This window comes from Zootoca vivipara, chromosome 16 (genome assembly GCF_965207765.1).
Source record: "Zootoca vivipara chromosome 16, rZooViv2.hap1.1, whole genome shotgun sequence".
NCBI lineage: Eukaryota > Metazoa > Chordata > Lepidosauria > Squamata > Lacertidae > Zootoca > Zootoca vivipara.
Window position 1 is genome coordinate 1184758 of NC_142599.1, and position 252132 is coordinate 1436889.

Here is a 252132-nt window from a genome sequence, read left to right on the forward strand (position 1 = left end):
CAGCAGGGGGCAGCCCAGTCTTCTGGGTGGACAAGAAAGACACGCAACAGCGCCGTCTTGTGGTGGATTTTAGACGGCTGAATTCAGTAACGGAGCCAGTGGCTTTCCCCATGCCCAGAGTGGATGATCTCCTGACAGCGGCACGCAGGGGCAAGATTTTCACCAAGCTAGACCTGAGGGGGGCGTACAACTTGATCAGGATCCGGGAAGGCGATGAATGGAAAACCACGATGTTCACGCCTCTGGGCTCTTTTGAATATCTGGTGATGCCCTTCGGGTTGCAAGGGGGCTCAGCATGCTTCCAGGCCTTCATGCACCACGTCCTGGGGTCCCTCCTCTTCAGGAAATGCTTGGTCTTCCTGGATGACATCCTTATCTATTCCGATGACCCAGTGCAGCATGTGAAAGATGTCAGGGAGGTGTTGCAGCGCCTGAAGGAGAACCACCTGTATGTGAAGCTGGAGAAGTGCAAGTTTCACACCAAGGAGGTGGACTTCCTGGGCTACAAGCTGTCAGACAAGGGGCTGGCGATGGACAAGGACAAGGTGCAGGCCATCCTGGACTGGCACAGCCCCAGGACGCGCAAAGATGCCCAACGCCTACTAGGCTTCGCCAACTTCTACAGGAAGTTCATCAAGAACTTCTCTCGCGTTACGGCTCCCATCACTGACTGCCTGAGAGGCAAGCAGAAGTTCAGGTGGACACCAGAGGCGCAAGCAGCGTTTGAAAGCCTCAAGAGGGTGTTCGCCTCAGACCAGAACCTGTTCCACGTGGTTCAGGATGCGCCCCTACGCGTGGAGACAGATGCTTCTGATAAAGCTGTGGGCGCCATTTTGTTGCAACTGGACGCCAACAGAGAGTGGAGACCCTGTGCCTTCTTCTCCAGGAAGTTGACCCAGCCAGAGCGAAACTACACGGTGTTTGATCGGGAACTTCTTGCGATCCACGCTGCGTTCCAGCACTGGAGACACTTCCTGGTGGGCGCCAAGCACCCCATCCAGGTGTGCACAGACCACAAGAACCTGGAGTTCTGGAGAACTGCCAGGGTGCTCAACCAGCGGCAGATACGGTGGGCAGAGTTCTTCTCGAACTTCAACTTCTCCATACACTACATCCCGGGAGAGCAGAATGTCAGGGCGGATGCCCTCTCCCGCAAACCAGAGTACATGGAGGAGGAGGCGCCACCGGCACCCAGGCACATTTTCCCCCCGTCAGCATGGTCCTGCGGAGCGGCAGTGGTGAGCGAGGCGGAACTCACAGCACTGACGGCAGCGGATGAATTTGCCAACCGCATCTTCAGAGAACTGAGAAGGGGGGGGAGCAGGCAAAAGACTTTGCAGAACGCAGGGGGCTGCTTTTCTACAAGGGTGCACTGTACCTGCCCACCACCCAGCTTAGACGTACGGTCCTCAAGCAGATGCACGACAACCCAACGGCGGGTCATTTTGGGAGGGACAAAACCGCTCACCTAGTCATGAGACACTTCTGGTGGCCAGGGGTGCGGGAGGATGTGAGGGATTATGTAAGGGGCTGTGACACCTGCCAGCGGGCAAAGGTGGTCAGAGCGCCACCAGCAGGTTTGCTGGAGCCCTTAGCCACACCGCACAGGCCGTGGGAAGTAGTGTCCATGGACTTCATCACAGACCTGCCGTCGTCCAGGGGCAAGACCGCAGTGTTGGTGGTGGTGGACCTCATGTCCAAAATGTGCCACTTTATACCGTGTGCCAGGGCGGTCTCTGCAGAAGAGACAGCCAAACTGTTTGTGGATCACGTATTCAGACTGCATGGATTACCTTTAAGGGTTATTTCGGATCGTGGCCGCCAATTTGTTTCCAGGTTCTGGCGGCGGCTCATGAACCTCCTGCAGGTGGAGGTCAGCTTGTCGACGGCTAGACACCCGCAGACCAATGGACAGGCGGAGAGGGTCAACGCCATTCTGCAGCAGTACCTGAGATGCTACGTCAGCCAGCGGCAAACGGACTGGGTGGATCGCCTGCCACTGGCAGAATTTGCCTACAACAATGCGGTGCACGTCTCCACAGGGGTGTCGCCCTTTAAGGCCAATTACGGGCGTGACCTCAGATCTTTCCCAGAGAGGGAGGGGGAGGAGGAGGAGGAGGGCCCACAGGCTGAGGATTGGGCAGAGGAACTGGAGACGGTGCACCAGCAGCTCAGAGAACACTTGGAGAGAGCCAAGGAAGCGTACAAGAAGGGGGCAGATCGCCACAGGCGACCGGGGGAGGTCATTAGGGTGGGGGACAAAGTTGGGTTGTCCTCGGAGGGCCTTCCCATCAGAGGGCGATGCAAAAAGCTGGCGCCCAGAAGGTTGGGCCCCTTCACGGTCACGCAACAGGTCAACCCGGTGGCATACAGGCTGGCACTGCCAGAGGACATGAGGGTGCACCCTGTGTTTCATAGATCGCTGCTGTCGCCGTACAGGGAAAGCAGCAGGCTCCGAGACAGCGAACAAACCCCTGAGGGAGGGGGGGAGAGGGAAGGCAGGGAGCAACTCAATGAGGCCACGGCCATCCTGGATTCAAGGTGGGGGGTGGGGGGACTGGAGTACCTCATGGCATGGGAGGATGCTCCACCGTCCCAGAATGAATGGGTCCCAGCCACTCAGATACAGGAGGAATTCCTGGTAGAAGAATTTCACGCCCTCTTTCCCCATAGACCCAAGCCCTGGCACATGGAAAGGGAGGGGGAGGGGGAGGAAGCACGGGAGAGCAGTTCACCATGGCGCTGGGAAGTGGAGTTTGAGGAACCAGAGGATGAGGTATGGGTGTCACCGAGATCCACCCAGTCAGAGGAAGGAGCAGATTGGCAGAACATTTTTACCCCCACCAGCTCTGACGCCACGGACTTTTTGGGATTCCCATCCTCCCAGGCGGAAGGGGGGGGCTTGCAGGACTGGGGGGAGGTGTTCACACCAACGGGCTCTGAAAGCACTGAGTTCTTAGGCTTCCAGTCGTCACCGACACCTGGGGGGGACCTGGGGAGGGGTGAAGGAGAGCTTGGGAGGGGGGTGGATGTGAGGGACAGGGGATATCGCGAAGTCCCTCCCCTCCTGAGTTCAAGCCAATCACCGAGCACAGGGGAAAGCAGAGAGAGTTCCGATTCCAGTGGGGAAGCAGGAAGTCGTGTCCGAGGCTCAGGCAAGGTAGAGGAGCCAGGGTCCCAGGTGGGACAGGAAGGGGCGAATAAGGGGGGGAGGCCCATCCCCCCAACTCCAGAACTACGCAGAAAGAGGAGGGGAAAGAGGATGGGTCTGCCAAAGCTTTTGTGTTGGAGAAAGACGCGCCAAAAGCCATTAGGAGGTTCTGAAACCGACTGATCACATCACTCCGTGTAAATAGCAATGACTTCAGCACTGTAAATACGCAGCACCAATAAAAGAATAAAATGCAGAGCTGCGTAGCGTCGTTACTCTGAAGTAGTCCACTCCGGCCACTGTGACAGTTTGGATAAGTGAATTTTCATATTGTGAGCATTTGAATAGCGAGACCTGCATGCACAGCATAGAAATCCAAAGAATTCTAAGAATTACATAATACAATGCAGGTTCTCATAAGTGCAACAGCATTAAGGGGGGGGGGGGGAAGCAGGGTATCTGAAATACAAAAAGACTGCACGAATCCCAGATCTTCTCTCAGTCCTGGCCACCCGCAGAAAATGACAGACCCTCCTGGCTCTTACTTGGGAGATTCCCTTTCCCCTCCCATTCTCTCACCCTGAGAGCTCCACTTCCCTGTTTCTCAGTCAGGGTCCTTCAATAATCTATCTGCCACTTCCATGGGGGTGCGGCCCTTGGCTCCAGTGGCATCCCAGAGGGGTTAATCCCCCCACCCCGTGTCTTCCCCACAAGATGACTCTCACTGGCATTGACTCTCAAGAGAGCAGGGGAGCCCCTGAGGGGTTGCAGTCTATGGGTCCAAATCCCCCCCCCCAATGAGGGAGCTATTTCAAACTGCTAACTTCTGTGAAATGAGGAGGAATGAAAACTGCCTTCCTTTCTATTTGGAGGCTCTTCAACTCCACATAACACTTTCTCAGCGTACATTTACTTTTTTAAAAAAAGCAATCAATCCCTATACTTAAAAATGCAGGATGTGAACAGAGCAATCTGGTTTTTGCAAGCCACATATCACACAGCTGTGCTCATCGAGGGAGCCAGGATCTGGGAGTGGCTCCTCGCTGAGCATACACTCTGTGGGAAATATAGCTTTGTTTCTGTGCAAATGGGTGGAACAGCCCCCTGCGCCTGGCAGAAGGTTGCTACGGTACCACTGAGGAACAAAAGATGGAATGAAGTTTCACAGTTTCAAAATACAGCATAGTTTTGTAATTCAGAAATGTTGAATGCCACTTTAAAGTTTGAACTCAGAGGAACTTTTGACATACTCTTTCAATGTTTTGACTCTTAAGTAAAAAAAAAAATATGTTCAGCAATGCTATGCATACTAGTGCCAGTGCTTTTTTCAAGAAAAAATAGGTGCCAGTACTCACCATGAAGTTGTTACAGTAAGTGCCACATGCTTTAAAAACAAAAAATGAGGTTTAGGCGGGCAGGAGTAAAAAAGAGAGCAGGAAAATGGGGGGGGGGGAGCAGAAGGAAAGGGAGTCTAACAACATTCTGTTTTTTCCATGATGACTTAAAATGCTTTTTTCTTTTTCTTTTTTTGAAATGTCAAATGCCAAATTCTTTTCCTTCCCTTTCCTTTTCCCATTCTTTGCACTTGGGGCTCATCCACACTTTCGCTTGACCTGCATTTTGATTGCATCATGTCCTGATTAATTCTCTCAGCTCTAATAGCTTTCCTTTTTGCTCCACGGCTATGCCTTGTGAAAATCCCATCTTACCCGTGGAATGAGATCTTATCAGATGCAAGGAAAACCCAGCGAGAGATTTTGCTTAACTGAGCTTCAGTTCAGCTGGTAAGATCAGATTTTTGCAAGGCAGAGCTGCCGAACAACAAGAAAAGCTCTTGGATCCGGGGAAACTAATCAGTACAGTAGATGAGCAACATAGGGATGAAGGGAAAGTGTGGATAAACCCTTGGTCTGCCTGTTAGGTGATCCAGCCGTGGGCCTGATCCAGCAACCAGGTTCTCCTTATGCCCAGGTGTGGCTCATGCTGCAAGCATCTCCTCCTTCCTTGGAAGTGGGCAGCATTTGCATCCAGAAGGCTTCTGCAGGACTTCACTCAGGAAACACTGGCCACAGCCAGGCGAGCTTGGAGGGGCAATCCCTCCTAAAGGGCTGAGGTGGAGCAGATGCACAGTGAGCCACAGAACCCTGCCGTCTCCCTTGGGTGTGCAAGAGCTCCACACAGGATGTCACCTCCCCGCCTGCCCCCCCCCTGCGCGCTTGCTGGGTGATGGCCGCCGCCGCAGCTTGATTGGGATGCAGAGCCTCGCTTCTGCCTCACTCCCTAATGAGACAAAATAAATTTACGCCCATGTCGTCGCCAGGCCCCCCTTCCCCAAAGCAGAGGCAGTTTTTACGCTAGTTTAGACAACCTCCGATCTCGCCCGCGCCATGCTTGCGAGCTGCCTGCATTTTTATGAGCTGACTTGTTATATGCCAGCAGAGTATGCAAAATATGTCAGGCCCAAGCGGAGATTGGAATCGAAATGACTCTAATTATGTGTAATAATTTTTGCATTCCTGCATAAAACAATGTTTGGCTTTTTATAAGAGAGAGAGAGAAAAATAAGGCCTGTGCAATAGTTAAAAGACAAATCATTTAGTGTGGAGACTTTATTAGAGCAACTCCTTCCACAGGCAGCCCTGGCAGTCATTTGGCCATGGCTGCCAAGCACTTTTCATCCTAGCACTGGAGGAGGAGGAGGAGGAGGAGGAGGAGGAGGAGGAGGAGGAGGAGGAGGAGGAGGAGGAGGACTCTGGGACAGAGAGTCCACTCTTGTGCTCAGATCCTGCTTATGGGTTTCTCACAACTGGCATCTGGTTGGCTGTTGTGAGAAGAGGATGCTGGACTCAATGGGCCATGGACATGATCCAGCAGGCTCTTCTTAGGTTCTTACAGGGCAGGGCATCCCTAATGGTCAGAGCCTTGATGTGCTGCTGTGCTTGCTGCATCCAGCAGGGTGCTGCTCCCTTGGGGTGAGGCCAATGGCTTGGGTCATTGACTGGTTCCAAGCAGGCCAGGCTGCGCCCAGCAGGGAAGGCAGACGTAGCATTTTAAGCCCAGTGCTCCTTTTCAGGGGTCAATCAAGGGTATGCAGTACCAGCACCTCTTTTTGGTTGATGTTAAAAAGTGTGGCATTTACTGTTAACAACTTCATGGTGAGTACCGGCACCTATTTTTCTAGAAAAAGAGCATTGCTTAATTAAGGGTCCCCAAACTAAGGCCCGGGGGCCGGATGTGGCCTAATTGCCTTCTAAATCCGGCCCGCGGACGGTCCAGGAATCAGCATGTTTTTACATGAGTAGAATGTGTCCTTTTATTTAAAAATGCATCTCTGGGTTATTTGTGGGGCATAGGAATTCATTCATTATTTTTTTTCAAAATATAGTGCGACCCCCCCACAAGGGCTGAGGGTCAGTGGACCGGCCCCCTGCTGAAAAAGTTTGCTGACCCCTGGGTTAAGCCAATGACTCTGTGCTGGAGCACACAACTGTGTTTTGGGGGGGGGCTGGGAGCTTGCAACAAACTTAAATTAGCAACAGAGGACACCTTCACCTCGTTGTGGCTCCCCTTTATCACATATATACAACTCAACAAGACAATGACCAATATGGCTGATCTGACCCACAACACACCCAGCCTCACACTCACACATACATACAAACAAACAAACATGCTGTACTGCAACCAGCTGAATGCTCTGGACCCTCTAATCCACGGGTGTCAAACACAAGGCCCGGGGGCCAAATCCGGCCCGCCAGACCTCGTCATGTGGCCCGCCGAGTGCCCCAGCCAGCGGGACCCAGCAGCGGGACCTTGCTGCTGAAGCACCGCGCCGACAAAGCGCCAACAAACAGCTGGGGCCGGGGGGGTAGAAAGGCGGCCAGATCAGCGCTGCGTGGAGCGCCCCGAGCCACAGCAGGAGAAGGAGGAGGCAGCTTGCCGGGTCAGCACCCGGCAGCGCCGCACGGAGAGTCCCGAGCCTCTGCGACGCAGCAGTGCTCTGTAGCACTTTGAATCCTCCTCCTCCTGCCACGGCTCGGCGCCTGGAAACGGCTGCTGCTGCTGCTGCTGCTGCTGAAGCACAGACAAGGCACCCAGCAGCGCCGTGTGGAGGAGGAGGAGGATTCAAAGTGCTACAGAGCACTGCTGCGTCCCAGAGGCTCGGGACTTTCCGCACGGCGCTGCCGGGCACCAACCCGGCAAGCCGCCGCCTCTGCCTCCTCTTGCCTCACCTCCTCCTCCTCCTGCCGCGGCTCAGCCTCATGAACGTGAGCTCAGCAGTGGCTCAGCCTCACGAATGTGCAACTCTGAGGCTTTACGCACTTCTCCTAAAACAGACACCCGCTGCCTCACGCTGCACGGGAAATGCTTTTTGCCCCTGGGTCCCTTCACACTCTTTTCTGGCACTGAATCAAGGCGGCGACCCCCCCTTCCCTTTCTTTCTTCCTCTCTCTCTCTCTCTCGTTCTTATTCTTTCTTTCCCTCTCCTTCCTTCCTTCTTTATCTCTGTCTTCTCTCCCTCTTTCTTTTTCTTTCCTTCTTTATTCCCTTCCTTCTTTCCTACTCTTCTTTCTCTCCCCTCTTTCCTTCATCTCTCCCTCCCACTCCCTCTTTTCTTCCTCCCTCCCTCCCTCCCCCCTCCCCTCCCCTCCCCTCCCTTTCCCTCTCCCTCTCCTCAGAAACATAGGATGCTGCTTTATACTTCTGGCCCTTAAACCCTGGAACCAGGAGAGCAGCTCCAGTGAGTCAACCTCAGCCAGTCCCTTTGGTGAAGGGTGGTGGCTCACTGGCAGAACATCTGTCCTGCATGCAGAAGGACCCCAGCATCTCCAGGTACTAGTAGCTCTGCAAAGGTCCTGCATGAAACCCTAGTGAGCCTCCACCACCCAGTGCAGTTACCAAAAATCATTTTTCAATAAATTGTACAATAATTGTACATTTGAATATCTACTTGCCATTATTCTGACTATGTTTCTGCTTTCAGAGCTAGTTATTACTTACATTATTACAAAAAACAGTAATAATTGAATGCAGTGACAATAATTTATGATAATAAAGAGTGGACACATAGTCCTACAGATACAACCGACCCTTTGAGGGTGACCAAACTGCTGATGCGGGCCCCGATGAATTTGAGTTTGACACCCCTGCAGTCTAATCTCTCACAATGCCAATAGCTATAGCTATATATATTTATATATACCTCATATAATCGCTATACAATAGAATGAAGGAACATTACCCCCTCCCTACCTCCCCCCCCCATATTGTCTCATACCAAACGTAAACAAACCATGAAAAAGGCTCTATGAATCAAAAATGGAGGCGCTCTGTGCACTTTTCCTTGTTTATTTTCCTTGTTTTGTAACACAAGAAAATCTTCAAAAAACATAATTAAAAGAAATGATATTATTATTAATCTATAGCTCCATACATCCACAGAAGACGTTGCCTGCCCCATCTCTGTATGATCTGTGACTCTGGCAGCCCAGATGAGTGATTTAACCCTGAAAGACACAAATAATGCTTCAGTATATACAGTGGTACATTGGTTGTCGAACATAATCCATTCCAGAAGACCGTTTGGTTTCCGAAATGTTCGACAACCGAGGCGCAAAGTCAATGAAAATTGAAAAAAACACAGTGGAAGCCATTTGACTCCCAAGGTGCGTTTGAAAACTGAAGCATTCACTTCCAGGTTTTCGGCGTTCAAAAACCAAAATGTTCAGCTTCCAAGATTCCAAGACGCTCGAAAACTGAGGCACCACTGTACACCACTGTACATTCAAAATTAAACTGCACCCTGGTATTCTTTTAAAAAAATAAAGCAGTCAAACACACCCAATGCAGTTTAGAATAATAGAATCATAGAATAGAATCATAGAATCATAGAGTTGGAAGAGACCACAAGGGCCATCCAGTCCAACCCCCTGCCAAGCAGGAAACACCATCAAAGCATTCCTGACAGATGGCTGTCAAGCCTCTGCTTAAAGACCTCCAAAGAAGGAGACTCCACCACACTCCTTGGTAGCAAATTCCACTGCCGAACAGCTCTTACTGTCAGGAAGTTCTTCCTAATGTTCAGGTGGAATCTTCTTTCTTGTAGTTTGAATCCATTGCTTCTGGAGCAGCAGAAAACAACCTTTCTCCCTTCTCTATATGGCATCCTTTAAAATATTTGAACATGGCTATCATATCACCCCTTAACCTTCTCTTCTCCAAGATACCCAGCTCCCTAAGCCGTTCCTCATAAGGCATCGATTCCAGGCCTTTGACCATTTTGGTTGCCCTCCTCTGGACACGTTCCAGCTTGTCAGTATCCTTCTTGAACTGTGGTGCCCAGAACTGGACACAGTACTCCAGGTGAGGTCTGACCAGAGCAGAATACAGTGGTACTATTACTTCCCTAGATCTAGATGCTATACTCCTATTGATGCAGCCCAGAATTGCATTGGCTTTTCTAGCTGCTGCATCACACTGTTGACTCATGTCAAGTTTGTGGTCTACCAAGACTCCTAGATCCTTTTCACATGTACTGCTCTCAAGCCAGGTGTCACCCATCCTGTATTTGTGCCTTTCATTTTTTATTTTTTATTTTGCCCAAGTGTAGAACTTTACATTTTTCCCTGTTAAAATTCATCTTGTTTGCTTTGGTTCAGTTGTTTAATCTGTTAAGGTCATTTTGAAGTGTGATCCTGTCCTCTGGGGTATTAGCCACCCCTCCCAATTTGGTGTCGCCTGCAAACTTGATCCAGATGACCTCAAGCCCATCATCCAAGTCATTGATAAAGATGTTGAATAAGACTGGGCCCAAGACAGAAGCCTGTGGCACTAGACACTAGAGAATCCCAAAATCTTCAAATACTCATCCTTTTCTTGTAGTAGGTCAGCAAGATATTTTAATGATCTGGACAGGGAGAGAGGCATATCGCCCAATTGGTGCCCTGCTGCATGAAACGCTTCAGGCTTTGCAGAACCTCTGGTAACTCACAACTAAGTGGCCCCAAACCAAACCTCGACCGGTAAGCAGACCCTCTCATGTTGTCATTGCCATGGAGATGGCTCAGTCGCTGGAGCATGAGACTCTTAATGTCAGGGCTGTGGGTTCGAGTCTCATGTTGGGCAAAAGATTCCTGCATTGCAGGGGGTTGGACTATTTGACCCTCATTATATGATTCTATGATCAATGCCTTCCCTTGAGAGTAAGACTTGCTGAATACAGTTAGAGGAGCATCTCAGCTGATGGAGGGTGGGCAGGGCAGGGGGTATAGAGACAAAGAACGTGCACTGGAAAGAATCACCAATATGTCATATTTACATAAAATATTAATTTGAAAGCCCAGGTCTGTTTCCTTGGCGTCTTTTGGCTAATCCACTATTTACAGTAATGGCTAAGATGCTTGAATTGTTTCAATAGCTAGAGAACACTTTGGCAATTTTTAAAACAAGAGACGTGGCACATTTATGGCACAATATCTCTGTCGCTGTGCATAATGCATGCTCACAATACGCACTGAATTGTGTTTAGATTACGACGCGGGTGAAATATTGCTGAACAAGATGAGCATTATAGCATTATGATGCACATTTGATTAGAGGAATTTGCACTTCACTGGGATCCAAGGCTGCCTCTTGATGTTTCCCAGGCTAACAAGGTGCTCCTCCAGTGAGCGGCTGCCGTCTCAAGTATGGGAGCAGTGCAGGCCCCGAGGCAAACTGGGCTGCCTGCCTGCCCTTTGCCCTCCAAACTGCCAGCCCCAGCAAGAAGGCCACCTTCTGCTGCCTACCAGATGCCTCTTCGCAAAGCCAGCTCAGCTCCACACAGGCTGCTTCCAGGGCTCCAGCATCAGGCAGAACACAGTTAAGTCTCGCTCATTCTCGTTCTTGCTCTCTTTTAATGAACATGAGTCTGGTTCTGCTGCTAACAAATGCTAGGAATTTGTGCAGCTAAAACAGCCATTATTTGCTGCAAATTTTTTTACAAAAAGGCGAATAGTTGATAACTAATTGGCCTGGAACAGCAAAGAGCGTAATAAAATCATTCTCTCTCAAAATGAGTTTATGGAGTGGGAGTTAAGTATCTGATGAAAGGGGGTTAATTGCCTCCCACTATAATGCATAGCAGTAGCTTGTCCATTGGGGTCAACTAGCCAGTCCTGCAGCCTGTCCCACAAGCCTTTACCTGCAGAGCCTGTTCTCGCTCTGTCTCTCAGTCTCCGCTCTTCGCAGGCACACCGTGAGTAGGCTGCTACAGCTGCCCTGCTCATTCCCAGGATGAAACTGGAGCCAATATATATACATGCAAATAAATGTACACAGCAATTTCTTTCCTCCTTTCAGGAATAGGGAAGCCAAGGGAAGCCACTGTTGGTTGGCAAAATTGGGGAACCCCATCAGGAATAAATAATAACAATAATTCTTACCACAACTGCAAATGTTTTTGAATGGCCAAAGCACTTTCTGAACATTATCTCCTTGCAATCCAGGGGTGGGAGCCAGAGGTGGCTGGGCTCCCCCCATCTGACCACTGGCCACACTTGCTGGGGCTGGCAGGAGTTGGGCATCCAAGAACCAACATCAAGTGGCTGCTATAGTTGGTTGCTGTAGTTGTAGTTGGCAATCTGGTATTGCCAAGAAGGGTGGACTATAAGTGATTGATTGATTGATGAATGAATGAGAGTATTATCACACCCATATTTCAGAGGGAAAGACAGAGGTTGAGAGTGAGTGACCGGGCCAGACTTTTGGGATACATGCCATGAAATGTTTCCTAACCTGTTTCACAACCTCCCCACAACTTGTGCAGACTGTTCACAGAAGCATCAAGTTCAGGGGGGGGGACCCTCAGGCCCAGAGACAAAATTCCCCCTGCCTGCCCCTTGGGACTCTGCCCCACTGTGTCCTCGGATGATACCTCTTGCTCATGTCAATGGAGGATGGAGAGTGGGGTGTGCCTGGGGTAGGTGGTCCCAGGAAGGGACCACAAGGGAATGTGGTGCTGAGGCTCATCCCAGCCTACTCCAACCACTTGCTTCCTACTGGGACATCAAGGGAGAGATTGTTGCCCTCCCCCAACCTGGGCAGCTGTCCAGTTGCTGCGTGGCAACCTCCAGCAGGGAAGAGCATGCCACCCCTGCAAGTCATTCAAAGGCCTGAGCAAAGGAAATGGCATCAGGCTGGGGTTCTGGCAGAGCACACCAGAGGGGTCATTCAGCACGCAGGGCACCACAACGAAGCAGGCCCTGCCACTCGCCAGCCACCTTGTGCAAAGGCAGGGAGCGCAGAACAGGGCCAGAAGACCACCCCACCCATGAGAGGTCGACGCAGAGGAAGGTCTCACAGGCCAGGGCTGCCTCCTCTCCAGGTGCCAGGCACTGGCTGGAAGGCTTGCCGTCTGCTCCATGTTGGCAATTGCCAGAGAATGTCCAATACAGTCAAGGCTGCCAAGAAGCCCAGTGTCATCTCAGGGGCAAGGAGAAAGAAGTCCCTCCCCCCAGTGGAACGGTGTTCCTTCTGCGGACAGGGGGGGGGGTGACAGGAGTGGGGAGGGTCCGCAGCTCATGGGCTTGTGAGGGTGAGGAAATGAAGCATCTTCAGGGAGCCAGGGTGGGGCGGAGGCTGAAGCCCATGGCTTATGGTTTGGGACCTGGTACAGATGAACGAGCTTAGCTGGCCCTCCAGGCTGGCCTAACTGTCCTTGGCCGGTGGGTGGGGCTGGGACCTTCCTTGACCAGTGTTAAGAGCCCAGCTTCCCCCACCCCAGCGCACGGTGTGTGAAAGGACAAGCAGCTCCAGACATGAGGCGCAGGCCACAGCCTCCAACTGAGAGCAGTGGGGAGGGGAGGCAGTACAACTCCAGCGCAGGTGAAGGGGGACCCCGTGTGGAGAGTCACTGCTTCTGAGCCAGCAGAGAAAAGAATGCTCCTGTGGAGGGGGGGGCAGCTAGCAGGCTTTGCTGGAAGAAGGGGCTCCGTGCACAGGGAGGTTTCCTCTCCCCACCTTTGCTGGGCTGGTGGCTGGGACTTTCCTATCTAGACAGAGCTTATGGCCTAACTTTTGCTTCCTCTTGGAATTGTTATTGAAATGCGACCATTAGGTCATTCAATGCCTCGTGACTGAAACGCTCCCTGGGTCCTTGCTTTTAATGTCTGGTGTTCTTGTTGCCCCAAAGAAACACAAGTTCTTCTCTGGAAAGGGGTGATTTCCAGGGCGGGGGTGGGGCAGTATTAATTTATTGACCGCATTTACTCGGTGCTTTGGGGGGCAAAGAAAATATGAGGTGCCATTACTGACATGGATAAAAGTGCCACAGGTGCCCCTACAAAATGACTGTTATGGGGTTAAAAATAAGAGGTGCTGCTACCTTGGACCATCAATCCCCAAAATCCCTGCATTTACTCCACATTTCCCTTCACCACAGAAAATCTGATGAGTAAAAATAATGGGCAGTTTGTGCCATGTTTGGTGATGTTTCTTTTCCCTCCTCTCCTGTGCACAACCTCCTCCTTGCTGTGGGTTTCCAGTGACCACAGTGCCAAACAAAAGGCTGAAGGCCCCCCTGAAATTCAGCAGCTGAGAAGGTTCCCACATGGCAAGTGTGTGAGGGTCTGGCCTCAGATGTAAGCAGGGTCCTGTGCATTTGACTTTAGAAATAATGGTGGTGGTGATGATCTGCACAAGACCTTTTATGAATATTATTTAGCCATCCACACCTGCAGGTTGATATAGCTAAATATCACTCTGGGGCAAGAACTCAGTATCAAAAATCAAATGGAAATAGCCCTCCTCCACCACCACAATTATGCTTATTGTGAAATGCAAGAACCAAGGGCTGCTAACATTTGCTCTTGTGCACTTCTGGCAAAAAACTTCTGCGTGTGTTTTTTTTAAGATTTTTTTTTTAATAGAGTGCAGAAAAGTGCAGAAATACCAATTTGGAAGCCTGGAATGGAAAAGGTGGTGGAGAGCAGGAGAGGGGGGAAATGTCTAGAAAAATGTCCCTCATTCTCCACTCACTGTATTTTTATTTAAGTATTCTTTCTAATTATAATTTAAACAATTAATTCCCAAGCTGTGTGTTATTGGAACACTGGGAAACAACAGCTAATCTTATGAAGAAATGAACTAAATGATTAAAGGGCCCCTGTGACCATGGGCATAGCCAGGATTTTTTTGGGCGGGGGGCAGGCTTTTTGTTAAAAGGTAAAGGGACCCCTGACCATTAGGTCCAGTCGTGACCAACTCTGGGGTTGCAGTGCTCATCTCGCGTTATTGGCCAAGGGAGCCGGCGTACAGCTTCCAGGTCATGTGGCCAGCATGACTAAGTTGCTTCTGGCAAACCAGAGCAGCGCACTGAAACAGTGACCTTCCTGCTGGAACGGTACCTATTTATCTACTTGCACTTTGACGTGCTTTCGAACTGCTAGGTTGGCAGGAGCTGGGACCGAGCAACGGGAGCTCACCCCATCACGGGGGTTTGAACCGCCGACCTTCTGATCGGCAAGTCCTAAGCTCTGTGGTTTAACCCACAGTGCCACCTGCATTCCTTGGCCTTTTGTTAGGTATTTTAGGGAAGGTATTTTTACTGATTCTTATTGATTGGGGGGCAACTGCTCTTCCCTGCCCCCCTAGGCTACACCCATGCCCGTGACCCTGGGCACACACACCCCTCCACTCCAACAAAGGCAGCAGAAGATCCAGAAGGGAAGAAATCCATCCCAATGGATCCATTCCCTTCCCGGGCTGTTCTCAACCACAGCATTTGTCACAGCAGAGTTTAGAGATGCTGTAACAGGCCCTACATGTGATTACTTGAGTGATGTTCAGTTAATTCCAATGTACTTTGACACACAGAATGGAGATGGTCGGGGGGGGGGTGTAAGCAGCTGTATCTGGGCCCCTTCTGACCCATTGCATTCCCATTCCCACATTCATCTGTGATTTTAAAAAGCCCACAAGGAAGTCCATTTTTAGACATGTTTGCTCACAAAAGTCACAATTTATCAGGAACTGCATCAAAACATTTGGGAAATGGCCAGAGCCTTTGGACAATGAAGTTCTGACCCACATGTTAGTCCAGGTGCAGCAGATCAAGTTCACTGGTATCACAAAGATCAAATTCCACAGACACCCCTAGAAATGAGTTAAAGGAAGTGCTTCTTCCTTCCTTCCTCTGCAGTGTCTCTGTGTGTGTGGACGGAGAGGGAGCTTCATTGATTCAGCATGCACTTTGCAGCATGAAATGCAGATAACTTTTGTGATGGCTTGGTATATAAATATTGAAAGTAAGTAAAGGGATAGATGTTCTTAGGGTTGACTCAAAGCAGGAATGGGGAACCTCTGGTGTATGCAAGACACAGAGGGGGCTGAGAAATGCAGCCCTCCAGGCCTGTCTGGCTGCACTCAGGACCCCCACCCGCCCCTTGGCCCTGATGTGGGGCTGCTGTCAGAAATGGGTCCTGGAAGGGCGGCAATGTCCCTTGCGTTCCTGAATGGAGGGCTCTGCGTGTGTGCCTGACTTTTGTGAACTGTACAAAGGTAAGTGTCACACCCATGGCTCCGCCCACTTGCCCTGGCCCCGCCCTCTACCAGCCCATAGGGCCCAGAGACTTCTCAGGAGTGAATGTGGCCATCAGGCTGAAAAACATGCCTCACCCTGACTAAGAGTTCTGTTAGTGTTAGCCACCAATCTGCTACCATAAGCGCTAGTGGCCCCTGGCTGTGACTGTTGTCCCTCACTGCCATTCAGCTCCCACCTGACCCTTTTCTCCTGCATATTCCTGCCAGCTACGATTTCGCTTGCTGCATTCAAGGTCGCCCTTGTCTGCTTGAGCCCATAGAGCTTATTAGGTCATCCATCCTCAGTTGATTTATGGTGCCACAAGACTCTTTGTTCTTCATGGTAACATTTATGCTGTTTTTGGGACTCAAAGCAGCCTAAAAGAAACTTTTAAAAACTACTGCAATATGCTTTGTGGTGGATGTGCGTCCTTCATCCTTGCACACTTAGCCACAATGAGCTTTCTACAGACTTTGATTCTTTGGAGAATTTGAAAACAACAGAATTGAGGTGGAGGGAGAAGCAGTGCGGGCAAGGCAGGGTCCGTCCCCTTTGGGGCTGGAAGCTTTGCCAGGGGCTCCGACCAACCCTGCGGCGGAAAGTATTTCCTGCTCCTCAGCTCTCTGCCAGTACCACAATCCACTTAATTGCTGTATTCATCCAGACTTCTTCTTTATACCTAACAATAATGAGCATATTAGATACGTAATTATTACTGTAATAAATGTTCAAGTGACGAAACAATAGTAATTGAAATGAAGCCACCAAAGATGATTCACTGCTGGTATTAATCCTGCTCCCTTCACTCGCAAAGCGGATACATCGTGCTTTAAAACAAACGATGACATTGCACCAGGGGTAATAATACTGAGATGTAATAATAATTACTGCATGCAATAATTATAAACTCTGGGATGGGTGTAGGCCACCCTAAAAAAAAAACCCCGCTGTCAATGTGATGCTGCTCTATACATTGGGGAGCTCAGTAAAGTTTCATGAATGGCAGCGAGTGGAAAAGGAAAGTAGGTCTGAGACTGAGCGAACCTAGGAAAGTTTATAAACTCTCCTGGCAAATCAAGAGGTGGGGTCAAAATGCAGCCTATCAAACTGGTTTGGGCAAAGATCATTTCAGGTACAGGTGATTTGGAAAAACAAAACAGAAAACTGAGTAGAGTTTCTGAGACTGCGCTGTCCCACTAACAGGACTCCTGCCCCAAGTGTGATCATAGGACAGGCAGAAATCCAACAGGTGAAGCTCACCCCATTGCTGGAGGAGCATGTTCCCAGTGGCTTCTACTAGCCTTGCTGGTGATGTTCTGCCTAGAGGCAGTATGCCTGGGGAGCAGGAGTGGGGAGAAGGCTCTCATGTTTTGCTGGTGGGATTCCCCCTGGGGTCTCTGGCTGGACCCTGCTAGAACACTAGGCTTGACCAGATGAGCCCCCTTTGGCCTGATGCTGCTACGTTACAGCATGGCTGAATCTCCATTCACGAGCATTCTCAGCCTGCTTGCTCCATTCCCCACCCCCACCCCCACCCCAGCCGCAAAAGGACCTTCAAGCCCAGCTAAAAACAGCTTGCCTCTCTTTGTGGCTTCACCGAGCAGGAGGCAGAAGAGACTTCTCCAGTGCCCACCTGGTCCACAGGACAAAGCAGGGAGGGCTTTGCCAGAAGATCCAGTGCCTAGGCCAGCCACCAATGCCCTGCTGATATTTGGACAACACAAAAGGCTGCCCACCCGGGGGCCTCCCAGGTGCTCTGGATTTGGACCTGCAGCCACCTCCCAGTGCCCTGGGCCTCATAGCTATGGGCACCAGGTTGGGGAAGGCAGCTGCACAACAAGCAGGCGCTTCTTAATGATCCAAGATGGCTCCCAGAGGACCAAGATGGGATGGGCTCACTGTTTCTTGCCTTGGGCAAGGGTGTGGCCATCTTTGAAAAGTATTAACTCATTTACATAGGAAAGTGAGGGTTTCTTAGAGCAGCCTGTTGTGTGCAAAGAAGAAGACGGGGGATGTTCATTAGTTCCCCTTGAAATAAAGTTGTCATTTGGTTCAGGACATCTTCAAATGCTCTGTTATGTTAACATTTGTTTGCCACAGCACAGGGGGAGCGGAGAGGATCATTCTCTTCTTGCAGTCAGAAAGCAGAAGGTTGAGGCTTTTCCAGCTGCAGTGGCTTTGGGGGCAAGGCAAGGATGGTTTTCCTTAACCAAGTGGAGAACATGTCACAGGCGTGAAGTCTTAGCTCCCCCCCCCCCCTGCAGTTTTGCTGCGTGTTACTGCTACCAGCTTACACACACACACACACACACACACACACAATGACTGTGCCCCCTGCATTGGGAGGGGCAGCACCACTTTCTCAGCAGATCAGGTGATCTACCCTCACATTTGTTTGGTTCCAAGTTAATTTTCCCACATGATACAAAATTTCAGCCCATCACTCACTGATGAACTATCAGTTGGAAAGTGCTTGATTCAACTTGGCCCAGTTACAAATTGTAATCTCTTTACCCTCAGCTGGCAGAACAGAAATGGGTGGACATAACACCGTTCCATTCTCAACAAAAAAATGTGGGTCCATGGCAAGTGGGTGAGGCTAAGGCTATGTCAGTGGGGAGAATGAAGAGCAGGTTTTGACACATCAATAGGTAGAGCCTAGTTGAAGGGGAGGGGCAAATAAACTCCTGGTCTGATTCTACCAAATAACTGACAGCAAGCCTGAGGCAAAAGACCCAAGTGGGTCATTCAAAGCTCCCCTTGGGACAGGGCAGCTGGAGGAGGTGCAAGGCTACAGGCTGGAGGGGCTGGCAAGCTGGGGTGGGGTGTGTGCCTGGCAGCCAAGCAGATTTGCAGGATGGTCCTCTCCAGCTGGGCTCTATCCATCAGCCACTAAACAGTTCACTGCTGTAGAGAGAATTACCTTTGCTGGCATTAAAGGTCAGCCATAATGGAGCCATTATTACCAGCGGGAGCTGTGGAAGGAAAGGCAGGGCCAGCCTAGCGACTCCACTTAGTTCTCATTTATGGAAATGCTGCAGTGTGCCTGGCCCTCGTGAATGGGGACCATTGGGCCCTCAGGACCCCTTGGGGCCAGCCTTTGCCGATCTCAATATCTCCAAAATGGTGGCAGCAGAGGCAAGCCCCAGAGGAAGGGACAACCTCAGGAGGTTTCCAGGCAGTGGTGCAGTGGGGGGGGGGGGACACAAGGATGGTTATCCCGGGTGCAAAATTGTTTTTATTGATTTTCCCAATTTTAACCCAATTATGCAAATTATACTAGTTATTTACATATTAATACAATTTTGTTAAAGTGGTTTCCCATGCATTGTTTTGATGCGTCTTTATAATCCACTACTGCTGTGTTTCATTTTCTTATTTACAAAAGTATAACTTAATCCACAGCTGCACTCTTAATGATTTCTATTTGTGATTATATTATTTAACTTTCCATATAACATCAAGTGAGGAGCAATATTTCTTTTCTTCTCAGTCTGCATGTAATCCAATAAATCCAAGCATTGACATTCATTGGCCTTGTGTGTTTGCAACTGATGTTTTGAAAGTAGTCACAATATTATGGTTCCGTTGCGATTTGGGTGGAGCTGAAGTCCCAGGGTTAGCTCCAATCCTCCTCAGTTCTGCTCTTGTCCCTTCCATCTCATTATAGTCCTTTCTGTTTGTCGACTAGATCAACAAATTCCAGGAAATTGCCATTTTCTCTTCCGTCTGAGGGAGACCTCCTTCCCTCTTCAATCAGAAGCATCAGCACCTCTTCACACACACTTTGCAAAATTCCTCTCGCCTCCACAATGACTTTTAAACATAAGTTGTATCTTCACCTTTCTTTAAGCCCAGAGTCTCATTCTAAGTGGAGGGGAATAAGGTCTAGTCTCCAGCGACATCCCTGAGGACAACAGGGCTCTCCCCTCCTCCATGCCTTCCTCATGCCTTACTTTATGCCAATTATGGCCCAACTATTAGGAGAACCTCTGCTTTTGATGGCAGTTTGGGGGGAGGTGTGCATCATGGCGAAGGTGCTTTACACCCAGCACCTCTGCCCCCCCCCCCCCGCGCTCATCTGCGTGGGAGTGAGCCATTGAGGCGACTGTGAGTCAGCCAGCTCTCCTGTACCCCAGGAGATTTTCAGGGAATGATTTTCCCCCTTTTGTTTCCTTCCCCCTCGCCCTGTGCCCCCCTCTGATGTTGATGGAGCCACCGCCATGGGACAGGAACCGGAAGCCTAGGCTGGCCCTCTAACACTGAGATATGCTATACAAAGTACTGCTAAGGAGTCTTGTCTACTCTAAGGATGGAGGGAAAGTTTGTGTGAGTTCACATTTAAAGGCAAAGTCAGCTATTCCACACTTTCACAAACAAGAAGCAAAACAAAATGCAGCCGCCCTTCAGAATCTCTGAATTTTGCAGTGTGGTACTTCAGCCCTAGGATGCATAGGAGAATGCGAACGCTGGTAGGAAGTGATTGCCTAAATGCATTTCTTAGTGAAAGTAAAATACAAAAATGATTGCCAAAAAATCTGCATATTAGTCAAAATACATACAACTCTGCATTTCTGTGGAGAAATTCGCACTAAAATGTCATGAATTTTCTTGAGAATTGTTTTATTTAAAAATCACAGTGGAGAACTGGATTTTAAATTAGAAAAAATGAGAAACTGAGACAACCAGAATCAACACATTTCCCCATCTCTAGCCTACAAGCAAAGGAATGCTACTTCTTAAGAAAGCTGAAAGTGGTTTAGGGTTTGTTTTGCTACATGTGATAGACACACAGAGATTTTGACCCATTGATCTTTCTGATCAAGTAGATTTTTGAAATAAAACCTGTACAATCTGTTCAGCAAGAGGGCCCAAAGTGGAAGGTGTGTGTATGAGTGCAGATGGCCAGCTTCAGCTCTCAAGGGGGGGGGGGCTGCAGAAGAATTTCCCTCCACCTCCCAGGGTGGAGCTCCTCACAGCTGTCTCTTGATGAATTCCAGAGCCCAAACTAAGTATACAGATATACTCCACCATCATCCTTAACAGCTGCCTGTCTTCCTCAGTGCAGCAGGTGGAGGGATTCAATTTGGAGTCAATTTAAATTTCAATTGTCTGTGAAATCGAAATCAATAAGCTATAGTTCAACGGTGCTTTAATAAAATAAGGCATAACTGAGGAATCACCGGGGGATTGCATAGGGCAAGAGACCACAGAAAGCAGTGGCGGGGTAATTGCAGTGGGGCCATTAGAGAATTATGCTGAACATTAACAAGTAAACTACAAAGCCTTTGCTCTTTGGAGAGTAATGAGCAGAGGGGAGTGTGCAATGGGCCCCAGGAAGGACCATCTCTCCACCTTGGGGTAGGGAAGCAAAGCCAAGGTAAGACAACAGCCAGTGACTTTTTCTGCTTGTTTTATATCAGAGTATCTTATTCCTGCCTTGTAGGGGTTGGACTAGATGACCCTCAGGACCCAAATGTGAGCACAGCTTCCTACTTTACAATTCCATGACTTTATGTTCTATTCTGCAGCTTATGTAGCCAGAACAGCAGCACCCAACCCAGACAGGAGCCAGGAGGGAGCAGCAAGGTAGGCAATGGCAAGATTTGTGGGGTAGGGTGGAATGGAGTGCTCTGTAGAAGGGCATGGCTGATCCGCTGTGCGCTCAACATAACAGGATTATGCTAGAGCTGAAATCAAAATGGAAAATTAAAAAAAAACGAATCACAATTCTTCTCAGTTCTTTGTTTCAACTTCATTTTTAGGATGCTTTTGAGAGCTCTGATTCTTTCAAGTCTTGCTGATAAAAATAGTAAGACTGCTGCATGAGAATGTGTATTCTTGAAGTTCCTCACCTGACAGCATGTCCAAATGGGATCCATGCGGAAGCCTATTTGACTCAGGCTGTGTACACACATTTTATTCCAGAAACAATGGAAATCTACTTGTGTTTTTCTATGTAGCCCCCACACAATCTAGAGCAATACCCTTTTCTTTTTTCTTTTTTCCTTTTCTTTTCTTTCTTGGATTTCTGGGGCAAAAGAACTCAGGGTGGTCCCCATGAAATAGTCCTCCCAAATCACAATGCACCCAAAGTGAAACTTCCTGCGGTGGGGATGCTTGCAGAGTAAGGGGAAAGGAGGTGCCATCTGCTTGTCTCCATTGGAGGCAAAAGTAGACTGTGAAGGAGGAGGTGAAATCTTCCAAAGGCCATTGCAAGACTTGGGGCCTGTGAGCTTTGGCAGGTGCCTCTCAGCCCTGCTGCATGGGGCCAAAAGACCATCTCATTCAGCACCCTCCACCCCAGAATGGCCTGCCATAAAACCCTCCAGGACACCCACTGTTACCGTAAGTTGTGGGTAGACATATCAGACGACACAGCAATTCCTCCAAGCAGCTCTTTATTTGGAAGCTGGAACAGAACTGAACTGCATTGCCGAGCCGGCCTGCTTTTATTGACGGCTGGCTCAAACAATGTATCAAACATAATTCAAAGTTCCCTCCTAAGGTTCCCTCCAAAAACAACTGTCAAGGACCTGAGGGAAAACTCCAGTACATAACACCCCTCCCTACCGAGATGAAGCATTAGGCACCAGCATAATGGTTTCGTTAATGCAACTGCGTAATGGTTTCACAATACAAGCATAATGGTTTCCTGGTACATACTTCTATTTACAATGCATCGTGTCTTTTACAGAGCTAACATAGTCCCTTAACTAGGCTGGCCGCTTGGTGACCCTGTTGGATCGCCAAGGACCAGTACTTGAGTCCATGGGGTTTCTCAATGCTTGCTGGTGTAGGAACGTTTATAATATACTTTAGTTTAGTTGCAGAGTCAAACGTTTCCTTACAGAGGTCTGCACAGCAGCAAAACGGCTTGCTGACTTGTTTATTAAATACACTTATATATTACAATTATACATTTTTTAAATTTAAACTATAAATATTGTGAAATTATGTGTTTTTTCTCAAAGTGACACACCACCCGAGTTATGCTTGGTTTTTGGGCGAATTTTGACACACCAAGCTCAAAAGGTTGCCCATCACTGGTTTATAATACTGTATATTTTAGTTTAGTTGCAAAGTCAAACATTTCCTTACTGAGGCGTTCCTGAATCGACACTTGGCACGGGAATGGCTGCCTCAACAACTGGCACAAGCTTATTGGTCCTTGGGCTTTGATTTGAGTTTTCCGCGCTCCCACTTAGTCTGGTGTACGTCGTCGTCTTTGTCGGAAGATGAAGTCTTGTGGTTGCTGGCCTCCTCGTAGTGCACCGGAAATGGCTTATTAGCAGATTTTGGGCTACTGGCCTTGCTAATCTCCAGGGCAGATAGTTCAGTGGCTTCTGATGCCATGGCCTCCTCCATGGCCTTCTGTAGTGTGAGGTCTGGTTTGGCCAGGAGATGCCGCTGTAGATGGATGTCTCAGATTCCGCAGACGACTCAATCCATCCGTGCGTCTTCTGTCATGGCTAAAAATTGGCCGCTGTTTCTTTAATGCTAAAAGAACTAAGTCAGCAGGAGTCAGCGGCCTACAATGACTCATGCAACCTCTCACCTAATTGTACCTGTATATATAGAGTGGTCAATGTTAGTGGTATTTGTGGGTGGGTTGGTTGGTAGCTGGTTGTGTTTGGTGTTAGTCGTGGTTGGAGGAGTTTTTATAATAAAAGCAGCATTCTGCAAAGTTGTTTTTTCCTCAAGGACTCTTTGTGCCGACTAGGTCCAAGGACCAGGCAAAGGAGGTCAGAAACTTTGCTATATTTTTTCAAAACACTGACATCTTCAAGGTCCCAAAACTCACAATGTAGGGCGCCCTTCCTGAGAGCGACGATGTAATAGTCAATGGACTCCCCTTCCACCTGGTTCCTATGGTAAAACGCATGGCGGGACGCAATTTTTGATGGTTTAATTTAGGCGCATAGTGGCTCCGAAGCTTGTCACTGAGCATGTCCCATGGTGTCGCCTGGACTGTGAGGGGTGCAACCAATGCTCGGGCTGTCTCAAGAACCTCAGGCCCGCAGAGGCTGAGGAAAAGGCCCCTCTTACATTCTTCTGCCACTTCTGTCAGTTCGTTTGCTTGGAGGTAACATTCGAACCTTGCTAGATAAGAGTCCCACGATTCTGCGGCGGGGGCAAGCAGCGGTAGAGGCACGAGTGCAGCCGTGGAGGCGATGGAGAGGTGGAACACAGTGCTCTAGCCAGAACGGTCAGTGCCGGTTTGGTGCTTCAGCTCAGGGATTTCAGCGTAAAGCGCGTCTGAATCTGGCTGTGCTCTGATGTCCATCCCATCCTCGTTGCCAGTGTTAAGTTGTGAGTAGACATATCAGACAATGGTTGTGGGCTGCTTTCTTATCCTCTGTGAATTTGTCCAATCCTCTTTTGAAGCAGTCCAGGTGGTCAGCCAACATGGCCTCTTGTGGGAACCAATGCTATAGTTTGCACTGTGAATAAGTCCTTCCCTTCACCTGTCCTCCTGAATCTCCCAGCCTTCAGCTTCTCCCCACCATGACTGGCCTTGGTGTCAGACATCAAACAGGACACCCCACTCACCCAAACCCATCAGGTTCAACTTTAGGGATCAGAAATGATTTTTTTTTCCCCATGCAGAATCCTAATCAAAGTTATGCAAGCTCCCATCACACCCAGGTCGCAGAATTGTTTTAATCCCTCACCTGGGGTATAGCAAACAGGCCTCCCCCTGCAAGAGACCCCATATCCACATAAGGCGGTTGTTTCTCTTGGTGGTGCTGATACGCTGCAGCCCTGTGGGGATGGGGGACCCCTTGCAGTCCGGCTGGCAGGACCAGGCCTTAAGAGACGCTTAACTGCTCCCACCATGATATATTATCTGCAGTTCACATCTCTCCTCCTAATTTATAGCTCTTCTGTCATTTTCAGCAGCTCCCAAACAGCATTATTTAACTTTTATTTGCATTTAATAATAATTCACTTTTCCTCAGCGCGTAGCAAATTATCATAATCAGACTGGAGCTGAGATTGAATTTCATCAACAGTTGGAGGGTTTTCGTTCCCCCACTCCTCTCTTAGATTAGAGAGTCATCTACATAGAAATGGCTCTTGCGCGATGACAGAAGAGAACATGGCTTATTAACTGGCCAGGGAAGAGGCAGCATTGAGGCCAGAGCAAAGGGCGGCTTTTGCATGGAGGATCCAAGAATGCAGAGAGAAGGAAGCTGACGGTTGTCTCTGAGGAAACTGACTGTGGAGTCAAGGGGGCTGCAAGGATGGATCTGTCTCTTCCAGGTTTGGATAGTCCAATTTCTGGGGCTCCAAGGAACCCTCATACAACCTATGTAGCAGGGCTGTGCACCATGGAGACTGGGGACAGACCACAATTCTGTGCTTCAGAAAACAGCCCAATTCAATCTAAAGCCTTTTAGTCCAATTCAACTTCGGGGCCACAGCCCAATGGGAAACTGAAGCTTCAGCAGACTGGAGGAGGGCAAATGTTGTCCCTATTTTCGAAAAGGGGGAAAGAGAGGACCCAAACAATTACCGCCCAGTCAGTCTGACATCAACACCAGGAAAGATTCTAGAGCAAATCATTAAGCAAACAGTCTGTGAGCACCTAGAAAGGAACACTGTGATGACTAAAAGTCAGCATGGGTTTCTGAAAAACAAGTCATGTCAGACTAATCTGATCTCAATTTCTGACAGAATTACAAGCCTGGTAGATGAAGGGAATGCTGTGGATATAGCCTATCTTGATTTCAGCAAGGCTGACTGACCGAACCCAAAGGCTCGGAACCTGAACATCAATGGCTCCTCTTCATCCTGGAGAAAAGTGACTAGAGGGTTCCACAGGGTTCCACAGGGTTCTGTCTTGGGCCCAGTCTTATTCAACATCTTTATCAATGACTTGGATGATGGGCTTGAGGGCATCCTGAGCAAGTTTGCAGGTGACACCAAATAGGGAGGGGTGGCTAATACCCCAGAGGACAGGATCACACTTCAAAATGACCTTAACAGATTAGACAACTGGGCCAAACAAGATGAATTTTAACAGGGAGAAATGTAAAGTACTACACTTGGGCAAAATAAAAAATGAAAGGCACACAAAGGTGACACCTGGCTTGAGTGCAGTACATGTGAAAAGGATCTAGGAGTCTTGGTAGACCACAAACTTGACATGAGTCAACAGTGTGATGCAGCAGCTAAAAAAGCCAATACTATACAATTCTGGACTGCATCAATACCGTAGGAGCATAGCATTTAGATCAAGGGAAGTAATAGTACCACTGTATTCTGCTCTGGTCAGACCTCACCTGGAGTACTGTGTCCAGTTCTGGGCACCACAGTTCAAGAAGGATACTGACAAGCTGGAACGTGTCCAGAAGAGAGCAACCAAAATGGTCAAAGGCCTGGAATCGATGCCTTATGAGGAACGGCTTAGGGAGCTGGGTATGTTTAGCCTGGAGAAGAGGAGGTTAAGGGGTGATATGATAGCCATGTTCAAATATATAAAAGGATGTCATATAGAGGAGGGTGAAAGGTTGTTTTCTGCTGCTCCAGAGAAGTGAACATGGAGCGATGGATTCAAACTACAAGAAAGAAGATTCCACCTCAACATTAGGAAGAACTTCCTGACAGTAAGAGCTGTTCGGCAGTGGAATTTGCTGCCAAGGAGTGTGGTGAAGTCTCCTTCTTTGGAGGTCTTTAAGCAGAGGCTTGACAGCCATATGTCAGGAATGCTTTGAAGGTGTTTCCTGCTTGGCAGGGGGTTGGACTGGATGGCCCTTGTGGTCTCTTCCAACTCTATGGTTCTATGATCATTTATTGGTATAGGGTAATCCAAAAAATGGGAGAGGGAGGATACATCATAGAATTATAGGGTTGGAAGGTACCTTGGGGGTCATCTAGTCCAACCCCCTGCAATGCCAATGTCTGGAGGGTGGCAACACAAGAACGAGCCTTTTCTGTGGTGGCTCCCCATTTGTGGAATGCTCTCCCCAGGGAGGCTCACCTGGAGCCTTCCATTACATACATTTAGGCGCCAAGTGAAAATGTTCCTCTTTAATCAGGCCTTTGCCTAATTAACATCCTATGGGCTTTAAAATGGGGGCACGGGAGGGCGGAGGCATTATTGGATAGTTTGTGGTATTTTTATATTTTTTTAGAAAAAATCATTTTCGGCATTGACCCTTTTGCCTGGAAATTCATTGCTGGGATCAAAGCTGAGGGCGGAAATCCTTTTCCCCACTGGAGAAATAAAAATGCCAGCATGCTTGTTTTGCTTCTTCCCCTTTTAGCCAAACAGGCTCCAGAGTCTACTAGAGTCAAATGAAACTTTTTAAAAGTCTTGTTCTTACGAACAGCCAGGGAGCCTCCAGAGCAGGAGGAGAAATACGGCCGGCCCCGTGCTCAGACCTAATGAGAAAAAGAACAAGGCAAGACAGAAGCTTAACAAGAAATACTGGACAAGTCCCCCAAGAAAAACTACACAGTGCGATGCAGGGAGGGAGGGAGGGAGGGAGTCTGCCAGCCGCCCCTGCCTGGCTGTATTGATCTGGTCCCAAGAAATAAGAGGAGAGGCCTCCAGGCGAGAGATAAATGGTAAGAGATAGCAAGCACCAGGCCTGATGAAAACCCCTGGGCGGAGAAGGGTGGTGGAGATGCAGTTTAAATCAAAGGGCAAATCCACCCAAGGCAATGCGATAAAAGGATTTGTGCTTATGGTTAAAAAGGAGGATGGGCCAGGAAAGGATGGCGTAGGGAGTCTGGGGTTCGTTGGAGGGGAGAAGGCAAATGTGGCAGAATGCAGCAGCAGTGGTTAGACAGCTGGGTCTTCTGAGACCGGGGTTCAAATCCCCTCTTAGGCCTGAAGCTTGCTGGGGAGCTGTGGGCCAGTCAGCCGTACCTACCTCACAGGGTTGCTGTAAGGATAGATGAGAGAACCGTTGGCAGTGGAGAAGTCAAGGTAACCATCTCTCACACACAGGGTGTGTGTGAGTGAGAGAGGGGGGGAGTCTGATTTCATTTTAACTTAGCTAGTTACATGTTATCCGTTTGAGCACAAGCCTGAGTTTCAGAGCATGTGCAGAGTTCCTTTCAGAAGAGAGGATCCGAGAGAAAGCACCTTTGGTCAACTGGCTGAGTAGTTCCAAAATGCAAAGCACAGAGGCAATGTTTCCCCTACTTACAGTGGCGTAGCTTCATGCTCTGCCACCGGAGGCGGAGAGCAGGCGGGGACGGGGCTGGCGCACATTCTGGGGGGCGGGGCGCACATTTTGGGGGCGGGAGCATTGCCCGTGGGGGCGGGGCACACATTTTGGGGGAGAGGCGCATCGCCTGCGGGGCCGTGGCACACGTTCTGGGGGCGTTTGGGGGCGGGGGGAGCCGCCATGGTGCCCTTGGGACCGCCCCTCCCTTGCTACGCCACTGCCTACTTATGAGAATCTTAGACCAGGAAAAGCCAACCTCTGAACGGGGACAGATGGTTCTTTTGGCCAGCTGTGGGAAACATCCCATGTCTGATGTCAAAGCTCTAGGTGGCCAAACAGCCATTCAGCTAGAGGCTGGATCCACTGCCTTAAAGGCTCTGCTGCAGCATCCATTCAGGCCAGCTGGGGGGGGGGGTTAAGGGATTAAAGTCCGGGGTGTGTGCATGTTCAGGGCTCACAACAACATGGGTGGAAGATTTTAGACACTCAAAGGACCCCTGTGAGTCTGCTCCAGAGATAAGAGGTCGCCACAGGTGGAATATAGTCCACCCTTTCTTCCAAGGGAGTCAGGGACATCCTGTTGAATTTCAGGACCCTGTTCAAGACCACAGATGCGCGAGATATCCCTCTGCACAGGAATCTTCACACAGTGGCCACACTAACTGGAGCAGGGCAAGCATCAGGTCCGTGTTGGCCAGAAGACCCACAGCCCATGCTGCCCCCATCCCACTGGGACCCCCTGCCCAGACACTCACCTCCCTATGTCCTCTGGCCTTCTCTGGTTCCAGTTTGCAATGGGAGCTGCAATGGGAGCTGGCGCATCCTGGTTCCAGTTTGCAATGGGAGCTGAGCACCAGCTGGGCTCCTGTTCCCCGGTGCCACCTACCACCAGAGGATCAGTGGGTAGTGGTGGAAGCAGCCTCAGGAGAGGGGGCCTGATGGGGTAGTGGAGGAGGCAGGTGTGCTTAGGGGGACTGTACGTGGCATGGGGCAAATATGGCCTTTGTGTTGAGCTCGGGTGTGCTTGAGGGACATGGGAATCAGACAAGGAGAGGCAAGTTTTAAAAGGTTAGTGAACACTGGGATAAGTGATTCATCAGTCTTTAACAATAACAAGAAGAATATGCAAAACTCTTGCAAAAAAACCAACTGTTTGGATCTTGTTTTGAACACAAGGAGGCAGCTTTCTCAAAGGGTGCCCATTCTGTGTTCTCTCTCTCTCTCTCTCTCTCTCTCTCTCTCTCTCTCTCTCTCTCTCTCTCTCTCTCTCTCTCTCTCTCACCCACACTCACACACCATCCTTTCAGGTCCCTGTACCATAAAACAGAGTGCAAAATCACTGAATCTGTGGCTCCCTGGCCCTAAATCGTTCCCATCTCGAAGATGCAGCCAGGAATTATGAGCCCACTCTGCAGAATTTGTAGCTGCTCTTCCGCAGAGACGGTCCGTGCCAGAAGCAGCCCATGACAGCACAGAAGAGGGGGCTGGGGTGACTCCAAAGGGCCTTAGTGTGGGACAGGCAGCATCTTGGATGTGGCCCACAGGCGATGGCGACAGGGCTGGCCGGCCCCACCGTGAGAGGGAGTGCAGCAGGTGCGGAGGGGCAGGAAGTGGGCAGAGGTGGGTGTGCCACATGGCCTGCCCTATGCCCCCTAAGTTGGCCTGTGCTGGCCCATTGGCAGTGTCAAAGCAAAAGTGGCATTTTCCAGGTACATTTTAAAATTTAACACGCACATGCACAAGAGAAAATGCCTGTCAGGTGGGAGACAGGGAGACTTGGTCTCTGCTGGCATGGCCCGTTTTCTAGGTGGGGCTGGGGCCTTGATGGACCGCAGTTACAAGAGCAGCGACCGCAGGAGGCTGCCTTGCTGTGAGTCCTGCTATCCCTGCACCATGCTTGTTTGCCTGACCTGGGACAGGGAGGTGCCTGGCAGACTCCAGCTGCTGCTCAGGGTGCCCAGAGACCATTGGTTGCGGGCACGGGGAACATTGCTTAGGTGTTCTTGCTGCACAAGATGTGTCTTTGTGATTAGAAGTTGCTTGAAACTGTTTTGAATACTGTGTTTTAATTGTTGTAATCTGCCCTGGGACCTTAGGGTGAAGGGTGGGATAAATACTAATACAGTTTTTTTGTTTTTTTGTTTTTAATAAACTTTGTTATTTAAAAACAAATTTGTACAGATATGTCTTCAGTATACATTATACGAAGTAATTTCCAATTCAACAAATTCATGACAAAAACAAAAATACACAAAAGTTACGAAAAAGAATTATGTAAGTCATATACGATCTAACACAAAAAACTATATTCGCAACGTGAACGATTTATGACTGATATTTCTCTTCCTATTATATCTTTGCTACTTCCTAATTATACAATATCAGATTCTTTCAATACTACGGGTTGGTATTCTAGTTTTCCTGTTTCCGTCCTTTTCTTTTTCCCTTCTTCTTTCTATTCTTCAAACGTTACTCTATTTCTGCTAGTAAAGAATTATTTGGATAATACATTTTTAGGTATCTTTTATAGGCACTCCATTCTTTAGATATTTTTGTACTGATACTTCTCTTATTGAGTTGGTTAATTTTGCCAGTTGTAGATATTTGAGCACAAGCACTTGCCATTCTGTTACTGTGGGCAAGTTCTCGCTCTTCCATTTCCTTGCCACAAGGGTCCTGGCTGCTGTTATTGTATATAGCAATAGAGTTCTTGCTTCTTTCTTAATATCTGGTGGTAGTGTACTCAGCAGGAACATTTCTGGCCTTTTCTTAATTGGTTGTGTCACAGTGGCCGGAGCAGGCTACTTCAGAGTAACGACGCTACGCAGCTCTGCATTTTATTCTTTTATTGGTGCTGCGTATTTACAGTGCTGAAGTCATTGCTATTTACACGGAACGATGGGGTCATTACGTTGCAGAACCTCCGAATGGCTTTTGGCGCGTCTTTCCCCAACACAAAAGCCTTGGCAGACCCATCCTCTTTCCCCTCCTCTTTCTCCGTAATTCCGGAGTTGGGGGGATGGGTCTCCCCCCCTTATTTGCCCCTTCCTGTCCCACCTGGGACCCTGGCTCCGCTACCTTGCCTGAGCCTCGGACACGACTTCCTGCTTCCTCACTGGAATCGGAGCTCCCTCTGCTTTCCCCTGTGCTCGGGGATGGGCTTGAACTCAGGAGGGGAGGGACTTCGCGATATCCCCTGTCCCTCACATCCACCCCCCTCCCAAGCTCTCCTTCTCCCCTCCCCAAGTCCCCCCCAGGTGTCGGGGACGACTCGAAGCCTAAGAACTCAGTACCTTCCGAGCCCGTCGGTATGAACACCTCCCCCCAGTCCTGCGAGCCCCCCCCTTCCGCCTGGGAGGACTGGAATCCCAAAAAGTCCGTGGCGTCCGAGCTGGTGGGGGTAAAAATGTGCTGCCAATCTGCTTCTGCCTCTGACTGGGTGGATCTCGGTGACACCCATACCTCGTCTCCCGGTTCCTCAAACTCCGCTTCCCAGCGCCATGGTGAGCTGCTCTCCCGTGCCTCCTCCTCCTCCCCCTCCCTTTCCATGTGCCAGGGCTTGGGTCTGTGGGGATAGAGGGCGTGAAATTCTTCCACCAAGAATTCCTCCTGTATCTGAGTGGCCGGGACCCATTCATTCTGGGACTGCGGAGCATCCTCCCATGCCATGAGGTACTCCAGGCCCCCCACCCCTCTCCGTGAATCCAGGATGGCCGTGGCCTCATTGAGTTGCTCCCTGCCTTCCCTCTCCCCCCTCCCTCTGGGGTTTGTTCGCTGTCTCGGAGCCTGCTGCTTTCCCTGTACGGCGACAGCAGCGATCTATGAAACACTGGGTGCACCCTCATGTCCTCTGGCAGTGCCAGTCTGAAGGCCACCGGGTTGACCTGTTGCGTGACCGTGAAGGGGCCCAACCTTCTGGGTGCCAGTTTCTTGCACCTCCCTCTGGTGGGAAGGCCCTCCGAGGACAGCCAAACCTTGTCCCCCACCCTGATGACCTCCCCCTGTCGCCTGTGGCGATCTGCCCCCTTCTTGTATGCTTCCTTGGCTCTCTCCAAGTGTTCTCTGAGCTGCTGGTGCACCGTCTCCAGTTCCTCTGCCCAATCCTCAGCTTGCGGGCCCTCCTCCTCCTCCTCCCCCTCCCTCTCCGGGAAAGATCTGAGGTCGCGCCCGTAGTTGGCCTTAAAGGGCGACACCCCTGTGGAGACGTGCACTGCATTGTTGTAGGCAAATTCTGCCAGTGGCAGGCGATCCACCCAGTCCGTTTGCCTCTGGCTGACGTAGCATCTCAGGTACTGCTGCAGAATGGCGTTGACCCTCTCCGCCTGTCCATTGGTCTGCGGGTGTCTAGCCGTCGACAAGCTGACCTCCACCTGCAGGAGGTTCATGAGCCGCCGCCAGAACCTGGACACAAATTGGCGGCCTCTATCCGAAATAACTCTTAAAGGTAAGCCATGCAGTCTGAATACGTGGTCAACAAACAGTTTGGCTGTCTCTTCTGCAGAGACCGCTCTGGCACACGGTATAAAGTGGCACATTTTGGACATGAGGTCCACCACCACCAACACTGCGGTCTTGCCCCTGGAAGAAGGCAGGTCTGTGATGAAGTCCATGGACACCACTTCCCATGGCCTGTGTGGTGTGGCTAAGGGCTCCAGCAATCCTGCTGGCGCTGCTCTGACCACCTTTGCCCGCTGGCAGGTGTCACAGCCCCTTACATAGTCTCTGACATCCTCCCGCACCCCTGGCCACCAGAAGTGTCTCATGACTAGGTGAGCGGTCTTGTCCCTTCCAAAATGCCCCGCAGTTGGGTTGTCGTGCATCTGCTTGAGGACCTTACGTCTAAGCTGGGTGGTGGGCAGGTACAGTGCACCCTTGTAGAAAAGCAGCCCCCTGCGTTCTGCAAAGTCTTTTGCCTGCTCCCTCCCCCCTCTCAGTTCTCTGAAGATGCGGTTGGCAAACTCATCCGCTGCCGTCAGTGCTGTGAGTTCTGCCTCGCTCACCACTGCTGCTCCGCAGGACCATGCTGACGGGGGGAAAATGTGCCTGGGTGCTGGTGGCGCCTCCTCCTCCATGTACTCCGGTTTGCGGGAGAGGGCATCCGCCCTGACATTCTGCTCCCCCGGGATGTAGTGGATGGAGAAGTTGAAGTTCGAGAAGAACTCTGCCCACCGTATCTGCCGCTGGTTGAGCACCCTGGCAGTTCTCCAGAACTCCAGGTTCTTGTGGTCTGTGCACACCTGGATGGGGTGCTTGGCGCCCACCAGGAAGTGTCTCCAGTGCTGGAACGCAGCGTGGATCGCAAGAAGTTCCCTATCAAACACCGTGTAGTTTCGCTCTGGCTGGGTCAACTTCCTGGAGAAGAAGGCACAGGGTCTCCACTCTCTGTTGGCGTCCAGTTGCAACAAAATGGCGCCCACAGCTTTATCAGAAGCATCTGTCTCAACGCGTAGGGGCGCGTCCTGAACCACGTGGAACAGGTTCTGGTCCGAGGCGAACACCCTCTTGAGGCTTTCGAACGCTGCTTGCGCCTCTGGTGTCCACCTGAACTTCTGCTTGCCTCTCAGGCAGTCAGTGATGGGAGCCGTAACGCGAGAGAAGTTCTTGATGAACTTCCTGTAGAAGTTGGCGAAGCCTAGTAGGCGTTGGGCATCCTTGCGCGTCCTGGGGCTGTGCCAGTCCAGGATGGCCTGCACCTTGTCCTTGTCCATCGCTAACCCCTTGTCTGACAGCTTGTAGCCCAGGAAGTCCACCTCTTTGGTGTGAAACTTGCACTTCTCCAGCTTCACATACAGGTGGTTCTCCTTCAGGCGCTGCAGCACCTCCCTGACGTCTTTCACATGCTGCACTGGGTCAGCGGAATAGATAAGGATGTCATCTAGGAAGACCAAGCAGTTCTTGAAAAGGAGGGACCCCAAGACGTGGTGCATGAAGGCCTGGAAGCATGCTGAGCCCCCTTGCAACCCGAAGGGCATCACCAGATATTCAAAAGAGCCCAGAGGCGTGAACATCGTGGTTTTCCATTCATCGCCTTCCCGGATCCTGATCAAGTTGTACGCCCCCCTCAGGTCTAGCTTGGTGAAAATCTTACCCCTGCGTGCCGCTGTCAGGAGATCATCCACTCTGGGCATGGGGAAAGCCACTGGCTCTGTCACTGAATTCAGCCGTCTAAAATCCACCACAAGACGGCGCTGTTGCGTGTCTTTCTTGTCCACCCAGAAGACCGGGCTGCCCCCTGCTGCCTTGCTTTCTCTGATGAACCCCCGCTTGAGGTTCTTGTCGATGAAAGCGCGCAGATCCTCCAGTTCCTGGTCTGACATGGCGTACAGCTTGGCTGGGGGTATAGTTGCCCCTGGCACCAGGTTGATCTGGCAGTCAAAAGGCCTGTGCGGGGGTAGGTGGTCGGACTCCGCTTCGCTGAAGACCTCCTGCAGGTCCCAGTACGGCTTGGGTATCGCCTCACCCCCTTTGACGTGCATGGTGGCCACCGTGGCTATCGGAGGCCCCTCCCCTGGTTGGTGCTGCATGCAATGTTCCAGGCAAAAGTCCGATCCAAAAGTGATGCATCTCTGGTGCCAACTGATGGAGGGGTCGTGGCGCGCCAGCCAGCTCATGCCCAAGACGATGGGGGGGTCTGAGATGGTGGTGACGTTGAATGCCAGTGTCTCTGAGTGCCTTCCCACCGTCATTCTCATGGGGGGGGGGGTTGATGAGTGATGGCCCCTCCCAGCAACTCTCTGCCGTCAATGGTTGCCACGTGCAGAGGAAAATCCAGCTGCAGAAGCTGGATCTGGTGCTCTTCTGCAAAGGTTCTCGAGAAGAAGTTGGCTGAGGCACCACTGTCAATTAGGGCGAGGACCGTCAATGGATAGCCATTTGGGAGCGTTAGCGTGACTTCTAGAACCACTCCTGCTCTGGGAGGGGTGGGCTGGCTCTGCTCCTCTCTGTGCGGGTGGGCGGGCTGGGGCTGTTGTCTGCTGACTGTGCCTGGCTGCTGCCCCTTGTTTCCTGCAGCCAGGCTTTCCCGTTTCCCTGCTGTGGTGCTGCGTCAGTGGGGGAGGGCACAACCGTTCCCGCCTTTCCTTGCCACTCCCTGCGATGTGGGCAGTCTCTGACGAGATGGTGGGGGGAGTTGCAGAGAAAGCAATTCCCGCCCCTTCCCTCCTTGCGTTTTGGCGCCGCTGGGGTTTGAAAAGCCTGCGCGCGCGCGCTATCAATCTGCATGGGTTCCTGGTCCTGGCTGGCCCCAGGCGTGGCTTGAAAGGGTTGTTGGGGGAGTGGCTTCTCCTGTGACCGTGGGAACCAAGCCCGCTTTGCGCGCGTTGCTTGCTTGTCGCTCCATCGGGATTCCTGTCTCACCCCCACCGCCAGAGCCGCTTTGCTCAGCTGATCCATACTACTGGGCTTTGGACCTCTCGAGAGCTCATCCTTCACCTCCTCATGCAAACCCAAGTAGAACGCCGCTTGCATTGGGGCTGACTCTAGTTCCCACCCCAGTCTGTGCACCAGCATGGTGAATTTCGCCCAATATGCGCGAACTGTCATATTTCCTTGGCGTAAATTATGAAGTTCCTCCTTAGTCTGGTCCATATGACTATCGGACGAATACATCGTTTTCAAACCTTCTAGAAATAGTTTGACATTCTTCATGCAAGGATTCTTTGTTGCGATTAACGGTCTTAGCCACTCCCTGGCTGCCCCGGTAAGGTGCTCCACAATAAACGCTACCCTGTGCTCATCATCAGGGAAGTCATCATGGTGCAGCTCAAGAGCATACACCATCTCAGTCTCAAAGCCATGATATTCCCTCGGGTCTCCATTGAACTTGCTTACTAGGGTCCCGGCTCTCCTTCCTGGCAGCACTTGGACTTGGGGTGCCCCTCCCGCCTTGTTTTTCTCTGCATCCAGCTTGTTTTGGAGGTCTACCGCCACCGCCCTTAATTGCTGCTCTCTTTCCTGGAGCGCTCTCACCTGTTCCGCAAGTTGTAGCCGGTCGTCCTGGACCTTCTTGGTTTCTTCTTTAGCTGCCTTTAATTCCCCCTGCGCCTGCTGCGCCAGCTGCTGCAGGTCTTGCTGGGCTTTCTCCGCGATCTGCCGCCATTTCTCCGCCTCTGACACACTCATCCCGGCAACTCCAAAGTAGCCCAAAAAAAAGATTCGGAGGTTGCTGTCACAGTGGCCGGAGCAGGCTACTTCAGAGTAACGACGCTACGCAGCTCTGCATTTTATTCTTTTATTGGTGCTGCGTATTTACAGTGCTGAAGTCATTGCTATTTACACGGAACGATGGGGTCATTACGTTGCAGAACCTCCGAATGGCTTTTGGCGCGTCTTTCCCCAACACAAAAGCCTTGGCAGACCCATCCTCTTTCCCCTCCTCTTTCTCCGTAATTCCGGAGTTGGGGGGATGGGTCTCCCCCCCTTATTTGCCCCTTCCTGTCCCACCTGGGACCCTGGCTCCGCTACCTTGCCTGAGCCTCGGACACGACTTCCTGCTTCCTCACTGGAATCGGAGCTCCCTCTGCTTTCCCCTGTGCTCGGGGATGGGCTTGAACTCAGGAGGGGAGGGACTTCGCGATATCCCCTGTCCCTCACAGGTTGCTTTAATAATTTTTTAATTTCCTCAAAAATATTATTCCAGTATTTTCCAATATCTTGGCAGGTCCACCACATGTGATAGTACGACCCAATTTCATTCTTGCATCTCCACAGTGTGGATTTACCCCCTCGTACATTTTGGCCAATTTGTGGGGAGTGAGATGCCAACGGTAGAACATTTTCATATTGTTCTCCCGCAGGCTATAACATGCAGTAAATCTCATGTCTTCTGCCCACAACTTTTCCCACTGCTCCATCTTAATGTTATATCCAAAGTCTTGAGCCCACTTGATCATTACTGCCTTGGTCTGTTCTTCTTTTGTTTCCCACTCCAGGAGGTAATCATATAGTAAGGATATATTTTTCTTTTTAATTCTGATTAGATTCATTTCGAATTTAGATGTTTCTATTGCCAATCCTTGTTTTGAATCTATTCCGAATTTTTGGTTTAATTGAAAATATTGCAGCCAATCTGTTAAATAGTTTTTGATTTCCTCATATTTTTTCAATATTGGTTTTCCTTCTTTAATTTCTAATACTTCTCTGTATGTAGGCCAATTATTTCTCATGTTTCTTCTTTTCACCGCAATGGCTTCTATTGGTGATGTCCAGAGTGGGATTTTTGGTTCTAGTATGTTTTTATATTGTACCCAAATTTTATAAAGGGATTTCCTTACTATGATTTTAAAAAAACCTGTGCGCCTTAATTTTTCCATATATTAAATAAGAGTGCCACCTGAATCTTGCATCGTGGCCTTCAAGATCCAATATATCCATTCTTTTTAATTTAATCCAGTCCCCTAACCAGACAAGGCCAGCAGATGCATGATACATTTCCAAATCAGGTACTGTAATGCAAATCCTCCCCTTGTTCTTTTATCTATTAAGAGTTGGTGTTTAATTCTAGGTTTCTTCCCATTCCACACGAATTTAGCTATCTCCTTTTTCCATTCCTTAAAGCACTTAGACCCTCCTAGAATTGGGATAGCTTGAAATAAGAACATCATTTTTGGTAAGATGTTCATCTTTATAGCCGACACTCTTCCGCTAATACTGTGAGCTGACCTCCCCCCCCAAACAGGGCTTTCCCCCTTTGCAAAAAAAAAAAAAAAAGGCTGCACAACTTTGAGCTTTCCCCCTTTGCAAAAGAAGCGCCCTTAAATATTTAATTGGGGGGGAGCAAAGGCACCTAGGCCTCTAGGAGTTGGCTGCTATGCCTAGGACAATTCTAGAAAGCAAAATATTTTTATCTTGTTCTCATACTCTAAAAACTAGGTGTTTCCTGTAGTCAGGTGCGTCCTATGGAGCAAAAAATACGGTATATATTTTTGCCAATTTTGCCGGTGTTAGGTACCACCTATATTGCATTTTAGCACATTTTATTTCAAAACATAATTTGGAGTAAAATTTATATCCCTTTTCCATAAATTTTCCCATGTTTCTAACATAATTACTTTTCCCAAATCTTGTGCCCATCTGATCATAACTTATTTTACCTGTTCATCTTTTGTTTCCCATTCTAATAACAATTCATATAATTTTTTTATATATTTGCTTTTTCCTTCTAATAATATTTTATCTAATTTAGAAATTTCTTTTTCAAAACCAATTTTCTTATCTTTTTGGAATCTTTGATTGATTTGAAAATACTGTAGCCAAACATTCAGATATGACTTTATTTCATTATATTCTTTTAATTTTAATTTCCCATCCACTTCTTCTAATAACAATTTATATGTTGGCCAATTTTTGTCCATATTCGTTCTCTTTACTGCTACATTTCCATAGGTGATATCCACCATGGTGTTTTTGGCTCCAATATGCCTTGATATTTTTTCCATATTTTATATAAAGATTTTATTATGATATTATTCATAAAACTGCTGTGGATCTTCAGTTTTTCCTCCAGTAAATATGTGTGCCAGCCAAAACCTAGACCCACTCCTTCCAAATCCAACATATTGGTATTTTTTAATTCTATCCACTGTTTCATCCATGTTAGACCAGCCACATCGTGATATACAGTGGTACCTCGCAAGACGAAATTAATTTGTTCTATGTGTCGTTTCGTATTGTGCAAATTTTGTCTTGCGAAGCGCGGTTCCCCATAGGAATGCATTGAAATTTAATCAAAAAATGCAAAAAAGGCGCCAACTCACCCGCCACGGCCAGAAGTTTTTAAGGCTCTGGGGAGGGGGAAGCAGGAGGAGGGCCAGGGGTCTCCTCCCGCCACAGCCTCCGCTCCTTCAGGCGCCGCCGCTGTTGCCACCAAGGGCTGCCTGGCGAGCCCCGCGGCTACTCCTGCCAGATTGCCAAGGGAGAGAAGCGACCCGTGCTTGCCCGCCAGCCCACCGGGGAGGAGCCGCAGAGGCCGCCATGACCGGCGAGGAGGGCAAGGCCGAGGCGATGAGCACCGCACCGCCACAGGAGGCAGAAGCGACGGCCATGGACGTGATATAGGCAAAAATCTGCCTTTATTCCCTTATTGGGTTCTCCATCGGTTGGAGAATATAACAGAGGCCAACCAGAGAAGTTTGAGAAGCAAAGCCTTTATTTTCGCTGTTGCAACAGGGTCCTTCCTCTCACGCAGGAGAACAAGGAAGGAACCCCAAACAAAGGTGTCTTGCCCTTAAAAAGAAATTTGAAATTGGTTTCAGCCCACCCCCCAGAAGCATCATCCATATGTCACAGAAGGGGTGTAGCCCAAGACCCCCCTCCCTAGATTCATCATAGGTACATCATGAAAGGGGAGGTCTGGTGGCAGTAATCTGAGCATCCTGGACCCTGCCCCCTGCCCCCAAAACCTAATCAACAAAAGAGAGAGATATTTACATTTCCCTGTTTCCCAGCCAAGTTAATCACACCCTTTTGTCTGGCACCCAGGTATCAGGATGCCAGGGATTATCACTTTAATTCCTGAGACAATGAGAAGGTCCCCCCCCCTTCTTCCTTGCGGAGGAATGCCAGGTCTGAGAGAGTCAAAATGGTGTCAGTCAGCCCTGTCTTCCTGTGCTGCTTCAGACATGTTTCTGTACATTCATGTACATGTTTTATGAACAATTATAATATATATATATATATGACCTCAAAATTCTTATAACAGACGTCACCCCCGGCCGCGACAGCAGAGTCCTCAAGGTAAGCGGCAGCGGCGGCTTCCCTTCCCGTCGCCCTCGGAATCCAAACCACAGCCTCCTCTGGAGCGCAGGGTGGTGAGACTACTTCGCCTTGCGAAGCACAGCCATAGACGACTTCGTTTTGCGAGTCTTCAAAAAAGTCGCAAAACGCTTTCGTCTTGCGATTTTTTTTCGTTGCGAGAGGCGTTTGTCTTGTGAGGTACCACTGCAGTTCCAAATCTGGCAAACTAAACCCTCCTCTCTCCTTTTTGTCTGTCAATCATTTATATTTGATTCTTGGTTTTATTATTCCAGATGAACTTTGATATATCCTTTTCCCACTCTTTGAAACACTTAGCACCTCCTAATGTTGGTAAATTTTGATAACCTGGCCCCAAACCATTGAAGGTTTTGAAGTCCCAAACCAGCACTTGGTATTGGGCCTGGAAACAGGCAGGTAGCCAACAAGATGATTTCCCCCAAGACTGTTTGCAGTCAAAAAAGCATGAAGGCTTTTCTGTGAGTATGGTCTGCCTCTTGTCACGTAAAACTTTCTGCAGACTGTCTCAGACATCCGGAGGAAAGAAAGACGACAACCTGGGCTAGCATTACATTGGTGAAGGCTGCTTCCCATCCATGCATCTCCATTTTGGAAATAATGTCTCTGGTGGGGGCTTTTTCATCCTCCTCTTCCTCTCCTTGCCCTTCCAACAGGATTGCTCTCTGGCAACACATGGGTGATGCTAAGGGAGCTCCCCAGTAGCAGCTCCCCTCATATCCTTGGCCCATCTAGCTCAGAATGGTCTACACTGACTGGCAGCAGCAGCAGCTCTCCGAGATCTCAGACCAAGAATCGCTCCCAGCCCTCCTTGGAGATGCTGTTGAGGATTGAACCCAGGATTGTGCAAAGGCCTCCTGGTAAAAGGATGCCTTGTGGGTGGACTTTAAAAGCCGGCACCTTTATTGTCCCCCTTGCATCCTAGAGTCTCATTATTTCCTCACGAGTCACCCAGTACTTATCAGCTGAAACTGCCAAAACTGAGAGAATGTAGAACATGCTAAAAATATTCATCTCCAAATGAGAATGACTGTAATTGCATTCCACCTTCGTGGGTCGGGTCACCACCATTGCTTTCTCAATCAGGCTTGTCCAGTCAGCAGGGCGTCCCACAAATCCTTTTCAAATTGAAATGGCGATTGGCTGGCTGAGGTTAATAGGAGTGTTGGAAAATAAATAGGTTATTGATTGATAATAACAATACGCTGACTGCAGACTTACCTTGCTGACCTTCCCTCACCCGATATTACAGAAAATCCAGTTAGCATCTCATTACAGATGGCTGGTTGACTTGGCAGCGTTGGGGATTAATGAGCAGGTGCAGGTGGGGAGGAGGAGGAATTGGGTGCTGCCCACAGGGCACAGTCTTGGAGGGCCGGAGGGCAGCAGCCTCAGACAAGGCTCCACTCAGACAGGACTTTCAGCCTTTGCAATGAGAGCTTGTCCAGGGAAAGGAGGCCGGAGGACCCTGAAGACAAAAGCAGTTTGCTTTGTTTAAATTTGCGTCCCAATTTTCTACCACAGCAGCTGAAAACAGCAAGATACAAAGTACCGTAAATACAACAGTGAATGCATAAAAGCAGCTGCACAAAATATCAATACGATCAATAAAACTGATTTAAATAGCTGCCCATTGGCCCAACGTTTACATTTGCAGTGCTGTCCCCACAAGGGTCTGAGGCCAAAGGGAGGCAGCAGCAGGAGGCGGCAATGGGAGCAAGAGCCCAAGGGCTCAGCCAGGGAGCACACCTGCCCTTCAGCCTACCCTCCCTCATAGGGTGGTTGTGAGAATGAAATGGGATAATCCCCTCACCTCAGCAGGCAACTGTGGTTTCTTGGGAACAAGTCCAACCGTAGTGGGCTATGCTGAGCCCCAATGCTTACTTTTTGCAGGGGATGCCTGATGGTACAGACCGAGCAAGCAGAGGAGAGGAGAGTACTTGGCTCTTGTGCTTGGCTCCCGCTTGCTGGAGAAGATGGGCCACGGCCAGGATCCAGCAGGCTCTTCACAGGTTCTTATGAAGACTTGCGTTCCAATCTCAGTGCAGACATTTCCAGCCCACTGTTCTCTTGACACAGATAGAGGCTAAATAAATAGGAGAGAAATTAAACAAATGGAGGGATGCACATTCAGAAATGGGTCGCCCACTACACAGGTGGTACTTTGCACTGGACTTGCAAAGGGCATCTCTTCTGAGTCACTCCCATTTCTGGGGATCATCCAGATTTCCTTTTGTGTCGTGTTTCTAAGCAAAGGTCTGCCCTTTAAAGCACATTGAGTGCTTTTTTCCCCTCCTCCTCCTCCTCCTCCTCCTCCTCCTCCTCCTCCTCCTCCTCCTCCTCCTCCTCCTTCTTTTTTGCCTTTGCGCTTTCTCTGCAAAAGTCCACTCTGTTGAAAACCTGAATTCAGTGTTAAAGAGTGGGTTTTCCTGGGGAAAGTGGCAGTGGTGGGGAAACACTTGGCGTGGGGCAAAAGGTAAGTGTGGATGAGCTCTGGATCTTACACTGCTCATCTTCGGAGGAACAAACAATCCTCTGCTTTTCTCTGGGTCCTCCTCTTCCTGGCCTCTCCTGTGCAAAGCATATGCTACCAGCAAATCCACATCCAGAAATTTGCACAGCCCCTGCCTGCCTGCCTGCCTGATCTGTGCCAGAGAGAACAGAAATGAAACACTCAAGTGCAGGAAGTTGCCTAAGCCGTTTCCTTGTGCAAGAGCACCATCTACTGCTTGACCAGTCTTTTTGAAATTTTGTTTCAGACTAGTATAAAGCTCTGTCTGTTTATAGCAGGGGTGTCAAACTCAAATTCATCGGGGGCCGCATCAGAATTTTTGGTCACCCTCAAAGGGCCGGTTGTATCTGTAGGAAAAATACCCTTTAAAAGAGGTATCAGGGGGGGGGGGTATGGGGGGAAGAGGGGGGAGGACAAACCCAGCTTTAAAATGGACCACCTTTGACTCTCAATGCCCACGGGGTCTACTGGTGGCAGAAGTGGACTTGTGGGGGGAGGGAGGGAAGAAGGATGGAGTATATATATTATGTTTTGTTCTGTTTTGTCTATATTAAAATCAATAAAAATTATTTTTAAAAAAAGACTTTAAAGGCATGCACAGCAACATTACCTTTTTGTGCAGGGAGTGCGGGCGGGTGGCGGCGAGGCAGCAGGTTAGTGGTGGTGGCGGGGGCCTGATCCGGCCATAGGCCGAGTGGGGGAGGTGGCGATCTGGTGGGAGGCCGGCTAGCGGCGGCGGCGGGAGGCCGCTAGCGCTGGAGGCGGGGCTCGATCCGGCCGTGGGCCAAGCGATGGAAGCGGCAGGAGGCCGCTAGCGACGGAGGCAGGGCCCGATCCGGCCATAGCCCGAGTGCCAGAGGCGGCGGGAGGCCGCTAGTGGCGGAGGCGGGGCCCGATCCGGCCGTAGGCCGAGCGATGGAGGTGGCGGGAGGCCGCTAGCAGTGGAGGAGGGGCCCGATCCAGCCGTAGCCAGAGTGCCAGAGGCGGCGGGAGGCCGCTAGCGGCGGAGGCAGGGCTCGATCTGGCCGTAGGCCGGGCGCTGGAGGCGACAGGAGGCCGCTAGCGGTGGAGGAGGGGCCCGATCCGGCCGTAGGCCGAGCGCTGGAGGCGGGGAGAGTCCGCTAGCGCTGGAGGCGGGGCCCGATCCGGCCATAGGCCGAGCGCTGGAGGCGGCGAGAGGCCGCTAGCGCTGGAGGCGGGGCCCGATCCAGCCATAGGCCAAGCGTTGGAGGCGGTGAGAGGCCGCTAGCGCTGGAGGCGGGGCCCGATCCGGCCATAGGCCGAGCGTTGGAGGCGGCGAGAGGCCGCTAGCGCTGGAGGCGGGGCCCGATCCGGCCATAGGCCGAGCGCTGAAGGAGGCGGTAGGCCGCTAGCGGAGGCGGCGGGGCCCGATCCGGCCGTGGGCCGAGCGCTAGTGGCGGCAGCGGGGGTGAAGGCTGGCGGCCACGCGGGCCACATGACGAGGTCTGGCGGGCCGGATTTGGCCCGCGGGCCTTGGGTTTGACACCCGTGGTTTATAGCTACTGACATATAGGAATGGAAGCATCATCCAAAGTCTTTTTTTATTATTACTTAAAATAATTTTACTGAACAACAAAAACAGACAACACATACAAAGAAAAAAAACAAGCAATAAATAATTCTCCCTGCCCAACCTGTGAATCCAGGGGCAAAAATTGTAATTGTAAAACTTGGGTGTATATGACTGATGCTATTCCCCTCTGGACTCGCTGCAGAACAAGATACTTAAAAGCTGTCACCTTTTAAGCATTGTGTCCAGCTCAAGGGAAGTCATAGCACTGCTCTGTTCTGCCTTGCAAACCGCAGCTGGAGTCCTGTGTCGAGTTCTGGGCATCACAATTTAAGAAGGATGTTGACAAGCTGGAAGGTGTGTGGAGGAGGACAACCAAGATGATCAATGGTCTGGAAACCAAGCCTTACAAGGAGTGCTTGAAGGAGCTGGGTATGTTTGGCCTGGAAAAGAGGCGATTGAGAGCCGTATTCAAATATCTCAAGGGCTGTCATATGGAAGAGGGAACAAATTTGTTTTCTCCTGCTCTGGAGGCTAGGACTGAAACCAATTATTTCAAGTTACAAGAAAGGAGATTCCAACTAAACATCAGGAAGACCTTTCTGATGTTAAGAGCTGTTCAGCAAATACATTTTCAAGCACAATTCAAAGTGTTGGTGCTGACCTTTAAAGCCCTAAACGGCCTTGGCCCAGTATACCTGAAAGAGCATCGCCTCCCCCATCGTTCTGCCCAGACCCTGAGGTCCAGCTCCGAGGGCCTTCTGGCAGTTCCCTCACTGCGAGAAGTGAAGTTTCAGGAAACCAGGCAGAGCGCTGTCTCAGTAGTGGTGCCCACCCTGTGGAACACCCTCCCTTCAGATGTCAAGGAGATAAAGATCTATACAATTTTTAGAAGACATCTGAAGACATTCATGTATCAGGAAGGTTTATTATTATTAATTCCTTGGAAGGTGGAGGACTCTCCTGCATTGGAGGTTTCTAAATAGAGGTTGGGTGGCAATCTACCAAGGTTGGTTTAGATGCTTCCCACTTTTTCTTGTTGGAATTGTTTGTGATTGTGTCTTCAATATTGTACCTTTAAGAAACTCCCACCCTTCATAGATTCCCTTCTCTGAATATTACTGGCCATATGATATCATATAGTTGTTCCTCAAGGTTGTTTTTTTTAAATCAGCCTTCTTAATGTGCGTATCTGACTACACTCTGCTTTCCCTTTCTCTGTACAGTCATACCTCGGTTTACAACCGCCTCGGTTTACAACCACCGTGGACCCATCTGGAACAGATTAATTCACCTTCCATTACTTTCAATGGGAACGTTCGCTTCAGGTTAAGTACGGACTTCCGGTACCAATTGTGGTTGTAAACTGAGGTACCACTGTATAATGAACCCCAAGAGCACATGATCACTTCTTCCCATGGTTCCCAGTATTTCCACTTCATCATTCAGTCCCTCCTTGTTGGTGAGGACCAGGTCCAAGAGAGGTGACCCCCCCCCCTTGTTGCTTCTTCCACCTTCTGGGAAACGAAAAGAAATTTCTTGGACCTTACATTCTTGGCAGAGTTTGAGTTCCAACAGACATTGGGGAAGTTGAAGTCTCCTATGGCTACTATCTCTCTCCTTTTTGAACGTTTGGTGATCTGCTCTAGGAAGGCACCATCCAAGTCTTCACTCTGGCTTGACGGTCTATAGCAGGCACTGACAGTAAGGTCTCTGTTGTTTTCCCCCTTACAGTCTTTTGCCCAAAGTCCTTCTCTGTGGAAGCAGAGATTGTGGATCATCACTGTTACTGGCAACCTTGAGATCATTGGATGGAAGAATATTTTAAATTGTAATTGTTTTTAGACAGGGCCATCTTTAGCAGATCTGGCGCCGAGGTGCAAATATCTGCCCCAAATTACCACAGATAGTGTTGGGGTGGCCATAGCTGTGCACTGCCAGCCATCGGGGGGGGCACAACTCTCCCCCATGCTGCTGCGGGAGAGCGATCCCTGCAGAGGCTTGGGAGTGAAGTTGCACCCCTCCCAAGCCTCCACAGGAGGAGAGCATAGCTTCCTTCCCAAACCTCCTCAGGAGAAGAGCGATCCCCACAGAGGCTCGGGAGGCTCAGGAAGGAAACTGCATGCCTGCCAGCCTTATTGTTGGTGGGGCGCAGCTGGCGGGCGTGCAGGGAAAGGGGAGGCTGCCAGCAAAGCCACGCAGCTCCCCCACTCACTGGGGCGCCCCTGAGAGGCCAGCGCCCTGGCGCAGTGCACCACTAAGCCCTATGGGAAAGATGGCTCTGTTTTTAGAACTTTTAAGTGCTTCAGAATGCTTTTGCTTTTTTTTTTAAAAAAAGTGTATTTGTTTGCCACCCTGAGCTCCTTGGGAAGACAGGGATATAAATTAAACAAATACATTAAATAAATAAAGTGGTGGGAGGCAGAGCATCTGTGGAATGCAAAGTTAAAGGATTTCAACAGGAAGTTATAGGATATGCCCTGGAAATGAAGCAGTGTAATTAGCCTGCCTGCAGAAGCAAAGCCTCCGTCAGAGTTGCATAGGTGCCCCAGGGGCAGGAAGGGTGCCACCTGAGTGCCACCCCCTTCCTGTGGTTTCCAGCAACTGGAATTAAGAAGCTTTACTGAAGAGCTTTCCAAACTGTGTGTTGCAACACGTTAATGTGTAGGTCAAATGTGAACTGAAGTCAAATGGGCCTTAGAAAGCACTGCTAATAACAAGGCCAGTGGAAGTGATGATATTCCAGCTGAACTATTTAAAATTTTAAAAGATGATGCTGTTAAGGTGCTACACTCAATATGCCAGCAAGTTTGGAAAACTCAGCAGTGGCCAGAGGATTGGAGAAGATCAGTCTACATCCCAATCCCAAAGAAGGACAGTGCAAAAGAATGCTCCAACTCCAAGTCAGAGCTTGGAGTGCAGCGACTGAGGAAGGAGCAGAAGGTGAGCTGAGCTTGGGAGACACTCTGTAGGTTTTGTGGCTTTGTCTTTTGGGGCTGTGTGTGAGTATGTTTGTGTGCTTATCTGTTTTCTTACTTGTTTGTGTGCTTGTGCTGGTTTTCTAGGGCTGCTGCCTCTTGGATTTGGGTGACTGTTCAGGCTTGTGTGGGTGTTTGTTTCTGGCTGTGACCTTGTTTGTTTCTGGCTGTGACCTTTCACCTAGAAGTGTGAGTCAGGAAGTTCAGGTGATTAGCTGTGGGCGGAGCTAGTCAGAGCTTGGAGTGCAGTCACTGAGGAAGGAGCAGAAGGTGAGCTGAGCTTGGGAGACACTCTGTAGGTTTTGTGGCTTTGTCTTTTGGGGCTGTGTGTGAGTAAGTTTGTGTGCTTATCTGTTTTCTTACTTGTTTGTGTGCTTGTGCTGGTTTTCTAGGGCTGCTGCCTCTTGGATTTGGGTGACTGTTCAGGCTTGTGTGGGTGTTTGTTTCTGGCTGTGACCTTGTTTGTTTCTGGCTGTGACCTTTCACCTAGAAGTGTGAGTCAGGAAGTTCAGGTGATTAGCTGTGGGCGGAGCTAGTCAGAGCTTGGAGTGCAGCGACTGAGGAAGGAGCAGAAGGTGAGCTGAGCTTGGGAGACACTCTGTAGGTTTTGTGGCTTTGTCTTTTGGGGCTGTGTGTGAGTAAGTTTGTGTGCTTATCTGTTTTCTTGTTTGTGTGCTTGTGCTGGTTTTCTAGGGCTGCTGCCTCTTGGATTTGGGTGACTGTTCAGGCTTGTGTGGGTGTTTGTTTCTGGCTGTGACCTTGTTTGTTTCTGGCTGTGACCATTCACCTAGAAGTGTGAGTCAGGAAGTTCAGGTGATTAGCTGTGGGCGGAGCTAGTCAGAGCTTGGAGTGCAGTCACTGAGGAAGGAGCAGAAGGGCTGCTGCCTCTTGGATTTGGGTGACTGTTCAGGCTTGTGTGGGTGTTTGTTTCTGGCTGTGACCTTGTTTGTTTCTGGCTGTGACCTTTCACCTAGAAGTGTGAGTCAGGAAGTTCAGGTGATTAGCTGTGGGCGGAGCTAGTCAGAGCTTGGAGTGCAGCGACTGAGGAAGGAGCAGAAGGTGAGCTGAGCTTGGGAGACACTCTGTAGGTTTTGTGGCTTTGTCTTTTGGGGCTGTGTGTGAGTAAGTTTGTGTGCTTATCTGTTTTCTTACTTGTTTGTGTGCTTGTGCTGGTTTTCTAGGGCTGCTGCCTCTTGGATTTGGGTGACTGTTCAGGCTTGTGTGGGTGTTTGTTTCTGGCTGTGACCTTGTTTGTTTCTGGCTGTGACCTTTCACCTAGAAGTGTGAGTCAGGAAGTTCAGGTGATTAGCTGTGGGCGGAGCTAGTCAGAGCTTGGAGTGCAGCGGCGCGTGCCTAGCGGCGCGCGCAGTTTCACCCATCTTTTTGATCTAGGGCAGCAAGTCTCACACGTTTGTTAGGGGGGACCTAGGCCTCTTCCTCTTTCCCCCTTGACCTCAAGGTTTTCAAGATGGAGGTGGAGGGAACAACCGTTGTCACCTGCAATTCCTGTGCAATGTTTGTTTTCTTGCCAAAGGATGTGGGTAGCTACACCTGCAACAATTGCAAGTTGGTTGCCCTACTAGAAAACAAGGTTGCCCTTCTGGAAGAGAAGGTGCAGCAGCTTCAGGGGCGTGTATCTATGCTCCAGAGAATTAAAGAGCTGGAGCTTTTCTTGGATGCAGCAGAGCACACTGTCTGCACCAAGGAGGAGACAGGGGATCTCCCTGAGGAGGAGGTCAGTTCCCCAACACAGCAGCCAGATGTATGGAGGAATGTGACTCATAGAAGTAGAAGGCCCAGGGATCGCTCTGAGTGCTTAGAATTACACAACCGTTTTGAAGTGCTCATGGAAGACGAGAAACAGACTCCACCTGAGGATCTCTCCCTCATCACAGTTGATGAGGAATATGAAGACGAGCAACCAAGTCAGTCCTCTGGGAATATGCAGGTAACCTTGGAAGGGACAGCACATGGAAGAATCCCAACCAAGCCTATGAAGAGGCGTGTAGTGGTGATTGGGGATTCCCTACTGAGGGGTACAGAAGCAGTAATCTGTGGGCCTGACAAGATGTCTCGAGAGGTGTGCTGTCTACCTGGGGCCAAGATCAAAGATGTAACAGAACGGCTGCAAGGAATCATAAAACCCACCGACAAATACCCCTTCCTTTTGGTGCATGTGGGAACCAATGACACTGCAAGCCATAGCTTACAGAAGATCAAAAATGATTATGAGGCCCTGGGCAGGAAGTTTAAGCAATTAGATGCACAAATTGTCATCTCTTCTGTCCTCCCAGTTGAACGACATGGCCCAGGGAGAGAGGGAAAAATAGGGGAAGTGAACAACTGGCTTCGCAAATGGTGCAAACAGGAACGGTTTGGATTCCTAGATCACGGCCTGCAGTTTCTTGAAGATGGACTTCTGGCAAGTGATGGACTGCACCTCACAAAAGTTGGGAGGAATGTTTTTGCCACGAAACTCAAAAACCTCATCAGGAGGGCTTTAAACTGACTTATGTGGGGGAGGGAGACAGTGGTCCTGAAGGTAGGAGTCTATCAAATGCTGAAGATGATCATCCGAATGTCAAGGACCAAATGGAGCAAGCAGCATGCAGACCTAGTGGTGGGATGAAAATATCCTTAAATAAGAGACATGGGGGAATGATCAACGGTCTTCAATGTCTGTATACTAATGCACAGAGCATGGGAAATAAACAAGATGAACTTGAGCTCTTGGTACAGCAAACTAAATATGACATAATAGGCATCACTGAAACCTGGTGGGATGAGTCTCATGACTGGAATGTAGTAATAGAGGGATACAATCTATTTAAGAGAAATAGACCAAACAGGAAAGGAGGAGGAGTAGCTTTATATGTTAGGGATATGTATACCTGTGAAGAGATCCAGGATTTAAAACTTCAAAGCCAAATTGAGAGTATCTGGGTCAAAATTAAGGGAGAGAAAAACAACAGTGATCTCATTGTGGGAGTTTACTATAGATCCCCAAGCCAAACTGAGGACACAGATGATGCCTTCCTGGAACAGATGGCCAAGCATTCCAAAGGAAGTGAGATAGTAGTAATGGGGGATTTCAACTATCCTGATATTTGTTGGATGTCAAACTCAGCCAAGAGCATAAGGTCGAACAGATTCCTCACTGGCCTTGCAGACAACTTCATTGTCCAGAAAGTGGGAGAAGCAACAAGAGGATCAGCCATTTTAGATCTGGTCCTAACCAATAGTGATGACTTGGTTAGTGGGGTAGAAGTGGCAGGATCATTAGGTGGGAGTGACCATGCTCTTCTGGAGTTTATTATCCAGCGGAAAGGAGCAACCAAGCATACTAAGGTCCAAATTCTAGACTTTAAGAAAGCCAACTTCAGAAAACTTAGGGAAACGCTGGGTGAAATCCCATGGACAGTAATACTAAAAGGGAAGGGAGTTCATGATGGTTGGGAGTTTGTTAAAAGGGAGATATTAAAAGCACAACTTCAGGCAATACCAATGAGACGGAAACATGGAAGGTGCCTAAAGAAGCCAGGCTGGCTATCTAAAGAACTTTTGACTGAGTTAAGATTTAAAAGGGATATGTACAAAAAATGGAAAAGGGGGGAAATCTCCAGAGAGGAATTCAAACATATAGCCAGCACGTGTAGAGACAAAGTCAGAAAAGCTAAAGCACAGAATGAACTCAGGCTCGCCAGAGAGGTTAAAAGCAACAAAAAGGGCTTTTATGGGTATGTCCGTAGCAAAAGGAAAAACAAGGAAACAGTGGGGTCACTCAGAGGAGAAGATGGTGAAATGCAAACAGGGGACAGAGAAAGGGCAGAACTCCTCAATGCCTTCTTTGCCTCAGTCTTCTCCAAGAAAGAAAACAACGCCCGACCTGAAGAATATGGAGCAGATGATTCAGCAGGGGAAACACAGCCCAGAATAAGTAAGGAGGTAGTACAAGAATACTTGGCTAGTTTAGATGTATTCAAGTCTCCAGGGCCAGATGAACTACATCCAAGAGTATTAAAAGAACTGGCAGAGGTGATTTCAGAACCACTGGCAATAATCTTTGAAAATTCCTGGAGAACAGGCGAAGTTCCAGCAGACTGGAGGAGGGCAAATGTTGTCCCTATTTTCAAAAAGGGGAAAAGAGAGGACCCAAACAATTACCGCCCAGTCAGCCTGACATCAATACCAGGAAAGATTCTAGAGCAGATCATTAAGCAAACAGTCTGTGAGCACCTAGAAAGAAACTCTGTGATCACTAAAAGTCAGCATGGGTTCCTGAAAAATAAGTCATGTCAGACTAATCTGATCTCATTTTTTGACAGAATTACAAGCCTGGTAGATGAAGGGAACGCTGTGGATGTAGCCTATCTTGATTTCAGCAAGGCCTTTGACAAGTTGCCCCATGATATTCTTGTAAAGAAGCTGGTAAAATGTGGGCTAGACAATGCTACCATTCAGTGGATTTGTAACTGGCTGACTGACCGAACCCAAAGGGTGCTCATCAATGGCTCCTCCTCATCCTGGAGAGTAGTGACTAGTGGGGTGCCACAGGGTTCTGTCTTGGGCCCAGTCTTGTTCAACATCTTTATCAATGACTTGGATAATGGGCTTGAGGGAATCCTGAGCAAGTTTGCAGATGACACCAAATTGGGAGGGGTGGCAAGGTTAAGGGGTGATATGATAACCATGTTCAAATATATAAAAGGATGTCATATAAAGGAGGGAGAAAGGTTGTTTTCTGCTGCTCCAGAGAAGCGGACACGGAGCAACGGATTCAAACTACAAGAAAGAAAATTCCACCTAAACATTAGGAAGAACTTCCTGACAGTAAGAGCTGTTCGGCAGTGGAATTTGCTGCCAAGGAGTGTGGTGGAGTCTCCTTCTTTGGAGGTCTTTAAGCAGAGGCTTGACAGCCATCTGTCAGGAATGCTTTGATGGTGTTTCCTGCTTGGCAGGGGGTTGGACTGGATGGCCCTTGTGGTCTCTTCCAACTCTATGATTCTACCGCACAATTGCGCTCATTCCACACGCTAGCAAGGTTATGCTTAAAATTCTACAAGGCAGGCTCAGGCAGTATGTGGACCGAGAACTCCCAGAAGTGCAAGCTGGATTTCGAAGGGGCAGAGGAACCAGAGACCAAATTGCAAACATGCACTGGATTATGGAGAAAGTTAGAGAGTTGAGAAAAACATCTACTTCTGCTTCATTGACTATGCAAAAGCCTTTGACTGTGTCGACCACAGCAAACTATGGCAAGTTCTTAAAGAAATGGGAGTGCCTGATCACCTCATCTATCTCCTAAGAAATCTCTATGTGGGACAAGAAGCTACAGTTCAAAATTGGGAAAGGAGTACGACAAGGCTGTATATTGTCTCCCTGCTTATTTAACTTATATGAAGAATTCATCATGCGAAAGGCTGGACTGGATGAATCCTGAGCCAGAATTAAGATTGCCGGAAGAAATATCAACAACCTCAGATATGCAGATGACACAACCTTGATGGCAGAAAGTGAAGAGGAATTAAAGAACCTTTTAATGAGAGTGAAAGAGGAGAGCGCAAAATATGGCTCAACATCAAAAAAACTAAGATCATGGCCACTGGTCCCATCACCTCCTGGCAAATAGAAGGGGAAGAAATGGAGGCAGTGAGAGATTTTACTTTCTTGGGTTCGATGATCACTGCAGATGGTGACAGCAGTCACGAAATTAAAAGATGCCTGCTTCTTGGGAGAAAAGCAATGACAAACCTAGACAGCATCTTAAAAAGCAGAGACATCACTTTGCCTACAAAGGTCCATATAGTTAAAGCTATGGTTTTCCCAGTAGTGAGGTATGGAAGTGAGAGCTGGACCCCATAAAGAAGGCTGATCGCCGAAGAATTGGTGCTTTTGAATTTTGGTGCTGGAGGAGACTCTTGAGAGTCCCATGGACTGCAAGAAGATCAAACCTATCCATTCTGAAGGAAATCAGCCCTGAGTGCTCCCTGGAAGGACAGATCGTGAAGCTGAGGCTCCAGTACTTTGGCCACCTCATGAGAAGAGAAGACTCCCTGGAAAAGACCTTGATGTTGGGAAAGATTGAGGGCACAAGGAGAAGGGGACGACAGAGGATGAGATGGTTGGACAGTGTTCTTGAAGCCACCAACATGAGTTTGACCAAACTGCGGGAGGCAGTGCAAGACAGGAGTGCCTGGCGTGCTCTGGTCCATGGGGTCACGAAGAGTCGGACACGATTAAATGACTAAACAGCAACAACAACAATGTGTAGGTGTATCACGTGAACACTCCCTGTGCTCCTCCAGGGGCTGGAAAGGGGTTAATTTGCTAGTAAAACTGAATTACTATGTCACAAAATGATGCATTCTTTAAAAAGTGTGCCACCAATATGAACAGTTTGGAAACCTCTGCTTTACTGCAACTACAGAAGCAGAGTGTAGTTGGTAAGAAGCAATGCTTTTCAATGCCAGTTTCGCAGGAGGGGAGAATGTTCTTGTACCGGTATTTAGGTCCTACTTGTGGGTTTCCTATAATAGGCATCTAGTTGACCACTGAGACAACAGGATGCTGGATTAGATGGGCCATTGGCCTGATCCAGCAGGCTCTTCTTATCTTCTTATAGCAGCCAGTAAGAATATCCAAAGAGCCAGACTGCTGAATCTGACCAAAGGCCCATCTAGGCCTGCATTCAGATCCTTGAGGTGGTCTTATTCCAAAGGGCTAGTGCCTGTCTCCTGGTACACGGCCATCCTCATGGAGGTGGACCAAAGAAGCGACTCTTCATCAGAAGAGCACATCTGTGTGCAGGTGCTCCAGAGGGTCCTCAGAGGGGCTAAGGCCCCAGAAAGATCAGCTTCTCTCCAGAGTCCATCCCAGCAGCACAGACAGAGTTTGTATTGCAGCGGAGTCCAGAATCCACAGCATCATATCATATCCCTATAAGCCAGGCATCCCCAAACTGCGGCCCTGGAGATGTTTTGGCCTACAACTCCCATGATCCCTAGCTAACAGGACCAGTGGTCGGGGAAGATGGGAATTGTAGTCCAAAACATCTGGAGGGCCAAAGTTTGGGGATGCCTGGTATAAGCCATATAAGGTTCAGAAACACTCATGACAGCGTAGCCCTCCAGGTACAAGGCCACCAGGAGGCATAATGAGGACCAGGGGCAAGAGATGGCGTTGTCTCTTGCAAGAAGGAGACCAGATATACTATGGCCTCCTAGACCTCACCTGAACCCCAACTACTGGCAGAGAAGGAGCAGTAGGGATTGCTTACTCACAAGCAGCCCACTGACTCTGCAGCCTAGCCTTGAAGCTCTTTGCTCTCCAGGATTGGGGGTGGCAGCTCCCACTCCCACCTGCCCTCAGAGGTTCTTCCTCAGTTGTCCAAGTGTGGCACCATTAGCTTTCAATCCTAGCCTGGCTCGTAACCCTGTTCTTTAAGATCCGTGTTTATTTGGGGCTTGTGGCATAATACATCGAGATACCTGTTGCCTGCCTTGGGCCTAGTCACTGCCAGGACCGGTTTCCTCAGGCAACCACCATGTATGCCAGTCACCCAGCTGACTCTGCTCAGGTTCCAGACATTCGTTGGCAGAGCTCAAGGTCCGCCAGAAGGGCCCAGGTGGCAGCAGCCTTCACTAGATGGGGAGTCTGAATGGGATTCAGCTGGTCTACTCCCCTGCAGATGGGTCGGCCTCAGGACCCACAGTGTGGGGAGGGGGACTTGCCCTTTCCTTTCCGTAGTCACAGTGAGAATTCATCATGTGTGCCTTCAGTTGGTTGGGATAAACGAGTCTCAAAACCCAGTAGAACTAGAGGAAGTGGCTTCCCTGAGTTGAGGGCAGAGGCACCATCTTCTTTACATGATTGGGAGGCTCTATACAATGCCCTGTCATGTGCATGACGTCATGACATGGGGCAGAGCCAAATGTGGCGGCTGCTTGGCCCCTAGGAGCTCCTTCCGCCCGTGTGCTCCTGCTTGGGTTCGCCACACCAGGCCACATGGAAGGAAGCTGCAAGCAAGAGGGGGAAGGATAGATGGGCAGCGGTGGGCGCAGGTGGGGCGGGAGAAGTACTGAGGGGGCTGTGCCCCCAGAGGGAAAAAAATTGGGGGGTACCTGAGTCCCATAGAGTTGGCACATAAAGTTGAGAGTTTTAGTTCCTCTTTCCCCTTTTTCCTGCTTGCTTCTGCTGTAGCAAATAGAGGTACCTGTCTTCCTTGAGGTGAAGAAAGGGCCTTCTTGGCAACACTAGTGACATCTTGTGAGCCTGCACATGTTCTGCACATGCTCAAAAACTCTCTCCTTATATTAGGATAAAGGGGGTCCATATATTTCAGCATCCTGTTCCCACAGTAGCCAACCCAAGGCTTCTTCTGGGAAGCCTACAAGCTTGACATGAATGCAACAATGGTCCCCACCAGGAGTATTCGCTGCCTCCAGCTGCAGAGGTATGGGGGTCAATCTGAGGGACAAGTTACCTATTTCTGTAAGTATATTACAGATATAAGCATATATGGAATTATATTTAACTTTTATAATGATATGGTGTACCTTTTCTCTTTTCTTTTGTTCAATTAAACTGTTCTTAAAAAATAATGATTTTTTAAAAGCCAGGTGTCCCCCATCTTGTTTATGTGCAGCTAGTTATTCCTGCTCAAGTTTGTCTCTAATGAAATTCATTTTGTTAGTTTTGGCTTCATTCTGTCTTCTGAGGCATTAGCTACCCCTCCCAGTTTGGTATCATCTACAAATTTGATGAGCATCTCCTCAATTCCTTTGTCCAAGTCGTTTATATAAAGACCAAGCTCATAACCCCAGCAGGGTATAAATAATAAATTATTATTATCATTAAAAATTATTCATTTGGCATAATTTGCTTTTGATAAACCCATGCTGGGTCTTAGTAGTCACAGCATCCTTTTCCAATTGCTCACAGTCTGACTGTTGAATTATCTGTTGTAGGACCTATCCTGGTATCAGTGTCAAACTCACCGGTTGGTAGTTACCTGGGTCTCCTTTTCCCCCTTTTTTGAAGATGGGGACAACATTTGCAGAGACCTCACCTGTTCTCCAAGAATTCTCAAAGCCGAGAGGCTCCGAGATTACATCCTCAAAGGTGCAGCTCATCAGGCCCTGGAGAGTTGAATTCATTTCAAGTAGCTAAGTGTTCCCTTACCACCAATTTCCTGTCTTGGCATGCAGCTCCTTCCTGGCATCATTCTGTTATCAGCAGGTTGGGCACTGCTTTCCTTTGGGGTGAAGACAGGCAAAGTGGGTGCTGGGTTCTTCAACAACTCTGTGGTGGATGCCAGTTTCTATTTTGTCTACAAGGCCCAGAACTTCGTTTCTGGTCATCATGTGGCTCAGTTCCTCAGACTCCCTTCTGGCAAAAGTTAGTTCAGGCACAGGGATCTGTCCTAGAGCTTCCATTGTGAAGACAGGTGAAAAGGCAGCCTCCCCCTCCTCTGCCATCTCCTCTTCTTTAGCACACCTTTGTGTCCAGGGTCATCCCAAAGCCCAGCTGCCTCCCTAGACCAGGGGTCAGCAAACTTTTTCAGCAGGGGGCCGGTCCACTGTCCCTCAGACCTTGTGGGGGGCCGGACTATATTTTGGGGGAAAATATGAATGAATTCCTATGCCCTACAAATAACCCAGAGATGCATTTTAAATAAAAGAACACATTCTACTCATGTAAAAACATGCTGATTCCTGGACCATCCGCGGGCCAGATTTAGAAGGCGATTGGGCTGCATCCGGCCCCTAGTTTGGGGACCCCTGCCCTAGACTGTCTCCTGAAACTAATACATTCCCATTGACCTTCTTAAATGTTTTTTAGCAAAGTGTTCCTCAAGTTGTTGGTTTTTTTAAGCATCCCGTACTGTCTTGCTTTCACTTCTTTTGCCAAAGTTTGAGTGTCTTTTTGTTCTCTTCACTTGGACATGACCTTTATTTTTGCATGGAGCCTTCTTGCCTCTAAGAGGGCTTTTGACTCTGATTGTTAACCATACCAATGTCCTCTTGGGCTCTGTAGTACCTTTCCTGATCTGCAGTATATTTTCTCACTGAGTTTCTAATCCTGTGTTTTTAAACAACTCTCAAGCATCTTGAAGAGATTTGACCCTCTTGACTTTGGCTTTCAACTTCCTTTTTTTAAGCAATACTCTTATATTGGGTAAGTTTCCTTCTTTCAAGTTAACTGGTGAACTCTGTTGATTTTCTTGGCAATTGTTCATTTACATATAGATTAAATTTGGTAACATGATGGTCACCACTTCCAATTGGTTCAACCACGTCTCACAGCAGGTCCTGGGCATGAAGTGCAGTGTCGATACCACCTAGTCTGCTCCATGGCCAACTGTTCTAGGCTACGGTCATTTAGGGTATCTAGAACTTTAACTTCTTTGTTGAGACTGCAACACATGCATAGCCAGTCTATGTGAGGGTAACCGATGTCAGCCATTACTGTCATTTGTCCCCCTCAATTCTTCTCAACTCCTCCTCACAATCAGCTCTGGAGATCCTGACCCCATTTAATGCCAAGGCCTTGAAAACTGCTAGAAGCATTAGGAGATGTAAGCCAGGAACCATCTGTGTGCGGCAAGAAACTCCTGTGCTTGATTGAGACAGAAAGCACCATTTGTATAACTGATTTCTGTGTCCATTTCATTTCTCATTGCCTCAGAAAATGAAGCTAGTAATTAAGATACAATTTTGATCATGCTTAATAAACTTTGGTGTCTTTTATTACATTTCACATGTGTGAGAGACTATTATAGATACCCCTAGGTAACTCAGGCAGCTAATTTTGTTACTAAAAAAAAGTCTGTTTTACATTCTTTGCAATAAAATGTAATTGCATTTTCTTTTGCCTGTGCCTAGAATATGTCTCCTACACAGACATCAGCAGAGGAAGCTGCTTTGTGGATAAAAATACTTCCAGCCCACTAGCCCAGCATTTTACAGGAATTGCTACTTTAAAATATAGGTTCAAAAATATCACATGTTCCCACAGAAACAGCGAGAGCAAGTCAAGGGCTTCTGAATGAGCAAGGAACGAGGGAATTGCCTCCAGCAACAACTTTGTGGCAGGGCACGACTTTGAAAACCTTTGAAAACCCACCAGGCAACTGGGGGCAGGTGTTTGAATGTGAGGGAATTTCCCTAGGAGCTTAGGAACTGGAAGGTGTCTTGATCTTGTCCCCAACAGGAGCTGGGGCTGTCGAGGGAGCAGCTAGCCCAAGGATGGAGAGCCTTCAGTCCACCAGGCTGTTTTTGCCAAACCATGGCCACCTGCCCCACCTCTGACACCACATGAGGGACAGGCACGGGTGTAGCTCCAAGGGAACCTTTCGGAGATTGAGCTCTCCACAGTTCCTTTGCAAGTGGGATTCATTGACAGACAGACAGTGCTTGTGAAGGCAGACTTCCAATGCCAATCCATCCATTGTTTTTGTTCATTTGCAGGCACAATTTGGTGAGCAAGCATCATCATCATCATCATCATCAAACACCCACCCCTTCCTGGCACTCCAAGTGCCTTTGCGTGTGCCAGGGGCCAGAGTGGATGCCCCCTTGCTCAACCTGGGGCTGCAACACCATTTCCCAGCAGAAAGCACCCCCTGGAAGGAGGAGCTGGGAGAAAGTCGGGAGTGGGAGTAAGCTGCTGGGCTAATGCCCTTCCCCAAGAGGGGGCTCAACATCTGCCTGGCATCCTATTCAATGGCAGAGTTTGAGGGGACAAGGAAGCCCATGCTGGGTCAGAGGGAGGAGATAAAGGAAGGGGAGGGCCCCACAGAGTCGAGGTGCAGGACAGCCGTGGCTGCCACTCCCCCCCCTTCCAGCTCAGCAGCCAAAGCTCCCCCACCCCCCTTTGAGTGCTGCTGGGGAAGCCAACTGATGGCCAGTTATGTCAGACAAGGAACACAGGAGCTGAGAGATCTCATGCTTTAATAGACACAAAGGAAATCACAAAGGAGGCGGCCAAATGCCTTAGGAATTGCAATAAAAATATGAAATTCTTTTTACATGGTAAACTTCGTAATATAAAAAGTTTAATGCTGTCTGGAAACGGGAGTTTTAATTTACAAAAAAGTCCTTATAGGCCAAACATGGCAAACGCTGCATAAAGATCAGAGAGTGCAGAGGACCAGCCAGCATTGGACAGGGAGGGAGGCAGCAGGTGTCTTTGTGTGTGTGTGCCAGGATCCTCCCCACATTCCCGGGAACAAGAGCCCCACCTCACAAGATCACATGACCAAGGGGCAGAGTAGATGGACCACAAGCAGGTGGGGGGAGGGGGCTTTGGAAACCATCCTCCCACCCCCCACCCCCGGTACCTTTCAGTTCTCCAGCCTGACCCTAGATTGGGCAAGGGCCTTGGCACAGAGGGGAGTGGGCAGCATGCACTGGCCAGCTCTGGGCCCTACGAGACCAATGCCCAGGTGGCTCAGCGACCTCTGCAGCCTGGAGTCAAATGGAAGGGCCCTCTCTTGGCAGGGTGTGTGTGAGAGAGGGGGGGGTACTTGTACGTGGCATCACACCGAACGCTTATTGCTCACTGTGAGAAGCAGTGTTGTCACTCAGACATGCACAAACACAACAAGGAGGACGACGAACGAGGACAGATTCCTGGGGTGCAGAGATATGATGTTTCCTGAATTTCCCCATATAAGTGACAAACCTGGTCGATTCCTCCTCACGGGGTGCAGAGGAGTGAGGTGACAGCCAGGGTGGGGGCAGAGGGGTGAGGCTTTGCTGAACGTGGAACTTGAGGCCTAAGGGGCCCTGCAGGGAGCCCCATCTCCCCCCCCCAAGGGCAGAACCAGCACTCTGGGAAGGCTGGAGGCGGCAGCGCCTGGCACCACCAGGAAGGGGGCGGAGGAGGGTGGCGGCCCATGAAAGCACCATTGCTTAGACTTCTGCCTAAGAAGGAAGGAAGCACAGAAGCTCTGCAGGCTGCAGGGAGGGGGGCTACAGGCCCTCCCCAGATTGGGAAGGCTGGCTGCAGAGTGGCTTTGCATAGGGTAGACGAAGAGCAATGGGTGCTCCCGAGAGCTCACACCCACAAGGGAAGAGGCTGGGCCTTGGGGGGACCAATGGGCAGGACTCCCAAGGGCCACTTCCTTCAAAGGTTGGGTTCCCACTGGTGGGCAAGCGGCCTGCTGGGATCTGCCCTGTCTTTCCACTCAATGGCTTCTGCCTAGACGAAGGCTCCCCCCCCTCCCCTTGCAGCTGCATAGCTTGGAAATGCTAAGAAAGAAAACAAAAGAAAGGAGAGGAACCCCAAGACTTGCTCCCCCTGTGCCAGCAACCCCTGCACCACAGCACTTCTGCCTTCAGAAACCCAAAGCCCCTGACACAGTAATAGGGATGTTGGGGGGGGGAGGTGGGGAGAGGAGCAGGGGGGCCTCTCCTTTGTGCTTGGGAATGCGGAGCCTGGTGTCTGACCCAAATCAGGTGAGCAAAGAAAAGCCCCCAGGAGCAGGGAGGGGGGCTGCTTCTTTCTGGCGAAGGGAGGGAGGCAGGAGGCCTGGTCCCAGGTGGGGTGCTCTGGACCTCCAGGCCAGCAGCTGCCAAGTGAGGGCTGCTTCCAGGGTCGCGTCACTGTTTGCAAAGGACAGAGCCTGCTGTGGTTTGACTCTGCACCAGCTCCAGCACCCAAGGGTTCCACCTGCCTGTCCCAGCCAGACAAGGTCTCCAGGCGGGGTCTGGTCATCCCAGAGACAGACCCCTGGGGGGCCACAAGACCACACTTGCATCTCCCAGAAAAGGGCAATGCCAGCCCGCTTCTAGCAACCCACCTCCCCAGAAGCATCAAAAGAGAGGCTTGTACCTCTTCACCATAGAAAGTTGTGTGTGGCTCTTGCCTGCTAAAACACCCTCCTCCCATTCATCCTTGGCGACTCTGGATGCTGGTATCCAGCACCCAGGGGGGCACTGAGAGGAGGCAAGCTGCCAGCTGGCACCGATCCACAGCTCTGGCCTCTGCCCAGGCAGTTCACTGAGCACCTGGATCCACCTCTGCCCACCCCCTCCCAGCTCGTTGCCCGAGGTTCTGCCTCATCCAAGGAAATGGGCGAGGCCAAGGCCCTAGGCTCCTGGCCCGCAGAGTAGGTGGCCAGGGGGCTTCAGCACTTGGAGGAGGGGAAGAACCGTCCTGGCGACAAGAACTTGTAGCCATTCCCAGAGGGCAGCCGTGCAGGGCGCCCAGGGCCTGGGGTGCTGGTGGGGCATGGGGCCTGTGCCGGGGGGGCCAGGGGAGTGGTGTGTCCATTGGGGGCAGCCCTCTGAGGGGAAGAAAGTGGCCGAGGGGCAGATAAGTCCTTCAGCTCCAGTTTGTCGGCCCCTTCCTCCTTGCCATGCCGTGGAGACAAGTTCAGCAAGCTGAGGACGTCCCTCCTCCCCGAGGAGCTCCGGAAGATCTTGAGGGGCCCCGTGGGGTGCTGAGGGGCATTTTGCCAGAACATCTTCAGGTTGTGGATGGCCTGCACCTTCTCGTCGATGGCGGCCATCTTGAGTTTGTCAAGGGAGGGGGCGTCGGCAGGGCTGGAGCGGGCAGAGCTGGCAGAAGAGTAGGAGAGAGCCGGCGAGGGGGTGCTGCCTGCCGGGGAGTGGTGCCCTGAGCTCGGGGAGGTGTTCCTGGGTGATTTGGAAATGTGGGTGCTGTAGGGGGAGCTGGGGTATTTGAGCCGGAAGGGGGAGGACAGCAGAGGCTGCTGCTCCCCGGGCAGCAACACCCCCTGAGGCTCGGAGCTGGGGGATGGCTGGCTGCTGTGGGAGCCAGCCCCTTCCTCTCGGTTGGATGCCTCGGAGGTTGTGGGGCTGCTATAGCCAGAGCTGACTTTCTGTAGGGAGGAGCTCCTGGCGGGGGGCTTTGGCCGGAGGGGGGCAGGGGAGGCCTGGCCCTTGTGGCCAGAGCACTGAGGCCTGCTGAAGGCGCTGGTCTCTGAGGAGCGGAAGGAGGAGGCACGCCCCGTGGGCAGCAGGGGGGCTCTGGGGAGGGGGTCTAGGCTGCTGCTGCGGCTGCTGCTGCTCTGTGTCAGCTGGCTGCTGCGCTGCAGCTGCTCCACGGCCAGGAGGTGGCTCTGCGTCTCCTCCAGGATCTTCTGGGCCAGCTCGCGAGGGTCCAGCGGTGCCGCATTCTCCTCCTGGGACTTGACGGTGCTGTCTGTCTCAGTGCTGGACTGGTCCGACTCACCAGTGTCTGAACTGGCCAGTTTCCCAACTTTTTGGAAAGGGGAGTTTGGGCTGGGAATAAGAGTCATTTTCACAGGGGAGTTGGGAGAGCTGACACTCCCCTTGGAACTGACCGAGACCACAACACCTCTGCCTTTACGAGTCCGGGAGGGACTGTGGTCAGGGGAAAAGAGCCCCTGCCTTCTGTCCTGGTAGGTCGCCAGAGGCTCATTACTGATGATAGAGAAGCCTTCATACTCCTCGTCTTCTTCCTCCTTGCTGGGGACAGCACTGCCTGGAGACGAGAGCTGTCCGTGGGGCAGGGCAGCCCTTTGGGGATAGGCGTTCTTGGGCCTCTCAGGGTCCAGGCGCCCCCTGGAGCCGCCCCCTTCCACCACGCCACACTCGGGCTTGGAAGCAAAGCTGATGGAAGACGTGATGGAGTTGAGACTGTAGACTGAGATGGCGTCGGAGCCCAGGCTGTCGGGGCATGTCGGGGAGAAGGGCGGGTTCTGGTAGCCCAGCGGCCCAGGGTTGGAGATGGACTGAGCAGAAGCCAGCGACTCGAGGGAGGAGGAGCTGTCCAGGCTGAGTCGTTTGGGGAGCTCCGTGGAGTCTAGAGAAAGCAGAGAGGGGCCATGAAAGCTGAGGAGCCAGCAGGAGTGCTCCCGGGGCTCAGGACTTGCTCCCGGGCCCCCAGAGAGGAACAGCCTCAAGCGCTCTTACTGGGGTTGACCCACTGGAGCCAAGCTGTGAGTCCCCACGGCTCACCACTCAGGAACCCCCCACGGGCCACATGCTGCTGGCTAGCACCCCCACCCCACCCCACCCCTCCTTTGAGTATCTCCAGCTGCTGCTGCCGCTTGTCCTGCCGGCCCCCCAGGCATGGTTGCCATTTGCCAAAAAGACCAGGCGCACTTCCAGAGCAACAGCTGAGCCAAGGAGCAGTGGCAACCAGCCCTCCTTTCCCAGCCCCTTGGTGCCCCATGCAGGAAGCTTGTGTTCCCATGCCCACCACCCCAGCCACTAGGCGCCCCTTTCGCAGACAGAAGCCTCACCAAAAAGCGAGAGAAGAGTCTGCAGAGCAAAGTGCATCGTCCGGCGGCTGGCCTGCTTGCCTGTCTTCAGGATCACCTCCTCCTGGCCAACTTCACACAGGTCGAAGCCTGCAAGCAAGACGCGGCTTAAGGCCGGGAGCCCACAGGGAGGGGCTCAGTGGGCAGCCCCTGGAGCAGGAGGACCTGTCCTGCCTCCCTCCCAGCTGGCACCCCAAAGACACACACACCCCCGCTTTACCTAGAGCTGCCAGGAACTCGTGGCAGCCTGGCAGTCGCCAAAGCTGGACGCTGATGGAGACCTGGATGGGGGCCAAGGAGAAATCTTGCTCCTTCTCTCCCACCTGGAGCTGCACCAGGACTTGATGGAGCTGGAGCGCAGGAGGGGGAAGAGGAAGGAGAAGTTAGAGGCAGGCCAACCCAGCTCGACTCTTCTCCCCCTCCCCAGCCCCTTCCTCTCTGGAGGAAGGAAAGAGCAGGGACATGGTGGAAAGCAAGGCAGCTGCTGATGAAAAGGACACAAAGGAAGGAAGCAAAAGGCTGCCCTCCCCCGCCCCAGAACGCAGGTGCAGGAGGGGAAAGAGGGCTGAAGGGAGGGTTCAGATACTCACCATTCCTACCATATTTTTAACAGCCTTTTGGAAGCAGAAAGGAGGAGAGAGAGAGAGAGAGAGAGAGAGAGAGAGAGAGAGAGAGAGAGAGAGAGAGAGAGAGAGAGAGAGAGAGGTGTTTAGAGCCAGGAGAGGCTGTGCTCAGGCAGCAGCCTGATAGTGCCCCTTTGCAGCGCTCCTTGTCTGGCCCCAGTGATCACTGCCAGGGGAGCCTCCCGGGGGGGGGGGGGTGACACGCCACTCACCCGGCTGATGAGCTGCTCTCCCGTCTCAGAGGCGGTGATGAGCTTGCAGAGGGCTTGGAGGGCAGCATTGGGCAAACCTGCCATGGAGAGAGGCAGAGAGGCCCATCATCCTGGGGGAAAGCCCCACCCTCACCCCCCAGGCCCAGAGGGGCCCAGAGGCTGCCCTGCCATGCCCTGCCTCTGCCCAGCCTCACCCAGCAGGGACTGGAGTGTGGTACTGCACTGCTGGAGGCGGTCTCCGGGGTCTGCGGTGGGAAAGAAGACAGCTGCGGGGAGCCCACTGGCTGGGGGGTCCAGCCGGAAGCCCACTGCGGTCAGCAGAGCCTGCCAGCCTGGGATGCCGCCCACTTTGTTCTCCACACTCTGCTGGGAGGTGTACATGGAGTTGTGCTGCCCGCTGTGGATCCGTTGCAGGGACTTCTCAACCTATGTGGAAAGCCGAACGTGTGAGCTCCCTCCCGGCCCCCCCCCAAGCTAGAGGGAGGCTCCTGGGGGGCTCCACATGCCCCACACCCGGCGAGAGCCCCCAGAGAAGCTCAAGGCTTGAGGTGCGCACAGCCGGCCCCTGCCTTGCCACTTGTCTCGCCACCCACATGCTCAGCTCCTCTGAGGCAGCGGCTGCACCCTCACCAGGTGGAGAAGGACCCGCAGGGCATCGCGGGCGCGCTCTGGGTGCTGCAGGATGTCGGTCAGGGCTTGGCCAACCAGAGAGGAAGGACTGTTCAGTTTCACGTCGCTCCCAATCAGCATGAAGCCTGCAGTGGGGACAAGTCTCACTCTCAAGGGCTGCCCAAGGCATTTTGGCACCCGAGGCAAACCACAAAATGCTGCCCCCTCCTGCCAGGGAACAAAGGAGGAGTGAAGGTGAACTGCTTTGGGAACAAGGTGAGGGCTATAAAATCACTTGAAGTGGGAATCAGAGGGCATCGTAGGGGCAAAAGCGGCCCACTTTGAATCACGCCAGGCTAGTGCTTAGACTTAGAGACTCCAAAAGGCTGCCCCAGCCATTTCTTCCCAAGGAGTGCAAGGAGAGAAGCAGCCCCTCCTATTCGCCAAGAGGCCCTTAGAGGCAGCAAGGGTGCTGCTGCAGAGGAGGTGACAGATCCAACCTCCAAGGAATGTGCCATCGTTGCCATTCCTTGGAGGTGAGATCTGCTGTACCTGTGGATCCTCACCTTGCCTCATGGATGGGCTGGCCATGCTCGCCTTGCACATGGTCTCAGGGGTAAGAGCCACCCTCTCTGACCCGCAAGCAAGGGCAGGACAGGGCAGGGGGAGCACCCAGCCCCCAAGCTGTGCCAGCGCCACCTTCTGCTCGTGTCATTCACAGCCGCAGTGACCTCCTGGTCTGGGTGGGCGCCATGTTCAGAAGCCTTCCTCACCTGCCCAGTTGGAGGGGTGGGCAAACTGCTTGCTGCTTTGCACCATCTTCATGGCCTCCCCCAGTGCTGCGCTGGCCTTGAGGCCGCCAAGAAGCGCCGTGTAGAAGCTGTGGACAAACAGCTTGGAGGCGGCCGTGGGCACTGGCCAGAGGGAAACCAGGACGCAGTGGGCGCCAGCCGCCAGGAAGGCTCTCGTCAGCCCAATCACACCGTCGGCCGTGACCTTGCCGTTGGACTCCTGGTAGGAGCCCAGCACCACGAGCTTGAGAGGCAAGCGCAGGTCCAGCACGTCGGCTGCCGTGAGCAGGAACTCCTGGAGGGGTGGGCAGTCGGAGATGCTCTCTGCGTCGCTGGTGTCGTCCTGCATGCGCAGAGACTCTGGGATGGTGTAGGAGTTACCAAAGGCACCTTTACTGCCGGCTGCCAGGCTCTCGGCGTTGGGCGTCAGGACCAGGGCGGCCAGCTTCCACGAGACGTGGGTGGCGAAGTGGGCGCACTCAGCCTGGGCTAGGGCGCTCATCACCCGCTCCTTGGTGGCCATGCTGCCCACCAGGGGCTGGCAGCCCAGCAGCTCCGCGACTGCATAGGCCTCCTCCTCGGCAGAGGGCATGGGCCCCCACAGCCAGCGGTCCATCACCGAGGGGGGCAGCTTGGGGTTGCCGATGACGGCGGCCATGGCAGGGGAGCTGCCGTACGCTGAGGGACTCTTCTTGGCCTGGCTCTGGAAGGGCAAAAGGAGAGGCTGCGTCACTTTCCCCCCCAGGGTGGGACTGCTCACACCAGCGAGCCCCGCACAGGGAATGCCCGACCACGGGGCCAACTCCCTTGCCCCCTCGCTGCCTCCCAGCTGGGCACTTGCACCCTCTATGTGCTGCTGTGGCCTGGCAGGTCCTTAGTTGGCGCTGTTGGCTGGCCTGCTCTTTCTTCTAGGGTGGGGGGCATGGGCAGTTGCACACAGGCATGGCATGGCAAAGTGGGCCAGCAGCTGTGGGGTGGAAGGAGGAAGAACGGGGGACAGACCCAGGGTTTTACCTTCTTGCCACTGGAACAAAAGTGGCTTGGGGGGGGGTCACAAGAGGGAGGTGGGGATGGGGGGTAGGACTCCCTGCTGCTATGGGACAGCAATGGGGATGGCTCTGCCCCACCAGTCTCCCAGGGCCCAGAGGACGCGGAGGAGAAGTGGGGGCTCAGGCAGCCTACCTTGGCGCTGGGGTTCAGGGCGCGGAGGGAGGGCACTGCAATGAGGCTGAAGCGCTCGTACAGGTACTCGTTGGAGGAGCTGCCCTTGAGGAGCGCAAAAGGGATAAGATACAGCTCCCCTTCCAGCACCAGGACAAGCTGCCGGTGGCGGCCGACCGGCCCACTGGAGTGCATCAGGCCCTGGGAGGGAGGGAGGAAGAGAGAGGTGGGGGGGGGGAGAAGAGAAGGAGGAGGAGATCTTTTGGAACACACACACACACAGGAACACACCTGACCTTCCTCCCAAAGGTGCCTTGGGTGGCACAAAACAAACAAAAGCCCTTCAGAATTATTAAAACCGACAAGAACAATTCAAACAGCACCCTCACAGCCAAGTTCCACAACTGCCAGGCTGAGCTGCATTTTCCTCCTGCACATGCCCCCCCCCACTGCCACCCAGAGAGCCCAGCTGCCCACACCAGAGCAAGACCAAGGGGAGAGGGGACTCAGGTAAGTGGCTAACAAAAGACCCCAAGTCCCCGGAGAAGAAGGTCTGGGGAGAGAGGCAGAGCCACCCGCTTCTCCTGCCTGCCTGCCTGCCCAGGACTCTCCCTGACAAGACGCCACCACCACAGCAGGTGCCCAGGAGTCGGAAGGCAGGAAAGACTTCAGCTCTGTGCTTCTCCTTTCTGGAGCAGGACAAAACTGGTGACCAACTAGGTTTCATTTACCCTCACATCAGGCCAAAGAGGAGGAACTCCAGAAAGGGAAGCCACCCCACCTCACCCCACCAGGACCCTCTTGCAACCCCCCCCAGCCCCCCACTCCTGTTTCCCAGCAGTGTCCAGGGGGTCCTTGCTATCCCAAGGGAGGCACTGCCCAGGACTTACCCCTTCCATGGGCCCAATCAGCAGGTCATAGAGGGAGCGCAGGGGGGACTTGCTGAAGGAGCTGAGCCGGCGGGGCAAGGAGGAAGAGGAGGAGGAGGCTTCCTTGGTTGGGGACGCTGGGCCTCCTCCGCTGAAGAGGCTGCTCATGCTCTGGCAGCTCCTGTGGAGAGCGAGAGGGAGAGAGTTGCAGGTCTAGAACCCCAGCCCCTCCAAGCTCCAGCTCCTGCCGAGTCTGGCACACACACCCCAAAAGCCCCGCAGAAGTGGAGGGCTCTGCAGCCCCTCCTAAGGTGCCCATTGACACGGGCTGGAATGCAACAGGAGGCAAGGGCTGGGGGGCAGATCAACCCAGTGCCAGGACCCCCATTAGCCCATGCCCCACAGCATTGGCACAACCTCCATGGGGTCACATTTTGCAACTGAGCACAAGTGGCTGAGTGAAGCAGCCAGTCGCCAGCTTTGACTTGGGGAGAATGGCATGAGTCCACTTCAACAGCAGCTGAAGCCCCAGTTGGCAGGAACCTGCAGGATGGAGGCAGCTCCCTCTACGCCAGCCGGCTGGCCCATGCCAACCACAGCAGATCCCTTCAGTCTGCCCCACAAGCTGAGCGAGAATCAAACATAGAGCAACATGCGACTATACATGGGAATGCAATGTCAATTCTAAAAGAACTCTTTATAATGTCAATAGGGCAGCAAATGATAGTATACAATATAGACAACTCATAGAAGATACTCTTCAATACATAAGTAATAAAGCAGGGTTCAAAAGTCTATGAAAGTCTCTGCTGGTCACAACTAAAAAAGTCAATTGTTGAAAATCAAATAGGAAAGTAAGTGGTATAATGTTCCCACGATGCTGTATAATAAGCTGACAAGATGAACAGTGTGTTTAATAGATTACTGTGTTTTATTTTTCTGTTGGAAGCTGCCCAGAGTGGCTGGGGAAACCCAGCCAGATGGGTGGGGTATAAATAATAAATTATTATTATTATTATTATTATTATTATTATTATTCCGGATAATTCACTGTTTCGTCATTACTTCATCAGCAAAGTCGTGGGTGTTAGAAATATATTCATTGACCCATCTATCATAAGAATGAATGCATACAGAGGAACAGTGCTCATAAGTCTATGTAGACACTGCAGACAAACCCACAACTTTGCTGATGAAGTAATGACGAAACAGTGAATTATCCAGAAATACTGTTCATCTTGACAACTTATTATACTTCAGCATCGCTGGAAAATTATACCACTTACTTTCCTATTTGATTTTCGACAATTGTTGCTCTATGTTTGATTCTCGTTTGCATTGCAACACAGGGATCTGTTTTGTATTTCCACAAGCTGAGTGAGCTTGCTGGCACGGGGCAGGGAGGAGGTCAATCTCCTAAGCCCTGGCTGGAGAGGGGGCACCGGGCACTGCCCTCTCCCTCTGCTGCTCTCCCTGCACCTCTTTCCCCAAAGGGCCCAGACTTCATGGCTGCTCACCACACGGAGATGAGTTTGAGATGCAAGAGGAGGAAGCAGCATAGGCTCTGAACAGCCAGCAGGGGGCAGCAGCTCTCCACCTTCCTGCCTTGTTTGTGAGACCAAGAATTTATCCTAGGGACAGGTTGGGGGGGGGCACAGCTTAATGAAGAGCAAGGGAGGCCTCGCAAGGTGCAAGGTAAGCACCTTCTTCCAGGCCCTGCAAGGTGCTGCTTCCCTCCCCACCCACTGTTTTGGTGCTGCCTTGGGACTCTCCCCAGCCTGCCCCCTTTGGTTCTGGCTGTGTCCAGCAACTACCAGTAAGCCACAGTACAAAGGTAAAATCCCCCCCCCCACATCACTCTGCCTCTGCTCCCCTCCCAGAAGGGAATGTGGCCCTCAGGCTCAAAAGGCTCCTCATGGCACCCCCAACCCCCAGAACCTCTCCCTCCAGGAAAGCAGCAGGTCCAGCTCAGGACCCACAGAACTTTTGCCGCCAGGAAGGCACACGCAGAATGGAGATCTCGACGTGCCCCTTTGCATTTTGTTTTGCCATTTTTTGTTTTTCGGGGGGGGGGGGGTTCTGTTGTCATAGGTATGAGCTTTCAAGTGCATGCACACTTCTTCAGATAGACGAAAGCTCACTGCCTCCATTTCTTCCCCTTCTATTTGCCAGGAGGTTATGGGACCAGTGGCCATGATCTTGGATTTTTTTATGTTGAGCTTCAGAACACATTTTGCGCTCTCCTCTTTCACCCTCATTAAAAGGTTCTTTAATTCCTCTTCATTCTGCCATCAAGGTTGTGTCATCAGCATATCTGAGGTTGTTGATATTTCTTCCGGCAATCTTAATTCCGGCTTGGGATTCATCCAGTCCAGCCTTTCGCATGATGAATTCTTCATATAAGTTAAATAAGCAGGGAGACAATATACAACCTTGCCGTACTCCTTTCCCAATTTTGAACCAGTCAGTTGTTCCATATCCAGTTCTAACTGTAGCTTCTTGTCCCACATAGAGATTTCTCAGGAGACAGATGAGGTGATCAGGCACTCCCATTTCTTTAAGAACTTGCCATAGTTTGCTGTGGTCGACACAGTCAAAGGCTTTTGAGTAGTCAATGAAGCAGAAGTAGATGTTTTTCTGGAACTCTCTAGCTTTCTCCATAATCCAGCTTGCACTTCTGGAGTTCTCGGTCCACATACTGCTTAAGCCTGCCTTGTAGAATTTTAAGCATAACCTTACCGCAGTTGTGCGGTAGTTGGAGCATTCTTTGGCACTGCCCTTCTTTGGGATTGGGATGTAGACCAGGCATCTCCAAACTTTGGCCCTCCAGATGTTTTGGCCTACAACTCCCATGATCCCTAGCTAAGAGGACCAGTGGTCAGGGATGACGGGAATTGTAGTCCAAAACATCTGGAGGGTCAAAGTTTGGGATTTGCCTGATGTAGACTGATCTTCTCCAATCCTCTGGCCACTGCTGAGTTTTCCAAACTTGCTGGCATATTGAGTGTAGCACCTTGACAGCATCATCTTTTAAAATTTTAAATAGTTCATCTGGAATTTTCTCTTTGACATCTGGTGGGAGAGCGTTCCACAGGGTGAGTGCCACTGCCGAGAAGGCCCTCTGCCTGGTTCCCTGTAACCTCACTTATCGCAATGAGGGAACCGCCAGAAGGCCCTCGGCGCTGGACCTCAGTGTCCGGGCAGAACGATGGAGGTGGAGACGCTCCTTCAGGTATACTGGACCGAGGCCATTTAGGGCTTTAAAGGTCAAACCAAAATTTTGAATTGTGCTCGGGAACGTACTGGGAGCCAATGCAGGTCTTTCAGGACCAGTGTTATGAGGTCTCGGCGGCCGCTCCCAGTCACCAGTCTAGCTGCCGCATTCTGGATTAATTGTAGCTTCCGGGTCACCTTCAAAGGTAGCCCCACGTAGAGCGCATTGCAGTAGTCCAAGCGAAGGATAACTAGGGCATGCACCACTCTGCAGGCAGGTAGTCTGCAGGCAGGTAGGGTCTCAGCCTGCGTACCAGATGGAGCTGATAAACAGCTCCCCTGGACACAGAATTGACCTGCGCCTCCATGGACAGCTGAGAGTCCAAAATTACTCCCAGGCTGCGCACCTGGTCCTTCAGGGGCACAGTTACCCCAATCAGGACCAGGGAGTCCTCCACACCTGCCTGCCTCCTGTCCCCCACAAACAGTACTTCTGTCTTGTCAGGATTCAACCTCAATCTGTTAACCGCCATCCATCCTCCAACCGCCTCCAGGCACTCACACAGGACTCAGCCCAAACCCCCTGATGATCTCTCCCAGCAGCTGCATGTAGATGTTAAAAAGCATGGGGGAGAGAACGGAACCCTGAGGCACCCCACAAGTGAGAGCCCAGGGGTCTGAACACTCATCCCCCACCACCACTTTCTGAACACGGCCCAGGAGGAAGGAGTGGAACCACTGTATGACAGTTCCCCCAGCTCCCAAGCCCTCTAGATAGTCCAGAAGGATGTTATGGTCGATGGTGTCAAAAGCCGCTGAGAGATCCAGCAGAACTAGGAAACAACTCTCACCTTTGTCCCTAGCCCGCCGGAGATCATCAACCAGTGCGACCAAGGCAGTTTCAGTCCCATGATGAGGCCTGAATCCTGACTGGAAGGGATCCAAATGGTCAGCTTCTTCCAGGCGTGCCTGGAGTTGTTCAGCAACCACTCGCTCAATCACCTTGCCCAAGAATGGTAGATTTGAGACTGGGCGATAGTTGGCCATATAGGCCGCATCTAAAGATGGTTTTTTAAGAAGCGGTTTAATAACTGCCTCTTTCAGTGGGTCTGGGAAGGCTCCCTCGCAGAGAGAAGCATTCACCAACCCGCGAAGCCCATCGCCCAGCCCTTCCCGGCTAGCTTTTATAAGCCAGGATGGGCAAGGGTCAAGGAGACAGGTGGTTGGTTTCACTTGTCCAAGCAGCCTGGCCACTGTATTATGCTCAGTAACTGTCTAAAGTAATTGTTGTTCCTGAATAGGCTGGAATGAGGGGGAAAGCACAGTCCCCATCCATGTGGCTTCAAACAAAAACCCCAGGAGGTTTTACTTTTCTGCCCAAGCAATGTCTGAATGCCTGCTTCTGCCCCCACCCCACCCTGGACAGTCTTCTCCAAAAAAGAAAACAATGCCCGACCTGAAGAATATGGAGCAGATGATTCAGCAGGGGAAACACAGCCCAGAACAAGTAAGGAGGTAGTACAAGAATACTTGGCTTGTTTAGATGTATTCGAGTCTCCAGGGCCAGATGAACTACATCCAAGAGTATTAAAAGAACTGGCAGAGGTGATTTCTGAACCACTGGCAGTTATCTTTGAGAATTCCTGGAGAACAGGCGAAGTCCCAGCAGACTGGAGGAGGGCAAATGTTGTCCCTATTTTCAAAAGGGGGGGAAGAGAGGACCCAAACAATTACCGCCCAGTCAGCCTGACATCAATACCAGGAAAGATTCTAGAGCAGATCCTTAAGCAAACAGTCTGTGAGCACCTAGAAAGAAACTCTGTAATCACTAAAACTCAGCATGGGTTTCTGAAAAATAAGTCATGTCAGACTAATCTGATCTCATTTTTTGACAGAATTACAAGCCTGGTAGATGAAGGGAACGCTGTGGATGTAGCCTATCTTGATTTCAGCAAGGCCTTTGACAAGGTGCCCCATGATATTCTTGTAAAGAAGCTGGTAAAATGCGGGCTAGACAATGCTACCATACAGTGGATTTGTAACTGGCTTACTGACCGGACCCAAAGGGTGCTCATCAATGGCTCCTCCTCATCCTGGAGAGTAGTGACTAGTGGGGTGCCACAGGGTTCTGTCTTGGGCCCAGTCTTATTCAACATCTTTATCAATGACTTGGATGATGGGCTTGAGGGCATCCTGAGCAAGTTTGCAGACGACACCAAATTGGGAGGGGTGGCTAATACCCCAGAGGACAGGATCACACTTCAAAATGACCTTAACAGATTAGACAACTGGGCCAAAGCAAACAAGATGAATTTTAACAAGGAGAAATGTAAGGTACTACACTTGGGCAAAAAAAATGAAAGGCACAAATACAGGATGGGTGACACCTGGCTTGAGAGCAGTACATGTGAAAAGGGTCTAGGAGTCTTGGTAGACCACAAACTTGACATGAGTCAGCAGTGTGATGCAGCAGCTAAAAAAGCCAATGCAATTCTGGGCTGCATCAATTGGAGTATAGCATCTAGATCAAGGGAAGTAATAGTACCACTGTATTCTGCTCTGGTCAGACCTCACCTGGAGTACTGTGTCCAGTTCTGGGCACCACAGTTCAAGAAGGATACTGACAAGCTGGAACGTGTCCAGAAGAGGGCAACCAAAATGGTCAAAGGCCTGGAAACGATGCCTTATGAGGAACGGCTTAGGGAGCTGGGTATGTTTAGCCTGGAGAAGAGAGGGTTAAGGGGTGATATGATAGCTATGTTAAAATATATAAAAGGATGTCTTATAGAGGAGGGAGAAAGGTTGTTTTCTGCTGCTCCAGAGAAGCGGACACGGAGCAATGGATTCAAACTACAAGAAAGAAGATTCCACCTAAACATTAGGAAGAACTTCCTGACAGTAAGAGCTGTTCGGCAGTGGAATTTGCTGCCAAGGAGTGTGGTGGAGTCTCCTTCTTTGGAGGTCTTTAAGCAGAGGCTTGACAGACATATGTCAAGAATGCTTTGATGGTGTTTCCTGCTTGGCAGGGGGTTGGACTGGATGGCCCTTGTGGTCTCTTCCAACTCTGTGATTCTATGATACCCAATGGGGGTCTCAGCAGGCAGAAGCCAAGAGGCTAGAGAGAAGAAGGGTGGCTGGAGAGAGCCCCACGAGGAGGACAGGGTAGTGGCCCCCAGGTCTCTCCTCTTCCCTTCACCCTACCTGTTGAAGAGGTTGTTCCTGCTAACCATCCTCAGGAAGCCAGTGGGGTCTGAGGTGGAGTCCAGCTTGTGGCTCATCTCCTCAAACTGCTGGTCCATGATGTCTCCTGCCTCACTCTCAGTTTCGCTGCTGGCTGAGGCTCTGGCAGAGGAACAAGAGGCAGGAATGTCAGCAGGAACTGAGAGAACACTGGGGGGGGGGGGGCGTCTGTGGTCCCAGCAGCAAGCAGGGCCCAGAGAAATAGCTGGGAAAACAACACTAAAGGAGCAGCTGTGGTGAGTTTTTGCTTTTTAAATTCCAGCTTGTTCCCTGCTTCCACCCCACCCCACCCCACCCCCGAAAAGTATGATGCTTTCCATCAGTCACAATTCAAAACCTCCCCTTCAGCACATTGGGGGTAATTTCAACTGCAGCTGCCCTTCTCAGAATGCAGCTGGCTTGACTGCCTTCATTTGGCCAGTACAGATCTATTAACAGAGCCCATCTGCATGCTACTTTCCTCCCAACACAGATCTCAGGGCAACCAACACTCCCGGGGGGCCGGGGCTCAGAGCTCTGGCCCGGCCCTTCCTGAGCAGGGGCTGCTCCCAGCCCTACTGGCATGACTGAGGAGCAGCAGAGCCACAAGCCCCCAGCAGCAGAGAACTAGGAGGCACATTGCAGGGGTGAGGAATCTTCCTGCTGCTGCCAGAAAGCTCACCAAGCCTTTGACTGGTAGGAAAGAAGAGGGTGGGGACTAGGGGAGGACGAGTGGCTTGGAAGGGAGCTTCTGCCTCTGCTGCAAAAGGGAGGCAGGTCTGTACCTCCCTCCTCCCCCTCTTCAGCTGGCCATGGAGAGCCCTAAGCCACCTCCGCTGCCCCCAATGAAGGGGACGGGGTGGGGAATGCAGCTGGCTCAAAGGCCTACGCATGCCAAGGCAGCAGCCTTTGCAGGCAGGCAGAGGCTCAGGATGGAGCAGGATCCAGAGATTTTCCTGCTCTTCATGGGACCTGAAGGCTCTGCAAGGACCAGGCTGCAGCCTCTGCACTCCAGGCAGGCTCTGGCAGCAGCTGTGAGGAAAGGAATCCCATTCACACTCTGCTCACAAATCTCCCCAATTGCCAGGAATCTTCCAAAGCAGCCTGCCTCCCTTCCTGCTGGAATACCGGTCGTGTTCCTGGGCTCCCTTGGCTCAAATCCTCACAGGCAATGCCTCCACCCCCTGGCAGCCCCAGGACCTCTTGACGCACTGCTGGAGAACTGCCTCAGCCAGGAACAATCCCCTCTGAGCCCGCAAGGGGAAGGGGCACTCTCCTGGGCGGCAGCTGCCAGGAGAAAGCTGCCCTCTTCTTCTTTCTCTGTGGTTCCTCTGCCCCTCAAGCCACCCCCACCACCCCACTTACCGCATGTAGTAAGAGTCCACGCCCAGCGCTTCCCGCACACCAGAGCTGAGGTGCTCCAGAGCTGAGCTGGTGACTGCCTGGAGGCTGGCAGTGTTCTCCTGGAAGTCTCCAGAGCCCTCAGCCGGGCCCTCGCCCAGGTAGCATTCGTGGAACTTCAAGATCCCTGAAAAGCACAGAGGAGTCCCCACATCAGGAGAGCCACAAGGGGCCAGAGCCACCACCACCTCCTCCTCCTCCTCCTCCCAAGACCTGCTAGATGGGCCCTTGTCCGTCTCTGCTGCAACTGGGCATGCAGAGGGAGAACGGCCTCTGCTCATCAGCCTGCAGGATGAGGCAGGAAGATTTAAAGCAAAAACACCACCTCGGTATTGAATACCTCAGTTATTCCCAACAATGAACAGGCAGTCAGGACACACACACCCCTCCCCGCAAGAAGGTCGTGCTGGGAAACGGCCCCCTTTCCTCTTCCTCATCTCCTGCATTTGGAGAGAATACGAGGAACTGACAATGGCATGGAAAGAGCGTTCTCCAGGGTGCAGCCAGGACCCCCACCCCCCTCACCCCTTGCTTTGCAACAGAGAGCCTTCCAAGAGGAAGCTGAACAAGTACTGCTAGGAGATGAGCCTCAGATAAGCCAGGATTTTGTGTCTTCAAGCAGCCCATAAAGGAGGTTTCTCAGAACCCAAATACAGGATGGTTCTATCAAAGGCTCCTCTGCCTGGCAAATGTTCCTGGTCCTGCTTCACCAGGCAAAACCAGAGAAAACGAGCCAGCGGGGGGGGGGGGTACTGAGGCTAGGAGGTGGTGTGTCAGCAGGTGAAAACCCCCTCCTTCAGGGCGTGGCAGGGAACTCCACCTGCTCCACCTCCTCTCCATGGACTTTGAGCTACCTGCAAAGGAAGGCAGGTGAGCAGAGGAGAGCTTGCTTGGAAGTGGGGAGAGCAGAGCCTCTCAGCAATACGGAGAGGGGGGTCTCTCATCCCATGAGGGGAGGGCCCAAGCAGCCAAGGCAGCTGGGGAAGGCAGCAGAAGACCCAGAACCACACGGGCCCAAGTGGCAGCTTAGAGGGGCAGAGGTAAGAAATCAGAGAAGAATGGCAGGTGAAGTTTATGGATTATGCTGAAATGGCTAAAATGACCACAAGAGAAAAATTGGGAAGACCAAATTTTTAATAATGGGGAAAATTTATAACTTATCTTAAAAACCATTGTAAACAGTTAAAATTTTTAGTAGGGTTGGAATAGCACTTGTAGTTTAAGGTTGATTCTGGACATAATGGAAGAAGTCAAGGGTGTGGATTATCATAAAAGATGTGGGAGGAACTGATGAATAATAGGACCCACATAGGGGAGGACGGAAGTCCAGGAGATTCCCTCGAATCTTGTTTTTATGATTTATGTTTGATGATAGATCTCTGTAAAATTTAAGTTGGAAAATCAAATAAATAAATAAATAATCAGCAGAAGTACCTGGAGGGGCTGGGAGGAGCCAGAGACAGCGGCGGGTGAGGCAGATCAGCTGAGAGAAGAAGGCGAGGGCAGATGGAAGAAGCAGAGGAGGACGAGTTTGCAAGCTGTGGCTGGTCCCGGAACAGGGTTGCCAGTTGGGAAGGTGCTGCACTGGCGGCCAAGATCCAGCCTGGCCAAATCAACGGTGCCAGTCATGACCTATAAAGCCCTCTGTGCCTTGGGAAGAGCCCCTCTCCATTCTCCGCTGGCCTATGTGTGAAGGCCTGCTTGGATGGTAAAGAGGGTGTCTCGTGGCCAGGAGGGATCCGTTCTGTGTGTGTGAGGGAGACCCCCTTGATGGAAGGCCCTTCCCCTCTGAGAAATGCTCCTTTTTATATTTCAACACCAATGAAAACGCACTTCTTGGCTCAGGCATTTGCAGGTCCCCCTCCTCACTCCCAGATAGGGACTCCTCTGCACTTGTTTTTTGTCGCGCTAGGTTATTGTGCTGGTCAGTGATATGTTTTAAGAGAGCATATTTTTATAAGGAAAATAAAAAGCCCGGTGGTTGGGCTAGCTGCTGAAGTGGAGAATTGGTTCTGTACCGAGCCCATGTGAAGGGACCATTATTTCTTACTCCTCATCAAACAACTACTTGCTGTTTTACAGAATAAATTCCTGTATGCATCCTGGTCTGAGGCATTCTCAGATAACCTCTCTCACCCCAAGAGCAGGCTTTGATTTAAACAGTCCAGCTGATAAAAGGAGATCCCGGGTGCTCTCCCATGGTGACTCAGCTGGTGATAGCAGCGGCAATTTATATTTGATGAAGATTCATTAAGGGGAGCCTGGGCTCAAGGGGCCAGTTGTGTAGCTAGCCCACGGCCTCGAGGTCGCCCCTTTCTCCTGCACCAGGCAGTCAGGGCCGCCTCTCTCTCTCTCTCTCTCTCTCTCTCCCCACCCCCCTCTCTTTCCAGATGTGCTTTGCAGGCTGATGGGCGGCAACTATCAAATGATGCCCTGAAAGAGCCTCTGTGATTACAGGCCCTGCTTTATTAGATAATGAAGAGCAGCTGTTGGGGGGGAAATCCCTTCCCAGAGTAGGGGGGTCCCTCCCCACTAATCCCACCACTTCTCCCAGCTGATCCCACTGAGCCCTCTTTGCTGGCTTGCAATTGGGTGGATAAAGTGCAGAAGGGGAGGCGGGGGCTGCCCATCCCTGCTCTGCCGAACCTACTTCAGGGAAGCACAAAGCAGAGAGGTGTCACGAAGCTCTTGCTGCTCAGCTGCTGGGCTCAGACTCTCCCTAGCAGCCAGCCTGGCCAAGGGAGGGCAGCAGGGGGAGCAGCCAGACCCTTGGCTCTGCTCCTGGGTCTGAGCAGCCAAGGGCTCCTGCAGGCTCCCTCTCTCCAGATTCCCCTCACAAATTTGTCCCCTGGCCCTACTTTCGTCCTCTGCCCGCCAGTGGGGCAGATCAGCTGCAAGGAGGAGGCAGTCACAATTCACCCCTGTGTCCGCCCCTCGCTGAGTGAAGACCCAGGAGGCCCCAGGGCTGGGTGATATTTCGATATATCGTCCAAAACCGATTCAAAGTCCATATCGTGATATCAGTTTCATCATTTTTAACCTGGCAATATATCACAAATCTTGATGTGTGTTTGTGTGCACTATGCAAAAATCCCGATGCCTCTCCATAGCTCCATCCTTATTTCAGATATCGTGATATATCGGTATATCGTGATGCTTAGCTGGTGGTATCCTCTTCTTCTTCTTCAACTAGAGCACTCGCAGGCCAGTGTTTCCCAGTTGTCTGTGCGTATACATTTTTTTAGATTTCTCTTGAGAGTCTTTAAACCTCCCTTTTTTTTTTACCACCAGCATTACACTATCCATTTTTAAGTTCGGAATAGAGTAGTTGCTTTGGAAGACAATAATCAGGCCTCTGCACAACATGATCAGTCCAATGAAGTTGATGTTGAAGAATCATTTATTTGACACTGGTGAGTTTTGCTTCTAGTACACCAAAGTGCTGCACCAACAAACACAAAACAATTCCCTCTGCAGCACCACAAATCCAACTCAATGGTGTAATGTTGGAAAGTGTTGATCACTTCTCCTACCTGGGCAGTTATCTTTCCACAAGGGCTGACATTGATGCCAAAATCCAGCATTGCCTGAGCTCTGCAAGTGCGGCTTTCTCCCAACTGAAGCACAGTGTGTTTGAACTGGTGATATATCCCGATGTTGAAAAGCAGATATATCCCCCAGCCCTACCTGGCACTCCCCCCCCCCTGTGACTTACCTGCCCCAGGAGCCAGGAGCCAGCTGTAAAGGTGCCCTGCTGCCAAGGAATAGTACAGAACCAGCCCCCGCTGCCCGTTCACTACTTCCAGGACCTGATCAACCGTCACGGGGGAATAGGGGTCCGACTCCTGCTGGCCTGTCTGACGCTCCACCAGCAGGTCAGCGAAGGCTCTTGTCCGGCCTCTCTCCGCCACGGCCAGAGCCTCGTCGTGGTGCCCTGTGGGGAGGAAGGAGCCGGAGCCACACGTGAGGCCTGACACGCTTAAGGAACGAGAGGGTAAGGAGAAACCTGCCCTCCCCACCTACGGCACTGCTAAATCTGCACCCCCCTCCCCCCAGGCCCAGGGCAGGAAGATCTGTCCCCAATGCCCACCTCCCCCTCTCTTACCTAGGCTCACCAGCACCCGCTGCAGGGCCTGGTAGGAGGACGTCTGGAGGTCAAAGAGGGAGAGCTTGTAGTCTGTGCTGAGCTGCACCTCCTGCCGGATGGTCTCAAAGAGAGCGGAAGCCCGGTAGAGCTGTGGGGCAAGGGGGAGGGGGCAGCCCGTCAAGCAAAGGCAGAATCCTGAAGCTCAGCTGAGCTGCCCAAATCAGGACTGCCAAGGGCGGATGGGGAACCACGGAGCATGGCGCATGGATCATCCGGGATCATCTGCAGGGGGTGAGGGACCTCCTCCCCCACTCCCTGGTGCTCACCTGGTGCTGAGCCTCCTCCAGATTCCCACTAGCCCAGAGCGAAAGGCCCAGGCCGTGCCGGATCCTGGCTTCATCCTCCCTGCGGCCCAGCTGCTCTGCCAGCCTCAGCCCTGCAGGAGAAAGGAAAGGAAAGGGTGAGCCTCACCCCCTGCTGCAGAAGGCCCCAGGAGCTGTGGGGCTCTGCTCTCTGATTCATGCAGATTCTTCAGCCAGCCAGATCTGGAAGCCACCCTCCTTACTTGGCCCCTCCAGCCCCCTGCAGCCCCCTTGGCCCAGTTGCCCTCTCAGTAACTGGGAACCTGCCCCTCCCTCTTGCCAGGCCACAAGCGGTGGGGGCCCCAAGAGCCAGAGGAGGAGGAGGAGGAGCACAGTCTCTCCCACAGTAAGTATGCAAGAGGTGCCCACAAATCCTGGGTCCCAGCTCCAGGCGCGGGGCAGAAAAATGCCCCAACCCCTCTGGACACCCAGGAGCCAGGCAAGTGCCCCCCCTTGCACCTTCCCCTTCCCTCCCTCCCCTCTGTGTCACGCCCCTCCCTCTGTCTACAGTGAGCCCCAAGGGACCCTCTGTCTGTTACGTGGAGCAAACGCTGGATCTGGCAGGTTGTCAGAAGAAACACTTTCAGGGGGTCTTTGTGGTGAAGCTGCTAAGCCTGACTCCTGTCTTTGGTCTCTGCTGGGGCACCTCCTTGTTTCCTCCTTTTCCTTCCCCTCCTCTGGGGTGTGTCCGGTTGTCCACCACCAGGAGCCCAGATCCAAACCCTCTTCCTCTGCACTTTCCTTACATCCTGCCCCCAAATTGGCTCTGGGGAGGTCAGGAGACACCCTCACATACACACACACACATCAGTGTGCAAGCTGAAATGCTGGTCCTGATGGAACAGCTGCCACAGGACGATGCTGAGCTCCTCCTCTGCTGCCTCTTCCTCCCCACTGTGGACGCCTCTGCATCCAGCCAGGGTTTCTCAAAGGAGCTCCCTTGGACACATGCCGGCTATGGAGGGACTGCCCACATGGCCTTGCTTCTGAATATTTCCAGATTTAGAATGCAGAGTCTGGCCTGGCCTGGCCGTGTTGCCCCCCCCCCCCCAAGCTTGCTCACCTTCCTGCAGGTACATCACGGCTTGGGAGTAGTTCTGGAGGGCGTGGTGGGTCCTGCCCAGGCTGCTGTAGGAGGCAGTTTTGGCCACTAGGTCATTCATCTGGGCCGCAATGCTCAGGTGCTGCTCCTGGTAGACCACTGCTCTCTCGTAGGTGCCAAGGGACTCGTAGGTTAGGCCCAGGTTGCCATAGGCCCGGCCCTGGCAGGCCGCGTTGTGGGTCTCCTCGGCAATCTGGAGGTCCAGCTGGTGGTACTGCAGGGCCGTGTCGTATTCGCCCATCTGTTGGTAGATGCTGCCCAAGCCGCAGGCGGCGCTCCCCTCCAGGGCCTGATCCTTCATCTCCCGTGCGATGCCCAGCTGGCGCTCCAGGCAGGAGATGGCCTGCTCCGAGTTGCCCAGCTGACTGTGCAGGGCGCCCAGCTCCCCGTAGGCCTGGGCCTTGTCAAATGCCTCCCCGAGCTCGTGAGCTACCACCAGCCTCTTCTCAAAGCACACCAGGGCCTGCTGCAAGCTCCCCATTGCCCTGGAGGGGAGGGGGGAACACAACCAGCATTACTCTCACGAAGGCTTTGGGAAGGAAGCTGCCGGGGCCAGGCGGCTACTGTGCCAGCCTCCCACCCGCCTTTGAGCCCTGAAATCTACCCCTTGGGCTCCACGGCAACGGAGGAAGGCAGCTCCTTTCTTTCTGTGGGACAGGGCAGGGGCCACAGATCTGCTGGGCCCTCCCCTCCATCCCATTCCGTGTCCCCCCTCCGGAAAGGCCACATCATCGTCTTCTTGTGCTCTCTCTCTCTCTCTCTCTCTCTCTCTCTCTCTCACACACACACACACACACACATGCATATGCCCAGAGCCTTTCCCTTCTCATGCATCCCTTGGGATTCCCCTCCCCGCTGCTTCCCTGGGCCCCACCTTACCTGTGCCCATTGCCCAGGCCCCGGTAAGCCTTGACCTGGTCCTGCACACGGTTCAGGCTCTGTGCCACAGACAGGTACTGCTCGTAGTACTTGACGGCCTCCTCAAAGTCGCCCAGGGCCTCGTAGCAGTCGCCCAGGCTCCCAAAGGCCCTTCCCCGGTCCAGCATGGCCTCCGTGCCACTCAGCTGCTGAAGGGTGGCCAGCTGCTGCTCAAAGTAGCCGATGGCCTCCTCCATGGCGCCCATGTTCATCTTGGTGATGCCCATGTTGCCGTAGACCTGGGCCTCAATGCCGGGGTCCTTCAGCTTCTGCCCCAGTTCCAGCTGCTCCTCGTAGCACTTGAAGGCCATGGTAAACTTGCCCAGGGCCATGTAAACAGCAGCCAGGTGCCCGTGTGCGCGGCACTCACCCAGGGCCTCGCCCAGCTCCTGGTACACCTCCAGCTCCTGCGTGTGGTAGCCCAGGGCCTTGTCATGCTTCTGCAGCAGGCGGTAGGCCGAGCCCAGGGCTGCGTAGGCGCTGGCCTCCAGCCTCCGGTCCGCAGCCTGGTGCGCCAGACTCAGCTGCTGCTCGTAGAACCTGACGGCACCGCCCACATCCTTCTTGCAAATGGAGAGGTCGCCCAGGTTGCCCAGCGCCCGGAACTTGGCCTGGGCGTTGCTGAGCGACTGGGCCAGGGACAGGAGGTACTTCTGGCACTCCTCAGCCTTGCCAAAGCATGCCAGTGCCTTGAAGGCCAGGCCCAGGTTGCAGTAGGCTTTGGCCTGGCTCAGCTTGTCATGCAGGTCCTTGGCGAGTGCCAGGTCTTGCTCGTAGTACTTGACGGCCTCCTCATAGTTGCCCAGGCAGTAGTGGGCGTAGCCCAGGTTGTGGCACACCTTGCCCTCGCCCTCCATGTCCTGCAGCTCCGGGGACAGCTGCAAGTACTGCTCATAGTAGGGGGCTGCCTGGGCAAACTCCCCCCGGGAGCAGTGGAAGTTCCCCAGGTTGCCCAGGGCCCGGGCTTCACTCTGGATGTCCCGCAGCTCCCGGGCAATGTTGAGGTGGTTCTGGTAGTGCTGCAGGGCCCGGTCGTGGGCGCCCAGGGCCTGGTAGGCCACTGCCAGGTTGCCGTGGGTGGAGGCCTGGGAGGCTCGGTCGTTCACCTCCATGGAGATCTGCAGCTCTTGCCGGTGGTACTTGACCGCCTGGTCAAAGAGGCCCAAGGCGTTGTAGGCGTTGCCCATATTCCCGTAGGCCCGGCCCTGCGCCGCATAGTCGTTCAGCTCCTGCGCAATGGAAAGGTGGACCTTGTGCAGCTTCAAGGCCGCCTCGTAGTCGCCCTTCATCTGATGGATGATCCCTGCCAGGAAGGAGCACAAACAGGCTGGCAAAGGTGTTTCTGTAGGCCAGCACAGCAGCTAGAGGACTCTGCGCACCAAAATGGAAAACCCCCAGAAATCCCAACCAAGGAGGAAGCTCAAGCTACTCTAGCTACTGGAGTGCACAGTCTATAGAAGGCAATACAGCCACATAAAATGTCAAGCAGGTTTTGACTTATGAGCAATGGAAAGAAAACAAAAAAGATTGTAATATAGGATTTCAGTAAATAGAGAGGCAGGAGGGAATCAGAGAGAGAATTAGACCATCATGGAATAAAGGATGGAAAGTCACCAAGGTAAATAAATAAATTTTGATGTAAATTGTATGTCATTTGATCTAATCAATGTAAAATAATAATAAATATATTTTTCAAAAAAAAGAGAAAAGAGTGCAGGTGGGCTCACGGCCTGGGAGCCTCCCTGAGCAGCAATGTTTTAAGCAAGAGGAAGAACCACCATAAGAGGTGCTGGGCCTTCCTTCCTTGGAGGCTTTTAAGCAGAGGTTGAATGGCCATTTGTCGGGGGTGTTTTAGGTGAGATTCCTGCATTGCAGGGGGTTGGACTAGATGATAGCCAGGGTCCCCTTACAACTCCATGATTCTAGGTCTGTTTTTGAATTCCAGGGAACCCCAAACCCTCCTTAGAAACATCGCAAACTAGGTGCGCCTCTGCCAGCAAACCTGGGAAATTCTGCACACATCCAGAACCTGGTGCTGAGCAGCAGAGGGGGCTGGGGTGAAAAGGTCTAATAATGTGTTCCATGGCTGCACAGAGACACTCCTCTGCTCCTGCCCCACACCCAACCCACGGCTGGTGCTGCTGTCTGGAGAAGGGAAGGAGCAGCAGAGGGTCTCTCTCTCCCCCCCCCCTCTCTCTCTTGTTCCTGGTCTTCTACAGATGTGAGGATGAGGGGCCACCTCCCTTCTAATTCCCCAGCTGACACATACAAATAAGCACATGCCAATTTCATGCAAATCTGCATCATGTGGTCGTGAGCCCAGTCCTTGAAGGGCCTGTCAAATGGAGCCCCCACACCACAGACCAAGCTCAATAAGCCCCCTGGCCCCCCTTGGTGCCTCCTGGGCAGCCCCACATTGCCTGCCTCCTCCTGCCCCCTGCCCCCTGCCCTACAGGGCCCCCTCCTGACTGGGCTGGCGTCAGGCAGAAAGGTGGAAGTGGCTCACCCAGGTTGGAGGAGGCGCGCCCCTGGGCGGCTCGATCCTGCAGGCTCTCGGCAATGCCAAGCTGCTCCCCGTGGTACTGCTTGGCCCGCTCCAGGTCCTGCATGCAGCGGGCAGCGTGGCCCAGGCCGGCGTAGGCACGCATCTCGATGGACTTCTCCTCCAGCTCCTGGGCCAGCTCCAAAACGTGGTTGTGGTAAGACATGGCCTTGTCAAAGTTTCGGCGGTAGTGGTAAGCGCTGCCCAGGTTGCTGTAGGCACGGGCTTCCTCCCGCCGGCAGCCCAGGGCCTTGGCAATGGCCAGGTGCTGCTCGTGGCACTGCACGGCGTTCTCAAAGTCGCCCATGGCGATGTAGACGGCCCCCATGTTGCCCAGCTCCCGGGCCTCGGAGAGATCGTCCTTCCCTTGCTTGGCCAGGAGCACGCACTGCTTGTGGCTGGCCAAGGCGTTGGGGTAGTCCCCAATGGCCGTGTAGACGTGGCCCAGGCTGCTGAGGGCCGAGGAGGCTGCCTGCAGGGGAGAGGCAGAGCGAGCAGAGAAAGGGGTGAGCCCCACAGAACCACCAGGGCTCCATGCCCTCCAAACAGCCCCTGCAAGCCCAGACACAAGGCCAGCACAGGGCAGGGTGGGCAGGAGACAAGGCATGCTGCGGGAAGCTCTTCACAAGCCCATGGAGAGGGCAGCAACTGGGGCGCTGTGCTGCTCCCCTGGCACACATGCACAAAGCCACAGCAGGCCTCCGCTTCTTTCTGTTATCATGGGAAACAAAGCCCCCCCTGCTTGGCTGCACTTGGGCAAAGAGGCACCAATAGCATTCCTGTGCAAAGGACAAACCAGCCCAGCTCTGCTTCTGCAAGAGAGACTTCGTGCGAGGAGAGCTAGTGGCAACCCACGCCTGAGGGGAGACCACACACAGCCCTGCAGATGTGCGCCCCCCCCCACAAGGACTTGCAAGCGAGTCAGCAACTTCATGGGCTCTCCAGTTGCTTTGTTTTTTGACAGAAGGTGCTGGCGGAGGCAGCTCCCAAGTTGTCAAAGGTGACTCAGAACTGAACCCCCCTGGCCAGCCAAGGCTGTCGCTGCCAGCGGCACAGCTGCCCTGCCCCGTGCCTCCCTCCATGGCTTGCCCAGGCCCTTACAGGGAGCCAGCCCCAAGCACCAAAAGTAGTCAAGGCACGGTCATCCAGGCCACCCCCTGGGGGAAAGTCCCTGGGGGAGGACTTCTTCTCACCAGGGGAAGGTTTATTTATTCCATTTATAAAATATTTGTATACCACTATTCATAAAAATATATACTGTACTGATAGCGGCTTATAACAAAGCTGCCTAAATACAATAAAAAACCACGGAAACATTTAAAAGCAGAGATCAGCTATCATAAACAGGCGTTTTCTTAATTTCCTGAATTTCAGAATCCCTGCAAAGCCCAGAAGAGGCCGTCTTAGCCAGCTGGGCAGAAGGATCACATTTTTCACCCTGGAGCAAGACCCACCCAATGGTTTCCTGGGTGCTGGTGAGACTGAAGGCCAAGAGCAGAGGGCAAGGAGCCGAGAGCAAGGGGCCTCCTGGCACACCATGTCGCCCATGGGCCTGCAACCGACTCTATGTGCCCTCAGACAAAGCACGGCTCTTGCCGGGCGAACCCTCCGCTGGGCTCTCTCTCTTGGCACTAGCTCCATGGGAAGAAAAGCTGCCCACGGAAGCCCTCCCACCCTGAGGCCGCGCCAGCCTCCATTTCCCGCCACCCCCTGGGAGAGAAAGGGAGCGAAGGCAGGAATGGGCTGGTGGGGCAAAGGGGCCTGTCCACGCCCAGGTGGCTCAGATGTGCCCTTGGAGAGGCTGGTGTCTCTGCTTAATCATCAGTGTCCTCCCTAGGGGACCAACCTCATCCCACTCCCTTTATCATGTCAGGCCGCACACAGGGGGGGGGGGAATCCAAAAGGAGGGGGAGAACCCACTCCAGATCTGCTCCAATCCTGAGGGATGGGGGGGTGCTGTGCAGCACTGTTGTGCAGTGTCCTGAATCACCACCACCCGCCCTCACACCCCCTTGGCCATGCAACTGACTGTGAATGGGTTCCTTTAAAAATAAATAAATAAATAAATAAATAAATAAATAAATCCCTGCTTCCCACAAATTAATCATTCAAAGCAAGCCGCTTCCTTGAGGAGCTCTGTCCATTGCAACCACCCTCAGCCCATCCCCAAATCAGATGTGAGCGGAGCAGGGAGGGGAGAGCCCAGGGAGCAGCTTTTAGCCATGCCAGCCTGTCAGATCTGGCCCTTCCGACAGCCTGTATTTTGGGGAGGGGTGGGGGGCTAAGCAGACACAGCCAGGAAGGAGCCAAAATGCCAACACCTGGGGTTGTGAATGGGAACTGGAGGCTCACAGTTCAGCAATTCAACTGCCATGTGGATGAGCACCCCACGCCCCGCAAAAAAAGGACTTAAGAGCACATGCTTCCTTGGAGTCCCCCGTATACACACATTAAATTTTGCCGAAATGCCTAACGCTCCCCTGCCCTGAGCAATTTCATGTCCTGGTCTGGTTCACCAACTTGCTGGGCATCTCCAACCTGTCACTACAAATGGAGAGTGAAATAATGAAGATGCAGGGAGAGGTCCCCCCCCCCCGCCAGCCAGCAGGGGAGTAAGCTGCAGAGATTAGCGCATGATGGATGCGCTCCTGATTGCTCCCTTTGGGGGGCTGAGCACAGCCCTCACTCTGCTCTGCCATCGCCACTCCTTCCATCCTCCGTAGCTCCACACAGTGCAAAGGGAACCCAGAGTTCTTCCTCCTGGCAGCCCAGGCAGAAACCCAACTGGGGAGGCCAAGGGGGCAAAGGCAATGGTGTGCCCCTCCCTCTGCAAGGCATAAGCCACCAGGGCAAAGAGCTGCCTTAGGCAAAGATGGTGCTCACCCGCATGCTGAGTAAAAGGTAAAGGGACCCCTCACCATTAGGTCCAGTCATGACCGACTCTGGGGTTGCGGCGCTCATTTCGCGTTATTGGCAGAGGGAGCCGGCATACAGCTTCCAGGTCATGTGGCCAGCATGACTAAGCCGCTACTGGCGAACCAGAGCAACGCACGAAAATGACGTTTACCTTCCCGCCAGAGTGGTACCTTGCACTTTGAGGTGCTTTCAAACTGCTAGGTTGGCAGGAGCAGGGACCGAGCAACAGGAGCTCACCCCGTCGCAGGGATTCGAACCGCCGACATTCTGATCAGCAAGCCCTAGACTCTGTGGTTTTACCCACAGTGCCACCTGAGTCCGTCAAGAGGAACTGCCAAATTAATGGCTCCTTCAAGAGGATCTGCTCCCCATGACTCTGCTGGCAGCTTTGATCCCCTCCCCCCCCAGCCCCCCAGCCCCCCAGCCAAGGCTCAAGGGGTTTCTCTAGGCACAGACCCTTTGTCATTGGGCTGGAATGCTGGCAGGCGCCAAATCCCCTCCCCACAGGGTTGACCACAAGGTGGCAGGCAGGCCTCTGGCACCTGCAGGAAAACCTGGGGAGGCCATAACTCCCCCAGCCCCCTGCTCTGTCTTCTCACAGGGGGAGTGCAGAAGAGCCCCGGAGGCCTCCTGCCTCAGCTGTGGTGGTATAAAGGGGGAGCCATTCAGACCTCACACAAGGAAACTTTCTGTGGACACTAAGAGGCCAAGAGAATTTCCCAGGAGTTTCTCTCCTCTCCTTTTGAATGCCAGAATTTCAGTTAAGGGGAAGCCAATGCTGAAGGGCACAAACCAGGTTGCAGAAAGGACCCAGGTGGCGCTGTGGGTTAGACCACAGAGTCTAGGGCTTGTTGATCAGAAGGTCGGCAGTTCGAATCCCTGCAACAGGGTGAGCTCCCATTGCTCGGTCCCAGCTCCTGCCCACCTAGCAGTTCAAAAGCACATCAAAGTGCAAGTAGATAAATAGGGACCACTCCAGCGGGAAGGTAAACGTGCGCTGCTCTGGTTCGCCAGAAGCAGCTTTGTCATGCTGGCCACATGACCCGGAAGCTGTCTGCGGACAAACGCCGGCTCCCTCAGCCTATAGAGCGAGATGAGTGCCGCAACCCCAGAGTCGGACACGACTGGACCTGATGGTCAGGGGCCCCTTTAACTTTAATGCTGAAGGGAGATGGGGGTGGATCATTGGCTCATTCCATCCTTCTCTCTGTATTTTATTTACAGCAAAAATGTCACAGGAGCGAGAAGCTCCCTCTTAAAAGTTCTGAGCATTTGAGGTCTCAGAAGTGTTTGGCACCCCCAGAGGAAGCCGCACACAGCCGGTTCTTTTCTGCCCATGCCAACTGGGAAGAGACACACTCACCCCCAAGGCTCACACACACACCCCAAACACACCCCGATTCTGCAGAAGTGGTAGGTGGCAACCTCCCCCACTGGTGCCAGCGCTCCCCTGAAACTGCTGCCTTGGAAGTGTCAGAGAGGCAGACTCAGAGGAATGCCATGACTTTCAAGAGAAAGGAAACAAGCAGCCTGCATCACGTCCCCAGGGAGCAGCGGGAGGCCGAGTAGCAAAGCAGAGGGTTCCAGAGCATCACCAGCCAGGAGGCTCAGGCTCCTCCCAAGGAGCAAGAGAAGAGCAGGCTGCTCTACCACAGCAGCAGAGCAATTACGCGGCTGCCAAACTCCGGTGCCGTTTGTCAGGCTCTCCAGCCTTCCCCCCCCCCCATGATTAATGTGCAACACGATGGCAAGACAATGGAAGGGAGAGAGCAGGATTTGTGGGGAGACAGCGGAGCCGAAACAAACAAAGCCCTCCTTCCCTTCAAAATTCAGGGGGCTTCTCTTCCAGCACAAGGCAAGCATGGCAACATCAGACCCCACCTCCCTCCCCCCAGCACCATGGCCACACAGTCCGTGTGGGGCCCAGCAAGGAAAGGGGCTGCGGGAAGAGGGTAAGGGGTCCACCGCTGCCACCCACGCCAAGCTGTGCAGGGTGCCCCTGCCCCATCCAAAGGCCGCACTGCAGGCACTGAGAAATGCCCTTGTCCCTCGGACAAAGACGCCATCGAGACTGTAAGGCAGAGAAGGCGAGCCCTGCTTGAGAGCCAAGCCCTTTTGCCTAACAAGACCAAAGAGGGTGAGACAGTCAATGTCCTCTGGCAGGTGAGCACCTGGCTCTCACAGCCCTTTGCCCCAGAGGCAGCCATTGTCTTCCCTTCAATGGCCCAGTCCTGCTCCATCCAGATCGGCCTGGAAGCGCCACCCTGGAGCCACCTGCAGCAGCCAGGGCCCCTCCTCTGCCCTTCCAAGTAATCCCGTATCTCTGCAGAGCCAGGCTCCGATTCCATCTCACTCTCTTTGCTATGATTAAAAGCAGGGCATCCTGTAATCGGAGGCGTCCAAAGTAAGGTTAGCAGACGTCCCTGTTTCCCGGGGACAGTCCCCAGATTTACAAATCAGTCCCCGGACAAAATCCTATCATTCCTATTGAAGTTGAAAAGTGTCGCCAGATTCAAAATCTGGTAACTTTTTAGAAAGGCCTGAGAGCTGAGAGAGCTGATTATGTCGCAGCATTTCTATGGTCTCCACAGCCATGGTGAGGCAAATGTTCCAGTGCAGCGATCTGAACGCTTTGTTTCCGCCACCTCTGGACTCCTGTAGCAGCCAAAGAACACTTCCCAGATAATGGGAAGGGGCATCAATAAGAGCCACACTCGCCACAGGCCAGTCCTACTCCGCCCCCTGATGGAAGCAAGAGTGCTGAGGGGCAGAGGTGGCCATGCCGTCGCCTGCTCCTCTCACAGGAACTCTGGGCTCAGAGTCTCTCTGATCCCAAAGGAAGCTGGCAGAGAGCCTTTCCCTTCCTGCTCCCTTTCCTCATTCTGTGGGTGAGGGTGGCCTCCAAACCAGCTTGCCGGCTGCTGGTGGGACCCAGAGCCCTCCGGAAACCTCTTCTGTATGGCAGAGGCTGACAAGCTCACGGCTCTTCCGGGAGGAGCTTGGCCAGTGTTCAAGCTGTGCTTCTTCCTATTCCGGGTGACCATTACCTCATTCCAGGCCAGCCCAGAACAAGCCCTTCTGGTGGAATTCGCATCAGCACCGTTGCAACATTATAAGAGTCTGCGTGTTACAGAGAAGTCTGCAGAGGGGGCCAAGAAAAACAGCTGTGCATTCAGAGGAAGCCCTGTGGTCAGGGTGATGTCATCAGAAAGCGCCAAAGCAATTTCCTGTGGTTACATCCACAGGAAATCCAAGAGGCTCGGGGTTCTCACAATCCAAGTAGCCATTTGTTGTCAATAGCTGCTAATTATGTGCCCAGATGGGCCATAAATGGAAAAAATATTGTGATCAGGCAGAATCCAGATCCACCGGCCTGACCAAGCCCAAGCAAGCTGGAGATGCACAAAACACCCATCTCTCTCTCCCCCCCCCCCAGGCAGTGGGGCGAAGCTGTGCCGTTTGCCAAAGGCAGCTCCCCATGTTGATTCTGGCTTGCTCAGTCATGGGACCGGCCGGCTGGCCTCCTCTTGTACAGACACAAGCAGTCAGACTTTCCACTGCTGGCCTGCGCCTGGTCTCCACCCCTGCAAAGACACTTTCCCAGCACCCAAAGGCAGCTGTTCTCCCATGTCCCAAATGCATTCTGCGAGCAAGGGATTTGTGGCTGGCTCTCAAGAACACAAGTCAGAGTCCCCCCACCCCAGAACCAAAGGCCAGACCTGTCCACTGGGCCCCTTCAGAATCTGCTCTGTTGGCATGGCTCATAGGATGTATTCCAGGGCTACACCCCCCGGCTCTGCCATGTCAGCCGCCTCTAAGCTGGGCGAAGGAAGCGGCAGAGACAGCTGAGCCCAGAAGAGCTGCCTCCCTGGCAGGGCAGGACCACCACCACCCCCAGCCCAGCAAGCCCCTCCTACCTCTCTGTCCTTGAGTTTCATGGCAAGCATCAGCTGATGTCTGTGGTTTGTCAAGGCCTCCCGGTAATTTCCTTTGGAGAAGAATGCAGAGCCCAAATTGCCGTGAGCTCGGCATTCACCCATCTGGTCACCTGGATGGCAGGCAAGCAGAAACACAAGAGTGAGGAGCAGCCACGGAGGCCAGGGGCTCATCCACTTATACACACAGAGAGAGACATTTATGCAAATGCATGCAAATTCACCTCTAATACTCATGCTCATCTCTTCTCCCAGCAAACACACACCCATTCATGTGCTCACAACACCCACCCCAGCAATCAGGTGCATTTCGCTTTCTCCCAGCCCAAATGCCACAAGAGAGGTGATCTGCCTGGAGACGAGGGGCATCCCTTCAATCCACCCCCAAATGCTCCCCTGCCTGGCAACTAGACTTCAAACATCCTCAACGGATGCTTTCAAAGTTAACTGCTGTGTAGGGTGTAGAGGCACAAAGGGGATGCCCCACCAGCTGTGGAGGGGGAGCAGCTGTTCCTCACCCTGCTCTCCAGAGACTACAGATTTTGAGGGGGAGGCAGGGTCCTTGGCTGCTCCAGACAATAAGCCACCCTTCCCACACAAGGATGAGCATGGATCCAGCCTCTTAGCGGTGTGGGAGGCTATGGAGCAAAGACCCTCTGCAGCCGTCTGAGGGCCTGCTGACACCCCAAGAGAAACCCGGTCGTCACCACCTGCTTCTATGCTGCTGAACATACCCTCTTCCTCCTCCTCCTCCTCCTCCTCCTCCTCCTCCTCCCGCTTGCCCTCTAAGTTGGGACAGGTGGCCCAAATGGCTACCTAAAGTCTTGGCCACGTCCAAGTCCTGCTGCATGTAGCCCGCACTCTTCTCGGTGTTGCCCAGGGACCAGTAGGCGCTGCTCAGGGCTGAGAAGACAGAGCCCCTCAGTTTCAGGCTGCATGTCCCAATCTTCAAGGCCGCTTCCAGGACCACCACTGAGGCCCCGTGGTGGCCGGCCGTCAGCAGCTCCTGGCCAACCACAGAGACCACCACAAAAGGGCTCTTGTCCAGCTTCATCTTCTGCAGCTGCTGGTACGTTGGCTCCAGGGACTCTGCGAGAGGAAGGGAGACAGGCTTCAAGTACCATCTTTCCTCCGCCTTGGAGAAACAAACACACACACCCAGGACAGCTGCAGCTGAGGGAAGACAAAGGAGTCTCAGGTTCACACCTGATTCCCAAGAATCCTGAGGCCCTTCTGTTAGGTCAGGCATCCCCAAACTGCGGCCCTCCAGATCTTTTGGCCTACAACTCCCATGATCCCTAGCTAACAGGACCAGTGGTCAGGGATGATGGGAATTGTAGTCCAAAACATCTGGAGGGCCAAAGTTTGGGGATGCCTGTGTTAGGTATAACTGGTCCAGAGCTGCCAAAGGAATTGTTTAATTTACGTATTCTACAATGGTGGCAGGATAGACTACGTGCAAAAATGGAAAGAAGAACTCCCAACCAAAGAAAAATTGCTCGTGGAATAAACTATCTTTATCATTGTGGGGAAGAATATCGGTTGTCAAAATGAACATACTTCCGAAGATGATGTTTTTGTTTCAAACTATACCAATTTTGGGAGGTATGAAATGTTTTGCGGAGTGGAGAAAAGAAATAACAAAATTTATCTGGAATGGCAGAAGACCTAGGATTAAATATCAACTGCTGACCGATAGAAAAGAAAGGGGGGGATTTGCTCTCCCGGATCTAGAACTATACCACGCGGCGGCAGGACTAGTCTGGTTGAAAGAGTAGATAACTTTAAAGGATACAGAATTACTTGATCTAGAAGGGGTGGACAACCGATTCAGTTGGCATTCATATTTAATTTATGATAAGGTTAAAGCCCACAAAGGTTTCTTAAAGGGAGTCATTATATCTGATTTGGGTAAAATACAGGGGAATCTTGGAGCCCAAAATACCTTTGATGGTATCACCAAAAGAGGTAGTAACACTGAAAAAACTTAATATGGATGTTAAAAATGCCACATACCAGGAACTATTAGGGGGAAAAACAAAATGAGTTATTTCTAAAGCAATATGAAGAAATAAAAGAACATCTGTCTGATTGGCTACAATATTTCCAAATAAATCAAAGGTTCATCTTAGATAAAAACATTGGGAATTGCAAATGAAAAATCGAAACTTGAGATAGAATTGATTCAGAGGAAAGGAAAACATTTCTCATGTCTATATGATCTGCTGCTAAAATGGGAGTTTAAAGAAGAACAAACATAATCAGTTATGATAAAATGGGCCCAAGATCTCGGATATAATGTCCTAGTAGAACAATGGGAAAGATTGTGGAAGGAGGATACGAAATTTTCTGCCTGTTATAATCTAAAAGAGAATATACTAAAGATGATGTACATGTGGTATCAAACACCAGAGTAACTTGCCAAAATGTATAAAAATAATTCGTCTGTGTGCTGGAGGTGTAGTGGAGAAAAGGGATCGTATATACACATGTGTGCAGTTGTCCCACCATTTGTAATTATTGGAACATGATTTATGAAGAACTTTAACAACTTTTAAAACATACATTTGGGGGGGGGGACCAGAAATATTCCTATTAAATATAATACCTGTGGATAGAAAAACAACAAAAAGGAAATTATTAATGTATGGGATAGTAGCAGCAAGAGTCCTAGTGGCTCGAAATTGGAAATCCAAATATACACCCTGTATAACAGATTGGCAAACGCTGATGTTAGAATATTTACAGTTGGCAAAAACAACAGCAAGAATAAGAGGACAAACGAGACAAAAAGCACAGGAGGAATGGAGGATGTTTAAAGAATATTTATTGAAAAATGGAATATCTGAAACCCTAATAGCAGACTTAGACTGAACCTGGTATAAAATGTAAGAGATGAAATTATATGTAGATATAGTATTCACAAATGTGCGATAAAATAAGAATAACATAAATTACAGAGAGAATAATTGGAAGAGCTGTTTTTTATGGAATTTTTTGTGGGGTTTTTTCTTTTTTTTCTCCCCCCCTTTTTTCCTCCTTCTTTTTTGTCCGGCAATCTTTGTGTGACTTTTTTTATATTTTGTGTTTTTTGTATGTATTTTTCTTTTTTTCACTATCAAGTTTATATTTTAAAACATTAAAACAATAAAGAATTTATATTTAAAAAGAAAAAAGAAAAAATTGCTCATGAAGATTTTGGAATATGCTGAGATAGCTATACTAACTGTGAGAATTAAACAACAAAATGAGGGGGGAAGTCTTGAGGAATGGAAATATTTTGTGGAATATTTGGGGGGGGGAATACCATGGTTTGGGAGAAATGGATTTGCAAGCCAGCTTAGACCTTCCCTCACCCAGTGGACCAATATTGGGCTGTGGCCTGGAAGTTCCCCACCTCTGATTTTTAGGGAAAGGCTGTGGTTCTGAGGTGGAACATCTGCTCTGCCTACAGAAGGCCCCAGATTCAATCCCCAGCAGCATTCCAGGTAGAATCATAGAATGGGAGAGTTGGAAGGGACTCCTAGCAGCACTAGGCTAGGCCGGGCCTGGGCAGAGTGAAAACCCTCCATCCACAGCAGGAACACACCTGAGAGGCTACGCAATCAGAGAGATGGAGAGAAGACTTCATTTCCAGCTCTCTTCAGGGCATCATCTCTCAACTCACAAAGAGGGAGGTGGATGGTGCAAGAGAATATGGAAGGAGGGCAGCAAGGACTATTGGGGAGGTGGGAAAACAACCGTGGTAGCCTGGCAGTGCCCCGCTTGTCTCGATGCAAAAGGGAGCCCCCTACCGACTGTGCTGGGTGCTTGCCTGCATTGGTCAGCACAGTTGCCAGGAGGTCCCAAACGCAGGGGAAGCAAGCAAGCAAGCGAGCATGAACCTGTGGGACCTTCTGCACGACACAGTGCAGCCGGAGTGGGCAGGAATCCCAGGGGCACGCACTCACCTCGCATGGGAGACTTCATGGCGGCTTCCACCATCCCCACCAGCAGCTGCAGACTCTTGGGGTCTTGAGCCAAGCCAGAGGCAAAGGCCGCCAGGGCATCGGCATGGCGCCCAAGGTACTGGAGGGCAACACCCTGTCGGAAGTAGGCCTGCAACAACACAAGGCAAAGGTCAGCAGGGAGCAGCCCAGGAGCCTCAGGGGAAGAGGAGCCTCCTAACGCTCCAAACTACACTCCCCAGCATTCCTTGGGGGAGGCCATGGCGGATTAAAGAGGCATGATGCTGCCTTAAGTGGACAGTTCAGACAGGGCCCCCACCTTATGGGAACACCATCATGGAAGCCCATTCCATCATGTTTTGTGCTGATTTCCACACTTAAACTGAACACCTTTGTATACTTATTTAACATCAGATACACACTTATTAAATGTGAAATGTGCGTCTCTCACAAGGGTTTCAGCGCATTCATCCACAAAACAGGCATAATCTTTTACATGAAATAGTATTTCTATGAACAGAGTTTGCGGCATTTCCCAAGCTGCTGGATGCAAGGCATGTGGCAGGATGCTTTCTCTCTCTCTTTCTCTCGTTCTCTCTCACACACGCGCCTTTGTTGTTACCCAAGTGGAACAGATTTGCAATTAATACCCAAAGTGGCTGTCCATTAGGGCATTCAGGCCTGCTCAGGAGCAGTCCACGGAGGCAGAGATTAAGAAAAATCAGAAATGACACAGGAAATTTATAGACATGAATTTTTAATCTCTTTTCCATTAGCAAGCGTTGATTGTAGAACCATTTTTAATGAATTGGATAGAAGCAGAATTCATTTCATTAACCTTTAGCATAAATGTGTTATTATTGAACCAAACAGGCCACTGTAGTACAAATCCAGCAACAGAGCAATTAGATTAAGGCCAGAGGCTTTGACTCGGGCGGAAGAGGCAGCAGAGAGCACAGAGAGATGGGGAGGGCAGGAAGGCAGCCAGACGGAGGGTGCCAAGGAGCTCACCCAACCCAGGCTCCAGACCCCTTTGCTGGACCCAAACTGAGCTCAGCACCCGAGAGGAGGCTGGCAGAGACAGCTGGTGCGCAGTCTGTGGGCTGCTCAAAGCACTGCCCCACACAGCGTGGAAGACATCTTGGGGCAGGAAAGGGGCAATCAGCTGACCCAGGCGGAAAAGGGAATCAGCTGACCCAGCTTAGCCACATGCTACCCAAACACCCCACCTCCCAATGTCAGAGGGGGGTGGGCAGGGCTAGGATCCTCCCAGGTACACCCAAGACCCATCCATATATATATATATAAATATTATTATTATTATTATTTGTACCCCGCCCAGCCACTCTAGGCAGCTCCCAACCAAATATTAAAAACACAATACAGCATTAAACATTAAAAACTTCCCTAAGCAGGGCTGCCTTCAGCAAACCCCACCAACTCCCCAGCCTTGAGGTGTCACACAAAAGATCACCTACCAGGCATGATTTGACCCCATCCTGCGCCTGATACTGGCAGGGTGGGCAGGGTGCAGAGTCACCCACAGTGGAAGCAAAGGCAGGCAGCGCAGGCTGGGCTCAGGGAAAACAATGGCGCCCACAGCCCAGCTTCCTGCCAGCAATGCAGGCCTTGTGAGGACGCAGGAGGAAGATCAGGCTGTCCAGGAATAGCAAGGCGGCTCTCCCCAACCCTCTAGGAACAGGCGGTGCAGCCAGGGTGACTCAGGCCTCTTTCCCTGGAGCAGAACTCTGCAAGATGTGGGTGGTGGCGGCAGCGGCAGCGGCGGCAGCAAAGGCATTTTCCTTTCAGAAGGCCCCAGCCCCTGCCTTTGGCTCCAGCAGCAGGAAGGGGGCGGGAGAAGAGAATCTCTGCAAGTGCCTCGTCTTTTGGAAACACGCAAAGCCCAGAAGCCCTTGGCAAAGGGGCCGCCCTCTTGAGCCACCTTGGCCCTTGACAGTTCCTTCTCCTTGGCAGCCTCCAGGTATGACTGGGAGGGAAGGCGTTTGGAGCAGCAATTGCTGGGCATCAGGCAGAGGGAGCCCAGAGGGAAGAGCAGCCCCTCGGCAGCTGCCCACAAGAAAGGAAGCCAAGCTGCAAAACGAAGGGGAGGGGGTAGGGAACGCACACACCTGGGCACCCCCCTCTCACCAAAGGCAGCTCATCCTGGCAACCATCACTGCATCTTGAGGGAGCGTAGAGAATCTCGTCTCCCACGCTCCATCTGGCTCCCCCAACTGTGGCAACCTTTTTTCAGGGGGGAGCCACATCAACCCCAGGATCCCCCACTCTGCCCTTTCCAGAACCTTTTCCAACTCCGCAACATCCTTCCAGAGGTGAGGTGACCAGAACTGAATGTCGCATGTACTCTAAATAGATTTACATAATGGCACTTTTATTTCCTATTCCTTTCTTACGGATCCCTGGCTGGGCATTTGCCTTTGGCACAGCTGCCACATGCAGGGTCAACCTCTTCACTGAGCTCTCCGCTGTGGCCTGCAAGGTCCTGTCCCTGGCCAGGCTCTGCCAGTTCACATAGGTGGGGCTGTTGGAAGGGGCCTTATTCCAGCCAGGCCATTTTGCCATCTAGACTGTATTGCTAGCCTGTATCCCTCTGGCATCAATGCAGAAGGGCTCATCGGCTCCCATACGACTGGGAAACACCAAAGACAGGCGCAGAATCTGGGCTAGCAGCCCCCCAGAAAGCGCCTGATTCGGGCTAGTGGAGAGCACCCCTCCTCCACCACAGCTTCCAGGCCAGACCCACCAGCCAGGCTGGCAGCGGGACCAGGAGGAATCCGCCTTTGCCCCAAAGCCTCTCACAGTGTGAGAGTTTCACGTACGTAAGAATTTCCCCAAGTTTCCCTGTTCTTGTCACAGGAGAGCCCTTTGCAGGAGACACCAGGATTTAATCTGGGGCCTCCAGACATGGAGAGTCGCCAGCTGTGCTGCATAATGGGCACTGCCTTGACACTGGAAATCAAAAGGGTTCTCTGGGGGGGTCCCAAAGAGCAGCAGCCACTCCCAGAATCTGCTTTCTACTCCCCTTCCACAACCATCAGGAGCATCTGCTGCAGCTGCACAAGGGTCCCCCCCCCCTCCTGCTACTTGCCTGCTGGCTCATTGAGGGGGGGGAGCAAAAACCCTTCCTCCTCCTTTGAGCGGTGCCTTCCCTCCCTTGGGGAAGCCAGTGTTGGCCACAGCAGCTTAATTGGTGGCAAGAACGTGACCTGATTACAGGGTTAATCCTGGGCTGCAAAGTTGGGCTGCAAAGTGATTGTAGAGCAGAGGCTTAGATGCTGCAGGTCCCTGCAGAATAAGCTCCACACAAGAAGGTGATGGAACGGATTCAGGGCCCAGGCTCTTCATTAGCATTCACCCTGTAATTTTGTCATGAAAACTGCACTCACAAAGCGTGGATCATTTGCATAACAAATTGCTGGCCAATTTGTAAGCAGGCAAGGGAGAAGGCAATGCATTGCCAGCACCATACAAAGACAGTCTCAAACCAGCAAGGATTGCTGCAGAGCTTGGAAGGGAAGAAAAGGAGAGTGAGCACAACTCTGAGGAGCTGCTTCCACCATGCAGGCCTCACAGCGAGCACCGTGCAATCCAGCCCCTTGCACCAGCTTTGTTCAACGCTCCTCTGCTGGCTGATGCACACAAGCCCCACACCTGATATGCATAGGTGCCAAGTTCCGGATTGAAAAATCCGGGATCAGCAGCGCCGCGGCACTGGAAGTCGCTTCTACGCACTTCCGGGCATGCGTAGAAGTGACTTCTGGCGCTGCAGACATTTTGGAAATGGGCACAGCGGCATCGGAAGTCGCTTCTAAGCATGTCTGGAAGTGCGTAGAAGCGACTTCTGGTGCCGGCGCGGCACCAGAATTACATGGCCACCGGCAGGAGCTCCGTAATCCAGGGGAATGCGGGATATTTTGCCATTTGGGACACCTGCAGGAAACGGTAAGAAAATATGGGGCTTTCCCGGGGGAAACAGGGTACTTGGCAGCTATGCTGATATGGTCAAGGTGCATCGCCAGAGAAGAGGACCTGCAGCAGACACTGGGGCCACCCTTGACTGTCACTCTTGGTGGGTATCTCAGAATATCAAGTAAAATGTCGGTCCTGCTGATGGAAACACTGAACCATTGTGGTGTTTCCATCAGACAAAGAGGAGGTGAGTGCAGAGGAAAAACTGAAACTTCTTTCTTAAGCACTTAGTGGTCCAAAAACACACACACACACACACACACACACACCCGCTTGGGGCACCCCGACATTCCCACCCATTTCTCACTTCCCTTTCCACAGGTGCTCTTCACAGCTCAGAGCCCTTGCTCCAATTTGGCAGCAGGTTCCACCAGAGGGGACATGGCAGGGCAAATGGAAGTGTGGGCAAGCCCCAAATGAGAGATCCTTGTCAGGGACCAACAACTAAGCACCTCAAAGGCTGTCGCTTCCTGCTGCAAGCCTTCCAGAGGGTTTCCCTGCAAGGGACAGGCAGGAGGCCCACACACCCGACCGCAGCTGCAGCTGTTTCACTGTGGCAGAAATAAAAATTGGGCAGCCAAGTACATAATTCCTGCTCAACACCGTCAGCAAGATGGCCCTTTCCAAAAGACTTGGTGAAAAGCCTTTGGGTGCTTATTATTCCATCTCAAGGGAGCCACCCTGTCTGCCTTTTTTAGAATAAGCCAGCAGCCAAACGCCTGAAAGCAAATCTTTGGAGTTTCCAGTGAAGGAAAAACAAAGGAGGCCTGCTTCAGAGAAAGGAAGTCTGGCTTCAAAAGCCACAACATCTTTTACTCTAATTAACATCTTTCTTCCAGTTGCCTCCTTGCAAGGAGTGATTAAAGATTTCTTCTCGTCCTAAGATTAGCTGCAGCCAGCAATAATTCATTCACATCCCCTGAGGATCAGTTCTGGACCCCCGTCCTCAGGTACCCGGGTGTCCCCTTCTTTGCCTTGATCCTCAAGGCACCCAAACACAGCTTCTCCAGAATGCAGGCACCTTTCCCAGGCCCACTTCTGGCATGTGGCACAGAGGCCATTTCACAGGCTCTCCCACGGACACCCACTGAAGGGAACAGCTGAAGCTTCTGCTCCTGCTGCTTCTCTCTGCCCAACCATGGCTGCACAAAATCAAGTCTGACTACTCGAGGAGTCCAAAAGGAGACAGCCTGGGAGGCATCAGCCAGGAAGGTTGGCAAAGGGTTGTGGGGTGCCCACCCTCAAGGGCACCACAATCAGTCCTGCAGGGCTGAGAGGCAATCCCACCACTACAAACACGCCTCCACCACGGGGGCTCATTACACCCAGAGCCTGCGCCACACAGCGTCTTCACGGACTCTCAAGTCTGCAGCACAAAGGGGAGGAACGCCTTTACCATGTGCTGCTTTCACTCAGCTCTCCTCCTTTATCGCAAATCTCTGAAGCACCAAATAATGTGGTAGTTACTATGGCAACTGCTTGTTTTTATTGAACTGTTCTCAAAAGGTCAAGAAACATCAGCTTGGCTGATCCTCTGCAGACCCTTCCTAGCAGAACATCTGCTTTGCTTTAGCCGCCTGCCCCAGGAGAGCACATGAGTCTGCAAGAAGCCTCACCGCCCCTTGACCCAGTCCTGCAAGGGGCGACTTGCCTGGGGAGCTGCTCTGCCCACCCACTGACCCTGCCCCAGAGTCCCCAGCACCACCCAAGGTCCCATGGCCTCAGCCCCTTCAGGTGCCTAAGCCTTGACAGAAGGGTTGGCTGGGGGCTCTTTCAGGAAACCCCTGGCTGACAGCCCTAGGGAACGTAGACAAAATGGACAATACATCAGCCAGTACAGTGACCAAAAACGGAAGCCCAACTCTTCAGGGCTGGAATAGCTCCGTTGGTAGAGCACGAGACTCTTAATCTCAGGGCCATGGGTTCAAGCCCCATGTTGGGCAAAAGATGGGGCTTCTCCGCGACCCTTCCCCTCTGCAGAGAGGTGGGACCGATTCAGATGGTCCGCCCCCACCACTTAATGGATCCAGTTGGCTTCCAGAGAGTGGTAGGGGATGTTTTATCCCATGTTGATGGCCTTTCAGCTGATTCCCTGGTGGCCCGCTGGAATGTGGAGTTAACCAGGGCTATTAACTGTCTGGCTCCGAAGCGCCCTCTCCCATTGCATGGAGCCCGGACAGCCCCATGGTTTTCCCCAGAGCTGAGGGTGATGAAACAATCGCTGAGACGGCTAGAGCGCCGGTGGCGGAAAACTCTTTCTGCCTCCTGGGAGCTGTCATGTGCTGCTCCTGAACAGCCCAGTTCCACCATGTCCCTGAGACTCATCAGAAGCCAAGTGGCAAGTGGGCCCTGGATGCAATCCTAGGGTGACGGGACCCAGGCTGGCAAACAAATGTCTCAGGTCAGAGGCACCTTGGCCAGAGGCCAGAGCACACAGGAGGCCAGAGCACACCCTGCAGCTTCTCTGTCAGCACCATCCCCATCCTGAGGGGGGCAAACAGCCATCATTCATAACTGGCAGAAGAAAAGAGTCCGTGGTGCTCTTTGAAAAGCGGCAGAAAACCCTCCCTCGCCAAAGGCGCCAGCATGCCAGCCAGATGGGTGTCTGAAGGCCAGATCACAGCCGCCCAAAATGGCAGGAGTGTGGAAAAACAGGAGCCGGAGCAGGAGGGGAAGGAGCCTCAAGCCAAGGCACTGAGTCACTTTCCCCAGGTCAACGCCAGGTCAGCCGTTGCAGGAGGTCGAGGGTAGCCTCAGCCAGCCCCCTGCCCACCTCTGCCAAGAAACAACAAGCACAGCCACAGTGAGGAGGGGAGGGGGCAGCCGGCAAAGGGGGTCCTTCTCCATCATGGAGGGCTCAACAGCAGCAGAGCCCTAGAAACAGGCAGCCCAGGGGCATGGAGTTTGCCTCAGGGAGCATTTACAGCAGCCCAGAGGGTGGCGTCCGATGCCACAGAGGCATGGCCAACTCTAGACCAAGGCAAGAAAGCTCTGGCGAGGACAACAGGGGAGAGAGTGGGCAACGGGGCTGTGGTCAATGTACAGCTGAGCCCACCTTCCTGAGGCAGATAAATAAAAGGGAACAGATTAAGAGGGGGAAGCAGGGGGGCAGGGAGGAAATCCACCTCAGATCTGAGCAGAATGAGGAAGGGAAGTCTTGGCTTGATCCAACTCCTCACCCAAAGAACCCACCAATTTTGGCAGCAGTGGGAAAGAGAAAAGGCAGCCAATGGAGGCAGATCAGCTCAGGAGGAGGGCTGTGTGCCCCATATGCAGGTACCGGTACTTTCGTTTTATGCCTCAGGGTGAGAGGCACAAACCACACACAAGGCTCCAGGACACTGCTGTAAAGCACTTAGAGGTATTTTATTCTAGTAGTGGAGCATATAGACAGAGGAGCAACCCAAAGGCCCTTTGCCTCCCTAAGGTCACTCAACACCTCTGGGAAGGTTCATCCTCCTGGACACAGAAGCACAACCATCCACTCCCAGAAGGCAGCCTTGTCCATCAGCTCCCCAAGGATGCAACTCTCTTCCACCCACCTGGGTGAGCCACCTGCTCCAGGGTCCCTCAGTCAATGCCCCTGCCTTGGAGAGATGGAGGGGTTTGTGGCACTTTGCTTAAGCACCCAGGCAGCACACCTGCTAACACAGTCAGGCCAGCTGACCCTCCAGACCTGGGTGTGCTTCAGGCCAGCACCTTTGCCAGTGCTCAACTGAGCCTCAAGACCACCCACAGCAAAGCACACCAAGGGGAGGGAATGAAGAACGGTGCTCAGGGTCACTAGCCTCTCCTCAATTTTAATCTCACTTTACTAGCCAACGAGTCTCAAATGGCAACGCACCAGTGCACGAAATTAGATGCCAAACATCACTTAACACCCCCCCCCTTCAGAGCATCATGGAGAAGGGTGCCAGGGTGCAAAGCAAGCAGGCCATGGTGTCCCAAGCCTTGGTACTGCAGAAGCAGAGGCTCAGCCTCAGGCCTGGTCCTCCCAGCGGCCAAGGCTTTGCCCCCCCCTTCCCCAACTGCTCTCCTACTGAACCTGAACTGTGTGTCTCACTTGCTGACAGGAGAGGCATCCCTGTAGCACCCCAAAGTCCCCTTGGGCCCAATGGGGCCTCCGGATGCCACAGCTCAAACCGGCTGCTGTGGCTTCTTCAGTTGCCCCCCCCCCCGTCCCAGTGCCTCCCGCAAAAGAGCTTCCTTTCCGCTGCCACAGGCACAGGTCCTCCTGCGCTCTAGGCCTCCCAGCCTCCACTTCTCCACCCAAAACTGATGGTGATGGAGAGGATGGTGAACACAACAAAAAGTGAGCGGCAGCATCTGACCAAACAGCCGAAACCCAGGCGGCTCCACGATGGCTCCCTTCAGAGATGGTTTTGGACACTGCTGAAAACCTCCTTGATTCAGCAGCCCTATCCAGGCACACAACGGGGTTGTCTACATTTGTTTTAAAAGTTTTATCAATTTTGTGTTTTGGGGTTTTTTTAATCACACATAAATTTTACTTTAGTTGGTTTGTTGGTTTTACTCATGTTTTATCTATAATTTTTTGTTGCATACCACTCGGGGAACTTTTCGATCAAGTGGTTTCTAAATGAAGATGCTCACGTTTGCAGGTCCTGCCGCCTGACAGCACACCTGCGGCTCCTGCACCCAACGCCCCAGGGCACCTCCTTGTGAATAATTTGCTGAGGTCACTGCGTTGAATGGGGCTTGCTCCCAGTTAAGTGGGCACAGGGTTGCAGCCTAGGCTTCGGTTCAGGGTGACATGGGGGAAAGCATGGTCCTTGCGCCTGCGTGGCAGGCAGGCATTTTACAGGTTAAGCCTTTCCTCATGTGGAAACGCCGCTACAGGAAAAGCTTCACCTGTATACATTCTGTCTGTGGTAAAATGACATGTGTGAATGCTCACTTCTTATGGGGCCCTCCACTCCGCCATCACAAATCTGCACATGACAGAAAGTGTATGCAAATCGTAGGCAAATCTGTGAGTGGGCCAGAGGGCCCAAACCACATACAGTGCACATATGAACACAATAAGAGTTGCTGGTCAGGCCAATGGCTCATCTAGTCCAGCATCCTGTTCTCACAGTGGCCAAACAGGTGCCCATTATGGAAAAGCAGGATTTGAGCCCAAGAGCCCTGTCTCTCCTCTTGGAGGTTTTCAGCCACTCCAACAAAATAAAGCTGAACAAAACCAGCAGGATTTCAACTGACAGCAGCAGGCCCAGTAAAAGCCTTTCCATCGACCGCCATCCCAGTGCAGACACACACACCCGTCAATACTAATTCTCCTGACCCGCCTGGCATAAGTAATTACCTCCCAGTTCATCCTTTAAATTACAGAAGAATTCCTCATAGCTGAGCTGCTCCCATGGGCATCTCTTTTGAGGGAAGGAGCACTTTCTCGGGGCAATGAATGCCCCTCTGCGGCACGCCTCAATTAATTACCATATTGAAATACGCTCACATTTATATTGCAAAGAGCTTCTCGACTGACTGGCGGGGAACTGGAGAGGGTTTACTCAAATCCCCACCCCCCAACTCCCTGCTGCCATTTGCTGCAGGTTTGAAGCCAAGAGCCTCTGATTTCTTTCTGGAAATGAAAATAAGGACCAAGGAAGAGGAGGCAAAAGGTGGAATCCACAAAGGCTGGACCAGCTGCCTGCTCAGATGTCACCCATTCCCCCTTCCGATCTCTCTGCAACTCAAGGGTCTCTTCTTGACAGGCATAAATGCATCTTCTGATCCCAGACAAAACTGGATTCTCTCTTGGAAGACGCGCTTCCTTTGCCAGGCCATCCCTCTCAAGGGCAGGAGAGAAACCAAGTCAATGGACAAGGAGCCAGGGGAGAAAGAGGGAAGGAAATCCTGGCCTAATCTGCCCTGGCTCTCCCAGGTGCACCAAAAGCATTCAGAAAAGGGAGGAAGACTTAGCTCCTCACCCTACACAGGAGGATCAGCAGGTGGCTGCTCTAAAAGCAAGGAGCAGGAATGGGTCAAGTGAGGCCATCCTTTGCGCTTGGAAGGGAAAGGGACGGCCAGAATACGTGGCCAGCCTGCCTGAAGGAAGCCTTTGCCCTCACCCAGCCGCAGGAGAGGCAGGGAAGAGGCAAGGAGGGCACCAGGGCCTGGCAATGGGCTGGAGAGGATGCTCAGCCAAGGCTCTCAGTAAACCGGTTCTTCTCTTCTGTTTGGATCCCTAGACAGCAGAGGAATAGCCAAACTCCAGCCTTGGCTTAGAGACGCAGCCAGTGGGGGTTTGGGGGCTGTGGGGGGTGGATTGCTCTTGACCCCAAAACACATGGAGTCTGCACTGTTTTTCCCAGAAGGCTCTGAGATGGGAATAAAAGAGGGGGCTGGTGGGGAGGGGTTGCAGAAGGTTGCAGCCAAGTATGTACTTCACAGATGTGCAACACACCAATTATTACTCATCTACTTGCCAATTCCCTTTCTACTCCATGCAGCAGATGAAGGAGCAGCAGCAGCCCACCCTCTCCTTTGGCATTGGGGAAGGGGGTGGCAATGCCTGGGGGTGGCAATCTACACTCTCTGGATCAGTACCTCCTGCCTGCTGCCCTGGCCCCTGAAGAGGAGGTGCTCAAGAAATGGGATTCTGACACTGGAGGCCAACAATCAGCTATTCATTTTCACCTGCTGAAACCTGGAACCAAAGGAGAGGAATTTTGGTTGCTGCCAATGCAGAATGACAAGATAACCCATCTTGGTGAGATGTACTTAGTGATGTGCTCATCTGGTCCTCCCAAATGAGGAAAACAGAGACAGAGGACACCAAGAGGGCTGTTACTTCCACGCAGAAGTTACTTCCATGTTACGTCCCTGGAACCTTCGGTGTTTGACAAACACAAGCCCTTTTTTCTCTGAATGAAATATTATGCTTGCCCACATGAAGGCCTTGCATGTTTCAGAGCTCACCTCTCATGCGTGAGGAGGACCATGATCCAAGTCTTCCGCCAGGAAAGAGGTGCCTATTTGCCAAATCTGGCTCCACCTTGGCTTTAACAGGAAATTGGCTTGTCGCCTTTTGCTCTTGCAAATTAAAATGCTTATTTTATACAGAGCTCTTCAAGAAAGAGTCTGTGCATAAATCACATTGCCAATCCCTCACCAGAGAAGCTTTTTGTTTCTTCCCAACTGCAGCTCAAGTTGCTGCCTTGGATGGCCCTGACATCGCTAGCTAAGCCAACCTGCCTGCCTTTATCTTGTTGGCTGTTGTGACGACCCGTGTCCCACTCTACCTTACTATCACTGCGACACAGGAATCCAGAGGGGAAAACACCCACCCTCTTCTCCTGCCGCCTCAAAAATAAACCCCTTTTCCTAATGGGTTTATAAGTAAGGAGAGCCTTCCAGCCTACGTGGCCTGGTACCTTAAGAAACTCTAGGCTGTCCCCCAGGAATAACCTCTTGCCTCCTGTAAAGGGTCTCCCTCAGTTGGATTCCCCCACTGTAGAAGTTTGCCCTAGGCACTCTGGCAACTTCTTGGCACCTCAGGTTACCCTTCTAAGCCTCCTCCGTGTAACTTCAGGACACAAACCACCACCTCCCTGCCTGAGGTGAGTTTGGCCCTCTCTTGAGTCACCACGGCTGTGAGTCCTGGTACCTCGCTGGAAAAATACAGACGGACCTCTTGTTGGCAAAAACAGAGATGAAGTTTTATTGTGTTAAAAACATAAGTGATTCTTTAACGTGTCATTTATTAATTAGCTTTGTTCCAGTTGTACAAAATAAACTCAGTCAAACATTTAACTTTAAGTTGTCCTAGCCTCTTCACTGTCTTCTAACAAGCCACCTCATAACACCACACCACACCTTCCTCCCTCTCCCCCCTAACTGACCAAACCGACTCTCCCTCCTTTTTTAAAACCGGGCACAGTCCCGCCCCCATCAGAGTTCTATGCCAGTCAGGCTGGAGGTGGGTTAACTCTTTGCCAGCCGGGCAGAAATAAACATTTTAAAAGTGCTTCAATTTGTCACATATCTCCCCCACCACAAAGACATTGCGTCGGCTTGCTCTTAATTAACTAGAGCAATGCCAAAGCAATGGGCTTGGGGTCCAAAATACTTCAATGCATTCTATAACATTCATATTACAAAGTCAACTAAATTAACATCTCATAAACTTGTACACAAATAAACCATGTTTGGCATGTGTTAGATTATAACTCCTAAGCACAAATGTTTTGCTAGGGTTATCACCGTTTCATATAATACTTTGCACCATTCTATACCTCTCAAAAATATACCTAGACAAAGCGTCCGCTATGATGTTTTCCTTCCCACTTATGTGCTTACCCTGTGTCTATTTTATGAGTTGCTAGGTTGGTCCTCCCTGGGATGTTTGAGAAGATTTGAGCAAACTGAGCAAGGACTATTTTTAACTGCTCCTTTTGCTCTGGGGTCAGACTTTCATCGAATGACACCTCTGCTAGAGTTGTGCCCTTACTCAGCTCTCCCCACCCAGTTAAATGAATTCCTTGTGTCATCTTCCCCTTTACTTGTAACACCAACTTATTTCTGTCAAAATAAGGCTTAAGTAAATTTACATGAAAGTTTTTACATCGGTTCCCTTCCCCATCTAACTCTACCAAATAGTTCACCGCAGAAATCCTCTCGACCACTTTGAAGGGACCGTCCCACGACATCTCCAACTTCTTTCGACGTCTTGTTCTTAACACGAGCACACTGTCACCGGGCTGAAAAGATCTGTCTCTTGCGTGTGCATCATACCACTGCTTCTGTCGACGCTGTGCCTGCTGCAAGTTGTGAGCAGCTTGCTCCCGTAGCTCTTGAAGGTCGCTCTGCAGCTCCTGTAGATACGTCACAACATCAGGGCTGTCGATCTGCTCCTCCCCTGACCACGCTGCTTTCATCAAGTCTAGGGGTCCTCGTGGCTGTCGTCCAAATAGGAGTTCAAAAGGACTGAACCCTGTGCTCTCCTGCGGCACTTCGCGATAACCAAATAGGAAGTGTTGCAGCCTCTCATCCCAGTTGTTAGGATGATTGATGGAATAGGTTTTTAGCATCCGGCTCAGTGTTGAGTTAAATTTCTCCGTCAAGCCATTCGACTGTGGATGATAAGCCGTAGTTTTAACATGCTTAATTCCACAAAGAGTTAAAAGCTCTTCCATGGTCTTGGACGTGAAGGATGTCCCTAAATCTGTTATAATTTCTTTGGGGAATCCCAGCCTTAAGAACACCGACATGAGGGCTTTTGCTACAGTCTTTGAGTCAATGTCCTTTAGAGGTATTGCTTCTGGATAGCGCGTAGCATAATCCACTAGGCATAAAATAAATTTATTCCCCCTTTTCGTAACTCTGGAGATAGGCCCGAGGATGTCCACTCCTACTCTGGAAAAGGGCTCAGTAATTACGGGAATAGACTGTAACAAGCCTCGCGTTTTGTCCGCTCTTTTGCCTGCTTTTTGGCAGATCACACAGGACTTGCGATACTCTTTGATGTCTTTGCCCATCCCAGGCCAGTAAAATCTTGCTTGGATTCTATCACTAGTCTTTCTAATGCCTAGATGCGCTGCTGAGGGTGCGTCGTGTGCCATTTGTAGCACTTGCAACCGGTAAGCTCTTGGCAATACTGTTTCTTCCTTTCCCAAACCGCAGCAGTTTTCCTCCTCCTAGAAATTCTATACAGTCTTCCCTCAATGGTGGTAAATAAGCAGGGGTTCTCCACAGTTACTTCTGCAGTAGGACTTTGTGCTTTACCCCACAGCTCTTTTATAGTTTCATCCTCTTTTTGATCACTCAAGAATTGGGCACCGTGCTCCTGGACCACTGGCACGCTAATCAGCCCTTCATCCTCACCAGGCTCTATGGGTGACTCTATAACTGCAGGAGGATTACTCTCAGTGACTTGAGACTGTGACCTAGTTATCACTTGAATACGGTGCTTCTGACTAGCTAGGTCATTCCCTATTAAAAAGGGTACCTCCAATTCATTTAGGATTCCTACTCTCCATTTGCCACAAAATCCTTTGTAGGTAATATCAACTTCAGCTAATGGTACTTCAAAATGTGGGCCCCATATGCCTTTTAAACTATAGGACTGACCCTTGAGGTACTGCTCCTTTGGAACAAATTGTGATTTGACAAGTGAGACTTCTGCTCCTGTGTCCCTCAAACCTAAACAAGACTGACCATTTAATTCAATTGGCTCCATGTAATCTTGGTTGCATTCCTGCTCAGCCCTCCAGACCTGTAATACCTTAGAAGTAGTCTCAACTGGACTGTCCGCTTTCTCTGAGCCTTCTGTCTGAGGCGAGCTATTTTCCTGAGACTGCATTACCAATTTTACTTGTTTAGCTGCAGGAGGTGTAGTTTGCGACTTAACCAGCAGGGGGCACCTGGCACGTACATGGCCCTCACGATTACAGAAAAAACAAGTGATTTTCTTAGACCCTGTCTTGTCAGAAACTGATTCCCTGACAGGAAAATTTTCTTGCCTGTCTTTATTTTCTCTGTTTCTCCATGGATTACCCTTCTGTGAGTGTTTTGGGAATGCTATTTCATTGAAATCTCCTTGTAGTTCGTCTAAGACCTCGGCAACCTGTGCCACAGTTTTCAGTTTTTTATCCCTCAAGAACCAACGTAAATTGCTAGGGATTTGCTTAAAAAATTGTTCTAAACAAATTAATTGTTTTAACTCATCAAAGTCCTTCACTCCACTCCCTTGAATCCATCTGTCAAGTAATTTATCTAAGCGGCTAGCTAGTTGGGCATAAGTCTCTTTATGTTCCTTTTTTGCCTCACGAAAAGCCTTTCTGCTTTGTTCAGCCGTGAGTCCACATCGAACCCTGACCCTTTGCTTAAATACTTGGAAACTTGACAGCTCTTCTTCCCTCAGGTCAGCATAAATTTCACTTAGTATCCCACAAATTTGAGGTCTTAAATAAAGCATCCAGTTCTCCTCAGGTATTTGAAATTCCACACAAACGCGTTCGAAGGTAAATAGAAACGATTCGACATTATCGTCTTTTCCAAATTTGGGGAACCTTTTTAAATTAATTGCGATACTATCATTATTAACTGGGCTACTAGTTAATTCTGATCGCAGACGTATCTCTTCAAGCTTCATTCTGTCCTGTTCTAATTGAACCCTTAACCTCTCGGACTGCATTCTCTCCTCAGATGCCATCTTTTCCCTCTCAGCTTCAATTCTAGCTTTTTCCCTCTCATTTTCAGATGCTATCTTTTCCCTCTCAGCTTCAATTCTGGCTTTTTCTCTCTCACTTTCAATTCTAGCTTTTTCCCTCTCCCTTTCACTTTCAATTCTGGCCATCTCAATTCGTAGTTTCATAAGTTCTACCTGAGAATCTGGGCTTCCCTCAGCCCCTTCCGTTCTTTCATCTCCTTTTGCCTCTCTGGGTTTTCTTACGTGAGTCATTTTCCTCACAGGAAAATCCTGACAGACTCAAACCAAACTAGGCGCGTGAGCTTTTAATTTCGATCCCGACGCTGCCACCAAAAATGTGACGACCCGTGTCCCACTCTACCTTACTATCACTGCGACACAGGAATCCAGAGGGGAAAACACCCACCCTCTTCTCCTGCCGCCTCAAAAATAAACCCCTTTTCCTAATGGGTTTATAAGTAAGGAGAGCCTTCCAGCCTACGTGGCCTGGTACCTTAAGAAACTCTAGGCTGTCCCCCAGGAATAACCTCTTGCCTCCTGTAAAGGGTCTCCCTCAGTTGGATTCCCCCACTGTAGAAGTTTGCCCTAGGCACTCTGGCAACTTCTTGGCACCTCAGGTTACCCTTCTAAGCCTCCTCCGTGTAACTTCAGGACACAAACCACCACCTCCCTGCCTGAGGTGAGTTTGGCCCTCTCTTGAGTCACCACGGCTGTGAGTCCTGGTACCTCGCTGGAAAAATACAGACGGACCTCTTGTTGGCAAAAACAGAGATGAAGTTTTATTGTGTTAAAAACATAAGTGATTCTTTAACGTGTCATTTATTAATTAGCTTTGTTCCAGTTGTACAAAATAAACTCAGTCAAACATTTAACTTTAAGTTGTCCTAGCCTCTTCACTGTCTTCTAACAAGCCACCTCATAACACCACACCACACCTTCCTCCCTCTCCCCCCTAACTGACCAAACCGACTCTCCCTCCTTTTTTAAAACCGGGCACAGTCCCGCCCCCATCAGAGTTCTATGCCAGTCAGGCTGGAGGTGGGTTAACTCTTTGCCAGCCGGGCAGAAATAAACATTTTAAAAGTGCTTCAATTTGTCACAGCTGTCTTAAGACTTCCATTGTACTTTATAAAACATACATTTGCTGGGTGGTTTCTAAGTATCCCTAAATCTTGTAGGCCACAGCTGAGTGGCAGAACACCTGCCTTGCATACAGAAGGTCAAAGGTTCAATCCCTGGTATTGCCAGGTAATGCTGGGAGAGCGATGCTGCCTGAAATCATGGAGAGCTGCTGCCAGTCAGTGCAGACAAATGCTGAATTGGATGGGCTGACAGTCTGACTCTGTATAAGACAGCTCCCTGTGTTCCTAAATACCAGGGCTCTGTGCAGAATTTCAGGAGTGGTCTGGGAGAAAGGAGGGGGTCTCTGAGCCCCAGAATCACATAGTAATGGCCCTCTGGTGATTCAGCCCTCACTACGGTAGCTTTACAATCAGGGGCCATTGCCAGCTAAAGGCTGGAGAGGAAGAACTGGCTGAGACCTTTCACCTCTTCTTCCTGCCCTCTTGCAATGACCTCTATGCAAACCACTTCTGGATATGAGTGTGAGGGAAGGAGAGCTACCCTCCTCTTGGACCAGCCTTGTCCCAGCCCCGGAAATCTGCACTGACCCTTCAACAGAGGCAGCTGCTAACACCTGGTGTGTTCTGCTCCAGAGCCAGGAGTCCAGGGAAAGCCCATCCCACCCTGAGATCTGGCAGCTCAGAGGGCTGCATGTAGAATCCACTGCTTGCCCCACTTAGGTGGTGGCCTGGAGGAACTGGGAGCAGGATCCTTTCATCAAGCCGTAGCACCTCCCTGCCACCCAACTTCCTTTGCGTCCTCAAAGGCTTCTTAGAGAGCCAATGTGGTGTAGTGGTTAAGAGCAGTAGACTCGTAATCTGGGGAACTGGGTTTGAGTCTCCGCTCTCCACATGCAGCTGCTGAGTGACCTTGGGCTAGTCACACTTCTCTGAAGTCTCTCAGCCCCACTCACCTCACAGAGTGTTTGTTGTGGGGGAGGAAGGAAAAGGAGAATGTTAGCCGCTTTGAAACTCCTTCGGGTAGTGATAAAGCGGGATGTCAAATCCAAATTCTTCTTCCTAGTTGAGACCCCCTGAAAAGCTTCCCCAAACACTCTGCCTCCCCCCCCACCAGAAAGAGCCTTTGACATTCTGCTCCTGCCTCCTCCCAGAAAGCGAGACATCTCACCATCACTTAGTGCAGTGATGGGGGGCACATGTGACCCTCAAACCCCCGGGATCCTCCCAGGCCTCACCCCCACTAGCCTTGCACCTGCTCCTTGGGTGTCCTTGACTAGCTGGGATGGGTCCTTGGACACAGATAAAGCTTCTTGCTTGCCTGGGGGAGGAGGGAGCATGAGTAAACACTAGACTCCTGCACAAAGGTCACCTTCACATGTATTGCTCTGCCCACCTGTGGCCCCTGGAAAGTTGCCCCAAAGGGAATGTGGTCCTCAGGCTGAAATTGCTTCCCCGCACCTGATAAGACTAACAGCGAGGAATATTTTCTAAGAACTGGTTTAATCTTCACCAAGAAAGCATGTCTGGGGAACAGCATAAGCTTAAAATAGTACAAACCAGTTTCACAGCAACAAATCCTCTCCCTGGAGCTGCCAGGCGATGCTGTTCAAGAACCTCTGCTTTAATAATTTACTTAAGTGGAAGATATAAAATATTCACTGCTATCACTTGAAGAATCTGGACTTTAAAAGGAGTCACATCCCAACACATTCAAGGTCAACAAATGGACCCAGGTGTCCTGTGGGTAATGCTGAGGGGGTCTAACCTTCCTGTTTTGCCTAATCTGGGCTTGCAGCTATGAATCTCAAGTGCTCCAAACTGCACACACACACCCTTCTGTTTGATCCTGAGAAGAGTTGGTGGGAGAGAGGCATTGTGAGGACCAAGCCACAGAGCTCCCTCCATCCCAGAATCCTTTGGCAGTAGAAGTTAGCCTTGTCTAGCTTCAAGGGTCATCCTGTGAAAGATTTGGCTCTGTGATCTACTCTGTGATCGTGTGAGATGCAACAAATCTCATCTGGTCCTTCCAGCCAGCTGCCCAACGGGGTGGGGAGGGAGGTGCTTTGCTCTTTGTCAATGGTGATGCTGCCATCTACCTTCAAGCGGGAATAGGTTTCCACCTGCTTCACCTGTCACAAGGATCTCTGCTCTGACTGGAAGAGTTTCCCTTCCAACTCTACAATTCTATGATTTGACACCGAGGCCAAACTGTGGGAGAGGCCACCAAGAGAGACCAGACAGACACAAAACGGCCACCTTCCCAGGAACAGCTAATGTCTCAACCCCAACTGCTCGTTGAACAGCAGCAGAACTCCTCTGAAGCTGATTGGTCAAGGAAACTAACTGCAAACACCACCAAGCCAACTGGAAGAGTCAGCTTTCTATGCAAAACACACACGGAACCCCTAAACTATTTGATACTGATTGAAAAACAAAGCCATGAAGAACATGCCCCCTTCCCCTGGAGTCTCTTTGGAGGTTCTCTGAATGTCTTGTGTTTACCTGATTCAGCTGCGGATTGTTAAATTTAGTCCAAGAAGGCTCATCTAGAAAAAGAATCTACACAACAGGGACTTCCGGTCTACCGCCAGTGCTGATCGGTGAGGAATCCTCGAGCTCCAAGGTTCCTGGCGCTGTGAGGGAGGGGGGAAGTCGCGAGAGCAACGCGGCCCCCAAAAGAAACCCAGATTGAGCTTTATGGGGGTGTGAGAGCTCGGCTGCGCCCCAAAGTGACTCCTCTGCTCCCCGGAAAGCTCTTTTTAAGAGCCCCGAGAGAGAGCAGAGTCAAAGTCAGAGTCGTGGGCACCATTTTCGAGTACAGTGGTGCCTCGCAAGAAGAAATTAATTCGTTCTGAGAGTCGTTTTGTATTGTGAAAATTTTGTCTTGCGGTTTTCCAATGTAAGCAAAGCAAAGCAAAAAAAATGCAAAAAAATTCGTTTTGCAAAGCACGGCCATAGAAAACTTCGTCTAGCGAGTCAACAAAAAGATCGCAAAACGCTTTCATCTTGCGAGTTTTTCGTTGCGTGAGGCATTCATCTTGCGAGGTACCACTGTATACCACTACCCTCACAGAGCGAAGCTCCGAGCTGGCAGCGGAGGAGCAGTGGATTTTTCCCCAAAAAAAAAAGAGGGGGGGACACCGTGAGTAACAGAAAGAAATTTAAGAAAAAAATTCAATTGAAAAGAATTGGCCACGGGAGGAAATTTAAACAGGAAGTCGGTCTTCCCCATTGAGAGAATGGTGATGCAGTTAACCTGCCTGCAGCCAGAGAGTTTGACAGGAATTTAATAACTTCCAAGGATTGGACTTAAAACCTTCCCCCTGAGGCTGGGTAAAGGGGAGGAGGATTGACTATATTAAAATCACTGCAAAATTTTTTTAGGTTGGACTGGGGAAGCCCCCCGGGAACTGGAGTCAGGTCCCTGGAGGGATCAGCCAGCCACCATTATGACATCACAATAGGAAGGAATTTGTTTACCAGTACCTCTTTGAGGCCGAGAACCGTTAACTTTGAAGAGAGCACAAATATAAGAAGTTTGATAATGCTCTTTTCAGAAATGGACATAAGATTTTTAAAATATGAACAAGAATTAAAAATGAGAGTTGATTATCAGATTGGACATAAACTTTGTTTCTGAGCTTTGGAAATACGAACAGCGCCACTTCCTGCATCGTAATCTGTGCAGTTCCCATGGAACTTGAGACAAACAGGATGTCAGTAGACACAACATCATCTGGCTCTTTAGACTTTGTGGATTATCAAAAACTCCTGGAACTGATTTTGGATGTGCGAGATGAACTGTGGCAGAATAATATACAGATTCACAAAATAAGACAGAACTGTGTGGAAAGTGAAGGTGGATTGGTTTCAGTAGAGAATGAAGCGAAGCAAGATGAACAAGCACCAGCTGGGGACATTGTAAATGACTTTACAGAAGAGGAGGAAGGTCCATCAGTCCTGGACAATATAATTGAACTTAAAAAAGAGGAGGAAGAAGTATGGAATATTGTTCCCCCAGTGGGAGAGGGGGAACAAGACTTACGTTCTATTCAAGGAGTCCTCAAAGAAGAACCAGCATGGAATAATGTCTTCTCAGTGAGAGGGGGGGCAGGATCTATGCTGGGACCTGAGTTCAACTGGGGGGGGGATGAGATAGGGCTGAAAAGTGGAAACATAGCTGGATGGTACTGTGCTACAGTTAGAAAATGGGGGGGGCAGCAGGGTACAAAGAAGGGAGAGTGGTGGATAGGTGGTGTAAGAGTGGGAATAGGGTGAGGAGCAACAATGGGTTATTTTCTGATTAAGATGGCCCGAAACTGGAACGTTTTATGGAGCTGGTTGATGCATCTGGGAGATCCGAAGTCCAGGGGAAGGGACTTAAAATCTTAGATAAAAGTGGTCAAAGGTTATTATGATAGAAGAAATAATATTTGAATATATGGAAAAATTTTGCGTATAAATTGTGAGGCTAAAGGAAGAATTAGAGATGGATGGGAAAATAAATTTAGATTTGGATTAATTAATGAATTATAGGTTGAGGATAGTCGGTGGGTTTTTTTTCTTTGTGTAGATTAGAATTGGTTCTGAAATAATGAAAAAATTGTGTTAGAATGATTTAAGATGATAAAGGAAAATTGCTTAATTTAGATTTAAAAATGGACCCAGTGTGGGGGGAATTGAGGAAGTCCACAATGTCAAGTTAATGTAAGAATTGATATGGTTTTTCTTTCTTTCTTTCTTTCTTTCTTTCTTTCTTTCTTTTTGATTATGTTTTATTTCTATTTTTGCTTTTTTGCTTTTGTGTTGAAATGTTTGAAAATCAATCAATATTATTTGGGAGGGGGAAAGAATCTACACAACAATTACAAGCCCTTCCATTAGGCTGGCAAATAGGGGAATCTCCAGTTGATATAAATCTGAAGGAACATGGCTCATCCTCCAGGGGAAATCACAACAACTCAACCTTCACACACAAGTATTTGCCTCTGAAACTTGCTCTGAAACCAGTGAGTAGCCTGTGACCCCATTCTCCCAGGGAGACTCCACCCACCCATGTCACAGCTGTGGGGGGCCATCTCCTTCCCTCTCCTACAGGTATCTCCCCATTGTCCTTTCATGGGGGTACACTCAAAGGAACTCTTCCGTGAGGGGGAGATGCCAACCCGAAACAAAGATGGGAATGAGTAGAGTCTGCTCCACTCTTTCCTGGGACTCAGCTTACTTCTTGCAAGAAGCCCATCTTGTCACAAAATCTCTGCAGACCCCTCAAGTTCCTGTTGAAACCATGCAGCAAATGCAACACAGCTTCCTCTGAGTGAGTAAGTGAGGAGGAATAAGTGCAGCTGCCCCTTCCAAGGAGGCTACTGGGGAATTAGGTCAGAAAGGCAAGGGAGGCTCCAGGGAGGTACAGGAGGAGGAAGAGGAGGAGAGAGGAATCAACAGGAGCCTCACAGAGGTGGCAGCGAGTAAGGGGGGGAGAGAAATGCAAGGACTGGCATAGGTGCCATCTGCACGCACACCAGGCAGGGGAGAAGATGACATCCCCCACCTCAGCCTGCAATCTGGAAACATGTCTCTGAGCAGACCATGGAACCATCTGCTCCTTGCTATGGGCCAAGGGTGGGCAGCAGGACTGAAGCGGGGAGCCAGCAGTGCTTTGGCTCATTAATGGGAAAATGCAATGTCAAACTTCCAAGGCGCATCAGAGTTGCCCATCTCCCCTGGCAGGCGTACAGAATTGGGGCCTGGCAACTGGCCATCCTTCCCCCCACCCCCCCACCCCCGGTCTTGCTTTGCCTGTACACACAAGCATTTTGTTGATAGCAAGGGAAGCTCTAGAGGAGATGGACACATGAGCCGGAGGACCCGAAGCAGAGGCCATCACCTGCCAGCTGCAGTGCCTCCACTCAGCAGAGGATCAGAGGGTTGGTTTTATTCCATATGTTAACAGATCTAGTCATACCATAATTCTTGCATCCACTCATGGAGACTTCCGTACCCTCCTACATTTCTCTGATGAAAATAGGGATGTCCTAAGGAAAAGCAGGATATTCTGGGATCAAATAAGAAACCGGAACAGTTTCTGTAAAACCGTGACTGTCCCTGGAAAATAGGGACACTTGGGGGGTCTGTTCACAGCGATCGACATGACAGATGTGCTGTGGTTCTGCTTTATGTTGATGTTTCTTACTTGTATGTTCAGAAAACCATTCAACAAAAATATTTACAAAAATGAACAAAGGGCCTTCTTTCCAAAACCAACAGGATCCAGGTCCATAATGTTGTTAACCCTGAAATACACAACACATTCAACAAGATGTCCATTAGGGCTGGGCAATACCAACTTTTCAACATTGCAATGTATCACCAGCCAAATGTTGTGATGTAGTGATGCACTACGATTTTGAAAAGCAGAGGGGGAGAAGCAGCCCCTGCCCCATGAGGCTCCAGGGTGAAACCACCTCAGCTCCCTCAGGGGGAGTGGCAGCAGTTTCACCCCAGAGCCTCACAGGGCCGATGCGGCTTGTTCCTCCCTCCGGGCACTGGAGCAGGCAGACCCCACCCACAATATCCCGCAGGGGGAAGGCGCCAATGTGCTCTGGCCCTGAAAGTGATCCTGGGTGATGGATCGACACATCGCCCAGGCCTAGTGTCCACCAGCACTATGATTCTGTTTCTAAGAACATCAGAAGAGCCTGGCTCAAAATCCCTTAATTCAGATGCAGCCGCCCAGAGTGGCCCCAGCAGCAGCAGTTGCTATGAGCAGCTCTCGGCCCCGGTTGAAAGCGTCCTTGCAACTGGTGCATGGCCCTCCACGTTCCAGCTTCATTATTCATGACTCTGGAGGAGCTGAACCTCTCCAAAGCCCTGCAGGGGGCAGGAATCACTTCCAACCCGCCAAGCGCAATTTATGCTGCTGTTTGCTCATGCTGCTGCCGCCACCGCTGCCTTCCTCCTCCAGCCTCAGATGCGTCCAGTGCGTTTACTACCAAGCAAGGAAATAAAATTGCAATTTCGAAAAAGTCACGTACACAGAGGAGCGGAAGCATAAAAGGCAAAGGCCTCCTTGCAGCCCCACACCCTCCTCTCAAAATGCTTGGGGCAGGCTCTGACTTCAGAGCAAGCCACTGCAGCCCCAGGCAGGGCAGGAGACTCCTCAGCACAAGACAGGCGACACCCAGAAGGCTCGCAAACACTGTGCTGCAAGCACCTTTCCTGGCACATGAAGAGGGGTTCCCTTTCCTTCCTCACACACAGGGCAAAGCATCGTCACAATGAAGACCCCCTCCAAAACAGAGAATGCAGACCCTGGGGAGGAGAGGCAGCCTCAAGTGAAGCGCCTTCTTGGAGGCTGCAACCCAGAGGGGGCTCTGAACCTGGGAAATAGTCAGGACACCCTTGGGTAGAAGAAGGGGCTGCAGAAGAACAGGCGGCCTAACTCACAGGGTCCTTCAAAGACTGGAGCTGACCAGAAACCCCTACACGCCTCCCCAAAGGGTGGCCAACACAAAGGAGGCTGTTTCGGGCATGAAGCCTGTTCCTGCAACTAGGGGGCAGCTAGGGGGCCCCTCTGACTGCCAGGTCCAGTGCCAGGTCCACATTCCTTCCCCTCCTCCAGTAACAGCAGCTGGCTGAGTGCTGGCTGTGGAAACCTGCCTGCCCCCCAAAAGCCCAGCACCAGCTCTGCCACTCGAAGGGGTGCCCAGGCAATGTGGCTGCTGGGAGCACAAGACTCAGGGGTCCTCCACACTTTTCTTTCTCCCTCGCTTTCTGAAGCTTTCCCTGCAAAAACCTGCTCTTTGAAGCTGAAGTGCAACAAACAGCCATTTGGGTTTTCTGCAAAATTGCAGTTTTTCCCGCTTGGACACTGAGCTTTAAAGTGCAGAGCATGAAAGCACATGTGGATAAGCCCTCAAATGCACACATGGCTTTTAAAGGCTGTCTTTTAAAAGCCCTCACCTGTCAGCCCACAAATGGTTCTAAGTGAGAACTTCTGGCAAAACTGTGGAAAAGCTGGGGGTAGTGTCTCTTTTTCCCATCATGAAGACCGGACGGTGGCAGGGGTGGGGGCGTGGACAAGGACCCCTTCCCCAGACCCCTGCCCTTCCGCAAGGAAGCTGTCTTCCAGCTCCAAGTGAGGCTCCTGCCCCCATCCACAACATGGCAGGGCTCTTCAACAGCCTCTGCCCTTTGAGGCTGCTCCTGCTGCCAAGGCTCCCCTCCAGGCTAGGTTCCTGCCCTTCAGCCACAAAGGCTGCCTGCACATTGCACTCTGGACCTCCTTCCAACTGCACATGATGGGCCCACGAAGGTCCCAACCTGATCTTCACAGTCTCTGACTCAGGAGCAAATAAGGACCCAAAAAAGCCAGTGGCCCCAAAGCCAAGGCCATGGGAGGGTGGAGCACTTCACTTAGGATCGAGGGTGTGGCTTGGGAGACCTTCCTGCTGCTCACACAAATCTGAGGCCTCTCCTCCTCCTCCTTCTCCAGCAGCTCTTCTCAGGATGTGCACGAGTTCCAAGGAAACCAAACCTCCCAGGCTTTGTGGACACTTGGGAGGGGAAATGCCACAAAATCCTGTAACTGGGCCACTGGATCTCCTTCCCCATAATTACTGGAGGCTGCCCATTAACTAGGAGGAGGAGAGCACACCAGGCTCTGAGCAAAGCTACATCAGCCACACCAGCTCCATGTGGGGGCCCAAGAAATGCTGGGAGCAGCACATCTGGGAGGTGCATCCCTAGGAAGCCACCCTGCAATTGATGGGGAAGAAAGTGCTGAGCAGGTGGAATCTGAGAGCCACGGAGGCAGAGTAAGCAAGAAGCCAGCAAGAAGCCAGGCTTGGCTGACAATACTTGCTTTGCAAGAGGAACACTAGTCCCCAATGAGCCCCCAACCTCATCTTGCCTATCTGTAAACTTGAGAGGATGAAGAGTTTCCACTGAAAGACCACAGCTGCCTCACGGGGGAAGGAGCTCCCTCGGCCCCATTCTTGCCTGCTGAGCCACTTCAACTCCTCCTCTGCCCACGTGCAAAAGCAACGCTTCCCCAGGGACCATCTCTCTCCTGGGTGAGACTTCCAAAGCATGGCTGGAAACAGGAAGGCTTGTGGAGTAGCTTTGCTGGGCGAGATCCAGCCTTGTGAACTGGGCCAGCTCCTCAGAGGCTCCAGCAACTATTTCCACCAAGAAAAGGAGCCCTCTTTCTTTTCTGTCCCTAGTCTGGAGGCCTTAGGGCTGTTGCCTCTCTCAAAGTCCTCATGGCTTCTGCCCAGTTGCAACTGGGTGTTGAAGCCACCCATTGCCCCCTGATTTCTTATGGCAGAGGGGGGAGTACCAGCCAGGAACAGGCTTTGTAAACAGCTTGCCCAAGACTTTAGCACATACCGGTACGTTCCTTGTTAATTGTGCAAAAAATGGGGTGTGAGGAAAGAAAGGGAGACGAGGATGGCTCAGAATGAAGCATGCTGAAATCAGCCACACTCCATTTTCCTTTGTCTTCTCTGATCTCTCCCAAAATTGGTTGCAGAAACAAAACAGAAAAGGTGTGAGGAACTGAGAAGCATTCTTGGCCTGTCAGGCAGTTTGAGGGAAGCCTCATGCCCCCTTCATGCCCCATGTTAGAGGAGTGGGGTGTTCAAGGAGCAGGGAGGAAGTGTTTTCCATTCAATGGCAACCGCTCCTCCTTTCTGCCCCTGACATGGCAAGGCTGGCAAAGGACCTTGTGAGCTCCACACCCTTCCCTTTTCTACCACCCATGTTGGGAGGCTGGCAAAGCGCCTGGCACTGCGCTTCCCAAGCTTGGCAACCCCACGCAAGGGTTGCAGAAAAGCAAGTGGTGCAGCCCACCTGTCAATCACGTGGTGACATAGTGCCTTCATGCAACAGACATCTTCATTGCCCTGCCCAGCCATCAAAGCTCGTTCCCAGAGCCAAAAGGGCTGCCCACCTCTGCCGTAAAGGCTCAGCACCTCAAGCCCTGGAGCATGCCTGTTGGAGCTCCTTCCCATACAGAAGCCAAGCACCTCTGCCATCCCCATATCACCATCGCCCCACGGAAATGAGACCGGCATCGTGCAGCTTCAAGATAGGAATCAAAATCCACTTGGTAAACAGTGGCTGCCTTTCCCGCTCACACACAGCTCTGTGAGCCCAAAGGATGCGAAGACGGAAACCCAGCACAGCCTTCAAAGGAAAACACTGAGCATGGACTCCACTGGCTTCTACTGGGCAGCACATAAAACTCACCCCCCCACACACACACACATCCCTGGCTGGAAGGGCAAGGACACAGAAGCTGCTGCTGCTGCTGCTGCTGCTGCTGCTGCTGCTGCTAAGAGATCTCATCTTCACAGAGAGTTTGGGGTCAAGGCAGAACTTGATTTTCCTATGATTTCAGAGCTCTGCTGAAAGATCAGAGCAGGGTGGTACAAAACAGTAGAAAAGCAGCAGACCTCTAGATCAGTGTTTCCCAACCTTGTGCCTCCAGCTGTTTTCGGACTACAATTCCCATCATTCCTGACCACTGGTCTTGCTAGCTAGGGATGATGGGAGTTGTAGTCCCAAAACATCTGGAGGCACAAGGTTGGGAAACACTGCTCTAGATCACACCCTGAGGCCCCAAGATGGACTCTTCTTTGCTTTCTGGGGCCTGGGCGGGGCTTTAGGTGTGGTTTGGGGAGGTTGTGACACACCCCAATGTGGGAGATGGAAAGACTAAGAAAAACGGGAGGGGGGCTCCCAGCAGCATGGCCATAGCTAGGGGGGGTGAGGTGGGCCCCCGCCACGGTCACAGGTGAGGGGGGTGCAAAATGGGCTTTAAAGTATGTCCATAAATATATCTATAAATAAAAATATTGGCTTATAGCATTTTGTCAGAATGGGAAACAAAAGACGAAGAGGTCAAATCAGCTATGATTAAATGGGCACAACACTTTGGACACAATATACAATTTGAGGATTGGGGAAAGTTGTGGAAAGTAAATCTGAAATTTACAGACTGTTCTTTGCTGAAAAAAATTATATGAAAATGATGTACAGATGGTATATTACACCAGTTAAAATGGTAAAAATGTGTAAAACTGGGTCAAATATATGTTGGAAATGGAAAGAAAAAGAAGGGACCTTTATCATATTTGGTGGGAATGTAGAAAAGTTTAAAAAAATATACTGGGAAATGATTTATAACGAATTGAAAAAAATGTTTAAAAAGACCTTTGTTAAAAAACCAGAAGCTTTTTTATTAGGAATTTTAGGACAAGATCTGCCAAAGAAAATGAAGAACCTACAGTATTTATGTATGCCACCACTGCAGCAAGAGTATTGCTAGCACAAGGGTGGAAGAAGGAAGAAATACCAACAAAAGAACAATGGCAAGAGAAATGGATGAATTATGAGGAACTGGCAAAATCAACTGCGTGAAAAGGACAATCGGGAATTCAAGGAAGAATGGGAATTATTTACAAACTATTTGAACAAACAACAAAGAGACTTACATTCATTGACAGGTTTTGAATAAACATGCACAATTTTTTATTATATTAGAAGAATGTGAACATTAGGGGAATGATATGTCCAATTGTATAACATGCAGAAACAATATCTAAGAACAAATCAACAACCAAAGGGGGGGGAATGAATTGTAGTATTGACAAATTGTATTAATTTAATATTAATTAATAAAAAATTATTTATAAAAATAAAAATATTATTCCCTCATAAGAAAAGGTTTGAAATAGTGGGTGAATTGAATGGGAGGGTTGGAGGAGAGGCGGAAAGAAGAGCTAATTTGTTAGTGGCTCGGGGGTGCAATCTGGACAGTCCTGCTGGGGGTGCAAGATCACCTAGCAGTGACCCTGAAGTGGGTCCAGGAGGAAGCAGCACCCCCGCCACTTCCATCACCTCAGGGGGAGGATTTCCAAGGCTGCATCCAAGGAGCAAAAGCCAGCCACCCTGGAGGGTCTCAGGGGAATCAGACAGCTCAGCTGGAGCTCTGCTTTGCGCTCCCATTTCACTGATCAAGAGGAGCTAACAAACTATAAAGCCAGGTAGAGGAGGAGGAGGAGCCCCCCCCCTCTCCCTCTCTCTCTCTCTGGCGTCCGGCCTGCATGTAAGGAGCAAGCAGAGATTCAAAGCAGCCCAACCTTCTGACTGTGCAGCATCTCAGCCCCCATTCAGGCTCAGCACTTCCTCGTCCTCCAGCCCCCCCCCATGGGTTAGCCAGGGCCAAGGAACAGGGAGCCCAAAAGAACAGGTTGAATGACAGTATCATTTCAAATTGTAAGAAGCCACCTTCCTGGTATCAGAATTCATTTCGTTTATTATTTATTATATTATATTATTATTATTTATCAGCCACCTTTCTGAGTAAAACTCTCTCACAGTGGTTGACGTAACAACCATGTAAAAATACAGCTTCCGCCATAGTGAAATGAAAAAGATTACAAAATACTTTCTACAAGAGACCCACAACTTTTATAAAACACCAATACAGTGGTACCTCGGTTTATGAACACAATTGGTTCCAGAAGTCTGTTCATAAACTGAAGCGTTCATAAACTGAAGTGAACTTTCCCATTGAAAGTAATGGAAAGTGAATTAATCCGTTCCAGATGGGTCCGCGGCGTTCGTAAACCGAAAATTCATAAACCGAGGTGTTCATAAACCGAGGTTCCACTGTACAGTACTACAAAGCCCCACATTCAGCCCAGAATATAGAACACAAAATTCAGCCCATCCAATAGTGAAAAGGAGCAGCATTAAAAAATTATCCATCCCTCATGCTTAAGCCACCCCAAACAAACAGGTCTTCAAAGCTATTCTAACAGACAGGAGTTTTGCCGAGATCAGCTGGCAGTGAACTATGAAGTTGTGGGTCCACCGCAGAAAAAGGGCCCTCTCCCCCAAGTCCTGCCCACCCATTTCAGCCATCATGGAGGCGGGAGAAGGAGGAAAGCCTCTACCATGGATCTTAAGTGCAGCCAGCCTGATGTGGGTAGAAGTCCAAGGAGCCTTCCTGTAACTTGGGTTTATTTAAACCAGGCATCCCCAAACTGCGGCCCTCCAGATGTTTTGGCCTACAACTCCCATGATCCCTAGCTAACCGGACCAGTGGTCAGGGATGATGGAAATTGTAGTCCAAAACATCTGGAGGGCCGAAGTTTGGGGATGCTTGATTTAAACCCAAGTGCCAAGTAGAAATCTCTCTGTAAGGAAGTAAAATAAAGGAGCCCCCTCCCTCCCTCCTTCCCTCTGCCAGGGACCCCCTCCACTTTTCCCACTTGGCCAGAATTCAGGGGTCAGATGCTGTTCGCCTCCACTGGGAATGGAGCCCAAAGAGAAATGGCGCCTTGAAGTACGCTATTTCATTCAATGGCTGCAATTATGGTTCTTAACAGGAACCAGTTGGGGTGAGGGAAGAAGTGCCATTATGGCAAGCCATTCTTGTGCCCTCCAAAATTCTCCACCATGGCAGGAGGTCAGAGCTTGGTGTCGCTGTGGGGTCAGAAGCAGGGCTCTTGCTCATGAATGCCCATTGCTGAGTGATGCCTTCATCACTCTCCCATCTCTGTGGAAGAAACGCCGCCCCGCCCCGCCCCCCACGACTCAGCCCCACCATTGCTGCAATGAGTAAAGTCCAGAGGGGGGTTGGAAGCAGTCCCCTCCCTCCCCTAAGCCCAGCACAGCCCCCCCCCCCCGCTCTTTGTGCTAGGAGTGTGCAATGCCGGAAGGCATTTCTCCTCCAAGGGGCTCTTTCTTCTGACGGCAATTAGGGAAAACATGGCAACAGCTGTTGCAGAAGCTGCTCAAAGCCAAGCAAAACAGCACAGAGAGCACAAGAATGGCCAATGAGCTGCACCAATAGGTTTCTTGGTGAGCTGAAGAGAAAGGCAAGGCAAGCCCCACAATCACCGCCAGCACTTCCCCATCACGGCTCTACAGCACCCTGGCTAGGCACCCATCAGCACCCTCCCATCTCCTGCTTCCTCCTTTAGTCTGGAGGACAAGGAGGAGCCCCCCCCCCCCCGGCCAGCAAGCAGACCCATCAATACGGCACTTGAGAGCCAGCTGCTGTTCTTGGCTGGCTCCAGAACATTTTCCGAGAGGGACGGCTCTGCCCTACATTCAGCACCAAAATGCACACAAACACACACACACACACAGCTGCTGACAGGACAGCACAGCACAATGATCTGAAGGCAAGGCGACATGCTACTAGGAGGAGTCCATCATCTGCAGGAGAATCTCCATGGAAGAAGATCCCTCCAGCGGCAGCAGAAGACATGGAAGTGGAGAGAGAAAGCCAGAGGGAAGGCACAGACAGCAGCAGAGAAGACCCAAGTGACTTCCCTCCCCAAGCTCTGCCAAGGCAGCTGCCAGACAATCAACAGGTGCCCTTTGCCCTCCTCACTCCCCAGCAAAAGCAAGAGAGGCATGAAGTGACACATGGAGCTCTCACTCTCTTCCCTTGCTCTCCGTCTCTCTCATCACGACCAGGAGAAGCACAGAGAGGCTCAAACCTGTGTGTGGAGGCAGCCTGGGGGCCTGCAAACGGGAATGGAATCCAGGCAAGATGGACATGGGGTGGGTTCCCAAGTCCCAGAGTTAGTATTGTTATTGTTATTAATTAAATTTGTATACTGCCCTATATCTGCAGGTCTTAGGGCAGTTCATAGGATAAAATCAGAATATAAAACCACAAAATACATAATCAAAACAAAAACAACCCAATAACGCCCCCCAACACATTTTAAAAGGGCATTGTATGCCAATCACCCAAAGGCCTGGTTAAAGGGGAGTGTTTTTGCCTGACACCTAAAGGTGTATAATGAAGGCGCATTCCACAGATGGGGAGCCACCACAGAAAAGGCCTGTTCTTGTGTTGTCACCTTCCAGACCCCTCGAGGAGGAGGCACACAAAGAAGGGCCACAGAATTACCTGTTCTTAATGGGGCTGCACCCTGCTTGAAGCAACAGGTACTCCTGGAACCATCTTGACACCTGAGGCCAAGGTGACCTTGGTGACTAGGAGCCTTTAGGTCTGGCTTTAGCTAGTCAAATGCAGCAACTACAGCCATTTCTGGACACGAATAGCCTGGCCAGGGATACTCATGCTCTGGACACCTCTAGGCTCAACTACTGTGATGTGCTCTCCATGGAGCTGCTCTTGAAGGCAGCCCAGAAATTGAAACTACTACAAAATGCTGCTGCAAGACTGCTAATAGGGGCAGTATATTAGCTATCATTTTATGGGTCCAGTTCAAGGTGCTTACGTACTTCAATTCAAGGTGGTGGAGTCTCCTTCTTTGGAGGTCTTTAAGCAGAGGCTTGACAGCCATATGTCAGGAATGCTTTGATGGTGTTCCTGCTTGGCAGGGGGTTGGACTGGATGGCCCTTGTGGTCTCTTCCAACTCTAGGATTCTATGATTTGACACTAAAAACCCAAAAAGGCTTGAGATCTAAATAATTATCCGCAAGAACACCTTCTTCCATATTGATCAGCCTGTACTCTAAGATCTGCTCTTAGATAAGCTTGTACAGAACAATTCCTGCTGCTTCCCAGTGAAGGAAGAGACATGTGGTGGCAGCAGGTGGCTCCCTACAGAGGAGGACAAAAGCAGCAGTGAGCGGAGGAATGGCTTGTGGTTTCAGTTGTCTCAACACAAATCCACAGAGTATGGGGAACAAGCAAGAAGAACTTGAGCTCTTAATACAGGATGGCAAATATGACCTAATAGGCCTAATTACTGAAACCTGGTGGGATGAGACCCACAACTGTAATACAGAAGTTGAGGAGAACTTGCTCAAAAGAAATTAACCAAAAAGAAAGAGAGGAGGAGCAGCATTATATATAAAGGATGTGCACAGTGGATGTAGCACTATATAGAAAGAATGTGAAGAGATGCATGACTTGAAGCATGGAAGGTACATCGAGAGCAGGGGTAGGCAATTTAAGGCCCGTGGGCCAGATGCAGCCCAATCGCCTTCTCAATCCGGCCCACGGACGGTCCAGGAATCAGCGTGTTTTTACATGAGTAGAATGTGTCCTTTTATTTAAAATGCATCTCTGGGTTATTTGTGGGGCCTGCTTGGTGTTTTTACACGAGTAGAATGTGTCCTTTTATTTAAAATGCATAGGAATTTGTTCATTTATAAAGTTTGCTAAAACAGATGTCACACCTATGCAACATAAAACCCAAAAAACCCGTGTTTCAGAACACACCAAACAGATAAAAGTGTATGCTGGGAAATAGAACGGAGAAGCAGCCTCTCCATTGGCTGCAGACAATCGGTGACATCACAACATTCCACAGCAACCAACTGAAAACAGGCCTTTACAGACTAGGCCGAATGGAGGTACTGACTCGCCTGGGTGGGGGGTGGGGAAGAGGGAGTTGGGGGATTCACAGGGATGAGTGGGGGGGGGACAGAATAGGCCATGGATCGGGACAGGGTGGGGGCAGTCACAGGGATTAGCCACTGCAAAGCTTGGCAGGGCCAGCTAGTAAGAGAGTATATGAGTAGCCAGCAGTTGCAGGGAGAAGGTCAGGTGGTCCAAAGCTCAAAATAAACTCAGATTTGCAAGGGAGGTTAAAAATAAAAAGGTTTCTTTGGCTTTGGTTCAAAGCAAGAGAAAGCACAAGCAATTAGTCAGTCTCTTCAATGAAGACAACAGAGAAATGTTATTGGGTGTCGGAGAGGAGGAAGGAACTGTTCCACAGCTATTTTGCCTCTGTCTTCACCCCAAAGAAAAGCAGTGCCCAACCTGATGATAACAGAATGAACAATGCCAGCAAGGAGCTGAAGCCCAAGATAGGTAAAATGGTGGTAAGAGTACACCTACCTACATTAAATGAATTCAAATCTCCTGGACCTGATGTGCTGCACCAAAGGGTACTATAAAGTTTGAGGATATAATCTCAGAGCCTCTATGCTTTGCAAATTCTTGGAGAACAAGTGAGGTCCCTGCAAACTGGAGGTGGGCAAATGTTGTCCCCATCTTCAAAAATGGAGGGAAATACCAACTGGTCAGCTTGACACAAATACCAGGAAAGGTCCAGTCTGTCTGTGAGCACTTAGATAAGGATGTTGTGGTTATTAACACCCAGCATGGGTTTCTCCAAAGCAAGTCATGCCAGACAAATCTCACTCACCACCTTAGAACAAATTTACACCACCAGGTGCCATAGAAAAGCACTAGATATATCAAGAGATCCAACGCACCCGGGTCACCATTTCTTTCAGCTCCTGCCATCGGGACAGAGATATAGAACAATGCAGGCAAGAACGAGCCGTCTCAGGAACAGTTTCTTCTCTAGAGCAATTTTGGCCTTAAATGGAAAGCCTGGACTTTGAAGTCATCTTATTTTACTTGTTATTTTGTATTATATTTACTGTTTTTAATTAGGTTTTTGTAATTTTGGATTATGTGGAATGCTTTATCTGAGTGGATGTAGCAACCGAGTAATTTCGTTGTTCCCGCAAGGGGACAATGACAATAAAGATATCTTATCTTATTTCTTTTTTCAATAGCTACAAGTTTGGTGGATCAGGGGGGTGCTGTGGGTGTATTGTATCTTAATTTCAATAAGGCTTCTGACAAAGTCCCTCGTGATATTCTTGTGGAGAAGTTGGTAAAATGTGAGCTGGACAAGGGAACTGTTAGGTGGCTTTGTAGCTGGTTGACTGACTGAACCCAAAGAGAACTCATTAATGGGTTCTCATCATCCTGGAAAAAAGGGACAAGTGGGGTGCCCCAGGGTTCTGTCCTGGGCCTGTTGCTGTTCAACATCTTTATAAATGACTTGCACAAAGGAATTGAGGGGATGCTCATCAAATTTGTACATGGCACTGAACTGGGAGTGGTAGCCAATGCCACAGAAGACAGAATCGGGATTCAAGATGACCTTAACAGATTGGAAAACTGGACCAAAACTAACAAATGAATTTCAGTAGGGGGGGGGATTAGGTTCTGCACTTAGGCAGGAGTTCATGTGAAAAGGATCAAGGGGTCTTAGTAGACTGTGGCAGATTAATAAGGCACATTATAAAAAGGTTTAAAATCCTTTCCCTGGGTGTGCTTGTCACAAGACCACAAGCGTTGAGATTCCTGCATTGCAGTAGGTTGAACTAGGTCAGACATAGGCAAACTCTGGCCCTCCAGACTACAATTCCCATCATCCCTGACCACTGGTCCTGTTAGCTAGGGATGATGGGAATTGTAGTCCCAAACATCTGGAGGGCCAGAGTTTGCCTATGCCTGAACTAAGTCATCCTTGGGGTCCCTTCCAACTCTACACTTCTATGGTCCATCTTCAGTTAAAATGTCTGGGCCCCCAGAAAAGGGATTTTCAGTGGTGGCTCCAGTGGCACAGAACCAGTGGTGAGCTAGACTCCTAACCCAGAACAAACATGGTGTTTAAGGACTAGAATGGAAGCAGACTCCTACCCTAGCCTAGAGCCTAACACGGCCCTTTGGAGCCTCTCCTAAAAGCACCCCACACCCCAGGGGAAACGAAAAGTGGGAAAGAGGAAGGATGAAGGCTGGCCAGCAAAACTGAGCCAAACAAACCTCTGTGCACCTCTAACAAAGTCTGTGCCAGAGAGCTCCTTCAGCTGTGAGAGCACCCCTCAACTGCTTTGGAAACCCTTCCAAGGTCTTCCTTTATAATCAAGTAGTATATAAATTTTATGAAATAAATTAAAATAAACCTCACTCTAACCCAGCAGTTCCACCCTGTGGCCCCCACAAAAAGAGCCAAGGTCTCAGAGCAAGGGGGGAGGACGTGCCCAATTCTGCTCTCCCCACAAAGAAAGCAAGAACTTGCTCCTCCAAGGGAGCAGAACTGCTGTCCAAAGGCCCATCCAGGAGAGGTCTCCCCACCTCCAACGCACACCTTTTCTCCTTAAGGAGCAACAGCAGTGCTTGCCCCCAAATCGGAGGAGGCTTCGCAAAGACAGAAGGGTGCTGCCTCAGTTCCTCCTGCTGGCCAGAAGGCATCCCATCAGATTTCAGCCCTGAGCCTCATCACAGCTGTGCCACATGTGGCAACTTCTGAAGGTGGCTTTGCAGAGTGTTGATTGGCTGGTATTTGTGTCAGTCGTAAGGCCACTTCTCACTTCTTAGAGCCAATGTCAACATGACGTTTAAACAAGGTAGAGGAAGCCTTTTTGAATCACCACCATCATCCTCAAGCCTGGGACAAAATCATAAGGATGCCAAGTGCTTTGAAAATTAAGCCCCAAATGAAGGGGAGGGGGCAAACAGGGAGTGGAACAGGTGGGGCAGTAGCCAGGATTTGTTCCTCAGAATCCAGAACAGGGGCAAAAGCAGGGACAGTGGGAAGCTCCACAGTCAGAACAAAGCAAAACTCAGACCCCCTCCTGTTCTCAGGTAGGCAATGAAAGCTCAGTTTATTCTGGAGGCACAGAACAAAGACCTGTCAGAAGAAACTCTCCCCGCACCAGACTCCATTGCCTACCTAGATGTGGAGCCTCCAAGTGCAAGACCAGCAGCAGCAGCCTTCATGGGTCCCAAACCCTCCTCCCCTCTCAGGGCTCATCATTTGCACATAGACTTGACTTTCCTTCAGCCCCCAATCCTATCTCCCTCCCCTTATTTGGCTTTTTGTAAACCCCAAAGGCCCCCCCCCAGCAGCTGACAGGAACAAACGAAGAGCAGCCTGTTCAGCCAGACAAAGAAGCCCAAAGAAAGTCCCCCCCCTCCGCCATGCCAGTCGCAGGGAAGCAGAGCAGGGGGTGCCTCAGCGCCTCCACTATGAAACCCCCACAACACTCAGGGAGCCACAGCCATTTGCAGGATTCAGTTTCCAATATACTACAAGGCAACAGATCCAGAAACAAATTCGCTTGACCTCTTCTCAGCATTGCTGCCCACAAGAGCAGCTGGCTTTTCTGTTAACCTAACTATCCAGAGATTTTCAAAGCACAAACCAGGCTGGGAGATCTTGGGCCTTGCAGAAAGGTGAGGCAGCCTAACCAAGCCTCAACTTCACAGAAAGCGGAAAGCAGTCAAAAGGGTGGCCTCCTGAGATCCTTTGACTGCTGCTATGAGCGTTGTCTATGCTGGCTGCGAATGAGGGGAGATGGAGAGCAGTATCCACGCCCATACCAAGCATTGTCTATGCCACAACTTCACACAACCGTTTCCCTGAGAACAAATGGGGAGCCCCAGGGATGGCCTGGACCCACCAAGGAAGACGTATCGCTGCACCCAAAAAGAAGGAGGCAGGCTTCCCATAATAGGCACCCTTCTTGCAGGCTTCCCATAATAGGCACCTGGTTGGCTTTATGAGAACAGGACTAGAGGGGGGCCCTTTGGCCTACTGCAGCTACGAGATTTTTCTTAGCCTCTTATGTAGGTGTTCTTCAAGGAGAGGGAGCAGTCAGAGCCCTGGGGGATGCTAAGCAGAGGCAGGTGGCACCCACAGGGGTTTTGCAACAGGGCCACACATCCATGCTACCTGCATGCACTAATGATGCGGTGGCACTGAGCGAGGGAGAGGGATTGTGACTGGAAGGAGAAAGGAGGCAGCAGCACCCCCCAGCCGCCTCAAGGACTCCTCTTCCTGCTTTGCCCCCACCCACCTCCTGGCAACTCAGCTCAAAGCCAGGTTTTGAAAACAACCCAGAACTCTCCAGCCTGCAGTGTTTCACAAGTGGTGCAAAGAGGAGTCAAGATGTTTTCCCTCCTGCTGCACAATCCCTGACAAGAAGGAGGTCAAGCAAGAGATCCCATTTCCTGCAGCCACACACAAAGCAGTGGACAGTCCCAATACACTATCACAACTCTGTACACCTCACCACAAGGCCCCACATATAGTCAAGGTGAGCTCTGGGGACTCTGGGCAACTCCTTCTCTCACAAAACTGAGAGCAAACACACGTCAACTTTGCTGGAGCAATGAGCATAGCTGCCAAGTTTTCCCTTTTCTCGCGAGGAAGCCTATTCAGCATAAGGGAATTTCCCTTAAAAAAGGGATAACTTGGCAGCTATGGCAATGAGGCAGCTCCAGATCAATAACCCTTCTGGGGGCAGATGCAGAACTTGCCTGAAAAAAATCAAGCTTAGCTAAGGGCAGCAGTGCAGGGTGCTGACAGGCTGGCCCTTGTGACCATCACAAGACACTTCCCCCTCCCCTGCCTAGAGCAGAATTTCAAGAAGGGAAAAGAGGGGCTCCTACATTTCCTAAGGATTATCTTAGTTTCTAGGATCCTTAGTTTCTTTAGTTTAAACAGGCTGTAAGAAAACTAAGAAGCACAAATCACCAGGTCTTGACCAATTGCCTCCAGAATATTATGAAGTATCTGGAGATGTTGCAGGTCAACCATTGCTTAATACCGTGAATGAGTGAATGTCAACCAGGGTAATCCAAGGCTTTGGAGCAGGCAAAGACAAATATTGATCCCCAAACCAGGTAGGAACCCAAATGCACATAGTTCATAAGTATAATTGCATTCTTTCCCAAAGTACCGTGGGCATCAAGTTTAAACAATGGCTCCTGTGGGGGCATGGCATGACACAAAATGGCAGCCAAATCAAAAACCAAATGGTGCAGCCATATGCGTGCCTCCTATCCACTGCCACCAATCAATGGGGGGAACTTGCCTATATTAGCCACTGCCACACAAACAGAAGCCTTTTGCACCCCTCCTCTGTTCAGAATGGGTAGGCTTGAGATCCCCGGCTAATGATATAATGGCAAATTCTCTTCAACTTAAAAGAGGCACCCAAAACAAGGATGGTCCCATCTCTTCTCTTATTTGCCTTGACTATGGAACCTTTAGTTTAGATCAAGGGTAGTCAATGTAGTTAAAAAAGCAGAGACATCACCTTGCCGACAAAGGTCCGTATAGTTAAAGCTATGGTTTTCCCAGTAGTGATGTATGGAAGTGAGAGCTGGACCATAAAGAAGGCTGATCGCCGAAGAATTGATGCTTTTGAATTATGGTGCTGGAGGAGACTCTTGAGAGTCCCATGGACTGCAAGAAGATCAAACCTATCCATTCTTAAGGAAATCAGCCCTGAGTGCTCACTGGAAGGACAGATCCTGAAGCTGAGACTCCAATACTTTGGCCACCTCATGAGAAGAGAAGAATCCTTGGAAAAGACCCTGATGTTGGGAAAGATTGAGGGCACTAGGAAAAGGGGACGACAGAGGACGAGATGGTTGGACAGTGTTCTCGAAGCTACGAACATGAGTTTGACCAAACTGTGGGAGGCAGTGCAGGACAGGAGTGCCTGGCGTGCTATGGTCCATGGGGTCACGAAGAGTCAGACACGACTAAACGACTAAACAACAACAAAAACAGTCAATGTAGTCCAAAACATATGGAGGGCATCACATAAGAAAAGCCTGCTGGATCAGGCCTAAGGGGGCCCATCTAGTCCAGGATCCTGTTCTCACAGGGGCCAACCAGAGGCCTATTGTGGAAAACCCGCAAGCAGGATCTGAGCATGACAGCACTCTCCCCTCCTGTGGTTTCCAGCAACCAAAATCCCCATCAGCATCAGCGAAGCATGACTAATGGTCAAGGATGACAGGAGCTGTAGTCCTGGAGGGGGGCACCCTGTTAACCCCAAACAGATTATCTCTGGTGTTCAGATGATGAAGGGATCCTGAGGATCATCTTGTCCAACCCCCTGCAATGCAGGAATATGCAGCTGTTCCTTATGGGGATTGAACCTGCATTCTTGGGTATTAGAAGCACCACACTCTAACTAGCTGAGCTAACCAAGCAGAAGAATTTGTCTCCCTGTTCTTTTTCTTATTTATAGTTGTTGGGGGGGGGGGGTTTCAAGCAGGAGCCTCCTTGAATTAGTCCTTGATTCAGAGCTCTTCCCCCCCCACACACACACACCCAAAGCAAAACCGATAGAATGGGATGGAGCTGGCTAAATATCTCAAAGCCTACCAGGATCTGCAAGACCCTGTCAAGGGAAAGAAACACTTGAGAAGAGTTCAGATGAGCCAAAAGAGGATACACCTTCTGTGCCTGGAACCCCCCAGAAGCTGCTTGTACCACAAGGAGGGGCAACTCTGAAACAAGACCACTCCTTTTTCAAGGCCAGCTCCCCAGGGGCCATCTTGGGTGTAGGGGGTTGGTACCCATCTATTCTTGGCTTTAAGGAATGTTGCCTGGTATGGTATTGGTGGCAGTGGCATAAATGGAACCCTGTTTTGTGGGGGGGGAAGCAGGATACAAATACAAACAGAAGAGGCGTGCTTTCCATAGGGTGCCCACACCAGAACCACATGGGCATTTACACTCTCCCCACCTGCCAGCCTTCCCTTGCCATTCCCCACCCCCCCACCCCCGAACAAAGAGGCTCCTGTAAAACTATGGAGAGCAAGCAACCCACAAGAGGAGTGGGGCAGAGAAGAGAGCCCTTTGGAGCAGTTCAGAGCTGACCGTGTTTGGGCTCACCAGGCAAGCGACTGAGCCTCACCTCAGAGCCAAATGGTGTGGGAGTGACGGTCAAGTGCTATTGGTTGGCATCACAGATGGCATCATCCTGGCACCACTCTTAGCCTGGAGCTGAGCAGGCAGCCCCTTTCATGCCACAAATGCAGTGGGGGCTGCCAGTCGGCTGTGCCAGAGAGCTCTTTCCTGCTATGTCTGAGCAAATGGAGAGAGAGACTTTCCATAATCTCACAGACCAAGCAGATTCAGGAGACATTTGATAGCCAAGGCCAAGAGCAAAGTGATCTTTCTCCGGCAGAGGGTGGAACCAGCCCTGGTGAGGATTGTGGCTGAGACGTGAGCACAAAGAACAAACTCCAGCCTCTGGTTTTGTGATTAAGCATCGCCTGGGTGAACCGATCCTGCAGAAAGAACCCTGACACTTCGAAGAGCCTCTTCCAGCTGCCAAGAATAATATTTCAGCAATTTGAGTCAAGGCTTCTGCAATTGCAGCCCAAAGGGAGGTCCAAAGCGCAAACCACAGGACTTGACTCCGCTGGCTTCACCGAATGACAAAAACAGGCTTTGACAAACATGCCGGAGAGGTGGAGAGGGCACTGCAAGAGGAGGATGGGTGGGAAGGCAGGCAGGATGTGTGCATGTTTGTGAGAAACTGTGCCCACCTGCCCCTTCCCAGCTCCCGCACTGAGGCAAAAGGCAGGAAGTCCCTGGGAATCAAAGATGGGCAATGGCCCTGGTTGCGCCAGCTCCTGCTGGACGGCAGAGATGCTGTGGCACAGCAGAGGACCAAGGAAGAGCGATACTTCATGGCCCAGCACAGCTGCAATATGCAGCACAGGGAGACTGACAGGTCCTGTTGCTCAGCAGTGAGCTATCTAGGTGAAACAGCAAGCCACCCTGGGAACCCCAAGAACCCTCATCACCCACAGCAGCCATCCCTTCCCCACCCAGCGCCACAGTTGGCTGGCGCTGCCTGCAGAAGGACGAGCAGCTTAGGAAACTCTACTTCCAACAAAGCAGCCATATAAGGAAATGGCCTGAAAGAGGGAGATTTACTGCCAGCTGAGACGTGAGCTCAAAGCAGCAGCAGCAGCCCAGCACAACCGCAGTGGCACACAGAAGGGCAGCCGCCTTGCACGTGCGCAGCAACCAAGGCGGCACCGAGACGGGTCCAGGGGGGCATCCACTCCACAAGTGGCGTGGCAAAGCGCCTCCCCCCCCGTTCCTCTACCAGCACGTGCCAGCACACACACACACACACACACACACCGTCTCCCAGCAGGTCTGCCCAGGGCTTCCCTTCCTGGAAAGGAAGGAGCACCAGCCAGCGGATGACAGGACCCTCCCTGGCCATGTGCGGATTCAGGGCGGAGTCCGGGCAGCAGTGCCCCCCTTGCCGCTTTAGCCACCTCCCCATGGGGGGGGAGAAGCCCCCCGGGATGAGCCCCCTCCCCAGTCTCCTGCCCGGTGCCGCGCGCGCTCACCTTCTTCCGGGGCTGCCATTTCATCATATTTGTACAGCCGGGCTCCTGAACATCAAGCCGGGACGGGGCTGGCGCTGCTGGCGGGGGGCTCAAGGGCTCGGGCAGCGGCACTCATGCTGCCGCGGGCCGGCGTCGCCCTCCGGGGCGGGACAGGTCCGGCTCCGCCGCTCACGGCGCCCGGGGGCCGGAGCGCACCGCTGGGCGGCCGCTCGGGGAGTCCGGGAGGCGCGACATCCTCCGCAGAGGGCCAGGCAGGCCGGAGGGCGATGGGCGGCGGCTGCCCCGGGAAGCAGCCCGCCCTACCGCGGCCATGCAAGCCCCTCCGCCGCCGGGGCGAGGCCGCCTCCTCCGCCCAGCCCGGCCCGCAATAAATCCCCACGAATTGAGCGCCCCCGCGGGGCACCTGGCACTGCGCGCAGAACGACGACGACGACGACGACGAGCGCCTGCCTGCCTGTCTGCCGGAGCCCCACATCCAAGCCACGGCCAGCCCGCGGCGCTGCTTCTCCGCTCGCCTCCGCCTCCGCCTCCTCCTCCTCCTCCGCTGCACTAATGACTTCCTTCCCTCGGCTCCGGCGCAGCCTGCCTGTTCCACCCCAGCTCGAGCGGGGCACCTCCTGGGCCCTAGTGCTCGCCTCTCCTCGCGCGCCCTCCCTTTGTGGAGTCTGCAGCAGCACCCAGGCGGGGGAACCCTTTCCTCCTCGCCTCAGCCGGCTCCAAGCCCTCTGGGGACGGCCCAGCCACGTCCCCTCGCAGCGCCTCCTCCGGGAAGGCCGTCTTGGCAAGCTCGGCCCGCGCGCCCGGAGCTGCGGGTTGCGCTGCGCGAGGCTTCCTCCTACAAAGGTTCGCGCCGGCTTGCTAAGGGCAGCCAGGAGCAGCTCCCGAGGGGAGCCCGGCATCAGGAGCGGAGCAGGCTGGACAAAGCCGAACAAAGGAAAGAGTCGGGCCTGGCGGGGCGGGGCAGGGGGGGGGAGGCGTCCGGCACAGCACAAAAGAAACATATTTTATCTCCCCAGCAAAACCAAACGTTCCCACTATTTGTACGGTGCATCTAACTACGGTAGTTTTCCAGGGCTATGATGTCTGTTGTGCAAACGCTTCCCGTAAAAGCAGCTCTCTTCAAGTTGGGCCCACGGAGAGTTGCCGGCCCACAAGGCAGCTTCTCCAAGGCCCAGGCAGGCCTGGCTTCTCCGTCGCCCACCTGCTCACAAGGAACGCCCCCTCCAAGAGGGAAGAGGCGGCTCTCGGAGGATCAGGGCCAGGATGGAGAGCCAAGCCCCAGCTGCTGCTGGAGGGTTCAGCCTCCTTTGGAGCTGGAATTGCTTGTGTCATCCTCAGCATCTAAGTGGCAGTCAGCACTTTCCCCCACTGAATCAGGATTTTCCCAATCTATGGATAATCTGATAAAAGAAGAAAATCCCATAGAAAAGTGCTGTTGAAGCATATGGAGTGGGCGGGGCTTTTTTACATTGGTGGTGACCATTTTGCTGGGTGCGTCTATTGCCCCCCCCCCACCCTGCTTTAATTTTGTTCTCATCAGAGCAAAGCAAAGGATGCAGCCAGCCCTTCATGGCCCATTGTTGGTGAAGGCACATTCATTGTGCTTTTATTTTTAAAACAGCTCTTTGCACAAAACAGCTTTATTAAAATTAAAACTAACAATTTCTCCTTGCAAGCACAGGAAGTGGGAAAGGAAGTGGCAGCATTTCGTGCAAACAATTGCAAAAGCTTGCAGTGTTTTCAACCAATTGTTCACTGCTGTTTTGTGCAAATCTGGTATTTCAAGAAATGTGTACAGTATTTTAAAAACAATTTAAAATGTTTTCGAGGTGTGCATGCCAAGCTAAACAAGTCCCCATGTGTGCATGCCCACAACGGACATCAGCATGGGCACGGACATACGCATGGAGGGGACAGGGGGGGGAAGAATACCCCGTATAAACCTGAAAGCGCTTGTGGAAGGATAAAGGCCCACTTGGGAACAGGGACCTGGGTGAGCCCAAAGGCCCCAGTGTGGGCACAAACACTCCAATTCAGAAAAAGTGAACTACTCTGAGGAGGAGTGGAAACCTCAGGCAGAAATACCTGAATCGAGCAGCACACCAGTTCCAAGGTTATTTTTTTGCTGGGGCAGGGTTCAGGAGACCCTGCAAAACCCATGCAGGTTGGTCCTCACCCTAAAAAGGGAAAGGGAGCCGCATCTTTGCAAAGCAGGGACGGTAACATTAGACATATGTTATTTTTACATTTATTACCATTTCATTACTCTCTTGAAGGCTACCCAGGAGGTTTTACTGAAGGGTGGCATGAAAATAGTTTACAGTATATAAAAAAACGAGAAGCTGAGATTATTATATGAGATCAGAGAGAGGAACCTTCCCACAGGCTCAGTCCAAGGATCCATCTCACCCAGACCTCCTGGCCAATTACTGTGGGATGCTCACATGGGGCATGAAAGTGACCCCCTCCCCAGTCACTTGCTGCTAGCATCAGAGGTGGTGCTGCCTCTAAATGCAGCCCCACACACCATATCCTGACAAATGGCTGTAGGTCCCTCCTCCTCCTCCTCCTCCTCCTCACCCACCTAACCCAGTAGAACGGCTCTCAGGTGGGCTTTCAAGGTCCTCCACTTGCCAAGGATGAGCCTGGGAGGGAATTGTTCCAACATTCAGCCTGTCAGTCTCTTCGTCCATTTTAACCCATGACTTTCTACCCATGCAAGTCAAAAGTGAGGCCCAGCCTGTGTTTTCAACATTGCTTTAAAGGCAAGTGGGAGAAGGGGCTGCCTCTCCCTCTAGCTCCCCACTGGCTGCACAGAGGCTATCTGGGCTCTGGATAGGGTGACTCACTTCAAAAGACTGCAAATCACTTTGGAAAAAAATACTTTGCTTATCCAGGCAGAATAAAGCTCTTTTCTCAGGGGTATAATCCAGAGACAGGCCTTTGCAAAATGAGGGTCAGCTTATCTGGAAAATTCCCCATCTGACAGGGCAAGAGAGGCTGGGGAAAACTCCCCGCTTAGCACTAATTAGAGGGATGTTGTGTCACTTGGTTCAAGGAGGTGCAGAGCACCCTGCCTGGAGATAAAAGTTGCGCCAGCAGCATTTATCACCAACTGCCAGGCTGGTGGGCTTGAAGGGCTGCTGTAGGGGAGGCTGCTCACTCTCTCACACTCACTCGCACACAGGATTATCACAGGGCTCCAGGTGCCTGCCATTAATTGCAATTTATTCAGCTGTGCTGCAAAATGATCAAATAGGTTAATGCAGGATTAAGCTTAATCTTGTTGCAATAGAGAATTCTCCTCCCTGCTTGCTACTGATGATGCCCCTGGAAGAGGAGGCAGGGGCAGCCACAGCACAGCCCTCTGTCCCCTCCGTCCCCTGCAGCTAAGAGGACAGGATGGGGAGGTCTTTGTTGCTGCAGCACTCAGAATGACCCCAACAGATGCAAAACACACAGAGAAAGAAAGATTTGAGAAAGAGCTCTGAGAAACTCTGCCTCTCCCTGAAAGGGTCACTGTACAACATAGAAAGCGAAGAGCAGAGAAACGACTTTGTGGATCCCCACTTCTGATCATCCCTTCTGCTAAGACCATTTTAGGATCACAGCCAAAACAGGAAGGGCAGAATCCTATAAACTCCCTGGGTCTCATCTCCTGCTTTCAAGAGAAATGTTCACAATGGTCTTTGGCTTTCTGAATTCCCTCTCCTTGCAAAGCTGCCTTGACCTGGCCTTGAGTCACACTGTGCTTGCAGGAAATCCTGATGACCTGATATGCAGGCTTTCTGGGGTAAAACGCTTCTGCATCACCTCCGCCTCTTCTGAGCAGATCAGAGGCCAACTAAGAGCTACACTCCCGGGAGGAAGGAGGACAGATAAACGCAAGGCCACAAGAGGCCACCACAAGACCTTCCCATGCTACTGCTACTGCACTCAAAAGGCCCCCAAAGCGGTACAGCAATCTGATACAGCCATCTTGGAAAAGCTGAGCTTTGGGTGCAGCCAAGAATGGGCTAGAAGCCAGCCTGAGAGCCCCACGCACAACGCCTGGAGCCCTGGGAGAGAAGGCCAGCTGGGCACACCTCAGCATACCCTGGTGAAGGGCTGGAGATGAACAGAACTAAAGAAGCTGGGATAGCTCAGTTGGTTGAGCATGAGACTCTGAAACTCAGGGTCATGGGTTTGAGCCTCACATTGGGTAAAAGATTCCTGGGTTGCAGAGGATTGGACTAGATGACACTTGCAATACCTTCCAACTCTACCATTCTAGGATTCTATGATCTGGGGGGGGGACCACTCTGGGGGAAGCCCCATGCTGGCAGCAATCTTGCCCATGGGGACTGAGGGATAGCAGCTGACCCTGCGGTCCCCCAGGCAGCCACACTGACTGATGGGAGTTGGAGTTTCATGGCTTCCAAGGGGAGGCTCAGCCCCCCTGCTGCAGGGTCCCAGCAGGGTGGAGCTGTGTTCTGGGGAATGAGGGCCAAGAGGGACAGAGTAGGGCATGGGGTGCCCCTCCTTCATGGCCCGTGGGGCAAGGGGCGCCCTCCTGCTCCCTCCCACCACAGCAGTCTCATGACCTGCCTTGAGAGGACCTCAGCTTAAGGAGAGAGGCTGGAGTGGGAAAATTGGAATTTCCTGGCCGGTGAGGGCTTGTATCCTGAGCTCAGCAGCATTAGTTTAATGTGATGTTGTGCCTGTGAATTATTTATGGTAGAGTCCCCAGGCACCCGGTTCATTCCTGCGGTTCACTTGACAGGAAATGGATTTTAACTTCTGTTTTCATTGGAGGCCCAAAATGCGGCATCTTCGGGGAGAAGACTATGGATTTTATGAGCCACATTAATTGTGACCCCATTTTTAAGAGGCTTTGGTTACCTCACTGAAATTTTTAGGATGCTGAACAGAAAATGCATTGTTTAGAAGGACTCCTTCCCTTCCCCTCAACCGCCCCATCATAACTGCCCTTCTCCTCCATTCCTAGAAAGCACACATCCTGTTGCCATGGAAACATTTAATCTGATCAAGATGTGGGTCAAGAACCACTCCCAGTGCAGAAACTCCTCCTGACCCCATGGATCTTCTGCCCTCATGCACAGAGAAAGCGGCTTTGGCTTTCAGCCCAGCTTGGGTCAGTCAAAGGGTCAGACCCCAGGCCTGGGCAGTCGGTTCTCAATGCCCACCTGAGGAATCCTAAGCTCAGTCCAGGAAATGCCACGTTATGGGGTGAACATGCAAAGGTCATGAAGCAGCAAGAAATGAAATTCACAAATGCAGTTTTCACCACAGTTGGGATGATAGGAGCAAGACCCTGGTGGCCCCAGAAAAAGTGAGGAGGGCAGCTCTGCTCCATGTGGGTGGGATGGAGGTGGCTGAACCATGCAGGGACTCCCTCTTTCCTTCCTTCCTTCCTTCCTCCTCCTTCTCTTGTTTCTCTCTCTCTTTCTCTCTCTGCTACAGCTCCTCCCTCCCTCCTCCTAGTTCTCCCTGTGGTTGCCAGGCAACCCCAACCCCTTTGCTTTAACTATCAACAGAGAGGACCACATCTAGACATGCAGAACAGTCTGGGATGCAGGGAAAGCAATGGCAAGAGGCTATTCAACAAAATTCAAAGCTTAAAAAAGCAAGGGAGCAAAAAAAAAAACCTGCTAGAGGAGATAAAAAAGAAAGAAAAAATATTGTATAAAACCAAGCGGAAAGAAATTAATCAGGAAATATGTATATTAAGAGCAGAATATGAAAATATGATAGATCTAGAGAAACTGAGCAATATCTCCAATATTGGAGATATAAGAATTTTGAATGGGGAAATAAACCTGGGAAAGTTCTAGCCTGGTGATTAAAAAAGCGGAAAAACGAGAGGGTAATAAATAAATTAAGATCTGAGGGGGAAATTATAGATAAACCAAAGGAAATTATAAAAACATTTGAAAGATATTATACAATGTTGTATAACAAAGAAGAAATAAACGAGGAGGAGATAGAGGAATTCATAAAAAATTATAAACTGTTGGAAATACCGGCAGAAAAAATTAAAATATTGAATGATAAAATAACAACATTGGAGATCAAAGAAGTAATTCAAAAAATGAAAAAAGGTATGAAAACACCAGGGCCTGATGGAATTCCCATAGAATATTATAAAAATTTGGAAGAGATATTGATACCACCCCTGAAAGAAGTAATGAACGAAACCCTAATAAATGGAAAAATGGACACATGGAAAGAAACATTAATAACACTCTTGCCAAAGCAAAATACCGATTTGGAACTGCCCACAAATTACAGACCTATCTCTCTACTCAACTGCGATTATAAAATCTTCGCAGGAGTGATAGCCAAAAGATTAAATACAATATTGAAGGACATAATTCATGATAACCTAGCCGGATTCGTAAAAGGAAGGCAAATAAAAGATAATATAAGAAACATCATAAATATATTTGAATGCCTCGAAAACATGCAGAAAAGGCATTCGACAATGTATCTTGGTTGTTTATGAAAACAATTCTAAAAGGCTTAAACATTGGCAAGAAATTGGAAAGAGCAATTGGAGCTATTTATCAAAATCAAAAAGCAAGATTAATAATAAATGGAACAATTACAGGCAATGTAGAAATAAAAAAGGTACTAGGCAGGGTTGCCCCTTATCCCCAATATTATTCATGATAGTGCTAGAAATATTAATGAAGAACATTAGAGAGGAAGAGGGTATCAAAGGAACTGTGGTTGGAAATAGGAGGTACAAGATAAGGGCTTTCGCCGATGATGATATGGAAGATTGGCTGGATTCAAAATACACTATAAAAAAAAGAAGAAAAATATGGAAAATAAAGAAAAAGAACAATTACAGGATATGACAGGTATTGAAATTAAGAAGAAAATGAAGTATTTGGGAATACTGGTGTCAACAAAAAATATAGATTTGTATCAGGAAAACTACGAGAGAACATGGAAAGAAATACAAAAAAACCCTAATAAATTGGTCTAAATTAAAACTCTCTCCATTAGGAAGGATATCAGTAATCAAAATGAGTGTCCTCCCTCAAAATGCTTTTTTTGTTTCAATATCTACCCATATTAGGAAATGCAAAGTGTTTTAAAGAATGGAGGAAAGATCTGGCAAACTTTGTTTGGAATGAGGAAAAACCCAGAATCAAATATAAAATTCTTACAGATAGAAGGGGGAGAGGAGGTTTCAATCTGCCAAATTTGGAATTGTATCACGGTGCAGCTGGTTTAGTGTGGCTGAAAGAATGGATCAAACTAAAGAATGTGGATGTATTAGATTTGGAAGTGGTGGGCCTGGCCTTCGGATGGCACAAGTATTTAATGGAGGAAAAATTGAAAGAACGTAGTAGTTTCAAGATTTCAGAAAGATAAGGCAATAGGATGTGAAAATAGTTTTTCAAAATTTGATAGAATATTATTGGGAGGGGATAATAAATATATTAAAAATTTATATGATTTATTATTAGAATGGGATACAAAAGATGAGATACAAGATGGGATACAAAGGAGGTCATGATAAAATGGGGACAAGATTTGGGGAAAGCAATATTGGTAGAGAAATGGGGGAAATTATGGATGAGAGATAGTAAATTTACACCAAATTATGATTTAAGAGAAAATATTTTTAAAATGCATCTGACCCTGGCGAAATTGGCAAAAATATACAAAGGGAGTGACAATTCATGTTGGAGGCGCCACGAGGAGGTAGGCTCGTACATACAGTGGTACCTTGACTTACGAACGACTCGACAACCGAATTTTTCGACTTATGAATGGGGGTAATGGCCGCGCGCTTACAAATGTCTTGACATCCGAAAGAAAACCGCGGCGGTTTTAGATAGGGATTTTTCGACTTAGGAATTTTTAGATAGGGTTGCTTTGACTTACGAATTTTTCCATTTCCAATGTATTCCTATGGGAAATCGCGTTTCCAGTGGCGTCTTTCAACTTACGAATTTTTCGACCTGCGAAGGTGCCTTTAGAATGGATTAAATTCGTAAGTCGAGGCACCACTGTACATATTTGGTGACACTGTAAAACAATTAAGAAATTTTGCAAGAAAATCTATGTAGAAATGAAGAAAATAAATTGTTAAGATATCAAAATATGATGGAAAAAATAGGAGAAAGCAAAGGAATATCAGAACAGAAAATTGGTAAAGATTGGAGTAAATTTAATGATTATATGGCAGGCCATGTGGAAAACGCTAACCTCTTAGCAGACAGGTGAAGGGCCCAAGTGACTCAAACAAAAATGGAAGGAAACGTAAAAAGGTATACAGAGAACTTCGGATATAGAAACCGAAATAGAGAAAAGGCTGGAAGCCATCACAGGGTGGAGGGTTTTTTTATTTTTTATTTTTATGATACTATTATTATTATTCCTTCTTTGTTCTTTTTATATTTTGTACATATTTGATTTGTATGTATTTAATTTGATATAATTTCCTTTTTTTCTCTTTGTAAAATTATTATTGTTTAAATAAAGAATAATTAATTTTTTTAAAAATGCAGAAATATATAGACCAAACAGTAAAGATCAGGGGTGTTCAAAGACAGGGGAAATCCTTCCTCCTCCCCCCCCCCACCTCTGTGCCCGGCCCGCAACTGCAAGCAGACATTGATGTCTCTCTGTCTCTCTCTCTCTCTCTCTCTCACACACACACACACACCCCTCTTAGCTGCCTGGGGGACAGAGCTTCTTCCAAACGCCAGAAATGATGCCACACCCAAACCCTGTGTACAACTACTCAGCCCTCAAATACCTGCATTGTTCAGTGGACAGACAATAAGCCCCACCTGCTGCAGGGTAAGCCGCTCAGCACCACCATATGAATGCCTGCACACACACACACACACACACACAACCAAGGAACACAGCTGCATGTTTCCCACCTGTGCTTCTCCCAGACCTTTGGTGGAAAATGACACATCCATTTTTGTCCATGCAGAAAACAAGGAAACGTAGCTTCTTCTACTTGCACAGCATCTCTGAGGCAGACCCTGGGGGATCCATGGGGCTCACGTTTGTGCCCACCACATCGGAAAGCTTTCAGTGGCCAGAAGGGGCTAGATGAAGAAGACCATGGCAGCCCTTGCCTCCATTTGCTAGGGGAACCTCAGCAGTTAGCAACTGCAGAGGCCACCAATTCACTTCCAGTCAAAAGACCATAGTTGACACCTGCCATTCAACAGGGGATCACCCTGATCATCAATGGTTTCAGCATCAAGACTTGACAGCCTATGCTGGGAGTTGTGACAGCTAGATCCTAAGGGCACTCAGCCCTGTCAGTTGCAGACTCTGCCTTCCTCTGCTCTGTCTGAAAACCCTGGTTCAGTTTCCACTATGCCTTGAGCCTTGAGCCTCCATCAACAAAGCTACATGCCTCCTCCTTTGATGGACTGGCCAGTGAGTAGGGGCCAAGAAAGAGAGCCTGCTGCCAGCAAGAGAAGGAGAGAGAGACCCGAGAACTCTCCGAGCCATCATCCTCATGGCTGGGAGCTGGCCCTGGAAAGACCTTGCCCACACATGGCCCCTTCCAAAGGAAACAACCCCCCCCCCACCTCGCCAGCTCTTTCAGGCACCCAAGGGAGTTAGTTGGAAGTGTGGGGGTGATCAGATAAAAGTGGCCACCCAGAAGCAAAACTGCAGAAGAGAAGAAACCATTTGAGAAAGAACAGGAGGGTGGTTGGCATGATGGCAAACCAGGCCTGGGAAGGAGAAGAACCAGAGATCTGGGTAGGAAGACAAACAGCATTAATTAATTCCCTTTAAGAAACACGACTGGCTGCACTGTGAGATGAATAGTCTCATTTGCGAAGAGCCCCGAGTGACAAAGTCAAACAAATAACTCCATAATTCTTCATTAGCACTTCATCAAACTTAACTATTTCACAGGCTGCACAGGAGAAGGGCATGTCACATCTTAATATGTTCCAGAGGTGCCCCTCTTCGTTAATGCTCTGTTGCTGGGTTCCTCTAAGGAAGGGCACTGGGCTTTCAGACACGAAGCAGGGAGGGCAAGATGCCCGTCAATGGAGAGTGGGCAGCCCCCAGCCAAGGGCAAATGCAGATTTGGGAGAGGAAAACTGCTTTATCATAGGAGATCTCAGACTTCCCAAAAAGAAAAAAGAAAATAGATGGATGGAAATTACTGAGGCCCGCCAGTCTCAAAATGGGGGCAGGTGGGTGGAATCAGAGCTCTGCAATTACCAACATTTTCTACTGACATCGGATCCATCTTTGTAAATTTCTAAATTCTTTGCCACACCATTTTCCTTGTGGTAAGCAGTTATCTAGCTCAGCTTTCCTCAAACATAACTACAGACATTTTGCTCTGGAGGTATTTTGTCTCACCTGTTTATGCAGAATTTGTTCATTCAGAGGCTCTTAATGGAAAAGGTTGACTCTCTCATACATTCCCCTTCCCATGCCCATGTGCCCCTCAAAGTATTTTGACTTACAGTAGCTCCTTCAACAACTTCTCCCCCGTTCTCCTGTAACAGCTTTCCTCTATTTATTTATTTATTTATTTATTTGTTTGTTTGTTTGTTTGTTTGTTAACAATGTTAACCTTTTATCTCACTTTCTAACTTCCTTCTCCTTTAGGAGACCTCCCTCCACCCCACACCGTAACACCCCACCCCAAACGCCTCTGCCTCCCAGCCCCCTTTATGCAGCGTGCAAGAGGTGGCTGCTGCTGCTGCAGCTGCTGGGATGCGTGCAACAAGGCTGTGGCTGACCTAGAAATTGGGGCTGCTGAACGAGGAGACGCCAGGCAGGCGGAGGCCCAGAAGCCCACTGGGAAGCCACCCAAGGCTCTATGGTTGAGCATCCTGCCCTACATTGCCTTTACATTGCCTCTGCAAAGGTGAGAGGGAGTCCTCTGGCTGTTCACTAAGAACCACGCACGTGAGTAGGTACAAATAACTAACACATTGCCACTCCAGTCCTCTCACTCCCTTAGCCCCAAAGAAGTGGGTCTGCAGACCCCAACAGCAGCACCCACTCCCCGACACCTGGCTCGTTCAAATCCGCCCCATGTGCCCATTAAACCCAGTCCCCTGCTGACATCTCAGAGGGGTCATCTGCAGAAAACCCAATTGTGGTTTGCTCTGATTTAGCAGTAAAATGCAGTTTTAAGCTCCATTAGGGAGAAAAACCCAACACTGCTCAGACATGGACAGACCTGGAAAGCCCAGAGCAAAGGTAAGTGTGGATGAGTCCAAAGTGAGGCAGCTTTCTCCAGAAACAGGAGTACAGTCATACAGTTAAGTACGCTTCAGGTTGAGTACTTTCAAGTTAAGTACTCCGCGGACCCGTCTGGAATTGATTAATCCATTACTTTCAATGGGAAAGTTCACTTCAGGTTAAGTACGGACTTCCGGAACCAATTAAGTACTTAACCTGAGGTACCACTGTAATGTCCAGAGATACTGAATCCCATCCACTGGCTACAGCCAGGAAGCCTCACTGTAAAGCAGGAAAAACCCCATGCTCCAATTTTTCTCAAGGCCTGTCCACAATGGAGCACTATTTAGCTATTATTGTGCTTCTCCCCACATCAAATTGAACTGGAGTAGTCCAAACCCGCACACTTTGGCACACAAATAGGAACTTCCAGTTGGGCAGAGACAGCTACACCTCAGGTGTGAGTGGGTTTTTTTTTTTGTAGTTTCCCCCATCAAACAAACAAGTGTGCAAAAGCACACAGTAAGGCAGTTATAAATTCGCAGTAAACACTTCTTGGATTGTTGTAAAATATCTGCTATAGAAATTTAAAATGTGGTTTGCTTGTGCAGTTTTCTGGTTTTGTGTAAATCTGAGGGATCCAAAGAAAGCTACACGGAAGGCTAAGCACACTGGAAAGAGTTGCAAGCACAGTTGAAAAAGAAATGAAAGCAACAATTGAGCCACCCTCCCCAAACGCCTAAAACTAATCACCTGCCACCCAACATGGAGCAATTTGGAGCCCAATTTTCCACAATTCCCCCGTATCAAGTAAACCCAAATTTACAGGGGGGACTTACTGAGATGGGTGTGATTTGAGGGCCATACGAAGTACGCAAATTAAAGGGGAATTGCAAGCACAACTGCAAGCCCACAGCATTCTCCCTTTGCTGAACAAGCCTTTGATGCATCTCTGATCCTCCCAGTGGCCATCTCAGTTCTTCATTGCTTCTCCCCAATCGAGCAGCTGCAGAAACCTCAGCCCTCACAACTGTGGTGAGGATAACATTCTCCATTCACATGGAGTGTCTGAAAGGAGAACGCAGCAAAACGGAAACCTAAGAGCAGAAGGCCTCCTTCTCCTCGTCTTGCAGGGGGGAAGCTCCCTGCAGTTGCTGTGGAGCTGTGCTGCCTGTTTCCAATGCTAATGGACTGAAGGAAAGAAAGGTAAGCTTCGCTCAGCTCTCCCTTCCTCAAAAGGCTGCACAATAAAGCTATTGTATTGCAAAAGATCTGTTTTGTCTATTCAAAATTCTCCTCCACGCTCTGGAAACATATGGAGGTTACAACATCCATTCTGCTCGTCCTTCCCCAAGGGATTCTGCACAGGATCCTGTAACAGCCAGCAACCGTTCTCAGGCTCCTCTGCTGCTGAGTCTTCTCTTACTGATTTGCAAGGAGAAGCAAGGCGGCTAGCTGCAAGCAAGGAAGGAGAAAGTGCCCAGTGTCCACCTGCAGACTCCGCTGGGAAGACATCAGGAAGATGCGAGTGACCATTGCAGCGCCCCACCTTGAACAGGGCAACAAGGTCACCTAGCGCCTCTTTTGGGGGAAATATTGCCAGACTAAAGAAGTCACACCTGACAGGGAACGTCCCAGCACTCTGCGGCATTTTTGCCATGTGTGCCTTTAGTCCATTGGCATCTACTGAAATTTTAGCCATTAGTAGTTAATGCCGCAGAACATGGGACATGCAAATGATCTGTCTGTCTGTCTGTCTGTCTGTCTGTCTGTCTGTCTGATGCACAGATCCAAGCTTGCGGAAGACGTCTGCTGCCCTTTGGCAGATGCTGCTGCTCCTGCAGCTCCAGCCTTCAAGCATTTCCTCTTGCAAGATCCACCCAAGGGGAGAACCCTCACCTGCTGCCCAGGTGCACAAGAAGACATGGCCCCTGCATTACCTCTAGACACAATTCAACCCAACACCCTCCCCTCCCTCCCTGACCAGGTTTGTGGCCAAAGCTGCCATCATCACCAGCTGCTCCAAGTGTTAGCAAACCTTTAGGCTTTAGTATTGTTCCTCTGATTCTCAGGGCACCAGGTCCAAGTAGCTACAACAGTGTTCAAATATGCCACATGGAGGATTGAACAAGCTTGTTTTCTCCTGCTCTGGAGGGCAGAACTTGAACCAATGGCTTCAAGTTACAAGAAAGGAGATTCCGACAACATCAGAACTTTCTGACAGTAAGAGCTGCTCCACAGTAGAATGGACACCCTCAGGAGGTGGTGGACTCTCCATCCTTGGAGGTTTTTAAGCAGAGGCTGGATGGCCACCTGCCATGGATGCTTTAGTTGAGATTCTTGCACTGCAGGGGGTTGGACTATATGGCCCTTGGCGTCCCTTCCAAATCTACAATTCTATGATTTTATAAAAAACAGCCTGGAAGAGAAGTAATACTGGCTTCAGTCCCCTTCCAAAATGAGCAAAGAAGGGCGTGAAGGTGGCCCACCAGCATCTGCCCAGGGGCCCTCAACACACACACAACAGTCTCTTCCATGAATGCCTTGAAACACCCACATGGCTTCCTCAGCCAGACACCTTCACCATCCAGGGGGTGCAGCGCTGGGAAATCCAAATGCTAAGTTTCCTGTACAGATGCAGAATTAAGACTCTGAAAGAGATGTCAAGCGTGCGGAGGGAGGGAGGAAGCGGGTGGGGTCCACAGACAGGCCAAAGTCACTGTGCTCTGCCCTTGGCCCCCTCCCCACAACCAGTTTAGTCCTTCTCATGACATGGCTCAGGTGTCAGTTGCTGCAGCCACAGATCTCCCTGCCTTCCCGGCATTTCAATTTAACAGGACTATTGCCTGGAAGCTCTCTTCCTCTCACTCACAGACATAGACCTGTCTTTGTTCAGGATGTGCAATTGAAGAATCAAGCGCCAGCAGCAAAATGGGGGAGTTGCCACCAGGCCCAGGTCCTGACTGGCATGGGCAGCTTGGCAGTGACCCAACAGGTAGTCTTTCCAAAAGCAACACATAGAGGAACTGCCTGGCAGGGCCAGAGAAGCCCAGGCTGTAAATCACAGAAGCGTAATAAAACAAAGAGTTTTGCTCCGTCTTGTTCCCAGAGCGACGCAGGAAGGAGAACAATGCTGACTCAGGTCTTCTGGACAGATGGCTCCCAAGCGCTGAACTGACACAGCAGCAGCAGCCCCCCCCCCCCCAAAGGCTGGAGCATCAGGAGGGAGGAGCAAAGGCATTGGCAGCTGTCCAGGAAGGAAGCTGATCCCTTTCCCTTCCTCCTGCCTTCCCAGGGATGGCAGCTCCCTTCCAGCACATATACATCTGGCTGTGAACAAGCTTGCAGAGCCTGGGGGCAGGGGGCAGGGATCTTCTGCCACTAGTGACATCATACCCCTGCCTGCCAACCAGTGTTCAGCCACTCTGAACTGGCAGAGGGGATTTCAGAACCACTGGCAGTTATCTTTGAGAATTCCTGGAGAACAGGCAAAGTCCCAGCAGACTGGAGGAGGGCAAATGTTGTCCCTATTTTCAAAAAGGGGGAAAGGGAGGACCCAAACAATTACCGCCCAGTCAGCCTGACATCAATACCAGGAAAGATTCTAGAGCAGATCCTTAAGCAAACAGTCTGTGAGCACCTAGAAAGAAACTCTGTAATCACTAAAACTCAGCATGGGTTTCTGAAAAATAAGTCATGTCAGACTAATCTGATTTCATTTCTTGACACAATTACAATCCTGGTAGATGAAGGGAACGCTGTGGATGTAGCATATCTTGATTTCTGCAAGGCCTTTGACAAGGTGCCCCATGATATTCTTGTAAAGAAGCTAGTAAAATGCAGGCTAGACAATGTTACCATTCAGTGGATTTGTAACTGGCTGACTGACCGAACCCAAAGGGTGCTCATCAATGGCTCCTCCTCATCCTGGCGAGAAGTGAATAGTGGGGTGCCACAGGGTTCTGTCTTGGGCCCAGTCTTACTCAACATCTTTATAAACGACTTGGATGATGGGCTTGAGGGCATCCTGATCAAGTTTGCAGATGACACCAAATTGGGAGGGGTGGCTAATACCCCAGAGGACAGGATTACACTTCAAAATGACCTTAACAGGTTAGAGAACTGGGCCAAAGCAAACAAGATGAATTTTAACAGGGAGAAATGTAAGGTACTACACTTGGGCAAATAAAAATGAAAGGCACAAATACAGGATGGGAGACACCTGGCTTGAGAGCAGTACATGTGAAAAGGACCTAGGAGTCTTGGTAGACCACAAACTTGACATGAGTCAACAGTGTGATGCAGCAGCTAAAAAAGCCAATGCAATTCTGGGCTGCATCAATAGGAGTATAGTATCTAGATCAAGGGAAGTAATAGTACCACTGTATTCTGCTCTGGTCAGACTTCACCTGGAGTACTGTGTCCATTTCCTGGCACCACAGTTCAAGAAGGATACTGGCAAGCTGGAACGTGTCCAGAGGAGGGCAACCAAAATGGTCAAAGGCCTGGAAACGATGCCTTATGAGGAACGACTTACGGAGCTGGGCATGTTTAGCCTGGAGAAGAGAAGGTTGAGGGGTGATATGATAGCCATGTTCAAATATATTAAAGGATGCCATATAGAGAAGGGAGAAAGGTTGTTTTCTGCTGCTCCAGAGAAGCAGACATGGAGCAATGGATTCAAACTACAAGAAAGAAGATTCCACCTAAACATTAGAACTTCCTGACAGTAAGAGCTGTTCGACAGTGGCATTTGCTGCCAAGAAATGTGGTGGAGTCTCCTTCTTTGGAGGTCTTTAAGCAGAGGCTTGACAGCCATCTGTCAGGAACGCTTTGATGGTGTTTCCTGCTTGGCAGGGGGTTGGACTGGATGGCCCTTGTGGTCTCTTCCAACTCTGTGATTCTATGTGGTATTCTATGTGGTACTCTTGAACAGACCATGGAAACCACTAGTGCCTCCCCCCTCTCCACTGGGGCCCAATGCTGCTCCTTCACCACTAGATCTTCCCACAGGCTCTCCCGGTCCTGGTTTCTTTTAATTTGTCCGGAAAACACCATTTTCCTCATTGCAGAGCAGTTATTTGCCTCCCTGTGTCTTCCCTGGGCGCCTCCACACCCCCTTTTGAGGGCTCATTTGCCTCCCTATGCATCTCGAAGCGCTCAGCGAGGAACCACCAGGAATTCCCCCCTCCAGTTCATCTTTCTGCAACAAGTGAGCTCTTGGAGGGACCCAGGCGCCTCTTCCAATTTCCTGTCCTGGTCTAGTCAGAGGATGGAGTTCCTCTCTTACAGAGCAGCAGTGGAAGCAGTGGACAGAGAGGAGAGATCAGGAGCCTCTTGGGGTCTTTGAAGTGACCTCTGACAGAAGACGGGCATCCAATACCATAAGAATCATGCCCCCCTCTCCCTTCATCTGTTATTGCAGCAGGCTGCATGTTATTCCTGCCCCCTGCAAAAACAAAAAAACCACCTCGTTTACTATTCCACTGAATGACAGTAGCCTCTAAGTGGAGTACAGGAGGCTCAAAACAATGGAACTAAAATGAGTTAAAGCTGATATGAAGATTATGCAATAATTAAGTCCTGAAGTGCATGAATCACTATAGTTGGCATTCCTGCTGCAGCTAGTAAAAGGCACTCCCAGCCATTAAGAAAGAACACAGCTCCATCCACCATACTGTCCAACATTTCTCCAATGAAAATTTGTTGTTGTTGTTTAGTCGTTTAGTCGTGTCCGACTCTTCGTGACCCCATGGACCAGGCGTGCACTCCAATGAAAATAGGGACATCCTATTCCATAAGACCTGGCTCATCTGACGGGATTGCCCCAGCCACTCCAGGCAGCTTCCAACATATTTAAAAACATAATAAAACATTAAACATTTAAAAAAACTTCCTTATACAGGGCTGACTTCAGATGTCTTCTAAAGGTTGTATAGCTCCTTGGCTTGGGGGTCACATAATTCCATGTTGTTGTTGTTGTTGTTTAGTCGTTTAGTCGTGTCCGACTCTTCGTGACCCCATGGACCATAGCACGCCAGGCACTCCTGTCTTGCACTGCCTCCCGCAATTTGGTCAAACTCATGTTCGTAGCTTCGAGAACACTGTCCAACCATCTTGTCCTCTGTCGTCCCCTTCTCCTAGTGCCCTCAATCTTTCCCAACATCAGGGTCTTTTCCAAGGATTCTTCTCTTCTCATGAGGTGGCCAAAGTATTGGAGCCTGAGCTTCACGATCTGTCCTTCCAGGGAGCACTCAGGGCTGATTTCCTTAAGAATGGATAGGTTTGATCTTCTTGCAGTCCATGGGACTCTCAAGAGTCTCCTCCAGCACCATAATTCAAAAGCATCAATTCTTCGGCGATCAGCCTTCTTTATGGTCCAGCTCTCACTTCCATACATCACTACTGGGAAAACCATAGCTTTAACTATACGGACCTTTGTCGGCAAGGTGATGTCTCTGCTTTTTAAGATGCTGTCTAGGTTTGTCATTGCTTTTCTCCCAAGAAGCAGGCGTCTTTTAATTTCGTGACTGCTGTCACCATCTGCAGTGATCAAGGAGCCCAAGAAAGTAAAATCTCTCACTGCCTCCATTTCTTCCCCTTCTATTTGCCAGGAGGTGATGGGACCAGTGGCCATGATCTTGGTTTTTTTGATGTTGAGCTTCAGACCATATTTTGCGCTCTCCTCTTTCACCCTCATTAAAAGGTTCTTTAATTCCTCCTCGCTTTCTGCCATCAAGGTTGTGTCATCTGCATATCTGAGGTTGTTGATATTTCTTCCGGCAATCTTAATTCCGGCTTGGGATTCATCTAGTCCAGCCTTTCGCATGATGAATTCTGCATATAAGTTAAATAAGCAGGGAGACAATATACAACCTTGTCGTACTCCTTTCCCAATTTTGAACCAATCAGTTGTTCCATATTCAGTTCTAACTGTAGCTTCTTGTCCCACATAGAGATTTCTCAGGAGACAGATGAGGTGATCAGGCACTCCACTCGTTGGACAGCCAGGCCTTACAAATAGCGGAGGAGAGGAGGCAAGCAAAATGCAAGGGAGATAGGGAAAGATACAGGAAACTGAATGCAGATTTCCAAAAAACAGCAAGGAGAGACAAGAGGGTCTTCTTAAATGAGCAATGCAAAGAAATAGAGGAAAACAATAGAATGGGGAAAACCAGAGATCTGTTCAAGAAAATTGGAGATATGAAAGGAACATTTCGTACAAAGATTACCATAATCAAGGACAAAAGTGGTAAGGACCTAACAGAAGCAGAAGACATCAAGAAGAGGTGGCAAGAATACACAGAGGAATTATACCAGAAAGATATGGAGGTCTCGTACACCCCTTCATGGATCAATGCCTTGTCGTGGCGAAGGGGCTTGAATAACTCAGAGAAGCTATGAGCTATGCCATGCAGGGCCACCCAAGATGGACAGGTCATAGTGGAGAGTTTTGACTAAACGTGATCCACCTGGAGAAGGAACTGGCAAGCCACTCCAGTAACCCTGCCAAGAAAACTCCATGGACAAAGACAACATAATTCCATACCCTTCAATAATTCTATGATAAAAATAGGGACGTCCTAAGGAAAAGCAGGATATTCCAGGATCAAATCAGAAACTGGGATAGCTTCTGTAAATCCAGGACTGTCCCTGGAAAATAGGGACACTTGGAGGGTCTGACAGGCCATGGGGACACATGCAAGGATCACTCCGACAATGGCAGGAGCAAGACCTTACATGGGAGATTCTGGAACAAGCAGCTGGAGAGGAGGAAAGGAGGGAGGGAGAAGACCAGAGCACCACTGCCCCAATTCAATTCAGCCCCCAGCCCAAGTCAAAGTACCCAGAGATCCCATTGTGGAAGCTCTCCTGCTTAAAGTGTCATTTGGCCTTCAGCCTAGTCCCAATGAAAACAATCTTTCCTTTAGTTTTTTACTTCTTAAAGTCACTGAAGAGATATTTTGTCCTAATATAGCTGTGAAATCTCTTGCCTATTAACCAACCTGTCAACCCCCTTTCCACAATATGATGCTTCAGTTGGGGAGGAAAATGTCACTTCCCTCCAGCTGCCCCTCCAGGAAGTGGCCCAGAGGTGTCTCCAGATTATGCCCACCCTTCCTTTGTGGGTGCCACTTTCTCATTTGCAGACATATCTACTTTTTGATTTTTATTATTGAAATGTATCCTGTATCTGTGCTGCCTCCAAAAAGAGCCCAGGGCAGCAAACACACAAAGAATAAAACATTTAAAAAACATGTTTAAAAGAATTCTAACACAGATGCTGGCTAGGAAAGAAAGAGCTCCATTGAAAAGACTTGTTGGAGGAAGGAGATCTGCAGTGCCTGCCTCATATCCATGGACAGGGAGCCACCAAGGGGAAGAGTTACAACCCGATAGCGTTTGTGGAAAAGTCAAACGGAGACCCTGAAAACGAACCCATTTTTACATTCTTATACAGTTACATGGAAACACCAGGACCAGATGATGGGAACATGAAATGGGAGTGGGCTGGCCATGCAGTCTTGCCTGGCTTGACTGCGCTTCCTAGAAACAGGTGGTTAGAAGGCAGGCAGGCAGGCTGGTTGGCGAGGGGATCAGGCCAGTGGACTCCTTGATGGAGCAAGAATGCCCTGGGCCACAGGGCTCTTCTGGTGTCCATTTTTGCCATTATGTGGTTTGTGACTAGGGGCCCACAGCTGGACCACCACTAGGCTGACTTCACATGCAAGACTGTAAAAGCAGGGAGAGCTTCTATTAAGAGCTATTAGAGCATGGTGTTGACAACACCAAGGTTGCAGGTTCAATCCCCATACGAGACAGCAGCATATTCCTACATTGCAAGGGGTTGGACTATATGGCCCTCAGGGTCCCTTCCAACTCTACAATTCTATGGTTCGATGCGGGGAGCATCAACAGAGGGCTGCAGAGCAGATGAGAGGTCTGTAGAGTTGGTGGCAAGTGGAGTTTGCTGCCCCATATAAGCATGCTCTCTCTCTCTCTGCCACCCCATCACTGTGGGCGCTTTGAAATTAAGCTGAGGTTGGGCCGCAGGCTCTCCCATGCCCTTCTCTAGGACCTTCTGGAAACAAGACATTGCATCTGCCAACACGATATTATCACTTGTGGTAGGTGATCCAGAAGCTGTGAGACTTAATGCCTAAGAGGCCAAACCTTTACTGGCAATATCCCAGCTGCCACACTTGATCTATCCTGGTACATTCTGTGCCCCACCATGAACACTCTGCCTCCCCCAACCCCAATTCCAGCAGAAAGTCACATCTTGGCCGTCCTCTGCTGAGAGAAAGGGCCTTCGGCTGCCAGCACTAAGTCACCCAGACCATTGTTAGTGGTGCCCTGGTTTACGCAACCTCCTTTAACAGGACGGAGGCACACAAGGGCCTCTTTGAGGCTTAGGCAGGCTGGCCAGAGGACAGCTCCAGCAGTGCCATCTTGATGCTCCTGCAGCCTGAAAGAGCCCTTTGTGGGTCTTTGTATTCTTCTTCAAAAGTATTTGGTATCAGCCAGAAAGAAAAAGTTACATCGGAGAGCAAGGTAAGGGGGGGGGGAGGAGAGAGAAGAGATCCCTGAAACAAGAGGTGTGTGCCCGCTCTGTATTACATGCTGTTTCTTGATGTGTGTGATTAACAGTTTACAGGTTCTGTGAAGTATTTCTGCATTACAGGGTATATATTGATTCTCTTAATTTCTTTAAACCGCCTTGCTTCTAACAAGACAGAAACTGAGCGTTCAAAGAGTCAGTCACCACGTCACTCATTTTCTGGGCGGAATGAAGTATTTTGGAAGAGTTTTCTGCAATGTAGAGCAATTCAAGGAGAGAGGGAGGTACTCTTCAGGGGTTGGATAGATTTTACTTTCCGGTGGAGAGAACGGTTAATGCTGCCTTTCTAGGTCATAAGCAGTCTGCAGGGATGCCCTTCCTAGAGGAGAATTGTTTGGCACAACTTCCTTTCAGCCATTAAACAGTGTTTTAATAAGGCGCCAGGATATGAAAGGAAATGCAAGCCATATACTGTATATCAGATGGGACCAGCTCCGCCATGACTCTTCAGAAACACGTAGAGGGCTTTGCAAACAGTCAGGACGGAGACAGCGAGAGATGCCACCCTTAGGTGGCTGCAGGCTCTGCTCCGCCAAGGGCCCTGCTGGGGTACATCAGCCTAGGACAGGAACAAGGGGAGCGCTTCTCAGAAGGTTCCAAGCTCTTCCTTTATCTCTGAAACATATTGAGAGGACTACCATGGTCACACAACACTCTCAAAACTAGGATGGAAAGATCTCTCCATTTCACTTCTCATAGAATCAAAGAATTATAGAGTTGGAAGAGACTCTGAGGGTCATCTAGCCCAACCCGCTTCATACGTGGCAGATGGAAAACCAAACTCTGCTTTGAAACCTCCAAGAAAGAAGAGTTCACCCCCCTCTCATGGGAGTCTGTTCCCCTGTCATTCTTCCTCATGTTTAGTCGTAATCTCTTGTCTTGTAACATTGGTTTGGGTCCTACCCTCCAGAGTAGCAGAAAACAAGCTTGCTCCATCTTCCATCCCATCATTGTGCTGCCCACTTCCTCCTAATACATGTGCTTTTGTAAACATAGTTTGGCTGAAGAACTGTATCGCAGTATTCAGGCAACTATGAATTTCAAAGGACGGTTCTGTGTTTCAGTTCACATACTGTTTCAGAAAATGTGAATGATTTATTCAGCTTCAGATGAGAACAGAATCAAATTTCTCTCCCCCCCCCTGCTCCAAACCTGCCTCCCCCTCAATGCAGGGCACCAGTCATCAGCTCGTGTCCTGAATCAACAAAGCCACTCCATCTTTCTCTCCCTGAATGGATCCAGTTCTCCTTTCATCTGGCCCAGAAGTCTCTTGCCTGCCCCCCAGGCCAAGACTCCTTGTCTGTCTCAGTCACAGTGTGTTGCCTTCAACCTCTGCTGCGCATGGCTTATCTGAAGACAGACTGTGGCCCAACAGAGCATAGTGAAGCAATGCAATGTTTTTGTAGGTTGCCTCACAGAGGCACCCAGATTGAGATGTAGCCTCCTCACTCTAATTAATTACTCGTTTCCCTCTGAAATTGGTTCCAAGAAAATAGAGGGGTTAATGAGAGCTGCTTTTAATAACAGCATGTCCGCCCACCCTATCTCTCCACGGTGCTTCCTGCTGCACCATATGCCACCTCTCCCCCCCCCCCCAATTCGCAGCATCTCTTCCGACTGTCGCCGCCGCCGCAGCAGTAGCTGTGGGCCAGGGAAGCAACCAGCCAGCACCTCATATCTCTTCCCGCATTGGCGGTTCTGCTCCTCTCTGCTGAAAACCAAGATCAGACAGCAAAAGCCAACATGGATCATCGTTTTTAAACAGTCCCCTTCTTGGTATGTAGAGCTGGCTGCATAAAAGGGTTTACAGGAGATTCTTGCAATCAAGGCTGACATTCACCCCAACGCTTCACATTCCCACTCAGAAACATTGCTCCATAGGCAAAGAGGGAGGCCAAACCATTTTCTTACATTTTCTAGAGCCATGAAATGCTTCCTAGGCAAATGCATGTGACCCTGCCAGCCATGCTTGAGATGCCCCCCAAAACGGTCAACTCTCTGAAGAGATGTCACCAAGAGGCAGGCACGGGAAGCAGAGGTAGCTCTGACCACAAAGGCATCTGCCACAGCAACCCCCTCCTTGCGTTTGCCATTAAGATAGAAAGGAGCTTGGGAAGGGGAGCCCAGGCTCGACTGGGGGGAGGGTCCTCTGTGCTTGAAATAGAAGGAAGCGCCATCTGTTCCTCTGGGTGCCAAGATCAGCTAGCATCTGCCCAAAGCTTCTCCCACTTGTGCTCTGGCATTTTAGCACTAAACTGGAGCAGGCGGCAGGTAGAAAATTTGCAGAGGTTAAGCTGTGGGAAAAACTTAGTTTGCAGATGTGCCCAAGAAGGGAACTCTGCTCCCCACAAAAAATGACCTCTGTCCTGCCAAAGAAGTTCTAGCCCAGCTGGTCTGGATCAAGGTGCATATTACACCAAACGATGTGTGTAGCAGTGAGCCTGGCCAGTGTGGCGGAATTTGGAGCACACCATTGGGTTTTTAGGGGGGGGGGAAGGCTGAATCCTCCCTCGCCCACCCCCCACAAAATGCATCTGCCTCCTTAAGTGGCTGGTCTGGTGTGATGGGGTGGGGTGGGGTGGATTACGGATGGAGGAAAAGCAGCCTCTGGGGTCTTGCCTCTGGGGCAGAGCAGGGTGGGGTGGGGTGGGGTGGGAAGGAGGGAGGGAGGGAGGGAGGGAGGGAGGGAGGGAGGGAGTCACCACAGAGGCAGAGGCCCTACCAGGCTCTTCTGCCATCCAAGAGCTCTTTCTGCCAGTGCTGGCAACATCTTCTTGCTCATCTACCCTTCCTGGCCCCTCCCAGGTGTTGTCTTGGCTTCTTGGAGATGCTTTCTAGCCCTTCCTGATCTTGGCACCCAGAGGAACAGATGGTGCTTCCTTCTATTTCAAGCACAGAGGAAACCCCCCCCCCCAGTCGAGCCTGGGCTCCCCTTCCCAAGAATGCCCACCCACTGTCTCCTCCTCTCAGCAGGGGAGGAGGTGTCCCAATTCTAGGGAATCAACTGTATGCATGCAAACCTTTAACCGAATTGAGGGGGGGGGGGGCTCTTGCCTTAACTGGCACAGATGGAGTCATTTCCTGAGCTCTACAGAGCAGGAGGCACTGCCAGGCCAGACCCAGCCTTTCCTCTCTTGTACAAGCTCCCCCTCCTTTTCCCAACACCATGCAGTAACCAAGGTGAAAAGGAGCTTGGGTATGTTCCCAAATGAAGCAACCCTCTGGCCTGTGGAACTCCAGACCACCGTAGCACGAGCCAAATGAGGCAAGTTCCCACCAACTTCGTTGGTGCCCACTGTTGCTCCCCCATGCAATTAAGGATTGTGCCTGTGTGAATAAGGTGGTCTTCTGCCTCTTGCCCCCCCCACCCCACCCCTCTGTCCGAAGGCGTGGCATCCACACAGGAGGCCAAGCAGGGCTCTGGGAGAGGGAGACACCCCCCTCCTTCAATACCTTCACCTCTCCTCCACGTGCCACCTCCAAACCGTCACCGCCTCCCTTAATTGCAGGCACATATTTAGAGTGCAATCAAATCAAAGAAGCCGTCATTTTTTATTTAGTATCCGAGTGCTAGTCATGAAAAATTTACTCCCTCAAATACAGTTGCCTGCATTTCATGACCAAAAAATGCAGGATAAAATGTAATTTCCTCGAATGCATTCTGCAAAGGGAGGCAAGAAAACCCAAAACAAACATGCCCTAGGTATGCAAAGAATGTCAATCCTGGCAGCGAAAGTGCTGCCTGGCCACGCAGCAAGCAGAGGAGCACAAGGAGGGGCACAAGCAGCCTCCGTCCCAGTGGGCTGCTCCCTCCCTCCCTCGCTTGCTCAAAAGAAACAGCCCAGTGGGGCTTTGCCTCTCCCAGTCCCTAATGTGGATCAAGTGGGCAACATCACCCCAAAAGCCACAGGGGGAGGGCCAGCCAGGTGTCCACTCAAGCAAAAGAAGAGCTGGGGTGGAGGGATGCAGGTGCCCTGAGACCTTGTGTGCGGGGGGGGGGGCTTGTGCTAAATGCAGGCATCACTTAATCATCAGTGGGCAGAGCAGCAACAAGGGTGTCCTCAGCTCGGGATTCCCGCTCCCTGGAAGAGAGGCTGCAAAAAGGAACAACTGCTGGAATCCCAGGAGCAGCTGTGCCAGATCGAATGCAACCCTGCCTCCTGATTGGAAGGAAGATGAGGCGACTGCAAAGGGATATTTGCATTCTGGAGGAGGAACAACCACTGAACAAGAAGAAAGACAGTAGTTGTAGACAACACAGAGCTAAATGGACCAATGGTCTTCCAAGGCTCTTCTTGCCCATCCACTGACAGGAGGGGTGCCACCCCTCAGGAGTCCCCAAAGGCACCTGTGCCTGTGAAAAGGCAAGGGCTGAGCCCACCTCTGGTGCCTCCATTCCACCAAAGGAGACACAGGCAACTTCTGGAACAAATGCTATCACACAACACAACACACACACAAACCCCCTTGTACTTCTGATGAACTGCCAGCTTTATTTTAAGCATCTTAAAGCATTTGCCTGGCACTTTTTCTAAATCAAATCTTTCTTCTCATTTTTAAACTATTTTGGAGAAGTTGCAGTGAGGTGGCTTCATCACTGACCTAGGGGCCTGCCAATCAACACAGTGCAAATCTGACTTCTGCTAAAACTCCACTCCAGGATCAGCACAGTGGAGAAAGTTGCAGGAGTGTCCCAACGCTTATCACTGAAATTCCCTATGGCTTCATGCTGAAATTCTTGCACAAAACAAAGGCCAAGGCGGGGGCTTAGGGAATGTTCAGCCTCCTATCCTTTCCTTCAATATCTTCCACCAGCAGGAATGAGCATCGGTGAAGCCCTACATCTCTTTAAATCGTTGTGGCCTCCTCTCTGCGACAGGGGCAAAGTTGATGAGCATCAGAACAAAACCAGTTTGTTTCTTATTACATTCATGAATCTTCCCTGAAAAGGAACCCAAGAGAATATTTCTATCTTAAAACTGATGGGAGAAGCAGAGGGAGGCAGAAAGCTTGATTTTTACCTGTTCAAGCAGACACGCTTCATGACAGGTGAGGAAGTCACCTGAAAGCCTGGCTATGCCACCCTGTATGCCACCTTGTTGTCTTTGTCCATGGAGTTTTCTTGGCAGGGATACTGGAGTGGCTTGCCGGTTCCTTCTCCAGGTGGATCACATTTGGTCAAAACATAACTCCTCTAAGTTATTTAAGCCCCTTCGCCACAACAAGGCAGTGATCCATGAAGGGAACACAATAGAATGGGGAAAACCAGAGATCTGTTCAAGAAAATTGGAGATATGAAAGGAACATTTCGTGCAAAGATTACCATAATAAAGGACAAAAGTGGTAAGGACCTAACAGAAGCAGAAGACATCAAGAAAGGTGACAGGAATACACAGAGGAATTATACCAGAAAGGAAAAACCCTGTATGATACTGCTTGAGAGCTCAAAGCCGCCCCTCGCCAGCTGATAGGCAGCAGCAACTTCAAGCCTGCTGAACCTCCAAGCACTATGCAGGGCTCTTTGTATGATGTTGGGTGACTGACAAGTGGGTGGCCCCACCCACCTGTTCTATGTGGCCCCTAAGGGTAGGAGAGATAAGGGCCCACCAGCCACGCCTGAATTAGATCAAGCACCTGAAGTGAGCAGTCCCAAGCAAAGTGTGATGACATTAAGAATGCTCCCGAGCAGACGCAAGCAATGCATCTTCAAATGCATCTCCTCCCCATGTGAAGTTAACTCATGCACCATCCTGGCCACTAAAATCAAGTTCTGAAGCAGGGAGGGCTTGGCCATGCCTGGAGAGCAAGACTAAAGACGCATCTGCTACCGGTATCAGATACAAGCTGCTGGCCAGCACAGACCTACAGCGAGTTTGCTCCCTGAAGGAAAAATGCTCTTGTGCCCGTGTCTTGCTACTGGAAGGTCTCCCAAAACCATCCGGCTGGCTATGGTGAGATGCTGGACTAGACAGGCTCGCTTTCGTCTGATCCAGCAGCAGGCCTCTTCCAACACCAGTCCCTGCAACGTATCTGCCCCACCTGATCAGCCTGCCCATCCACAGGCGGAGGAGGGTCTGCCTAGCATATGGCTTCATGCCCCTGGTCCTAATCAGGTCAGGACACGAATTTCATTCAGAGCACAACACTTCCTGGTGCCCCCAGAGCAGTGCCAAAGGAACCCACCACCTGCCAAAACCAGCAGGAGAATTCTCGACAACTGGAGTATCATCAAAGAGGATTCCTTGACCACAAGTTCTGATAACACTTTTTAAATCTATGAATAGGCACAAATACAGGCACAAATACAGGATGGGTGACACCTGGCTTGAGAGCAGTACATGTGAAAAGGACCTAGGAGTCCTGGTAGACCACAAACTTGACATGAGTCAACAGTGTGATGCAGCAGCTAAAAAAGCCAATGCAATTCTGGGCTGCATCAATAGGAGTATAGCATCTAGATCAAGGGAAGTAATAGTACCACTGTATTCTGCTCTGGTCAGACCTCACCTGGAGTACTGTGTCCAGTTCTGGGCACCACAGTTCAAGAAGGATACTGACAAACTGGAACGTGTCCAGAAGAGGACAACCAAAATGGTCAAAGGCCTGGAAACGATGCCTTATGAGGAACGGCTTAGGGAGCTGGGTATGTTTAGCTTGGAGAAGAGAAGGTTAAGGGGTGATATGATAGCCACGTTCAAATATATAAAATGATGTCATATAGAAGAAGGTGAAAGGTTGTTTTCTGCTGCTCCAGAGAAGCGGACACGGAGCAATGGATTCAAACTACAAGAAAGAAGATTCCACCTAAACATTAGGAAGAACTTCCTGACAGTAAGAGCTGTTGGGCAGTGGAATTTGCTGCCAAGGAGTCTCCTTCTTTGGAGGTCTTTAAGCGGAGGCTTGACAGCCATCTGTCAGGAATGCTTTGATGGTGTTTCCTGCTTGGCAGGGGGTTGGACTGGATGGCCCTTGTGGTCTCTTCCAACTCTATGATGCTATGATTCTATGAATATTCATACAATCCACTACCCACCATCCACAACCTGGATCCCAGCCAACAATTTGTAAATCAAAGTCCAAAACCAGCAGAAGGAATTGCTGTGTCTCCTCCCATGTTTCGGCAATTGCATTTGGGGACAGGCACAGGTAATTTAGACTTCCAGAGTACACAAAACATTTCAGAGAAGGGCGGGCAGGAACCCTGATAGCGCCAGCTAAAATGGAGGGACAGCCACATTTCCTGGAAGAGGCCTCCTTCCACTGCGCAGCAGTAACTGCTCCCTTGGCAGATCCCTTACTGGTGGATCCAGAGATAACGTTCCACTGGGGAGCATGGAAAGGTAGCTTCCAGAAGCCAAATCCTAGGATTTCAATGCAAACAGGACTCCTCTCATCCCTGTGATACATGTTTGGTCACCCTTGAAAACTAACCCCAGTACAAGAGGCAGGAGCCAATTCAGTGCATCCTCCTGATGTTTAACAAAGCTGCTCTTCGCATCCCAGGAGCAGAACCCAGCAAACCATCCCATTCAATGGCAGCAGCTACCAGGTCAGCCTTGGCTATCATCTCCATTCAGGAGTGACATGTTGAATGAATGCTTTGCTGGGCCTTAACATTTTCTTTTCATTTGAACTGTGGTTCTGGTTTGGGGGCTTTCTTTTCTTTTCTCTTTACGCCTGCACACAGCAGTTCTGCATAAAACATTGCATTTCTAAGCTCCGCATTCTTCTCTTCCCCACTTTAGCTCTGATTTCATGACACAGAAATGCAGCTGGGGGAATGCCACTCTCTGAAAAACACACACAAAGCAGCACACAAGGCTATTAAACCTGCTCCAGGACTAGCCCAGAGTTGCCAGATGACGGTGACAGTTCGCTGCAGAGCAGGAGGGGGCAGAAATTGCGCACTGGACTCCCACAATTAAGCTGTTAATCAGTGTCAATTCCACGCTGATTTGGCAGCTCCTCTTCCCCACTTGAGCCTTCACTTTTAACTCTTTGCTACACATGCTCACAAATAACCTGGAACACTTCACTCCTTTGCAAATCAGCAGGGAAACAAAAAAACCAGGACATCTGAACAGGTTCCATTACTTTTGGTCACACCCTATGCTATGAGCTAGTGACTGCAAGAGGCTCCTGAGAGCTTAGGACAGTCCTTCCATGGCACCTTCCTGTCCCCAACCCAAGGCTCACTCACTATCGCTCAGCCGCCACCTCAGTTTTGTACTGAATAAGCAGATAGTTTCTCTCTCAGAAAGTCACTTAATGTGACCTCCCAGGAATCATCCCATTGTTATTTCAAGGACCACAAGATCCGCCCCCTCTAGCCACAGGAGGGCACAACCAGGGTACCTTCTGCTTCTGCTGCTTCCTGCCTTCCTCTAGTCTACGCTTCAGGAATGAACAGCTCAGCTCAGTCACCTTCCAAGCATTATTGCTTTAGGAATTAAGGAGGAGATCTTCAAAATATGCTCCACAAGGCAGACGGAGAGCTATGGCTTGTGTGCCCCACCCAGGGGGCCTTGGCTTTTGTAGCATCAGACCATAAGAAGAGCCGCTGCAGCATGAGGCCAAAAGGGGCCCACCGAATCCCGCCTCTTGCTCTCACGGTTGCCAACAGGAGCAGCCCCTGTGAGACTCAGCAATGGCAATCTGGAGGGTGTCCAACATATTGGGATTGGGGGTCTGTTGAGTCAGCTTCAGGATCTGTTATGGAAACAGACTCTTCATCAAAAAACACTGCTGAGTTCCTGAGATAGACTATATTCATGCATACAGGTGGTGACCACCTTAAGCGTGACCAATTGATGCGTGAACACCGATGTGCAGGTCCTTTTGGACCCGGAGGAAGGCAGAACATGGATGGGGCATGCTTATATGTGCTTTGCTGACATGCATGGGGGTCAGGAACAGAACTCCCATGCAAAAAAGAAAATGCCTGTATTTTCTCACAGAGAATTCAAACATAAGCAAAATGCACACTCAAGGGAATGGGTGGGCAGGAGGTCCAATCTTCCCTGAGCCAATATTTTATCTAGATCATTTCTCATATTTACTTTTTCAGGGCAACATGCTGCATGTGTTCCCCATGGGCAACACCTCTTGCTTTCTCTCTGGGCAGCTGAGGATGTCTAAAGGCAGAACAACACAGAAGAAGCAGGGAAGGAGCTGCCCTGGATCAACTAGATAGCTGAGTTGGTGATAACATAGTACAGTACTGATAACGCCAGCCCCGCAAGGGATAGCTGCATATTCCTGCATTGCAGGGGGTTGAACTAGATGACTCTCAGGCTCCCCTTCCAACTTCCAACCCTACAATTCTACTGGAGGCTAGGGCAGGCGGGTAGGGCCAAGAGACTGGGAGGGGCCTTCAAACTGGTGTAGCCCACGCTCCCTATGTCAGCATGAACCGTAAACCCAAATTCAGCAGTTTCTTCCGACAACAATTTCAAAGTGTGAATTAAAGCAAACTAGGGTTCGAATTCAGCTCAGTTAAGAGGTCGCATTAAACGCACCTAGCTCTAAAAAAGGGAAGGGGGGTGTTCAGGCACCCAGCAGAGAAACCTAAGAGGTGCTCCCAGCTGTGAATTTGTTGCCCCTCATCCCCACTGAGCCCCCCCCCTCTCTCTCTCTCACACACACACACCACAGTCTCAGGTGCCAGACCCAAAGTCTTGAAGCCGCAGGAGGAAAGAAGGCACTGCAAGACAGTGTGCTACATACAGGTGCCGCCTGTGACAGAAGCCAGTCCCATCTCCCAGAGGAAAGGCATGGGGGCCACACAAACTGGCCCCCGAGAAAGGCGTCGTCAAGGATCAACAGAGAGGCCAGCACAGCCTGAGAGGCACAAGCTTATTGCAGACTATTCTTAGTGGGGTTCAGCTTTGGAAAAGGGGCTGGCTGGTCAACCTATTACCTCCTGCAGGAAAAGAAGAAAAACAGGCTACCAAGTGACCCGGCAAAAGGTCTCCCCAAAAGTCTGTCTTGCTGCACTGTGGGAGGAGGAGCAAACATGCAAAGTCTCAGGGTAAACTCTCTCAACCAGCACTCAGGAGGAGCCAAAAAACCATTAAACAGTTTCATGTTTGAAAAACTGGAATGCATCTCTCTGCAAATTAAAGACAGATTGGAAAGAGAGGGACAGACCTGGAAAGTTCTCTGCTCATCAAATTAAAAACAAGAGCCCTATTCATAAAAAATTCTTCAGTGGTCAAGTCACATTCTTCACTCTTGTGTTTTTATGTGCCACGAGGGGGAGCAACATTCTGCCGGTGAGGGGGGCCACCAGGACCAGCGTCTTAGCCACACACACCCTTCAGTAGCCTAGGCGGGGGCACCCATCCTCAAGCCATCCCAATGATTCTTCACATGGCCAACAGCTGGGCCCAATTAGCAAGCGAGGAGAAAAGTCAATAGTCCTCCGCAGTATTTTGTTGCATCCTCCAAAATTCACATGACACAACAGCAACAGCAGCAACAACAGAGTGAAGATCAACCTGCCGCTTCCAGGCAATCATCGCAAATCTACAAAGCCAGATTGAAAAGCCATAGGGAGATGAGAGGACAGTAAAATGTGGGCATTGGAGAAATAAAGCAGAGCAGAGATGCTGGGGAGAGCAAAACCCATGCAGGCAGGAAGCCACAAGGTGGAGCATCGCTCACAAGTGGCACAATTGCTCAGAGACAGGAGGATTCCAGGCAGTCATACACGCCCCCCCCCCCAAAGCTCTCTTTCTGGGTCAGTCTATAAAAGCTGGACCTCTGAAAGCCTCCACTTTTCACATCACTGTGCAGGACTCCCGAAGAGCTTGTTTTGCCGCAAGAGTGACTTCTGCATCAAATACCAAGGGAAGTGCCCTCATTGCAAGCGTGCACATTGCTGGGCTCTCACACGCTTGAAAGGCATCTCTGAAGCAAGCAAGCGATTTCTGGGAGGGAGGGAGGGAGGGAGGGAGGGAGGGAGGGAGGGAGGGAGGGAGGGAGGGAGGGAGGGAGGTAAGGGCACCACCCACAGAAGACGAGACCAAGAGCAGGAGATGAGCAGAGCATGGCTTGGCAGGAGACCATCTCAGCTAGATGCCATTTGCACTGGCCAGCCAGACACACCCTGAGGGAGACTGAAGGGGGGAGGGAATACTGCAGGGAGCCAGGAATACTTCCCCTTTTTTTGTTTATTTATTTTATTTTTATAAATAAAGTAACATGCAGCAGCAGCAGCAGCCATCACAGGCCTCCTGACATTTGAGCGAAGAGTTCCTCCACTTGTTGCCCATTCTTTCTAGAGCTCCTTAAGCTGCCACTTTTCACCTCACTGGATTCTTGAGGATTGCCCAAGGCCATCCCTGGAAGCCACATTCAAGCCCAAACGAAAGAAAACATAGCATAACAACCAACAACCCCTCTCTCTGGGACGCTGGTATAAAAGAAAAAACCATCCCTTCAAGCCCAAACCACAAAGCCCACCACTGCACTGGGGCCTCCTAGCCACAGTTTGGCAAGGCACACAGACCTCAAGGTGCGACCCACAGGTGCCTCTCCACAGACTGAAGTGCTGGAAGCCACTCTGAAGCCAAGGCAGGAAGCTTCCTCCCCCAGCTCTGCAGGAGCCTCTGTCTCCACGCCCAACTGGAGTTTCCTTATTGCAGGTGCCTGGGAAGGAAAGCCCAGCCAAGGATCAATGGGCAAGAAAAGGTGGCCGTTGGCTAGCAGGCAAAAGGCAACACCGGCTCCTCAAGAGATGCCGAGAGCTAGGCCTCCTTCTTCCTTTTTGGCTAGGATCTGCCTTTGCCCCAGGTGCATGCCCAGACGTGTTGCTGGGCCTCCGTAGCAAAGGCAAGGTGAGAGGGGGTGTCAGGGAAGCCAAACTGGTGTGCAGAGAGGTTGTCCAGTTCTTTGGACAGGTGTCAAATCAACATGCAGGTGTGGATGTTGAGGCAGCGCTGCCTGGGACGTTCTAGAGCCCACCAGGCCCAGAGGAGGCTCCGTGCGTTTTGCTCACATAAGACTCCATGCCAGCCTGCAGCCTTCTCCTCCACGGCGCAACACTGCCTCCCACAGACACAACATCATTAATGCTGCCCCAAACCCCACCGCTGACCTGGATGGAGACCTAGTGATCAAGGCAAGAGATCGTTTCGTGGCTCTGTCTGGGCTGAGCTGCAGCAGAGAAAGACCCTCTGTCACCTGCTTGATCTGAGCAGAAAGCCCCCTGCCTCTGCTTTTTGCGCTCAGGATCCTGATCATCTACAAACCCCAATGCTCAGGTGGAAGCAGGTGCCAAGTGGCGCTGGGCTGCAGCAGAGGCAGGCATCACAGACCCTCCCTGAAGGCCGCAGTTTGGCTGGGTTGGGGGCAAAAGGAAGACGTTTCTAGAGGGCTACACAAGCCCTCTAGAAAGAGGCAATGAGCTCCCAGGGATGGAGCAACACTTAATCTGCCACTTGGGCATCACTTCATATCTGCAAAAATGCTTTTTCCGCCAGTCTAAATGCCAAAGACATTCTGTCAGGCAACCAAGGCACCCACTAGCAAGACCACTCCGAGGCTTCCGCTGGGCACAAACAAACAAGTATGATGCAAGAGACAAGTTCCGAAACAAGACAGGAAATCTAAAGCAGGTTTGTGCCTTCCCTGGTTTTGCTGGTTCTTTGTTGGGGGGGTGTTAGGTTGCTTCTAAAGATGTTTCTCTGAGCATGTGCAGAATTTATAGCATAGGCCTGTAGTTTTCAACCAGTGCACTGCTGCACCCTTCAGCACCTTGAACGATGGTCAGGATTGTACTACTTATCCCACAAGGGAGCCACAGAAAGAACGCCGTTGGTCGAGGGAGCCGTGGATTCAAAAAGGTTGAAAACCTCTGTATTAGGGTGTTCAGCAAATTAAAATACAAAAATATATACTAGAACCATCCATACAAACTATTAAGAGCAGCAATATAAAGTACAGAAATCCTATATAATAATATGCAAGTGTCTCTGCATCCAGATTCCCTGTGTCCCGTTTTCCGCGCTACTGAGCATGTGCCCCAGGGACACAGGGATTGGACGCAGAGACTGCACACACACACACACACACACACACACACACACTCCCCCCCCCCCTCTGCCCTGCACTGGCTCACTAAGCAGTTAAAACAGAGGCCACCAGGTGGAAGGCAGGAGCAGGCAGCAAGGCCCCTAAGCAGGGTAGGCCCTCTCTCAACGTGCCCAAGGGCCTGAGGAGGAAGCCGGGACGACCAAAAAATTGAGGCCCCGGCTTCTCCTCACTAACAGGCCCGAAATTGAGGCCCAAACAGCGCAAGCAACCGGGAGACGCCCGCTGGGCCGGAACAGCCAGTAAAGGCGCGGGGAGGCCACCGAATGCTCAGCGCCAACCGCGGGACCCTCAGAAAGTGCCGGGGCGGGCGCAAGCCCCCCAGACGGCAAAGCTCCCTCCCGGACACAGCAGGCGACTGAAAAACAGCCGCGGAGGCCAACAAAAGTAGCGGGAGCCACCCCCCCCGAAAAACTGGGCGTACACCCCGGAGCAGCCGCCCGGGCCATCCAGGAGCCAGAATTCGGCCACTGGGCCCTGGCAGCAGCAGCGCTATTGGCGGGGGAAAATTAGAAACCAAACGGCAGGCGCAAAAAGTGCGCGAAAACAGGGTGGGGAGGGATCCGCACTCCAAACACAAGCTTCGGAGGGGGTAAAGGAAGAAATACCCCCCGCATCCCCCAGCCGAGCCCGGGCTGTAAAGGTAAAAAAGGGGGGACTTTGGCTTGGGGTTTGGGAACGGGGGGGGAGAAAATTAGGGATAAATTAAGGATCAAAGGGAGGGGGGAGGAACAATCAATTAGACAAGGAATAAAAGCCGCCCACGCGCCGCTGCCACCGAAAAAGGCCGAATGTTCTAGCGCCCGTTTATTAAACGGGCTGAATGGCACTAGTACAGCAATAAAGCATTACAATATACAGAAGACAGAAGCGTCCAGTGCCACTTACAGCAAAAAGGTATCTCTTCAAAAGAGGAGGGAAGGAGTTCGCCAAAGGTCCTGAGAGAGGCAACACCACACCAGCAGCTTCTCTGGGGATGAGATGCAAAGGCAGCCAAGGATGCTGAACCTCTAAGAGCCGAGCAGGGACCAAGATGGAGAAACCTCTTCGTTACACAAGCCCATCTTATTTGAATCCAGCCACAGCTTCCCCTTGGAGCATTCAGCCACCAGCAGCGGCTCTGAACGTGTGACTTCCCAACATTCTTGTCTGGTGTGCTTGGACACCTCGGTGGGCCAGAAAAGCTTCATTCCAGAGGCCTCCATCAGCTGCCCTACAAAGCAGGAGAGCGGCATCCTCCCCACCCACAAATGCCCAGAACTGCCCAGCCCTCGAGGCTGTCCACCGGTGGCTGCCCTGGCATCTGGCTCACAGGTCAAAAGCAGCATTCCTCCTTGTGTCACAGGAGCCCCTGCTCTTGTCCTGCGGGAACGACCCATGCGGTACCCAGTCCAGGTCTGCATCAGCTCTAGCCTCAAAGGCCTCACCACATCCACTCTCTGCCTATGAAACTTCAGGAAGGCCTTGCTGGCCTCCTCTGCTTTCCCTGGGAACGGTTGGGGGGCCTGGGGGGCCCAGTTTAGTCAAGAAGCAATACGAGAAAACATGTGGAGAAGCTACTTGCTTCCTCCTTGTCTGAATGCCACAGCAGTAGTAAGACCGGCGTTCTTATCATCACTGCCCTTGCATAGACCCTCCAAGTGACCCTATTTTCCTGAGATTTACAGAAGCTGCCCCAGATTCTGATTTGATCCCAGAATGCCCTGCTTTTCCTTAGGACATCCCTATTTTCATAGGAGAAAGTTTGTAGGGTATGCAGTTATCCAACCCCCAAGCAATCTGAAGGCAACCCTGAATAGGTTAGCTTTTTTAATGTTTAATGTTTTATTACGTTTTTATATATGTTGGAAGCTGCCCAGAGTGGCTGAGGCAATCCAGTCAAATGAGTGAGGTATAAATATTATTGTTATTATTGAATAGGATGTCCCTCTTTCCTTGGAGAAACGGGGAGGGTATGCCCTTAATGGGAAGCAGAGCAGAGCTCAGGAGGGCTCAGACTATGGCTGGTCTTGAGCAAAACAGCTGTGCTTTCCAGCTTCTCCCTTCATCCATTTCTCTCACTGTGCAATGTATGCACAGAGGATACGGCCCCATCTCAGGCTGCAACCGTGTGGCTCCTGCTGCTCTCAAGCAGCCGTAAACCATCAGGCAGATTTCTAAAAGGCCGAGGCCCTTGCACCATCACGTGGGAGAAAAATGCAAGAGGAAAGGAAACTTAAAACCTGCAATTTGCCACTGCCCAACATACAGATGCCTCACTGGGAGGAAGGAAGCCAGCTAAAAACAGGGTTGAAAAGCACAGAGCACTATAACTAGCCCCACATCGAAAGCACCCCTGGCCTGACCCACTTGGGCAAACTCACGTGACTTGTTACAGCAGGGAAGCAGAGCACACAGACAACATGGTTTTGGAAACAAAATGGAAGCATGAAAACCACATTATTACTGGAAAGAACCCTGCATGCATGTGAGCAGCAGCCAAATAAATAAGGGAGAGGAAAAATGAGGTGATGTTAAGCTAGTTCTAGGAAGTTTGCAGGGAGGTGTGAGTACTGTGAGAAGGGAATTTGGAAGGGCTCTGATGTGTTGGCTTTTTGCTTCTATGTTCTACCCATCTCTGCTATTTTGCCTTGTAAAAACGGTTTGTTTTCTGTTTATTCAAACCTCTGCAGTTGTTTAACATTACCGCTTTCCTCACAGTGTCTATATGCCCCTGCTTTACTCTAACTTTTGCCATTGTTTAAAACAGCAACTTTTTTTCCTTTCACTGCTTCTCTCTTTTCGCTGCACTCAAATTTCTCCCTCTTCCATTCCTCAACCCCTTCATGTGAGAGAGATAAGAGGATGTGGTGTCCTCAAATATTCCATAGGACCGTCACATAATGTATTTCACCCCTGGTGATTACTAAATGTAGTAATGCAGAACAGATACGACCAGAGACCCATATATGTAGAACAAGAGATGTGTGTGTGTGCAAGGAGGAGCTGAGAAAAGGGGGGAGGCGTGGACCAAGGAGCACAGTGTGGCTGCAGAACGGGAGAGAGAGGTGGGGTTGGGAAAGTGAAAAATGAACTCACCAGTTGCAGAAGGCAGGAAGTGGAAGCTCTTGGGGGTTGATATAGGAGAATGAGAAGGAGGCTGGTGAGGGGAGCAAGCGCAGCCCCTACTATCATCCTATTTGTTACAGATCTGGAATCAGTATTAATTTGGAGCCTCTTCCCTTTGGAGTCAATAATAGATGATATAAAGCACGGGTAGGCAAACTAAGGCCCAGGGGCCAGATCTGACCCAATCGCTGCCTCAAACAGACGGTCCAGGAATCAGCATGTTTTTACATGAGTAGAATGTGTGTTTTTATTTAAAATGCATCTCTGGGTTATTTGTGGGGCATAGGAATTCGTTCATTCCCCCCCCCCCAAAATATATAGTCCAGCCCCCCACAAAGTCTGAGGGACAGTGGACTGGCCCCCTGCTGAAAAAGTTTGCTGACCCCTAATATAAAGGCAATAGCAGGTTTCCAAATGGGGAAGGATCATAATCATTTCAGGGTTAAAGCTCTTATGACCCAAAGTTCAATGATTCCATAGTTAAAGACTTTGAAAAACTAAGTATAAAGGCCAATAGGCACAGATACTAAAATCTTAACCAGCCTTTTGTAAAACACAATACCAGACCTGAACAAGTGAAACAATATCTTATGGGCATAGACTACGGGGTGGGGGGGTGATCCCCTTAGAAATCTGGGGGAAACTATAAGAAACCGCATACAGACTCCCTTTAAATACTGTGTGGAGTAAGGGAAAATTTCTCTAAGATCATGAGTAGGTGGTACATTGTCCCAATAAAAAATTACCCACCCACTTGTTGAAAATGCCAGGGGTGATTTTCTCACACACACACTCACATTTCCACTATATGTGTGTGTGTGAGAGAGAGAGGGGGGGGGAGAAAACCACCCCTGGCATTTTCAACAAGTAAATTGACATCTCACGATGTCAAAAATACTGCAGGAAAATTAAACATTAATTAACATTAACATTAATTAATTAAACATTAATTAACAAGGATTATAGGCTATGAAGTCCCATTTCATCAAGCATCACATTATGCGAAATGATCAGTTAGACCAGAACATAAAGAACGAGCCCATTAGACTTCAGCTGTAGCCAGAATACTTTTTGCTAATGACTGGATAGAATCAACAAAGTCCACAACCCAAGAATGGCTGGATGCAATCAGGGACTTTGCAGCCCAGGTGAAGTCAAAACATTCCATTTGGCTTTTAGAAGACAACTTCTTGATAACGTGGCAGAATTTTATTGAATTACTAGCGGGACCTGGCCACGCGTTGTTGTGGCCCAGTCAGGGCCCCCATAGCCCAGGGGAAGCCGGTAGGATACCCCTCCCTCTGTTGTCCCCTCCCCCTGTATCTCCATACCTTGGCCCCCACCCTTGGAAAAGGAGCTGTCTGAGTCATGTATTATAGTCCTTGGCCAGTAGATGGTGCTGTGTTGAGAGGGCAGATGTTCCGGATAGAATTTCCCACCATCCCCAGCTTTCTGAGTATTGAGGTCTGAAACAGTGCATTTTCCCTAATTTACATGTCACAGGTGTGACATCTGTCTACGCAAACGTGGTCCCTCACATAATCACATGTGAAGTTGTGTCCATCTGTGAAGCAGTTTCGGTGAAAAGTGGATACCCACAAACATACCCCTTTTAAATTTTAAATATATAGATTACCAAACATAACTTAACGGATTCACGATGTTTTATTCATTTAAAGTTGGCTGTGTTTTTCTGATCTTAGATTAAATGTTATAATGCTCTAAAAACTTATAAGTGACACAAGATACAGAATTGCTTTTTTTACCAACTATATTTGCATTATCAGGCTGCTTGCTGGTGATCAATGGTTAATATTTATCAGAATTACTAAGAATGGACTTCTCTCTCTGTCATTTTATTTAACAGATTTAAGAGAATTGAAAAGGATGTGCCTATTTCCTTGGAAAGCCTGGCCTTTTCAGAGTATCTCAGGAAGCCCAGTTCCTAGCAAGCATTTCTAAGACAGTTGCATAAGGCTGGGAGTGAGATTCCTGCATTGCAGGGGATTGAACCAGAAGACCCTCAGGGTCCCTTCAAACTATACATTTCTATGATTCTATGACCACAAAGGTATCAGCAGGCCTGGAAGTAGAGGGAGGGAGGGAGGGAGGGAGGGAGGGAGGGAGGGGAGATTTGCAATTTTCAAACAATTAATTACCTATGTGGCAGATAAGCAGGAAAGGATAAGTGTCCCACTGGTTTCCAGAAACATTGTGTTTACCCTCCTCCTCCTCTGTTTCACCACCTGGCAGCAGAGCAATTTTCTTGTGCGTAAGGCTCCCTATGAGCTACCTCTTGCATGCCTGTGCATGGACCTGAGCTTCAGCTGCAGTGTGGTGCTGATAACGCCAAGGTTGCAGGTTTGATCCCCATATGGGACAGCTGCATATTCCTGCATTGCTGGAGGTTGGACTAGATGATCCACAGGGTCCCTTCCAGCTCTATAATTCCATAAGTCTCCTTGGCGAACTCTGGCCCTGGAAGACGACATGAACAGAGAGGCAGGATCGGACCATCCACAGCAATCTCACAGGAAGATGCCAGACATGGAGTTGCACCATAGCATAGCAGAAGACCCCAAGTTCATTCCCCCATGGCACCTCTGTGTAGGTGGGCATATCCTCACCTGAAACCTTGGAGGGCTGCTGCCAGTCAGCGTAGACAGTGCTGAGCCAGAAGGACTAAGGGGCTGCCTCTGTCTATAAGGCAGGGTTCTACCATAGGTTCTAATTCCTATTAGAAATCTGGTTTTACAAAGGCACTGCCAAGCCCAGGACCAACCTTGAAAGGGGCTGGTGAAGGCCCTAGTATCTCTGAGAAATCACTCTGAAGTGTCACACTTACAGAACGAAGCACACACACCACATCTATTTTCCCTGGGAGAGTACAAAGCACCAATATGTCTGGCACACCCCCACCCCACCCGCATCACATTCCAAGCCCAGTGCCAATCTGTGCTGTGTCGGCAAGGGATCGGTCTCACATCAGAGCAAAAGAAAATCTAAACTCTTTGGACAAAGAAAGTGGCTTATCAGACTCTTCTCTGGCAGACTTGCTGTCAGACTGACAGGATGGAGAACAGCTTGGGGGCACAATTGGATCAAGCTGCAAAATGTAGCCTGAAATGTGTGGGTCTCACGCCCCTCCCTGCATCTCTTCAGTGACACAGCAGGACAAAGGGAAATGGAAACATAATGTGCAGAGAGGCCTTGGGGACTGGCCCCCCTGCACCCGGGGAGTCTGAAAGGCACCTCCCGGGCCAGATTCTTCCATTTCCTAGTATTTGGAGCAGATTAATATCCTTCATATCACCAGAGTCAGCGGACTAAAACTCGGCCCTTGTTGCCATGGAAACAGAAGCACAGCCTCAGACAAATGTTTATGGGAAACCTGCCATTTCCTTCAAGAGCAAAATAGAAAGGAAGCAAAAGCAGCCGCCCCGCCCCCCAAGAACCTACGGCAGAAAAAAATGGCCCTTGCTTTCTCCACAGAGGGAGCTAAGGAGAGCCTGCCCAGGGGCTCCTCTGCTCAGCAACCTTCAGCACACAGCTGCAAATGCAGCCAAAGAAAGAGTTGCTTCCTCTAAGCAGCCTCTCTCTTGCACAGCGGCCTCAGGGGTGAAGAGCCTCTGGCCTGCCATCTCTCCCTTCCAAGAGGAAGGCAGGCTGCTTCTTGCCAGGCACCGGCCCTTTCACAGCTCAAGGCAGGCAGGACGGACGGAAGAGTCCGGCTCCTAACACAACGTTCCTCACTGCCTCTGGAGCAAAATCTGAAGCTGAGGAAACCCTCTTGTGTTTCGTCCCACTATGAAGGCATGACAATCCATCCGGCACAAAGTCCAACGCCTGTCAGAGCAAGAGAGATGCCCCAGCCTTGCAAAGCAGCTCATGGCATAGGAGCCTCCCTTTTTCTCTGTCCGTGAAAAAGGGAGAGTCCACACCAGGCATTTATTCCAGAACAGCAAGGCTTCCTTAACTACACAAAGTTGTCAAGACACTGTCTTTATCCTGTGTTTTTGGGCCGAGGGGCCTCCTTTTAGGAGCTCAGAACATCCAACTTTTAGGGGGGAGAGAACAACATTTTGATTCCTGTAGCAGACCATCCAAAGAGGTCAGAATAGTGGGGCTGAAGAGATTCCACAGAGTCCCCCCACTTGCACCCCGGAGCCCATTTCACACATGACCCGAGCCTTTCCTACCCATCCTCCCTCTGCTTCAGGAGCCACCAGGGCAGGCCCTGGGAGATGCTGGATGGTGAGAACGGGAGGGGGTCACAGAGGCATGGAAGCCACAAGAGAAATGTCACAAAGAAGGAGAGCTGCCTGTTGCAAGTCAGGACGATGGTGGCCAGGGAGTCAGAGCAAGCGGGCTAGGGAGGAATGGAGGCTGAGCAGGGGAGTGGGAAGGCTCAGTAGGCAGCGAAGTTGTGAGAGAGAAAGGCAGGCTCCGTGCACCCAGGTGTCCGTGTTAATTGCTGGGTAAAGACGAGGGTAATCTCACTTCATTTTTGACTATTGCTGTTCGTTCAGAGCAACAAGCACAATTCTGCATGCGTTTCTAGAACAAGGAAATGGAAACCAGAGCACGGTCTCTCTGATCAAGAGCTCAACCTGGCAATGAGACCCCTTGGCGCCATGCTTTGAAGGGGCTGGAAGGGAGAGCAAGGGAGAAGAATGGCTAGAGGTGGGGAGCCCCTTGCCCACTCTGGGCCTGGCCGACCCCCACGAGCAGGAGCAGGACCCTCAGGGGCACCAAGTTCCACTTGGTGAACAGAAAGGCAGCATAACTTAAGAGCCCGGGAAGTGGAGAAATGGCTTCTTCATTCAGCAGCTAAATAGAATTCCATGTACACTTTAGCCGTGACCATGCACACTTAGCACAGTCCCCTTCCCAAGACTCTGCAATGTAGGAAGGGTTTGAGAGCCCTTCCCTCTGAGGCCTGAAGGCAAACAACAAGCTCAGCAAGCCGGGTAATGGAAACTTTTCGGAGAGCAGATTGCCCAGGAGACTGATAGAAAGCGTACCAAGTGTGACTCTTAGAAGGACTAGCAGATAGCTGTGAATGTCCTAAGTACAGACAGGACTTGGAAAAGCATGGGAGCTATCCACAGGAACCTCAGAAGCCTGAGGGACAGGTGCCAGGCAAAAACGTTCCTCTTCAGCCAGACCTTTGGCTGAACAACATCCTGTATCCTTTTAAATGTGTTTGTGGAAGGCAGGTTTATTGGTTTGTTTTGCTCTTGTTCTTGTTCCTATTGAGTTTTGTGTTTTTATCTTGTATTTTAATGCTGTGAACCACCCTGAGATCTTCAGATGAAGGGCAGTATACAAAATGAATGAATAAATGAGTATTAGAGGGGCCAGAAAAGGCGAGGAGCCACCCTCCCTCACCCCTGGGCAGAGCACACAGCCCTGCTCTCTCCCTCTGGCAGAAGGCAGCAAGCCAGGGAAGGCAGGGCATCTGGCTCTCATGGACCTCTGTTGCGGGAGCCTTAGGTGCCCAGTTGTGTGGACGCTCTGCTGCGCAGGCAGGGTGGACCCACGTGCGAGAGCAAGTCAGGGGGCCTACCTTGGGCCACTTGGGGTTCAGGAGGCGTGCCTGGATGGCGTCATCGAGGGCTTGGTCGTATTGCTGCGTCTTCATATACGCTGCCGAGCGGTTGCTGTACAGGATGCAGTTCTGTGGATCGACAGCCAGAGCTTCACCGTAGAGCACAATGGCCTTGTGGAAGTTGCCCTCGTGGCAGGCCTGGTTGCTCTGGCGCACTTTCTCAACAAACTCGGCCTTGCTCAGCACAGCGCCATCAGGGCTTCTGCTCTCAAAGCGCTTCAACCCAAACAGAGAAATCTGCAAATAGACAGGGGGGAGGAGGAGGAGGTGTTTATCCAATTTATCAGCTAGAATAAGCAGCACTTCCTGCACTTACTAAAATGTTGTTTAGTAATGGGACACAATGGCTTCCACCCTGCGAAGTCACTCCACAAAATCATACTGCACGCTTTCATTATTCAATGCTCTGGCCCTGTGAAAGTCTCTGCCAAGTCCTCAGGCTCCAATAACTGGCCAATCAACATGGATGGGGTCATCAGCTTTTTGCTTCAACTTAAAAAGGCAAGCAGCAGCAGAGCAGAAGGTCCTCACCTTCCCCAGAGGCTGACCTAGGAACCACAGCGAAAATCCTTTCACTATACTAGAATCAACCCCAGCTGGTGGGATTAGCCACACATCACAGATCAAATCTGAGGGTGGTGGCTTTGAACACACTTGGATTAAATGCCCTGTCTTCCTCCTCCCAAACTGACCTCCCCTGTAGCTGATCAGAAAGGAGCCCTACCGTACCTACATTTATCAGAACTGCTGATTCAAGGAATAGTAATGCTTCTTTCTTGCCACCACCCTCAGTTATTTACTGAACATCCTTTCATCTGTTTCCAGTGCAGTACAAATACTTTTCTTGGAGGAGAAAGCAGTCAGCTGTCAGGGTATAACATGTTCTCTTCAATGCCACAGTAACACTCCCCGAGAACAACCCCCCACCCCCCACATTTTAGCAAAGGCAAAGTCAAGGAAGCTAAGGGGCAAGCAAACTGGCACACACAGGTTGGACTAAAAGTGGTGCAAACTCTGAGGCTGGGGGCATGCCTGCATCCACGAGGCCAAGCTCTCCTTCATGGCTATGACAGAAGCCTACAAGCTGCCAAAGGAAGATCATCTACAAGGAGGTAATCTGTTCCTTGAAGAAGGCATCACTGTCTTCCGGTAACTTTTCTTTAAGGGGTGTAAGTAAAGCTAGCTTCAAACTGCCCCAATGTGCAAATAATTCATCCTCCTTCCTATCATTCAGTCTCCTCCTCCTCCTTTCCCACCCATTGCCGGCATCAGTACCTGGTGGAATCAGGCGGACAGCATGAGGCCCAACATAAGACAGGTGCTGGGACCCAGAGACACTTTGCACAGAAGCCACAGATCCTGCAAGCATTTCAGAACCCTAGAAGTAACTCAAATGGCCTAGAGTAACTGCTAATTGGCAGCAGGACCCAATAAGGAAAATGTACTGTCTGCACAACACCAGTCTAAGCCCAGGGATGGAGACGGCTGACTAGTATGGAGCCTGCAGCTACCTGATGGGCCGCACTAATTCTACAACTTTTTATTTAGGAAGCAAGGAATAAACCTGCCCTCTCGCTAGGAAGCTTCACACTCAGCCCTTAGGGCTGCATGTAGGGATGGTAGGTTTCAGGGACTGGAAGAACAGCAGGAACCCTTCGCCACTTGATGCAAAACAAGCAACGCAACAACAGCTTTGCTGCTCTTCATCTGCTCATCATTGGCCCACCTAAGAAAAGGCAGGCCAGCACCTTGTGCCCTTGCAGCTCCCACTCAAGAGCATCCACAGCCCCAGCTCCTCCAAAGGCCTCCCAAAGACAATGCGGATGAAATGGTCTCCTTCAGGAGGGAGCCCCCCCCCCCAGTGAAACAAGCTGAGTAGCAGCTCTTCAGGATTTTCAGCTTATGGCACTTTCTCAACCAGCTCTTTATTAACCACTTTAGTGCCAAGGCATTGATACACGGGGTCCAGCTGAACAGAAAAACATGTAATCTCTGCTGTGGCAGAGCATGCTTTAACCTGGGGGGGGGGGTTGACAGAAGCCCTCCAGGCCCGAGGCTGGTATGATCCCAGCTTCACAAAGCAGCTCGGGGAGGGTGGTGTGAGGAAGACACCGTGCGCCCTTTGATTGCAGCCTCACCCTCGAGGGGCTGGGATCGATGGGTGCAAGGCTGTTGCATCCTCCTCATGCCGCCCTCCCTGAGCCAGCCCTGCTTTTCATATACTGTATATGCAAAAATTGCACAATCATGTTACCCCTGAAGCCGCCCCACAGCCTTCTGTACGGCAGTGATGGGGAGAGCGCATCCCTGCCAGTCCCAGAGCAGCCACACCCAGGGAGCAAGGCCTGCTCAGCACAACAGCTCTGGGAGTGTTGGGTGTGCTCTTGTGGGGCAAGCAAAGCCAAAACTGTGCAACTTGGATGCCTCCAGTGTGCAGGCTGTGTGTGTGTCCTCGTGTACCTATATTAAGGAGCAGATGAGTGGAAAGCCTTTCTCTGGCAAAGGCACTGGAAATGCATTACCAAAGTGGACAGTACTGAGAGATGAGTCCAGGACCTGGTTTGGCACAAGGCAGCTTCCTGGCTCTGGAAACTCTGGTTTGCTCAGTCAACCTGGAGCTCTCCAGATGTTTTGGACTACAACTCCCACCCCGCAAAGGAAACGCAAGGCAAGGAAACCGAAAGAAGGCAGGCCAGAAAAGGAGGAGAGAGAGATCTGTACCAACCTGTATAGAAATTGCATAAATATTGGAAGTGGGGGGGGGGGGCTTTTTATACTCAAGGGTGCTAACAAACAAGCCCACCTCACAGTGCGCAACTATCACCCAACCCTCCAACTTGCCTCAACGCACACGCGTAAAGTTGGCTTAGTTTCGCGTTTAGTCCCCCCTATCCAAGCTGTCCGAGCGCCGTTACCCTGTTGCCCTAAAAGTTAACAGCCCCCAGCCAGAGTAGTGAATGGCGACGCGCCAGAGATGCGTGGGCCATCGCGGCCGGGAGGCAGCCCAGAAGGAGCGGCGAGGGCAGGAGAGGGCGGCGGGCGGTGTTGGGGGCCCTCGAGAGCCGCGGCCGCCGCTCGCCTCCCAGCAGGGGCTGCCCTAGCCGACGGAGCCGCGGCGGCCTCCAGGAACGTCGAGGTTACAGAAGTGGCGGCGCCCGCCCGCTTCCCACCTCCAGAGCCCCGCGCCGGGAGCCCCATCCAGGCTGGGCGCGGCGCGTCCCGACGGCGGGGGCTGCCCTGCCCCGGCAAGAAATCGGCCCCCTCCTCTCCCAGCCCCGCGTTTCCAGCGTCCGAATCCGCGGCGCCGCCCACCAGCCCCCCCCCCCGCGCGTGTGAGCTCGCCGACACGGGTCGGGCAGAAGCATCCAGCTTCGGCGCCCCGTCCCTGGAGCTTCGCCCAGCGCTGGCTCACCCCGGCTAGAAGGGGCCCGCGAGGATCCCGCTCGCCGCCGCCGCCTCCTCGGCGCCAGCGCCTGAAGCTCCGCGGCGCCTCGGGCTCCATGGCAGCCCCGCTTCGGCTCAGCGCGGCGGCTGCGACGCCCCCTCGGCGCGACCGGGCCGCCGACCACCCCGCTCCCGCGCCCACCCCGCCGGCGGCGGCATCGGCGCCATCTTCGAGCTGTGCTCTGCTCCGCCCCGCCGAGGGGGACGGGGGGCTGGCCGCGCCCCTCCTCCGCTCCCTCCTCGCACCCTCCAACTTCAGGCGAAAAGTTGCATCAAGTCCGGGGCACGACAGGGACCGTAGCGCGTACGTCGGAAGGGATCGCTTACACTCGCCGCCGCCCCCTTTCCCTAGGCAAGGCAGGCATTGGGGGGGCACACGGTATACACAGGGGGAGTTCTTCACAATTTACCAGGTCACGGTAGTCTTAGAAAGCTTTTTATTTACCAATATATTCATATACTACAATTTAAAAGAACTTAATAAACTTTTTTAAAAAATGTTTTTTAAAAAACAGTCCTTAAGAAGCCATCTCCACTTTTTGCACCTTAGAGGGACCAGCCTGCTCCTGCGGGTGGCGCCGTTTCCTCCTGCTGGTGGGTGGCTGAAAAAGAAAGCAGGAGGATTAACCTGTGGAACCACCTGCTGTGAGGCTATGGAAGGGTGCAACAGTGCTCCAGACACTCCAGCCTGCCTAAGAAAGCCCATTGTATGATTGGCGAAAACATGGTTTGCAATCCACAAGGCAAACCAGCAAACATGGATTGAAGTGGGTTTGCAAACCATGGATTGCTGCCAACTGTGGCCGGGCATGGGGCCTGAACTGGCACAACCCATCATTATAGGCACCACTCTGCCTCCAGAAGTGACTGCATTATCTAGAAGAGGAGGATCAAATGAAACAGAGAGAGAGAGAGAGAGAGCTCTAAAACAGACACCGCCTGTCAAATATTCCAAAATACTTGCAGAACTTTTAGCCTCAGTGAGAAGTCCATTTCCCACCCCCACCCCGGAAAAGTTGCTTCAGTTTATTCCATCTCATCTCTGGTGACCATTTTATGTTGTTGCCATATAGATTTAGCTGGTAGGACTCTGTTCTACTTCTTTAAATGCTGATTGTATTTGTGCCTTCATGGGTAGTTTAGGGCTACCACCCCCCTCCCAGCCACCATCCCTCGCTCTTCATATTCCCCCCACAAAGCCCTCTAGTGGTCTATCTACAGCTTCACCTGTCAAACCCCCCACCCAAAGCCTCAGGTGACCCAAGGGCTCTGGCCTCCTTACACCATATGGCAACGCTCCCAAATGCCTGTGCTTGCTTGAGGACATTATTTTCCCATTTTAAAAAAGGAAAATCCCCCCAAAAAAACATTTTCTAAAATCAATTCACGAGTTCTTCAACCAATCCATCATGAGAAATAGATACCAAAGGTGACGCCTCTGGTGCAGGCACAGGCTCCAGTGTTTGAGTGATTAACTGTTGAAAAGTGTGCTTCATATTTTCGTCCTGTGAAGAATATGTATTTGGACATATATTTAAAATGAAATCATAGGGTAGCATAATTCTAGCAGTTGCTTAACAGTGTGAAGCAGCCAAGAATGAGGCTAGGCCACAAGGCAGGCAATGGGAGACAAGAATGGGGAAGGAGCAGTCTCCAGCCTCAGGCAGGCAGCAAATTCTGGGGTACCTATTGAAGGGATTGAATTGTCAGTTTATTAGTAAATTCCCCACTACAGTGGGAGTTGTTATTTGGATTTTCTGCCTCAGACATTTTTCGGGTTGCGGACAAACCCCTGAAAGGAATTTAATTCGTATCCGGAGGGTCCACTGTATTTCAGAGAGGGAAATATGTCTGCAGGATTCAGCAAGCAGAAGCACAAACAAGGTGGAATGTGGTCTTTGGCCTTGGCCAAAGGTAGAAGCCCCTGCTCCTGGCAGGACAAGGGCTTCCTAAGGGGGCCAGACACCCAACTCCCCTTCTCCATTCATATTGCCAAGGCATTATCTTCCCTGTGAAGACTCCAAACACTGGCCGTTTGCTGTCTTTCATTGACATACAAAACCCTAAGAACTTGCCCCTCCATCAGCAGGTAAAGAGCTTTTTGTTCCAGCAGGCTTTTGGAAACTGAATGCGTTTAGTGAAAGGGTTGGTGCCATGCTGTTTTTATTGTAATTATTTGTTTTAAGTAGATTTCATGTATGTTTATTGTTTTAATTCTATTAATGTTAAAGTGCTTTTTAATTATTGACTTTTCTAGGTTTGTAGCAATTACAGTGGTACCTCGACTTACGAAGGCGATCCGTTCCGCGGCGCTCTTCGCAAGTCGAATCCATCGTAAGTCAAAGCGCCCATTTTGCACATGCGCAAAGCGCGATTTTGCGCTTTGCGCATGCGCAGACCGCATGAGCAAACCGCGCGCATGGCGAAAATACTTCCGGGTTAGCGGACTTCGGAAGTCGAAACCTTCGGAAGTCGAAGCATTTGTAAGTCAAGGTACCACTGTATTGCTTTTATCTGTAAGCTGCCTTGGGTCCTGTCAGGGAAAGAGGTGGGGTAGAAATATATTTTTTAAAAATAACAACAACTTGGGACCTGTATTTGTCCAATACAGACCATTCCATACACTAAGACTGTTGGAGGAGGGCCATCCTGGCTATCATAGCCTGTTCAGGTCTTATCATACTACAATCTGAAGAAGGGACTTTTCAGTTGTGGCACCCAGCAAATGGAACCACCTCTACTTCAAAATAAGGGCTTTCAGTGCTTTTTAAAGACCTGCCTGATACATGGCTGGTCTACTGTGGATTTAGATGTGTTTTGTTATATTTTATTGGAACTGTATTACTGAGTATTACTTATGAGGGGCCACTGAGAAACATTTTCAATAAAACAAATGAACAAAACCATCCTGTCCTGTTCTACCTAGATAGGACAGCTCAAGTGAGCATATACCTGAAGCCAGGGATGTTCTAAAGCCTCTTCTATTTTAAGACGCTTCCGTGGATCCACCACTAGCAACTTCTGCACAAGGTCAAAGGCTGAAACAACGAAGCAAAATGTGCTGTAGTTCAGCAATAACAGAATGAAACCCTCATGGGCCCTCTAGTCCAGCATCCTGCTCTCACGCCTGCTGCCACACCTGCTTCTCTGCTTGGAGAAAACATGTATGACCCCCACCTGTTCTGGCTCCCTCCCTGTCCTTCTCCTTTGCAAAGGAACAGCTGATACATAAACACTGTAGTTAGTACTCAATGTTTAAGTAAAGGTAAAGGTAAAGGTAAAGGGACCCCTGACCATTGGGTCCAGTCGTGACCGACTCTGGGGTTGCGGCGCTCATCTCGCGTTATTGGCAGAGGGAGCCGGTGTACAGCTTCCGGGTCATGTGGCCAGCATGACAAAGCCGCTTCTGGCGAACCAGAGCAGCACACGGAAACGCCATTTACCCTCCCTCTGTAGCAGTACCTATTTATCTACTTGCACTTTGATGTGCTTTCGAACTGCTAGGTTGGCAGGAGCTGGGACCGAGCAACGGGAGCTCACCCCGTCGCAGGGATTCGAACCGCCGACCTTCTGATCGGCAACCCCTAGGCTCTGTGGTTTAACCCACAGCGCCACCTGCGTCTCAATGTTTAAGTACAGTACCTTACCTCAATTCAGAAGAGGCTCCTGCTGTCACAATTTCTAGTGTGGGTTCAGACCAAAGAAACTGTACATTACTCAAACATAAGCTTCATTTAATTCCATGGGGATTGTTCTGTGATAAGTATGTACAGGAACAAAGCCTGAATCGATTAGTCTTACAGGGGCCAAAAAGGACTGTTAAGAAAGGGACCCCATAAATTTCCAAACCTATGGGAAAATATTGTTCCGCTCCTACAGCTTATTCACTTCTACATCTTTTTGGAATGCGGAATGCGGTGGGGAGATATTAAGTGCATTAGGACCCAGATGACCAGGGTTAAAATGACGCCATGAGCCCTTGCCACATCCCCAAGCAAGGAAGGAAGTTTGACTGCAGTAGCATCTGCCATTAACATCACCAGTCATGGCACAGTGGCTGAGGAGATGCAGATGCCCTTAGTGCCAAGCCATAAGCCAGTTACCTTGCAAGATGCTAGGCAGAACACACCTGTGTGGTTTTGCTGCCCTTGCTTCCTAAGTGGGAGAGGAAGAAAGTACCTCACCTCTTTCACCTGTTTGAGGGCCAGGAGGATGCTGTAAGTCTCCTTGGCTCCCTATTGGAAGCCAGAGGTAGCCTTCAAGAGACAAGAAGTTCCTTTCAGCGCCTTACCATTGTTTAGCCAGCCTTCCCTTTGATGCAAGGAAGAAGACCCCAGAAGTTCAGTGTGTGTCATTTGTTTGAGTCCCAGCCAACATGCCTTGCCCTAATAGAACTGTGAAATTGGAAGGGATCCTGAGGGATATCCCTCTCAACCCCCTGCAATGCAGGAATCCTGCCCACAGCTGTCCCTGGATGGGCTGGAACTACCAACCTTTTGCTTGAGTTACACTGACGTTTAAGTCTTTTAGAGAGCTCTCTCATTTAAACAATGCTGGTGGAACAGACACACCTCTGTCCTGTGAAGCAGGGTCATACCAATGCCTTACCCTCCTCTGACACATGCTGCCATATTTCTGCACAGTAGTAGTATTCTCCCTGGGCAATCTGCTCCCTCAGAGACAGACGAGCATTTTTATCGGAGAAGGGTGGATATCCGGAGAGGCTAATTGAGACAAACAAGAAGAAAAACATGGCAGCTTTGCAGCCAAAAACCCACGAGGGGCAGAGGAGCAATGTCTGGAGTGGGAATTGGAGGTTCAACTCCACGGCGACTACAGCGCTTGGAACTGCAACTCTCATTCAGCCTTACAGGATTGTTCCAAGGTTAACAGGCAATTAAAGCCTGACCCTACATGTGCAGAAGTCAAACTAACTTTCATGAACTTACATCCAAGTAAGTCTTGCACAGAATTCAGCCTTAGTTCTCCACGGAAGGGCAAGAGACAAAAATTAAAAATAAAAAGTATTCAAGTCAATGTGTTCAAAATTTCACTCACAAACAGGTACACTTTATGGGAAGACAAAAACCTTTGTCAGCCTTCCTGTGTTTCTTACCAAATAAAGAGAATGACTCCCAGACTCCAGCAGTCCACTGAGCGCCCATAACCTCCATCCTCAGCAAAATGTTGAACTTCGGGAGCAAGATAGTCAGGTGTACCACATAATGTTTTCATAAGGGATGTTTCTCCAAGAATTTTGGATTGACCAAAATCTGTTATCTTGCACAACAAGAAAAGTAACAAGAATAGATTGATCAAAATGTCAAAAGTCATTTAGCGTGCTTCTTGCAATGAAGGTCTGCATATGTCCCGAGACTAGGTATGTAAAAAAATTGCTATACACAATAGTTTCGTCTCCAAAGCAAAACTTTTAGAAGGCAAATCCAATGAAATCTACAAGATTTTGCAGAGGGAGAGACGAAGAGGGCCTGGGGGACCAAGCAGAGTCACAAGGTCTTTCACAAACACACCCTACATTCATGGCCTCTGTCTTAAATATTTCATTCCATGATAACTGAGTGGCATGCACTGGAATGCCATTGACACCAGAGACCTGGGTCAAAGCATCTCGCAGAGTAACTTTATTTAAAGCACATGATGTGGGGTTGAGGGGGGGAGGGTAGAATTCTTAGACAACTCCTGCTCACCTTTATAAGGCAATTTGCCTCAGGAGATGACAAGAGCACATTCTCCAGTTTCAGGTCCCGGTGAATAATGCCTTTTTCATGAAGATACTTTGCCCAGTGCCAAAAAGAAAGAAAGAATATTATGCAATTAACAGATTGTTGTGGCTGACACACCTTTGCATGTGGCATCTCCGCTCCTTTAATAAACAGACATTTAGAGTACCATGTCGTGCCTTCCATGCCTAATCAACCCCCTCACAGGCACAGCCACAAGCACTTCATAAACAAAAACAACTGACAACTCTGTGTGTGTGTGTGTGTGTGTGTGTGTATCTATATTGCCCAGAGTGTAGCAGAACAATTCAACATAACAGGTCCAAATTGCAAGTTCAATGCTAAGAGCTGATCTTGAAGAAAATTAATATTAAACTCCCAATCTTGAATAGAAAAATCTGAAGAGGATTCCACAGTGGAAACAACATCATGAGAGCAACATCATGGGAAGCGTGTTTCAAGGACTCAGGTGAAACTATGAGGCTCCCTTCTTATTTTTGCTATTGGATGCTGCATGTTGTTTATGTAATCTTGCTATATTTATAGTACAGTGGTACCTCGTTTTGAGTCCGGGATCCGGTCTGGAGCCCCGGATGCTCGACGAAAGGGACGCTCGACAATGCGCCGCTCTGCGCATGTGCATGGAGTGGTTTTGTGCTTCTGCACGTGCGGAAAACCCGGAAGTAACCCGTTCCGGTACTTCCAGATTTGTCACAGACATTCCACAAAATGGATGCTAAAAGGGGCAGACTCAAAACGAGGTACCACTGTATTGAAATGTGGGAGTTTTGTACATTATTATAATTGCTATTGTTTTGCTATACTATTGTTTTTGCTATGCTGTCTTGCTAACCTTTTAATGTTCTTTAAGAATGTCAACAAGCTTATAGATGTAATCCAGCCAGCAAAGTGTACTTGGAATTTCACAAAGCTTTTCACAAAGAACCTCACCAAAGACTCTGATTGCTTTTAAACACCTGCTTTAACTGTCTCTTATTGATAATTGTATTTTTAAAGTGCTTAAAGGTTTTATTATACAGTGGTACCTCGGTTTAAGTACACAATTGGTTCCGGAAGTCTGTACTTAACCTGAAGCATACTTAACCTGAAGCGAACTTTCCCATTGAAAGTAAGGGAAAGTGGATTAATCCGTTCCAGACGGGTCCGCGGAGTACTTAAACTGAAAGTACTCAAACCAAAACGTACTTAAACCGAGGTATGACTGTAATCAAGCAATATATAAATTTTGTTAAATAATAATATTAAAAAAACCTCATGCGAAAGCTTAGCATTCATGGAATAAGACAAAAGGCTCCCTTTCATGGAGAATAAGGTGAGCAATAGCTTCTAGCCCTGAAGGCTGTGTTCCACCTCCACGGCCAAAGGCAGGCAGGGAGTGTGGGCTCTTGTGCTGGGGTCGTGCTTGGTTTCCCACAGGCATCTGGTTGACTTCTGTGTGAACAGGATGCTCGACTAGATGGTCCATCGGCCTGATCCAGCAAACTGCTCTTATCTTTTCTGTCACTGAGCTGTGGCACTTCCTCAGGGAACAGAGATGTAATGTCTTTCTGTGAATTGTCCAAGTGATGAAGAGAGGTACACTTCTGTTTAGAGACATTGCATGGTCTATGCAGTAAATGTTTCCATGTGCTACATCAGGGGCAACGAACCTGTAGACCTCCAGGTTGGACTCCCACTTCCCACCATCCCTAGCCAGCCAATAGTCAGGGATGAGGGGAACTGCAATCCAGCAAGGTTAGTTAACCATATTTTGAGGCAGCTACACAACAGCCTTTGCTCATCAGAAGATTTAACAAAAGAGGCTGTTGCATCCATGTGGTGCAACAAACAAAGACTCCAGATTGTACCAGTGAATACATTAACAGTCATCAAGCCAAGCTCACCCCACATTACGGGGAGACAACTAGTTTTGCAGAGTTAAGGGGTACCTGCACAGCCAAAAGCATTTGATAAAAATAAAGTTTGCACGTTGCTTCACTCAGTCTTGCTGGGCGCAGAACCTTGTCAAATAGCTCTCCACCTTCCATCCTGAAAGACCAAGCAGAATAAACCCATGTTTGAAGGCAAGATAAAAATGGAAATGGTGTTCATGATGGAAAGTAGCAACTATTTTTCATCACTGGATACAAATTCCTTCAGTGTAGCATGCAAAGATCTAAAATTAGTTTTCCAAGACTAGCCAAACACTAGCAAGGAAGCCAAGGGGAGATTCAGTCTTTGTACGCTGAAATCTCTATGACCAAGGATATCTTCCAAAATGACAAGAGAAATTCCGAAGTGGCCTGGAGCCTAAGAGGCTTTTTTGTGATCAAGAACCTCCTTCATCAAGTGAGCATGGTTGACTTTGAGATGAGAACATCTACACATAGGGATTATTTTGAGCACTAAACATGAACAGTCTGAACAAGAGCTGAACGAGGAGGAAGAGGGCTGGTTCCAATACAAATCCAGCCCCTGAGAAAGGCTGTCTAGATTGTCCATTCGTTCCATCTCCTTAGCTTCTATTTCCAGCAGTCATCACCTGAGTTTTCTTCTTCTTTAATTATAGCCACACTGAACTGCTCATTTTGGACCATCTACACTGCCACTCACAGACCTTAGGCACAAAACCACTCCCTCCTCCCCAAAGAGCACAAAGAAGAATAACTTACAATTCCAAAACAATGTAAAAGTCTTCTCCTTCAAAGAAGTCTATTATCTTGATAAGGCAAGGCTGTAGCAAGGAAGGAAAGGGAAACATCCAAACATATGCTAGGAAAAAGCCGCTCTCAGAGAAAGCAATGCCCTCCAAAAGCAGCTCTTTTTTCCTGAAGCCAAAGAACAGCACAGAACTCTCAATTCAAAGGAAAATGCTTACAAATGTGAGAACAAAGGGCAGGAATGACATCTCCACTGTAGGACCTAAATATTCCCCCACACTCCACTCAGTAAAAAATAAGTGGGAACTACAATAAAATGTTGCAGTGTGGTATGTTGCTGTTCAGCATTCCAGCCTGCATTGCCCTCTCCCAAGGTACTCCAAATTAATTTACTTTTCTTCCCTGCCTTTCAACAGTCAGTCAGCCAGCATCATTCCCTGGCCTCAATTCTTCCCACATTTGAGCAATTTCCCCCCTAAGATTTTAGTTGTGCTTCTGAACACCTTTAGGTTCCTCTGAGGCCGAGCCCCACAATACTCTGCCTGTTGCTGACAGTGGATTCCATTTTGCAGACATCAGAATCTGCCCTCAGAGAATGGGCTTGCTAGTAGCATGTGAGATAAATCAGAACCACTGTCAGGTCTTTAGTAGGGCTGGACAAGATATCGATATATTGTCCAAAACCAGTTCAAAGTCCATATCATGATACAGTGGGACCTCGACTTACGAGCTACTCGACACCCGACATTTTCAAGTTATGAGCGGAAAAAGTGGCCGCGCGCTTACGATTTTTTCGACATCCAAACGGAAAACCCGTTCGCGGCTAGATGCGGTTTCCTCGACTTAGAATGTTTCCATTTCCAATGCATTCCTATGGGAAACCGCTTTTCCTATGGGAAACTTGACTTGCAAAGTTTTCGACCTATGAGTGTGCATTCGGAACGGATTAAATTCGTAAGTTGAGGTCCCACTGTATCAGTTTCATAATTTTTGACCTGGCAATATTTTGCTAATCGTGCATGGTTGGGAGCAGCTAATCATGCATTGCTAATCATGTGCATGTGCAAAAATCACAATGTGGAAGAAACCGTGAAGGCAGTCAGTGCCTCTACATAGCTCCATCCTTATTCCAGTCATTACGATATATTGCAATATATTGCAATGTTTAGCTGGCGATATCCTACTAAGTTGAAAACCAGCTCCATGCTTATTTCAGACACTGTAGCATATCAGTATATCACGATGTTTAGCAGGCAATATATCATGAAGTTGAAAACCAGATATTGCCCAGCCCTACTGTTCGCTTCTACGTAGTTCCATCCTTATGTCAGACATCATGATATATATCAGTATATTGCAATGTTTAGCATTGTGAAGTCTTTAGTGAGAAGAAGAGGTGAGGTAAAAATAATTTTAAAAGCTGCCTGCTTTAAGGGCATACTTACATGGTCAATCTTCTTCAGAATCTCCACTTCCGTTTCCACATTAAAAGGCTTGTCCTGCTTTTAGATAATGGAACATCAAAGCGTAAAGGTCACTTGTACAGCTTTAGTATGAGCCCATCTGCTTAGCTTGAGGGTGTTTGATGGCGCAAGAGGACAGCAAAACAGCTCACACACGGACAGAACATCAAGCCTCCTGCCCTCAGTAAAAGTGTGAAGATAGCCTGCATTGCTGCAGCAAAAAAAGCAGGAAAGCCAAAGATAAGGCACTCGGCTCAGCTGGCATGAGAGTCCATGAAATTTCCACAGATTACCCCCAGAAAGCAATCCCAGGCAGGGACACGTCCCTGGGAAAAGTTATGAAAACCTGAAGATGTGTTATGAGAGGGACGAAGGCTGGGAACTGGGGCTGGGAGCAGCAGCTTAGAACATGAGAACAGGCTGCCAGACCAGGTCAATGGCCAATTTAGTCCAGGCTGAGACCCTACCTGCCTGCAGACTGTCTCGCCAGAGTGGTGCATGCTCTAGTTATCTCCCGCTTGGACTACTGCAATGCGCTCTACGTGGGGCTACCTTTGAAGGTGACCCGGAAACTGCAATTAATCCAGAATGTGGCAGCTAGACTGGTGACTGGGAGGCGGCCGCCGAAACCACATAACACCGGTCTTGAACTTGGCTCCCAGTACATATCCAAGCACAATTCAAAGTGTTGGTGCTGACCTTTAAAGCCCTAAATGGCCTCGGCCCAGTATACCTGAAGGAGCATCTCCTCCCCCATCGTTCTGCCCGGACACTGAGGTCCAGGGCCGAGGGCCTTCTGGTGGTTCCCTCACTGCAAGAAGTGAGGTTACAAGAAACCAGGCACTTAGTAGTAGCGCCCGCCCTGTGCAACGCCCTCCATCAAATGTCAAGGAAATAAACAACTATCTAATTTTTAGAAGAAATCTGAGGGCAACCCTGTTTAGGGAAGTTTTTAATGTTTGATGTTTTATCGTGCTTTTAATATTCTGTTGGGAGCCGCCCAGAGTGGCTGGGAAAACCCAGCCAGATCGATGGGGTATAAATAATAAATTATTATTATTATTATAAATTATTATTCCTTGATTTGCAGTGTACACTACAGCTGAGTTTGACCCTCCTGACTTTGCCTTTCAACTTTATTTCCCCCCCAATCTCTTCATTTTGTGGAATGTTTTACCTGGTCCTTGTAAAAAAAAATTATACACCTATGAAATCTGAAGGTAGGAGAAACATGTGTTTAACACAGAGTCCTCTCAAAGCTCTGTATGTGCCTGCAAATGAGTTGTAGAACCACCTGGTTTGTATCAGGGAGATTGTTTTGAGAGACAGAATAAGAGACCAGGCCAGCTTTCTTCAACCTGGTGCCTTCTAGATGTTTTGGGTAAAGATGTCCATCTGCTAAAGGCAACACAGAGGCTGATGGGAACTGTAGTCTAAAACATCCACACTGGGGGAGGCTGAACCAGTCAATACTTTTCTTGAAACAAAAGTCTGCTGGTGAAAAAAAGAATAAAAGCTTCCAAGTTGTCCTGAGCTCACATAAGCACAGCCAGGTAACTTTACAAATTCCACTAGGGCCACAAACCTCAGCACATGCCACAAAAGTTCCACTGATTCTTCCATGCTATATGTTTAGGACTGAGATGTGAGTCATTTAAGATTGTGAGTTATCCACAATTTTTTAGCACAAATAAATTTGTATATATCATCTTAATCAGCAGCAGTCAAAGCAAACAATGTTTAATCTACAGAACACAGGTGACAACCTAAGGTACTTTACAAATAATATTTCCCTCCATCAAAAATTCCCTGCCCAGAGGACGAAAACAGAGATACTTACATTCTCCGGCAAAACATCCGCCATAAACCTCCGCTTATTTATTATTTTTATGGCCACTTTCTTACAGGTGTCCCTTTCAAAGGCCAGCTTCACCTCTCCACAGGCACCACTAGCAGAAAAAGGAGGCTACTTCAAGGTTAGGGTTCTAACATTTAGATGGTGAAACTGTGAAAGAAATGCCTGCAGTGCCCCAGATTTAAACAGAGCTTCAGAGGACAGTCCTCTCCTCTCTCATCCCCTGATGAGGAGGCTGATTCTCCTCCACTGAGGGCTACCATTGAAACCATTTAGCACAGCCTCATGAGGCCACTCCCCCACCCCCGGCCCACAGGTGCAACTCTCAGTAGTCTTCCCTAAAGACAGCATTGCAGAAAACATGCAAGATAGGCAGGCAGAAAGACTCTAACTTACGTGCCCAACGTTTTTGATATGATATATTTGTCTGTGAGCTCCTTGGGATACTCCAGCTGATGATCACTTTCCATGAGGTCAGAGAACACAAATACTGGAAAGTGAGAGGAAGGAGAGGAGACCTCAGTCCAATAACTAATATAGCAAGGAAAACATACAACTTTCTTCCTGATCTCCAGTGCTGAGTGTTGTGGCCAAACATAATGGAAGGGATCAGAAGAACAATGCTTTTTGTATATGTAACAATGCCAATAATGCTGACAGAATGAGACCCCTTTCCAAATTGCTTTGCTACACACCAGGAAAGTCTGCCTTCACTGCGGAAGGTGGAGGGCAATATGGGAACCCCATAAGCAAGACATGAGCACAACCACCCTCTCTGGGCCATGATCTCCAGCAGATATTCTTATATTTGAGATAGTACAACCATTGTGACTAAAAGCCATTGACATCCCTGCCCATCCCTCAATACATTTGCTTAGTCCCCTTTTAAAACCAGCCAAGCTGATCAACAGCTCCTTACAGCCCCATAAATAAATTGGAAGATATACAATGTGACTGATTAGAGATATACCAGATTATACATTTTCTAAATCAGCCAAATGTAAGATTCACGACTTAAATAGTTTTTTACACGACTTAAATAGTTTTGAGCAACTACTCAACTCAACCAGCCCACTGGGAAAGGGAATCTCTCCCAACTATAGAAAATCCTCACACATAATTTGAGTCACCTTTTTCTTCTTATATGTGATATGTGTACATGGCAGTTGTCTCCCAGTTATCCCCTCCCCTCTGTATTCTCATTTTATTTTTCTATTTGTATTTTTACATTCATCCTTCTTACTGCATTTTGTATGTGCTTATGTCAATAACCATTTTGTATGAAAATGGCAATAATAACAATAGAGCTTCTTATTGAATAAAAAATAAAATAAAATCCACACACAATTGGCTACTCTTCCTCTCACTTCATTAAGACTAAAATGGGGAAAAGATTTTGAAGAAGAATTAGAGGAACAAATTTGGAATAAACAATTAAAACTCAGTAACATGCTTTTAAGATAGCACATTGATGTCACATGTGCCCATCTAGATTATTCAGAATTAATTACTGTATATTACATCCAACTTTTGCTGGTGGGAATGCAACTTACCTGGCTATCTAGTACACATGTGGTGCTTCTGCCCAAAAATTTTTTCCTTGGGGAGTTTTTCAAACAATTAATCAAACAATGGGACAATCACTATTTTAAGACCCCAAATTAGCCTTCCTACCGTATCTTATTTTACCCCTCAGATTAAGAACATAACCAATAAAGACCTCGTACTCAATTTATTAACTGCAGCTAGATTAGTGATCACAAAAATACGGGAAAACTTCAAATGCAAATCTTTTTGAAGCCTGGATTTCGCAAATATGTGACATTGCGCTTATGGACAAATTATGTCACAAAAGGAATATTGATGGGCAGGGACTGGACTTATGGAGAGACACTTTCATTGGATTGCCTTTATTAAAATGTCCAAAACTACAACCATCAGACGATGTTTTTATTTCATTTCTGTACAACTACTAAATTGCTTTCTTTGTATGGGTTTTTTTTCTTACTTGAAATTAAAAATCAATTAGGGGGAAAAAAACCATCCAAGCTAGTGTCCACCCCTACATGTTGGGCTAACAAATTTTGTTGTCTATCTGTGCACTACCACACAACAGCTCTAAGTGTGTTGCTCTGAACAGCAGCCACTGGGGAACAGGAGTGGAGGGAGAGTGAGGGATTTCTTCTGATACAGACTGCCTCTTACATTACATTCAGGATTAATTTTGACACTATTTCATCAAGCTGTGTCACTATAAAACCATGAAGGTTGAAAACTGGATTACACTCACTACCCAAAATGCCCCTGTAAGCCAGGGAGTTTGCAAGGAATCTTACCTTTGTTATGGGGCAGGGAGAGGGAGATTTCAGCAACATTTGCCAAGGGAAGCTTCTTGCTCTTCCCAATGAGCTTTCCATTGATGAAAGTCCCATTGGCACTTTGGTCTTCAATGTAGGCCACGTGGCAGCTTCCAGGCCCTGGTTCCTTGGAGGAAGGACAGTGAGCTAGGAGAGTCCACTTGGCAGGGTCTCCCTCACAGCAGAATCGCAAGTGAGGAAATAAGAAGGGTTTAAAGCCCCACATAAACCTTGCAAGCAAGGGCACACAACCCAGGCACACCCATTCACCACCACCAGAAAACTTCCTCAAATTGAAACTTGTTGCCCAGAGCAGAAAGCAAGAAGGAATCTCTGCAGTACTTACTCTGAAGATGCGGAAGTGCCATTTGCTGTACTGTTTATAGAGCTCTGTCTCAGTCATATTCAGCTTAGCAAAACTGTAGTCGCAACTTGCGTCTCTGCCAAACCAGTACTCATTTTTCACACAGTCTAGGGTGGGGGAAAAGAAGAGGGCAAAACCCAAGTAAGGAAACAGCATGTGGAAAACACACCTGCATCCTCTTCCGGGTCTGAGAAGAGCAAAGGAGGCTCAAGCAGAGTGGGCATCTCCCCACATGAATCAAAAAGCTTTGAAAAATTAAAACCTACCAGAGATTTATCTGCCATGGGCTTATAAACAAGCCCTCATTTTACTTTTATTCACCAGAAGGGCAATTGCTTGCTGGCATCAAAGACCAGAATGGTATTAACAGAAGGAAAAGGTGATTCCCAGCAAAATCCCAGTCCCTGGTAATGAGGAATCCTCCAAAAAGAGACAAAGGAAGGAAAGAAGCAAAACATATAGTGTACTGCACAACATAATGAACAGCAGTTCAAATATAGAGGAAGACCAGAATTGCTGCAGTTTGGCCAAGACTGTAAAACATGTAGATGAATTCCCGATACCTTTTCCTTCTAACACAAGGCAACACTGGGAGCCTATTCCACTACTTGCCTTATTCCCTAGTGCTCATATAAAAGAAAAGGGTACAAGATCACATCCCAGCTGGACAAGCAATATCCCAGTTGGGTCTGGTTCTTCTGGGAACTCCACAGTGGAGGATGCTGGCTGCACTGAGTTTTCCCACCTGGTGCATAAGAGCACCCTTCTTAGCAAAAGAACAGGCTCTCTGGCTGAGAGGGATGGATCTCCCTTAGAGCAAACACACCTCTAGAGCAGGCATAGGCAAACCCAGCCCTCCAGGTGTTTTGGGACTACAACTCCCATCATCCCTAGGTAATAGGACAAGTGCCCAGGGAGTTGTAGTCCTAAAACATCTGGAGGGCCGGGTTTGCCTATGCCTGCTCTAGAACATCTTCCCTGACACAGTTGTGCTTCTGACAGGCAACAGCAGCGTATTTTCCATAGCGTTTTGCGGGTGTAGCACTTTCCTTAAGACACACTATATGCTGTGATTTATTTAGACAGAGGAGACGATCCTTCCTCTGGTCTGAAGCCCAGGGGAGCCGCTGCTGTTCCTCATGGGCCACTACGGAGGGATGGAGACCCCAGGCCTGAGCCGGTGTGTGAGGGCAGCCGAGGCGGCTGGGGGACTGGGACGGGGCTTGGCTCACGCACCGCAGTTGGGGAATCCCCTGGCCAGGCTGAAGAGGCGCCCCCAGGGCTGCGGCGAAGGCTCCTGCGGGCCGGGCTCCAGGTCCTCGGGGATGGTGGGCAGGTCCTGCGTGGGGAGCGTGTCCAGGGAGCTGAGGGTACCGGAGCTGGACGACGACTGGCTGGCGCCCGGTGTGCCGCTGGAGCTGCTGGAGCCTTCCGTGGGCGGGCGAAGCGGCAGCGGTGGCTGGGAGTCGCTTCCGGCCTCCTCGTGGGACATCGCGGCTCGCCGGGAGAAGGAGCTGCCGGGGAACACAGCACAGCGCGCGCGAGAGAGAGAGAGCGCCGCCCAAGGGACCCGGCCGCCCGCCCCCAAACCAGCGCGCCTCCCGCCGCAGCCGGACCGGACCCGGCAGCGAGACCAGTTGGCAGCGACTCTCCGCGGGGCGAGGGCAGCGCCTACCTTCCCGGCAAGGAGGGAGGGACGGAGAGACGGAGGGGGAGACGGCGCCCCGCCGCGCCCACACCTGGCTGCCCACCTGCTAGCTCCCTGCGCGTCCCGCCAGCCGCCTCCCGCCTTTTCGGCAGTCCCGCCCCCCGGAGGCCTACGTCACGAGCCCGAGTCAACCGCGGGCGAACCGGCGCGTAGGGCCCGCCGGGAGTTGTAGTCCGGGCCGGATGAGGTGGGACGCGCTGAACAGAAGGCTTCGTTGGGCGGCGGCGGCGGCGCCTCGGCGCCTCCTAGACCCCCGGACGCCCCCCTGGGCCGCCGCCGCCTCGCCTTCGCCGTCCTCGTCCTCGTCCCCGCCTCCGGCGTCCTGCTGGAGCTGCGGCCTGGCTCTGCCGCCTGCCTCGCCTTCGCCGTCGCGCTTCTTCTGCCCTTCGTGCCGGGCGCTGCAGCCCCCCGAGCCCCGCGCCGACTTCTTCCGCCTCCTGGGATGGTGCGTGGGCGGGCGGGCGGGCGGGCGGGCGGGCGCGCTGGGGCCGGGCGAGGGTCTCTCTCCGCGCCCCCTTCTCACTCCCTCTCCCTCTCTCTCGTTCGCCCTGCAGCGAGCGCGGCTTCCAGGTGGACGTGGGCCTCGTCCAGCAGCGCTTCCGGAGCCTGCAGCGAGCGCTGCACCCCGACTTCTTCAGCCAGAGACCTCAGGTCAGGCGGGCAGGCCGCCCCTCGCTCGCCCACCCCCGGGGGGGCCAGAGGGAGAGGAGCCCAGGCTTGCCCCTCCGCAGACACACGGGCGCGAAGCCAGAGAGAGCCCCTCTTGTTTCTAAAGACGTGCTAGAAAGACATCCCATGGCTATTTAGGGGGGGCCTCCCTCCGCTTCCATATGCAATGCGTAGGCCGGGTGCCTCACTCCCTTCTACCACCCTCAGTAAATGGAGTACTGTATACCTCTTGTGCAAGCAAGTCAGAGTAAAGTTGAAAGTGTGACGCAGGCACCCCGAAACTTGGGCCTTCTGGCGGTTCCCTCATTGCAAGAAGTGAGGTTACAGGGAACCAGACAGAAGGCCTTCTCAGTGGTGGCTCCCACCCTGTGGCACACCCTCCCATCAGATAAGCAGCATCTGAAGGCAGCCCTGTTTAGGGAAGTTCTCAATATTTAATGCTGTATTGTTTCTAACACTCAATTGGGAGCCGCCCAAAGTGGCTGGGGAAACTCAGCCAGATGGGCGGGGTATAAATAAATTATTATTATTATTATTATTATTATTATTATTATTATTATTATTATTATTATTTTGGGACTACAATTCCCATCATCCCTGGTCCTGTTAGCTAGGGATGATGGGAGTTGTAGTCCCAAAAACATCCGAAGGGCCAAGTTTGGGGGGTGCCTGTTGTAACGTAAACACAGTTGTTTGGAGAGGGTTCACTGTGCTTTTGCTCCCAGTGGTGGCTTAGGAGTACTGGCGAGCCCATCTCCCAATGCTCTTTCAACAGGCGGAGCAGAATTTTTCCAAGCAACACTCTTCTCTGGCTAACAAAGCCTACCGGACGCTCCTGAGCCCCCTGAGCCGTGGGCTGTACCTGGTAAGATACCTGCTGTTTTCCACACACTCGCACGTGGCAGAAGTGCCTCACACCATCCATGTGAGAAGAAAAGCCCTGCTGGCTCAGGTCAAAGGTCAATCAAAGCAGAGGGGAGAATGCAGACCCATAGCTGCAGGTGGAGCCTCCAGAGGGATTCCATTGAGTCTCCCAGCCTGTGTGTTTGTGTACACAAATGCACATGGGGGGTGCCAAGTAGGGTCTTTGACCCAGGTGAAATAAAGCCTAGTTTGGCCCCTGGACAAGGACAGGCTGGGAGAGAGACAATAAGGACAGTTTAGAAAAGAGGAGGGTGTTGGTTGACGGTCAGTAAGCTGGTTCATTAAAGAAAGGCTAAAGAGGGATATGTCCCTACTGCCACCACCTCTCATTACGTATCATCTCCCAAAAACCTTTAGCTGCTTTGCATGTCCACCACATATGATAAAATGTACCTTCTGTTTCTTGACAGAAGGTGCCTCATTCTGACTTATACGTATTTGCTAACTTAGTGCCAGATAACGTCTATAAATCATTTTCACATCTTTTCTTTCAATGCATAACATACTGTACTGTAAATTTCAAACCAGTTTTCCAGTTTTTCCCAGAGGCTCAATTCTGTATTATGTCCTACATCCCTTGCCCAATAAATCATGGCAGATTTTACCAAGTTATCATTTGTTTCCCATTCTAACAAAATCTTACGCATCCTAGAAATTAATTTTCCTCTATTTTCTACTGGTTCCCTTTCAGATTTGCAACTTTGGTCCATAAATCCACACTGCTTATCTGACTTAAAACACTTCGTTCAGTAGGCGGGTAATGTAACAAGTCCATCACCTGGTTTCTGATGTCTACTAGTTTCTTCAATTATACCTCTTGATCTAAAAAGTCTAAAAGGTCTCTGTTTGTTGTCCTCTGTTGACCTATATTCAGTCTTTTCAGTGAGATTGCTTCCATAGGCGAGAGCCATAAGGGTGTTTTCCTTTCTAGCAGATTTTAATGTGTCCTCCATACCCTATATAAATTCTTTCTAATTACATGGTTCAAAAAGTTCTTATAAATTTTAGCTTTACTATACCAAAAGCATGCATGCCAACTAAATTTTATATCGTACCCCTCCAAATCTAACTGAGTATTGTTCAACAGTATCCAAGCTTTTAACCAACATAAACAAGCAGTGTCATAATATAAAGTAAGTCTGGCGGTGAGAACCTACCTCTTTCTTTAGCATCTATCAGAATTCTATACTTTGTTCTCAGTTTCTTCCCCTGCTAGACAACTCTAGAAATTTCCCTTTGTCCCTTTGCCATTATTTGAAGCAGCCTGTATTATTAATTACTAGAGCAGTTTGAAATAAAAGTAGCACTTAAACTAAAGCATTCATTTTTATGGCTGATTTTCTTCACAAGTTGGTACTTACTGTCAGCTTCCCAGCCTTCTATAAATCACACTCCTGAGGCTCCTCTATTAGTATGACAGACCAGGGGATCACCACACCCCTCCTGACTGGTTTGGGATTAGTTGTCTCCAGAAGGTCTATCCCCTTCTTGCTGAATTGAAACCTAAGTGGAGTGTTCCCTCACAACTCCACTTCTTTCTCAAATTCAGCTTCCCAGTTCTCACTTGTTTGTACAGCATACTCTTATAGGCACTAGCCACTGTCTTTAAATCTGACACTCAGTTAGAGACTCCTTTCTCTGGCTGTAGATCTTTCCCTCAGGGTGGATGTTACACAAACAGCCAAAAGGTTATCCTCCTACGGTATCCAGCTGAGCGTCAAGAATATCAACTCTCAATTCCTATTCTTTTTCCCTCCCAAAGTGCCGAATCCACCCTCCTCAGGCTAGCTGTACCTGCAGCCAACCAGAGTGAGTCTCCAGCCCGGCAGTGGCATTGCATCTCCACACTCCAGTCTACCTCAACTTACCATAGGAAGTGGCTACTGCCTTTTGCATCAACAGGTGCTGATCATTTCTCATGGTTCACAGGCTGCCAGCTGCCTTCAGAGTGAAGTGAGGAAGTTCTTAAAAGCCATGATCATTCTTTTCTAGCTGGAGTTGAATGGAGTGGAGCTGGAGAAAGGAACAGACCCTGAGGCAGACCCTGAGTTTCTCTCAGAAATCATGGAAATTAACGAGAAACTGTCAGATGCAAACAATGATGCTAAAATAGAAGAGATGGAAAACTTTATTGCAGGTAAGATGGAGAATTGTGCCTGAAGAGGTCTCTGTGTTGTCTTTCGGTGGGGTGGGGGGTGGGAATTTATCAAGGGGTGAAACGACAATAATGAAAACCTCCACAGAACAACATGAAGCAGTATTTAGAATTATAAAGCCATCTCAAAGGTCACCCTGTTTATGAAAAAACACACACGACTCCTGTCTCTGCTTGAAACCCTAACAAATGAGGTGTTTTTTTAAAAAAATTAGGCTCCCCTATTGGTTTTCATTTGCATCTAAACTCTTTCTTCCTTTCCTCAGTTCAAGTGTCCCACTCACAGAAGCTGCTGCTATTACTTCTGGGCAGGCACTTGGGCACAACAGATGCTATATCTGCCATTCCCCCCCCCCCACCAGACATTCACAATCAACTTCAGGAGGAGAAAACCGTTTTTTTTGTTGAAACTGTAAAAACATATTTGTTAAAGAAGACCTCCATTTTTTATTGTTTGGGAGCCGGTGAAAGGACTGCCTCCTCTGTATCCCTGTAGCATTTACAAGCAGGCATAATAATGCAGTGAGGAGTAAACAAAGAGAGGATTCCTTAGCAAGAAAAGAAAGGGGGAAAGTGCTCAGTTTGTTCTATTGAAGAGCTTCTCTGTGTAATGACTGCCAGGAAGTCAACAAACAAAGTGTAAAAGGGAACTCGCAATTAACAGCTAACAGTAACAGTCTGCCCAGCATGCTTCTCCCAGTGCTTGCCCAGAGTGTTTCTTATAACATAGATAAGAAAGTGCTGATAAGTTCTCAGTGAATTGGTGAGTTTGAAAGTGGAAAAAGGAACATCACTTCCCTGAGCAGCAATTAAAGTCAATTAGAGTCCTGCGGAGCTCCAAAGCCTGCTTTCTGAACCGATGCCATCTTTCCGGAAGTCAACAATAAATATAAATAAAATAACACAAGCCAAAACACAATCCATCCTGTAGATTTAAGTATCTGTCCATAGTCGCCTACTTGTTATCAGAGGCCCAGAATCCACATTCCTTTGTAAGGAAATATGAAATAATGTAAAACCATTTTTGCAGGCAAAAGAAAATGTGTGTGTTGGGGGGGGGGGTGACAAGAAATTTTCCCCACCGGATACCACATGACCTTCCTATGCCTCTTGGGGGGGGGGGAGTTTGTGCCATGCTTGACATGGAGTGAGTTCAGTCACAGATGAATCAGAGAGTACTTTCTCATTTCTATAAACATTTTGGAAAAATCCCTTTGTGGGTGTGGCTAGACTTTCAATAAGACATCTGCTGCTGCCTGACCCAGTACAGCATTCTTCCAGGACAACATGGTTCCTAGTCGGGCATGAGAATTATAATCCAAAACAGGAAGGACAATGGGCCCAGAAGGCTGCTTTAACATTTGCCCTCCTAAGGACAGTATCTGGTCATGACATCTCACAAACAGCGTTGAAGGCACATGTAGATAATAGCTTTGTCTTAAATGAAATCAATGCTCTCCTCTTTCCCTTCCAGCTAAACAAGAGGAGCTGATTAAGGATGTGAGCAGAGCCTTTGAACATGGTAGGAGTATTTCCTTCCTACTCTCATTGGGGTGTGACCTGCTTGCAAATAACCTCTTGTTCTCCCAGCTGCATGTGGCATGTGCAATCCACATGGCTTACAGGGCTGAGTGCTCATTAAAAGCCATTCTGGATTGTAAGGACTTGCTTAAAGCCTACCTTTCAAGGAAAGCTGAGCTGTTCAGAAATAGAATGCATTTACTGGTCTTATTAAGGCTCAGTTCTCTACAGACATTGATCCTAAGGCACACAATAGGTAGTTACCGTAGTCCTGTTAGGAGATGTTAGTGCTAAGTTCTGCAGGATGGCCCAGCAGCAGAGCAGCCTACTTTCTTGAAGTCACTTGACTGACATATTTCAAAAACCTGCTGCTCTGGGTTCCTGAATGCCAGGAGTATGCTGATTCTGATGGTGTAACCATTTCTCAGTCCTGGGAGCAGAGTTCCCACTGGAATACAAACTTGTTTTTTCTTTGTTTAAATGCAGATGATCTTCAGGAAGCCAAAAAACATCTAGCCAAAATGAAATATTTTGCAAACCTCGAAGAAAAGCTGAAGGAGAAGAAAATCCCTTCTTGACTTCACAGTATTACCTAGGATGAGTGGTTCCCATCTGAATGTTTGATAGGCAACTCAAAGCAATGAGGCCACAGTGCAGTGCATCCTTTGGCATGACATGGAAGAGAATGGGCATGGATCCCTGCTCCTCAACCTGTGGAAAACATCTCACTGCTCCATTGTCAAGATGCTCTCCGATAAACACTTGAGTGCAGAGACCCTGCTTTGGATGAGGCCATACTTAGGAGCTGCCAAATTTAACCCTGCTTATGTCTGGGAAATACATGTTATGTGTTGTTTTGAGCTCCCAAGTTTATAAATCAAAATAAATGTGTGGCCTCTGGGTACACTTCAGTTTAGAATTTTAAAGAAATGAGGTTAGGCTAGATGGTGATATGCTGTCTTTATTTGGTGAGGGCTGAGTTGGTCTAAGACTATTCTGTGAGATGCAGCACAGGGGAAGACAGAGAGTGATACAAACTAGGTGAGGCTTGTAGAAGAGTTCTGAGGAAACCACATCTTATGGCACTTTAGCATCTTAATGCTTAGCATGTCCAGTTCTGAATGTTTCCTAGAAGGGGGGACACTCCAACTTGCATGGTTCAAGGGAGCCCCAACACCTGGAGAGTCGAAGGTTCCTCTTTCTAGTTTAGTGCAAAGTGGAGCTCTAGAAGGACACTTATGAGCAATTGGTACACAGTCCACTAAGAAGAGCTTTGCAGCTGGACCATTGCTGGTGGAGACCCATTGACTTCTGCATCCTTTTCCTTGTAGTAGCCAACCAGCCAACCAGATCTGTCCCCACCCCCCTTGACAGCCCACCAGCAGGAAGGGGCATGAAAACAGTGGCCCTTCTCTGGCAACTAATGCCTCATCTTCGCTCAGTGTGTTTAATCCCTTTTTAAAATGTATGTGCTGTTGCATAAGTAGCAGGATGGACACTGTACAGGGCAGAGACTGATGTAGAATTCTGCTTTCCCTTGCAATCCTTTCCCCCAAGGTTCCTTAGTTTATGAAGTACCTTGCATACATGTTTCAAGGGACTTTACAACAGTACAACATAAACAACTAAAGGTAGTTTTTTAAAAGTACCAGAAAAGTTACATTGAAGGAAATGTAAAGGGTGAGGTCTCTGTTTATTCTTCCCTGGACACCATTCCTTCCCCCCCCTCCTCCAAATACTCCGTCACAAAAGATGCCCACTGGGTATCTCAGCCCCCGAGATGCTTTCCTTGCTGAGCTGGTCACCTTTCGTTTGGTTGTCCTACCTTGATTTTTCCAGGCTGCATCTCACAGCTTTGTGGCTCAGCAGTAAAGACAGTCACTTAGATGAACAGCTGACTTTATTGAACTGAGTCCTTGTGCAGGATACAAAATGTGTTTAAGGAGGGACAGGGTGGGGGAGAAAAAGCCCTGGCAGCAAGAACAGCCTACTTCTCTCTAGTCAGCCGGGGGGGGGGGGGGCGTTGCTAGTGTTGGGGAGCAACGGTTGGCCTGCTAGCAGAGTCGGTTGGCGTGAGCGTTCCCTGGCACAGCTGGCAAGGTCCTGCACCTCACGGCTATGTTCCACCCTTTAGAACTCATTGCTAAGATGTTGTCTCTCACACAGTTCTCCCTCTTGTTCCTTGGTTCTGCCAAAGTTGAGCTTGTGGAACTCTCTCTTAATTTCCAGGAAGGTTTTGTTCTTTGTCTCAGGAATAACAAAGGAGATGAAAATGACAACCAAGCAGCATTCTAGCAAAAACACAATGAAGCAGTACTGCTTGAGACCTTTCTGGAAGAAGGAAAAAGAAAGAGCATGTCAAAGGGGGGGGGAGAGATGACACTTTCTGTGCCCCTCCAGGCACTGCTGGATGGCTCAGCCTTCTCCATGAATTTCTCTCTCAATGGCTACAAGTTACCTCCATCATCCGCTGCTGTAAATCACTAGTGGGGAGAGCGCCATTGTATTTGGGCCCTGCTTGCAGCCTTCCCCAAAGAGGTTGCATCTGGCTGGACACTGTGAGAACAGGATGCTGTGCTAGAGGGGACTCCTTTGGCCTGATCCAGCATGCCTCAAAAGGAGACCCTGGACCATGAACAACACCCCAACCCCCACCTGGAGTGGCTTTATCTGCTCAAGCTGTTCATTTGAATTCTTTCATCCACTATCCCTGGCTAGAAATCTCTCCTGCATAGTGAACTGGAATCATTGTGCATCTTAGAAATTCTAGGAATTTTAATTAGATGTATTTATGCATTTTTTCCCTTTTCTTGGGGAGGCAGGTTCTAACTAGAGTTCATTAAAGGCTTAGAAAACATGATCTAAATGCATTTCTGGGGTGAACAGGCTGTTTTACTGGCAGCTGTTTCTGCACATTCATGTACTTCTCAGCTCCCTTTGCAGGGGGTGAGGGTTACTTCTAAAGGTATTAAGAGTTGGAAAAGAATTGGTGAAGATTTGTCCCTCGTGCATGAGGCACCTCCCTGATTCAAGGGCTGCTCATCATACAGAATTGCCTCCAACTGCACTAAGAGGTGAACCGTCTTTCTCGGGCTTTACTGAAAAGGGGTAGCCATGGGTGCTGCTGAGAGAGCCCAGCCAGGGTTTGGTGCTGTCTCATTAGGGGCCAGCTTCAGTTCATTTTGCATGGGTGTCAAGTAGTGGGGATGATGACGACAATAGAGAAGGGTGCTCTCTGGGGTTCCCTCTATTTTATATCAACATTTATGAGCCCCTTTTTTGAAGTGAAAGTGGACAAAAGCCCAGCTAATAAAATAATAATAAAAGAACAAATGTCAAATGCAAAAACCAGGGCAATGGGCACAGCAGCGCCATCTCCTGATGAGTCCCCCTGAGTGGTGTCTCTTGCAGGAACAGCCAGGGGAGGTCGGGTGGCTACAAGCTGCCAGTTTACCTACCACAATGAAGGGGAAGAGCATCCCGATAGTGAAGAAGCTGAGCCAGCTCACCGAGCCTGCAATCATGTAAGCAGCTGGGCGCGAAGACTGGGTGAATAATTCTGTGGTCAAAGTGTTCGTCACCCCACCTGCAAACCAATTTTCAAAAAAGACGGTGCTATGCTGGGGGAGTATTTCAAGAAACAGAAAATGAAACTCTTTCCCTTCCTAGATTAGGAAGCCATTTGCATGTCTTTGAGGGGGAGGCTAGCGGCTAGGTTTTGTTGGAATCTGGCTACAGAACCATAGGCTAAGAACAAATGAGCAGTTGTGGCAACTCCCTCTTCTTTTAAAGCATGGCAGCTATTGTCATCCTTGGGTCTACGGAGGGAAGGCAAGTCAGTACAGAATAGTACCTAGTATCTGATGCCCAGAAAATGGAGAGAATGCACCTAATAACTCCACCTCTTGAGCTAGGATGTTATGTTCCCATCCCCTTCATGCCTGCCCTGAGCTTCTGGGATAATTAGCATAGGCAAAGGAAGTCGTGTCTGCCTAATTCAATGGTGCTTCATCTTGATGAACAGTTGATGGGAAATGCAAGTGGGAAAGGGTTGTTGTCCTCATGTCCTGCTTGTGGGCTTCCCGGAAGAGGCAGCCAGCTGGCCACCATGGGAACAGGAGGCTTTGTCCAGCAACCTGGTTCTTCTTGGGGACTTGGGATGCCTCCATGCATTTCCTGCACTTGCCTTCAGCAGGTGGGCTTTTGCAGCACCTTCAAGCAGCCTGCTTAGCTTTTGCAGCATCCTGTTGGTGGCCATCGCTCTGCCTGTTGGTAAAACTGTGGGCTCCAAAAATTCCCAACTTAAACTCCAGCAACTGGTAGTTGAAGGCGCACGCAGTGTCTGCCCCAAATTTATCACTGGGAAGAGGTACCTGGTCCAAGACCAAAACTCAAGATGAAGGCAAATATGCAGGCCATGCTCAGGTAGGGCGCCCACGAGTACACCTGGGGAAGAGAGAGCACATGGGAAGGCTTGGCACTGGCTGCAGCCACCATGCCCCTCCCTCATGTAAGCACCCTGAAGGGGATCAGGGCCAAGCCATGGTGGGAATCCAATAGCAGAGGGGCCAAGTGCAGCACGCTGTCTCTCCTGGCTTCCCTCCTGCTGCGCGGAAGACTCCTGAGACCTGCTGGCCTTCAGCGACGCCTCTCATGGTGCCTTGCTCATCAAGAGTCAGCACCCATACACACCACATGAGCAGGCATCATGTTGAAAAGCTGCATTGCAGCTGGCCCACATGCTCCGAACAAGATTACCCAGCCTACCTGGTACGTCAGGGAAAAGGTCAGCACTATGCACCAAAAGGTCATCAGGGAGTAGCCTCCCAGGATCAGGACCCTTCTTCCCATAGACTCAATGAGCAAGCCCTGCGAAAAGACGAGGAAAGCATTCACTCAGCAGCAAGGAGGAGTCCCTTTCTTGCCTCAGAAATTCAGATGGGCGCAATTGGAACACTCATCACTTACGCAGGTGAGAGCAGTGAGGCACTCACAAGCCCCAGTGCCAAGGGTCACGTAAGGAATGTTTTCTCGGGGAATCCCAGCTTCCTCAAATACATAACTTGCATAGAAGTAAATCTGTGAGAAAATACCAAAAACAATGCATGGGAGGCAAATCACCAGGCAAAGCAGGCACAGCCCAGGCAATGTGGCCTGTGCAGAGTTAATTTGGGTACGTATCTTACCTGAAAAAGCGGCTAAGAAAAGGAAAAAAAGCTGCTTAATGTTGCCGCCTTCTAAAAACTGGCATGCATAACTTGCCCACTACGGGGGCCTGGAAGCTCTGCATTCTTCCCTGGGAGGGTCATCCTCCAATCTTCACAGGAAATTGAGCTGGCTGTGAAAGGGCTGGTCAAGAGTGCCACCAGCCATGCCCTCACTGCTGAGGTCCAGTGCAAGGGAGAGCACATGGAGGGGGACAGTGTGTGTGTGTGCGCGCGCATGTTTTGTTTGAGAGTGGGGTAGGGACGGGCCTGGCTGACATTAGCTTTACTCTTCATAGACAACTGGACCGGGCAAAGTTCAGTTTAAACAGCAGATCAGCCAGCCAGCTTGGGTATGTAAAATGGACATGAAACTGGCAGATAAACAACTCCACTCTGGTTCTAACAGTTGCTTTGGAACAAAGGATGGGTTGGAGTTTCTCTCATAATGAGTGACATTCAGACACTTCCCTGTCACCCCAGTTCCTAAAAAGGCTTACATTTTACCCCCTTCCCAGTCCACCTTTGAGCCCAATGCACATTTCCCTGTTTGTGCTAACAATGGGAAGAAATGTCCTCTCACATGTGTGCCCTTTGTTTGGACACATCTTTTTTTTTTAATATAATTTTTATTAGATTTTAACAAGAAATACAAGAAAAAAGAAAAAGGCACAAAAAAGAAAAATACATTAAAAAAAACCGACCAAAAACAAAAACAAAAAAAAAAGACAAAAACCGATTCAGACTTCCTCATTTCCCCTTCTTGAGTTCTTATTGTTAAAAATAGTTCTCGCATTTTCCCATTCTAACTTCACATTCTTTTTTCTAAATTTCAACTTTTTCATCTTTTTCATTGCTATTATCCATTCTCCTTGTACTTTAACCTCTTTTCTCTTAACATCCTCTCTCCAAAATTATTATTATCTAATCCCTAGTCTCTTTCCCTTACCCAAAAATATATAAGATTCACATCCTAATTTATTACCCATTTACTTCCACCCACACAACAAAGTTCCCACCCCCCCTTCCCTGGAATCGAAGTCTCCAGATGAATCAGCCAGGTTCCTCATACAATCCTTAATACATTCCGAGATCAGACCATATTATTTCAGACAATACCAGATAATCCAGAACCCCTCAACCCACCCCTAACCTGTCCCATACCAACTTTTGCCGAACTCTTACCCCCCCTTCTGTAATCCCATCACTTTGTATCTTTGCACCTTTTCATCCTCTTTCTGCCCCCCAACTGTTTGTGTCCTCCCCTCTCTCACCGGGGCGCTGATTTTCCCAACCTTTTTTTTGGGGTGCTTTTTTGCTTTAACCCTCTCCTGTTTCACTTCTCTCACCAGTGAAACAGTGTTTTCTCCTACTTTCCCTCCCTGTTCCACCCCTCCCACCAGTAGAACAGTGTTCTTTTCAGGAAATAAATCCATTGGTTCAGCATATTGTCCTTCAGTATTATCTTTCTCCTCTTCTATGTTTTTTACATACGTCACTCCAGCACAGTCCTGGTCTTCCAATCTTTTTTCTTCTCCCTTCTCCTGATCTTCTATTTCTGTTGGATCCTGTGTTTTACAGTCAAAAACAAATGTCTCGACAGCCTCTTCTCTCAGAAAGTTTACATCAAGCTTGGAGATGCTCACTTGCTTAGTAAGATCCAAAATTGTTGCCAATATTAAGTCCCACTGTGTGACTTCCTGTCCACTCTCTGGAACCTTCTCTCCTATTCCTTTGTCTAAAACCTCCTCCATCTTTGTACAGACAGGCCGTGGAGTTGAAATTTTAGTCCAATATATATAAAAAGTGAACAAATAGGCAAAAAGCCAAAAATCCAGTCCCACTTGGTCAGAATCTCTCTCTTTACTCCTTCTTTTCCTCAGAGTCAATACTGAGCAGCCTCAAGGCAAAACAAGTCCTCTTTCACTGTTTACAGCTCTCAGTCTCTCACATTCAGCCAGACACATTCCTTTGTATTGTGACGTTAATCAGCAGACTGACTGATCTTTCCTTTGACCCGACTCCAGGCTCGCAGGGGGCTTTTCTCATGCTGGATCTCAGTCTTTTGCAGAGATAAATACACCGCTTACTTTTTCCTTTACTCTGCCTCAGGAAAAAGCTCTTTTTACAGCATTTCTGGGTTTTCTAGCTTGCTGCGATCTTTAGTTACTCAATCGGGGGGAGATGACTTCCCTTTTTAATCTCCGCCTCCCACTGCCAAATTCTTGTTTCAAATTGATTGGTTTCAACTTACTTCGTCCAGATCGTAACTTTTTCAGGAAGAATCCACCGCCTGCAGGTTGGAGGCTCAGAGCTTCGCTTCTTGGAGGTAACGATGGTATGCCTAAAATGGCTCCCGCGACTGCCACTCGGCTGGCTCTCAGGGGCTCTTGCGGGCTTCCTGGGCAGCTGAGGAGTCGCTTCTGGAGCTCCGCCAGGCAAAATTTGCCCCCTGGACGCTCAACCAGGGGTATTTACGGGGATCCGCGTGCCCCCGCGGATTTCCCCCCCCTCCGCGATGCCAGAAACCTCGCAGCGCGAGGTTTCTGTGCCTCCATTTTCCAGCGCGGCAGACCGGAAGTTGTTTGGACACATCTACACTGAGCCAGTTCCGCACCACCTTCAGTCTCTCAGCTCCCAGCCAAGGGATCCTGGGAACTGTAGTTCTATCAGAGAACAGAGCACCTAACCGTACTCAGCATTTCCTCAAGGTGACAGCTCCCAGAATCTCTTGGAGAAGTCCCAGCAGCTAAGCCGTTTCCAAGTTGGTTGAGGTTTGTTTGGAGTGTAAATGCATGTCCTTGCATGGCAGAGGGGAAACTAGGCAGCAGGCAAAAGAGTGATGCCTAATGAAGAGGGGAATGGCTCAGTCCTGGTACTCACCGCATTGATCCCACTGAGCTGCTGGCCCATTGGCAAGAGGATGATGGTGATGAGCTGCCATCGGATGCTGCGGTCAGTGAAGAGTTGCCAGGGTTTCTTGGCTGCCTCACCACCAAGTGCAAAGCGTTCCTTCTGAATGTCCTCCATTTCTGCCTGGTAGTTCAAAGGGCCATGGAACCGTTTCATTGCTGGGAAGGATGGAGGAGAGCTTTTAGGGCCCAAGTGGGCCTTTGAGTGCAGGAGATATTCGTGAGGCCACCAAGAGCTGTTGCAGCTCAAGAGAGAGACGGCAAGGGGCCTTGCAGTTTGGACCATAGAAGCCACCTTCCCAACCACCCAATCGGAGAGGAATCGGGCTGGCTACTTCACAGGTGCATCTGGACTGGGCACAATCTAGCTTGCCCAGGGCCCCACACTGAGTCCTTGGACACACAACTCTTTGGAGCAGAAGGAAACAGCCAGCAGTGGCTTGGGTGTGAAACACAGAGCAGTCAAATACAACATTCCTAGGGTGGGCATAAAAAGGGGGTGTCTGGACCAGCCAGTTGGAACTTCCTGTTTTCTCCTGGGCTGAGACAAACTTCCTCTACATGTGACCAGAGGTGGGCGTGACCTCACCTGTGCAGGTAACAAAATAACACCGGGGAGGCAGCCATCTCTCTCTCTGACTCTATTCCTCAAAGAAGCAACATCTCCTTAGCCTGAGATGACAAGAGATGACAAAGGAACTACAGTATCTCCTTATGGGATAGATTCCACGTGTATATATTTTATAACCTAGGTCTGCCTTCTGGGATCCTTCTGTGAACAGAATGTGTGTAAACTATTTTATATAATTTTATACAAGACTGTGTCGTGTCTATTCTTTTAAGAGGGAATAAAGGGGAATTCCCCTTCATGGATCAATGCCTTGTCGTGGCGAAGGGGCTTGAATAACTCAGAGAAGCTATGAGCTATGCCATGCAGGGCCACCCAAGATGGACAGGTCATAGTGGAGAGTTTTGACTAAACGTGATCCACCTGGAGAAGGAACTGGCAAGCCACTCCAGTATCCCTGCCAAGAAAACTCCATGGACAAAGACAACAGGCATATAAAAGTTATGACGCTGGAAGATGAGCCCCTCAGGTCGGAAGGCGTCCAACATGCTACTGAGGAAGAGCGGAGGACAAGTACAAGTAGATTCAGAGCTGATGAAGCGGCTGGGCCAAAGCCGAAAGGACGCTCAGTTGCGGATATGCCTGGAAGCGAAAGGAAAGTCCGATGCTGTAAAGAAAAATATTGCATAGGAACCTGGAATGTAAGAACCATGAATGGAGGTAAGCTGGATGTGGTCAAAAATGAGATGACAAGAATAAATATCGACATCCTGGGCATCAGTGAACTAAAATGGAAGGGAATGGGCGAATTCAGTTTGGGTGACTATCATATCTACTACTGTGGGCAAGAATCCTGTAGTAGAAATGGAGTGGCCCTCATAGTCAACAAAAGAGTGGCAAAAGCTGTAATGGGATGCAATCTCAAAAATGACAGAATGATCTCGATACGAATCCAAGGCAGACCTTTTAACATCACAGTAATCCAAGTTTATGCACCAACTACCGGAGCTGAAGAAAGTGAAATTGACCAATTCTATGAAGACCTACAACACCTTCTAGAAATGACACCAAAGAAGGATGTTCTTCTCATTACAGGGGATTGGAATGCTAAAGTAGGGAATCAAGAGATAAAAGGAACAACTGGCAAGTTTGGCCTTGGAGTTCAAAATGAAGCAGGGCAAAGGCTAATAGAGTTCTGTCAAGAGAACAAGCTGGTCATCACAAACACTCTCTTCCAACAACACAAGAGACGACTCTACACATGGATATCACCAAATGGGCAGCATCGAAATCAGATTGATTATATTCTCTGCAGCCAAAGATGGAGAAGCTCTATACAATCAGCAAAAACAAGACCTGGAGCTGACTGTAACTCAGATCATCAGCTTCTTATAGCAAAATTCCAGCTTAAACTGAAGAAAGTAGGAAAAACCACTGGGCCAGTAAGATACAATCTGAATCAAATCCCTTATGAATACACAGTGGAAGTGAGGAACAGGTTTAAGGATTTAGATTTGGTGGACAGAGTGCCTGAAGAACTATGGATGGAGGCTCGTAACATTATACAGGAGGCAGCAACGAAAACCATCCCAAGGAAAAGGAAATGCAAGAAAGCAAAATGGCTGTCCAACGAGGCCTTACAAATAGCGGAGGAGAGGAGGCAAGCAAAATGCAAGGGAGATAGGGAAAGATACAGGAAACTGAATGCAGATTTCCAAAAAACAGCAAGGAGAGACAAGAGGGTCTTCTTAAATGAGCAATGCAAAGAAATAGAGGAAAACAATAGAATGGGGAAAACCAGAGATCTGTTCAAGAAAATTGGAGATATGAAAGGAACATTTCATACAAAGATTACCATAATCAAGGACAAAAGTGGTAAGGACCTAACAGAAGCAGAAGACATCAAGAAGAGGTGGCAAGAATACACAGAGGAATTATACCAGAAAGACATGGAGGTTTCGTACACCCCAGGTAGTGTGGTTGCTGACCTTGAGCCAGATATCTTGGAGAGTGAAGTCAAATGGGCCTTAGAAAGCACTGCTAATAACAAGGCCAGTGGAAGTGATGATATTCCAGCTGAACTATTTAAAATTTTAAAAGATGATGCTGTTAAGGTGCTACACCCAATATGCCAGGAAGTTTGGAAAACTCAGCAATGGCCAGAGGATTGGAGAAGATCAGTCTACATCCCAATTCCAAAGAAGGGCAGTGCCAAAGAATGCTCCAACTACCGCACAATTGCGCTCATTTCACACGCTAGCAAGGTTATGCTTAAAATTCTACAAGGCAGGCTTAGGCAGTATGTGGACCGAGAACTCCCAGAAGTGCAAGCTGGATTTCGAAAGGGCAGAGGAACCAGAGACCAAATAGCAAACATGCGCTGGATTATGGAGAAAGCTAGAGAGTTCCAGAAAAACGTCTACTTCTGCTTCATTGACTATGCAAAAGCCTTTGACTGTGTCGACCACAGCAAACTATGGCAAGTTCTTAAAGAAATGGGAGTGCCTGATCACCTCATCTGTCTCCTGAGAAATCTCTATGTGGGACAAGAAGCTACAGTTAGAACTGGATATGGAACAACTGAGTGGTTCAAAATTGGGAAAGGAGTACGACAAGGTTGTATATTGTCTCCCTGCTTATTTAACTTGTATGCAGAATTCATCATGCGAAAGGCTGGACTAGATGAATCCCAAGCCGGAATTAAGATTGCCGGAAGAAATATCAACAACCTCAGATATGCAGATGACACAACCTTGATGGCAGAAAGCGAGGAGGAATTAAAGAACCTTTTAATGAGGGTGAAAGAGGAGAGCGCAAAATATGGTCTGAAGCTCAACATCAAAAAAACCAAGATCATGGCCACTGGTCCCATCACCTCCTGGCAAATAGAAGGGGAAGAAATGGAGGCAGTGAGAGATTTTACCTTCTTGGGCTCCTTGATCACTGCAGATGGTGACAGCAGTCACGAAATTAAAAGACGCCTGCTTCTTGGGAGGAAAGCAATGACAAACCTAGACAGCATCTTAAAAAGCAGAGACATCACCTTGCCGACAAAGGTCCGTATAGTTAAAGCTATGGTTTTCCCAGTAGTGATGTATGGAAGTGAGAGCTGGACCATAAAGAAGGCTGATCGCCGAAGAATTGATGCTTTTGAATTATGGTGCTGGAGGAGACTCTTGAGAGTCCCATGGACTGCAAGAAGATCAAACCTATCCATTCTTAAGGAAATCAGCCCTGAGTGCTCCCTGGAAGGACAGATCGTGAAGCTGAGGCTCCAATACTTTGGCCACCTCATGAGAAGAGAAGAATCCTTGGAAAAGACCCTGATGTTAGGAAAGATAGAGGGCACTAGGAGAAGGGGACGTCAGAGGACAAGATGGTTGGACAGTGTTCTCGAAGCTACGAACATGAGTTTGACCAAACTGCGGGAGGCAGTGCAAGACAGGAGTGCCTGGCGTGCTATGGTCCATGGGGTCACGAAGAGTCGGACACGACTAAACGACTAAACAACAACAACAAAGGGGAATTACCAGGAAACTTATTTTAGAGGGTTATGCAAGCCTGGCAAAGACGTTATCCGCTGTGCAATTTTTTAAAAAAATGGGAATGTTACTCTGCTAAATTATAGAACTTGTTAAACAATATATCCTCTCCTGCCTCCCTGAACATTCCCACATGGTTAAGAGCCTCTCCGGGGTGGTAAGTGATCTTTTGAGGAGCAGGGAGTCTGAGGCTGAGAGCAAGGGGGGGTGGGGGAAGCAAGGAGCAGTGCTCCTTCTGCAGCTGCCCTTGCTATGGATGCTGAAGGGCAGACTTCACCTTTGATGCTTTTCATCTCATCCCCTTGGTCAATGAAGAGAAACCGGGGACTTTCTGGAAACCAGGGTAGGGTCAAGAGTTGGATGAAGGCTGGGAAGCAGCTGCTTGAGAGCAGTAAATGCCAGTAGGCCTCTCCGCCAAGTAACTCCCTGCAGGAAGAACAGACAATGCTGAGACAAGGGGCTGCCAGCTCCATTCTGATCCTGGGACAACAAGCCAGGCCAAAGCTGAGCAGCCCTTTCTGGGTGATGGGGCCCCAGCACTCACCTTAAGCCAATCACCTGTCCTGTTAGAATCCCCCCTGTCAGGAAGATGGAGCTGCCCATGACCATCGCGCCTCGCAGATGCTTAGGGGCAGCCTCGCCTATGTAGAGAGGCTGCACACAGAGTCCAATGCCTGGAAATGGAAGAGGAAATCAGTGGCCCCCCTTCTTCATTGCAGGATCCACACACAGGGGACCCTCGGGGCCTGCAGGTGGCCTTTCTACTCATCCCTCCTTTCATTCTAGGTTGCTAGTGGTGTCACAGGGTGTTCAGCCTCAACAACACCACCAGAAACATAAAGCAAAGGTTCACAAAATCCTTTGCAGTAGGATGTGCCCACACAGAGTAAGACCACTAGCTGATCATTGAGGAAGTCACAGGTGCACAAACATATCCCACATGTGAAGTGAAGACACGAGTCAGAGGGTTGATGCATGTGAGCTGTGCATGTAGCAAGCTGAAGCAAGCTTGGCAGAGCCTCCTTTTATTAGCACAGATGCACACGTGGAGGAACAGTCTGACCTTTAGGGCTTTTACATCATGAGCTGACACATATGTTTCCTCTGGTATCTGCAAGACTTGCTCCACCATGCCATGTTCCTACCAAGTGGGAAGACTACTGAGAAAGCCAAAGGTGAGAGTGAGGGCACGGCATGCAGACAGCTACTGCGGCTTTCCTGGGGGCGGAGGGGTGCCTCACACCCGAAGGTCAGGCTGTGGCCTGCCGGGGGGAAGTGTGCCTCACCTCCAGTGATCAAACCGCAGCCTACCTGCAGGCGGAGTTGTGCCTCACACCGGCCGTCGAATCCCTACAAGCTACAACATGTGCCCTTAAAGCCCCTGAAATCCCACCAGGTGAATTTTCCCAGGTGCAAAGTTGAGTTACCTGTGTTTATACCAATCAGAAATCTCCCAACAATCAGCAATTCATACAATCCGGCTGGAAAACTAACTCCCATGAGGATGGCGGCCAGGATGGCAATAAAGTTGTTCATTAAAAGAGTTCCTTTCCTGCAAAGGAGGAGGGTAACAGGATTGCACTCTTAAGGGACAGATAATTATTTGTCACAGACCCTGACAGGCTCCTGGACAAAGTTGGCACAGCGTTCAAGGTCCTCCAAGAGAAACAGGCAAATTTAAACATCTTACCTTTCCCCTTTTTTAAGACAACGTCTTATAACTTTTTTTCCTCAAAAAAAACACAGTGTGGCTTACTTTCGGTGGGGTGTCTTATTTCTTTTATTACCGGTACGGTTTTTACAGCTCAGGTCAGAGCACTGCTGGGCTCTATTGAGTGCTTGGTGCTGCAGCAGCCACCGGTTCCAGGTGGCGGGGCGGCAGGTGTCTTTGGCCGGGTCAGGCAGAGGCCGCTGGCTCAGGCGCTCCGCCCAGCACTGCAGGGCGCTCCAAGCTCCTTGGCCGGGCCAGGCAAGGAAGAAGCAGTGAGCCCAGCGGTGGCGGCAAGCACGGAAGCGGCAGGGACAGCGGGGGACGAGAAGGCGGAGCGCGGGGATGCAGCCAGCAAGGCGGGAGCGCGATCAGCTGTTAAGCGGAGCTCTTGGAGCGCCACTTCACAGCTGATCACGCTCCTGCAGTGCTGGCCGCATCGAGTGACTCTGTGAGTGGAGGTGCCTGTAGGGGTTGGTTTCTGCGGCACGGAAGCATGGCTTATTTCCGGGGTATGTCTTATATTTCTCAAATGCTTAAAAATCCTGCCATGGCTTACTTTATGACTACGTATTAAAAAGGGGAAACAGGGTAGATAAGGTGGGTGGAATCCAAGGGCCTCCTTCCCACTAAAGCACACAATGGAAAGTCACCCCTCTGGAGACTCCCCACCCCGCCCCCAACACTCCTATTTTTGCTGATAGGGTTGTGCTTGGCTCTGAGTGCTGGAAGATGAGCTGAAAGGCCCACTAAGTCAATGTCCTGGTTATTCTTGGGCAAGTCTCACTCTTTCAGCCCAGCCTCACAGGGTTGTTAAAGGTCCAGTCACAGACGACTCTGGGGTTGTAACGCTCATATTGCTTTATTGGCCGAGGGAGCTGGCGTACAGCTTCCGGGACATGTGGCCAACATGACTAAGCTGCTTCTGACGAAACCAGAGCAGCACACGGAAACACCATTTACCTTCCCGCCGGAGTGGTACCTATTTATCTACTTGCACTTTGACATGCTTCCAAACTGCTAGGTTGGCAGGAGCAGAGACCAAGCAACGGCAGCTCATCCTGTTGCGGGGATTCGAACTGCCAACCTTCTGATCGGCAAGCCCTAGGCTCTGTGGTTTAGACCACAGTGCCACCCATGTCTCTTCACAGGGTTGTTATGCAAGTGAAATTAAGTTGGGGGTACGTATGTGGCCTCACTTCTTTCGGATTAAGCAATGCAAAAAAAGAAAGAAAGCAATACAACCATTTTTCTTCTTATGATAAGAAGCATCCTGCAGAAGAGTGAATCTTAAGCCAGAAGTGTGTGCTCTTCCATCTTGCTCACCTGCCCAGGTGGATGGCCAGGCTGCCTCCAAGGTGAGCCCCAAAGAGCCCTCCCAGGGAGAAAATGGAAGCAATGGTGGACCAGAGGAGTGTCAGCATGCTGGAACTGAGCTCTGCCTGGTAACGCCTCTGCCAGGTGTCGTTGAGGAACTTGTGGATGTGCTGGAAGGACAAAGTGGAGAGAGCATTCGCCGCTGCTGCCGCCACCACTGCTGCAACAGCCATCTTCTCTTCTCCAGGTGCAGCAAGCCCTTCTGCCTCTTTGCCTTGAGGAGCAAAGGCAGGCCAAAGCCGAGGAGCCCCCTCTGCATCAACCGCATGGTGGCTGGTTGACCTGATCCCAGGCAGGAATTGATTGTGCCAGGAAAGTGGGGCCTCATGGGTGAGCAGCCTCCCCTTTGCACAGCCATCTCCTTGCAGCCTGACATGGAGTTATCCAGGGCTTGGCCCATCAAACCCAGAGCCTCCCACCCTGACCGGAAGCATCTCTTTCCTTGCCCAGCTACACAACAGCCTTTTTGTAGCAAATGCCACAGGAGAGAGAGAGCCAGCCGGGGCCTGGTGAATGCAGAGTTTACTTGAGGGGTTGCCCTCTCGGCAATTCAGTCTATGGACCTTGAACTCTTACAAGGACCATAGGATGTTCACCTCACATTTGTCAGGAACTGGTACCTGGGCTTTGAGGCTCCTTGCGTCTTCATATGAGGCAAACACCCAGCTAAAAAATTGCTCCAGCAAACCTGGCAAGAGTAGTTGTGTTCACTTGTTTTTAAAATTTGCTTATTTTATTTGTATATTGTTGATAATTGCTTGTATTGTTTGCATGTATACTGCTTAGGCTTTTTAAAAGTAGTTTATAAATTCTTCTAAATAAATTGGCAGGTGCTCAGGGGTTTTGTGGTTCTTGCCCCCCTCCCACCCTCTAACTCAGGGGTCAGCAAACTTTTTCAGCAGGGGGCCGGTCCACTGTCCCTCAGACCTTGTGGAGGACCGGACTATATTTTGAAAAAATATATGAACGAATTCCTATGCCCCACAAATAACCCAGAGATGCATTTTAAATAAAAGGACACATTCTACTCATGTAAAAACATGCTGATTCGTGGACCATCCGTGGGCCGGATTTAGAAGGCGATTGGGCCGCATCCAGCCCCCGGGCCTTAGTTTGGGGACCTCTGCTCTAGCTTATGGACTTGGGGCAGGCTGTGGGGCATCTTGTTAGTTTGAAAATGAGATTTACTGTGTGAGGTAGAAACCTTGCAGGGGGTGTACCCTAATAGCAAGAAGCAGGAAGTAGCAGCAGGAGTCAGGGCATGGACATGCTTACATTTGTTGGTGAACAACTGATCAATGACTTGGCAGAGCTGCTAGGACTTGCTAGGGCAATCACACCCAGTGCTCCATTCACTGAGCCACTGCCAGTCTTCAAGGCTGTGGGCACCTTGCCTCTGTCCCTTCTCTATGCAGAGAGGTGGCTCTGTTTCCATGGCAACAGCTGCCTAACCCTCTTATTGAAGGACAATAAGTCATACAGTGGTACCTCAGGTTACAAACGCTTCAGGTTACAGACTCCACTAACACAGAAATAGTACCTCAGGTTAAGAACTTTGCTTCAGGATGAGAACAGAAATCGTGCTCCGGCGGCACGGCGGCAACAGGAGGCCCCATTAGCTAAAGTGGTGCTTCAGGTTAAGAACAGTTTCAAGTTAAGAACGGACCTCCGGAATGAATTAAATTCTTAACCAGAGGTACCACTGTATTCCCATTGCCAGGCCACCATGAAAGCAGAGAGGCTGGTGAGAGGGAAAGTGGGGCTTGGCTTTCCCATATTCCCAGGGTCAGCAGGGGGCCCCTGGTGCCAATTCCTGCCAATGTCCCCCAGCTATGCTCCCCACCGCTACACACATGCACTGGTTGTCCTCTAAGAGATGCTGCATTGTCCCACTTAAGAGTCTTGGAGGGGGGAATCCATCTTTCTGAATCCTTGGTCATGGTGAGACCAAGGGCAGGCCACATTTTCTTCAACAGACCAAAAATTACCGGCATCCTCTGAACTCTCGCCAACAGTGCACCCCTAGGCTCTCAATCCATGAGACATCAGCATGTTTGTCTCACTCTTTTTTCCAGTCTTGTGCTTTTATCTCTCCATGGTTACTTTGTTTTAATTATTTTTAAAATGCATGAAATGTTTTGGTAAATCAAGATTGCACTCTTTAATCAGAAAGGGAATCAGCTGATGAGGGGTGAGGGCAGCCGCCTGCGTCCCTCCAGACTTGCTCAGCTTTACAATCTATAGCTTTACTGTCGATTTATGACAGCACAATGGAGCCATCACCAGCTCTTGGCCAGTCTCCCCATCCTCAGGCTCAGGGGCAATTGGGGTGAGGCAGGACTAGAAGGAGAATATTCTTTTGGTTAGCCTTTGTGGGCCTCCTGCCCAATGATGGCAGCCACAGCAGCCCTGAGGGAAGGGAGAGGGCAAAGCCTCCCCGTATGGGGAGGGCAAGGAGCCCCGTTCCTTGACACAAATCTGGGGTGGAGTGTTCACTTAGTTTGGACTGCATGAGTCATGGGGGAATGATCCCCATGAAGCAGATATTTGAACGATGGTGCGTACTGCCGACAACCTGACAGCTTTTTATTTATCCTCATGGCTTGATAAGAAATGTTTCTGGGGAAGAAGTTTAGGAAAGCAACAGGCAACTTTGCTCCAAGCATTTGATAGGTCAGATAATAGTGTAGACCAGGCATCCCCAAACTGCGGCCCTCCAGATGTTTTGGACTACAATTCCCATCTTCCCCGACCACTGGTCCTGTTAGCTAGGGATCATGGGAGTTGTAGGCCAAAACATCTGGAGGGACGCAGTTTGGGGATGTCTGGTGTAGAGTAACCCTCCCATCTCCAGCAACAGAAAAGAGATAAAAACAGCATCTCACCTGAGTGGGTGCATTGATGATGGAAACGTTGTACCCATATTGAAAGGTGCCTCCGATTCCTGCCGCACAAACAGCCAAAAGGAGCGTCCAAGTCGGGAGCTAGAGAAAGAAGCCAGAGACCCTCGTGGTCTGGAGAGTCATGCTACTCGGAACAGACTGGAGGCTTCTGTGTAGAAACACTAAGCCTTCCCCCCACAACCTCTGATCCCAAGAGCCTTCCTTCAGAGAATGGGATCTCTCACTTTTGCAGATTATAACTGATATCTAAGCAGCCTTTGCCAAGCTCTGCAGATGTTATGGATTAGCACAGTGTTTCTCAACCACTGTTCCGCGGCACACTAGTGTGCCGCGAGATGTTGCCTGGTGTGCCGTGGGAGAATTACTTTATATATAGTCAATATAGGCACAGAGTTAATTTTTTTAACATTTTCTAATGGTGGTGTGCCTTGTGATTTTTTTCATGAAACAAGTGTGCCTTTGCCCAAAAAAGGTTGAGAAACACTGGATTAGCAGTCCTATCAGCCCCAGCCAACCAACATGGCTGTATGATGCTGAGGCTGATGACAGTGGCAGTCCAAAACATCTGGAGGGCACCAGGTTGGGGAAGGCTTCCCTCAGGCCCAGGGGGCAGGCATTTTATGCCATCCTCCTCTCCAGCAGAGAGGCTGCAGCAGAGTCATAGCTGCCAAGTTTTCCCTTTTCTCGCAAGGAAGCCTATTCAGCATAAGGGAAAATCCCTTTTAAAAAGGGATAACTTGGCAGCTATGAGCAGAGTTGGGCAGGTTGGACTGAGGCTGGACTACCTGTAACACCCACAGTTCTGAACTAAGGGAGAAGCAGATTTGTACTCCTGCTGGAGTCAGCATAATAAATGTGTACAGATGGTTTATAAACTGAATCAAGCAGTTAATTAAGAAGCATAGCAATGAATTAACAACAAACACAAGTGACCACCATTGATTGCATGGCACAGTTTCTGCTCATTGTGCTGCCTCTGCTTCCAGGTGCCCCATCAGCTGTGTTCTTCTCTTCCTCTTGCATTTTAAAGCAGAGGCAGGATAGCTCAGTCTGTAGGGTATGAGACTCTTAATCTCAGGTTGTGGGTTTCAGTCCCCCATTGGCATGGGCATAGCTAATGGGGGGCAGGGGCAGCTAACCCCCCCCCCGATCAAGTAAAACAATGGAAATAACTAACTGACCAATCATGATGGTTCTGTCCCCCTCTAACAAAAATCCTGGCTACTCCCATGCCCATTGGACAAAACATTCCTGCATTGCAGGGGGTTGGGCTAGATGATCCTCATGGTCCCTTCCAACTCTACAATTATATTATTCTAGGACTAAGCTTCTCCATTCCCCATCTGCCTTGGCTCTTTCCGAGCACTACAAAGGTGCCAGCCTTCCTTTTCCTTAATTCCCAGGGTCAGCACCAACAAACTTCAAATGTTTGCAGGTTGCTAGAATCCTGGCAAAGCACACAGGACCTGACTAGCTACGGTACTACCTGATCCAACAAGACAATCATTGTGACCTTTAGCAAGAGTTGCAGAATCAGGATTTCTGAGCACAGCTCACTCTTGCCCATCAGAACTCTCCTCTTTGTGAGTTTGCACTCTTGCTTTGTGAATTTTAAAAAGTGGCTGACAACAATTTCTAGCAAAAAAAGGTAAATGAGGAGAGCAGGCAAGTTTGTGGGTGGCTCATGAGGTTTGAGCCTGCTGTAGAACAGTGTTTGCTGAGTGGCCCAAATGTTCAAAGCAAGCTTTGCCAGGTGAAACCTCATTTGACCCACAGAACTGCTGCCCTGTTGATGGAGGAATCCTGCTCCACCAGGCAGCAGAGGCAGGAGCTGTTTGGCATGTGCCCCCACTTGGAAACCTGCCTGTTGGCCTCCCGCCTTGGCCCTCAAGTAGGAATAGCCTCTTTGCCAGGTAATCCCTTGGCATGTGACCCAGGCTGATCAAGTCTGGCTTGAGCACAAAGGAATGTGCACACACACAAAAGTACCACCCCAACACCAAAGTGACTCACTCTGGACTTTCTGAATCGTGAGGAAATAAAAGCCCCAAACTGGAAAACAAGCCCTTTCCCACTGCTCACTATTGTTCTCTGGGGCTGCTGTGTTTCTCGACTGGAACTTTGCCTTTATCCTTGGGGAGAGGGCAAGGTGGAGAGGAATTACTTCCTTGGGACAGAACCGCCAGCACTTCATTGTTCCCCTTTCATCCTGGACTGGGCAGTGGGTGGGCCTTGGCTTCACCTCAGACAAGGAGATGACTAAGCACTCGAGCAGGGCAGCCACACAAGAGAACCATCCCCATCACTGCTGAGAGCCTCATGACTTCCTGCTTGTGATGCTGATGTGAATGGATTATCTGAGGAACTAATCACTTGACAGGATGAGGCGCTCTCATTCATTATGCTCTTAGCTTTTTGCATTCCTGCTTTATTTCCTCCACTCCTGAAATGCCACACAATTAAACTGACCCACCTTGAGATAAGCAAATGGGGGCTGGGGGCTGGGAGAGGTATCTGTCCAGGGACATGATGGATGCTCCATTGCAGTTGGTTAGACTCTTCACCCAAAACAGAGTTCAGTGCGGTCATTTGGGCCATCAGTCTCTTGCCAACAGCAGCAAGTATCAGAGCTCAACACATGCCTTCACCAAAGCCAAAATGACGATGAAGCAGTAGCTGCAGCCATACACCCCCTGGAAGCCATTCCAGACTCTGACCCCACCCCCATTGATTACTTACATAATTAAACTCTGCTTTTATTTCTCTATTATGCACCCTGAGTGCTGCTATCCTGAAAGAGAGGGGACAATTCTCTACACCAGTCACCAATATACAAATATTTGCTCAATCACTGAGAGTGGTGTCAAAATCATTGAAGTGCAGTGGGTGGAAAATTGAAATTTAACAAAACAAATCCATCAACTGCCCTGTACAAAAGATGCTGTTGACTTTATTTATTTATTTATTTATCTATCAAATTTCTTGCCAGCCTTCATCAACAGGTAGCTGCACAGTTTGCAACAATATTATAATCACTGGAAATCATTTACAATCAGAAGAATAGGGTGGGTCCTAAAATATATATTTCACAGGTATCAAAGGCCAGGATGAAGTGGTGCCTCTTCAGCATAGGATGGGAGTTGAATGACAAAGGTCCCAGGTGCCCCTTCTCTGTGGGGAAGGGGGGATGTCACAGCTTAGGAGCTGACACACCAATGCCACCAGAGCTATCAAGAGCACCCCCTCTATCAAACTGAACACCCAAGATATTTGGGGGGTTTTAAGAAGGTAGCTTAATGTTACCTGCAAGCCTCTCTAGAAGAATTTGTATCCTAAAAGGCTGGGCAGATAGATAGGCAGGCAGATACTTCTCAAATTCATGCTGCAATTTCCATTATCAGTTGCCTCATGGAAGTATTCACACACCCCACCATCTGTTTGTTAGAAGGAATCTCCTGTAAGATCAGGGTATGCAAATCTCACCCTCACTTCAGTTGCCTCTCTAACGCACACACATCCCCTCCTGCATTATGAGACTCAATACTTCTGCCTTTCCCCTGAAACCCAAGCCCACAGCCTCCTTGTCGCCTGTGACTGTGCAAGCTTGCATACCTTGCTAGGCTGTCCAGCACCTTTAAGCAGCGGCTGGTGCTCCATTCTCCACACCAGGCGGGTGGCCTTCTCACCAAGGTGGCTAAGCTACAGCAGAAAGAGGCTGAGAGGTGCCACCGTTGGGGTGGCAAAGTGCTGTTGCAGCAGACCCCAGAGCCTTCATGCCAAGATACTCCAGACTCAGTTATCCATGGAGTTTTATGGGCTGGGATTCATCACAGCCTGCCCTGAAAAGCATTTAAGGGGTCACCCCACAAAGAACTTTTTCACCGACTGTGAACAGTCAATTCGTTTTGGTTGCTCAGGGAAACATGCACATTAGTGACCAGTTTGCTATGGGCCCCCATTTGTCCGTGAAGAGAGAGAGAGAGAAGCAGACAGAGAGCTGGGAGGAGACATTTACCTTGTGATTTTCTCTCATTCCTCCCTTGGACCTTGAGCTTCTGACGGGACAGTTGGAGTGTGGAGCAATGCGCAGAGCTGGTGCAGCATCAGGGGGCTCTTCTCTCACATCTCAGCTCTTCCACCTAGAGGCCCATTGAAGCGCCAATGAGAAAGACTGGGCCCCTCACCTGACTGGCTTTCACATGTTGCTGGCTCAAAAAATTAAGCTGGCTTTGAACTGCAAACTCTGCCTGGGGGGGGGGAGGGCTCCCAGCTGAGTGCTGCTTACACAATGCGAGATAAGAGACCTGGAAAGAAATGGGTCTGTCTGAATCCCTTGGTGTTTCCAGGCTTCACATGTGCCTGGGAAGAGCAGGTCACAGTCCAGAGCTTTTCAAACTAGCCCCCTTTGGGCAGAATTCTGTTGGAGTTACAGCAAAAGCCTCCAGAATATGGAGCTGGCGACACCAAAGTGGACGCAGAAAAAGAACCAAAGGAAAGGATGGCTACAGCCAGCCAGAGACCCAGGTGGACAGGCTGGCAAAGGAATGCGGTCACTGGGAGAAGAGGCAGACAAACCCAAGGAGCAGCTTCCCAGGATGCGCAGGGGGTCTAAGGCCAGCAAGAAGAAAAGAGGATGTCAGTGGAGATAGTCCAGGGAGGGAGGTGAGAGGAGAAACCTGGAGTTTCTGTGGTCCCTCATCTGAGAAACCTCCCCTGCAGATCCCTGCATCTCAAGCCCCTGCCAAAGGAACAGGGCAAGACAAAGTCGTTCCTTTCTGACCAGCTAGCAACCCTTTAGGCCAGACATAGGCAAACTCAGCCCTCCAGATGTTTTGGGACTTCAGCTCCCATCATCCCTGACCACTGGTCCTGTTAGCTAGGGGTGATGGAAGTTGTAGTCCCAAAACATCTGGAGGGCTGTGTTTGCCTATGCCTGTTTTAGGCACTCGGGGTAGGGTGTTGTGTGCAGAAAAGCACCCCACCTCTTGGAGTGTAAAGGTATATAAGGCCAAAATAGCCCCTAAATTCCTCTATGAGTCTATGGCATCCCATTATGGATTGATGCAGTTAGCCAGTTGTTGGAACACATCCAATCCAAATTCTTGCACTAAATCCTGCCAAATTGTGTGCCACATGCAGCCATGTGTCTGGAAACTGGACAAGAGCTGCTGGAAACCAAAGCGTAGCTCACCACTATAAAGTTCTGACTCCTCCTACATTTCATGTCCAATTCCTCCTCTTTAACTTCCCACATGCTGGCAGAATCCCACCACTCGAAACAGCTAGCTTGCATTGAGAGCAAAATCAGAACCTGTGTCCTATCACTCGAGTCACTGCTTATGTTCCCACAATTGGAAGCATTCCAGACAATCAAGCGCAGAATCCTAGATATTTTATTCCAAACCCTTAGCAGCATAGCCAAGAAAACCTGTTTCCCATTGGGATTGGGAATTCCACCCTCATTTGGCCAGGGCATTCCATATTTACATCACTTTATGATCCCCACCTAGGCAGAGTTCTTTCTCTTGCAACATTTAACGTCTTACCATTTGCAGTTTTGCAAGGCAGATTACAAATAAAATAAAAAATACTGCCCTTGTGACACAAAACAAGTTGAATCCATCACACGCATTTTCTTTAATTGCCCATTTTATGCAAAAATATATGATAAGTAGAAGAAGGGGATTTATCACTCTGACTCTTCCAGCGTGTCTGATCTGCTGAACAATTGCGTTGCCCCAGCTTCTTCGGAGGAGAAAAAACTTAAACACTGTTGCAGAGCTCCCCAAAATAGACCAGAGGCAATTGTACTTCATCCAGCAGAGCTTTACTGCTACTGAAAGCAAATGAGCAGAATGGTCACAAATCCAGTGCATTCAGTATTGGCACAGTCCATAAAAATCCAGTTGCAGCACTTACAATAAAACTTTTTAAAAAAATGTATTAATTTTCAAACAATTCAAAATACAAAATTTGGCAAAAACAAAACATAAAACATAAAGGGAGGGAAGGAAAAGAAAAACATATCAATTCTTACATTGAATTAACATTGTGGACTTCCTCGATTCCCCCCACACTGGGTCCAATTTTAAATCTAAATTAAGCAATTTTCCTTTATCATCTTAAATTATTTTATCACATTTTTTCCATTCTCTCACAACCAATTTTAATCCAAAACAGAACATCAACTATCCTCAACCTATAAATTCATTAATTAATCCAAATCTAAAGTTATTTTTCCATCCATCTCTGTTTCTTCCCTTAGCCTCAAAGTTTCTACCCCAAACTTTTAAAAACACATTCAAATATTATTTATTCTATCATAATAACCTTTAACCACTTATATCTAATTCTACCCCCCTTCCCCTGGACTCTGGGTCTCCCAGATGCATCAGCCAGCTCCATAAGCCATCAATCAGTCAGAAAATAACCCATTTTTACTCCTCATCCCACTCCCACTCTTTCGTTGCCTATCCACCACTCTCCCATCTTTACCTGCTGCCCCCCCCCCCAATTTCTAACTGTAGCACAATACCATCCAGCTATGTTTCCACTTTTCAGCCCTATCTCAATTTTTATTCCCTTTAAATTCTAGCCCCGGTATGGATCCTGCCCTCCCTCTCTCACTAGAAGGATATTATTCCATACTGTTTTTTCTTTGGAGACTCATTGAGTCACACATGTCTTGTTCCCCTCCTCCCACTGGGGAAACAATGGTCCATGTGTCTTCCTCATCTTTTTAAAATTCAACTATATTGTCCAGGACTGATGGTTGTTCATCTTGCTTCTCCTCAGTCTCCGCTGGGACTGGTCCCTCCTCACTCTCAATGCAGCTCTTACTTAATATGCCCATCTGTCTATTATTCTGACACAGTTCATCTCTAAATTCCAAAAGCAATTCCAAAAGTTCCTTCAGAAAGTCAGCAAAGTCAGGCGATGATGTTTTGTCTACTGTCACCCTGCTCATCTCCAATTTCATGGGAACTGCAGAGATTACAGTCAGGAAATTGCGCAGTTTGTATTTCCAAACTTCAAAAACATACTTTATGTCCGATCTGGTTACAGATTCTCAATTTTTGATTCTTGATCATTCTTAAAAATCTTATGTCCATTCATGAAAAGAGCATTGTCCAACTTATATATATACAGCCTTATATTTTGACAGTTCTCAGCTTTAAAGAAGTAAATAAACTCCTTCTTATTGTGATGTCATAATGGCAGCTTGCTGATCCCTCCAGGGACCCCGCTCCAGCTTCTAGGGGGATTTTCTCCAGTCCAAAATGAATATTTTTTTACAGGGATTTTACTGAATTGAACCCTTCTCCCCTTTACCCTGCCTTAGGGGGAAGGTTTTAGGTCCAATTTTTAAATAATCAAATCAATCTTTCTGGCTTCAGGCAAATTAACTGTCTCAGAGTCCTCTCAATGGGGGAGATCGACTTCCTCTTTTTAACCTCCTCCCGTGGCCAATTTTCCCCGAATAAAGTAATTTTTAGAATATCTTTCCTTTACTCACGGTATCCAATGTCTTAAAATCCTTCTTTTTTTGTTGTTTTTTTTTGAAAAATCCACCGCTCCTCCGCTGCTGGCTCTATGCTTTGCTCTGTGAGGGTAGTGGTATACTCGAAAATGGATCCCATGACTCTCACTCCGCTCGCTCTCGGAGCTCTTAAAAAAAGCTTACTGGGGGGCAGAGGAGTCACTTTGGGGCACAGCCGAGCTCTCATGCCCCCAGAAAGCTAAATCTGGGGTTCTTTTGGGGGTCCGCGTTGCTCTTGGGGCTCCCCCCTCTCCCTCAGAGCGCCAGGAACCTCGGAGCTTGAGGATTCCTCGCCGATCAGCACTGGTGGTAGACCGGAAGTCCTACAATAAAACTTGCAATACTTATACTGTAATAAGACTAAACCTTAACACTACAGCATACAGAATACGTCACACAGGAACAATGAGATAGAAAGTGAGACCCAGGCTCCTCCTGGTCTGACTTTAATAGTCAGCACATCCTTGACAAAAAGATAACAGAACTAGTTTAAACCAGCTGTACTCAGCTTCCCAGAATAAATAACCCAAAAAGGAACCTTCTGCCTGTTTCTTTCACATAAAAAGAAAACTTTCCAGAACACTCTTGAATTAAGTAGAACAGGAAAAATCTATACACATCAGATCAACACTTTCTTTAGTAAGAAATGCTGCCTGACAAATTGTAGGAATGACGTTGTAGAGAATGTGGCAAGATTTTTGAGTGACACCGTGAAATTACGTCACCATAGATCCTAAGAGCCATTTTCATACCTCACAGTGTCTGGACAGCTTTATCCTAAAGTATCTCCTACTATGTTCTGTGAACAGTGTTGTGTTCTGATCCATGTATACGATGCCAATATAGGAGACTGATTGATGGTAGTGGAATTTGTTGCACCAGGGCAATGGGGCACTTTCATAGAATCATAGAATCATAGAATCGTAGAGTTGGAAGAGATCACAAGGGCCATCCAGTCCAACCCCCTGCCGAGCAGGAAACACCATCAAAGCATTCACTTTAATTGCACAAACATAAATTTCCAGTGTGCCTTCAAACCTCTCCCATAAAATACAACTCTGGAGGTGACCAGAGATCTTTAGCTTGACTTTAATCCTTTCCCACTGGCTCCCCCCCCCCCCCCGGTGAAGGGCTGTTGCTGCTGCTGGCCATTCATACATGACAATTCTGGTATCTGGGATTTAATTGCAGCTGTTACTGGGGAGAGGTGTGTCATGATCCTTCTAATTTAGGCTTTCATGCCAAAAAGGGAGATGATTTTCTCATGAGTTTGTAAGCATTTTTAAAATTGCTCTGTTAGTACCAATGTAGATTAAGTCTGTGATCATATCCCTATTGCATGGAGCAGGTTTGCAAGAATGTGATTTAAGAGCTGAGAGAATGTGAGCTATGCCAGACCTGCAAAACAGCCGAAGGGAGGCGAGAAGAAGTGAAGGCAACCCTGAAGAATAGCTGGGTGGTGTTAGCCTAGTATTTATTTATTTTCTTTATTTTCTTTTTTGGGGGGGGGAAGAGGGGCGAGGCGAGGGGGCTGTGAAGTTGACTGCAGCAGCAGAGTGGAAAGATATATGGTATTCAGGTGGACAGCAGGTCTGGTTGCAATCCATCTGTCTTGAGAGACAATGGAGTGTGCCTCCAGGGTGAAGTCAAACCACAAGAGAATCACAGCACCTGCTGTGGCTGCAGAGACCGGTCACTTGTAACTGTTGCCGTTCTGCATCGTTTTTGCTGTGTTAGCAGCACCAAAGTGACCTCTCTGGGCAAGCCTGGGCAGAGTGGGGGGGGGTGTTCCATGGGCAACATCCCCGTCTTGGCTTCGCAGGTGTGGGGCCAGTCAAAGGGGGCCAGTCAAAACCGTTTCCCAGGGTGTGGCCACTGCCCCATGCTGCCCACTGCTGCAGAGTGTTCTGCAGGCTCAGGTTGAAGAGTAAAACAAAGAACATAGCCAGGATATAGAAGCAAAACAGCTTTATTGTTGCAACGATGACTCCAAACTAAAACATAAAAGATGCAGAGAGAAGCCCCGAACAAAGGGTGTCACTCTCTTTTAAAAGTTTTCCTGAATTACCCATAACACCACGTTGAAATCGTCACACACATGTCACAAACATGTCATAAACTAGGAGTGGCATCTTGGCTGAAAACTGATGCCTTGCCAATAAGGGATATTTAGCATTCCTGGCACTGGTTAAGGCAAAAGGTGATACCCGCAATCTCTGACTTCCAGGCCAAGTTCAATATCCCCCTTTGTCTGAGTCTGGAAGGTGAGACTTAGCACCTATCGGGTGTGGGCAGGGGTGCAGGGAGTATAGTATGTGACCATTCGCCTTGGGGATTATGGCTACCCCAGGCCTGACCTCCCTCCTCTGGTCGCCGTCCTTTCTCTGAGCAAAACACCGTTGGAATGATGAAAATCCGTCACAGATGTGATTTTATATTGAATTTTAAAACTCTTTACTGTAGAAAATACGTAGACCACGGCTCTACTAGGTACAAAATAACAAGGCTAGATACAATGTTGCAAGTAAGTTTCACACTTTCACTGACCCAGCAGGGTTCCTCTGCAAGCCTTAGCAGATGCCTGGTTGGACAGCTACAGCTGCAACTACCTGCGTAGTCCTCGTTAGGGGGCGCTGCCTCGCAAGCAGCTGTCAAAATAACTAATGCCAAGGGATCGCTATATGCTACGTTGAACAACCCTTGTCTACAGGCGGGCACTTATACTACTCTTATACAATAAAAGGTTTGAAAATTAAGTCGCTGGTGGGTCAATTTCTTATTTATGTTTCCGATTACACCACTTCTAGGAGCCGCAGATGAGAGCTGAGTGCAGGATGGGGACCAACGGTGGTCAGAGTAGCACCCGGAAGGAGCAGGACGTGTCCCTCTCCAGAGGGATTCCCCTCCCCGGACACGGAGCTCCACGCCCGGAGAGCCAGCGTGGGGAGGGCAGGCTTCCAGGCCACGTGCTCAGAGGCCAGCCAGGCCCCGCTGGACGCCAGAGGTTTTTGCCGGGCATGTTGCCCCCGCCCCCCGCCAGTCCCTTCTCGGGTGACGGCTGCGAGATGCTCTGGCTGGGGTCGGTCGGGGCAGAGCTCCGCAGGCTCGGCGGGGCAGCCTCAACCACTCCAGGCCAGGGCTACTTCTGGAAGGCCCCGGGGGACATATGAGATGATACAGGGCGGAAGGCGCTTCCCCGGAATGGCGGCGCCCGCGGCTCCCTGGACGGAACTACAGCTCCCGGCATGCCCAGTGTGCCGCAGCGCGTGCGGACTGCAATTCCCGGCGTCCTCCGGGAGGGGGAGCGGAAGTGGAAAAGCGGAAGAAGCAGCGCGGGCCGGCCCCCTCGAGAGGACAAGCAGGCCCCGTAGACGCGGAGCCCCCGCGTGAATCCGCCCCTGCGCTTCCCTGCGTGACCGAGGCGCCGGCGCCGGCGCCGGGCGATGGCGGCCCTGCAGGGGGCCTTTCCAGGGGGAGGAGCCGCTCCCCCGCCGGCCGAGTTCCTGCCCGGCCCGCTCGCACGACCCTTCCGGCCCGCGGGGAGCGCCATGGACGGACTGGGGGACAGCGGCGGACCGGAGGGGGTTCCCCGCCGGCTCGGCCTCTGCGCGCCGCCGCCCAGGATCCGCGCACGGTACTGGGGGTGCGGGTGGGCCGGGACGGGACTCCCGGCGCCCTCGTGGCTCCCCCCTGAGCGCAGCCTTCTCTCCCTCCCGCAGGCTGCCCGCGGTGGGCCGCAGCAGCAAGAAGCGCCGCGTGGACGGAGAGCCCGACGGGTAAGCGCCGGCGGGGAAGGGGGGAAGGGGCCGCAGGGGGAGCGGCGGGCCGCAGCGGGGAGCGGCCCCCGGCAGCCTTGGCCGCTGCGGAGCCCCCGTATAAGCTGCGCCATTCCTTCGCCAGCTGCCCGGAGGCCAAGAAGAGGCTGGCGGAGGCGGTGCCTGCCTTGGAGGAGTGGCTCCTTGTCGCGGGCCAGCCGTCCGGCCCGGGACTCTCTCCACAGGGCCAGAGCCACCTGCCTGGCCCGCTGGACATTCCCTGGGAAGAGATGGAGCAGTCGGCGGGGGAGCTGCAGTGCGAGGCGGCCCGCAGGAAGCTACAGGAGATCGAGGACAGGTAGGGGCCGGGACATTTCAGCTCAGCAGTGGGGGCTCAGAGGCATGGGGGGGTCAGGAAGGTGGAAGGTGCTTCCTTTTGCAACCCCCTGGACTGGATTTGCTGCCGGCTGGGTGTTTGTTTGTTTGTTTTGGCACTGATATTTTCCCTACTTTGGCTGAAGGTGCAGAGGCACTGATATAATTCCCTACTTTGGCTGAAGGTGCAGAGTTGAACTAATAGGTGAGACTGATAGACCTCATCTTCTCCCGCCCCCCCCCCCAATGATTCCGTCAGAAATTGCTCAAACACTTCCAATGTTGCCTTCACAGCAGTGTTGGAAACTTTGACGTATAAGCTAATTGCCAAGCAGCACCTTAAACTTGCAGTTGCTGCAAAGGAATTTATAACTGTTTAGGGTTGTTGTTGGGTGTTTTTTTGTGTGTGGGGGTAGGTGGGAAGGAGCTGTGTGAGTGATTGCTTTTAAATATATACGAGCTCCACTTTTGGTTTGGGATATTGCCTCTCTCCCTCCCTCTGTGTGATCTGCTTTGGCATTCCAATACCTTTTGTGGGCATCTATAGAGAAAACATTAGAGGTTCTTCAGTGATAAGAAAATGAAACAATATGAGAGAGGGCTGTCAGACCTGCGCTAGATAAATGGAAGACAGATGGTAAGGGTGATTGGCATTGACAACTTGCGAGGAGCCTTGTTTGCAGGTGCTGCTTCATTCATCCATCACACTTTTACCTAATAGTGGGAGGTGTCACTGTGATGTCACTGCGGTGACATTTTTTTCATTTCATTTCTATACAGCTTTATAATTGAAAAAAAAATCCATACCCCTCCCTTTCTGTTACTAGAATAATTGACGAGGATGAAGAAGATGAGAGCACCGTTCCGACAGGGGGTGTCTGCACCCTCCCCACCTTGGTTCTTTCTGACACCCTGAAAACAGGACTGAAGAGGGATTACGAAGGAGACCTGACGAGGCAAATTATCGAGTCCATGTAAGGAACTGCCAGAGCGAACCCTGGCTCATGGTGGTGCTTGGGAGGGGGCCGCAGAGTCCACTGAACTAACAAAGCATTTGCCAGTTTCACACACCCTGCCCAGGGCCATAGCAAGGCAGGCTGTGACAGGATCTTCCTGCTTTGCTTGAGGAGGGGGTTGCTGAGGAGACCTAAAATAGGCAACTGTGGGGATGAACTCCTCCAGAGCAGCAATAACACTGCAGGGCTCTGGTTGGGGTTCTCTGGAGTGGCCTGTTGTGATTCCTGTGCTCTCATCCACGCAGGAGCCGCCCCTCCATGGAGCTGGTGCTTTGGAAGCCTCTCCCAGAGTTCCTCACTGAAAGGACGCCTGTTTCTGTGAAAAACTTCAAGCCGCTGATCACAGGAAGATGCCCCACAAAGCCAACCCAGGAAGCTGCCTTTTGCCCACAGACTGCAGTGTTTCCTGAGCAGCCTCAGCAAGAGGAGATGCCTTCGGAACTCTATGGCCCCCTAGGGCGCTCTGCAGGTGCAGACGAAGAGATGGAGTTGTAGGCAAAGAAGAAGGGGCTAAGGCAGGGCTCTCCAGACATGTTGAGACTGGACTTTTTGGGGGAGGGGACTGTGAGGACCATAAAGAGTCTAGGGTGGAATAGTAACATGTCTGGAACATGGAACAGAAGATGCCTTCAGAGTCCCTGTAAAGAAACGTGATGGGTAGGGTTCGTATTTTTCCTTTTGGGTGTGACTTTTTCCTTCCCCTTTCATGGAGTAAAAGTCAGGATCTGATGGTGTAGTTCTGGCTTGGACCACCCTCTATGCCCACTGAGCTACAGGTGTTGTTCTGTTTGGAACTTCAGTGGAGGATTTTCACCTGCTTTAAAAGGAGTCTCAGTCTTGAGTGTTTGGTTGCCTGCATTCACTTTTACTGCTGCCCCTTGAGCTGTGTGGCTTAAGTGTTGCTGTGAGGAAAGGGAGGAGAGGGCACCTTGCAGGCATCCTTGCCTGCTCAAGTGTGGCCTAGAAATTGTCAAGAGGTGTGGCGGGATAGAGAGGCCAAACCAGAGAGCTGGCTGCAGGCCTTCGTTTTGGCTGTCAGCAGCACTTTGGCCAAGAGCCATTTCTATTGGCTGATCCTGCTTACTTCCCCCTTCCTCCCCAAGATTGCTTCATTGGGTTGAGGGAGGACAATCTCGGCTGTCAGGACACAGTTGATGGATTTGGGCCAACCATTCTCAAAACCAATGTCATACAAGTATCAGCCTGCCCAGAACAGCAGCTTTAACGTTCATTTCACCTTGTGCCTCAATCTGAGCCAAGGCTGATGTTGCCAGCCCTCCAGTGACAGCTGTCCGAACGCCATAGAACACAAAGTTGCTTTCCTCTGGAATGATACCTCTTGTCTTTTCTCAGAAAAGCAATTTCCTGACTGCCAGGAAGCTAAAAAGTGGTCTTTTCATAAATCCAGAATTATCTGGAAGGGCAACATCAGCAAAACACCCTCACCTGACTTTAAAACCACTCGTTTTTTCCCGTTTTTGCTTCATTTCCTGGATGGTCACTTGAGTTTATGTATATGTCCTTTTTGTTGTTGGTTTTTTTTAATCAATTCCCCCTACCCACACTCCCTGGCTTCTTCAAAACATTAGAACAATTGTACCTAAACATTTACATCTTAATTAAGAGTGGAAACCCTGTGCATCCACCCCCACACCCCAATCTTGTTAAGACTGAACTGTCACCTGCAGCCAGCAGGGCTAGTGGTCAAGAGATTGTGGAGATGTAGCCTGGCAACAACTGGTGGGCCAAAGAAGTATGAGAAAAGCATTTATCCCATTGTTCTTTTCCTTTCTGTTAGTCCTCTATATGCAAGCAGTAGTGGCTTTTAAACTGCCCAAGTTTCATAGGGTGGAGGGAAGGACACAAAGTGGTTAGAATCAACTGGTCCCACTCTGGTAGCAAGCGCCTCCACAGTTGATGTGAGAAGACGGTGAAGGCAAAATATCTGGCTCTGACATTGGGTCTTCCATTGGTCCACATCCTTGGGAGTCAGGAGTTGGTGGTGGGTTTTTCTTCTTCAGATGTTGCAGTTGCCATTCATGCAGGCTAAATGCTGTTTAATGAAGACTAATTCTGTTGGTGGAAGGCTAAAATAGGTACAGTATATTCCTGCGTATAAGACTACTTTTTAACCCAGGAAAATCTTCTCAAAAGTCAGGGGTCGTCTTATACGCCGGGTCGTATTTCTTATACAGTGAGTATATCCCAAACTCTATATTTTAACTGGAAAAGTTGGGGGTCGTCTTATACGCCCAGTCGTCTTATACGCCGGAATATACGGGTATATAGTATATAAAGGAAGAATTCCTGAATGCCAGGATACAGGTTTGGGACAAGTACTCTATGGTGAGGACGCAAGCAAAGTGTGGGAATACAGACTATTAGACCTTTAGAATATGCCCTTGTGTGTTCTAAAGGACAACATATTTGGTAAGTTTAAAATGGTTACCTACAAACTCTCCAAAGGTCAGATTCATGTGCTTTTCCATACAGCAGCAGCATTCAAAAAGTTGCACAGGCTGTAAAACTTGGCTTAGTTACAAAGTGGTGAAAGTTCCTAAATTATTGGTATGGAAACTCAAGGGAGGTTTGTTAGAACCATGCGGCTAAGCTGGAACACATGCTGAGCTGTTCAGGGGGCGGGGTGGACAAATACTTTATTATCTAGTCTCTCAAGGTGAGCTAAGCCTGGCAGGACAGCTTATGTTAGCATGTTGGTTATGAGGCTGCTTATCCCACAAATACTGGTGAGAGAAGGTGAATTCTTCTGATTCTAGAAGTAAATATATCCAGATCACTTTTATTTCCCAATTCATTTTTGCCATGGAGACCTGTCTCTGCTTCCTCACGGGAAGATAATACCACACAAGTATAGCTCAGAGGGGAAGTTCTCGGAGTTTGTTTGCTGGTCCATCCGTTTGAAATAAGCAACATTGGATTGTGGTCTGTCTTTGGTTGGACCAAATCACAATGTGTATGTCAATAAACTTTTTTAATGTTTGTAGTATGCTGTGGGATGGTCTTGCTGTGTTGAGCACTGAAGGGGTGGTGGAATAGTTGCAAGTTTCTGCTGGCCTCTGGTGATGCAAATCAGCAAGTGACATTGTGTTGGCAAAATAAAGGCACCTGCAGTTGCCGTGCAAGGTGGAGCAGTTGTCTTGCATCTCAAGCACTAACAGCAGCCTAAATGGAACCCCCCCCCCCAAAAAAACAAACTGTCTTAAGGGGCACATTTCCACAGTGTGCTTTCAATGTTTTGGTAACACCACGTAATAGTCAATTTGCAGCACAGCTTTTGTCAGCCAGTAGTTTCATTGGTTGCAATTAAGCCCCTCCAGAAAAGGGGGCAGACACCACTTGCCTCTGCCAAATTTGTGTGTGTTATTGAACAACCATATTTATCTGGCTCTCCCCCTGCAACTTCTATTGGCACACTTGGCTTTTGAGTCTTTCATGTGCAGTGTGGGGACTTAGTACTTGCAGCAATCTGTATTTCTGTGTCGGCTGAAATGAAGCTGCAGGTCAATGCAAGAGCTAGTGCCATGTACTATACCTCATTATATAACATGGACTTATTTTGTGCCTACCTGCTCCTTGTCCAACAGGATTGCTGGGTCTACCCAGATGGGTGACATATAAATAAAATGATGTACCCTACCCTACCAGAGGCCCTCTGCATGTAGGAAGAGAAGCAAGAATACAATCTACTCCAGGGTACTTCCTTCCAGAGAAGCCAAGGCCTCTTTGCCCATGTCCTTGTCAGGCAGCATTGCCACTTGCTGCTTTACAGACAAGTTCCTCTGAAACCCTCAGCAACACCTCTGCTTCAAGTTCTGTTGTTATGAGATGTACACCTCTGAGAAATATCGAGCAGGGAAGTTGCTGGAAACTGCTTCAAGAAAAAGGCATAGACAGCTTCTGCTTGGCTCTTTCAGAACAATATGGGGAATTCTTGGGCTTTCACAGCTGCTGCTTTCATGCAACTGCTATTTTTATCAGCCAGAAGTTTCTGTCCAGTTTACTAAGCCTGCCTCCTCCAAATCAGAGGGGTGGGCCTATTTTCTTGCTTCCTCTTCTTGACCAAAAGCAGTTTCACAGCATTTGATAATACAGTGGTACCTTGGTTCTCAAACTGAATCCATTCCAGAAGTCTGTTCCAAAACCAAGGCGGTAATGCAAAATGGATTAATCTCTTCCAAACCCTAAAACAGCAATTTAACATGAATTTTACTATCTAATGAGACCATGGAGCCATAAAATGAAAGCAATAGACCAGGCTGCAATTTACTACCCAGTACAAAAAAACTTGCAGTGATCTACCCATTGCCATTGAAGGGGCGAGTGTGCGGGGCTGATGCTGCAGCGCCACCCCCTGAGTCCCTCTGCCACCTTTGTTGCTGCAGCATCAGCCGTCCCCTCTCCGCTTCCAGTGCCCGGCGCTGGCACTGAGTAAGGGAAGCCCAGGTCATGCGGCAAGTGAGCAGGCAATGGAAGTGTGGCACTCCCCCGCACGGAGTACATTTGGATTCCAAAAAAAGTTTGATATGTGGAACACATACTAACTCAATTTTGATACCTTGTTCCTTTCAAGATCTTAATGTGAATGAAAAGGAATAGTGCAAAGCTAGTGACTCTGTGTTCTTTATATAGTAATGCCATACAGTCATACCTCGGTTTAAGTACGCTTCAGTTTGAGTACTTTTAGTTTAAGTACTCTTCAGACCCGTCTGGAACTGATTAATCCACTTTCCATTACTTTCAATAGGAAAGTTCGCTTCAGGTTAAGTACAGACTTCCGGTACCAATTGTGTACTTAAACCGAGGTACCGCTGTACTTTCTGTTCTGACTGCCCAAACAATAATAATCTTTCTTCAAATCCTAAACCACCTTTTTGCCAGCAATTGTGCAATACTGTCTACAGGAAAAGTATTTTACACTTTTAATAGGGTGGGGAAGGCAGGCAAGAAATCACTTGTATTTTTTAATTGCAGATAATTGTTTAAATATGCAGCAGAGGAAAAATAATTATTACATTTTTTGTTTTACAAAATATTTTATCCCAAATTGCCCCATTATTTACATAAATGAAAAGGGGGAAACCCACCCAGCCCTCATAGGGGTAATGTCTTACTCAAGATTTACGTACTTCAAAGACCACAGGTGCCCACTTCTAACCCTGTAAATTGTCAATTTGTTTAGAAGATAGCCTCATCTCTGAATTAGGCAAAGGTTGGGTAGATAAAACATACGTATGAGAACAATACTTAAGGTTCTGCTGAAATACTTTCAAGAGGAATGTTCCTTATAAGTAGCCCTGCTCTCCTTTTGGCTATGTGGGCAGGGGCTCACTGGGGGAGTCAGACTCATTTACACACTGATCAGCTGCGGAAAAAGTTCATTGGCAAAGGCCTCCTCCCAGCCATATTCTGCGTCCAATGGGGAGGACAGGTCACTGAAAGGGGAAGGGGAGCCCTCATAACCTGAATCACTGGAAGCATCTAGCAGACAGGGGGTGAGCTGAGGCTTCTGGTCTGAGGTCAGCAGGTGGGAGACACCCAGCTCAGGTAAGAGAACACTGACAGGCTCCTCCTTGACAGAAATGGGGTACTCCAGAGGGACGCTTTCAGAGGAGGCAGGAACCACTTCCTCTATTCTCACTAGCATATTGGCTTGGCCCTCCCCCTCTGCCACAATCTCCAGGAAGAAGGGTTTGGTATACTCATGGTCAAACCGTATCAGTTCATTAATGGCCTCCAGCTTGGGTGTTGTGGACCCCAGAGAGGAACTGGGGGAGGCTGGTAAGGAATCTGCTTCTCCACTCGCTTCTTGGTGCAACTTCTCCACACAGGCCGGTTCTGCACTTCCTCCATAGTGCAGGAACAAGTCTGGATCCAAGCTGTCCAGAATGCCCAAGAGGAGATCAGACTGCAAAAGGCACAAGCACATTACATTAGCACACAAAAAAGTCCCATTCCAAGCTGTCCCAGTCAGCTCCCCAGCTCCTAACAACCTGCCCAACTTGGTGGTGAAAGTAAGGTGGTGAGCTGTTGCTGTGCGAATGTGAGAAAATCAAGGAAGTTCTATGTGGGATGAAGCCCAGTCTGAGCTGTGCTCTAGGAAGCCAAAGCGTTCCATGTTCCATCTGCATTTGTGCACAGCAGGCCACACAGCAGGCCAGAAAGGGTTGCAATGGAACTCACCTCAGAGTCTGAAGAATCAGAGTTGTCTGGATCCAAGCGGAGGCCACCACCACCGAGGCGAGCGGCTGCTGGGCCTGTCCCTGCTGCAGAGGAACACGTAGTCTAAGTGCTGCAGACTCAGCGGACCCGGCCGTTGCCCCAATGGTGCTGCCCCTCTCGGGCTGCTCCCCCTCTTCTTCTTCCAGCATCTCCACCTTTTTTGGGGGGGGGAGATAAAGAGACTCAGGTGAGCGCTTGAGTTTAGGGAGACAGGTCGGGCCTCTTCGAGCTGCTCGCTTACCTTAAGCGCTACTGCTGTCGGTGCTGCCCCTACTTCTGCTCCTGCCGGCGGTGCCGCCGCCGCCGCTTCCAGAGCGGGGAGCCCGAGGCGCAGCCGCAGCTCCCGGTTCTCCCGCGCCAGGCTGTGCGTCCGCTCGCGAAGCGCCTGATTCTCGGCCAGCAGCTTCTGGTTCTGCGGGAAGGACATAAGCGGCGCTGAGCGGCGGGATGCGGCCCCTGGGAGCCCTCTCCGACCCGCGCTGCCCTCCGGGGCCCACCTACCTCCGCCTCAAGTTCGACGGCCTGCCGCTCCAGCTCGCCCATGCGCGCCTTCTTGCGGTCCCGGGCGCTCTGCGCCGCCACGCGGTTCTTCAGCTTCCTGCGAAGAGAGAGCGAGACTGTCAGCGGCCAGGACCAGACAGGCGGGGGGGAGGGAGGGAGGCCCCTTTTCCCGCCCGCCTTCCCTGCTTCCCTCACCGGCGCAGGGCCTTCTCCTCGGGGCTGAGGTGCGCCAGGCGCTGTCTCTTGCGAGGCGGCGGCGACAAGGCCGCGCCGGGAGCGGGCAGCGTTGCTGCCGAGGCCGCCGCGGAGGAGGCCGCCGGCAAGAGCAGCAGCCGTGGGTGGGGAGGCGGAGGCCCGCTTGCGGGGACCGGCAGGGGGACCATGATGGCGGCGGCGGCGGCGGCTCGTTCTTCCTCTCGGCGCTGCGAATCCTCTCGGCTCCCTCTCGCTCCGGCGGACTGGCTTGCGAACAGACCCTTCCGCATAGCTAACATCGTGGCTCGCGCTCATTGGTCAGCGTGCGGCGCTGCCGCCGCAGGGAGAGCTCTCATTGGGCAGCTAGCGACGGGGGCGGGGCGCCTCGGTTGCGTCAGCCGGAGTAACAGCACGCGCTGCGCATGATCCCTCTTCTCCCCCTCCCCCCTCCCCCAAGCGCCACGTTGGCCGCCCCTCCCGCTCCGGACTGACAGGCAAGACAGCGCTCCGCCCTCCCCTCGCTGCGCAGCCGCAGAAGCAACGCGGAGGGTAGACGTCTCCAGCGGTGCCGCCTCTGTTGCTGGTCTCTGCCCCGAGGCGCCTGAGCAACGGCAAAGGCCGTGCAAGAGCGTAAGGAGAACCTGGCTGCAAGTGGATGAGGCCGCAGCGGGCCCACCTCGCCCAGCACCCAGATGGGAAGCAGGAGCCCGGCAGAAGAGCCTCATTCCCAGCCACGGGTTTTCGGAGACTTCGCTGCCTCTGGCCGTGGAGGCAGACCGGAGCCGTCAGGAGCCTTGTCGGGGGGGGGGGGGATTCCATAGTCTGACCCTGTGCTTCATGGAGGAGAACAACTTTATCTGTCCCAAATCCTCCATCTTTGTTGGGTGTCCACAGGTTCCAGTGTTATGGAACATTTTATACTGTCTCACCTTTGCTCTAAACTAAAAATTTCCAGGTGCTGCAACCGTTCTTCACACAGGAGTTGTTCCATCCCTTCTCCTGGGAGAAGCCATTCTTGAGGCAGCAGGTGAGCCTGGGCCCCTGGACCCAGGTGCCTTGTGGAAATTGGTAGCACTTAGGAGGTGGGCCCTCGCTGCTGCTGCTGCTGCTGCCCTCCCTCCCGAAATTCAGGTGGGGCTGGGGCCAGACCTTTGCAAAGGACACTTTTCCTATGCTTTGTGGAGAGAAAAGCACCCTTGCCTCTCTTCCTGGCCCTCCTTGCATACAGTTCTGCAAACTGCAGAGGGGGCACTATGCCCTCCTTGTCCTTGGGGTCTGTGTGATGCTAGGCCGCCTTCAGCATGCCTTTCTGGCCCTGCACACAACAGCTACTCTGCCACGAACCCCTCTAACGGGCAGTGATGGCAACAGGGACTGATTGCAGTAGGCAGAGCTCAGTGGGGTGGCTGGATTAAGCCAGAAACAGATGGAAGACATCAAAGGAGAAAAGCAAGTGAGGCTTTTCCACCAGCTCCCTTGAGGGGCTAGCTCTCCTTCAACTGGTTCTCCAAGATCTTCGGCTCTCCTTCAGCTGTTGCCTAGTGACAACTGTGTATCATGACTTGGATCAGGGGCTCTTGGAGGGTATGGCACCCCACACTGCTGTGGCAGGAGAGGATGGCAAGCAATCAGTGAACTGAACAGCCTTATACATATTGCAACATGGTAGAAAGGATTTATTACCATACTTTGCATCGTTGTCTACATAAAATTTTGACTGGGTTAGACACTCCTTTGGAAAGTGCAGCTGTTCAGGATGAGGCAATGACATGCATTTTCAGTGATCGGGCCTTGAAAATGTCACTGGACTCTTTTTGGATATACAACCAGAAACAGTATTCATGACCATTGACTTCGTCTACAGTTCTCTCCACAACATAGCATGAACGGGGATTTTCAACTCTGATAAATATCATAGAATCATAGAGTTGGAAGAGACCACAAGGGCCATGCAGTCCAACCCCCTGCCAAGCAGGAAACACCATCAAAGCATTATTGACATATGCCTGTCAAGCCTCTGCTTAAAGACCTCCAAAGAAGGAGACTCCACCACACTCCTTGGTAGCAAATTCCACTGTCAAACAGCTCTTACTGTCAGGAAGTTCTTCCTAATGTTTAGGTGGAATCTTCTTTCTTGTAGTTTGAATCCATTGCTCCTTGTCTGCTTCTCTGGAGTAGCAGAAAACAACCTTTCTCCCTCCTCTATATGACATCCTTTTATATATTTGAACATGGCTATCATATCACCCCTTAACCTTCTCTTCTCCAGGCTAAACATACCCAGCTCCCTAAGTCGTTCCTCATAAGGCATTGTTTCCAGGCCTTTGACCATTTTGGTTGCCCTCCTCTGGACACATTCCAGCTTGTCAGTACCCTTCTTGAACTGTGGTGCCCAGAACTGGACACAGTACTCCAGGAGAGGTCTGACCAGAGCAGAATACAGTGGTACTATTACTTCCCTTGATCTAGATGCTATACTCCTATTGATGCAGCCCAGAATTGCATTGGCTTTTTTAGCTGTTACTTCACACTGTTGACTCATGTCAAGTTTGTGGTCTACCAAGACTCCTAGATCCTTTTCACATGTACTGCTCTCAAGCCAGGTGTCACCCATTCTGTATTTGTGCCTTTCATTTTTTTGCCCAAGTGTAGTACTTTACATTTTTCCTTGTTAAAATTCATTTTGTTTGCTTTGGCCCAGTTGTCTAATCTGTTAAGGTCATTTTGAAGTGTGATCCTGTCCTCTGGGGTATTAGCCACCCCTCCCAATTTGGTGCCATCTGCAAACTTGCTCAGGATGCCCTCAAGTCCATCATCCAAGTCATTGATAAAGATGTTGAATAAGACTGGGCCCAAGACAGAATCATAGAGTTGGAAGAGACCACAAGGGCCATGCAGTCCAACCCCCTGCCAAGCAGGAAACACCATCAAAGCATTCCTGACATATGGCTGTCAAGCCTCTGCTTAAAGACCTCCAAAGAAGGAGACTCCACCACCCTCCTTTGGCAGCAAATTCCACTGCTGAACAGCTCTTACTGTCAGGAAGTTATTCCTAATGTTTAGGTGGAATCTTCTTTCTTGTAGCTTAAATCCATTGCTCTGTGTCCACTTCTCTGGAGCAGCAGAAAATAACCTTTCTCCCTCCTCTATATGGCATCCTTTTATATATTTTATATATTTGAACATGGCTATCATATCACCCTTAACCTTCTCTTCTCCATGCTAAACATATCCAGCTCCCTAAGCCGCATGAAATATCAGAAAAGAGAATGGCTTATTTGTGTTTATGAAGGGATCAGAGTTTGTCTCAAATTAGACGTACCGGTAATATAAATGAGATTTTCCAGCAAAAGCAAGCTCACACCTCTCATTGAGTTTGTATATATATTGAAGGCACATAGGTAAGGGGCTCATAATTATATTTTGGGAATGATTCATGGTCTTATGTAGCTGCATTGTTTTGTACTTTCTGGATGTCCCATGGTCATATAAAGTAGTTGTGTTCTACTTTACAAATCAAGCACTGCTACTTGTTGTTGGTTTTTCCAACAAAAAGATTTGGTGTGGCATGAGCAAATTTTTGAGAAAACAGTTTGAGAACCACTGACTTAGATAGTAAGGTTGAGGGCAACGGCTGACTCACTAATTGCACTGAAGAGTGGGATAAACAGACTTTAAAGGAGAAAAACAATATCTGGGGGAAGTGAATTAGCGAAGGAAGCGGAGAGACAGGATGAGGATTTCACTTAAGTGTGGAGGGAAGGGAAGAAAGAAGCATCTTCTCTCCTTCAGATTAGGTCTAGGTTTTCTAGGTGGGGCACTAGGCAAGGAGATGGCACTCAGAGGAGCTGCCCCCCTTTAAAGTTGCTCATGAAACAGGGCAGGTAAAGCATTAAAAATTTCTCCAAGCAGAGCATTTGGATTTATTTTTAAATTTTATTTATTACTTTTGTATACCACCCTTCATCTGAAGATCACAGGACGATTCACAACATAATACAGGCACACACCTGACTTATGCGTGCATTCTACTTGCGCACGACCATGTATACATATGGTGCTGGGAAATAATAAATAAATAGAATCATACCAGGAAATGGCGGAAGAGAGCTAGAGACTCCTCATGGGTCACAAGGAGACCCTTCCCAGAGCCTGATGAGGATGTCAGTGAGGGTGGAGAAAGCCCAGGAGACCAGAAGCGCAGCAGGGTTTTGATGAGGCTGCTCAGCCCTCTCCTCCCCCACCTAACAGCTGACTTGCAGGGTAGCACAGCAGCAGCAGCCATTTCCCTGTGCATCCTCTGGCTTCCTGCCAGCCCCAGAGCTTCAACTCTAGATATTTTGGTCTGGATTGGAGAGAGCAGAAGAGAGAGCTGGACAGCAGTAAAAAAATAAAATAAAATAGACATTTAACAGCCTTTTAGAGGAAGCTCCCAATTTTTTGTGATTTCACTAATGCACACCGGGGGGGGGGACTGATAGGATAACTGCAATTCCCCATGTGGGAGGAGGGGCTGGCACATGGCACAGTTGCTACCTTCCTGTGCCATGTGTGCCCCTTTCCCAGCCTGACCCCCCCCCAAACATACCTTTCCCTACCCTTGTAAGGCAAATGCATAAAGGCAGATGCAGCCACCAGCTCCTATGGTTGTATTTCAAATGAGTTTCTATATTGTGGGTGGGATTCAACTGAATGCCGGCAAATTCAGGTTACTCTTGCACAACAAAAGCAGCCTTCTTTACAATACATAAAGTGATCCCTGGACAGTATGGAATAACGACTGCTTGTTGTGGCATCACCATATAACTTCCTCAAAGACGACTTTGAATGAGTGCTCAATAAACAGCCTATGTTGTGATATAAGCTCCCCACAAACTTTGTGCAATAAAATCAGATGGAATGCTCAATAAACTGGCTGTCTAGATGTGGCGATGATGGGACAGTACCCACCAAAGCAAATATGGACCCTCCTGGGAGCATTTGGGGGGGGAGGTGAATCCCTTAATAAGTGAGCAGCCACAATCCCATGAGTTTTTAGCAGCTGCTGGCCAAAAGAAACTGGGCACATTTAAACAAAAACAAGAAACTGAGTGACAATTTCAGTAAGAAGAGACTCAGTTCAGCCTGGAATGCCCCCTCCCTCCCACAGTACTTTGCAGAGACATTAGCATCCTGTGTCACTTTGTCTGAGACACAGCTTACATCAGGATTCTTCCTGGACTGCAGAAACTCAAGTCTTGGAAATAGTAGTCATTGGGACCCTGGCAAGCCCTTGGAGCAGCAATTTCCAAGGAAGGCTATTTTTCAGATTGCAGCTTTCCCTCTTCCCAGGAAGTGCCCACCAGGCAGGTCACATCCAGAAAGGACCTCACAGCAGTCAGCTGTGTGTGTCTGCCCTTGAGCATTTTGGACAGGGAGGATCCTCCCCTGCCATTGCTAAAGGACTGGCCCACGGCTGCCCTAGAGTCCCCAGCCAATAGTAAAGTCTTCTCTCTGTGGTGGATCCAGCCTCAACTTCTTCCATGTCCATAGCAAAACTCCTCATTGCTACTGCCATGTCTGAACTGCACCTACCATCAGGCACTTCTGTGAAGGATGTAAAAAATCAGTGATGAGCTGCTTATTCCATTAAGGGTCACTTCTCATCTTCCAGTATGTACTTGGAGCATCTCCACCATGCCAACATTGCTGCCTTTATACTCCTTAAATAGGGTTGCTACTTCTATCAGATATTGGAGGAAACTGCCTTCTTTCTTTCTAGTCTCAGAGATGCATTAGATCTGGCCATTCTGATTTGGCCATTCGGTATCTACCAGGCCTCTGGGGGAGAAGTCTGAGGGTCTGAGCTGACAGGCACTCCTCCTCTGCTGCCTCAGGCTGGCTGTGCTCCAAAGGGAGCTGGTTTAACCAGCTATCATCGGGAAACTGCCTTGCAGATCTTGGCTGTCTCCCTTCCCATAAGCTGCTGCTTATTTGCATATCCTGGTTTGGAGCAGGAATTCCTTCCTGTAAATACCTGTGAAGTCCGGGTGGTGCTCACCTCTCTCTGGTTGAGGGAAGAGCTGGGGTGGAGAACAAACAAAAGGCCACTTGCTGATCCAAAGCCTGCCTGTCTTTCTTATGCTGCCTACGGTAGATTGTCCTTGCCTTGAAGCAACTGAGCTACCTCCCCAGCCCAGGGGATAAGAGGAAAAGCCATGCAAGGCAGGCAGGCAGGCAGATAGTCCTCTCATTGGAGGGTAGACAGAGCAATCAGGCCTAGGCGCCTTTTCAGGGTCCAGCTCCACACAGGGTCTTTGGGAGATTTCATTTGCATATGGACACATGGGCATGAGTGGGCTACTCTTTGCCACAATTTTTCTGAACAGGCTGTTGCCAAGTCCGGTCATGTGGCTGTTTTCAACTCTACAGCACAACATCCAAAACTAGAGCCTTGGAAGCCAAAGAAGACTGTTTCTCCACCACCCACAGATGTGTGGAGTCTGACTGAGGCTCCTGAGGGAAAGACACTTTGTGAATGCCCTGGGGAATTATATTATGTAAAGGCAGAAGGCATAGGTGAGCCCTGCCTTGAGCCTTTCTTGTGCTGGGATGTGAGTAGTATGGCACCCAACACTGCCAGTCTCGTCCTTGGCTTCCTCTGCCTTAAAAGATCGGCCATGGGCAGCCACAATCCAAGCCAGCTGATGAGATAGTCCATGCCCTGGAGCACAGCAGCAGCCTCCTGGGGTTCAGGTTGGCTTTATATCGTTCCTATCTCATAAACATCAGAAACAGAGCAGCTTGCAATAAAAAAGAAAACATAAGAACAACAATAGCACAGTATAACATGAAAGTACTAAATCAAAAGGCTGGGGCGGGGAGTGGCTTTGTCTCTAGCATCAGCAGCATCAGCAAGGGGCTGGAGAGGCAGGGATGAGCTAAGCCTAGCACTGCCTTAGCCCTGGTCCTACGGACCCCCAGGGTGCCCTTGAGGACACTTATGCTGCAAGAAGCAGCAGCAGCAGTGAGACTGTGTGGGCGGTTGTGCCACTTGCATTCCCAGCAGCAGCCCTTTTCCCAGCACTGGGAGCAGCTCGTCTATGCTTTGCTGAGAAGTCCTGGCCCACATGGCAGGATTTGCCCTTGTGCACATCAGGGAGGGAACAGTCGCTGCCAGTTATCTGAGGAGATGCTTCTTAGTGGTTTCCCTGAACCAGCTGGGAACATCCCTCCTTGTCTGCATGTTGGGAAATCCTTAGCCCCTGCATCATAAGAACAGCAGGCACTGCTGACCTGTCTGTGGGCTTCCCTGAGCCCCTGATAGACTTCTGGCAAGTGATGGGCTACACCTCACAAGGGTTGGGAGGAATGTTTTTGCCAAGAATCTCAAAAACCTCATCAGGAGGGCTTTAAACTGACTTATGTGGGGGAGGGAGACAGTGGTCCTGAAGGTACGGTAGGAATCTATCAAGTGCTGAAGATGATCATCCAAATGTCAGGAACCAAATGGAGCAAACAGCACGCAAACCTAGTGGTGGGAGGAAAAAATCCTTAAATAAGAGGCTGGGGGTGATCAATGGTCTTCAATGTATGTATACTAATGCACAGAGCATGGGAAATAAAAAGATGAACTTGAGCTCTTGGTACAGCAAACTAAATACGACATAATAGGCATCACTGAAACCTGGTGGGATGAGTCTCATGATTGGAATGTACTAATAGAGGGATACTATGTATTTCTGATAAATAGACCAAACAGGAATGGAGGAGGAGTGTCATTATATATCAGAGATGTGTATACCTGTGAAGAGATCCAGGATTTAAAACTTCAAAGCCAAATTGAGAGTATCTGGGTCAAAATTAAGGGAGAGAAAAATAACAGTGATCTCATTGTGGGAGTTTACTATAGACCCCCCAAGCCAAACTGAGGACACAGATGATGCCTTCCTGAAACAGATGACCAACCATTCAAAAGGAAGTGAGATAGTAGTAATGGGGGATTTCAACTATCCTGATATTTGTTGGATGTCAAACTCAGCCAAGAGCATAAGGTCAAACAGATTCCTCACTGGCCTTGCAGACAATTTCATTGTCCAGAAAGTGGGAGAAGCAACAAGAGGATCAGCCATTTTAGACCTGGTCCTAACCAATAGTGATGACCTGGTTAGTGGGGTAGAAGTGGCAGGATCATTAGGTGGGAGTGATCATGCTCTTCTGGAGTTTATTATACAGCAGAAAGGAGCAACCAAGCATACTAAGACTCAATTTCTAGACTTTAAGAAAGCCGACTTCAGAAAACTTAGGGAAACGCTGGGTGAGATGCCATGGACAGCAATACTAAAAGGGAAGGGAGTTTATGATGGTTGGGAGTTTGTTAAAAGGGAGATATTAAAAGCACAACTTCAGGCAATACCAATGGAACAGAACCATGGAAGGTGCCTAAAGAAGCCAGGGTGGCTATCTAAAGAACTTTTAACTGAGTTAAGATTTAAAAGGGATATGTACAAAAAATGGAAAAAGGGGGAAACCACCAGAGAGGAATTCAAACAAATAGCCAGCACGTGTAGAGACAAAGTCAGAAAAGCTAAATAATGAACTCAGAATGAACTCAGGTTTGCTAGAGAGGTTAAAAGCAACAAAAGGGGCTTTTATGGGTATGTCCGTAGCAAAAGGAAGAACAAGGAAACAGTGGGGTCAATTAGAGGAGAAGATGGTGAAATGCGAACAGGGGACAGAGAAAGGGCAGAACTCCTCAATGCCTTCTTTGCCCGAGTCTTCTCCAGAAAAGAAATCAATGCCTGACCTGAAGAATATGGAGCAGATGATTCAGCAGGGGAAACACAGCCCCGAACAAGTAAGGAGGTAGTACAATAATACTTAGAACAAGTAAGGAGGTAGTACAATAATACAATAATACTTGGCTAGTTTAGATGTATTCAAGTCTCCAGGGCCAGATGAACTTCATCCAAGAGTAGTAAAAGAACAGGCAGAGGTGATTTCCGAACCACTGACAGTAATATTTGAGAATTCCTGGAGAACAGACGAAGTCCCAGCAGACTGGAGGAGGGCAAATGTTGTCCCTATATTCAAAAAGGGGGAAAGGGAGGACCCAAATGATTACCGCCCAATCAGCATGATATCAATACCAGGAAAGATTCTATAGCATATCATTAAGCAAACGGTCTGTGAGCACCTAGAAAGGAACCCTGTGATCACTAAAAGTCAGCATGGGTTTCTGAAAAATAGGTCATGTCAGATGAATCTGATCTCACTTTTTGACAGAGTCACAAGCCTGGTAGATTAAGGGAACGCTGTGGATGTAGCATATATTGATTTCAGCAAGGCCTTTGACAAGGTGCCCCATGATATTATTGTAAAGAAGCTAGTAAAATGCAGGCTAGACAATGCTACCATTCAGTGGATTTGTAACTGGCTGGCTGACCGAACCCGAAGGGTGCTCATCAATGGCTCCTTTTCATCCTGGAGAGAAGTGACTAGTGGGGTGCCACAGGGTTCTGTCTTCGGCCCAGTCTTATTCAAAATCTTTATAAATGACTTGGATGATGGGCTTGAGGGCATCCTGAACAAGTTTGCAGATGACACCAAATTGGGAGGGGTGGCTAATACCCCAGAGGACAGGATCAGACTTCAAAATGACCTTAACAGATAAGACAACTGGGCCAAAGCAAACAAAATGAATTTTAACAGGGAGAAATGTAAAGTAATACACTTGGGCAAAAAAATATGAAAGGCACAAATACAGTATGGGTGACACCTGGCTTGAGAGCAGTACATGTGAAAAGGATCTAGGAGTCTTGGTAGACCACAAACTTGACATGAGTTAACAGTGTGACGTAGCAGCTAAAAAAGCCAATGCAATTCTGGGCTGCATCAATAGGAGTATAGCATCTAGATCAAGGGAAGTAATAGTACCACTGTATTCTGCTTTGGTGAGACCTCACCTGGAATACTGTGTCCAGTTCTGGGCACCACAGTTCAAGAAGGATACTGATAAGCTGGAACGTGTCCAGAGGAGGGCAACCAAAATGGTTAAAGGCCTGGAAACGATGCCTTATGAGGAACAGCTTAGGGAGCTGGGCATGTTTATCCTGGAGAAGAGAATGTTAAGGGGTGATGTGATAGCCATGTTCAAATATATAAAAGGATGCCATATAGAGGAGGGAGAAAGGTTGTTTTCTGCTGCTCCAGAGAAGCAGACACGGAGCAATGGATTCAAACTACAAGAAAGAAGATTCCACCTAAACATTAGGAAGAACTTCATGACAGTAAGAGCTGTTTGACAGTGGAATTTGCTGCCAAGGAGTTTGGTGGAGTCTCCTTCTTTGGAGGTCTTTAAGCGGAGGCTTGACAGTCATCTGTCAGGAATGCTTTGATGGTGTTTCCTGCTTGGCAGAGGGTTGGACTGGATGGCCCTTGTGGTCTCTTCCAACTCTATGATGCTATGATTCTATCTGGTTAAATGTGAGAAAACATGAAGCCCCGCTGGCTTAAAGCAAGGGACAAGCTTCTAAACCAGCATCTATCTGGCAGTGGTAGCCAACCACGCCCCTAAGGGAAGCCCACAAGCAGCCCATGGCTGCAGTACTACTCTGCTGCTGCTATTTTGCAGTGCAAGTATTCAGAGACATGCTGGTCATATGCAGCTGTCTACCACAACCCCAAGATAGTGGGAGACCCTGGGGTCTAAAATTTAAGCGGCAGCCTGTGTGATGACAAAATTTGGTGCCTTTCTGCCTCTCAAACTCCATTCTAACTAATAGTTGTGGT

General features: G+C 49.8%; 6 protein-coding genes across 19 annotated transcripts; 2 read left to right on the forward strand and 4 right to left on the reverse strand.

The window, feature by feature from the left end:
• Positions 1-58619: 58619 nt before the first annotated feature.
• TTC28 (tetratricopeptide repeat domain 28) lies at positions 58620-182240 on the reverse strand. Of its 5 annotated transcripts, XM_035099244.3 has the most exons (23): positions 182078-182238; positions 178624-178902; positions 94851-94998; positions 91717-91989; positions 90883-91013; positions 84014-84521; positions 81469-82810; positions 80551-81074; positions 79452-79561; positions 79144-79273; positions 78754-78972; positions 75003-75165; positions 73620-73760; positions 67227-67386; positions 66358-66537; positions 65158-65878; positions 64406-64530; positions 63970-64201; positions 63776-63852; positions 63531-63554; positions 63161-63290; positions 62923-63030; positions 58620-62480 (listed from the first exon to the last, which is right to left on the reverse strand). In XM_035099244.3, exons 1-23 carry the CDS (start codon positions 182165-182167, stop codon positions 60817-60819), a joined length of 7479 nt encoding a protein of 2492 aa, XP_034955135.2. In that variant the 5' UTR covers positions 182168-182238; the 3' UTR covers positions 58620-60816. The 5 variants fall into 5 exon arrangements, with proteins under 5 accessions (XP_034955135.2, XP_088515883.1, XP_034955136.2 ...); XM_088659757.1 differs by lacking the exon at positions 73620-73760 and having other exon boundaries at positions 182078-182239; XM_035099245.3 differs by lacking the exon at positions 63531-63554.
• Positions 182241-182531: 291 nt separating this feature from the next.
• CHEK2 (checkpoint kinase 2) lies at positions 182532-198347 on the reverse strand. 5 transcript variants are annotated; one of them, XM_088659759.1, is made up of 15 exons: positions 198225-198347; positions 197786-198063; positions 196532-196656; positions 196165-196312; positions 194225-194318; positions 193814-193922; positions 191956-192012; positions 190523-190584; positions 189800-189899; positions 187818-187904; positions 187226-187389; positions 186718-186833; positions 185062-185147; positions 183534-183614; positions 182532-182711 (listed from the first exon to the last, which is right to left on the reverse strand). In XM_088659759.1, exons 2-15 carry the CDS (start codon positions 198039-198041, stop codon positions 182628-182630), a joined length of 1569 nt encoding a protein of 522 aa, XP_088515885.1. In that variant the 5' UTR covers positions 198042-198063; positions 198225-198347; the 3' UTR covers positions 182532-182627. The 5 variants fall into 5 exon arrangements, with proteins under 5 accessions (XP_088515885.1, XP_088515886.1, XP_034955140.1 ...); XM_088659760.1 differs by having other exon boundaries at positions 198301-198319; XM_035099249.3 differs by having other exon boundaries at positions 191956-192009; positions 197786-198328.
• A 78-nt stretch (positions 198348-198425) lies between these two features.
• On the forward strand, positions 198426-204432 carry HSCB (HscB mitochondrial iron-sulfur cluster cochaperone). 2 transcript variants are annotated; one of them, XM_035098021.3, is made up of 6 exons: positions 198426-198702; positions 198812-198908; positions 199702-199791; positions 201843-201987; positions 203480-203527; positions 204013-204432. In XM_035098021.3, exons 1-6 carry the CDS (start codon positions 198440-198442, stop codon positions 204102-204104), a joined length of 735 nt encoding a protein of 244 aa, XP_034953912.2. In that variant the 5' UTR covers positions 198426-198439; the 3' UTR covers positions 204105-204432. The 2 variants fall into 2 exon arrangements, with proteins under 2 accessions (XP_034953912.2, XP_088515891.1); XM_088659765.1 differs by lacking the exon at positions 203480-203527.
• Positions 204433-205408: 976 nt separating this feature from the next.
• Positions 205409-225978, reverse strand: LOC118075780 (solute carrier family 2, facilitated glucose transporter member 11). Of its 5 annotated transcripts, none has more exons than XM_035098017.3 (12): positions 225756-225978; positions 221723-221821; positions 218787-218947; positions 217180-217304; positions 216297-216426; positions 216030-216178; positions 211614-211801; positions 208495-208605; positions 208294-208395; positions 207900-207972; positions 206985-207112; positions 205409-205857 (listed from the first exon to the last, which is right to left on the reverse strand). In XM_035098017.3, exons 1-12 carry the CDS (start codon positions 225771-225773, stop codon positions 205657-205659), a joined length of 1485 nt encoding a protein of 494 aa, XP_034953908.2. In that variant the 5' UTR covers positions 225774-225978; the 3' UTR covers positions 205409-205656. The 5 variants fall into 5 exon arrangements, with proteins under 5 accessions (XP_034953908.2, XP_088515889.1, XP_088515888.1 ...); XM_088659763.1 differs by having other exon boundaries at positions 221723-221781; positions 225756-225907; XM_088659762.1 differs by lacking the exon at positions 225756-225978 and adding an exon at positions 225353-225703.
• A 6601-nt stretch (positions 225979-232579) lies between these two features.
• On the forward strand, positions 232580-237430 carry CCDC117 (coiled-coil domain containing 117). The gene is made up of 5 exons (XM_035098015.3): positions 232580-232914; positions 233000-233056; positions 233181-233393; positions 234238-234384; positions 234672-237430. Exons 1-5 carry the CDS (start codon positions 232724-232726, stop codon positions 234919-234921), a joined length of 858 nt encoding a protein of 285 aa, XP_034953906.2. The 5' UTR covers positions 232580-232723; the 3' UTR covers positions 234922-237430.
• Positions 237431-239395: 1965 nt separating this feature from the next.
• XBP1 (X-box binding protein 1) lies at positions 239396-241687 on the reverse strand. Its single transcript, XM_060269333.2, has 5 exons — positions 241363-241687; positions 241168-241264; positions 240908-241078; positions 240628-240821; positions 239396-240352 (listed from the first exon to the last, which is right to left on the reverse strand). Exons 1-5 carry the CDS (start codon positions 241659-241661, stop codon positions 240163-240165), a joined length of 951 nt encoding a protein of 316 aa, XP_060125316.2. The 5' UTR covers positions 241662-241687; the 3' UTR covers positions 239396-240162.
• Between the last annotated feature and the right edge of the window lie 10445 nt (positions 241688-252132).

Bases quoted from the DNA above. Each gene is read 5' to 3' on its own strand.
- TTC28 (XM_035099244.3), bottom strand. From the start codon at position 182,167: ATGGAGCCCGAGGCGCCGCGGAGCTTCAGGCGCTGGCGCCGAGGAGGC. The intron at 91,990-94,850 runs GTGAGTGCGTGC...TTCCTCTCGCAG, and splicing joins CATGAAGTCTCCCATGCGAG to AGTCCCTGGAGCCAACGTAC. The intron at 84,522-90,882 runs GTAGGAGGGGCT...TCTCCCCTGCAG, and splicing joins TGAAACTCAAGGACAGAGAG to GCAGCCTCCTCGGCCCTCAG.
- CHEK2 (XM_088659759.1), bottom strand. From the start codon at position 198,041: ATGTCCCACGAGGAGGCCGGAAGCGACTCCCAGCCACCGCTGCCGCTT. The intron at 193,923-194,224 runs GTAAGTTAGAGT...TTTTTCTGCTAG, and splicing joins ATATCAAAAACGTTGGGCAC to TGGTGCCTGTGGAGAGGTGA. The intron at 187,905-189,799 runs GTACCCCTTAAC...CACTGGGCAAAG, and splicing joins AAATGCTTTTGGCTGTGCAG to TATCTTCATGAAAAAGGCAT.
- CCDC117 (XM_035098015.3), top strand. From the start codon at position 232,724: ATGGCGGCCCTGCAGGGGGCCTTTCCAGGGGGAGGAGCCGCTCCCCCG. The intron at 233,394-234,237 runs GTAGGGGCCGGG...TTCTGTTACTAG, and splicing joins CTACAGGAGATCGAGGACAG to AATAATTGACGAGGATGAAG. The intron at 234,385-234,671 runs GTAAGGAACTGC...TCATCCACGCAG, and splicing joins AGGCAAATTATCGAGTCCAT to GAGCCGCCCCTCCATGGAGC.
- XBP1 (XM_060269333.2), bottom strand. From the start codon at position 241,661: ATGTTAGCTATGCGGAAGGGTCTGTTCGCAAGCCAGTCCGCCGGAGCG. The intron at 241,265-241,362 runs GTGAGGGAAGCA...CTCTCTTCGCAG, and splicing joins GAGGAGAAGGCCCTGCGCCG to GAAGCTGAAGAACCGCGTGG. The intron at 241,079-241,167 runs GTAGGTGGGCCC...TCCTTCCCGCAG, and splicing joins CCGTCGAACTTGAGGCGGAG to AACCAGAAGCTGCTGGCCGA.
- HSCB (XM_035098021.3), top strand. From the start codon at position 198,440: ATGAGGTGGGACGCGCTGAACAGAAGGCTTCGTTGGGCGGCGGCGGCG. The intron at 198,703-198,811 runs GTGCGTGGGCGG...TTCGCCCTGCAG, and splicing joins TTCTTCCGCCTCCTGGGATG to CGAGCGCGGCTTCCAGGTGG. The intron at 203,528-204,012 runs GTAGGAGTATTT...GTTTAAATGCAG, and splicing joins GAGCAGAGCCTTTGAACATG to ATGATCTTCAGGAAGCCAAA.
- LOC118075780 (XM_088659762.1), bottom strand. From the start codon at position 225,397: ATGGAGCACCAGCCGCTGCTTAAAGGTGCTGGACAGCCTAGCAAG. The intron at 207,113-207,899 runs GTACCTCTTCCC...ATTGGTTTGCAG, and splicing joins GAGTTTTGGTCTTGGACCAG to GTGGGGTGACGAACACTTTG. The intron at 205,858-206,984 runs GTAGGTAAACTG...TCCTTCTTCCAG, and splicing joins TGCTCTTCCCCTTCATTGTG to AAAGGTCTCAAGCAGTACTG.